Source organism: Brugia malayi (assembly GCF_000002995.4).
Source record: "Brugia malayi strain FR3 genome assembly, contig: Bm_v4_ChrX_scaffold_001, whole genome shotgun sequence".
Lineage (NCBI taxonomy): Eukaryota > Metazoa > Nematoda > Chromadorea > Rhabditida > Onchocercidae > Brugia > Brugia malayi.
Window position 1 is genome coordinate 18657664 of NW_025062479.1, and position 227560 is coordinate 18885223.

General features: G+C 32.4%; 38 protein-coding genes across 52 annotated transcripts, besides 2 other annotated features; 21 read left to right on the top strand and 17 right to left on the bottom strand.

Moving 5' to 3' along the window:
• Positions 1–8676: 8676 nt before the first annotated feature.
• On the top strand, positions 8677–12883 carry Bm9921 (Uncharacterized protein; the record flags this gene model as incomplete). Its single annotated transcript, XM_043075324.1, has 7 exons — positions 8677–8880; positions 9487–9603; positions 9793–9933; positions 10815–10958; positions 11251–11503; positions 11670–11837; positions 12726–12883. 7 exons carry the CDS (start codon positions 8677–8679, stop codon positions 12881–12883), a joined length of 1185 nt encoding a protein of 394 aa, XP_042931258.1.
• A 1347-nt stretch (positions 12884–14230) lies between these two features.
• Positions 14231–14568, top strand: Bma-gpc-1 (Uncharacterized protein; the record flags this gene model as incomplete). Its single annotated transcript, XM_001898149.1, has 2 exons — positions 14231–14313; positions 14463–14568. The coding sequence occupies 2 exons, from the start codon at positions 14231–14233 to the stop codon at positions 14566–14568; spliced, it is 189 nt and encodes a 62-aa protein (XP_001898184.1).
• Positions 14569–16404: 1836 nt separating this feature from the next.
• Bm14201 (Uncharacterized protein) lies at positions 16405–16533 on the bottom strand (the record flags this gene model as incomplete). Its single annotated transcript, XM_043075325.1, has 1 exon — positions 16405–16533. A coding segment is annotated over one exon (129 nt), but the record flags the coding sequence as incomplete, so codon positions are not given.
• Positions 16534–28483: 11950 nt separating this feature from the next.
• Positions 28484–29560, bottom strand: Bm18037 (Uncharacterized protein; the record flags this gene model as incomplete). Its single annotated transcript, XM_043075326.1, has 3 exons — positions 28484–28759; positions 29067–29375; positions 29507–29560. The coding sequence occupies 3 exons, from the start codon at positions 29558–29560 to the stop codon at positions 28484–28486; spliced, it is 639 nt and encodes a 212-aa protein (XP_042931260.1).
• Positions 29561–32513: 2953 nt separating this feature from the next.
• On the top strand, positions 32514–37908 carry Bm5441 (Uncharacterized protein; the record flags this gene model as incomplete). Its single annotated transcript, XM_043075327.1, has 7 exons — positions 32514–32591; positions 35133–35257; positions 35396–35506; positions 37029–37163; positions 37405–37472; positions 37565–37695; positions 37819–37908. 7 exons carry the CDS (start codon positions 32514–32516, stop codon positions 37906–37908), a joined length of 738 nt encoding a protein of 245 aa, XP_042931261.1.
• Positions 37909–41059: 3151 nt separating this feature from the next.
• Bm5262 (Uncharacterized protein) lies at positions 41060–44437 on the top strand (the record flags this gene model as incomplete). Its single annotated transcript, XM_001898152.1, has 9 exons — positions 41060–41119; positions 41265–41380; positions 41499–41698; positions 41908–42032; positions 42258–42322; positions 42423–42554; positions 42947–43164; positions 43817–43950; positions 44357–44437. 9 exons carry the CDS (start codon positions 41060–41062, stop codon positions 44435–44437), a joined length of 1131 nt encoding a protein of 376 aa, XP_001898187.1.
• Positions 44438–44936: 499 nt separating this feature from the next.
• On the bottom strand, positions 44937–50021 carry Bm3818 (Uncharacterized protein; the record flags this gene model as incomplete). 4 transcript variants are annotated; one of them, XM_043075328.1, is made up of 10 exons in its annotated part: positions 44937–44949; positions 46783–46883; positions 47054–47143; positions 47704–47730; positions 48009–48101; positions 48269–48402; positions 48892–49020; positions 49191–49332; positions 49674–49755; positions 49978–50021. In XM_043075328.1, the coding sequence occupies 10 exons, from the start codon at positions 50019–50021 to the stop codon at positions 44937–44939; spliced, it is 855 nt and encodes a 284-aa protein (XP_042931262.1). The 4 variants fall into 4 exon arrangements, with proteins under 4 accessions (XP_042931262.1, XP_001898188.2, XP_042931264.1 ...); XM_043075330.1 differs by lacking the exon at positions 44937–44949 and adding an exon at positions 46520–46526; XM_001898153.2 differs by lacking the exon at positions 47704–47730.
• A 2573-nt stretch (positions 50022–52594) lies between these two features.
• Positions 52595–58154, top strand: Bma-che-2 (Uncharacterized protein; the record flags this gene model as incomplete). 3 transcript variants are annotated; one of them, XM_043075332.1, is made up of 17 exons in its annotated part: positions 52595–52758; positions 52896–52984; positions 53137–53247; positions 53466–53629; positions 54011–54115; positions 54275–54412; positions 54568–54692; positions 54968–55129; positions 55255–55329; positions 55511–55742; positions 55929–56064; positions 56325–56502; positions 56704–56845; positions 56996–57085; positions 57512–57684; positions 57814–57937; positions 58092–58154. In XM_043075332.1, 17 exons carry the CDS (start codon positions 52595–52597, stop codon positions 58152–58154), a joined length of 2271 nt encoding a protein of 756 aa, XP_042931266.1. The 3 variants fall into 3 exon arrangements, with proteins under 3 accessions (XP_042931266.1, XP_042931265.1, XP_042931267.1); XM_043075331.1 differs by having other exon boundaries at positions 56415–56502; XM_043075333.1 differs by lacking the exon at positions 54011–54115.
• Positions 58155–68372: 10218 nt separating this feature from the next.
• Positions 68373–72588, top strand: Bm3423 (Uncharacterized protein; the record flags this gene model as incomplete). Its single annotated transcript, XM_001898156.2, has 9 exons — positions 68373–68490; positions 68835–68972; positions 69215–69398; positions 69730–69825; positions 69943–70025; positions 70108–70283; positions 70479–70685; positions 71201–71413; positions 72460–72588. The coding sequence occupies 9 exons, from the start codon at positions 68373–68375 to the stop codon at positions 72586–72588; spliced, it is 1344 nt and encodes a 447-aa protein (XP_001898191.2).
• Positions 72589–75532: 2944 nt separating this feature from the next.
• On the top strand, positions 75533–81890 carry Bma-lin-2 (abnormal cell lineage protein 2, putative; the record flags this gene model as incomplete). 4 transcript variants are annotated; one of them, XM_043075334.1, is made up of 13 exons in its annotated part: positions 75533–75595; positions 77889–77963; positions 78093–78176; positions 78391–78534; positions 78772–79002; positions 79127–79190; positions 79564–79817; positions 79979–80162; positions 80438–80541; positions 80670–80796; positions 81116–81318; positions 81394–81474; positions 81711–81890. In XM_043075334.1, the coding sequence occupies 13 exons, from the start codon at positions 75533–75535 to the stop codon at positions 81888–81890; spliced, it is 1794 nt and encodes a 597-aa protein (XP_042931268.1). The 4 variants fall into 4 exon arrangements, with proteins under 4 accessions (XP_042931268.1, XP_001898192.1, XP_042931269.1 ...); XM_001898157.1 differs by lacking the exon at positions 75533–75595 and adding an exon at positions 77675–77740; XM_043075335.1 differs by lacking the exons at positions 75533–75595; positions 77889–77963; positions 78093–78176 and having other exon boundaries at positions 78523–78534.
• A 2080-nt stretch (positions 81891–83970) lies between these two features.
• Positions 83971–85434, bottom strand: Bm9920 (Uncharacterized protein; the record flags this gene model as incomplete). Its single annotated transcript, XM_043075337.1, has 5 exons — positions 83971–84066; positions 84303–84410; positions 84589–84677; positions 84891–85029; positions 85417–85434. The coding sequence occupies 5 exons, from the start codon at positions 85432–85434 to the stop codon at positions 83971–83973; spliced, it is 450 nt and encodes a 149-aa protein (XP_042931271.1).
• Positions 85435–88192: 2758 nt separating this feature from the next.
• Bma-cpr-6 (Uncharacterized protein) lies at positions 88193–91194 on the top strand (the record flags this gene model as incomplete). The annotated part of the gene is made up of 8 exons (XM_001898159.1): positions 88193–88320; positions 88493–88598; positions 88698–88902; positions 89025–89151; positions 89403–89638; positions 90034–90161; positions 90807–90924; positions 91088–91194. The coding sequence occupies 8 exons, from the start codon at positions 88193–88195 to the stop codon at positions 91192–91194; spliced, it is 1155 nt and encodes a 384-aa protein (XP_001898194.1).
• A 1656-nt stretch (positions 91195–92850) lies between these two features.
• Bm9919 (Uncharacterized protein) lies at positions 92851–95939 on the top strand (the record flags this gene model as incomplete). The annotated part of the gene is made up of 6 exons (XM_043075338.1): positions 92851–92950; positions 93265–93377; positions 93548–93683; positions 93910–94044; positions 95414–95488; positions 95839–95939. The coding sequence occupies 6 exons, from the start codon at positions 92851–92853 to the stop codon at positions 95937–95939; spliced, it is 660 nt and encodes a 219-aa protein (XP_042931272.1).
• Positions 95940–98916: 2977 nt separating this feature from the next.
• Bm6828 (Uncharacterized protein) lies at positions 98917–100648 on the top strand (the record flags this gene model as incomplete). The annotated part of the gene is made up of 5 exons (XM_001898161.1): positions 98917–99005; positions 99271–99421; positions 99606–99719; positions 99998–100117; positions 100496–100648. 5 exons carry the CDS (start codon positions 98917–98919, stop codon positions 100646–100648), a joined length of 627 nt encoding a protein of 208 aa, XP_001898196.1.
• Positions 100649–100958: 310 nt separating this feature from the next.
• On the bottom strand, positions 100959–108092 carry Bm6151 (Uncharacterized protein; the record flags this gene model as incomplete). 2 transcript variants are annotated; one of them, XM_043075340.1, is made up of 21 exons in its annotated part: positions 100959–101167; positions 101374–101525; positions 101613–101699; positions 101836–101993; positions 102102–102218; positions 102505–102537; positions 102784–102864; positions 102985–103065; positions 103214–103246; positions 103332–103511; positions 103653–103763; positions 104069–104209; positions 104420–104524; positions 105026–105121; positions 105894–105988; positions 106173–106310; positions 106474–106575; positions 106671–106825; positions 107036–107136; positions 107472–107613; positions 107887–108092. In XM_043075340.1, the coding sequence occupies 21 exons, from the start codon at positions 108090–108092 to the stop codon at positions 100959–100961; spliced, it is 2523 nt and encodes an 840-aa protein (XP_042931274.1). The 2 variants fall into 2 exon arrangements, with proteins under 2 accessions (XP_042931274.1, XP_042931273.1); XM_043075339.1 differs by lacking the exon at positions 106173–106310.
• Positions 108093–111581: 3489 nt separating this feature from the next.
• Positions 111582–118639, bottom strand: Bma-rgl-1 (Uncharacterized protein; the record flags this gene model as incomplete). Its single annotated transcript, XM_001898163.1, has 17 exons — positions 111582–111781; positions 112118–112226; positions 112408–112542; positions 112922–113043; positions 113229–113455; positions 114435–114518; positions 115158–115311; positions 115399–115567; positions 115701–115791; positions 115873–115976; positions 116102–116203; positions 116545–116652; positions 116818–116963; positions 117272–117462; positions 117752–117927; positions 118263–118382; positions 118535–118639. 17 exons carry the CDS (start codon positions 118637–118639, stop codon positions 111582–111584), a joined length of 2343 nt encoding a protein of 780 aa, XP_001898198.1.
• A 3355-nt stretch (positions 118640–121994) lies between these two features.
• Bma-rps-11 (Uncharacterized protein) lies at positions 121995–123072 on the bottom strand (the record flags this gene model as incomplete). The annotated part of the gene is made up of 3 exons (XM_001898164.2): positions 121995–122118; positions 122436–122641; positions 122926–123072. 3 exons carry the CDS (start codon positions 123070–123072, stop codon positions 121995–121997), a joined length of 477 nt encoding a protein of 158 aa, XP_001898199.1.
• Positions 123073–123979: 907 nt separating this feature from the next.
• Positions 123980–124062: a sequence feature (Short protein (BM_BM14823, VIO89063.1) was converted to a misc_feature.).
• A 113-nt stretch (positions 124063–124175) lies between these two features.
• Positions 124176–124179: a sequence feature (Short protein (BM_BM14823, VIO89063.1) was converted to a misc_feature.).
• Positions 124180–125280: 1101 nt separating this feature from the next.
• Positions 125281–128600, bottom strand: Bma-rpap-2 (Uncharacterized protein; the record flags this gene model as incomplete). The annotated part of the gene is made up of 9 exons (XM_001898165.2): positions 125281–125428; positions 125684–125827; positions 126126–126356; positions 126485–126657; positions 126777–126989; positions 127379–127497; positions 127798–127915; positions 128249–128389; positions 128487–128600. 9 exons carry the CDS (start codon positions 128598–128600, stop codon positions 125281–125283), a joined length of 1401 nt encoding a protein of 466 aa, XP_001898200.2.
• A 287-nt stretch (positions 128601–128887) lies between these two features.
• On the top strand, positions 128888–130356 carry Bma-nol-16 (Uncharacterized protein; the record flags this gene model as incomplete). 2 transcript variants are annotated; one of them, XM_001898166.2, is made up of 5 exons in its annotated part: positions 128888–129006; positions 129280–129388; positions 129526–129600; positions 129869–130033; positions 130231–130356. In XM_001898166.2, the coding sequence occupies 5 exons, from the start codon at positions 128888–128890 to the stop codon at positions 130354–130356; spliced, it is 594 nt and encodes a 197-aa protein (XP_001898201.2). The 2 variants fall into 2 exon arrangements, with proteins under 2 accessions (XP_001898201.2, XP_042931275.1); XM_043075341.1 differs by lacking the exon at positions 128888–129006 and having other exon boundaries at positions 129287–129388.
• Positions 130357–131517: 1161 nt separating this feature from the next.
• Bm1326 (Uncharacterized protein) lies at positions 131518–132904 on the bottom strand (the record flags this gene model as incomplete). Its single annotated transcript, XM_043075342.1, has 2 exons — positions 131518–131729; positions 132736–132904. 2 exons carry the CDS (start codon positions 132902–132904, stop codon positions 131518–131520), a joined length of 381 nt encoding a protein of 126 aa, XP_042931276.1.
• Positions 132905–134625: 1721 nt separating this feature from the next.
• Bm1325 (Uncharacterized protein) lies at positions 134626–135935 on the top strand (the record flags this gene model as incomplete). The annotated part of the gene is made up of 3 exons (XM_043075343.1): positions 134626–134680; positions 135109–135176; positions 135897–135935. 3 exons carry the CDS (start codon positions 134626–134628, stop codon positions 135933–135935), a joined length of 162 nt encoding a protein of 53 aa, XP_042931277.1.
• Positions 135936–136971: 1036 nt separating this feature from the next.
• Positions 136972–139624, bottom strand: Bm2260 (Uncharacterized protein; the record flags this gene model as incomplete). Of its 2 annotated transcripts, XM_043075344.1 has the most annotated exons (10): positions 136972–137120; positions 137236–137422; positions 137610–137774; positions 137895–137966; positions 138093–138262; positions 138417–138486; positions 138771–138952; positions 139027–139096; positions 139303–139400; positions 139549–139624. In XM_043075344.1, 10 exons carry the CDS (start codon positions 139622–139624, stop codon positions 136972–136974), a joined length of 1239 nt encoding a protein of 412 aa, XP_042931278.1. The 2 variants fall into 2 exon arrangements, with proteins under 2 accessions (XP_042931278.1, XP_001898202.2); XM_001898167.2 differs by lacking the exon at positions 139549–139624 and having other exon boundaries at positions 139303–139362.
• Positions 139625–140300: 676 nt separating this feature from the next.
• Positions 140301–143279, bottom strand: Bma-acdh-7 (Uncharacterized protein; the record flags this gene model as incomplete). Its single annotated transcript, XM_043075345.1, has 8 exons — positions 140301–140455; positions 140589–140790; positions 141005–141113; positions 141206–141339; positions 141515–141754; positions 142086–142267; positions 142915–143082; positions 143195–143279. 8 exons carry the CDS (start codon positions 143277–143279, stop codon positions 140301–140303), a joined length of 1275 nt encoding a protein of 424 aa, XP_042931279.1.
• A 1311-nt stretch (positions 143280–144590) lies between these two features.
• Bma-sec-12 (Uncharacterized protein) lies at positions 144591–147943 on the top strand (the record flags this gene model as incomplete). Of its 2 annotated transcripts, XM_001898168.2 has the most annotated exons (8): positions 144591–144737; positions 145359–145556; positions 145883–146014; positions 146140–146244; positions 146374–146568; positions 146784–146951; positions 147217–147355; positions 147672–147943. In XM_001898168.2, 8 exons carry the CDS (start codon positions 144591–144593, stop codon positions 147941–147943), a joined length of 1356 nt encoding a protein of 451 aa, XP_001898203.2. The 2 variants fall into 2 exon arrangements, with proteins under 2 accessions (XP_001898203.2, XP_042931280.1); XM_043075346.1 differs by lacking the exon at positions 144591–144737 and having other exon boundaries at positions 145485–145556.
• A 761-nt stretch (positions 147944–148704) lies between these two features.
• Bm14682 (Uncharacterized protein) lies at positions 148705–150349 on the top strand (the record flags this gene model as incomplete). Its single annotated transcript, XM_043075347.1, has 5 exons — positions 148705–148762; positions 149313–149473; positions 149792–149888; positions 150056–150199; positions 150276–150349. The coding sequence occupies 5 exons, from the start codon at positions 148705–148707 to the stop codon at positions 150347–150349; spliced, it is 534 nt and encodes a 177-aa protein (XP_042931281.1).
• Positions 150350–158332: 7983 nt separating this feature from the next.
• Bma-ncs-1 (Uncharacterized protein) lies at positions 158333–160790 on the top strand (the record flags this gene model as incomplete). The annotated part of the gene is made up of 7 exons (XM_001898169.1): positions 158333–158396; positions 158610–158634; positions 158896–158944; positions 159275–159364; positions 159919–159997; positions 160243–160409; positions 160689–160790. The coding sequence occupies 7 exons, from the start codon at positions 158333–158335 to the stop codon at positions 160788–160790; spliced, it is 576 nt and encodes a 191-aa protein (XP_001898204.1).
• A 2752-nt stretch (positions 160791–163542) lies between these two features.
• Positions 163543–165942, top strand: Bm9918 (Uncharacterized protein; the record flags this gene model as incomplete). The annotated part of the gene is made up of 7 exons (XM_001898170.2): positions 163543–163593; positions 164101–164202; positions 164450–164743; positions 164854–165089; positions 165244–165370; positions 165536–165640; positions 165826–165942. 7 exons carry the CDS (start codon positions 163543–163545, stop codon positions 165940–165942), a joined length of 1032 nt encoding a protein of 343 aa, XP_001898205.2.
• A 1223-nt stretch (positions 165943–167165) lies between these two features.
• On the bottom strand, positions 167166–170714 carry Bm9917 (Uncharacterized protein; the record flags this gene model as incomplete). The annotated part of the gene is made up of 9 exons (XM_043075348.1): positions 167166–167348; positions 167576–167678; positions 168074–168142; positions 168285–168349; positions 168626–168811; positions 169327–169400; positions 169599–169849; positions 170282–170481; positions 170649–170714. The coding sequence occupies 9 exons, from the start codon at positions 170712–170714 to the stop codon at positions 167166–167168; spliced, it is 1197 nt and encodes a 398-aa protein (XP_042931282.1).
• A 786-nt stretch (positions 170715–171500) lies between these two features.
• Positions 171501–174949, top strand: Bma-erv-46 (Uncharacterized protein; the record flags this gene model as incomplete). Its single annotated transcript, XM_043075349.1, has 9 exons — positions 171501–171588; positions 171878–172039; positions 172187–172258; positions 172814–172895; positions 173150–173315; positions 173503–173560; positions 173881–174015; positions 174112–174307; positions 174814–174949. 9 exons carry the CDS (start codon positions 171501–171503, stop codon positions 174947–174949), a joined length of 1095 nt encoding a protein of 364 aa, XP_042931283.1.
• A 1230-nt stretch (positions 174950–176179) lies between these two features.
• Bm1324 (Uncharacterized protein) lies at positions 176180–177205 on the bottom strand (the record flags this gene model as incomplete). Its single annotated transcript, XM_043075350.1, has 3 exons — positions 176180–176338; positions 176746–176802; positions 177047–177205. 3 exons carry the CDS (start codon positions 177203–177205, stop codon positions 176180–176182), a joined length of 375 nt encoding a protein of 124 aa, XP_042931284.1.
• Positions 177206–178606: 1401 nt separating this feature from the next.
• On the top strand, positions 178607–179825 carry Bm3848 (Uncharacterized protein; the record flags this gene model as incomplete). Its single annotated transcript, XM_001898173.2, has 4 exons — positions 178607–178758; positions 178983–179042; positions 179297–179435; positions 179769–179825. 4 exons carry the CDS (start codon positions 178607–178609, stop codon positions 179823–179825), a joined length of 408 nt encoding a protein of 135 aa, XP_001898208.1.
• A 555-nt stretch (positions 179826–180380) lies between these two features.
• On the bottom strand, positions 180381–184070 carry Bma-stam-1 (Uncharacterized protein; the record flags this gene model as incomplete). Its single annotated transcript, XM_043075351.1, has 8 exons — positions 180381–180506; positions 180698–180823; positions 180950–181078; positions 181309–181534; positions 181861–182021; positions 183232–183390; positions 183571–183743; positions 183938–184070. The coding sequence occupies 8 exons, from the start codon at positions 184068–184070 to the stop codon at positions 180381–180383; spliced, it is 1233 nt and encodes a 410-aa protein (XP_042931285.1).
• A 5274-nt stretch (positions 184071–189344) lies between these two features.
• Positions 189345–193654, bottom strand: Bma-nlf-1 (Uncharacterized protein; the record flags this gene model as incomplete). The annotated part of the gene is made up of 5 exons (XM_001898175.2): positions 189345–189881; positions 190216–190439; positions 190591–190744; positions 191931–192071; positions 192488–193654. 5 exons carry the CDS (start codon positions 193652–193654, stop codon positions 189345–189347), a joined length of 2223 nt encoding a protein of 740 aa, XP_001898210.2.
• A 6658-nt stretch (positions 193655–200312) lies between these two features.
• Bm9916 (Uncharacterized protein) lies at positions 200313–204019 on the bottom strand (the record flags this gene model as incomplete). 2 transcript variants are annotated; one of them, XM_043075352.1, is made up of 7 exons in its annotated part: positions 200313–200315; positions 202080–202179; positions 202255–202484; positions 202695–202853; positions 203150–203284; positions 203429–203483; positions 203841–204019. In XM_043075352.1, 7 exons carry the CDS (start codon positions 204017–204019, stop codon positions 200313–200315), a joined length of 861 nt encoding a protein of 286 aa, XP_042931286.1. The 2 variants fall into 2 exon arrangements, with proteins under 2 accessions (XP_042931286.1, XP_042931287.1); XM_043075353.1 differs by lacking the exon at positions 200313–200315 and adding an exon at positions 201937–201966.
• An 847-nt stretch (positions 204020–204866) lies between these two features.
• Bma-gad-1 (Uncharacterized protein) lies at positions 204867–209553 on the top strand (the record flags this gene model as incomplete). Its single annotated transcript, XM_043075354.1, has 16 exons — positions 204867–204891; positions 205037–205266; positions 205884–205941; positions 206065–206204; positions 206375–206437; positions 206516–206649; positions 206782–206900; positions 207002–207113; positions 207641–207839; positions 207949–208042; positions 208118–208202; positions 208391–208532; positions 208639–208819; positions 208906–209055; positions 209202–209335; positions 209410–209553. The coding sequence occupies 16 exons, from the start codon at positions 204867–204869 to the stop codon at positions 209551–209553; spliced, it is 2010 nt and encodes a 669-aa protein (XP_042931288.1).
• Positions 209554–210253: 700 nt separating this feature from the next.
• Bma-cdk-8 (Uncharacterized protein) lies at positions 210254–214854 on the top strand (the record flags this gene model as incomplete). Of its 2 annotated transcripts, XM_043075355.1 has the most annotated exons (13): positions 210254–210334; positions 210537–210694; positions 210765–210915; positions 211026–211159; positions 211267–211402; positions 211539–211759; positions 211854–212001; positions 212607–212753; positions 213173–213265; positions 213346–213579; positions 213975–214104; positions 214328–214528; positions 214757–214854. In XM_043075355.1, 13 exons carry the CDS (start codon positions 210254–210256, stop codon positions 214852–214854), a joined length of 1932 nt encoding a protein of 643 aa, XP_042931289.1. The 2 variants fall into 2 exon arrangements, with proteins under 2 accessions (XP_042931289.1, XP_042931290.1); XM_043075356.1 differs by lacking the exons at positions 210254–210334; positions 210537–210694; positions 210765–210915; ... (3 more) ...; positions 211854–212001; positions 212607–212753 and having other exon boundaries at positions 213182–213265.
• Positions 214855–217807: 2953 nt separating this feature from the next.
• Positions 217808–219562, top strand: Bm9914 (Uncharacterized protein; the record flags this gene model as incomplete). Its single annotated transcript, XM_043075357.1, has 5 exons — positions 217808–217885; positions 218071–218262; positions 218589–218691; positions 218968–219176; positions 219461–219562. 5 exons carry the CDS (start codon positions 217808–217810, stop codon positions 219560–219562), a joined length of 684 nt encoding a protein of 227 aa, XP_042931291.1.
• Positions 219563–220196: 634 nt separating this feature from the next.
• On the bottom strand, positions 220197–220834 carry Bm9915 (Uncharacterized protein; the record flags this gene model as incomplete). Its single annotated transcript, XM_001898178.2, has 2 exons — positions 220197–220461; positions 220734–220834. 2 exons carry the CDS (start codon positions 220832–220834, stop codon positions 220197–220199), a joined length of 366 nt encoding a protein of 121 aa, XP_001898213.1.
• Between the last annotated feature and the right edge of the window lie 6726 nt (positions 220835–227560).

Here is a 227560-nt window from a genome sequence, read left to right on the forward strand (position 1 = left end):
CGAACAGTTAAGTGTTATTAATGTAAGCTATGATGATTTGCAAGTGGGTGGAGTTAAGCAATTTTAAGAGAAGATAGTTTGTACTTTATCCATAATTCAAAATGAGTTTTGCTCGATTTTAATTCATTTTGAAGACCAGTTTCGCTCTTATTTCCAGATACCGGTATATTTCGGTCATTTTTCAAGTCTTTTATATGAGTATTGTGTAAAATTGTATGAATATTAATTACTTTATCCCCACTTCATAATTATTTATTTATCTTTTCCGGTCCAGGTTTTTTTTTTTTTTTTTTTTTTTTTTTTTTTTTTTTTTTTTTTTTTGAGCGATATCCCGATGCATACTGCTTTCTTTCCATTCAGTTGATATCCAAATTGAAAGATCAGAAGAGAAATAACGTTTCCATCAGTTCTCTTTCTGTACAATGACAATATTTCTATGTGCTATGGGAAGTCTTTTCTTAATGGGGAAACAGTTAAATCGAAACTTTTCCTAAAACTATTCCGAATTCAAATTTCACAGTTAAGAATGCGGAAAAGCTATAACTCAAATTTTTTTATACTATATGATCATTAACTTTGATAAGCCACTCATGCTATTTCATTTTTCCGAATCATTCAGCACAAACAGTTTATGAGCAAATATTTCGAGTTTTAGAATCGTTCCCAGAAGCTCATCTTTTCACCATTTTCCTTCATTTGATGAAGTACATATCTAACCTAACTTACCAACACTAGTGGGGATTTTTTTTTTCATTTTTTATAATTAAAGTTTTCTTATAATTGAAACTAGATGTAATTAAATACATGAATTCTTTATAAGCTTTGATATTCGTTATTGGCTTGATGACAGTATATCTGTCATTCCTTTTAATTCTTAGTATTAATAGCTCGTTGTTTAAAGCAGTGACTTCTCATGACATTTCAATCTTTATAACTTTCTTTCCTTCAGTTTTCTCCCACTAATTCACCAAAGATGTTAACTTTTATGAGTCGATGTTTTCTTTGTGTAATTGTTAAAATAAAAATAGTGCAGTGGAATAAGCATAATTTGCATCAATGTGAATAAATATAATCCAGTTTTTTAACAGTATCCTTTTTATTATTTACTTGTTAGTCCTCATTTAACTTGTTTTTTGACATGCATTTTAATTCTGCAAGATGCAAATCAAAGACGGCGGAAGTTAGACATTAGAAGTAGTACGACTTTGTTTACTAATTTGGTCTGCTGTCGTCCATTTGGTGCTATTATGCTCATCGTGTTTCTGCTTCCCTTTTGAAATAGGATGTTACCAGCTTAAGAGTTTCTTCCGCCAACATCTGCGAACTTTCCAGTTTATATTTCTTCCGCTGCCTTGTCTAAGTTCTATTTTAAAACCTTGCATAAAGAAAGTGTTGAATGATCTGTCTTTGCTTTCAAATTGGTCATAGAAACAGAAATCCAAATCGAATCATTACTAGCCTGATATATGCTTCATTTTGTTGGAAAATTTCAATTGCAGCAATACGAATGGCGACGAATAAATTGGGAGAACCATCTTTCATTGATGATAGATAATCTTTCCTTTCGTAGGCACTCCTTTTCATCTCCGATCACTTTGTTGATCACTTTATGCGGCATCGCACTTATCTCCAATAGTAAAAGTTCATGTCTCATTAAGGAAGGGTTCATAGGCTGACAGATTTCGAGATTGCCACTCGAACAAATACTTCACGCTTTTATCAGCTATCGTAGTACTTCGCACTTAGTGTCAGCAAAAGCGAGTTAATATTTTTCGAAAAATTCGCAACCATCTTTGAAATATGCATTGTTCTTATATTTTAAAGAAAAAATCACCTAAAAATAAGCAGCTTTGTTTGAAATCGATGCAATTGGACTCATCTTGAAGAGATTTTCATTGCGACTTCATATGCTGAACTCTGATCGATGCAATAAGTTGCGAGATCAAATGTCAGTGAGGTATCTGCCAACGACTTATTGAAGACTATTATTGTTAATTCATTTTTGATTAAAAGAATTGAAGAACTGATTTGTTGTAATGAAAAGGAAAAGTTTCTTGTAAATTTTGATTTCTCTCGTTTAAATATCAAGTCAGTAAGAAAAAGAAATGCGAGGAACGTGTCCCTCAAAATTTTGCTTTTGGAGGCGTTCTTGATATTACCTGCTGTGCTTTCATGTTAGAAAAGAGACGAATGGCGCAATATGCTTTCACCCTATCTGCTCTGTTACCACAATTCCCTTGCGGTTGCTTTTCAACACAGTGGCTCTTCATTATACATTTGATAAATAGGCCTTAGGAAAGAAGGCCTCCAGTAAAGGCAAACATATAATTCTCGAAGGCAGAATATGATACAAAGTTGGAAGCTATCCCTTCTCTGAAGTGGAGGAACTCTTGAAGAACCTTAATGAATCCTCCATCAGTGCCAGTTGTGCACTTTTCAACAAATATTTCCAGTAACATATCGAAGAAATCCTTCTATGGTAGAAATGTTTAATAGAGAAAAAGAGAATGAAAGCTCTATTCTATCACGATACCATCAACTCAACTTTTACAAATATCAATATTACTACTGCAATGATCTCCAACACATATATGCCCATTTTGCGATTGTCAATCGTTCATCGAAATTTTGTATTTGTTCTTCTTGAAATGAAGCAACAAAATTTTAAGATGTCTTTTCGATTTGGTTGAAGTCTGAAAAGTTTTCCACATATTTCAGCATTGCTGAGTTTATGCTGTACCAACGATTAATGATTAAATTAGCAGAAACGTATTGATTGTTCCGAAGAAGGTCTTCCCTGAAAATTTTTCCACCCAATAATTGGTATGCAAGGAAAGCGTATCAGTAATAATTATTTATAAATACTGAATTCCCCATTAGCGTAACTGAAATTGTTGCATAAAAGCATCCCTTTATATTTATTCTCTCTCATTTCCCTTTTCCCATTTTCATTTCTCTCAGCAGAAATATCTTTTATTTCATCATCAATACAATGTTGGCAACAAAAAAAAAGGACGGCGCAGTTTTCCTTCCGGCATTTTGCAGATTAAATATTCATACCCATTTTCAATAACGAAAATATTTTATTGCTGAAATGTATTATCACTTATATCATTCCATAACAGTAGTTTCAGACTTTTCTTTGCTGTTATTCATATATTGAAAGATGATAACTCTGTTATGTGATGAATTTTTTAAATTCAAACCTAACGTCTCGTTATATTAGAGAATAGCTTGAAATTTTTATCCTGGAAGCTTTAAATAAGTTTGCAGGTTGTCTTTGCTAGGTTACTTAGCTAGAACCCAAAGCACTATTGTGCCTAACTTTAATTGGAAGTAATGGAGTAAATAAATTTGCTATCATTTTCTCCTATACCATCAACTGGTACTATTAAATAAATTGACAACTTCGTTTATCCGCATCAAATTTATTATGAAATGAAATTTCACAGTTAAATAGACGTGGAAATCAAATGCTGTTTCTATACCGATTTATTTTTTTTCTACCTATGAATATAAGCAAAAATGAAAACTGTTTTACTCAACATAAATCCTTCTGTCCCTCTTTCCTTCCTCTCTCTCTGTGACTAATACGTCTTGCGACAATGAAATCAAACCATTTTGATAACTATTAATAATTTTGAACTCAATAGCCTATTATTTTTTTATCGTTTATGTAATCACCAAACGTATGATATTTAGTAATGCCAACAGAAGTCGCTTTCAGCTGCTGCAAAATTTGCGACACTCACAAAAAGCCAAAAGCTCTGTTACTTTATTCTTCGACTTCCTTCTTGAATTCTCCTTTGAAGCTTTTTTAGCTCTATTAAACATATAATGCCTAAAAAGAAATAAAAATTAAAATTCATTTTTTTTTTTTTATGCCCAGTATTTATAGATACTGATGTAGAAATACCGCGATCTCTCGTACTACAAAGTATCGGATATAGCTTCTTCTTTTCTTTGCATGTAAAAAAAACCTTTTATGCTTGGATTCGCTCAATCTTTTGCTCTTTTCCGTTACTTACTGATTATTAATCTGCAAAAACTGTCACTCTTTTACATAAACCACTGAAAATATAACGTACTATAAATTCATATTTTCAGAAGGAAATTAAATGCCCACTGGAGCCAAATAGTGATGCATTGGATTGGCGGATTGGCCGGTTGTTTCCCATTGCAATAAATACATTCCAACTATAAAGATGCATTTTGCTGCCTAAATTTGTAATTGGAAATATTAACAGAGCGCTTATTTTCTTTTTCTCATCTCACTTCGTTATTTACCTTTTATTACGTCTACTTCAAATCGCGTCATATTGCTTAGATGGAATTCGAGATTGTCATGCTGGATTAATCTTTGGTTTACAAAAAAATTAGTAACTTGAAATCAGTGGCTTTTATAGTTAGAGTATACTTGATAAGATGGCAAAGAGATTTTTTGGATAATAGCTGTTACAGTTCTCTTTTTAAAATAATTTTCATTTATCTTCTTTCGTTGACACTGAATATTCCAATTTTCAATTAACCAAATTTATTCTTCAGTTAATTTTTAGCAGCGATTATCTCAGTTATTTCAAGTTTTCTTTTAAATGAATCACTTTGTTTGAGTATGCACTAGTTTTGAAACCTGATAGATGATTAATTAATAGACCCGAGCTTTCCTTTCTCACGATGATACCTCGAAGGACAATAAAAACGTTTGTCTTAATCGATCAATAAGTATTTTGGAAAAAAAAGGCGAAATGGTTTTCTGTGCTGAAAATAATTTTTGATTGGACGACATATCGCTAAAAATAGTTCCAATTATGTCGTCTTAGATAACTCGCAAGAATCCCTCTTAATGAAAGCTATTTGATATCTTATAGGTTTAACTACCGTTATGAATATGAGACTGGAGAGATCAGCCAATCCTAATCATATGAAAGAATTATAAGACTAGGAAATTTTACATCCTACAGAATACATGTGCTTCTCAGTTTGTAAATTTTACATCTGAATCTTCCCATTAATTAGTAATTTTAACGCTATTTTTGCTAGTATTTTACATTTGAGATGCACTGTTTTTTCTTTTGCGTTTTTTATAAGAGAAATGACTGTCGTAAAATAAAATTTGTCTTTAAGTTTTATAAAGAAATTTTTAGAGATTTAGTAGCGATTGCGCTTTAACCGAAGTATCGTTATACAGGAAAACTCCGATAGCTTAAAGTGTTGTGAATATAATTTAATTAATGCCGATACAGGAAAGAAGGTAAGTTTATCGTTTCTATGCATCTCTAGTGAAATTGCCATGCAATGATGATCTTTAACAATTTGAATTTTATGTTGTTTTGCTATTTTCCTTTCTGAAGAGTTTAATTTTGGAATCTGTAAGTTTCAAACTAACAATTTTTCTCCTCAAAATCTGAGCCTGGTTTGCAGCTTTAAATTTTGAAAAAAGTAATTCAATAAAAGTAATACTAACTATTATACTAGAAGTCTGCCTAAATGTTTGTGCTAAGAACACCGTTAATGAATCAAGAGACTTGCAGAGTTTGTTCGCAAAGTCATTTTGGACTCAACTTTTGTATATTACTTATTAATGAGTTATAACGAAGCTACCCGAAGGATGTATCAGCATTACCCACAAGATATGATACACACCTTTGACACTGAGCATCTGTGTCAAGCACAATGTCATGTACCTTGTTCTATGAAGCATATTAGTGATCTGATGATGCAGCGATGGCTCTGCCCTGTCAAGGTATCATTCATTTTTGAAAATGTTTAATTGCAGTATAGCTCCACGTCAAAAACTTTGAATCTTAGATATTAAGACAACAGGAAGTTTAGTTACAAAGTATCTGGTGAGACTTGTGCGTTCCTGAACACTGTGTCTATTTCAAATCAAAAAATATCCTCTTCATGTCAGTGGTTCTTGGATCTTATAGGGTAGATGTTAGCTTGCAGTTTAAAAACCATAATGGATACGCCACGCCGAAGTCAGTAAACAAGCATTCACCAGCTACCGTGTCCATGACATTTGCAGAATATTTAGAAATAAATAATGGGTAGTAAAGCTCAGAAAATTCCTCATTATTTTTGATGAATTAGAACATAATTTTAAGGCTGTAAGTACCTAGTAATTTTGTCATTCATGCTACTGTCAACACTAGAAGGATAATGAAAAGGAAGTAACTTTACTTGTTTATTACTGCAGTAATAGTTTGTGTAGCACAGAAAATTTCTTGCTAATTTTAAAAGGCGCATTAAGTGCTGCTAAATATTTAAATTAATTGATACTTTAATTGGTTCATTATTGAAATAATAACTGCTTTTTGTTTCAAAACATCCAGAAACATTATTCGACAAGATTCTGGTAGGAAAAAAGATGCATATTCGTGATCTTTTTTCCCAAATTTAAATTCTTGACACATGAAATTAGAGCATTTTTGTTATCTGATTTGATGTGTGCTATAGTGCTGAAATGAAGAGTATTCCCAGTAATTAATTCATCAGAATAATAAGAGTATGAGGCGGATCATTTTCAACAATAAGCTATTAAAAAGGAGTGTAGAAGTATAATTTCGTTGGAAAATTTCGTCATATGAGAGAAGTCCTACATTTGCACATCTCATCTTGCCTCGAGGAATGATGATGGAATCTACAGTGCTCAATTAAACCTCAGATTTTCTTCAACTATCTTATTTTACATTAACAAAATCTCTTTAACATTTTCAGGAAAAGAATGAATGGAGTAATGTGCCATCTGAAGATCGTTTTTTGACGGGTTTCACCACAATCATGGCCACAGTCATTTGCCTTGCTGTTTTCGGTGTCTTTTTATTAGTTTGCATAACATGCCTCATCCGAATACATTGCTGTAGATGTCGCAGGAGTAATAATACATAAAGCTAATAGTTTTCTGCCTTCGTACATCATTCAAAGAAAAGCCAAAGATCGCAATCCAAACAGAGATTCAAGCTAACATTGACAAATTTCTAGATAAATAATAAGCGACAGAAAATAAGTGAAATGAAATCTTCTGGCACTAAAAGATGTAATTTCTATTAATCCATATGTTATATTCATGATAAATGACTTTATCATCACTCTCATTCACTGCATTTGTGACATGAAATATATTCTTCCATTTAGTGAAATGTATTCCGGAGATATATTCTGCATGGGGACGTTTTATTCGGTCCAAGTTGTCATCTCTATTCCACCGCACTTTATATTGTACACCGCAGAACATGAGCAGACATGGAAATATTAAGTGTTATTGAAGTCTAAAATCAATAATTTTAAATAACTTTTACAAATACAGGCAAAAATTCGAAATTCCTCCTCACTTCATCACTGTTGCAGAAAGCCTTTTGTGAATGTTATATTGTACAAGTACTAAATTTACTCCATTTTTGTAACACGCACGTCACTCATTAAGAATAGCAATGGTGGTTTGAAAAACATTTAACCAAAACTCAATTCCAGAGCTATCAATGGAGAATTCTCATTTAATTCAAAAACAAATTAGATACAGGTAATTCAAGATGCGACCGATTATTAGCTTCAGTAAAACATGAATCAACACTAAATAAACAAATTAGTCGAAACAATGAAACGGTATTGTTTGACATTGAAGGAATCACTTTAATTAGTACTGAAATGAGTGTGAAACAAAACAAAGAAAGCAATTGGAGCAATTCATGCAACCTTATAAAATTCTTTTTCTCGCAGATTGCTCCTTCTAATAGTGTCACACAGGGAAAATGATGCGTTATGAGAAAATCGAAATGCTTCTTTATCATTACTTTTGAAGAGCTAAGAAAGCAGCACCATGAAAATGTAAATACGATTGGGAAATGCAAGAAGGAATTGGTTGTGTTTCTACCATTAGATAAGCTATAGAGAGCATACCATTAATTTTAGAAACTTAGATGATATTCAGTAGCAAATTCGTGAGGATGTCAAGATTACTTCCTCCTAAGGTCCAGAAGATCCACAAAAAAAAAAAAAAAAAAAAAAAAAAAAACATTCTTTCACCAATGACTGTTACTGTGAAACATAAAGATACCAGGCTTCCTCATTCCACTGACTAGTAAGCAATCATAAAACGGTTAACTATGCTGTCCTCACTCATTTATTAAAAATAGATATTAAAATTCACTTACTCTTCAATGTTACCAGTATAACAGCTGCTTTTTACTTCACATATTGATTCTAACAAGTATTGGAAAACTTATTTCGAAGCAACGAACATCTGCGCTTCGGAATAACAAGTGACCGCTTACCAGTTCGCATTAGAGTGGAACATTCTTCGCAGTGGACCTACCTAAAGTGACTTGCGCTGGCACATCTGCCTGACATTCTACAGAGTTCTCTTAGTGCCTTCGGCAGTCACTCACTCCCCACTCTTTACTGCAATGACGCCACTTTTATCATCGAAGCAACAAGCACGTCCCTCTCACTGCCATTACTATGTGAATCTTCGAAGCCATACTTGATAGAGAGCTGCGATAGTAGTGTCTTTCCTGAAACGAACGGGACGGGACAAGTGAAGGCGCGGTCCAGGTTTCACGTACTTCTGGGGTGCACGTGCTTCTTGTACCTTCTTCAACTATATGTACTTGTAGAGTCCTTTGTTCAGTCATTTAAGGGTCATCATCACTTGTTTTTCATTTTCCAGGTAGTAATATGACCGTGCTACTCATCCTGATTTATTTGGATCTGCTTTTTGGTTCAACTGGTGAAAATATGGATTTAGATTTACACGTTGATCGAGAAAATTGGCTTGATCCGAATGATCCTTTTTCACCATCTTCATTCTGCACCAAAAACACTCTTGATCAGTTGGCCGTCTGTCAAGCGAATTTGAAGGGATGTGTGAAAGGTAGCAAAGTATGTCAGATTTAACATTACCTGGTTATCAGTAAGCATAAATGATCAAAAAACACTACTTCCGGTTATTTTACTTTCCAGAAAGCAGAGACAGTTAAACTCATCCGATTGTTTTAGAAACACTGGAAACAGGCATAGCTAATATTTTTTTATTTTCTTTCTTCTCAGCCTTAGACTGTTCTCATCCGCACCGATATTGAAACATAAAGCGCTAAGGAAAATTGAGTGGATACCAGAACATCTATGCTCGAAAGTAACGTAACTGTATGAGAGTGATTTACTTAGGTACTGGGTATTTGCTTAACCTTCTTCATTTTAAGGATATTTGTTTCTCCTTTTAATGACAAAACGTTCCTTTTGATCAAGTTTGGATCTTAAACTTTGTATTATAAATAGAAGTGTTGGAACTTGATTTAACAGTTTTATTACTCTGAATTGTCACCTCACCCTTGCTAAGCATATTACGAAATCGACTCAGAAATTCAACTGTTTTTTCTGTCTAGTTAGAAAAATTAGTCCTTGACGACTAACGAAGTTTCGGGATATTTTTGATACTTGGGATATTTTTGTTTTCGCTTCTTTATTTTGATTTTGGTAATCTTTTAGAAGACTGTTCAAGAAATTTCAGTTGAAAGTCATGTTGAAGGTCATTATATTCAGGATTCGACGCTGAAACATATTGTACGGAATTTCTTACATCGTATGGATGTTGACATTGATAAGGTAGAATGATTTTGACAAATCCTTCAAATCCTGGTTCTGCGTGGTCCACTTGTTTCAACAAATAGATTTTATTTTTTACTAGAGGATTTATTTCACATATACACTTTATTATTTAGGGTTGCTATGAAATAACGGATCTGATTAAAAAGATCAGTCGAGACCGTTTTAGTATGATTCCTGATTTTACAGACAAAGCGCGTTGATCGAATTGTAGAGGTATATTTAGATGGCGACAGTTTGGCTGTTTTGAAGAAGTATTTGAATTCAAAGGATGAAACAATCACCGTGCGCGAGCAAGTTCGTGAAGTTCTGGAAAGAATGATTGTTCTGGTAACTTTCTTAGCTCTTTTTGATTATGATCTTGTTCTTCGCAAGTTTTTATCACACTATTTTTTAGTTGCGTTTGTTTGGAATTATACATTTTTCAAACTGGACTGTTGCCAACGTTTTTTTTTTTTTTTTTTTTTTTTTGACGAAATTAAAGAAAATTGTATTTGCAAATAAAATCTGAAATACTGTTGATAAAATAGAAAAAAAAATGGTAATAAAGATTTGCATATATCTATTTTAACGAAACAAATATGCAAATAATAACCTACGTGTATTTTTAATGATAAAATGAAAAAGATTTTGTATCTCTTTGTAGCAGCACTACGAAGATATATCATCTGTCAAGCGCATCTTCGATATGGTTGTAACTTTTTTACCTTTGCTGAATGCTGTGCTGTTGATACCAGCTATAATGGTTCTATATCGTAGTCATTTTTCGATGCGTTCTTTTATGTGGCTTTTTTTCTTCATATCATTTATTATATCAATGTTTAACACTTTTCATAGGAAATATCAGGTGATAATATGATTTTATATGAGGATTACAAAAAGTTTTGTGATATGTCTCTTTCTAGAATTAATTCCTGCTTTTCTGAGAATGTTAGCGTGCTGTAGCTTCCAAAAAATAATCATTTCTGCTCTTCACTTCATAAGCTGAACTGTTTGTTTGAATTGGTGAGTAGTGAGATATTGTGTTTTCGATTATTGTAATTGATAAAAACAATCCAAGGAAGAATTTGTATTGGTAATCATATTAAACTGTGTAGAATAATTTTGTAGCAGGTACGAAATATTTAAAAGTGTTGGAATCTTTCTTTTAAAGTGTCTTATTCATGTATGGTGCTTTTTCTATTACTGACTAAATCTGAAACTTTTTGCAGGCGAATATTGCAGCTAGGATGTCACGTGCTGAAAAGTCAGTTGCTGAAAAATGTAAAGCAAATAATTTCTTCTCCACTGCTATCAATATGGTATCGGGATTATTTGTCTTCAAAGGAGAAGACGAATGTGAACAGCATTACAAGGTGTTGGTTTCTAAATTCCGTCATACATTGATGTGAAACGAAAAAGGTGATTAGGATGGTAGTGTAAATATTGAGCCCCGGTTCGCTTATATGACGTATGTTGGATAAAGAGTAGAGAAAGCAGACATTTTGGGAATGGAAATGCAAGAAAAAATGCAGAAAATTGATTATAAAAATGGTAAAAGTAGGGCGATTGTACTACAAATTCATCAGTTCCAAAGAGGAGAGAACTTAGTTAACTTATATTGCTTACTGTTTCTAGTTTACTTAGTCCAGGTATGCGGGTTTTCAGGATCTATATGTTAATCCTATATATGAAATTTCACTCTTGGATGTGATTTGCGAGGTCCTGTCAAATTTTATATTCACTTCTCTCGGTGTATTTGGACGTCATTTCAATATTTTTTTAAATGAATTTCTTCGTGATTCTCCGCTGCACTTTATTGTTGTGAAAACAATAACTTTGCTTTTCCTCATAGTTCTATTTCTTTTTTGGCTTGGAGGCTATCGATTACGTACTTTCATGGCTACGATTGAACCAACTGGTAATTGTATATATCATATTCATTTAAATATTTTGCTTAATAATTTAATGTGGTAGAGATTTAGATGTTGTCATTGATTTTATTTAGAAAATAAATTTTCAGTTTTATTCACTAAGCAACGTGGAAGTCATTAGTGAATTAAATAGCAATAAATTTGTGCTTGCAGATACCACTCATGCAATGTCACAAATACTGCAGACAGTCGATCATTGGTCTAACGAGGAAAGACCGAAAACAGACACTTCAAAATCGACAATTCTGCGAATTGGTCTAAAACCAGTTCGTAATACAGTTTCGAGTAACAGGCGCCGTTCACTGAGTACATCTCGTTTAAGTTTGTTTAAAGTCTCAGCATCAGATCATTGTTAAAGTAAACTTAGGGATATAATATTATATACATTTTAGTTCTATTTATTTAACGACTGCCTTGATATATACTTATATATACTTTCTACTCCAATTTGTATCTATGAATATTTTCATTCTTTGCTATTACGTTTTAATTAAGTTAATCACTTTATCTTGTTTTCACTGGTATTCACGTTTTGTTTCTATGCTCAATACATGTTCATGCTTAATTTTTGTAAAATTGGTTTTTTAAAATGTTTGTTGGAGACATAGTTTTTTGTTTGTAATTCTTTTCTATTTAAAATACTGAACAGTTGTAGAACAATGAAAAGATCCATATTCAGGTATTTAATTTTTTAGTAGATTGCGGGCTGTATAGCTCGTTGGCTTAAACAAAATGAAGTCGGTTTGCTATCTGATTGTCTTTCTGTAAATAAAAAACTGTTTGTGTTTATATTGCGTATTTTATGAATTTATCATATTTAATATTGGAATAAGATAATTCACATTTATAATACAGTTGTATTTATAATAAACCTGTTGCGTTGCCCCCAACATTTTTATCGTAAGTTCAAAATATATATATAATGGAAAAAAATAAAGAATGATGAAGAGTTTACTAATAATGATAAGTCGGTTCCGCAGCTTTTACCATTCAGAATTATTCATTACTCATGATATCGAGGATAGTTTTCTGGCGGTGATATTGTAGCATTCTCGTTTTGCAGAAAGCGGGGCTTTGGTCCGTCATTGTCGGAAAAATGTTAGTTTTTATATACGCCATAAGCGGTTCAGTTCCATCGCTAGGGTCAAATTTCTCCGTCGCTGAGGCGAAAAAACGGACCCTTTCAGTGAGGATAATCGCGGTGTTTAGGCCAGACGAATTTATATGAAACCTTAGATCGTTTGATGAGGGCGTCATCTTGTCTGTCCCATCGATATCCTTGGAGGGAATTGATTGGCTCTACTGCTGTTGCTGTTGCTAATTCGAGCCTTCATCATATTACTAACACTGCTCGTTCACAACTCTGAATTTCCTTCCCTGCTCAGTTCACTTCATCTGCCAACGCCATCAACGGCTCTGTTACTGTTGCAATTTTCAGCTTGTGTCTTCTACTTCAGTGCTTATATCACTTCACTTATTACCTAATCTCATTATAATTTTAATTGGTCAGAACATCCCACGCACACTCGATTATGTGTTAATGGATTTCAGAATTTCAACCATTCTTTGCCAAGAGCCTGAATGCCGTGAAGCAGTTGCTGCTTATAGGTAATCTCTCTAACTTTTTACTCCCTCATTCAGTAGAAGATAGATACTTAGCCAATTCTACGGAATCCTTCTCCTTTTCTTTCAAGAGTAAAGTTTAATATAAGTATGATTATTGATTCCCATCGTACTGTTCAACATAACGTGTTATTGCTTATTCAAGTTGAAAAAATGGAGGATTTGAATAATATTCTTTGTAATTACAATTACAGCACATTATCGATTATCATTTCCTACTTCATCGAATCATTATAATGATTTACTAGTCGAGTTATCGAGAGCACATGACCGTGCAACTGGAAATAGGTGACGCTGGACGGTTTCTCTTGGCTTCCTTGAAGTTTTTAGGACAGAACTCCATTCTCGTTCTACAATCTTCAACTATTGCTCTTTCAAAGCATGTCAACATGGATTTCTCCTAATAAATGCACCCAATTGAATCATTGTCATCAACCGCATGACATAATAATAACTCTGCGATATGCAGTGAACGATTTACAGAGCAGTTCTAGTCTGAATCTCTGTCTTTCAAATGATCGATTGTAAGGCAAATATATGCTTGACTAAAGGAATTATTAACAACTACTTCAAGAGCGAAAGTCTTTAATTTAATGAGCAGTGCTGGTGCTATTTTCGTGCAATTGTTTGCTATCTGCAATTGATATTTCACGTATGGATATGAAATGAACAAAATCTGCATATCAAAATTTGTAATTTGCAGAGTGGAAAAAGAATGCCTCCTGCATTAGTCAGCATTCCATTACTTAGTTGTCAAGGTAATAATGCGACGAGATTACCGCCTCTTTCATGAATTGATTCCTACACTTGCTATTATTCCAGAAAAACAGAATTCCAGAAAAAACTATTATTCTGCGTATCATTTTTTCCAATGTTTTTTTCATACTATTTGTTTATTAATTTTTTATAGTACGCTTCCGATTCTTACGTTTGTTTACGCAAAACGTTATATTTAGAAATTTGCATAACAGTTCTGTAGTTGTTTATAAACTATATTAGCAGATTGAAAGCTGAGATTTTCTGCATTTGATCCGAATTGAACCGGTTACACACTTTGCTGAAATTTTGTACATTCAAGTTTACCCGATTCAATGGATCAGGTTCGAGTACAGACCGAACAGCTTCGTATCGAAGCACAAGTTTCACGGAAGAAAGTGTCAGAGGTCTCAAAAGAGTGAGCCTTTGTTTAATTAATAAATTTCTCTTCATTCCAACTTAAATTTACCAAGTTAATGGTAACTTAAATGATATTGCGTTATGTTATTTGACGCTAATGAGACATTTTGGCATTGATTCCAAGTTTATATTTTTTATCTTTTACAGTTTAATAGAATATTGCGAACGGGAGAAGCAGCATGATATGCTCGTCAGTGGACCTATCGATAATCACAATCCATTTCAGGAAAAGAAATCTTGTGCTGTACTTTAGTTACGCTGCTTGTTGTTATTCCTGCATACACTTTTATTACATTTATGCAGTTATTTTGGAATTTCTCATTCTAAAAATTAAATTATTTAGATTCGGTTTTAATGATACTTTTGTTTGCTTTTTTAGGGATTGAAATTGTTGCTTAACATTTGTTTTCAGGGTTTTAAGCATTGTGATAATTTGTGGTGAACTGTAATAGTATTCCCTATAAGAGTATTAATTTCTAATTTATGTAAATTTAGTCAAGCTTTTATAACAAAGTAAAAATTTATGGATAGAGAGTGAGAAGGTTCTTGAGAGAGAACTCGGTCATTTTATTTTGGAAATTAATCTTTTCTCTAAGAACCCATTAACTCACATCACGTAATATAAAGTAACTATTATTTTCACACAGAAATATCTATGAAAAATTTATTTAGTCCACTTTAAATAAAGAAATTTTAAGAATCGACATTTGTCCCTACATTTGTAAGGATCAGTAGTGCTAACAGCAATATTTTACTGTCACAAAACTAAACCACAGAAAGAAGCTGTGACTGTCATTTGATAGTAGAGGATTTCCTGAAACGCCCTTGTTTCATATCAATAAAATTTGGCAGTTCTCTGGTTTTCTTCTTTGGGCAGAATTATCTTATCAAATTATAAAATGAAAATTAAACATAAGGTTCTTGAAATAAAGTTAACACAGACTCGTGCAATGAAATTTAAGCATCGGGGTCGTTAAATGAAATTGGATTGTTTTAGGGAAGAAGTCATTCATCACACTAAGACAATAGTGCGAAATTGGATTTAATAGAAAAGTAGGAATAGTCCAAATGAAGACATCCGCAAAAGGTCATTATTGGTTTAGTTCTCGAAGCATAGAAGTTTAGTATAAAAAAAAAGGAATTGATGGACATTTCTATCATCTTCCACAATGAAATGTAAATAATGTTGAACATCATTTCCAGTTTTATCTTTCACATATGAGTAGTAAAAAAAAGTGAAACGGACCAACTGATCTATTCAAAATTCAAAAATGGAGTCATCGTTAAAAGCAAAAATAATACGTAAAGTTTTTAAAGATATTATAAGAAGTTATTAGGAAGTGCTATCGTAGAAAAATAGCTAACAATAGATCTGTTGATAGTTAATGTAGGAAGCTTGTTCATAAATCAAAAAACCGAATTTCTGTTTGTTCAATCTTCTATCAAGAACAATTCTATCAACAATAGCAGGTATTCCACAGATATGATTCATTTTTGAGAGCTTTTAATTCACATTTCGAGTAACAGAACGAAAAAGGCAGCCGTAAAGTTGAGAGATTTAGCTTAGCAAAAGCACAAACATTCTGTGCAAATGGAACATGTGGAATTTCTAATCGATGTAGGTTTTTTTTTTCTCATCGAATGAAAGTTTTTGTTATTTTAATTTGATGCCAGATATAATGCGTCTGACAATTATAATGCTAAGATTCCAATTGTCAATCTCAAGCATCCGTAATTGTTCTTAGCTATGTTTTCTTCCTGAAAATTTTAAGGAAGCAAAGAATAAGAATATAAAGCACTTTTTAACTCTTGAAGATCAAGGCTCTATATGTAGCCAACATAATTATTTGATCATAACGATGACCGACTTGAACGTGGATAATTCAGTAAAAGTCATTTGGAAGAAATTTTTAAACATTTTTCGATTTTTTGAAGATAGCATGGTGCAAGAAGAGATAATAATTATTTAAAAATTCCATTTCCAATATTACTGAAATCTCATTTTGACTAGTCGTGACAATACATACTACTTGGCAAACTGTCATTTTAGAATACGGAAAATTTAATTTAGAATCTTATTTCTTTGATGTTAGACTACAAACTGCAACGGCATTTTGTGCACAAACATTACAGACGGTACGCCTGAGTGCATATGAGTCATTATATTCACCGCAGCATTCGACCGTACAATTTTCTCTTCTGTTTTGCTCCTAACACTAAAACGGTCTATATGATACGAATATTTTCCGCTACATAAAGTTGCTGTAAAAAATGACGCGATATTGATTTGCCAGTTTTTATTCGAATTGTTCAAAGAATGATGGTTGACACCATGCAAACCATAAAATAATGGTTAATCGGAAAAAAGTTATTTTAATATTCATATTAGATAGATGGATGTTAATTTTAACAGTGCTGAATCAAGCAGAGATTTTTCGATATCAGAAAAGGTTGTACTGCTTGAACTGATAATGTGATATTACTAAAATTATATATTGTGCATTACAAAAAATCACTTCTTGTAGAACACCTTGAAAATTGACGAAATGGCAAGCAACAAATTGTAAATTCAGTCCCGATTCTATCATTTCAGTTCTGATATACTGTTGTGTTGGTGATATCAAATTCTGGCTCTACCTGTTACTCTTACCTGATATACAAAAAATAATGAGAAAGAAATATTTCCCAGTAAACAATGTTTATTCTGCGATGGATATAACTGAGAAAAATAACCCGCTGAGAAATTTTCGGGTATCTCTCTGTCATTCAGATTTTCCAGTGATAGTGAATAAAATAATGAATCAACAGCATCTTTCTGATTAATAACATAGAGAACATGTGAAGCAATAATTCCATTTTGTCAGTATTCACTTACCTTTCACCATATATCGTTTACTTTTCCATATTCCATAATTTTCTTGCATTTTATGTGTGTGAATTTGTAATAAAAGTTATTCTATGCTAGTTATTTCCATTGTTTATCATTGATTAAATCAACTCTTTTTGATATAAAAAAAATATCATTTTCTTATTAAAAATACATGCAAAATGTTTCTCCTCTTTCAGAAAAAAAAAAAAATTTCTTTCCTATCACTTTCAGAAAATTAAAAATGCGATCAATATGACATTATGTTTTCATCCTATAGATTATATGTCTTTTGCAGTATTATTTAGTTGTACGGTTGATATTTCATATGATTTTTATAAACCATTTGAGTGAGAAGTAATTATACATTCTTTCAACATCTCTGATATTCTTTCAGCAATTATGCAATGAATAGCAATAACAATTTTCAACTGATTCGTTTTTCCTTCGTTATTTCTAAAAACCGTTTATTTGAAGAAGGTAAGGAGTAACTTTGTTAACTCAGTGAAAATTAATTAAATTTAAGTTTTTAAATCACCTTAATCATTTTCACATTCGTTCTTCTAATTTTTGTTTCCTATTGAAGCTAAACAAAGTAGAAACAGGAAATGAAATTCCATTTCAGCAAGTTCTTCAGGATTAGGAATATTTATTTAGCTCATTAAAAGAATGCAAAATTTTGTGAACATGAGTGGCTTTTTTGATTTTCAGGAACATTCATTGTACGGTCTTGATTTATTACGGTTGTTGAAGGAACTCATTCAAATGGTGGCCTTACCCAATTCTAATTGCCTTTTCCATCATATTTCAGATAGTTTCACAAATAATTTCAGAAATAGAGTTTTTTTTGAATTCTTGATGAATGATTTATAATAATGCTTTCCAGTACATATCTGAATTTGTAGCTCTTACTAATATGGAAGAAGACTTGGATCGACGGCTCAATCAGTTCATGCTTCTAAAAGAAAATTTTCACTTCGACAAGTGTTAGGTGATGTTTTAAATTTGAATATAATGATTCCTTTTAGATCATTTATTAATAAATGACAAGGTCAAGGTGCAATATTATGTCTATTTGCATTTGTGAGAATTGTTTCATTGGGGGAGACCTTCAAGAACTTTGGCCAACTTGGACTTGTCATTGGATGTGATTTCGAAACTTGCTTTTACTTTTATTGAATTTGAAATTGGAAATTTAACAGTTAAAGGTTCAAAATGCTTAAAGTCGTCATTATACATTTTTTCTTGAATCTTTAACTGAAGCTATCAAAATTTGGTACACTCAGAAGAAGAATAGTAAAATAGAGAGAAGTAACAGGGCGAATCATATTAACACATTTTAATATAAATAAGTACACCTGTGATAACATAAACTGCCATGCATTTCTCTGAATCGTCGATTGAAAATAATTCCCATTTTTCTTCAACAATTAAATCTTTTCAAAATAAATACATTTTAAGCTAAAGAGAGGAAAACTTTTCAGTATTCTCACATTGCTCTTTTACCCATTTTTCAACATTTCACAAAGAAAATAAACCATTCATTCTTAATACAAACGAAATATTTCTCCGATATTTGTATATTTCTTGTATGCTTCTGTACTGAATAAGATTTTCTGCAGTTACAGATATCTCTGTTTGCAAAGTAAGATACTTCATTTCAAGCTATGTTTGCAGTACAAAATATGATTTTTTAAAATATTGCTTTCTAAAAAAATTTTGCTCGGAAAAAGATTAGTAAAAAGTTCATTCAAGGCTATAATTTACAAAATAAGATACTTCATTTTAAGCTATAATTTAGAACGTAAAACTATAATTTAGAAAGTGACAAGCGCTTTTAAATTGTCTTTAACATATATCGCGATCATTAACAAGTCCTAATTATGCTATTTAAAGAATTAAAACTGATCAAGACAGAGATTTTCTTTAATTCTATATCAATATGTCACTTCAACCTGTTTGGATCAGTGATATAAAAAATTTCAGTTCTGTTTTCAATTTTGTCTACAAACTGATTTTTAAAATTCAAACGTATATGATGAAAAAAACCATGTCATAACAACGATTTCCAGAGTTATAGAGTGAATCAAAAAATAAAAAAAATAACATTTAACCATTTTCTTCCATCTGCTCGTCCCACTCCAATCCAATAACTTTTTAACGTGTGTTACATTGAATATCTAAGGAATGTGACCGTTTATTAATAATGACATTATCATTTAATAATAACTTTTTTATAAGTTATAAAGTGCAACGTACGTTGTATTAATACTGCAATATATTTTATCAGTTTACTCTCAAGAGGGAATATCATAGAAATTAAACAAGAAATTAATACTCTCGCTGAGTTGAGAGGTTTGAGGCACAGATGATATCTGATATCTGAGACGACATTATCTGACAATGTCCATTACAGTAGAAACACATTCCTTAGTTTAAACAAGTGATTTATATTAATTTTTAATGTGAAGACTAGCTTATCGTGCAGATTATCATTGTGTAATATATTTTTTTATCAGTGTTACAAACAGACATTGGCATTTCTTAATTTCCATTGAAGGATAGCTCTCAAAAAGAATGAGGAAGAAATAACCCGTTGAAATTCAAATAAGTGAAAAAAGAGTCCGAGCTCCATGATTCGTGTAATTAGCCTTATTCCTTCCTATCAGCAAAGGCTTTACAAAAGTGTTTGAACGAAAAAGGCAAGAATTTACAATATGCTTAACTGTAAATCCAAGAAGAAATTTTAACGTAATATTTAGTCATTAAAATTGCGTAAATGATGATATTTGTTAAAGATGAATCAAATTTCTTTGCTCAAAACTGGAGATCTAAAAAACACAAATCAAAACAAAAAATGTAGACAATTTGATATGCAATTATTTAGAAATGTGATAATAATAATTTTATGAGCACTTAATGATCGTTACAAAAGTTATAAACACACCGTAGCATTTGACAATATTATTTCGCTGATAGTATGAATTATTCGCAAGAAAATCTGCCATTGCTAGTGGCGTCCATAATTTGTCATTTCTGCACATTTTTGATAAATCACTTGCATGAACACTGCGTAAGACTAGAAGCAAAGGAAGGAAAATAATACTAATTGGGAAATTTTATTACCAGTTCGAAACGATTGCATTTTTATACTTTTTTGAAATTACGATTTAACACTTCCGACAAACAAGAATTTTTACAGATTTTTTTCAATTTCACGGATTAATCTTCGTAAGCGAACATTACATCTGTTTTTTTTAAAACTTCAACATTTTTTAAGTTAGATTTCAAGCTTTAATTTTCGACCTTTAATTTAAATGAAATATTTATTGATTGGATTTTACAATACAGAATGTTTTATCATATCAAAGATTGACGTAATTTTCAAGAGGTTGAAAATCGCTTTGAGGAGAATCCCTAAAACTGTTACGCAGAAACGAAAATATGTTAATGTTTTCATTCTGCTTAAATTTCGTTCTTTTTTATATTTTAAGATTGAATTTGGTATGGTTCATCAATCCTTTGCATTTTTGCTTAATTTTTTTTTTTTTTTTGTAATTTCACTGAATTTTCATTAGCAGTAAGAGTAGTTGTTAAATCTGAAATCATAATTTTCTTCTGATAATTTATTCATTTTTTCTACCGATTAGTTCGTTACAAGTCAAGTTTTATAGCTTACTTATTAAGAGGAAGAAAGTAGTAGGTTGAATAGAGAAAGTATCTGACTCATTTTACCGAATGAAACGGTGCTGTCAGAAGTAGATGGATGTAACACTTCGGTGTTATCATCCTGTTTTACTAAAGAACTTACAAACACGCTCCCACGTATCTTTATATTGTACTGTAGCAGGACAATGTGTTGACAGTATCTCTTTTTCGGTGATACTTTGATCTACTTCTATGATACTTAAATTATAATATCGAATACATGTTTTTATGCCGACCATTTTGTTTTTCAAATTCCGCCCACTGAGACCATTGATAATTGCTGATTAAATTAAAAATCGTGCTAAGAATTAACTATATGAAAATTGTATGAAAATCTTTTTTAAAGATTTTGTATCAAAAATCATCAGAAATCGATTCTTTATTTCAATTTCAGGTTGAGCTAGACTCTTCACTCATCACAGCTCAATGTATTTGTCAGGAAGTTTCGGATAAGTCACTCTTGCAGTTTGAGTAAGTTTCGATTTCTATCACTTCTGAATATGGTCCTTGAGCAATTTATTGATATTATTCGTTGCTGACATGCTACAAAAGTACTCTGAATGCAGAAAATCTCAAGATTAATCTAGAATGAACAACCGGAAAAAAGTCACTCTAGAATTAAACTTAACTTTTCAAGAAATAAAAAGGAGCAAACGTTTTTGGAATAAATTAGGATTATGTATTAGTATCTAGGCTCAAATTTAAGTCTACAAAGATTTTTTCTGAAGTACTATTACATTATAACTTGTAGCTTTCAGCTTGAAAAAACTAAAAGTTGGAGGAAATAGTCCAACAATGTTTAACAAATGAATGTGTTTAGTGCTATGCACAGTGATGCCATTGTTCCTTTTAAAATGATGAACCAGTAAGTAGGTTCTCGTAAAACATATATATGGTTTACGGAAGTGATGTATATCCACATTCAGTTTCTTATCTTCCGGTTCTGAAAATGGGCACGGATAACTCAATTTTGTCAAAGTATCTGGATGTTGAACTAAAGTTTAACTTTCCTAACACGCATCAATGTTAATGGAAAACAATCAAGTATATATTAGATGAATTAGATAGCACTGACGTTGAACTATTGGAAAGAGTAAGCCTAATGATGTTGAAGCTATTAAAGTCTCAGGAGTAACTGGCAAGCATTTCATCCATCAGATTTTAAAACTAACTTTTTGTTAGACTTCTGGATAATACTTGCGCTGTTGTTTCATTCTAAATACAAAACAGTACATTACAAGTAAAACTAAAAATATACTTGAAGTCTAGAATGAATCTGAAAAAGTGTTTGCTTCCCAGGCGTCTAATTAGATAAACCAAGAAGATGTTGCATTTGAGCAAATCTAATGCACCATATCTGATAGTTCACTGCAGTGGAATTTTATTCACTATTCAAATTTGAATTAAGTACATCCAAAACTTGAAACTGAATACTTGTTGTCACTGGTTCTTTTCCATATGGTTCAGTTTCTATTTACTTACTCTAGTACTTTTTAGAAATTAATTTACTATCCTTTTAGTTATTTAGTCCTCATACTCTTTCTTTCTGAAAACATTACATCTACTTAACGACTTCATAGTTAGCATTCCACGCAATTTCATAAAAAACGCATATTTATACATCGTTTATCTTTGTCATCAACTAAGCATATCTAGTGTCTAACGTTGTTCCAACTACACCCATCGTTACGTCTACGAAAGAAACATATTAGTTTCGAACTATTAATTACATTCCCAAACAGACATCAAAGTGATTATTACTCATGAATGAATACAGGTTTATTCATTATTAAATTTATTCCTGAGCAGTAATCATACTGATGTCCGTCTCAACTGGAATGCTTTTTTTCAGGAAAAACTATTTCCGGATAAATGTATGATATCCCAGACATCTGTGCTAATAGATCTTGCAATCGCTGCAGTTGAGTAGCTGATTAATTTAAACAAAAAAGGGATAAGTGAACGCATATGGTAGTTGTTCGACTGATATTATTTAAAATGATCCGAAATTTTTGCTTGAAAGCTTTGATAATATCAACTGATCAGTGAAAGAAGTTTTTTTCTAAATTTAATAATTAAAAAAATCATTAGAAACATAAACTTTCCGGGACTCTTCCACACGCGGTAGCAAGATTTTGCTCTTGACTTCGCGAATGCTCAGCAGTTGAAAATCGTTCTGAAATCTCATTTAAAGAAACAAACCATTCTCAATAATCGAGTGAAGGTCTTTCTACCCAGTTTAGATTTGTGAAATTTTTTAAAAATTTTGTAATGATTAGAGTTGATAGGAATATTTTTTCTAAGCAACCAAACTTTATTGAGGTTTACATTATGTCCTAAGATTTCTCATGCACCAAATCTTTTGGACTCTGTTATCAAAATTCCGAATTGTTTGAAATTCCGAATATGATATTTAAAAATAAACCATATAGCCTGAAAATTGTTTTATTCTTCTCCAGAAGATGCAGAAACAGCACATTTTCCTTTTGTATAGTGATTCTTCGAAATAGCCGTTTCATCGATTTTTGCTGCATTTTCCCATGGAAACAGAATTTGTTAAAAGAATCTCAAAGTTGTTTCAAAAAAGATAGGCGAGAGATAAAAGTATTAATATTTGTTGTTTGCACACATTTCCGAACTACTTGCATATTAGACATATCGTAGACAGTGCTAAATGTCCCATAAATCTTTTTAATTTTATTAATTATTATAAAAAAACTAATTTTTTAGCTTTATAAATATTGTAAAATAAATGCATCCATGTCTTGCATTTTGAAGAGAATAACAAGAATCATTCTCTTTTTCCCTATTCTCATTATAACAGACCCATCTACATTCATAGTAATTTTACTACCTGTACTCCATTTTCATATTCATCAATATTTTTTTTTATCATTGAATGATGATAACAGACAAAGTGTTGCTCATCCACAGTCTTCATTGATGCAACTGAAAAAATTCACCAATTTTCAAACGAAAAGATGTTTTGTTATCTTGCCTTTAATCGCAATTAAAATAAACTGAAACAATCTGTGTGAATATGCTTTATTTAACCTTATTTTAGTGAATTTATTTTTTTATTCTGTTCTAATGAACTTTATTCTGACGAACACATAATTTTTAGTAAATGATCTATCCATCATTCTGGCTGCAGTGATTTAAAACAGAGAAAACAAAAGCAGTAATTGCTGAGTCATTCTCAGTGCAATGAAAATATCTTCCAGAAATGTTTAGTCAAAACCTCATTCAAAAAAAAAAAAAAAAAACGAAAATTGCTTTTGTGTACTTCTACATAGCTTTTTTTTTTCAAATTCTCTACCTCGTTTTTTTCACGGATTTCTCCACCTTGCTTTATTTGGATTGTTTGCTAGCATCCTGAAATGTTATTAGCACAGAAAACTTTTTTTCTTAATACATGAAATAAAACACGTTTGCAAACGGTTCGTAATTTGTTTGCAATTGGTTTGTAATTAATTATAATTAATGCAATTAATTGGATTGCAACACATACGGACACCTTGCTCCTTCCACCGAGGAATGATTTCCTTACTGGGTAGAATTTGCGATAAAAATGAATTCAAATCCAAAAATGAATTGCAAATTTACTTAGCTGATAAAATTGTAAATCTACATATATAGGAGAACACAGTATAGGAAAAATTGTTATACATTGAAGTATGTTAAGGCGCTCTATCCCTTCCTTAGATCATTTGACGTGCCTTATTTTTGAAGTTGATTGTTAAATTAAGGAAAAATTGATTTCTAATTTAATGGTTTTTTAATTATCATATCATTACGATATCTGAAGTGCTTCGACAAAGCGACAAGAGTGTATAATGATACTAGTGTACTGGTTATCGTTCAATAAAGAATGAACAATTTAAAGAGTTAGTTCACTTTTAGTTTATAGGTTTCTCTTTAAAATACAGCAAAAGAAAAACTAACCATATTTTAAAAAAGAGAAAAAGAAGAAAAACTAAGCATATTTAAAATGCGAGAAAAAAAAAACATCAACCTATCGAAATCAACTGAAATTTGCTGAACTTTATTTAATTTTAATTCCAAATAACGTTAACTTATAATATGGCAAAATTTGCAATGTTAATCTGAAAATAACATTGACGTTGATTTCCCAGATTTTGCAGAAGAACAGGATTTCAAAATGAATTAAGCAATGCAAAATGAATTGGCTTTTTCGGGTCGGACAAAATTTTCGGAAGAAGCTAATTTAGTTATTTCCTCTTTTTTACAGCTGTCGTCTTATGAAATTAAATATGAGCAAAAGGATTTCAATGAGGCAAATTACTACCTATTCAGTAGTAGCGGCAATGAATAAATAATAATAAATCATTTCAAAAGGATTCCAACACTCCAATTATTGTTCAATTACTTTTGCTGTAACGAAACATTTGGCACTAAAAACCTTCTGTTATAGAGTTTGATTTGTTACTAAGCTTGAAGCATAAGCATAATAAAATGATAAACAATATTTGGACAAAGTGATCATACTTTGAATGCTTCCCCTCATTAAAAGTTCGAATTATGCTCTCACTGATTTACAAATTTGAGAGGAAAAGTTTGAGATCTAATTTTTTAATACATATCGCAACCGTTTATGAGAGGCAAGCAGTAAAATAAGTTCATGGACAATATATTGTGGTAGTGTCGGTAGTGCTGTCTACATCCTCTGATCAGATAACCAACAAACAAATATTTGTAGAATTCGTGTTATTAGAAATATACACTGAGCAGTTCTACTTCTGATAGCATTATTGGAAGTATTTCCCAATTTCAAAATGATGTAAGAGTAGTTTGAATAATAAAAACATTAGAATAAATTTTTTCAGTAATAGTCAGAAAAAAGATGAATTTCGCGAAAAAAATGTAATTAAATTTTAAAAGATGTCGAAAAATTCACTTGAATAAGTTTAATTTCATTAAACCTATTACTTTGATAATACTATAAACAAATAATTGGACATCGCGCAGTTGGATTCTTTAATGAAGCGAAATTTGAAATATTTGACAAATTCATTTTTATAATCTGTATAATTCAGAAGTACATTTTCTGAAGCTGACTTAAATGTACTAAATGTGATTAGAAGTGTTGTAATTCAAAAATGAATACTTTAGAAATTTCCGCAGGTGGTGTAGCATGAGAAGATCACGTGATTACTTTTTATAGTGCAAATGTCGAAATGATATTAATGATATTCTTGCGGTCCATGTTCCGGACATTTTTCTATGATTACTTTTTACAAGTGCCGTACAAAAATCAGTGAAAATGTAAGAATGAGTGCTGGGCGATGTCGAGCAGCTGCAAGGTCATCCTGTATTGGGACACTATCGTGAAAATAGTAGGTACACTGTGACCGTGATTCGAATAAATACTGACGAAATTGAATAAAGTCATTGCATCGAAGTATTCAAAAAAGCGTTATTTTCATGGTATGTATTTAATTGGAAGTTTGCTGAAAAATCTTCCCATGAAACTTGAAAAATTGATATATAACTAAAATTTGAAATCCTGAAGATTTCTGAATTAAGTTACGAAAGACGAACAAATGAATAGCATTAAAGATAGAACACAATAGCATTACCCAAGATTTTCAGATACAAAAAATCATGTTGGGTTATATTCTAGTTGATTATTATGAAGTTGCGGTTTCGGATTAGTTCAAAATTAATTGAATAATTACAGCATCAATATTTTTTTGATTTAATTCCTGAAGTTTTTAATTTTCTTTCTAAAAGCGTTCGAGGGACATTAAACTGCATTTTAATTGAGAGAAATAATTTCATGCTAGATTTGGAAAGCTATAAGTTTTGTGTTTGGAAAAATTAAGAAGAGAATGACGAAGTGACCAAAATTATCGTCTCATTGTTGCTACTTAAGAACTGAGATTTTTTTACCTATCCTTTAGGGCAACGACCAAAGAAAATTTTTGATAGTGTACAAGAAATGATTGTATTTCTTGCAAACGTTACAAAAGAATATGACTGCATGATCTTCACAAAATTTTAAGAACTGTAACAAAAAATATCTCTCCTTTTAATTTCTTGGTCGATTCATAATAATTAAATGATGATAGATTCTTTCAAAATATTATTTCATATCACATCGTCGCCAATTAATAGTAGATAAATATCATGAAAAAGTATTCTTCCATCGATTTTGTAATGTCACATATGTATTTTTGGATACGAAATGTTGATGTATTTCGTTATTTTGCAACTGATAGTATTTCATATTTTATTTTCCTCTCTATCTTTTATTTGCTTATTTCGGAAGACAGAAAATGAAAAGATGGATGAGATAGATGCAACAACTCTTTCACTTTCAAGTACAGATATCTTACTCGAAATTTGAAACAAATTATTATTTCATATTGATTAAACTACCATAATGAGTGGGAACGTTTGCACTGGCTTTCATTCGATAAACATTTGTATTCATTACCGATCAATGTCGCAGTGTAAAGCAGCCAGATGCATCTGTAAGTTTGTTTACATATTCAAAATAAAACTCTTATCGGAAATAGATAATTCCATAGTACTCCTTCATTAGTTCGATTTCAACAACGACTTGTTTCTACACACACTTGATCCTTCACTAATTCAAAAAACAACTTTTTAAGATTGCATAAGACCATCAACAATCAATAAATTTGATTTTGTATTCTATGAAAAAATTCATATATGTATGTTAGAGTTGGGTAGCGAAAATTTTCTGGTCTTATCCAGAAGAGCTAGAAGAATATCGGAAATATTGTTTAATAGATACTATTTAGAATTGCATTAGAATTGCATCTTCTATAAACGTTTTTATTTTGTCAATCTTCCACTCGCTGTAATCTTTTATCTTTTATTTCCAAGTTCTTCGCAGAATTTTGCCAAAATATATCTCTAATTAAATTTTCAGAGTTCAGGTTGTATGTTTGTTTGTTTAGGTGTGTATATATAATGTGTATGTATGCACCACATTTTCATCAATTCGCACATGTTTCATAGAAATAACATCGATGGGAAAGACTTGCAATCTGTCTCCTGCTTTTATGGTTCATTTGTTGACTAGTTGTGGAGTGTAAACTAGTGTCATATGTCGTTAATGATGTCATTAGTCTATTGAAATTTCAACTTTTGAATCTGAGTTTGAGTTTCTAAAAGTAGATAAGTTGGAATTTGTTCCTCAATGGAAGGAGTAGTATAATGGAATATTGCGTTACGTTGCTTATATCCTGTTCGTAATAACTGCAGAATTTTGTTATTCTCTTTTAAAAAACACAATCACAAGTTTTTGTCCCTTGTCATTCTTTTGCTACTGATGGGATAAAGAATGACTTGGAACAATTTATCCTTCCCTGATGTATATTTTTGAAGTGCACATATCCGAGTGATACCAAAAAAGAAATCGGATTAGAGCTCTCCGTCATGTAAACCCTGTGCTGAAAAGCTTAAAAGTGCATGTCCAAAACAGCTAAGGAACTGGGTTTCTGCTAATGCACAGCTCAAGGATATTACTACTTGCTATGACGAGCGCATGTGGATCATTTCCTGTTATTTGTTCAGCGCTCTTACTCCTTCGATTCCGATCCTACTCCTCTCTACTACTACTACTACTACTACTACTACTACTACTACTACTACTACTACTACTACTACTACTACTACTACTACTACTACTACTACTACTACTACTACTACTACTACTACTACTACTACTACTACTACTACTACTACTACTACTACTACTACTACTACTACTACTACTACTACTACTACTACTACTACTACTACTACTACTACTACTACTACTACTACTACTACTACTACTACTACTACTACTACTACTACTACTACTACTACTATACTACTACTACTACTACTACTACTACTACTACTACTACTACTACTACTACTACTACTACTACTACTACTACTACTACTACTACTACTACTACTACTACTACTACTTTATACTACTACTACTACTACTACTACTACTACTACTACTTTTTTTTTTTCTTTTACTACTACTACTACTACTACTACTACTACTACTACTACTACTACTACTACTACTACTACTACTACTACTACTACTACTACTACTACTACTACTACTATACTACTACTACTACTACTACTACTACTACTACTACTACTACTACTACTACTATACTACTACTACTACTACTACTACTACTACTACTACTACTACTACTACTACTACTACTACTACTACTACTACTACTACTACTACTACTACTACTACTACTACTACTACTACTACTACTACTACTACTACTACTACTACTACTACTACTACTACTACTACTACTACTACTACTACTACTACTACTACTACTACTACTACTACTACTACTACTACTACTACTACTACTACTACTACTACTACTACTACTACTACTACTACTACTACTACTACTACTACCACTGATGGTGGTGGTAAAACTTATATCATACTAGCATTACTAAACTGGGGTAGTGTCTGTTCACACTGAGCCTTAACGGAGTTCTTATTCTGTTTGAAGAATAATAAGCAATGTGTTGTTTACAACTGACTGTTTTTAGCGGTAGATATTAGAGCACAAACCTCCTTCTTCCCAAAATGAGGGAAGTATGGACCATCCGTAGCTCTATTGAACATTGTGAAACTCACCATCATCGATTTATATCATTTTCCATCCATTTTAGTATTATGCACAAATATCGCAGACTAATGTTTTCCCCTTTTCTATAGACTGTCCTGATTGTTGTCGAGAATTATTCTCTAGACGCACTTTACGCAATACATCTATCAACCGGGATGTTTCAAAAATAGATATTCAAAATTCATATTCAAAAATATTTGAAATTACTGCAGTATTGTGAATGAACGGATGGTGGAGAATTTCAGTTTCAGCTGCAATGTCATTTCAGTCTTCTCGGTTCGTCTGTTTCTGAGTTATACTGGAACTTACTTCTCGCCTCCAATTGAACTGTGTAATGAGTGATTCATTCGTGTTGACTGCTTGTTACTTGCCCTATAAATGAAATGAGTGATGGATGATGCATTCACGCTCTCTGCAATGATTGTTCAGTTCGGGGAATTGCTATGAGATAACCCATCCGTTAAGCGGAACTGTCCCTCAGCAAGTTCACATCATTCAGTTAGTTGCGCATTGAAACGGATGGATGGTCGATTCGGTTGCTCCCACTAACCCTCTCTCGAAGCTCATTCTTTTTCTCGCTAGCACTGATTTCGAATTGACACCAACTTTCCTCATATCATAACATCTATTTTATGGTATACGACAAAGGAACACTAGTAAATGATATTTCTAGATATCATGGTACTTCATCTGAAGAGCTAACTGCTGATGAGACGAGAGGAAGTACGTTGAGTGATATAAAGTGAGAACAGTGTTTTAGGGATATTGGCTAATTGTTCTTCACCAGTACTTTTATTGATTTCAAGCAAAAAAGCATGAAAAGGAACAGTGATGTTTATATTACTATTAGCTATTATATATTTTTTTTTACCTTTGATTCATTTTAGCATTGACTCAAATTTGCAGGCTCACATTTGTTGATGAATCAAGAAAGTGCAAATTAAATTGGTGAGATGTTCACAAAAAGAAAATCTGGTAAAGAGAAACTGTATTCATCATTATTAGGTGTTGATGAATGAATTGGATGACAGGGATACGTAACATATACATAGAGGACTCGTTACCGGCAACAGGTACCTCCTGAATATCCTGTCACCTCAATTTTTCTCATACAAGTATTCGGTCTGTATGTAGGACATAATTAGTTTCGTAATGATCCCTGCATCACTCTTTGACGGTTCGTTGAAGTGACTACTAAATTTGTGGATGCGATGTGATTAGCTTATGGGGTTGCAGCGTGTTCACTTTGGCGAGTCAAGCGTGATCACTACAGTTGTGCCCTACGTGGTCACGTTAAACTGTTTCTCGTAGCTAGCGTTTTTCCGATACTTTACACATTGTCGGAGTTACGTCTCTAAATGGAATAGAATATTTATCCATAAAGTAAACAGTAATTGTACGGTATGAGTTCCACTATTAAATAGATACTATGGAACAGAGTACAACTGCAGAGCTATATCTTCCAGTCTTACGAATCCTCTCCGCAAGATGGAGCTCTATGTATAATTTGTTAATGAGTACCAGACTTGGAAGGTTTGTGTATTCAACTTCTTCCTTATGGTAGTAATATAACCTGATTGGAAATAGAAACTGAAATGTTTTTCTTTGGAGGACTTCAGACACAGGTACATATATATGTATATTTAGTGGTTTTCGATAATGTTTCGAAAATCTTTTTTTTTTTGATTTTTAGGGTCAGCTACTTTCAGGAATGGGAAGAATCTACTTACATATTTAATGATTAGTAACTTGACAGCCTGAAATGGTTAATGCTTTACTTATTGTAGAAAATATTTTTTATATACAAACAATTAATATTGATTCATTCTGAATATTTGTGTTATCGACGAAGTTCTAAAAGAATACATATAATAAAGGAATAGTGATATTCATGTTCCACCTACCATCCATGGAGAGTGCGAACTGATTCGACGCAGCAGAGATAAGCAGTCTGTGCTAATATTTTTTAGAGTGTTTCTTCAATTTTTTTCTTTGAGTATCCAGATTCAAGTCTTTTATCGTATTTAGTGATAATTCCTACTCTCTTGTTTTGCAGCCCTCGCAAGAATACATTTCTCAATTGCAAGAAGACCAATTTATCCTTCCTTGTTTCTTACTTCAGTTCTGCCTCGATTATAATAAATGTCTATTAGTCCAGTGTTCTCAATATCAAATGTGAGATTGAAGTTTATGAAGTCTTGTATTTTTTGACATTATAGGCAGGCATTGCCCTTACTCTGCAAAAATCTTATTCTTTTCATGCATTTTGCTATTCTTTTCAGATTTCTCATAGATCTAAAAACTTGCCAACAAAATTTTCATAATTTTTTATTTTTCCTATTTTCATAAGACATTGTGGTCATAGACAGAGATCATTCGTTGAAGTTCAATTTCTGAGTTGAACAGGATGTTAAATCGATATGGATTCAGGAAGAGGGTTTTACACACTCCCAGATTCTATGCATATTTGTATTTCGAGTGTTTTTGTTAAAACTTTGACAGAAAAAAAAGAAAAAACCACAAAAACTTGTTTGGTCAAAAACCCTAGTTCTAGTGGCATTATTCGCTGTAAGAGAAGTGTGTTAGAGAGAAATATGAAATCAGGTAACATGCATATTCTATTTCTAAAAGTTCTGAAGATACCAGTTTCTAAAAACCCATGCGATTATATTCTTTTTCCTTTGATGTCTGCGTTGCATGTGTTCGTCCGGTCAGTGCATACAGTATAACTGCAGTGGTAAATGTTTTTCTTCAATTCAAGAAAGAAAATAACGAGCCAGAACGCGGATTACTGGAGTGCAGGCACGGTGGCGGGAAGTAAGGAGCACTTGGGTACCGTCAAAAAGGCGAGTTTATCAAGAAAACAGGGCTGCTGCAGTGATACGCAGTTAGCAGGAGCAGTTGCAGCCGTGATTTCGCCATTTTCATCGTCAGTCGTAACTGTAAGATATGTCATCGTTGAGCAGCGGCCACAGCAGTACATCAAGCATGAGCAGTACCAGTACCGACCTCAGTTCTTGCAACATTGTATGTTTTTTTATTTCTTTTCATTAAAGAAATGTTCTTTCTTTTATTTAAATATGACGCCTCTTGATGACGTTCTGCCAAGTCCCTAATAGTTGGTGAAATTGGTAAAGTGAAATTTAGACGCATTACGATAAAAATTGAACATATCTTGCTTCTACATTTTTCGTTCAAGCACGTGCAAACAGTTCTTATGAAATTATTCTATTTTAGTTTTCCTCATGTGCAGTTTATATGTGGTACTAAATGTTGTTTGCATGCATTTAAAGATTACCGTTTTTGCGTGTTATTAAAAGGAAAAGAAATTAATACAAAATACCACTACAAGGTATAAGGTGCATGTGAAAGTTGTTGGATTAGATCATAATTGGAAATATCCAAGCTATACATGTGCAAAGCATGTCCTATGATTTGATGGGATAAATTTTAGGTATTGTATTTAATCACGGCAGTTCCTTTTAGACCATATTTTACTTGCATTCATGATTAATACTTACTTAGTTTGTGAATTGCTATTTGTAACGCCCACAAAACTTTGATTTTTTTTTTCCCATTTTTAACTTTCTCTCCATAAATTGCTAGTTGCAGGAATGGTTGCACTGTTGACTGCTTGCCTTACCTTATAAAGTAAGACAGTGAACTGAAACAAAGACAGCAATTTTTTATGCTACAAATAGCAAAAACAAATATTTGTATAAAATCGGTTCACAAAATAAGTACTATAATAAGCATACATGCAAGTAAAATTACCTAAATGGTTTCTTTGTGAAATATTTATGCACTGTCATATTTGGTACAGTACTTCTTTTATCGCAGTGTGTTTGCGAATGATAATTATCGCGATGTTACGAACGAATGCATATATGTGAAATACGTTCGATATTATCTCAAGTGATCTCAAATGCATGTGACATGTTAAGCTTCTTCATTAGGTGCACAGGTTCATCTCTACCCATTACCTCATTATTCGGCTTTACGAGAATAGTTGTGGATGCTAGAAATTAAACGTTTGTATTCTGTTAAGAAATTGGTTATGATCTTGATCTGCATGATATTGCTAAATTATAAATCACTGTTCCTTCGTAATATCAATTTTGTTGCCTGTTAATCCTCAGTTGATAAATGTATAATTTTGGACTAACAATAGATATTTTCATCACTGAAGCTTCTTTTCTTTTACTTTTACACGCTTTTGAATTAAAATATGTTATCTGGCTACATTCAAGTTGTGCCATATTTTTTGCAGCATGTTTTTTTTTCTATTTGCACTGATCGGTTTTTCTTTTCTTACGTCAGATTCTTACAAGCACCTGTTCGAACAGACTTGCTGATATGGTAAATATATATGACCCATTTTGTTAGCGCGCGGAAATAAAAAAAAATATGACGCACTGCAAATCTGTACAATGAAATTACGTACATGTGAATTAATTGCATGATCCATTTAGTTCAGATTATGCCTATAGCATAGTGTTGGTGATGTTGTGGCTATTGCTGCTCTCTAACTCTGTCCACTGAAGAGATCTACGGTACCGCTTTAATGAAGTAAAAATAATTGCGCAGAAAATTTTCCCAAATTTAGGAAAATTTTTCTAGGGAAAAGTTGAAAAACTAAATCATATTAACCAGATCTTTTATGTTATTTGATATCATTTAATGTTTGTTTTTTCACCTTTTCCCGATAATTGAAATGCAATTTCAAAGAAGTGCAATGACTTGGAAAAAAAGAAATTCACCATCAGGAAACAAGTTTGATATTTTTGTATTTCTGGCCCTAACGCGTAACTCACAAAGGAGAGCAGCAAAAGCAAATTTGAAAAAGCGCCATCGAGAGCACTACCACATAACGCGCCGATTGCACCAGCATCCAGTGTTGCGCTCCACTGTTACTGTCACTACCACTACGTATCAGTTAGAAAAGAAGGTAAAGCATACCTTTTTTTATGCTGATAATGGCTCACTTTTGCTGTGTTTTGTCACATTATCGTTACTCTCCAAAAACAATACTTCAAAAATTAGAAGTTTATTCTCATTCTTCCTGTTTAATCAGTGTGGCTTTGAATGCCCAGATTTTTTCGAATTCTTACCATGATATTCGTTTTCAACTTAATAAGTGAAATGAGAACGTTAGAATGAAAAATCTTAAAATGTGGTTTAAAAAAAAAAAAAAAAAGTTGACCTGTTATCACTGATTGATATGCAGAAGTTTTACTTAAGCTATCATGTTTGCATATAGAAAACTGCAAGCACTATGTCAAGAAGTTTTGGAATTAGCTGCATCAGCTGTCTGTATTCCATTCATTTTTTTAGATCAGCTTTAAACTGTCACTAATTGCACATGATGGGAATGGTAAATATCTGTGAGAGCTAAAGGACGCATTTCCTTTAAAATGGAGTGCATTTAAATGTATAAATGTTTTTTCTTTTTTTAAGGCAACAGTTTGTGAGTACCCGAAATTTTTCAATTCAGATTGTTGTATAGTTGAGTTTTTCTTTTGATCGTTTATTCATTTATATTTATGAAATAATTATGAAATGATTTAGCCATGTCATATAAGCGGTCGTATTGCATCACTCCACATGACAGCATATTGTTTCGATGTACTCTATGCCGCCCTACGCAATCATCAAACTCCTAAAATACCTCCAACAATTCCAAACGATAAATAGTAAGTTTTCTTTGTTAGATTTTTAAGATGTAAGTTTTTATATAGTTTTTCTGCGGAATTGGAGAAATTTTTCGCTATTCATGAAAACACATATTTTAAAATAATTTTGTTTTTAGTTGCATTTAATTTGAATTCTAGCCCGCTGTTTGTAACCTGGAAGAAGGGATATGATCGGCGTTTACGTGGTTGCATTGGGACGTTTACTAATCTTGTGTTGCATAAAGGTCTACATGAATATGCTATTATAAGGTTTCATTTATTCTTTTATTCTCAGATTTTATTATGAGTTAATATGCTAAATAGTGTTAAGCTTTCTCTATTAAATACTCAATTATCAGAAGAATTGCTCTGAAAACAGTGTGAATTGTCGCTTGAAAACTCAGAACACATCTGTTTAAAATATCATATGCATAACATCTATTTAAACGTGTAGATTGCATAGATATAGTGTCATCTTTAAATTATCCTTTCGGTTCTTGATTTGATTTTTCACATCACGTCATCTGAGAGTTCTTATTTTGAAACAAATGGCATTGTATTATGTTATACCTTCAGTTTCTATCTCTTGGAAGAATCATTCTAGGTACTGCGTAATTTCGTGAATCACAGAATATTGATTATGTACTACTTGAATAAAGTAGCTATTGATACCATATTTAATGAGGTCTTTGAATTTGTGGTTGAAGTTTTTGATAGTTGTGCAGTAAATTACTTCCGCATGCCCAAAAGATCACATAAGCGGATTGAAGGATTGCACTTACCGCCCAAAATCATTTATTTCGTTATGGTTATATTTTTAAATTTCTGAACGCTGTGTGAAGAGAGAATGAAGGAAGAGGGTTGGGGAAGAAGTGCTGTTAGAACGTGCAAATCTCCAATGGATCGTTACGATTTAAGAGATAATTTCAACCTGTAGTACAGATTACTAAAAAATCAAATCTTTCAGTTCCATTGTCGGGCAAGTGCTTTGGTGCTACTTTGCTCTATCCGTCAGTATAGTTATGTCATTTGTAGTTCTTTATGGGCAGTAGTGCTAATTTAATGCTCTGTGCCTGAAAACTATTTTCTATACGAGCATTTTTTTATGCGACAATACTGTAAAATTTACTCTAGATGGCGCTTTTGGTAAGCAAAGAAACGTGCTCAGAATCTAGGTTCCACCAAGCTAAACCCATTTTTGCTTGGGACCTAGGTAAACGAATCACACTTGTTCGATTCCAAGTCAAAACATGCCGTTACTGTTCGTTACGCTGTTTCATTTACGTACTGTTTTCTCGTTTTTTTTTTTTTTTTTTTTTTTTTTTTTTTTTCCTGGTTGGAATGATGTTTTTAATTCATTCCTGTGTTTCGTCTTTGGAAAATATTTCTGCAATCGGTGAAGCAGAGGTTTTGATGGTACACAGTAGCGATTTGCCGCACTATCTTCGGTCTCTGCTTTTTGAGTTATAATATAGTTTTTAAAATTAAAAAGAACATTTTCACAGTGTTCTGATAGCTCTTGAGATGATGACAGATGAGTTTTGTTCTATTCATAATATTTAGGACTGCAGAGTTATTCTGAGGGAAAAATTAACTGTTTAAATAAACAAAAAATATCATAAAACTTACAAATCAAGAAAGTTTTTTCTACCAAAACTGAAACAGGAGCTAAAAGTGCATTAACCACTCCTATAATTCTTTTTATAATTCTTTCAGATTTTTTTTTCTAAGATGTTCTGCTCAAATTACATCCGGGTTTTTTGTTTTTCGTGATTGACTCTGCTTTTTTCAGTGCCTTCAAAGATTCACGTTTTGATCCTATCACTCTGCATGAAGTTGACCAGTTGCATTGTACTGTGAGCATCCTAATTAATTTTGAAAAAGCTCGAGATTATCGAGACTGGGTTGTTGGCATACATGGGATCAGGTTTGTAGCTTTTTGATTCGATACTGTTAGAAGTGTGATTAGATTATGGTGATGTAGAATGTTCTGTTTTGTTTTGATTTCCTTAACAAGAGAGTTGCATAAGGTTGCCAGGAATGTGTGAAAAAAATGTGATGTCATATTTATTTTCCCGTTTGCTTTAATTTGTTCTGATTTTTTAAGTTCATAGACTGGCTTGTTCATCTGTTTGTCTGAAAATCAATGCAGAAAAACTGATTTTCAGGATTGAGTTTCAAGACAATCATCATTATCGTGATGCTGTATATCTCCCAGAAGTTGCTAGTGAACAAGGTTCTTTGTTCTTCCTTGGTTCGAAAGTTTATTGAATTCGATATGTATTTCATTTATAATTTGCTTGAAAAAAAAAAATTAATATTTTTCAGGTTGGGATCACACGGAAACGATAGATAATTTGATGCGAAAAGGCGGTTATCGTGGGCACATTTCGGAGGAAACACGAATGAAAGTGAATGTTGTCAGATTTCAGTCTGACAAAGTTTTAATGAGTTACCAGGTACATTCAGCGCTTTTTCCATGAGACAGGCTTGAAGTGCACTTTATAAGATTGGACGTGATACTAGACATGCAAGCAGCAATAATTAACTGATTTTTCGCACCTTTTATGCAAATTTTACAGGAGTATGTAGACTATAAATCAAATTACGGTGAACCGTTGCTAACCGATCCTGGTGGACGACGAGGTCTTTTCCATTCTTGTAGGCCTTAATACAATTTCTCTATAATAATTCGGAATAAAGGCATTTGTAGCAAATAGCAGTTTTAGCCTGCATCTAAAAAGAACTGTTTTTTTTTTTTTTCAGCATATCAACTATCTTAAATTGACCTTTATTAGTGTTTCATGCACTCTTGGTCAACAATTGCTATTTGCAACTTTGCTTTGAGAATCTATGTAATTGATATCTGAGTTTAATGATAATGACGTGGAGTAATTTTTGGTATTTTCTATGTTTTTGAGATTATTCTAAGAAAAATTGTTTTATATCTGATAATTAGAAATAATTTACTGCAGGCTACTCTGTTATATTTTAATTCTTCCCTGTCTTTTATAAGCGGGTTAATTTGCTTAATCTGTCGTTCTTTCAGTTTTCAGTGAGCAAGCCTTCAAATTATACGATTAAGCGCATATGTTTTGCTTCTTTTTATTGCTGTTGATTTCCCCTTCAGTGTAGGGTTTAAAAATATTCATTTCCTTTTAAGCAAAATAACTTTCTTCTCATATAGATTTTAAAGGCGTACAGTAAGGAAAACAATTTATATGATTAAAAAAACTGTGGTTAAACTTATCTTTGAATAATCAAGTGATTTGTTACTGGAATTACTATAAAATCCAGAAATACCAGAAAACTAAAATTTTCTCACAGATTAATGAAAACATGTTTACTATTTACTACCATAACCAAGAAATATTACAATAGGGTTTGGCCTGAATTTCTAATATGTCTTATGTTTTAATCGCTAAGATTGTGGAAGAGGCTATAAGAAAGTATAAATAAAATATAACAAATTAGGAATGAAATTTATATAGTTCTTTTAGTTCTTTGTGAAATACAAATACAATTGATAAATACATAGAATAGGAAGTATTATCGTGTATTTAGGAGCACTTATCATTTTGATATCAGTTTACTACCTCATTTGGAATTAACTTCGTGTATATTTAGCTGTTTTGTAACTTTCGATTGTCTTTTTTGACTAGAATGCTGATTTGTAGCGATTTTTATCGTTTCGCTTACAAAAATGAAAAAAGAAAGAGAAAAGAAATTTTTTTCTGATATTAATCGTAATTTAGCGTTTGTTTTCCCATGTCATCTATTTGTAAGCTTTAAAGTAACTTTTTTTTAAAAAAAAAAAAAAAAAATTTCTTATCTTTCGAAATTTTGTTCCTTTCCCTGTTTCCTCGTAAACCTTTTGTTGAATGTTTCTGCTATTCTTTCTCAAAATGCTCCTTACATAGTAATTCACTTCATTATTCGCTTTTCTTCCTTTGATATTTCATTGTTGAGTTTACGGTGTAGAGTGCTGTGATAACATACAGTTAATTCATTCTCTGAACAAGCTTTTTTAAAGGAATTTCTTGGCTTCATGATTTTTTTGACTTTTGGAAGCGTAGAATCTAGCATATCACAGTTCTCTGTACTGCTTATTATTTCAGTAGTAAGTCTATCGATCAGTAGATAAAACTAGAGGAAATCTTTCATGTATGCCTTCAGCAGTCTTTCTAACATGACAAATAAACATGAGCTGAAATTAGGATTAAAATCGATATAGTATGTTTTGTATCAAGTGGGAACGGATGGGTAATGGCAATTTATCAATCACTTCCATTTCCTATCTTTGAAATGCTGTTTCTCACTGAGTGAATAGCTCTATGTTTTTAACTGCCATACTCAATTTAATTTTTGTGCTCGCACTATTGATAATTCCGAAATTTTTATGTCATTCTAGATGCCTGATTTTTTTTTTTTCGTATGTTATTGTCAAAGATAACTACTGTCAGAGTTGACCAATAGGAGGTTGGTATTACTTTTTATTGTCGGTTTCGGCCGACGTTTAGGTTTATCACTTTTATCCAATATTGGTCACTTTGTTGTGACGATTTTGATGTGTTTTCTTGAATTTGAAAGTTTGGGATTTTTTTCTTTTTTTTTTTTTTTTTTTGTGCTTTCAAACTATTAATTACTTTTGTATTTGGCAACATTTTTGATTTTTTGATATAGATATTGCATTAGTGACATTTTTTCTTGTTCAAACTTAACATGGCGGATTCAAATTCAGAACGCTGATTTAGAGACAAATTCAAATGTATTGTTACCAATTTTTTTTTTATCTGTCGATAGATTTATTTCTCTGTGGGCTCCAAATTATTACCATATTCTTAATATTCTTTCGCTATTTGGTATTACAGGTTTTCTTTAACCGGTTTGCTTCATAACTCATTTGACCATTATCAACAGTAAAATTTTAAATTTTTGGTATGTGTTGTAAGGCATCTAATGTTTTAAAAACCTGACATAAAAATTTCAGATTTTCAGGAAGAAAACCAGCTGGTTGTTTCTGGATTTTGAAACAAAAAAAAAAAAAAAAAACCAGTTTTTTGGATTTCCGTACACCTACGCAAAGACATAAGCGCTGTTCAGGAATGGCGTGTCATTTTTCCGTACCTGGGGCTGACCATTTTTTTTACAGTAATTTGCTTCCGAAATGACTGACTGACTAAATATCACATTCGATATTTTTAATGTCCGCTTTAATGCCTTATGGCTCAGTACTGGTCAATTTAAGGTCCGTCCCTCGTGTACCTTTCATCTCCATAATTGCTAAACAAACTCGTAAATGGTTCTCTCGCACGTAATGTAGAGTGGTCACTTGAACAGTTTCTCATTAATTGTACTTGATGGTGCTCTTCAATAACACAAACATGAATTGATGATATTTGTTATAAACACTCCATATCAAACACATTAAGATCCCTGGTTGCTTACTGGTTCGAATTTTTCACTTCCATAATTTATAAATATTTTAATGTAATCAATTCTTATTATAAAGCAATAATTTGCTCCTTTTTAATCTCGAAAACTAATTAGCAGGTGAAGATTAGGTGGAAATTAAAACCTTAAATTCTTGCAATGCAGATACTGAAAAAACGGATTCTTGGGTGAATAGAAACATAATCAATAGTAAAATTATCAGAAAAAAAAATCAGATTAGACACTCAAATCATTCTTTTTCTGTAGTAGAGTCCCCGTAAAATATATTTCTGAATTCATTTTTTTCCCCTAGCAAAAACAACTTGAAATAATTATTGAACGTTTTTGTAGGCATATTTTGCAATCGTAGAATCATAATTCTGAACTGATATGAAGGTTCAAGTGTTATTTCAAGCAGCTGCTGTGATCATACTTGTATTGAATGTTAAGGTATGTGATCCAGCAAGCTATCAAAGTGGCTGTTACGACGAAATTGCTCGTTTTAAAAATTAGTGAATCATTCAAGTATGATGTAGGGAACCAGTATTCTTGCAATAATCCTTGTGAATCGTATTGTTATAATTAACAAAATCAGGTCTCAGATGCTTGTGCGGAGCAATTGCAACGGTGTGCCATAATTACAGAAGAATATGAACGCCTCATACAAGAAAGCAAACGTTCTGCATTCCAAAATTGTTTCACTAAACAAATGTAGGCTTGAAAATTCCATTTTTTAAGGTCTAGAATCTGACTTTGAGTTATGTTTAGCATTATTTGAAAAGCTTACAGTTCATAACCTTTACCGCGGGTTTTTAATCATTAACTATAGATGCAGTTATGAGCTGGCATTGTTCGAAAATTGTTTTGAACGGTCGATACGTGCAGTCCGAGCTTCATTCAACAGAGAAATTCTGAGATCCGACAATTTTGTCGATTCTGCAGATCGATATTTATCTGCTTTGGAAAACTGCTTTGATATTACTCAAGAGTCAATACATTTTCCGGATTTCAAACCTACTTTAATTGACGGTAACACAGGATAATTTTTAAGGTTAAATGCCGATAAATTCACTTGAAACTAATACCTCTCTAGTCGAAAAATTATGACAATTTAATGGTGCTATGGAGAGGAAATGAATTGTTTGTTGCTTGTTATTGTTTATTGTTACAGAAATCACTTCTCTGTGAGGAATATTTCACTTTGCGCCTATTTTTGGGAAGGTATAATTCAATTACAGAAGATGCCATTTACGCTCGTACGATCTATAGCGTAGAATTTGCTGATTATCTTTGGGGATTACCTCAACTGGTTTCAACTTATCCATACCTCGAAAGCTCGGCTGCATTGGTTTGCTTAATCAGAGTTGGTTATTGAGATTTCAAATGTATATCATTAGAGAGAATACTTACGATAAGTTTACAAGATCGTAACGATATCAGGAGCCTAAGAAGCAATAAGAATATACTTTTAAAACAATAATGGATTTATTTTGCACTATAGGAATTTTTCAATTGTTCTATGCCAAGAAGGATTTGCTCTACATTCAACACAAATGTTCTTTCAAAATTAGGAGACTTGTAGTTGTAGGAGAAATCAGGACGAGTCTTTGGCAATGGTATTAATAGGTTTATCGATTCGGTGGATTTGAAACTGTATGTTATTTTTGAGAAATCACTTTCTTGCTGTTAATTTTTGAAAGTTTAGGACACTTCTGAAAAAAAAAAAAACCAAAACTTATTCTGTGAAATTTAGAAATAATGTAAATGACTCTTGTCTTCTGGAGGAAAATGAAATACAGTGTTATCGCCGACATCTTAGTAACGATAGATTTTATCAAGAGCTATTGATTGACAAAGATCGTGTTGTCAGATCATGCATTCGCAGGTGAAAAAATTTCATTCGCTAATTTGTTACATCCTAATATGAAAACGCGAGCATGACTTTCTTATGACCATTTCCATAGAACTGAAAGTTTTTGATTGGTATGTTAAACAAAAGAAGACAATTAAGATGGTATTATTAGCATATGGCTTAATAAACAAATTATTGATTCTAAGTCTACGCTAACTTCGAATCAACTCATTCCTTTGTATAAATCAGCAGTATTTTGTTTCGAAAATGATCAGCTTATCCTGTTCGTCCTTTGCATTTTCAATTTTAACTTTCAAAATATTGAAAGTTAATTGATGAAATTTATTATGCGATTTAAGAACCGGAAGTACTACAGAAATGAAAAAATTAATTAGATCTCAAGTCATAACAAACATTTTTCTTAGTGTTCGTTTGCAAACACAATGTCACTCAGCAGATGCTTCTCGGCTTCGGGCTTGCCTTTGTAGTGCTCGCGAGGAGTTTGAGAATCGTATCCAAGCTTCTATGTTACAATGTGTTCGACAAAGTCATGCGGATCATTTATATCGCGAACGTCAACAACCACAGCGGCAGTGGTATGAGCAACAAAATGAACACTTCAATAAGCCTATTCTAAGTACCGGTAAGAAAGATCATTAAATCATGCAGCATAATTTCTAACAAGTGTTCCTTGAAACTTTGCTCCATACTTGCTGAAAGACGATAAAATGAGAGTCTAAACTCATATAAACTAACACGTGTCCCACTATTTTGTTGTTCTTAATTCTAAAAGTTACTACTGTTTTACTATAATCTAAGAAACTCTAACTCCCAATTATTCTAGCACTATTTGTCACTATAATGTAGGCTGCATACTTTCTTAAAACAAGCAGATCCTCTCTCTAGAATTCCGGTGTCAAGAATTTCTGGCATCGTTTTGAACAAAAACAGTCTGTGACAACATTATCTTTGACATTTTTTTTTTTGCAGTACTACAAAATAAGGTGGTCAGTGGAACATTTGTTGAGATGTAATTGGTACCTTGAAATTACTATCATCATTGTTAGACATTAATTATACATTACTGGCTACATATGGACTGCTTACAACTTGAAGGCGGATTTATAAACAATGATTTACAACAGAAAAGTCAGGTGTACCCCCAGAAGATTGCATTAAAAGTGCTGAACAATTTTAACAGTCTTCTAAGAGGTATTAAAAATAGGTAATTCAGCACCTTCCCACCTTATATGAATTTTAAGATCTTATGTTTTCGAGTTTCCTATGATATTGAGGAACAATACGGAACGACCAATGTCTCTGCACTTGTCCATATAACTGTGTGAATTTTATGGATCAGGAAAAACTAAAGCGACAAATGCAAACAGATCCCATAAACGGTCTACAAACGGAAAGTCAGGAACAAATGGTATGCAAGGAAAGATTTTTTTTGAAAAGTAGTTCAGAGAGCAAACAACATTAGTACTAAAGTGAATAATGTGCCTCAACATACTTCAAATTTATATATAAACTTATACACGTGTAAATTATATAATAATTAGGACTTCAAAAAGCGGAGCGACGACAATGGTAACATCTTTTTGAATATGATATCAAAGATATGACTAAGTTTTTGGACAAATAATTGTCCATTTTAAACCTTTATGTTGATAACAACATTTTCCTATACTAAAAAAAGATAAGGAAAAATTTGCACGTGGGAAAAAAATTTTTATCATTCTTTTTACAGGGTTATTGTTGTAAGAATGGTAAAATCATATTAATTAAAAAAAACTACCTCATATTTCTTAATTCCATTTTCGGGTATTTTTTAGCGGATGCATTCACAACGCCGAGGCTATTGGAACTATTTTGACAACTATGTATTAAAGCTGAAGAAACGACGACGATGGTAGCTGATAAGGAAATGAATCCGATTTTAGACTTTCATATCAAAAATTCTTGAATTTTTAAATATTAGATATTTTTGTTTTTATACGAAAATTAGCTCAAGATGAGATAGAGGAACCTATGTTTTTCTCCTAGGAAGTTTATATAAATCACGCTCTAAAAAATAAGGTCTATCATTTGCATTTAAAGAATATGTTTTGTAAATGTAATGTTGGAACACAGAGAGATTATAATTCAGGTTGCTAAGTGCTTCTATTACATTTCATTAGAATTTGGAGGATCTAAAAACGCAGCTTTAAAATTTAGTCTAGAATAAAGGAATTTTGAAATGTTGCACGCGCTGACATTAAAAATGCAGAAGTGAAGACCTTATCTCATTTCGTTCTTGCTTCGAGACGGAATCGTATTCGGAAATTCCAAAAAGGGTGGGCCACTAAATAAACGGAATCCATGTACTGCCTTGCTGTTTTGGAAACGAACAACTGCTGTCAAGTAAAGTCAGACCTACACCGGGGCCCTAAAAATAAAAATCTCAAGCTTGGAAAATGGCATTGCAGGTTGATATATTTCAAATTAACTACAACCAAGCTACTGAAATGACTTTTAACTAAAATACTATCAAAAAAAGACATAGTCTTGGTTGAACAAAAATTAGTGGAATTTCACAACGAAATCCCAAATGCAAATTCTTGCATTATTTTATACTTTTCCTTATATTTTCGCTCTTCATTAATTAATATCATTAGCCAAAATAGAAAAATGTGAAAGTGGCATTGTAGGTTATTGACATATACGTAGTATACCAGTAAGCAAGAACAAAAGATGCGAGAATTTCGGAAAATAAAACTTGTCATCTCCAACTTCTATATGCTCTAATAATTGTTCTCTGTTAAAGCGTACTCGTTCTTATTGCTAAAAAACTATGCAAATTCTGTTTTCGCTTTCCTGATTCTGTGTTGAGGCAATTAAAAATAAAAATTAATGGTAAATTTATATGAAAATGAGCAATACAAAATGTAATCTTGTGCATAATACACCAAGCAAAAGCAGAAACCACGAAAAAAAACTAAACCAAAACATTATTAGATGAAGAAAAAGAAATAAAGAACCTCAGAGATATAATAGACGTCACATAGATTTTGCAATACAAAATAATTTTTTAGTCTCCTCTATACAACAGAGACATTCAGTTAAACTAATTTTAAGCCAATTTAGTTTGGGCAACAAAATCACCAAGCGATAAGGAGAAATGCATATAAATAACCACAAAAGCATAGTAATGAATATAATAAATATAATAATGAATATATTCAAATGATTCCGGAACCAACAGAATGATACATAACGTTTTAGTTAAATAAGATAAATAAAACAAATACAGAATTTTTTTTTGAAGCAATCAATCATAGAATATGAACAAGGCTGAACTGCTATACAAGCAATCAAATTTTCATTTAAGGAACACGACAGCAGAATTAGTTAGTTCCAAGGTAAAAAATGAAGATTCCCATCACAAAACTTTCTACCTGAATTTTTCGGATTTCGGGTTTTCTAGAACTTTTGATTGCTGCTATGAAAATTGAAAAATGGTTTTGACGTCTATAAGAATGGATAAAAAGAAGCCTGAAGAGAAAATGAAATCAATCTCAAACTCAAATATACGAAATCTAGGTGGACAGACAAAATTCTTCATTCTGCATCGCTACGGTTGATGATGTCTTTTGAAGCTTAAGTGGAACTAAGTTATAATACAGTTTGTTGTGCTGGTGGAGCTACTATTGTATTACTACCATACCTGTGTTGTTGCTGGTGGCGGTGCAACCATTAAACAGGCCTACAGTAATGTGTCTAATGCGCTACAATTAACCGAACACAAGTGCGATGTATACGATATTTAATTTGCTTACAGAAAAAGAACAATCTAAATTGTAATAGGAAAACAGCAACATGAGTCGTAGCTTTATCTTTTTTCGATTCCTTTGAACGCAAATTCCCACTTTTTATAAAAAAAAAGATGAAAATAACAGCAAATATTTTTAAATCCCCCTTTGAAACAATAGAACGTCAAAATATCACGCAGTAAGCCATTATGATCTGGAAAAGCTATGCATAAATCAGCTAAAATCATAATAATTTATAAAAAAGAGAATACTTGCATCGGTGCGTGCTCAGATTTGCAATACAACGATGCACTGAGTAAGTGAGCAAGCAGAAAAACAAACCATATATCAAAAATACTTAAAGTTGAAAATATTTTTTCATCGTTCTCACTTTTCCTCTCCATTTTCTTACGTAACAGCAGCTAGTAAGAATAACCAAAAAATAATAAATTTTCTGTTAAAAAAATCACCCAGAAAGTTCTCGTTGTAAATCAGCCATATGTTGGTGTGCAAGAGCATAAAATGACATCTGAGATTCGACGAAATCACGTAAACACTTCAAATGGTTGTTCTGAAAACCCCAAAGAGTATGAAAACAAATGAGTTTGTACCTGCACTTCCTAAAAAACCGAATTTGAATATTCCACAGTTGAAACATTTACTAAAATATTCAGTTTTCCGATAAAATCGTAAAAATTTGCTTAACAAAAATTCTAACGTGAAAAAAAAAAACATATTTACGTGAGCGGTTTGTATTCCTTCAAGGAGTAGTTTTGTAATTTCTGCCTGTTTATCGAATTCCGCTTGTACCACACGTAAATCAGCTTCTGCCTGTACATAATACAGATTATTATCTTGACAAAAATGATGCGTGCAATAGCAATGCAATTCAGCAACCAGAAAAACTGAACATAAATCACATATGTCTAACAGTCACAAAAAAACTATTATCTTAATAGATAGAATACATACATCATGTTCTCACCATATGCATGAGTAAGCTTATCTGATATATGCCAACCCAAGCAATCAAACTACTTCACAAAATTCAGCTACAAATAGTTTATAAAATATGTACTACCAAAACAAATTTCTTTCAAAGACTCTATCGATATGAAGTTATGCAGTGATATTATTCCTGCTAATCAGACCATTATGGCTTTATTTTATACTCCATCTTTTTATACATGAATTAAATGACATATTGGATCTTTTTTTCGTCATTTCAATTAAACGATATATTGGACATCCATTTTCTAACATAATTTTGCGTCATTATTTCATGAAATACTAACACAACAAAAATCTCCACCATAATTCCAAATACATTTAAAAACCATTGCATACAGTAAAAAAAAAAAAAACAGAAAGACCAGAAAAAAAAAAGAAACCTGTTCCGACGAGAAAGAACTTCCTAACTGTAAAAAAGTAAACATAAAATAACAATTATTAGGATACAATATTAGAAGGATAAGACCTGATTCAAATTCTTTCTGCTTCTAATTGTAAATTACCATCACAGAATTTAGATCAAAGACTACCAGTGTTTAATTTAAATATAAGCACGTTCACTACCAAAAATAATTTTCTTTTGAAATCACTACATAGTAAATTTTTTCTTAAAAATATATAACAGAAGCAATACAATCTGTAAAGTCTACAAAAAATGAGCACTAGTGAAGAGTGCAAAACTTACATTGCCCTGTGCTTCTACTGACTTCGCTTTCCTTAGTCGGCTTTTGGCCGCATCCAGATCCAAGCGCTTTGTATTTAGAACTTTTCGTTCACGCTGTAAAAATTAGGTTTGAAAGGTAAACAAAATACCATGAACTTTTTGAAAACATTAGTCAAAATAACTTACTTATGCAAACTTGATATGAAAAAATCTTAATAGTTTACGTTATATTACACAAAGTTTATCTAATGAGAACGTGAGCATGAGACTTTCAAAAGCACCTGAATAGTTTTCATGTCACCCTCCAGGAACCGTCGTACCGGCAAAAGCGTATTGGTTGCACAACTGTTGATAAAGTCCCTTTCTCCCGCACCCAGTTTGAATTCTGCTTGAGCTATCTTCAACAACGCACTTCCTAAAAAATTGTAGAATTATGAAATTAGTGTGCGCATCGCTAAAATCTGCATTGAATTCATCACGTATTTCAAAACGAGACAGTTGTGTGCAAAGAATAAGGTTAAGAAATATTACGAACCCAGAAATATAAAAATGATAAATTCCCACAAGCTCGTTCACATTTCTACTGTTTTGCAACGCTTTCAAATTTCTCCCACTACTAAGTGAATGTGCAGAACTCACTAACACAAAAAATAAATCTCAAATGATGCAATTCAGCGATCCAAGATTTTCAGTGACGACCAATATGAAAGAACATAAAAACATCAGCTTCGCAACTTAAATCATATGTGGCACGAATAATAAATGTATTCAAAGAAATTATACATCTGTTTATGAATTCAAGAAACAAAATGAATAAATTTAAACTTGATAACAAATCGATGTTGCTTTCTGAATGAGTTTACGGGTTGTTTGGTCATGAATTTTGAATTTAATAAAACTTTACCGTATGGAGTGCCTGCCCCGAACTCGTTACCAGCATCGTTCATTGCTTGTGCCAACTGCTCCAAATTATTTAGACGACTTTCTTTGCGCAGTTCCAGTTTCTCGTAAAACACTTCTTCCATCCGAACTGCTGGAATGCTGGTTAATATGAAAGTCTGCCACAACAAAGGAGTTTGCATATTCGTCGATAAAAAAGATTCTATATTAAAAGATTCGAAACCACCAACGCATAACTATAATATGTCGACCCCTAAGTAAGTAAAATACAAATTTCAGGCTAAGGAGATTCCAAAAGATTACTAGGGTTTGGCTGAAGATAACTTTCCATGGCAGAAAGTAATCGTTTCGTGTGCTCCTCTGTTTTATCTGCTCTTTGTAGCAAATTCTCGAAGTGTGCATCAAGCTCTGTCTTCTCAGCTTTCAGAAAAGTTTCTTCTGTCAACTACAATCAAAAAAGTCCATTGCAAACAGCATAAAAAACGATATAGTTAACTAAGAACAGAATAATACTTTGTGGTCCAGGATCACCCACTTCTCGTGCTTATTATGCTATACCCAGCCCAGCTTAGCCTTTATCCTGGAAATATTTTTAGAAAATATTAGCACATTAATCCAGGAAAATAAAAATTCTTCATATAACTATTGACTAAACTGTGGCTGCTGAATCCTAGTATGTTACAGAAACTTTAAATTTGTCAAGTTCTTTTAGGAATTAAATTTTAATGTGGAAAATACTTACTACCCCAAAGAATACATATTTTTTATGTCATATAAACTATCCACCTGTTTAGCGCGATTGAAGAAGCCGCTGGCATCACTTGCAATTTTCTTAAAGTTGAAATCCATCGAGTATGAGGCACTGAACCTTAAAAAAAAATTACAATTTTAATTGTGAATTATCTTTATGCATTACCAGTACAGTCACTTTCCCTTTCCTCTTGCATTTGGTTACAATTTTTAGTCTCATCAGTTCTGCAACTAATTCCCTCTCTCTCTCTCTCCTTTTCGATTCTTCTATCCAGGAACAAATTAACATTTTGTTTACATCCATAAATGCAATTCCCCTAACATCACCATTCCCATATACCTGGGTCTACGCCCAGTCCCCGTATAAAACAGTTCATCCTTCATTCCGAAACTCAAAAACCCACCCTACGTGCGAGACTGCCACCTGTGCAGCTCCTGCGCCCAAGAGGAACCAGCAACTCACCCCTCCACTCGGATATATGTGTGTTTCGGTCCTCAGACATAGCCGCTATGAAATAAGCTGGTCTCATGGAAAGAAACAAATCTATTGTGACTGCTAAAAGGATAAGATCCCTCGAAATTTAGCAAATCAAGTAGCATTTTATGCCTTTAACTATAGATTCCTTGTAAGATTTAAACTGAGACTTACTGCTAGGATATGAAGAATAAAAAGAGTTGCCAATGCTGTGTAACGAGGAAAGAATGAAGGAAATGATTACATAAATGATGAACTTATTGTTTTCTACCTATCCTTTTACTGAAATGACATCTGGTTGACAACCACTGGCAACCACTAGCATATGTCTTTTATCAAGAAGTTTATCAAGAAAATCAAATTATATGTCTTTCAAACCAATACGAAATTAGTCAGCGATTTTAAAAACGGATCCATAAATCAAAGTTCCTGGAATTTGCATATTTATTTTTCGCCCCATCTCGGCATAATATAGATACAATTCATGTCTTGAAGCCAAGATTCTTTTTTGATTTCTCTTTTGAATAGATAAATTGGCTTTTACCTGCAAGATTCATCAGACAATTTCAATGCAGTGACAGCAATGTCAGTGCTGAGGGAGATAACATATGACGAGTAGTGCTTGTTCTCGATGGTTTATTGATAGATTATAATGATAATTACCATTGGTGTAAGCATACCAAATGGCAGCTTTAATAATTCCATAAAGTATGTATCGATTTGAATTACAGTAGATAATAAGAAGAACGGAGGAACTGAATGACAAAAATGAGCAAGAAAAAGACGGATTTCCAACATTTCTGTTTCACAACCTTATCAACACTGCTTAAAAACCACAAACATAAATGTGCAACATAAATACTACGTAAACATAGATGATGAAGTGAATGTTTATCGATATGTCATACGGTGGTTTACATATGGATGAGACCAAAATAAGGAGGCAAGTGGTGAAGTAAGCGCTTTACTCATAGAAGTAAAGTAACAAGCCTAGATGGAGTAGACTGCCACGATAATTCAGAACAACAACGAGAATAATTAGGAGGATAACTACTTGCTCATTACTAAGACATGAAGAACACAGGTATGAAATACGTGCTTGAAATTTATAGTTATAATGAATGTCGCGTAGCACATAGAAAGAATGAAGAATTGAAGTTAAAATGATCAAAATGCTTGAAAGTAGGTTTTAGCCAGTTTTTTTTTTTTTTTGTTTATAACTTAAAAGACTATACATATGAAATGTAAGTTATATATAATTTGAAAAGCACTCTCGAAAAAATATTATTTTAAGTTGGAAATTATAAGAGGTCATCGGAAATAGTATGCTCATAATTGCAATTCAAAATGAATGAATTTCTTCCCTAAGAATTCGCTCTGATTATTGAGAAAAACAAATGTGATAAACTGTGTTAATAGTAATAGAAATGAATTGTTATAAGGAAAAAAAGAAACAAAAACTTACAGTGATCTTTGTTAAATATGTGTACAAACAAATCAGAAAGATAAGCTAAATCAAGCAGTGCAGAAATGTTACGAAGACCCTTCAACAACACCCAGCTGTGATGCACCTAACCTCCTGGTTCACCCTTAACAAACATCATCCCCTAAATTAATCCATACCACACCACACCAACATCAAATTTATCCACAATCACAAACAAAACTTGCCCTCCTTCCTGGGAAGGCAGCCAAAAATGTAATAAAAAAACACACACACTCAAAATGAAAGATAAGCAGAGCAATTTTCCTATTTCAATATGTTGTTGGTTTAGCTTTGCATGCTGTCATTTAAAATGTGTTCTTTTTGCCTGCAATTGACAGTTTCAGGCCTAATTCAAAAATAAGGCAGTGAGAAATCCTAATGAACTTTAAAAATAACAGTCTAAATGTTAGGTACTAACAATGATATATATATATATATATATATATAATGCATCTGATTGATATCATAGAAATCAATTTAGTGACAAATATTTATAACTTTAACAAATGAAAGTAGGTTTTAGCCTGTTTTTTTAAGCCTCAAAAGTTACCCTATTAATTTTGGCTGAAGAAATGTGTATGCAATTTATATAGTACTAAGAAGAGAAAGATTAAAAGAAGAATACATTAAGGAGGCTGTGTATTTAAATGTGAATTGTATTCTTATCTAAATAATGTTTTTGTCTCTCAATAATCCAATCATTTGTTATCTCAGATGATTTCAGTAATCCATTACTTCTTGCTTAAAGTGATTCCAAATAAGTCAGTTTTCAGCTAGAGGAAGTAATTGCGCTTATAAATGATGCTATGTATAATTTTCTTTATGGTTGCTATTAGCAACGAAATTTTGGCAAATGTTTGATTTCAGTTTATAGCGAATCAAAAGTGACAATGTAAGTTTGCTCGAATTTATTAAATTGGACTCTGTATGAACTTTAATCGATTCCTTTGTTTCATGAATTTTTCACTCAAAATAACTTTACAGAGAAACGTTAAAATGCGATTGAAGGTGACGATGGCGCGGGAGCCAAAACATTGTGATTCGGTGTTAGCAGTAGCGTGGGCGAGAAGTGACGAACTAGTCAGTGTTGGAGACGACCAGCAGGTGTTAAAATGGAACTTAGTGAATAGCGATGTTCAGGTGTTAATGCACTTACCCAGGTTTGAATGATATTATTTATCTAGCTAATTTCTATAGTACTAATGTTATTTTGACACTAACTGTGAAAAATAGCAAAATTTGAGTATGGAAATTTTTAAATTTTCTGATCAGGCTAGAAAATATTGAGAAATTTCAGTTCTTTGTATCCGACAGGTATGCAGTGGTTTCCACACGATGGCTTCAAACAACAATTGAACGATGTATTTGCTCTGACATCCACGGAAGGTTCCATGTATTTCCATAATGTATTTTTATTTTTGAAAGACTAGTTTTTTTTAGATAACAGCAGAACATCCAGAGAATGTTATAGAAATGTTTTTCGAGAGTAAGCCTAGTGATGCTCATTCGGTATCTTTGAAGTCGATTGCAAATTTTAGGCAAATTTTACATTTGCAATCGAAACGGACGCATTGAAAAAGCTGTAGAAGCTCACAAAGGAGCAGTTTTATCCGGTCGCTGGAGTCACGATGGTTCTACTTTTGCCACTTGTTGGTTCCTTCTAATAAACTTGTTAAAAAGTTGATTTTGGACAAAAGTGCTAATTCAATTCTTTAAAAAAATAGTTTTACCTTTTATTTATTTTGATATCAAATGTCAATTGCAGTATGAACAAGGAATTTCCTTCAAACTCCGATCTGTATTTTGATACTTAGTTCGGAATTGGGAGGGCCAATAACGATATAAATGCAAAGAATTTGATATTGAGGTGGAGAAGATGGTGCGGTGAAGATGTGGTCTCGAAATGGTATGCTCCGAAGTGTCTTGTTGGAGAATGGTTGTCCTGTGTACGGGATTTGCTGGAACAGCGATGATTCATGCATTGCTTTTTGTTGTGGTGAAAACTGTTCCACCAAAGTTCTCAAGTCGCAGGTGATCGTCGAATTTCAACATTTTGTTTTTTTATTCATCCACGAGTTTGCTTTAAACAAAGGTGTTGATTGTAAAGTATTCACTACAGTCATATTTGAAATCGAGCTGATTACAATTATTGCAATCAGGTAGGAGCGGAACAACAACCGAACTTTGAATTTTATTATTGGCTCTCGATAATTTCACTTCAGTTGTGATGAATTATTAAATTCAATTAAGCTTGCTGAATAGTTCTAGTCTAGCCAGAGGTTTTGCATGTATATGGGACGAATCTTTCTCTCAACTAATTCAATAATAAAACTTCTCTTCTTTTCATAGTGTACTGAGTTATGCTGGTTTTGAATAGTTCTACCAGTTCCTTCATTTCTGTGCAAGCTTCAGATATCGCTTATTAGATGGAAGGCTCATGATGGTATAGTACTATGCATTGACTGGAACGCCAGTACAAATCTTCTAGTGAGCGGTGGGGAAGACTGCAAATATAAGGTGGCCTTTTGTGTACTTCAACCACACAAAAATTATCTGCAAAAATAGATAGATTATCAATTTCTGCTCTTCTAACGACCAATTTTGTTTGTCCAACATATAGCCGAGTGGCACTCGCTAAATGTGGCTTTTTCATCCAAATAAATGATTGTAGTATAGGTATGGGACGAATATGGACGTCCAATATACTGTAGTAGTCCACAAGACTATCCAATCACATCAATCGCATGGAATGTTGATGGTGATCTGTTTGCTGTTGGATCTTTCAACCTTCTTAGATTATGCGATAAAGCTGGAGTAGGTTCTTTTGAACTGGAAAAACCAATAAACTTCTAGTTTACATCTTGCTGTTTTCCAGAAAGATTATCCTATTCAATGTCGTTCAGCTTTTTTCACTATGATGATATCAGAATTGATTTCTGATGTTTGTATTTAATTCTTAAATATTGCAGTGGTCTCATTCATTAGAGAAATTATCTACAGGAAGCATTTACAATATTAGCTGGTCACCAGATAGCACTCAACTAGCTGGTGCATGCTCCGATGGAAGCGTCTTGCATGCTTATTTAGTTGAGAAGTAATTATATTAAGATTTTTCTAAAATTTTTGCACAACATATCTTTTTTACATTTCTTCTAGATCATCTTTTGCTAGTTACTGATCAGATATAAGTTACTTAATAACTGCTAGTTAGTGATCAGAAATAAGCCTTAAATTTCTTGCAAACTCGTCATTCTAAGCAGTGGCTTTGGACACATGTAAACACTTAAATAATATTGTAAACTGTAGTGCAGTAATACAATTGCAAACTGTAATGAAAATAAATTTTTGATTAAATTTTATAATTTTAAGACGAATTACATGGCGAAATATTGAAGCGGTACAAACGAAACGTCAATTAATTGATATTCGTGATGTACTTTCTGATGTTGCTTGTGAAAAGTTGGAACTACGAGATCGAGTCACAAAATTTTCTCTTGGTTTCGAACAGCTTGTGGTAGCTACTACTAAGCAGTGCTACATTTTCAGGCTAGTTTTATTGAAAAACCATCGAGTGATCAACGATAGATTAGGAAGTGTAAGGTAGCTAATTTTCTGAATATCAATAATTACTATTCTTACTCTATGTGAAATTTCAGTGTAAAGAACTGGAATACACCGATTATAATGGATTTAAAGAATTGCAATGTTTCGTTGATTATGCTTTGTGAAAAGTATACGCTTTCTTTAAATCTCAGTTTTTCATTTCCAGTTGTTTTCATCTATAAACATATTGTAAGAGAAAATTGAAAAATATAGTAAGAAAAAATTGCAGTGGCAAGAGATAGAACTTTTGATCCTTTCAGAATCAATCACGTTTTTGTCTGTTTGGAACGCTGTGAAGTATTTTTGTAGGTATTTTCTGTTGATCGATGGCGGTCTAATGCAGGTGTACAATTATGAAGGTCGTATGCAATGCTTGCTGAAACTACCGGCTATGAATATATCCGGTGAAGCGGCAAATGAGAAGACGGCCGCTATTTCAAATGATACAATAGCTATTCGGGATCGAACGGATTTGAAGACTGTATACTTTTTTGAAACAGTCACTGGAAAGGGTGCTGGCAATGGAAAACTTGTACATACTGTAAGGATTTTGGATTTTCCATCAATGATTGTAAAATTAGACTGTTTCAGGTGGTCTTCTAGTAGTTGTAAGATAATCAAAAATTAGGTCAGTTTCTAGAAATTTAAATACTTAAAATTTTTGCTAGTAGCATGTATTTGTATTCTTAACTTTTTCAATCACTAATATGTCGGCTCGAAATTGCAGAATGATATAATCGAAATAGTGATGGATCAGTGTGGATCCGTGAATAATCGAAAATTAGCATTTATAGATAAATGCTTAGATTGTTTTCTAGCAGTTGTAAATACTTACGGCATTTTTCGAAAAATTGCCAAAATTGGTGAGTTGTGTAAAGTCAAGAGATAATATTGAAAACTGTGGAATAAGAACAATTAGAATGGTTATTTTTGTCTTGAGTCATGAATTGTAGTTTCGATACCAATTATTTTTAAAATCCTGTGAGCAGGAGATGATAGGTACATCTATGGGATTGTTACTGTCGGTCGTAGAACAACATTACAACTGCAACTTTTTCGAGAAATAAGTTTAGGTATTCTATTGTATCCCTAAATTTTACTTATATTCGAAGTAGTATTAAAGGTGCGATGGTGACAAATATTCTTTTTAACGATCAAACAAATATGCTTGCTGGTTTGCAAGACAATCGTCTTGTTGTATGGTTATTTCCAGCTACTGTCTTTATCGATCGTGATTTACTCCAAAAAACAATGTTTGAAGACGATGAGAACGATTTTGGGAAGTCTGCTTATTTATACAAGTCTGTTTATTATTCAATTTTTGGATGTAGAGAAACTTCGGGAGGAAAGCTTAGGATAAATCATTCTTACTTGCAATCCTGACTATTCGGTACAAGAACTAATTATTCTGTAAACCTAAAAAAAGCTCGCAAATAATGCTTTTAATCAGAACGTAGCGGATTAAAGCTATATCCACAGTGTGTTTATGTTTTTTGCTTTAGCTTTGTTGGCAGTCACATATCAATAAGACGTTCTGATGGCGCACTCATACCTTGCACTATAACGCCATTTGCATCTATTTTGAACGCATCTGTTAGTGCTAATAAATGGGATCAAGCAATTCGCCTATGTCGACACATGCGGGTAAGTTTGATTTTTGAATAAATATTGCAGATAGAAAGCAATTCTTGCTGAATGTTCGCATGCATTTGTGTGTTGGAAAGAGTGAAAAGATATTAGAGTTGTTGATCTCAAGCATGTCGATATTTGTCGTAAATATATCTCAAATTTCAGGAGAGCTATTTATGGGGAATGCTTGCGGTGATTGCTACCGATGCAAAAAATTTTTACGCGGCTGAAATTGCATATACCGCTCTTGACGAGGTAAAATTAATTTCAACAGAACAAATTGTAAATGATACTTTTTCAAGTTTTTTGTTTACTACTAAACTGATTTAAAACTGATAAGAGTTGTTTTTCATGCAGCTTTATTAAAATAAGTTGTGTATTTGTGAAAGGCTTTTCTACCTTGACTTAGTGACAGCTGTTAATTAAAATTAAGAGACAGTTAAAAAAGCTATGATAGATGAGTTAAAATCAAATAAGTTCAATGACAGCTGCTTAGTAATTTGTAAAAGATAACAAGCAATATCAAACAATGAAATTTGTTTGAAAGTTCAGTTCAGTTCACTTCACTTTCAAATTTTATAGCATGATATTTCAAATCATTAATAATTTTTTGTTCAATAGTAACAATTTTGTGCCATACACATGTTTTGAGCAAAGTGAGAAAAGTGAGTTTAATTTCAGATCGAAAAGGTGAAATTTTTATCACATTTGAGAGCAGAACAAAGTAATGAAGTTCGATTGGCAATGATGACTGCTTTTACAAAAAATTTTAAAGATGCAGATGCTATGCTTGTGCAAAACGGACATATCTTCCATGCTATAATGCTCAATATTTCTTTGTTTCGGTGGCAGCGGTTAGAATATCATTTGAAGAATTCCAGCGAATTGTTTTACTAATTTAACGTGACAACAGTGTTATTTAATAAAACCAAAGGAAAATTATTCTACTGTGAAATCATATGTAGCTTGCTTTCTTTTTGAAGAGCGCTTGAACTGGCGATAAAATACAAGGTACATTTGGAAACGGTGGTCGGTTATCGGCAAAAATATTTGCAAGAGATAGGGCGTAAAGAGATAGATCAGAGCTTCCTAAAATATCAGACCGAGGTAAATATCATGTTCAGAATTACTTTTTAGGATCGAAGATCCAATTCTGATTAAGGAACTTCTACCGGTTCATATTTTATAATTCTTTTGACTGCTCGATAATTACGAAAATATGTAAATTATAATAATGTGATATGACAAGCTAAATTTGTAGGTGGAAATCGACTGGAACCACATCCAACAAATCATACGTGAAGATGAAGCCCAGGATTTTTGAATTTTCTAAGAAAATTGTGAAATTTCTTTATGGCATTATTTTTGTCATATTACTTAGAAAACTTTCGCAGTGTTAAAAATAAAAATTAATAATTTGTACTACGCTTATTGTCGCTTTTACCAGCTTTGATAATTTAAAAAGAAAAAGATTTTTTCTGTGAATGAATCCGACAAAACAGTCATTGGAACTTCTAAGTAAAATATTTTTCCAGATATCATCTTGATTTTTGATTTTGAAAAAGGCCATTTGTCATCGTAAAATATATTTCATGAAGGAATTCGTCTGTTGATCTTTCAAAAATTAATTTTCAGCTTTTTTAAATGACTATTATGTTGTTAAAGTTCGAGACCGAGATTAGTTACTTGTTCTACTGGTCAAGTTTTTTTTTTCTTTTTTTTTTCTCAATTCTAAATTAATAAGCAGTAAGTCGTTATTAATACGCATCAGTATTATTCAGCGTTTTCATTTCTTCAAAGAAATCACATTAAAACAATTGGTGATATGCGATACCAATCGGAGGTCAGATTTTACGGAAGTAGGTGCACGGTACTCTCGTGCATCACGTCAATTATAGCTGTGCAGATTGTTGAAAGCATCTGCCATCGACTGCAACTGTGCAATGGACTTCTAAGATAGGTGCACCTGGAATTTAATGTGAGTTGGAAACTAAATAAAGCTGAACAAAATGTACTGCACCACAATTTACATCCTTTCCTTCCTTTATTATTTCAATCGAAATTATCGATTCTATTCAGCCACAAATGTTTGTGGACAGGATGTGAACGAGCTGCAGCTATAGTTGCCACTGCTATACTCTCTTTTTACTATGCTTTTATTTACTTTAACAACCACTTGCTCTATCCTTCTCTTTCGGTCCTGCTATGCATAGCTGTCCGGAACGATCACTTATTCATACCGTTCCAATTTTTTAATGAGTGGTTTTCATCTTTGTTGTCCATCGCATCATAATTGCTGTTATAGTAATAGTATAAGCGTAAAGCTTTTTATGATAAACTTTCTTTGAATTGTTGAAAGATAAGTCATCGCGATAGATAAAAATGAAATCTAATGATGAATTCATCGTAATTAATTGCATAATTAATCTTGTTAGCATCTCAGTATCTCTGTTTATCTCGATCATTTAACTATTATCAAAGAAGACAAAGCTCCTCAACCTAAAATGGGATAATTTAAGTATATGGAATCAGATCAACCACATTTGTCATTAGGAATGAATTTGCTAATCAACTGTCTCAGAAATGAGTAAACTCTGGGTGTAGTGCACCTTTATATTGCTTGTGCAATTACCTCACCCATTTTTTTTCTCAACCGCTGACCAAGGATTTCAGACAAAACAAAAAAGAAATGAAACGTTCGGAATACTTCACGTGCTGATAAGCATTGAATGCGTGAACGTACGCGGATGGCACTAATGCAGAACTTGAAAATCTTTCCTTAGCCTGTGAACAAGGGTAAGCATGATTCAGCCTATTTGATTCATATCCATTTCTCCTTTCACTGTATTTTTGTTTTAAAGTTTCATTTTAAACGAGTAATATTGATGACTTCACCTTTTAGTCTAGCTTACTTCACTGAAATCCACAGTATCCTTTCTAAACAAAGTGTCACTTTGCCAATAAGACGAAAACTGATAAGTTTTAAAGGAAAAAGAAATTTGCTGAAGATGAAATATTGGATTAATGTTCCGAAAATTTGACTTTTTCCCTTTCTATATATTGATATACAATAATCTATTTCGCATCGATGGATATTATTCCGTTGTTTTATTAACATACGAAGATTATCATGATTATGGACTTCCTTTTACATACTTTATTACCAATGTCCTTTTGCACATTCATGCATTCATTTTCATTAAAAATTCGGCCGTTAAAATTGGTATTTTGTATGAAACAATACCAATTTTTTGATTTTAGAAATATATGCTATTGTCAAATAGAATTAAAAAAATTACTGGTTGAAGTATTCCTATCTGAAAATAGTATCACAATTGAGAAAGAAAAAGAAAAATAGGCCTAGCAACTATAGGCGAAGCTATGGTCATAGCTAGTGAATTTGTGAAAGAGTAAGAAAAGGTGGAAGACATTGTTCATTTTTGCATACCGATCGATGTCGAATGCCGTCGATTCAAGCTTCTCCCCGGTATTCTTCCCTTTAAAACCCTTTTACTTTTATTATTGATATACAATATTGTTTGTCAAATGGCTACTTTTAGCAGCAACTCTAAGCTGGTCAAAGCTTCCTATAAGAAAAATCAGTATTTGCAGCTGAGAGCAGGGAAGTAGCGACAGGCAGTTTCATCTCCCACTTCTCATCTGCATTCGTTTACTTTTCCGGTTATTTAATCTGAAATATTTTCAACATTGGCTTTGAATTTGCAACGCTAACAAATAAATGCTTCCCTTTATTTTTGCCATGGGAATATATTTCTTCAATTTTCAAAATTTTTGGGAAAACATTTTGATTGCCTCTGTGAACACCGTCATTCATTTTTTTATCAAATCTGTTCAAAACAGTGCTATTCATTTACTTTTCACGAACCCAGTCTCATGAAGAATGTGGCGTATATGTAATAAATACAAAAAGTGGCGTATATGCAATCTGGGAGAAGCACAAAAAAACATACAATTCCGGAATGTTGTACAAGTGTAGTATTCTTAGTGCTAGTAACCGGAATATCTGCATAGGAATTTTTAGTTTCTTTCTTTGTGTTAGGTTGAGATATATGACGCGTATTGAAATGCAGCTGCACATGGAAGTGGGGAGAACGCTTTAAAATTTATAAGACGTGAAATTTCAAGTGGAAAAGTTTTCAAGGATGAGATTTTTCGTTCATGGGGAAGTGAATTAGCAAACAGTAGCATTAATGTACTGCATATAATGGGTTGCACAAGTGACAAGTGAACAATCGAATATTTGAAATTGACTGTAGAAAAATTAAAAAGCTGATAGGAAGAAAGACTGACTAAATGTTACGCTCAGCCACTGCTTTGAATTTGGTTAAACTACATTTGGAGCCAATTCAACTCAGTATACGGTCTATCTATATGCGATACGGTTGAGAAAATGTAAATTTGAAATACAGTTTGATTTGTGTTTAATTTAATAGTTATATTTCGCCTTTGCTCCAAGTTCAACCTTCCATATTGTCTGAGGAAGAAAAGAAAAAGGCAGGCTATGCAACTGCATGTTACATTAAGAAACCATAAGCTTGTACTTAGAGTCTGTCGCCATCTATTGAAATCACTACCGCCTACTTTCTCATAATATCCATTAATTATCTACTTTTTTGCTTATTTTGTATTTGCATAAGTCTTCAAATGCAATTATTAGTTTACTGTATCTACTAATTCATTTATTCTATCCATTTTGTCCGTAGCTTGCAGGCAATGCAATCAATTGTTTAGTCCGAGGTAATCACGAATGATTTGAAAGACACAAGTTCTGAATATTTCGGTATTTTTTGCTGAATGTTTTAAATGTTACGAAATATTACTTTTTTACATTAATTAATTGTGAACTATAATTGGAAGTTTAATTCGTCTTCAGTTTCCCACACAATATTTGAACGTTGAGTTTATGCATTCCCATCATTTCCTGCATTTTTTGTTTTTTTGTGAAAAATTTAATTAATCGATTTAGTGATAGCAATAATAAGGTATGCTCTTTCTCCTGTGTGAATTTGAAATAAAAATTCATGACATCTCCTAACTTCTGGAAAATTTTGTCTAAATAAAAGATTGACAATTAACAGCCATCAAGCACAATTATTAAGCTTAGTTCCATAAATATGAAGGAATGGTTATTAGGTCCAGCAAGTAGCACGAATGAAAGTAATGCAGTGCGCAAGATGATTCATTTTAAGAAATAATTCAACAAAACATAGCAGCGATAGGCTTTTACAAATTATTTTTTCTTTTACTCATTATTTTTGACTGCTTGTGAAAAAATTAATAAAGAAAAGATAAATCGCCTTATTTTCATCTGTTCAACATAATAATTATATTCTGGTCAAGAACAAATTTTTTGTTTCATAGTGGTTATAATCGAAAAGTGTCAGAGTCCGAGTGGAGACCACTTCTTAATGCAGACATGCTTTATCGCTATATAAACACAATTTCGTTGCGATGTAAATGACATTTAACTCCATCATCACCAGGCGGCGTTATTGTGATGCCTGTTTAAACACTACTCAACAAGGTACACAGAATTGTGTTGATACATCGACCTACGGATCAGTTGTCACATTTTCACCTTTCTTTGTTTCTTAGCTAACTTAGTAGAAATAGACTGATTCCCATTTAGAGAGTACAGATTCTTTGAATTTGGCATCCATCTTATTCGATTCTTGAGAAAAAGGATGCAATAGGATTATTGACTTAGAAAATAGAACTAATGTAATAAATGGGGATGGCTAGATAATACTTTCCACTTCCGCTGGTCATTTTTCATTTTCTTTTTTTTCTTTATTAAATTCTTACCAAAAATCTCAGTTTAAATTGTTTTCTGAAAGTTTATATAGCCTTCCAGTTTCTTTCAGTAATAGCATGCTTTGAAATGCTTCATAGTACTTGTGAATCTTCTTCATATGTATGTATGTTTATTAACGATTTCCAATTGTGATGCTAAAAATGTGCATGCGCTAATGGTTGTGGCCAAATGCCTCTTCCGCTTCCGATTATTTATGACGAATTATTGACAAACCAGTCAGTTATTGAACTAACATTTTTCAAACCAACTGAGGCCAACTTCTCCGTCTTAAAAACATTAGTCATTTGAAGTTTTTATGACAGTGTATCATATCATGCAGCATAGTCCAATAAGCGCCTCATTTTTCTTGTTATTCCTACCAACCTCTGTCCCATTTTTTTTCTAATTGTTGTTCTCAAGAGAAATAGTTTTTAAGTAAAGATAGAACGAAAGAAAGGAAGGGACAAAGGTCACATTCAAATGTGAGTGCTTTTTTGTAGAGACTTTTACTTGCCATTTTGTTCGTTTTCGATTTGTTGTGAGGAAAATGCGAAAATGTTCCATTATCTTTGGGAACTTTATGAAATTTTTTGGCATCTTGATGAAAGTGGTAAGCTAATTTTATTTAAGGGCAATATTTTTAACATGGGAATTGAAACATAAGAATTTTACATCTTTCCATTCAACAATGTAACGTAAAGTTCAGCAAGGTATTATTCTAATCGAAAGCCTGAAATGTTGCAATACAACTTTTCCATTATTTATTCCCTATTATCATTTGTGGGTAGCACTCGTAGGCTTAAGCCTAGTTGATTTGATTTCATTTCCTCCTAACAGACTTTCTTTTGCGAAGCTTTTAAGTTTGTTATTTCCTATTCTTACTATTGAAAAGTGCCAAATTCAACATTGAAACTATTTGCATTATCTTTCATTTATTTCTTTTAGTTTAAGGTATCCTACATTTATTGTTATCACCTTAATCTTTTTCATCTCTGTTCACTCATTCCATCGTTCTGATATTTCAAGGGTTAAGTGAAAATTTTCGTTATTTGAGTGCTTCTCTCATCGAATGATAAATACTTCTTAGTAAAGTTGTTACACATATCAAAGTACTTTCACTTTTTTTGTTACTTCTTATGATTTCAAGTTGATTTCAAATCTCTAATTGTAATTTAATGACGATACAGTGAATTACTTTTTTTTTTCGAAACAAAAAACTTGAAAAAACTAGCAACTATTTGAGTGAGATGAAACGAGAAAGTTTATTCCACTTCGTCTCGTATCACTCTTATCATCACTTCAGAACATTTCTCTATGTTCCTTTCATCGGTACAACATTCATTTTAGTTCGTTCTTCAGAAAAACTCTATGGGAAGCAACGAAATTTTTATTTTGTTTGGTATCTTTTGTTTCGTACACTTTTTTCAGATCATTCATCCATTGTTATGAATAAAATGAAAAACTACTTATTACCCCAAGATTTACATCTTAACGTAGTGAAATATGAAGTGGAGTGCATGAAGTTGCTAATTCCTTATAATTTAATTGTAGTTTATTCCACTTCATTAATTAGTAGTTGTAGCCATAGATGTAATTAAGTTCAGCATTTGGAAATAATTTGATTCCTTTAAACAAATGATTAACATCAAAAGGATCAAATGACACCATTGCATTAAATGAATGAAATTTAGAAAGATATGTCTCAAAAATAAAAGTAGCTGCATTTTTGCATGATTTGATGTTGATTTCTTTTTGTTTTAAATTCGCTTGCTTCCAATATTGCTATTCATTTCAAAATCTTGGTGTGATAACAGAACTTTATTTATCAAACATAGAACATATTTTTAAAAAAAATGGAATTTTATATCAGCAGTATTAGTATGAGAGGAGGGGAAGATGACGAAAAAGAAAGAGGGAAAATTTTTACATATTTTTTTGTAAAAATAACAACTGACGTTAAGACAGTTCAATGTGCAAACAAACAGCTCTGATCGCTGCTACGAAATTTGTGTCTTTTCTTGTCTACTAAAGATTCTCAACTTTATGAATATTGGATAATTTAGTTTATCTACACGCTGACACGGAAACTTTTCATATGTAATCAGTTCTTTTCTGAATCACTCTTTGCCAGGCCTTCTCTCATTTTCTTTCTATCAAGCAAGATTGTCTGTCTCATAGGAGGATGAAATGTCAACAATGACTGACTTATTTCTATCTACCTCAAATTAAGTCTTTGAGAGTACCTGATTTGTTTATCTGTAGATTTGTCCTTACCTTTATCTCTATTTGTTAAGTCATATACTACTTTAATGTCCTACAAAAACTGTTATTCGCTAGTGAAATCATACCTGCTGCTTTTGAAAATGATCGAAAATGTTGCAGTTTCTTGAAAATATTTAACTTTCTTTGCAATCTGAAAGTAAATATTACTTGAAGACTGTTCCGAGAGATCAGGACAGTTCTTTATTTCATAAATTCACTCATTGAATTCGAATTTATTTCTGTTTCAATATACTGAAAAGAACCAATTTAATCATACTTCAATGCATAATAACTGTTTCTCTCCTCTTCTTTTCCTTCTGCTAAATCCTTCAATTCAACACAAATTTAGTGATTCCAATACTTCAGTATTTTGTTGATTCTCTTTGTTTTGAGTATTTCAATTGCTTATTTATATTTTTTGGTTTCAGTTCACTAATTCGTTGTTACTGCTACATTAAGTAGTATTGTTGCTATCAGACAAATGACTGAGAAATTAAAGTATAAAAAGCGTTTATGGTTGTTGGATTAAAAAATGTGGAACGTGAAAGAAATGTGGACCTTGTAAATTTAGATTTAGCAAATTGAAATGCTTCGGTTGTTAGACTTCATTACTCATGAATATCATTTTCAGAACCAAGGAAAGGATTCAATTGGTAGGGAAAAAAGAGAGAGATAAGGAATTGAAAGGAAACATGATAGTATTTCCGAAATGACGGGTGCTGCTTATCTTATAGCTCTTCACTTTTCTAGCTTCGGCAAATGTTCTTGTGCCAATGAACAGAAATTATTCCTTCTCTTAAAATTCAATTAAAATGCGAAAATCCGAAAAAAAAAAAAAAAAAAAAAAAAAAAAAACCTAAAGAAAAGAACTTATGGAGGAAAGAATAAAAGAAAGGAGCAGTGTTTAGATGGTGAAGATGGAAATATTTAATTGTAATATCGAATTTTTCTTTTGATTAATTTTTGAAATTCTTGAGTAAAGCAAAAAGAATCTTTGTTTAGTTTGTTATCATTAAGTTATTCCAGCTCTTTCGTATATGGAAAAATTTTTGCTAATGAATTTTGAAAGGAAATTTTCAGTTCACACAGATCACCATTTTAAATTTAGCATTCGACAGCCTTTATTTCAGTCTTAATTATTCGTCGATTGTGAATCATTTCGATTGTTAGTTGATTTTTTTAGGAATACTATCTAATATATTCAATATTTTATCTTTTTTTTTTCTCTCTTTTTCCCTTATTTGTTTACTTCTTGAAATTGTTAGCGACGAATGCTCGAAGAAATCAAATATTTCCAAAGAAGCTATTTTACTATTAGTTCTTGTTTTTTAATTTACATAAAGCTATCCATATGTCGATTTTAGTGCACAGATTTGTTTGAAAGAATGATCAGAAAATAAGGATCTTTTTGCTTTGTAACTTCAGTTAATTAGTTTAAATTCTTAACTTGTGAAAATGCATTGTTCTAATTATTTCGATCAAACCGGATTTTAGAAAAGTTTCAATTTTCAGAGTCTTTGCTTTATTCCCCTCTCTCCCTCTACTCATTGCTGTGAACAATCTTTGATAGTTACCATCGAAAACATTCCTTCAACAAACGCTTTCTATATTTGTTAAAGTGTTAGACATGAAGTTTTTCGTAAAAAGTATTAAAAATTCGCAGATTATTTAATTTGTTTAAATTCTAACTTCTGAAAATACATTATTCTAATTATTTTTACCGAGGATTCATATGTTCCCTTCAAATAGCGATGAAAGAACAGTGCTGTATTACGATCTACCGTTGAAAAGGAAAAAGCTTTAACACTTCTTCTCTACACTCGGATTAATTAACACATATAAATAAGATGTTTAGTGTTATGAAACGTCTGGAAAAATCACTTTAAATACTCAAATTATTATTGAAAAATACAGTAAATATTTTTAAACCATCTTTGTAATGAAAATATGCCTCCAAACTAACAATTTTTTTTTTTATCTTCTGCATTATTTAGATTAGCAGTTTATTTAAAAGGCTTTTTCTGAATTTTCATCACTTCCTGTAGGAGAAAACGAAGTAACGATAGACTTGCATATTCATTGGCTTTGGATTTGATGAAATTGTTGAAGACATTCCAATTTCAGTCGTTTGAAAATACTTGCAGACGAAGTACATTATGAAGCTTCAATAAAGGACATTGAAGTTGATAAAATCGAAAAATTGACTGGATGTTATCTGGAAAACTTAAAGGGTTCAAATGTTTTGGAAAATTGGGGTCAGAGTAGGGAGCACTTACCACTGAATTATGATTAGTTAGTTACTAAATAATATTTAATTTCATTAGCAATAATTTAGGACTGTTGAGATATTTCTTGCTATTATGAGCTGCGTTGAATTAGAAAAGATCTATCATCAAATTTTCCTCATTAATAAAACAGAAGAAATAATCTTCTCAATAAATTTCTGTTGTGAAACTTTGAAGTTTTTCTACTCTAGTATTCAGATATCATTGAATAGAAATCTAATTTCATTTCATTGCGATAATTTGTTTATTGTAATGCGAAATTATGCAGCTTTTCTGACTTTCTATATATATATCTCACTGACTGCTGCAACTGTTATAACGCGATGAATTCTGAGAAGGAGGGGAAGATCAATCTATTTTTAAAAACACTGACAAATCTTACTGGCATTCGAGTAGCTTCTGAGATTGTAGCAAATTGAAAGGGAGGACTAATCAATAGCTGTTTTCATTTTTATAGAAATAAAGGTTTTGACGCACATTGTATATCTTCTATTTGAGACTAATCATTTAAAGCGATTGCATGAGAAGAATCAGATGTCAGTTATTCGCAACATTTGCGCTCTGATTACTGTTCAGTGACCAATTCGATTAATTGCTTTTGGAAAATAATTCATGAATGTACTGGCAGATGTTCTTGACCGGAAAAAGAAATCATCTTCTTAATGAGCTGCTGTATGATATTGGCAAAAAAAATGTTAATAAGTTGTTCACTTATGACAGATCAGAATATTTTGCTTTGTAGAAATATCATTCTTTTGTTTTGAGATTGCATAGTTAAAACTTTGGATTAAATAGAACTGAAGTTCCGGGTGAGTAAAATTTCTTTTGAAGATGGCATTAATAATTAAATATTGCTAACTCTTCAATGTAATTAGTTGTGGACTACTTGACTAGTAAACTGCATAATTAATTTGAAATGATATTTTGGCACTGTTATAAGGTCTTTATTTAATGGTCAAATCACTATATAACGTAAACTTATACATTGGCTATTTTATTTGTCTAATTTGCATTTATTTTTTAAGCAAATTTTCAGAAGTTCTTACTATCAAAATTGCTTTGGTATCAGAAGGAATTACCAAATTTGTGATTATTTGTATGAATAAGTCTTCACTCTTCACTGTTTACCTGTTGTTGACACATCCAAAGTTTAATTGTCCTCAGAGATAGGAACCGCTGGATGGCCGTTTTAAGTAATGTATGCGGGGCAACCATGGACTCTGAGCGAAGAAACAGTGCTGCTCAATCATCATTACCAACTTGGGGACGTCATCGAGCGGTAATTCAATTTTTTATATGTATTCAAAAAATTTTCAAAGCTTTCGTAAACAGCTACACTGAAAATTTCGAGCAAAGTCTGCAGCAATGAATGCTAATCATAACAGAAATCAATCAATATCGAATGAATAAATAATAAGGAGTTAGAGGAAATTAATTAATTCAAAACGAAGATAGTTTAAAATTCAAGAGATTAGAAATTGATCAGTTTAGCATTATTAGCAGCTAATAGTGATTAAATTGTATATTCTAGTCCAGGATATTTTGTCAAAGGCATCTGATATGATAATACTAATGTACTAATAACGTATATTGTGTTAATAATATAAAATGATTTCCGATTTGAGATAACGTCTTCGTGCAGTACTTTATCATTTTCTTGTCTTCAGTGGTCCGTTAAGCACAGTTTATCGTGCTGTACATCGTATAACTTCGAAACTTTATTCAGTAAAAAGCATCGACTTACAAAAATATTCTGCCACTTCAGGATTAACCCGAACAGGTTAGTCTTTTTACTGTTCGGCAAGAATTTTTCTAATAGCTGGTCTTTCACGTATTTTACTGATGTTAGTCTCCATCATTCTTCCATTTAATTATTTTAGTTATTACAGCTAGTTATTACTAGCTGGACTGTCAGTTATTATAATCAAATTGGATTAGCAGTCAAAATATATAACTATTTAACTGCCGATGATGTAGTAAGTAAGAATGTCAGATAAATATTAAATATTGGCGAATTTCCAGACGTGGATAATGAAATTGAGATTTGTGCTGTGTTGAAACATCCTTTCTTGTGTGAATTAAAAGATGTGATAGCTGGAGAAAAAGCTGTTCATATGGTTTTTGAATTTCTCGATGGTGATGACATATGCTTTGAAATTGTTAAGCGAGCCAGTGCTGGTTTTGTTTATAGTGAAGCTGTTGCCAGGTGAAGTATTTTGCAGAAAAAGGATGAATCGGGAATATTTTTATTGCCATAAATATTATTTGAAATGTTTAATTCGATCAAATTAAGATGAATAAAGTTTAAAGAATTGCTTTATCATATTAAACAATTAACTAAATTACAATTGAAGCAATTGAAAATGCCGGAAATTTCATAGGTACTTTCAGTGATATTAAGTCTTTACCAGTTCATGTGTTTCTCATAACAGTAGTAGATTTATCACTGCTAATATATTTTACACAGTATAAGAGGTTTATGTTTTGCGCATTTAATCTTTCATAAAAGAATAAATGATTATCCCAGAGATTTGCAGTCATTACATGAGACAATTAATGCAAGCGCTAGAATACATGCATGGCCAAGGGATTATCCATCGCGATATTCGACCGCACAATGTTGTTCTTGCAAGGCAAGGCAATATCTTTTAACTCTTATAAACATTCTTTATAATTAGCGCCTCTTTTATTATACGATCATTTCCGGAGTATATTTCAAGATTTTACAGATAATTAATGTTAATTTGCAGTAAAGATAATTCAGCACCTCTAAAACTGACTGGTTTTGGTGTTTCTTTGAAGTTGCCTGCCCCAGCTGCAACTGTTCGAGCTGGTAATTTTTTTTGCATTTTGTTCATGAAATACTTAAATTTTTATTGAATTTTGTGAGAACTGTTCTAATAATAGCATTTCAGGTCGTGTGGGAGTATCCTATTTTATGGCTCCCGAGGTCGTAAGTGATGTGGAATACGGCACAAAAGCGGATATGTGGAGCGCTGGTGTATTACTTTACATACTTCTTTGTGGACGTTTGCCATTTGTTGGCACTCGACAAGGAATATATGAAGGTATCAGCGAGGGGAGATATTCAGTATGTTTTGTTCAGGATATTAAGAGAAATGTTATTGTTATCCCTGCACTGATCCTTCTGTAACGTTTTACAGTTTTACAACGGGAAGATTTATTGTTGAGAATTTACGTAAATTTATTTTTTTTTTGAAAGATTTTTTGTAGTAAATCTATTTAAATTGAAAAATATCCTTTTCCTAATAATGTGTATTTTCAGCATCACGGGGGTACTTGGCAACAAATTAGCGATTCGGCGAAGGATTTGCTGATCAGATTGCTCACCGTAAATCCAAACAACAGGATATCTGCAGAAGGTGCCTTAAATCATGAATGGTTACGTGAACGTAGTCGTTTTGCTCCTCGTAAACATTTGCAAAGTACTGTAGAACAAATTCGAAGGTATAATGCACGTAGAAAATTGAAAGTAAGTTGCAATTTGTTTCTGAAAGAATTTAAAAAATTCATAGAGGATGCGTTAAAAATATCAAGTATGATTTTACTAGCAAAGTATTTACTTAATGGAAAACGTTTAAATTCGCTTGAGAGTACTATTGTGGCTACACATGATTGAATTATGTTTGTTGTAATTAACTGTTTGGTTATTAATTTTAGTTTATTTCATTACACCTAACCTTAAATGTCTCAACCATTGTTTTGCCAAAAGTTTACGGTGATAAACATAAAACTGCCTTTAAAGAATTACTCTCAATAGATCGAGAATTGCCAGTTTTGAACTTTGTCGATTTAAAGTTTGCAAGTCAGTTCGAGCTTGCTTTGTTAGTTATTGACTTTGTCTATTAATGAAATCGTGGTCTGCTTTTGTCGGGGAATTCCGAAAATTCCATAAGATGCGATTTAATTTGACTCAAACTTGTAAAGCAATAAATGTTGCGGAAAGGGAATAATTTGTGTATTGATAGCATGTACATCTCATTATAGAGCGATATATTATCGGCCGTAAACAACAAAAAGTGGGCAGAAGGGTGCGGTTGTTCGACTGATACAGACACAAGTGCTGTCGCAATTACAGCACATTCAGATTCTGTGGTCAGTGGTGATCTGTTACCAGGAGGTGACACATGTGACGCGGATGGTTGTACAAGACGTGGTCCGGAGCGAGTAATACCTAAGGATTTGTTCGGTGTCGAAAAGGTACACTATTCTATAGGCCGAGTATTTGAAAATGTAGTCATTTTGCGGTACGCAACGTATTTGCAAGCATAAGAGCTTAGAAAAAGTTCATTATTCATGAATATTTTATATAATTTCTGTTTTCTTTAGCTCCAAATAGGATATTTTGTGCAAAATATCCCTGATAATATGATTTTTAAATTTCCAACTTTGTTAGATCTTGGACTCCCACCAATACTAACTTTTCAGGGATTTTATTCCAAAAATGCCATGTTTATGTTGCATTATTTTTGTATTCTTCTTTCTTCGATATATCAGATATAGTAAACATGTCGTCAAATGATTTTTCATGTTCGAATTTAAAGTTGGATTTGCTCCCGGATTTAATAGCATTAAAGAAAAACAAGTCATTAAAGAAAAAACAAGTTATGATGAAACGAACTATGTATTCAGCTAATGAATGTATTTTAACTATTCTGAAATCTGCTAGTAACAATTCCTAATAGAATCTACTAGTAATAGTTCTCTATTAAGAATTTTAAATTTGAGATTTGAAATTACCATGGTGAGATGCTGAAAATAAATACAGATTGTACACTATCGCATAAGAGTAAAGGAACGGAGCTGATATCAGACTCCCAAGAGGAAAATTATATCGAAGGTTTCTGAGTAAGACATTTTTGTTTTGGCAAGAACTAGTCTATCTTAACAAGTGAAATAATTCTATTTTGTGACTTGCTTCTTTTATCTTTCTCACTCTTCAGTTTTTTTTTATTCTCTTCCTATTTCTACTTGTATTTCGAATGTACCATTTATAAGACTTTTCAAAAGCACAAAAGAAGTGCTTCTCTTTCCAGATAAATCTATTCTTTTTCAATTCGTTTCTTCATTTTCGAGTAATTGTCCTAGTTGTCTTAATCTCTGTACTGTAGGCTTTTCATTTTCTGACGAACAAATCTGAGGAAATAGAGCTGTCCTTCAAGTTTTAAATGAGGCTTTTTGAGAACTGATGAGGCGAATTAGTGAGAGAATTACTAATTCGAATTACTGATGATAATAATTTACAGATTTTGTTATCACTGGATCAGATAGCTGCGCTTGTAGATGCACCATTCACTTCCGAAACTATGGATCCATTTCTGATAAATTTATCGCTGGAAAATACCGATCTAAAAACATTACTGATGGTAAGTTAAATGCCACATATTATGCAAGCAAGGTATTTTTTCCTCCTAATGAACCCGTCACAATAGACTTATTAATTATTCAAAATAGAAGTAGAACTTTTTGATTAACTAAACATAATTTTTTGAAGATGAAATGTTTGTGTATAAACCCTTCGAAAGCTGTTTTTCTTTGAATTCTACGTTTCAAATGATAATAATATACGTTTCGGTGTTTCCTTTTGAAATCCACTACAATTATCCCAATTGCGATATAATTTTGGAGCTTTTAAGTAGTTTTAAAATTTAAATAAATGGAAATGAGATCCGTCATGCCTAGTCATTTAAATAATTAAAGTAAATAGACTGTAAAGATTGTAGAAAAATATCTTCAAAATCTGAAGAGTATATCCATCGCCACATTGTAATGCTTAATTAGCAGTTCAGTAGATCATTTATTAAGAACTATTTATGTGAAATGCTTGTACGTTGAATTCTCAATTATTTTAATGATTGTCCATAACTGTAGATTTTTTTCAGAAAGCAGATTTTTTTTGAAACGAAAAATATTTATAGAATTTGTTGGGAGGAAAAAAAGTGAAAAAGTGAAGTTTGTAAGAAAAGAGTTTTGTTCTGTTGAAATTATAAACTACATTAACTGCTCAAATCTAATAATAACTGATGTGTCTTGTCACTCGTTCATTTTACTGTTTGTTTGTCCGACTGTTAATCTGCCCATAATCCGATGTAGAAATGATACTGCTTAAGCTTAGCTAGTTAGACTTTGACATTCAATGTTGGTTCTATTCGCTAATACAACTTCAGCGGAGCTAAATGATCGAGAGGGCGCATGTCTAAACAATAATCGTAATGACGTAAGGATGACAACAAAAGATGAATCTAGTGATGACCATATCCTCCCAAAAATGCCTTATCCAGTTTACGAATCCCCCTTTGTTCTTTAACTTTCAAGCTTCTCTTCATTCTTTATTTGGTTTCAGCCAAAGCAGTAAGCCTGTAAAAGTAATCAGTTGTTTAATTCAACCAAAACTTTGAATTTTGCCATCCTGTAGATTTTTTAATTGAAAAGCTGATGCATACATCCTTCTCTTTGACATCCTTCAACTTCTGGTAAACTATGTGTTTAAACAGTAATCTTTTCTTTTTACAACGATGAGAAAGTCTTTCTGTGATTTCTACTAGCTGATCCAATTAGTTAAGGGATTCAAGAAGTGACAGTGATGTGTTGAATGGGAATGTCACCACTGCTAGCTTAGAAGTCACTCATTAAGTTTAGTGTAGCATTCGGAGAAGAAATCAATTCATGTTTGCCTTTTTGCAAGCAGTGAAATGAACATCTCGACAATCTTTCCACATCTTATTTTCTCTTCCCTCCTATTTTTTCTTTCCTCAGCTTTCAAGTTTTAATTGTACTTGAGGGCCTTACTTATTTCATCTAAACTTGTTCTTCAAAAATTTTAATCCAAAATTTCAAGAGCCATGTTGAATACATTTTCCTTAGAGTTTTTCTCATTGCGATACAACTTATCCCTATATACTGCTACATTATTTTATTCTTATTGAAACATGACAATAGAGAGTAACTAGGAGAAAGATGGAATGAAACTGACTTTAACATTTTAAATTATTTGTATCGATTTAACAATGGTTGATTTCATCTATGAGTTTCAATTCCGCCCGGTGTTGTGCATCAGTTGATTTGTTCATCTTTCTGTTAAACAACTTGTCAAACAAACATCCACCCACTATTCAATTCAACTAACTTCCCATCACTTCTTTGCCCTTCAAGCGAAGAAGTTTCACAACGTTACAGCGATCTGTCATTTCTCTCTATCGATATGTGTGTGTATGTATGTATGTATATGTGTATGTGTTTAAAGACTGAAGCTAATGCTACTTGCAGCAGTTAAGTGCTAATTCCATCTTCGGATTTCCTTTTGCTTTTTGAATTTCCCCGTTTTCATAAAAGGTTAAAATTCCCAACCTCAAAATTGTTTGTTACTCAATGTAAAGTGAAGTTTCCTCGATTCTTTTCTATCCTCTTTTTTGTTTGAATTTTTTTTTTGTTTAAATTGAAAAATTTTCATGAATTGATCGAAATTGCTGAAAATAAATTCGTAATTCCACTTTTTGGTTCCTTTTGGCAAGGCTTGAATTTTTTCATCAACGAAAACAAGTTGGCTAATTCCCTGCTTGTCATTTTCCTAGGATCCTTTTTATGCTGTTTTTTTCTTTTTTTTTTTTTTTTTTTGTGCATTTTGAGCGAAATGATATCTAAATAAATAAGAATTCTCCTCTCTAATTTCTTCCACATCTGTAAGCTGTTGCTCAATCTGTCAACTACAGGATTCTTCGACAGCGCAGATAAATTTAGAATTATCTGATTGATTGCTGGTAAACTAAAGACTTTAAATGTTTGAGAGATATTAGGCAGTTTTATGGGATGAATTAATAAATTTACATTATTTCATAAAGAGATGAATGCTTAAAGAGACTGCTAGATTATTTTACCACGGAGAACTTCAGAATCTAAAGTTTATTGTTATTCGGTATAGTATTGTAAGTTGAGTGCTATCCCTACTGAGTCGGAATAAAATCCATCAGTGATAGTATTAAAGGTCAACAGGATATCAAAATCAACGAATTTCTCTCTTCAGCACTTCCAATAGGTTGTTTCATTGGGAATGCAACCATACTGTCTATTTTCTCTTTTCATTCCTGTCACTAATAAAGTTCGCTTTGCTATCCCGTGAATATCATCGGCTACCTATGATTTCTGGTTCTTTGAAAATTGCATAGAAATTTGTGATTATTACATATTTACAACTTTTCATTCGTTTCACTTGTCGTGTGTGAATCGCTGTGGAGCTAAATCATTTTCGAAAAGCGTTAAAAATTGAATGGATTTTTTATTTAAAAATATTTTCCGAACATTCCAGATGAATGATGATAAGAAATGAAGGGGATTGATAACAGTTGTTCCTTGGAAGAGTTCACTACTATTACCCTTAATCAAAAGGTAAAGATTTTTTCTTTACTGAAGCTGACCGTCCAGTTACATGAACTTAAAAGAACTCCATGAAAATATGCTTATTCGTTTTAATCAATTTTTTTTTCATATTAGTTTTCAAATTTCTGGTTGTTTTTTCCTGTGGGATAGAAAACAATGCGAATGTATGCGATGGAGTTTTTTTATTGGGCGGGGAAGCGGAAAAGACAATGAAAACGCTTGCAAACAAAACGACTAATTACAACCGATATATTTCCATATAAAAAGGCGAAATTCTCTCTCATTAAGGAAAAGTCCAAATTTTCTTAGAAATTTTTCTCTTCATTGAAGTTTACGTACTGAAGTGTACAGATAAATTCTTATGTTTTTTGAGATTGTTTTTTCAGCATTGAGAAAATTTTAATGCATGTTACCAGTTCATGTTTTTTGAGCTTTTGGATTTTTTCGATAGGGAGACAACTTCAAAACCGATGAAAAGGTGCTTCGGAAAGTCTATGCTTCATCTTGAAATGTCTCTTAGCTCAGAGACAAAAGTTTGAAGATTGTAAGAAAAAGATTAAAATTACAAGATTCCTTAGCCGTGGAAAAAAATAGCCTTTTCTAGTAGGTCAAGTGCATAGCTTCTTTTCTTGCAGAGTTTCTGAATAGAAGTTGCTAAAAAGAAAAAATGCTAGTAAAATTACTTTTTTACAAAAACTACCGAGCCTATTTGTTGTTTTTTTCTTCGTAGTTTAGACTTTTTGGGGTCGGTTGTTATTTAATGAAAAACTAATTTTGAGCTTCATAAAGAAGCATTTTAATATCAACAAACTTAGCATTTTTGTAGACTACGGCCCTGAGTTGAGCAATCCTGTTTATTATCTCATTTTTGAAAATGAGCTGAGATTTTCTTAATCCTCAACATTTCTCCATATCAGTTTCCGCAGTGTTCAATTTTATTGACATTTCTGTATCGCTTTTTCTGTGATTGTTGTTTAGGTAAGTTAATGTGAAATGAACTTCAGTCCGCCAAATAATTCAAAGTCATCACAACCAGTCAGAGTAATCCGAAGATTTTCCTCATATTAGGATAGTGATATATTCTTGTCTGAATAAATAATGTATTTGAACAATAATGCATCTCCATATTCTTTATATGCTTATCTTCCTGATTCTATAAATAATTTCATGCTATCCACAGCAATGCTTGATATCTCTCTTTATCACTCCCTTCTACTTTATTTATTGGTAATTGCTCTATCAAAATGAATAATACATTTCTTTTGCAATATTCCCCTTTTTTCTAAAAACTAATTATTTCGCAGAATTCTTTTTCCTATTTTTTCCACCAAACCTATTAACTATCATCTATTTGTTTTGAAACACACTTCTAAAAGCTATTATTTTATTGTCAGTATTTTTTTATAAGGTTTATTAGAAGGAAGAAAATTTCTGTTAAATATTAGTCCATCGATCCATTTCATTTGCTCCTTCCTCAATATATTGTTGCTGCCACTGAAAAGATGTGATCCACTAAATTTGGGAGTGGGAAGTTTTGTTTAAACGAATGTTCCGTTCCTTTTTCTTATTCCAGAATGTGTTTTTACTCTATCAAAGATAGATTTGTGTCAAAGATACAAATCGAAATGGATATATTCAGGTTCTGAATTACTAATTCAGTCTGACCACAACTGTTTGTCCTTCTCAAATAAAATAGCTAAAGGATTAAGAGCAGGAAAGGAAGGAAATCGAAATATAGAAGGAATTAATATATCCAAAAGGGAATGAGGTGCACCTTCCTTCGATTGTACATGGATTTAGTGCTGAAAATTAAGATCTCGAAAATTTTCTGCGTCAGATTTTCTATCACCGTTTCTTTACATCTTTTCCTTTCCTTCTTTCTGAATATATAGACGTCTGATTGAGTTGTTTTGTCGTATGTTTGAATATTTGTTATTGTTAATCAGTAATCTGGCGTTATAGTTGACCAACTGATGTTTGGATGCTGCTTACGATTTGAGAAATATTTAATGAAATTATAAGTTTCTAGATTTTAAAGGACTAATGAAGTTTATTTCACTTCATTCATATTTTAAACTTCATTCCATCATGGTTAATTTTCAAAGATCCATCAAACTGGTAACTGATATGCGTAAAGAACATGAAGTAGAGTTGGTGAATCTCTTGTTCTCTTTTTATTTTCCAATAATTATTCAAACGAAGTTTTAATTCATTGTAAACATTGCTTGACCTCAACTGTTGAAGTTTAATTTTTATTTAAATCCACTATTGAATAAAAATTACATGAATTAAAAATTTTCAGCTATATGATCGGATATCGAATCTATCGATTCAACCATTAGTACTGGAGCATGATTCTGCTAGTTATGCTAGAGAGGTTTGATAGTTAAGGAATTGTTTTTAATACTTAATTGTTATGCTCATTCCTTCTCGAATTGCCTTTCTGTTTACTCACACATCTTTTTTTGAATCCTTTTTTATAAAACTTATCTTTAAATATTTCTAGTTATGCGTACAAATTGGTGGGTTCTTGCAACCTTCAGCTGAAGCAGTAGAATTACGACAGTTACTTGAATCACAAGAAATTGAGGTTTAAAATCTGTCTACTCCTTCTTAATTTAATAAACTTTATAATGTTCACTATTAATTATTTGTTTGAAATTCGGTAACGAATCGTTAAAACTTCAAACTTTTTCATTTACTGAAGGATGAAAGAAAAACTTTAATTCCTCGACTTTCAGGCAGTTTATTGGCATACTGTAGGAGGTTGATGAAGAATTTTATTGAAATTGAACCACTTTTAGGCAGTGTTACAAGCATACGATGTAATAATCCATGAAATTTATGAGGGTAATGCTCGTGTCAATTGCGCCGCAGTGGAAATAAGTGGCAATAATGAAAAAATTGTCCATCAACAGCAAAGTGCGCTTCCACAAATGTCTGTTCAGGTTGGTTCTTCATGCCTTTTTCTGCAAAGCATATAAAATTAAAAATCAGATTTTCTTCCCTTTTGTCAGCAACTTATTAGATTTCACTTTGATTCACTACCAATGATACACATTGAACTGGATCAACTAGGATATTAGGATTTGTTTCTGCGACCGCTTTGCTCTAAATAAAAATTTGCTTCCTTCCTCTTTGTGGTTATGAATTTCAGATATATTTATTTTATATCGATTTTACAGGCGTCCACATCATCGCAGTTACCATTTTCATACCTTAACGGTGGTGTACTTCGAACGCAGACATCTCACGCAGTTACATCTTCCTTTGGTACTGCGGCGAACGAGCTACAGCAGCCGTTCGGGCTATCGCCGCTTCATGATGATGATGATCTGATGATGGATTCCGTCAGTCGAGTACGCTTAGTGCAATTTCAGAAAGATACCGAAGAACCGATGGGAATTACTTTGAAGGTAGATTTTTCTTCATCTGGCGTCTCATGATTTCATACTGCATCTTGAGATCATTTTTTAGTGAATTTTTTTTTTTGCATTTTTTAACTTGTAATTAGGAACATTTTCGAAAATTAGTATTCAGGTGACGGAAGATGGTCGATGCCAAGTGGCTAGAATCATGCATGGTGGATTGATACATAGGCAGGGTACGTGAACCTTATTATTACTCATTTAACTTTATCAACAGAAACTGTACGATCTTTCGGGTGTGCTTAAAAAGAAATTGTCCTTTCTTGAATATGCTAAACTCGTTAAGACTTTTTGGTCTCCGTAGCATTCGTCTGGAGCAGCATTTCATTATATCATTCTTTTAAGATATAGAACGGTAGTTTTCATACCTTTTTAAAGTCGCTAAGTTTAAGAACATATTTTTTTAAAGCATCGAACCCAGAAATGCTGCGTAGTTTTTTGGTTATTTTAGTTTGAAATTCTAATTTTCCTAATAGTTACACGAGTTTTCCTAAATGACCTTTGATTTTTTTGTCCCTAGTATTTAGAGGATTCATTGATAAATTGTAGCAACTCTTCATGTTGGTGATGAAATTCGTGAAATCAATGGTGTCAATGTGCTGAACCAAAGCGTTGAAATGCTACAGCGGTTGTTGCGCGATGCACGTGGTGCCGTGACATTCAAGATAGTCCCATCCTACCGCAGTGCTCCACCAGCATGCGAAATATTTGTCCGAGCTCAATTTGACTATGATCCGGGACAAGATGACTTGATTCCATGTCCACAGGCCGGCGTTCCATTTAAAACCGGCGATATTCTCCAGGTATGGGTATTACTGGATTTCGTGAATTATTATTGAGCACGTTCATTTTTCAAGTTTTATGGGTTGTAAATGCACTACTGATTGGTTTTGCTTTGTCCATTCTAGGAAAAAATATAGTAATCTGTTTATGAACAGTTCCAGATGATAATGGACTGTTTCAGGTGATATCAAAAGATGATCATATTTGGTGGCAAGCGCGATATATCTCTCAGTTTCCAGCTCTTGGAAATGGTGGTCCCAGTGGTACACATACTCCGGGTGCCTCGGTTGCTGGTTTAATACCATCACTGGAGTTGCAGGAATGGAGAACTGCTTGCTTGGCTATGGAACAAGCTAAAGACAATAGTTAGTTTATTGAATTCGCCATAATTGTTAAGAAGTAATATATTATACTACTGGGAAGCGTTAGTTATCTTCAGATACCTATCAAGAATGTCTAAATGTAAAATGATTCCTTTAGCAACTTTATGATTTCAGATCTTCCAAATGCCATCGTGAGTGTAACTTTGAGAGTTCCAATCAGATCATTTCCTAGTAGGGATTTTGTGGAATTCTTCTTAATGCCATTTATAAATTTTCAGCTTGATAATTTTGAATGTGAATGACGAATTCTTATTTAGCTCATTGTATGTGGCTCAACAAGAAAAAAAAATATTATACAACCAAGTATCTTCAGAAACATTCCGCTTTATTCGATCAGCTTGATCTCGTCACTTATGAAGAGGTTCAAACTGTCTCGTCCATTCTTCATTTAGTTTTACCATTCTAATTTTATTTTATTGATATCTATCAAGTTTGAAGATACCTGATAAGGATTATTTGATTAACTTTCGAAAGAGTGTTTTTTTTTAGGTAGTACGTTTGGCAACATACAGACGTAAAACGTTAGTATTGCTGGGCGCTCATGGTGTTGGCCGAAGGCACATCAAAAATACACTTATTCATAGGCATCCACAAAGGTTTGCCTATCCTATACCGCGTAAGTACTTTAGTCTTTCTATAACTTTGAGCAAAAGGCTTTAAATAGATTAACTGATGAATAATGGTAGTTCAAATGGAATTTTCTCTTTGTACCAGAAAAAGGGACATTTCATAACTTTGGTCTATGCGGACTGTATTTTTATGACTCACTGACTTTACGGAGGAAGTATTTTTGTGACTTATCATTTCGAAGGAATTTTTTCTCTATCAATAACTTTACGGAAAGACTGTTTTTGTGACTCAATAATTTTACAGAGGAGGTACTTTTGCGACTCACGACTTTATAGTGCTTTGAATTTATATTGTTTTTATTATAGATACAACAAGACAGCCAAGAAAAGACGAAATTGATGGGAAACATTACTATTTTGTATCTAATGATTGTATGCTTACCGATATTCAAGCAAATGAATACTTGGAGTATGGGACCAACGAGGAGTGCATGTATGGTACCAAGCTGGAAACAATTCGCAATATTCACAGGACAGGAAAAATAGCTATCTTGGATGTCGAACCTCAAGTAATTTCAAATTTCCTATCACTTTATTATTGTTGCCAGTATATATTTTTTCTCACTGATTGCAACAAATTTCAGGCGCTGAAAGTTCTCAGGACAGCTGAGTACGCTCCATTTGTTGTTTTTATTGCTGCACCAAATCTGCACGGTTTACAAGATGTAAGTTTTTTAAGAAATTGTAAATTTCTTAAAACTTCAAAAGAACTTTGCAACGATAATAATGCTTTTATTCCTAAAATTTTCCAACATAGATTTAACACTGGCTTTTTGTTTATGCTTTTTCAAACGCATTATTTTTCAAAAAATCAAAGGTAATTATGTCATTTATTTTAAGATTCCAAAATTTTGAATTTTATAAAATCTCATTTGCAGCTATCAATAATAAAATATTACAGCCAGATGGTAGCTTGGAACGTTTGCTGCGAGAAAGTGAAATTCTTCGGCAGGCATTTGGACACCTTTTTGATTACGTGATACTGAATAACGATATTGATGAGACAATTCGACAACTGGAGCTTGTAGTGGAGAAACTTAACGCCTGTCCACAGTGGGTGCCAGTTTCCTGGATCTATTAATTCCTTGTTATAATTTTTACTGATCGTTGGTAATGTTCCTTCATTTTTATAGAAAGTAGTCCTGAAGACTAGTGCAAGAGACGCTAAAAGTCATTAGATCTATTAATATTACGTAGGAAAGGATTTGCTGTTTCTTCAGGATTGACTGTCCAAGATAGGTGACTGATCTTATGCAATAGTCTTACATGTTAATTCGATCTTCTGCTGTACTACAGTGATTTTAAACAAAGGATTAATAAATAGATTACTACTCTTATTCTTAAAAAGTATATTAAAAATGAAATTTACGTCAACTAGGTTTAGGGAAAGGGTGACCATAGGTGAGGAGAGAAGGGGATTTTCTATTCTTCTATTTGGTGTCCATAAGTGAATACTTATCAGTTTTGTTGCGTGCACTGATATGCTATGATTAATTGTCTTCATTGTGGTGTATTATGTTTTGTTTGTATTTAATTTGTTTTCCTTCTTTCTCAGTGATTTCATGAGTTTCTTCAAATATATCAGTTTGCGTCGGCTGACAAATTGATAATTCACTCGAAACTTGACCAGCCTGTCTGCTATCCTTTTTTAATTTTAGCTAGACTTCTTTAGACAGTGCATAGAATGGAATCCCTATGTTTTGATCCAAAATTTTCCTTCTAACGAAGTGACCTTATTGCGTTATGTAAGCATACACACACACAGAATTTGATCTGTCATGAATATGTAGAAATCTAGCGTTTTTTTTCAGAAAATTATATAGTATATACTTTTATTTTCGCAGTAATCTTTAGGTATTTTTAAGATTATTGCTAATGTGCCTCAAGTTTTGACTCTACTAAACCTCGTGTTTGAAGTTCAAAGCTTGTTATGAATTTTATTACTGCTCTATCTTGACGCCGTATGCTTACATACTTATCACTGATTATTGTAGAAGATGAATTGAATTTCTGCAGCTTGCAAATCTTTATTTCTTTTATTGTTGATTTTAATGTTTTGAAAGTGATAAAAGCGAAGTTTAAAATGTTTCTTAACATTAGGAAGTGCAGTGCAGAAGAGTTGCTTAGTTTTCTTAATGAGTGCTCATTTTTTGTTAATAATTTAGGACGATAGATCATTAAGAAAATAAAAGACTTAGTCTTTAGTTTATATATCCTGTTTAATTTCAGGAACATTTGACGTATTACTTTGACGAAGTGACTGTTTCATTCCGTTACCTTACACAGTATGAACATATAATTTGTAATCGTATAAGGAAACATGCAATAAAATCAGACTGGATCAGTTGATATTGTCTTACACTTTCCATCTTTCCGCCAAATAGGTGGGCTTTAGAAATATACAAGGGAATGCGAATCCAATAAACAGAGGGACATCATCATTTCTCCTGAAAATGTTAATGATATAGGCCTGCTAATTGTCAATACCAATTAGATAATTAATTAAGTAAAACGAAGTAATCTACAATTAATAAACTGGAGAATTTTGTGAAGTGTGTAGGAGAGTTGAAAATATCATTTCAAAAATGAATTTCTTTACCTGACTACCAGCTGTTTTATCCACCTTTTTAATGCTATCAGATGGTCGTTTGGCGTTTTTTGTACTGCCTTTTGTAACATATTTTGCTGTACCTCCACCACTGCTTTTCCCTCTGCTATCAGTTTCTTTCTTCTCACCTCAAGTAATTAGTTAATGAAACAGTGTTTAGTAAAAATTAACTAAAATTCTTCAACCAAATAATATTTTATCTTCAATCAGGCGACCTCTCAAAGTATTCATTTTCAATCGTTAGGAAATAATTAAGAGCATATTATTGACAATAAGACTTTTTTTGTAATGGTCTGTGTAGAATCAACAAACTTCACCACCTTTATCCTCTTTTTTTTCTTCTTCCCCATCACCATTCCCTGCCGGTTTTTTTTTTTTTTATTCTCAAATCATTTCTTATATCGCTGTGATACAAACTATAGATTCAATGAAGAAGTCATCATTTTGGCACAAAAATAAACATGAAAAATTTTTTTATCAGTTCTGCTTATCAAGTTTCATCTGTTATCTTTTAACATTAGTTTTTGAAGTGCTGATTAAACTTTCATTAGATTTACTTAGTTAATGCAAAAAAAGCTAGTAATGGAATCTTTTTGATGTCATCAACATCTTCGAGATTTGTATTGGCTCTTGATTTCTGACCATCATCCTATAATCATATTTAAGTCTTTTGTCTAATTAATTCCATGCAAACTACTTAAAGTTAGCCTTTCTGATCCTATTAACCGTCGAATTATTTTTCTCGGTTTTTTTGTTTCAGTGTACGACAATTTCCAAGGCTAACTGTCCCTTAAGTTGCTACCAACATATTTTCATTGGTAATAAAACTTAGTGGACGAATGCCAGTGTAACTAATTTAGCGTACAGCATATCACTCGAATTCACCTCATTTTTCTTTTTACCATCTCTTTCAGAATCCCAATCACTCAGTACATCGTCCATAGTCGAATAATCACCTTTGCCACGTGTCACTTTACCTTTCGCTATTCGTTCCTGCAACACTGAATGATAAACATTCGGATATCAGATATCCACAACTTCTGAAATACTTAAATACCTGTAAAATCAGCCGTTCTTTGCATCGTTCAGTGATTTTCTTGAAATATTGACTGTTAAAAAACTGCGAATGTTAAAAATATTTTTTCTTCAAAAAAGGCATTGAATTTCACACCTCTTTAGCACTTCGTTTCATAATTTTGGGTTTTCTTTCTTCAATACGCTTTTCCTCCATCTTCTTTAAGCGCTCTTTTTCTTTGTCGGCTAAATTTTTTTTCTTTTTTTAGGATTTTTTCTAAAATTAATGTCAACATTGAGTGTACTCAGTGCATTTTTGATTTCATTTTGAACCATTTGGCTTTTCTTCCAGGAAAATAATGATTTCTTAAATAATGCTCAACTCAAGATCAGTAAATGACAAAATTGAGATTTCTCAAAGATCTTCAAATGGACTTTAGTAATCTAAAGTCTATGTACCATTTTCAGCAGCTGAAACGTGTTGTTCTTCTGGCGCTGCCCTTTTTTTTTTTCCATCTGGACTGTTACTTTTATCTTGTTTATCCCTTATTTTCTCCTCTGGTGCTGGAGTATGCGCACTTTTCACTTTTTTCTTTACCTAAAAGCAGAGATCATGCGATTACTCATAGCGCTTCTTGTTTAAATTTCAATGAAATCAACAAGCGTCGTTCGAAAATGCTGAAATCAACGTGGTAAATATTACTTTCATTTTTTCCTTTTCCAATTTTTTTTAGTAAAGTATATCTGAATGTAAAATCTAATAGACAAAAGAATCCTTTCAGAACTGTGATTAAACTTAATTGGTAGTCTATTATTTCAGCTTTGTACATTTCATATATAAATTAAAATCATTGGTAAAAAATTCTTTTAAAAAAAAATTTTTTTGTTATGAAATGTTTAATTAATTATACTTCTGTAGTTTCATCTGTATCTAAAAGGTACACCTCTTAAAACGAATATCTTACATAAAAAGGTATAGACTAACCTTTTTATGTAAAAGCATTTTAACGATAACAATATTTCCATTTTTTTGATGGATTTCATGAGCAACAAAAAGCTGAAACCTTGAAGTAAATGCCTTTTACTTGATTACTTGTTAAATTTCAATTATTACAAATTATAGTGAATTCCCAAACATTTTGATAGTTGAAAGGAATGCAAGCATCAGTGTTCAGTTTTGTCCTTTCGATCTTGAATTCGAGGCTTTTTGTGTGAGCTTTTTGTGTGCTAATGAAATGACAATTAGAACGCTTGACTGAAATGAAAAAATTTTATTATTATATATTTTCATTAATTTTTTTCTGATTACTGAACTTTTTGTTGTGGACAGTTTTTTGATTTTCTCTAGATCCATTTCATTCTAACAGTAGGCACTTCCATCCAGATTGTTCGTTTGAATCAGACAATTGAAAGTGTTACCACATTTTATTAAGGAATGTCAGGAATCTCAGGAATTTCTTACTAATATTTGGTACATAATTGTAAGAAAAAAGACGAAGACTGCTTGACTGATCCGTAATAGCAATGTCGTCATTTTCTATCTGAAATATAATTGTTTGGCCTTTTATGTACTCCTAAAATTTATAAAACACCAATAAAATTAAGGATATGGGATATTTACAACTTCTAGTCATCTTATATGATTCACACAATCAGTGATCAACATTTATATATTACAGTATACCAGAATACAAAAATTGTGGTCTTATTGATCTTGCTGGTGACTGTCAATAGCAGTTAGTTTTTGAATTCTATTTTTCTCAATGTTTTCTTGCTGCTTAAATATAGTTTACCACTGAGCATTCCTTTCCAATACAGAAACTATCCTACTCCTTTGATGAAAGTAGTGTTCTTCCTTAACTGCGAAAAAAACAACGACAGCTGGAAAGCTGCACCTATTGAACAATTCATCGAGCAACCAGCCGTTCGTCGCGAAGAAGTTTTTATACAATAGGAAAGAATTAGCAGTGACTACAGTATATAAAACTAATAAATATCCGGTTAAAAATAATTAATTACTCGTTTTAAGTAAGCTTCATTTAATGGTTCTATTATCCAGTTTCAAATCAATTCTAATCATATTTGTCAATAAATAGGAGCATTTTATAAAATTTGTTGTATTAATTCATCTTATTTTTTATACCGTGACAACTAATAAGTAAGAAGTTTTTCATTTCGTAAAAACTTTCTGTATCTAATTGTTCTTCCTCCTTTTTGAAGATTCTTAATTTTTTTTTTTTTTTTTTGGGAAAAAACTAAAATATAAAAAAAAAAAAAAAAAACTATAAACTACATAAAAAAAAATATAATCTTGATATTATTATGATTCTTTTGAATAATAACAAAATTTACTCATTAGCTTTTCTACTTAAAAACTTTTCAGAATCAGCTCGTTGCTTAATTTTTCTTTTTGAAAAACTACTTTTCCATTCGTTGGCTTTCACTTTCGAATGCTCACGTCGCTGCCAAATAAATTTTCGTTTCTTATTTCTGATTGTGGTTTAATATTTGTGTTGTATGATCTTGAAACTTAGCGCTGTAAAATACCTACCACTGTCAGTAATACTTGCAGTTGTTCTAATAAAGATAATATGACATTTAAGAATCTTAATTCGGGATTTATTTAGATGAGAGACCATGGTAATTGGATCTACTGTAAAAATTTCTGTGATGTGAATTGTTTCAGGATGAAAAGAATCATTTCGTCCATAATGTCTTTCTGTCAATATACTACGCAAACTGGAATATAGTTTTCCGGGAAAGGACGATAATCGTTGTCCAAGATGCTGTTGCCCGACCAAATCAGAAAACGACGTTGAGATCATAATTGCCAGCATTAGAGGTCACGATTCTCTCTCTCACTCCTTCATAAAACTATCAATCGATTTCTACAGGTCTCTATCAACGGTTTTAAATATGCTCGTGTTATTCAACTTCATTTTGCCACACTCTTTCGCTTCTTTCTTCTTTCACTTTGCCGAAGGTTGAAGCAGCTCATAAATGCATTTCCAGTGCCGATTTCAACCGATTTCTAAGTCCGAAGCGCTGCAAGTTGATCTCATATTTACACTAAGATTCATACTCACGCCCATTTATATTCTTTTCTCATCAGACTCTTCTGTTTATTATAGGGATAGAAACTTAGTCATTATAGTTTGAATTTATTTATTGCTACTTTTACAAATTGTTGGGTATGTACTGCATTACATTTTTTTGTATGTACTGCATTACAGCAGCCTTTATATAAAGTGAAAAATAATTAAATTTGGATGTAAACTGTTCAGTCTGGTTCATTCGTCTTGTCTAGGAAAATCGGAATTCTTTATCGGCAAGCATTCTTAAGAGAATGCGGATTGAAAAAATCCTCTTCATTTGTGTCATTAATCTTGAATTAAAAATTTATAGGTTAGAAGAATTTTCAGATTACTGCAATGAATTATAAATCGCAATGACTTATTTGCATCGATAAATTTTTGTAAATAGAATTTCTGTAATATATTTCTATTTTTTCCTTCTTTTTTGTTGATAACAATGTTTAATAAAGCTAACATAACGGCATATCGGAATTTGTAATAATGATCGGCAACAAAGATAATAAAATTTGCTATACTGATTTTATCATATCAGAGCAATCAACCGTCTCGTGGGAAGGGTTGGTTATTTTATTGAGGAAACTTTTCATTTTATCATTTTTCCGCATCAAATTACTACAGCATGCTGTTAAAATCTCAAAGAAAAAATTCCCATTTAATTTCAAGAAAATGTACCTTCTACCGTTGCTGTGGTTTTTTCTGCTTCCACTGTACTATTTGACAGCTGTAGTAGCATTGGTCACTGATCCAGAAAGTTCGACGAAGTCCCTTTGGCAATCTTCAAAGGAAAAGAAGAGGTAAGCACATTGTGATTTAAGCAAATCTTGACCACAATTAGAAACCCAGTTGCAGAAACATGGGAACTAGAATACTTGAAATGGAACTAGAAATTATGGTCCTTTTTACTATTTAATTAAACACTGCATTTAGATTTTAAATTGCAAGAATATATACTGAATATTTTTGCAGATTTGTTATTGATAAATACAGGAACACTAAAATAGCTCCGGAAGCAGAAAATTTATCCGGTCAGGAACTTATCGATTACGTCAACTCACACCAAACACTATGGAAAGTAAGTCATTAATGAAGATCAGTGATACATAAAATGTGAAGAAAGCAGTTAGATTTGTTTGCGAGTTTGCACCAAGTTCAGTAGCTCTTGTATTTTCAGGCAGGAATGAATAAATTTAATTTATATAGCGATACTGTGAAATATGGTTTGCTTGGTGTAAATAATAGAAAAAAATCCGTAGAGCATAAGAAGAACCTGTCACCAATACGACATTCTAATATATTTATTCCGGAATCATTTGATGCTCGTAAAAATTGGCCAGAATGTGCATCGCTTAGGAATATCCGAGATCAGTCTTCTTGCGGTAAGACTTTTGGCTCTCATTCTGACAAAATGTATATTCAAATGTGAAAGTATAAGTCTTTTGATTATGTGCAGATTATAATGCTCTAAGTATTTGATACATGAATGAGTAACTTGTTTCAGGTTCCTGTTGGGCTGTTGCTGCTGTGGAAGCTATGTCAGACCGAATTTGCATTACGTCGAAGGGTAAGAAACAAGTAATACTTTCAGCGGATGATCTTCTTAGCTGCTGCAAAACTTGTGGTTTCGGGTAAATTGTTGCATTTTATCTGGTTTTTTATATCCATTCATCTTTTTTTCATTTGTTTGCCTCAAGTTATTGGATGTCATAGATCACTGCAACAAGATTCATTGATGCGTCACTTCCTTTTATACTTGACTAGTAATTCTTTTTCAATTTCCTAACTGTTTGTAGCGATTATAAAGACCAGAATTTATTATCAAATTTATGCAATAATTTAAGAAGAGGACAAGTAGCCTATTGATACGTATACCTTGCAGCTGTTTTGGTGGTGAACCGATGGCAGCATGGAAGTATTGGGTTTTAAGTGGTATCGTTACGGGAAGTGATTATACGAATCACAGCGGCTGCCGACCTTACCCATTCCCCCCGTGCGAACATCACAGCAATAAGACGCACTATGAGCCATGTAAACATGACCTTTACCCAACGCCGAAATGCTACAAGCAGTGTGATAAAAATTATACAAAGTCGTACAAGGCTGACAAATATTACGGTTAGTTCTCTTCGATTAATCTTGAATCTGAATATCGTTGAGGAGCAATAGACTGGTACTTTCTAATATCTCTCTGGAGCTTAAATAATGAATTTACTGATTGATTAGCTACTGTTGGGCACTGAAATTTAATAATAATTAATAATAATGATAATTTAAAAAAAATAATATTAATTAATTATAATAATTAATAATACTGAATAAATAAATGAATGGTTCAGGATCAATCAAAGTTTGATTTTGCTCTTCTCATTCAGCTCTTCTCTTTTCCAGTTAACAATTCGTTGTGTATCTTAGAAAACCGTCAGATATTAACAACCATAGATAAAATGATTTGAGTGTTCAGATATAGCTTGATTATAATATTTAAATAATCTGATTGTTAAAATTTGCAGGGGAACAGGCTTACAATGTTGAAAACGATGTAGAATCGATCCAGAAAGAAATCATGACGTTGGGTCCGGTTGAAGCTTCTTTTGAAGTATACACTGATTTCCTGCACTATACCAGCGGAATTTACAAGGTCTTTATGAAGTTGCGAAATTTCATGAAATGAATTGATAAGGGACCTAAAAATTATTGGTGTTTCCGTCTGATAGTCAAGTCTTTTGAGCCGACTTTGGCTCAGTTGTCCTTTATATTTGTTTTTAAACAGATAAGTTAGATAATAGAAATGAATTCATTATTAAAATAATGTTTCCTTTGTTTTGTGCTTTTTGTGTTCATTGTGGGATTCGAAGGAATGGTCTAAAAGATTTAAAAACTTAAAAATATTGAATTTAGAAAGAACTAAAGTTTTTAAATGTCTTATTTTTATAAATGAAACATCAACAGTAGTAGTAATCCGAACGTGTGCCTTAAACAAAGGGATTAGAGTGTGCAGAAATTTTTTTGAGAATTAGTATTCAGCATCCCACTTGAACTGGAACGAAAGAGAAATCATGTTGTGTTTCTTATTCAGCTCATTGATCGATGTAAAACTCTTGAAACTATCATTTCTGTTTTCTGTTATTTAACTTCGTATATTTCATATAGAAACACAACACTTTCTTGTTCATTTTGAAGAAGCGTTCATGTCTCGTAATTTGTAGCGAACTGATATGCCATAGTCAATAGTTACTTTCAAGAAATTTCACTGGATTAAGAAGAATCAATGTATAATATTCAGCATGTAGCGGGGTCTGTGGGTGGTGGACATGCCGTGAAAATACTTGGTTGGGGTATCGATCAAGGTGTATCGTACTGGTTGGCAGCTAATTCGTGGAATAATGATTGGGGAGAAGATGGTAAGTCAGTTTCAGTTTCATTCTTTTTTGCAGAAAAAGAGATCCACTATATATTTTCTTATTCATTGTTAATCTGATTTAAAATTTACTAACACTCCGATAAGTGTAAAAGGTACTCAGTAGATATAACTTTCCATACGGTTAACTGTGCCATTTATGAAAGTATTTTCCGGTTACTTCCGTATTCTCCGTGGTGCTGATGAATGCGGGATTGAATCAGGTATCGTTGCTGGAATTCCTAGAAAGGATGCCAGATCGAAAGCCCGCTGAATCAAAGAATTTCTGGCTGAATGATAATGTTTGCAAATTTGAGACGAGAGTGAAGACATGATCGCATCACTTGGAGATATTATTCTCCATTCTGATCATTGTTTTTTAGCAGGCAATTCATGAAGATTTATCCTCCTTACATTGATTCCACTTCATTTATTATATTATCGTACATCAGTATTTTGGAAGTAAATTTTGCACTTCCTAATCATACCAGTGTCTTCTTTCTTTAATCAGGAAAAGTAACTATATCCCATATCAGGAGTTTACTCTGATCAAGTTCACCGATTTTTCAATGATACTTTCACCTTATGATGAATTTTATATCTTTGTTTGGTAGGTGAAATTTACTAATCCTGAAAAGTTTGATTATAAACTAGTTATATTCTTTTGCTTTTATAATAATTCGTTGCATATGCATAATGACCATTTCCTCTCACTTTTTACTGCTAGCTTGACAAATGAAACAGAATGGGAATCAGTATGTTTCGCTACAGAAAAATGCGTTCACAAGGTATGTCTGATATTTTTCGTTGACTGTAATTGTTGAGAAATCTCCTAAAAAATGCTTATAATGCTAAACGTTTGGTTGGTTTGATTGTCTGGATAATGACAGCTTTGTAATGCAGAAGTTTAAAACACCACAATTTTAGGGAAGATTGCCAAAAAGTTTAGGTAAAAGAGTGACAGCCATTGACAGTTAAAACTGAGACATCTGTTGCAGTTTTAACTATTGAAAAAAAAAAACTGATGACTTTTACATCGAAGTTTAACAACACCGGATGTTATATAATTAGAGTAAATATTTAAATTTGACCAACAAAGTATTTAAATTTTCGTGAAAATGTGCAATTATATTTTCTTCAATTAACAACTGGTTTGTATTTGTTAATTCTAGACTTTTATAAAGCAGCTGCTCTCAAAACCATTCTCAGTAACTACTTATTTAGCTGTGATCAGCAAGTTCAAGAAAGCTGGAAAGCTGTTAAAGGTTACCGTTGGTATGTTTGATCAAAAGATTTTAGAGTGGTATTTCTATTTGTATATAGAAATGTGTAGGTAGTAATTGTAAGCCTGATTTAACAACAATAAAGTTATTAATAGATTAGGCCTGGATTCGACATTAGACTTTTGAAAATAAATCAAGCTTAAGATATGAAAACTTCAGTTTGAAAGAATTCAGGCAAAGACTGTTATTCAGGAAAAAGAAGATAGTAATGGATGAATTCAGTTTTTCATTTCTATGGACAGTGATGCTGATGATCGTGATGTTTGTCAATCTTAATTCTGTATCTGGTTGCTCCTCTAAAAAAGTCCGAAAGTTTTTGATTTTTTCCCTTGTTCTCCAAAAGTCAATACGGAGTTTCAAAATTTTAGGCGAGTTCAATTCAAACAACTCAAATATCTGCGTCATTCAGATGGATCATAAAACTTTTTGAAAAAATGAGATCAGCTCATTTATATCATTGGTTTTCCGTTGTTGAGAACTTTTGAATATCAAAATTTGGTACCAAAATTGTAAACAGAAAATATTTTAGAAAAAAAAAGAAGATAAAAAAAGCAAAAGTAAAGACAAAAAGGGTAAGTTACCTATTTAGCTTTTGCTAATACTGATTTGCTCTTCTAATACTTTTGGCTTTCTAAAAAATCGGAGACATGGGATTATTTGGACCAGGACAGGAAAACACAAACTGTAAAACTATGTCAAACCATCTTTGCGATTTCGTAACTTCTGTGAGTTTAAAGATGCTACAAAGTAGGTGCGGAGTTAAATCCTGATCTTTTCTCAGTTTTGGTTAGATCAAGTTATTAAGAAAATAACAAAACTTCCAAATCCTATAGTGCATTAATCCAATTCATCCAGTTTATATCCCAAAGCCGTAAAAACATTAAGAAATTGATTGATTGTTGTTACGAGTTATGATTAAAAAATTGACCAGTTAAACCATGTATAATACATGATCATGTTAGCTTACTTTTTTTGGTAGAATAATGTTATTACTTTTGTTTGATAAATTTAGTGATAATTCGATCACATTCTTGATTAATTAGTGAAAAACTGATGTTTAGGTGCTCGAGCAAAGGACAATAGAGAAGGAAATGCAGCTGTAGTTCCTGATGGTGGCGCTATTAAGGCACCAGCTCAAGGCGCAATAGCTGGAACTTTTGATCCAAACTATCAGGTATTGTAGTTGTCCTGGGTAACTTTTTTCTAGGTGTCCTTTGTAGCTGCAGTAATCGGCTTATTGATAGTAATAACTTTAAACATGTTCTGGAACATTTTTAGATATGGTAGAATATTCAGGAGAATTACAGTGGAAGATAAGTGAAGTTAAACTAAAAAATACTGTAGACTATGGCTGGATTAGGAAATGATGTTTTTGGTGCTGACAAAGGTGGCGCAGGTGCAGGTGGTGTTGGTGGTGGAGCTTCTCCTGTTGCACCACGTGTTAGCGGACCAATAGTTCCAGTTCAAGGTGGCACTGCCGGTAAGATGGGCTGTTTTTTAAAGCGCTTACAGTGCCTACAATTAAGTAAATGGATTACTGAAAACCGAAGCCTTGACTTGAAAATCTTAATACTCGCGCGTGTCTGGGACCTCTTTTAATTAAAATATTTCTGAAACCTCAGAAGTTATTCTCAAGCATTATGAAGCATTTTTATAAAAGTGTCGTCATAATCTTAGGCACTTGATTAAAATCCTAATTATTCAAGGAACCTACGATCCAAATTATCAAACAATGGCTGGTCTAGGCAATGACGTCTTTGGAAATAAAGGTGGTGGTGGTGTTCTTCCAGGTGGTGCAGGAGGTGCAGTACCTAAAGTTCCAGAGCAAGGCGGTATAGCTGGTAAGCTTTTATAAGCATATTTTCAGTGTGGTCACAAATATGTGTTCATCTGTCCTACATCTCTGAAGACTTCAACTTCCACCGGTATTTTCATATTAAAAAGTCTCAATTATTTTCTTATTTGTCTTTTTACATTCGTTATTGGAAAAATCTTTCCTAGTCCTACTTTCCGATGCTTCTTGCTAACGATCAATGAATAGGTAAATTTAATTCATGTATTCTCATCATAGGAACATTTGATCCCAATTACCAAACGCTTGCCGGAGTCGGTAACGATGTTTTCGATAGGAAATAATATATTTGGAAAATATTAAAGTGTATTTTGGATCGGACCAATCACAAAAACAGCCTTAGCTTATTAAAGGCGCTCTTCAAAATTCCACTCGTTGAAATCAAAAGAAAAACGAATCATCTCATACACTGGTGCAAAAAGAATTGTCCACGATGTGGAAATAAATATTTCTATTATATTTTAAAATAAAACAGTTTATATAGGCAATTATGAGGTCACGTACGTCAAAAGATTTTCCTTCTCCGTCAACTGTGGTCACTTGCTATCACCTTTTGTTCATGATTTACTCTTTGATGATTTTCTACTTTATGACATATTTGTGCACGAAAATTGACTGACTAAACTCAATGGGCCGAAGTAAGCGCTAATCTTATCATTTCCTCTTCCAATAAACGGTGACTCAGTGATGGACGGTGATTCATTGATGAAGAACGGCAAAGATTTGTAAGGCCGTATGAGAAAGCGAAGAGTGAAGAGAGTAGGAGAGTAAGGAAATAGAAGGCATTGATATGACAGAGATAAAGAAAAAGGTTCACGACTGGGAAATGGTAAGGTTGTTGTTTGGCAGTAGGGAAGGGCGAGAGGGGTTTTCGGGATAGTCCTGAGGAGAGTGGAGAGAGAGAGAAAGAGATGGTGCTCTAGATATAATTGGAAGTCGCGGGGGAAATCGTTGGGATATCGCGGCACTCGTAGTGTGATTATTGCTCTGTGTAGGGCGTGATGAAAATGTTTCTCACTGGAAAATGTGATGAGAATTGAGTTTGATAGAAACCACAAGGTAAGTGACATCTGTCGCCATCTATCACCTTGAAAGCACGCATCCTTTACCGATCATACCTTCTCTCAATATAAGTTATTGGCGTGAAACTTTTTTCTTGATATTTTTATGGTGTCGTTTTACTATTACATGTCGGAGGAGTAGGCATTGTTTTTTTTTATAGGCACAGTTGACAGAATCCGCTGCTGAAATATTTGAAATACATTGAATAATTTTTCTAGCAATTCTGCTGTGATGAGGATCATAAGAAAATGGAAAATATTGTCATTAGCTACTTTATCAGAAGAACTATGATACAGTGACATTCAGCATATTGAACGTTCGACGTGGAGATATTGCTAGTCAAATCACTCTTCAGAGTAATCACTTCGCAGGTAAGAAAATTATTTTGTTTTTCCTTCACTCTGCGCTCTTCAGATAATTTGACATGAGTTGGGTAAATTCGCAGAGAATGATGACTTGTTTAAGTAAGCTTTAGATTTTTATATTGTATTCAACTATTGTGAGGTTGGGTTTTCATTATTAATTTATGCTCAGTTTGGCATCTTTTTTTTTTTTGGTTGTCCTTAAACTCATTGTATTTTCTGTGTCATTCCACTCCTACACATATACTGCAATACAACTTCAAACCTTGTATGAGATATATATTTATTATTTTTTACCACAGTTACTACATTCTGTAAAAATGGATAAATTTTTGCCAAGCTGTGATTATTTTTTTCAGCTGTAATTGATGTGAAAGTGATACGCACCATATTGCATCGTCGTTTCCAGCAGCTGGTTCCCTACACCATACATCACAATGCGAACACTGCAATCAATTGATTTTGTTCAAGTTTGTCACCTTTTGGAAAAGTTAATCACTGACATCAAAAAGACATACTAGCCATAATGTCTGACCACCCAAGAACTCTCAGCCCAGCTTTGAACTAAATATTGATAATTTTTTTTCTTAGTTTTTCTCTCGGATTGGTTTGACAAATTGGAACGTTCTGTAGACAATTTTCATGCATTTATGTCATTGGGGATGAAAGTCTTTAAGTAATAAAAATGAGGAACAAATTTTATAGACTGAGAGTATACAATATCGTCGATTTCTATATTATAGGAAATAACACTATTTCTATATATTCAGCACTCATATTAATCCACTGTCATCATTTATTTCTCTGAAAACATCAACGCCTTTCCGATTTTCACTAAAGGTTCAGATTATGTTTATAAAAGTATGGCGTTTTATAAAAAAAAGTTTTATTAAAAGTAATCGATCTGTATTATTATTATTTTGCATTCCAACAAACAGACCTTTCATTCTTTTGCCGTTCAGTTTCATGACCATTTGGTTTTCTAGTTCATTTGGTAAAAAATAATACAGATTGATTGTATCTTCAAGCAAAATAATCGAACTGGACGCAAAGAGTGGTGTGTTACACGTTACTTTAATTTGATGGAGTCGTTACATTAATTCGATTTCGAGACTCATCACCCCCCACGTAGTGAGTTTCCTGAATTTCGGAATGATTTCTGTGAAAAGATCTGTACTTTTTGCCTTTCTTTTTTATTAAATCGTCATTATCGACTTTTAGATCGGATATACATTGTATCTGCAAGTGAAAAATAGATGCTGCAAAGTGGTATAACATATTGGAGTAGCGATTCAAAATGCATTACTTAGAGCTCAACTAACCTCATAATTTTCGATTGAATTCATGAAGATGCTTTCTAAATTTCTACTAATTCATTTTCACTTGAAAGAGTTATAAGCTGTTTACACTCTGTAAAAAAGCATTCTCATAGGTTTAAGTCATAGAAAATACTTGTGCATTTTCCAATTGCCCAAGCTTAGAAGACGCTATCTGAATATTATTGTATTTTTTGAGGTTGTAGCTTTTTGAATCTTTTCAGTTTTATATTGAGGGTGCGTTTAGAAAATTTATGATGATGACCTACTTCAGTTTTTTTAAATTTCTAGATTTTTTTAGACTTTTCCTAATTCATTTTTGAGCAACTGACATTATAGAATACGAGAATCGCATGAAATTTTCTGTACAAAAAGGTCATTTTTCGAAATCTTTGTTGATACTAAGGTTGCTTCAGTTCTGGTTAATCTGCATGTTAAGAGACCAACTGTAAGCACTAAATGATTTGGCTTTAATCGATTCATAATTTAGTCTTTTTTTATTAGTTGACTGCTGATTGCAAGCATGAGCATTACCACTTCATTAGAAAAGTGTTACCTTAAGACTGATAGCTTTTAGATATAGGTCTTGTCTCTATGTGTTTTTGTTGCTTGTTATTAAAAGTGATGCTGTTTTCTATTTTGGTCATTAAATATGAGATGAATTAATTTTTTTGTCTGTGTTTTCTCGACTGCTGTATTTGTGTGCTTTCTTAATCCGGTTCCTTTTCGTTTTCATGTTTTCTTCTCGTCAGTTTAAACTATCTTTTCAAATACTGTCGGTTGTTCTCTTTCCATTAAGTGGTTTAACTTTAAAAAAAAAGAAAAAGAGAAATCAAGAGATCAAATAGTAAATTCTTTGTATCAAATTTTTTGCCAAAAGCAACACTTAACTGTTTTTCGAAATAAGCAATATGACTTTTATCTTATTCTTTGCTTCAGTTTCCCTTCGATCCCACATCGTTTCTCTTTCATTGTTGATTAATGTTCAATTTTGTTCACGAAAAGTAGGAAATACGGTATCTTTACAAAGTTTTGAAAATATCGTATGATATCATATTTTCCCTACAATAACTGGTGAGACTGAAAACCTAGTTTATTTTGGTATCATAAAACTACATTCTTTTTATTGTTTTATACGCAGGTTTTGTTTCTTAATATTCGAATTTTGTGATATTTCTTTGATATGTGAACGACATACAGCATAATCAGTGTGGAAAAATTGAATGCATCTTATGTTTATTTAATTTAAATTTTTAGCTCTTTACTTTTTTCATAAACAAATAAATCCGTTTTTATTGTTTGATGAAAAAGATCCTATTGAAGGCTATTTTTAGTCTCCTTTTCAGGATATTTGTCACTGATCATATGCGCTACGAATTAGGAAAACTGGATTATATATTATAAAGCTTTGAAAGCATTGAGGTAAGTAATCACAATACGTGTTTTCTTGCTGAGAATACAACAAGCAGTTAGCGTTGTTGTGAAGCGAAGTTTTGCTTCTGATACTGATATATTTGTATACATTAATTGCTGTTGCTTATTAGCATTTTTCTACTATCAACCACTTTTTATGAGGCCGGGTAGTTTTTATTAGAATGAGGAAGTTACTATTAGAGGATTAAATTAATTTGCACCGGCGAATTTCTGCCGTGTTTTTAAATAAGTAGGTCATATAATCACAGGAGATAGTGGACTTTGAATACTGGATTATCAGGAACTGAAAATATGGCGTAAAAATTAAAGCGTAAACAAAGGCCATCAGAATGTTCTAGACAACTCTTCACTCTATTTACTAACAACTTATTCTACCGTAAGTTAACAAACTTGCCAAACCGTTAGTATTCCCATTAACGTACGTATGTACACTTTTTTCTTAGATTATTTTATATGAAGTACTTTATATTTTTGCGCGAAGACTTTATAATCACCATTATATACTAATTTACAGGCTATTTGTTTACACTTATTTATATTTATGTGGATTACTTCATATAAAGTAATTTCAACAGTTCAATCCAGTCAGAAATAAATTGTGACCAATGTGCAGTGATGGGAATATTACGGTCAATTGTAATTGGGTTTTGCTTGATCGGAAAGAAAAATTGTATATATTTGCAGGTTATGGTAATAAGATTCACATCAAATGTTACCGATCCACCAGTGATGCTATATATGGGCGTTGACAAATTTGAAAATGAAAATTTGATAAGGTGAAGATTTGTTGAAGTAATATTTGGATACGCTGTGCAAATTACTTTTTTTATTTGTGATGGTGTATGCAGATGTTGGGAGGGCGGAATAACAGGAGTGACTTTCCTATGCTTGGCTTATATAAAATTAGATAATAAATTTAGAATTTGTGCTATTGCTGGGAAAAAGAAACTGGAAAATGATCAGTAAAAATTAAGAATTTATATATATATATATATATGTAGAAAAGGAAAGAATTACAGAAATTTACGCTATCACTTTTAGATGGGGTTGGCCGGAGGATGTTTGGTTTCATGTTGACAAAGTATCATCCGCACATGTATATGCGCGTCTACCTTCGGGACAGACAATCGATGATATGCCAGAAGCTTTGGTTGAAGATTGCGCTCAATTGGTGAAAGCTAATAGCATCCAGGTCTTCACTAATTAAAAAAACCTTTTTTTTTAATTTTTACTAATTTAAAATTAAATGCCGGAGATGCCAACCCACTTCGTCTCTGTTTTTTGAATAAAAGAATCATGTTTTAAAAAATGTTTTGAATTCTTATTTAGCATTTACGAAAAGTTGTAAATGTTATGAGAGCTTCATTTTTTGTCAGGGCAACAAAATGAATAATATCGATATAGTTTATACTCCATGGGATAATTTGAAGAAAACAGGCAATATGGATGTTGGACAAATTGGCTTCAAGGATGAAAAAAAAGTGAAAAAGGTGATTTATTCTATAGTAAATGAAATATTAATTCTCTTACACTATATGCATTTCTCTTGTGCTGATGTGATAAAGGCCTAGCTAAATATTTTCCAAAAAAATTTACGATATCTGGTTCTAAATCACCTGATTTTTCAGCTTGTTTGTTGATAAATTACCAATGAAATTTAATAAATGAAATCTGGGCTTCTAGATCTGATGATTATTTGTCTTTTCTATTTTTCCAAACATTTATTCTTCAGCTGAATATTCCCTTTTTATGCCATTCATATTTTCAGATACGTATTGCGAAGCGGATGAATGATATAGTTAACAGGTTAAACAAAACTGAAGTACGAGTAGATATTGATTATCGTGTTGAAAAGGAAGAGAGAGATGCAAAGGAGCGCCAGGTTAAGGTGATGTGCTTTATTTGCATTATAAGTGCGAGCGTTTAAAAGACTTTCTAAAAGTTATTGAAAGGTAATCGAAATTTAATTTAACTGTTTGCTAATTTCCTTCCGTTACTTCTAGTTGTTTAGAAATCACAATCATGTTTTACAGAAATATTTTAATTCATTTGCTAGTGTTTACATCTTTTGACTAATTTCCATATGGTATGTCCTAAAATGACCATAATCTTAAGTGAAATTCTTGGGTGTAGAATGAACTTTGTTAGAAGGATCATTGCTTTTGCGATGCGTATCTTAAAATTGGATCTGTTGCTTTATAATTTTGATTAGTGTATCGACTAATTATATTTCTTTTCTGGTCAAAATTTCCTGAACTCTTTTTAGAAACAAAAGCAACGCGAACTCAAAGAAGCTGAAAAAGCAGAAATGGAACGAAGGGAAAAAGAGCGCCAAATGCGTTCTTATGATAATGTGTTCAACGAAAAAAAGATGCATTCGAATCATGATGGTGGTAACGATTCCGATGATTTTATGTGAACAGTTAATGATTTGTTTTCTGTCTTTCATGACGGACTGATTCTGGATAACTCATTCTGATTCTTCACTAATTTGAAGTATATCTACTCTTCTATTAGTTGATAACTATGGAAATGGTTGTTTATCTGATTTTAATATGTTTATAAGTAGAGAAAGTCCCACTGATATTTTTTTGTCTGGGATTTCTTGCGCATCTACTTGGTGGTTTACAGAATTTACTAAATTTTAAAAGTCTTCTTCTTGCTTTGTACATGCCATTAACAACAGATACATCTCTATGGAATAAAAACATAACGAAACATCCTGTTTCTTAACCTTTTTTATTCATTATGGACTCGGCGATTATCCTGGATGTTAACATGATGATGTGACTACTTTCATATTCGATGTAATACGGCATTAAATCACGAACAATTTCATTAAAGGTTGGTCTATCTACAGGCTGTTTTCGCCAGCATTGTAATATAATATTGTAGATGTAATAAGGCATCGTCGATGGTTTCTCCATCCGATGACCATCTAGAATTTTTTAATGATAAATCAAATCCTGCTTAATAAAGAAAAAAGGAAGGTAAATGGAATTCAATGAATAATAACAAATCCAAAGTAAAAGTTATGCAATCATTGAGGTTGAGGATTTCGTTCGATTTCGTTCCATTCCGTATTTCAGTGGAATATATTGCAGAGTCGTACAATTATCGATGTACTAATCTCGAAATAAGTACCTTTTAGGAAGGGCAATACTTTTTCATTCGGCAGCATTCCATATGGGTCAATAACACCATAAATTTCGGTAGCGAGTATTGCATATGCCCAAATATCTGATTTGGTGCTTAGCTCTCGACGATGTAACACTTCTGGTGGCAACCATTTGAAACTGAAATGACATGCAGTTCAGATGTGGTCATAAATTCGTTGGTAAATGCACGGAATTATATATTCCATAGATTGCTACACAACTTACGGTATTTTATGCGGATCGTCGGGGAAGAAGTGTGCTTCGTGACGAGTCGTTTTTGATAAACCAAAGTCACTTATTTTCAATATGTATCTGTAAAGTCTAGAATTTTCATATCAGTAAAATCTATGAGTGTCGGTAGTCTCTTAGGATCTTTTATTAGAATTAACCTCCCCAGCGAAAAAGTGTAACTAGAGTTGTACGGTAAAAATAAAAACCTCTGAGACACCTTGTTTCGTCTTTTGGATGATGATGAATTAGAACATTGCGTGCAGCGAGGTCACCGTGTACAATTGGTGGATCGAGTGAGTGAAGATGTGCCATGCCGCGCGCTATTTGTGTAAGGAAATCAACATGCTCATTTGCCGATATATTGTATTCATGTTCCTAGCATATATTCTCATTAATTCTCCGAAATCAACTGGCCAGTTAGAAAATTTATCAGATGATTAAGCACATGTAACTAATATCGATTCAGAACTACTGAATTAGAACCTTCATAAAGTCAGCCAGCGATCCGATGTCCACAAGTTCGAATGTAAGCATTGCATACTCTTTCGTTTCATTGTAACAAAAGCCGTAGAATTTTGTTACATTTGGATGGCTTATTACCTGAAATTCCTTACCTGATAGGTTTAGTAGTCTATGGCAAACCTCTTTTTGTTTCGTTTTTTTATCAATATCTTTCAGAATCTTTTGTCCCTTCAATATTTTCTCTCCACTAATTATTAAATTAAAAACTTTGTTCCATGCATAGTTATCAATCTAAATGTGTTCATATGGCTTTAATAAGTCATTGGATTCAAGTATGGTTTTCCTTAATTCCAAATTTCTAATAATTTGCCTGCAAAATTTCCATTTCAGAAATCCATGGCTGTCGATGATCTGCTTCCGGTACAACCATTTTCAATTTTTTAATAGCGACATTTACCTAAGAGTATTTTATTTTCCTTGTCAATGAAAACGCGTTGATTGATAAAAAACATAATAAAAGTGTTAAAATTTTTGTTGAGCTAAGAACTCATATCTCCATTAGAATTTAATTTAAATTGCTATTTAACCTTATTCGTTTACCTTATTAGCAAAAAGGATTTTTATTATTGTATCATAATGTTTTTATCAAATATATCTGTTGAACGTTTATAAGTTTAATGGTAGCTTTGGAAATACTTATTACTTCTCCTTCGACTGTTTCTAGTTTTCCACGATACACTGCACCGAATGCTCCAGATCCCAGCATGTCTTCCGGAGAATATTTCTGTAATTCAGAAGTTGGAAATCTTTTGGAATTATGCCAGAAAGTCTTCAATTAAAGCTGTAAGAGTCGCTGGGCAAATATTTCTAAGAGCTTAGTAGCATGACGTCAAAAGTTGTGAACTAAATTTGAAATGTCGATTTCTATGGCAATGTCCGTCTTCAATATTGAGTCATCGTTTGGAGCAGGATCGGCAGTCGTGTCCTAAATGTTTTTTCTTTTTTTTCTTTTAAACAAACAATATTTGAGAATGTGTTCAGATAAAAGATTTTCCAATGCTTTTCATGTTTTCATGGTTGTACAATTGAACATTTAAAGCATGAAAAAAGAATAACTCATTATTATAATATACCTTTCTATTTCCGAATATTCGGGCATTATCATCCTGAAAATTATTTCCAGAAAGAAAATACCAACAGTTAAAGAAATTAGTCTGGAAAGTTAGATTACTGGAGAGAAAATTAGGAGACCTTTAGGGATTCTATATTTTCCTTTGACATAGAACGCTTCATGTAATTTTGAGCTCCTTCGATAGCATCACTAGTAAGTTGTATAGAATGCGCAAATTCCATGTGTGAGTTTTTGGAAGGATCGAAAACAGAACGGGAAATAAACGAAAACGTTTGCGACAGAAGTGTCGGTTCTGTTATCTGAAATGAAATACGTAAAGTAGCGTATATGTTACTGCTTATATTATATATCACTATTTTTTTAATGATTGAAGGAGAAAATTGAAGGTTTAGAAATTTTTCATTTAAAGAAATAAGGTGTTTTTATTAAATCCTGTATACCTGATCAAAGTGTCGTGCTGCCCATTGCTCACTTTTCATCGTCATTGCATAAATGTCGCGAGTTGGTGAAGTAAATGGTGCTGGGACATTGTGGAAATAAATAACTTGCTGCTGAATCAAAATGATATTTTGGGAGCTTTAGAAAATAAACTTTTGTTTATGCTAAGTATAGTACAGCTAAGCCAAGCATAATCCCAATCCTGTGCTGAAGTTCCATAGACTTGCAATCTAGCTTTCAATCGTTTAATTTTTTATAACATGAAATTCGATATTCAAATAACTAGATCTCTCATTCAGTAATTGCTCCTTTTCACAGACATGTTTTTGAGATAAATTTAGATATCCTCTGCTCCTATGAGATAATGTTTTAGATACAGGTAAAATTCACCAATTATTAGTAAACTTCCTTATTTAACCTTCTTTGTAGGTCCATAGTTGAGTTTGTGTGGAATTGGTGATTGGTAGTTTGTGTAGTAGTAGACTAAGTCATAGAGTGTTGAAAATTGTCGATTAAACAACAAGTAGCGCCCAATTCGACTACGACGGATTGTGTAGGTCTAAATAATATCAATTTAATTGAACTCTTATGTGATTTTTTTATCTTTCATTTTTTCCAATCCATTCGACGAAATCAGTTAAATATTTGCATCAATTTTAATTGTCCTCACACAAGTACATATACTTGCTGAGATATTGAGATAACAATCACTAAAATTTTTCGGAAAGAAAATTTCTTAAAATTTTTAAATTAGATAAAAATTCGATACCTTGATGTAGAATGGTAGTGATGCATGTTGAATATGTTCTGAATTGATTTCCTCCTTTTCGGAGTTAAGCTTATTCCTATCTTTATGTTCTTGCTTAATTGGTTTCTGTAAGTTCATTTTATTAAATAAAAAGAATTAGTTAGGAGTAAAATGTAGAAAATGTATGTTACTTAATGTTTTTGATATATTTATGGCATAATTTTTGGCTCTTATTAAGTAATAATATATATTACAATAATTAATAATTAATGATAATAATAATAATAATAATAATAAACAATTAATAATAATGGTTAATGGTGGTAATAATAATAATAAATAATAACAATTAATAATGATAATAATAAAGAAATAAGTGAATAAACAAATGGATGATATATTATAATAATTAATAATTAATGATAGTAATAATAATAATAGTTAATGGTGATAATAATAATAATAAATAATAATATTTAATAACGATAATAATAAACAAATAAACGAATGAATAATAATTTTGCTTAAAAAATTTCAAAATAAACTGGAAGTAGATGTTTTAATACGATCCACCTCCGAAGAGTTGTTTAAGTTAAATGAATCAGTAACAGGTTAGGAGACAAATACCTTATACAACACCTTGGACACTTCCTGATAACCAGATAGTGCTGATACGTCTGCAGATAAATTTTCTGCTGATGCATCATTCCTCGAATTATCTTTCTGAAAATTGATAAACACTGCGTTCTGAAAAATAACACATTCACTCCCTCTTGAGATGAATGATAATGAATAAAAATTTCCGGGCTATTGCAGCTTCTGTCTATTTACAATAATTAAGTGAAAATAGATCAGCTAAATTGATTATTTTATGTATGCTAAGCTATTCATATATTCCAAGTCACTTCACGCCAGATTAGACTTTTGCGCGAAATAAATTAAAAGTGATAAGTAGGTTTTACTTTGTAGAACTCAATAAGCCATGTTTTCCGGGAATCCTAACGAAACATTTTTTGGTAGCTCTTTCAATCAGTCACAAATTTTATTTAAAATTAACTGAATTAGATCTAAATTGCAACAGTTACAAATAATTTATTCCATCATCTGTAGATTATAAATGATGTTTATAAAAAATAAACTCCTAACGCAGCTGTTTGGTGTTGAGAAATCTGGAACTGAATTCAGAATAAAATCCGGGAAGAGGGGAAATGTCTAGCAGATTAGGCTTCCACGATTTCAAATTCAACAATTTCCACCACTGATTGATCCGTTAGATTACACTCCTTCCCCTCCTTACTTTATGCACTTAGTATCATTTGATATAGGAAATAATTTAATTCAATGAAATGTAAAATTATGAGAACTGCTGTTATTCGGAAGTAAAAAGTGGAAATACCTACAGTATTCCTCTCTCGTCACTGGATGAGTAGGATACGATGAGGATGTTGGCAGTTAGTACACTTTTCTTGTCTTCAATGTAAGTTAATAAATTAACCTTTTGTAAATCGGTTTGTGCTTGATCTTCGATAACGGGCGAATGTAGGACAGAGGTCAACCGCATACTCAAGTCATTCAGAGCTCCTTTTGCTGCTACAATATTTTTATTTTTAGGTTAAAATCCAACCAAATAACTGCTATTAATTTTCATTTTGCAAACAATCATTAGATGTAACTCTCTCCAGAGAATAGTTCAGACCTTCCAATCACAACAGCTACTTTACTACTTCAGTTTTTCTTCTTAAAATCAATTATGGATGTTGATAAAATTTTTAACTTATAATTTGGTTCGTATAAGCTTTTATCATTTCATTCAGGATATTCTTGCTTTTGCAACACATAACAAGAATGATATAAGGTCGGTGATCACGAGCATCGATATTGAGCCAAATTGGTGAAAAGATGACAAATAATCCTTGAAAAAATTTTCTCAATAATTGTACATAGACGTGTTTTATTTCTATCCAATTCTTCATAAGATTTCAAAAACATTCCCTTCCACGAACTAAATTCTTCGTCTCTTACACATATTTTTAAAAATTTAGAGTTCACGATAACCATCAGAAAAACTTTTTTACCTGGTCTGTAAGAGCTACGGTCTTCTAGAAGATAATCATAAGCAGTGTTAAGATCAGAGATTCCCAAAAACCATGTTGGATGAGAAAATAATCTTTTATTTGCTGAAATAAATTGAAAACTCATTCAAATAAAGAACAGTCTACAAGTAATTCAGCTTCAGTAAATAGCAACGGTAATTATGAGATATGAATTTCACCATTATAGAAACTTTTACTGATAAGCCAACAGGATGGTATCAATCCAATGTTTGACTGAAACGATCTGTTTCTAATCCACCGACCCAATGACCATTGCATTGGGAGTCGTAAAAATGTTCGACCGTCTGTTGTTACGCTATCAATTTCGCGAACTCTGAACACTTTTATTTTGCTTTTTTAAGCGCCAGTCATTTAGCGCAAATCTTTTAGTAAAATATTACTCTATAAATTAAAGGATTCCTTGACCTCTGAAAATCAAATCGATTTGGATAATATATTCTTAAAAGTTAAGCTTGTGAAAATGTAACGTTTTTCAATGTTGTACTGTGTAATATAAAAGAGAGAAAAGGTATTGGAAAATCACTGAAATTCTTCGCAGAGCACGTCGATTTGATCTCCCGCTGTACAATTGATATCCAGACATGATGTACCACCGAAATAATCCCAAAGTGCGACGTGTGGTACCTAAGATACTCAATAATCTGTAACGAAAAGGAGAGCAGTCGTTTGGTGCATTTTCATCGCTGCAGTGATCTAATATATATATATAATATTTTGAGGGTTTCAGATCGCAAACAACAGAAATTTATATAATCTGGATTAGATTTTCTCAATTCCTATTTTAGTTAGATTCGCAAAGTATGAATTTTTAGAAATTTATATGACTCATACATTTCGAAAAGCTAAATTCTTAAAATGTTTTTTTTGAAAATTCGCAATGTTGTAATAAGTTTTCATTACATTTATAGCACTGGATAAAAAAAGTAGTAGCACACTGGAAAAAATATGAAAAACCTTACTTGAACTGGTTTTGCTTTAATTCCCTTGAATTTTTTCCACCATGAAAGTTCTTCCATCTTTAGAGTAAAATTCGCAGCTTTGTCGAATGTTTTGAAGAGTAGATCATCTCGTAACGGAAGACCACTGGTGTCTAAACCAAACCTATAATTGGTAGTGCTGTATTAAATAAATTAATGAATTTCAACCATTGTTCGGATCTTCTTTGTAACGCAAAATATTCTTTAACTGAAATTAAGATAGATCCTAAATTCCTTCAAACAACAAGTTGAAAAGCAAATGAAATCATAGCCTCGTGACGTCTCTTCATTGAACAGATTTATCTTTTTTGTAAAAATAAATTTTTCTATTTATTTATTCACTCGAAAACCATAATATTATTTTATACAGGGATCAACTAATTAAATTTTAGCGAACTTATAAAGTCTTCGAGCGAATTCAGCATCATCCATAAATAATTCATCTGCATCATGTCCATCACCAACTGCTAATTCGGGCTCATTAGAGTATATTGATGAAAGGTCGGATGCATCGTCTAACTTATCATTAATACGATAAATGGCACTCGATGGAAGCAGGAAAGGTTCATCTAGAGCCAAAAAGTATTCTTCTGCATTGCACATCATACTTAATAACAAAAAGTTATGAAATTAAATGAGCTATTGATGTTTTATTTTCATTTTTTACATAATAGCGCTTAAATTCGATTTGTTACGGCAGTACTATATTAAAATATATTTCTTTATATGTAGTATAAACTAACTTGAATTTGACTGTGAACTACAAAAAACTGCTTTGCGCTTAACCTTAGATAAAAATAAAAACAACTAAATGCTTTTTCCAAAGGAATAGTTTAAGAAAGTTCTCGATATCACAGCCCCAAAATTCATTACAATAAAACTCTTTAGAATTCAATATGAATCAAACAACACCAGCGGATTGACTTTACAACCAACACGCTGACAAATATTTTCAGTTAAATTTGACAAATATCAAAAAAACAAAACATTTTATGCACTTCAATACTCTGCAAACACAGAAATTTGCATCTTTATGGTATACTCCAAATAACTTTGCATAATTTATTTAGTGAAGCATTTAGTATTTTAGTAATGTTAAGACACTGTATCTTTTGTTCAGGAAAACTTAAACTATTTGTCAGCTCAAATAATATTAGAGCCATGAAATTAAGCTGCCCCACTTTAACTTGATACAGTTATTTACCATGTTACAGAAGGTTCATCAATTATGGCAGAACCTTGAGTTTTCATCTATCTCGAAGCGTTATATTTTTTTCTGGTAGTGAATGGATGATCAATACCTGTTTTAACCTAAATTGTTAATATTTCAGAATTTCACTCCTAACTAAATTATTACTACTGATTGCAGAACTGTAATTATTCACTTTAAAACCATTATAGAATTTACATAAAATGAGATAATAAGAAGTTATGAACTTCAAAAAAGTGCATTTAACTCTTGAAATTTTTCCCTATTACCACTGCAAATGTCCATATAAAAAGCATTTCCATCCTTCTCTAGCTGATTACAATATCATTCAGCAATTAACTGAGTTAATATATTACAGCGTTTCTTGCAAGAATGTTATGCGGTATCGTTAGCAAATTATGTAAGCATCACACCCGCTTCAAGCATCTCTTATCAATAATCCTGTAATATCAGTTCAAGAATTTACTTCCGTCATTTTCTAGTGTAGAAAATGGAACAAGTGCTTAACACATTCATTATATAAAAATCCCAGTACTAAATCATGAGAGCAAATAATAAACATCAATCGATCCTGATTTCTCTCCGAAAAATTAACAAGAAAAAACAAATCCTAGTTCTAGTCATAGGGAACCAATAATCGGCTCTTGTGACCTAACATGTACACTTCATGATCCTGAAGTCAGTGAATTGCATTTAAAGCATCATAACAGTGCTCGCTTCTACGAGTTTCTCACCATGTTCTTAAAGTTTCACTCATCACAAATTCCTGATGAGCTTCAATTTGTAATTTATTAGAAATTTGAATCGAAAAATGTAAATCAAAAATATTATGTCACACGACAAGTAAAAATGTGAGTCAAATAAAGCAGGAAACAATTCTAAAATTGATTTTGATGGGCTTTTAAATAAATTTGCTTATTCAAGATGGAGTGACATAACGAGCTGATGTGTGTAGAAGTGGAATGATTATGAAAATAATCTCTGAGAAATCTACAGGTTTCACACTCGTTACCGTTATATCAGCAACCCCACCTCGAAAATGATAAATGGCAACCCCTAAATGGCAACGAGAAAAGAAGTGCTAAATTCAAAGAGTAAAAAAACGCCAATAAAAAACACAATGTCTGATGTCATTGATGCATTTTCAACAATTTGTCCTTTCCCATGATCAACATAGCCAGAAAATACCTACAAATTAATAAATTTGAACAGTTATTTTGTACACAATTTGAAATAAAGTAAAATAACACAAAGAAATACCTCAAAGCACAGTTGTCGTCATCATGTGCAATGTTTTGGAGAAGACATTTCCCGCATAATAATATTTATGAAAATCGAAATCTCTTGAGATTAAGAAATTTATTTCATTACGGCCCAAAGAGGTTACATACAGAAAAATGAAGTAAGGTCGCAACTTAACATGAACAAAGTTAAAGGAGGGAAATTTCTTCAGGAAAGCTTATGACAGGGAATTATTTTAAAGAATTCAGGACTTTATCCTAAATAAAATCTCCATATGGTCACTAATTTGATTTAAAATGATAATTTAGCATTTTATTAACAATATTTAAGTAGTAAATATAGCATCAGTTGAAATCTTCGCATCCAATATGTTTCGATGTTTTATAATTTCTGTAAAATATATGAAAATTAAGCATGAGCGAACCTATCGGTTACTAACAAGTATGTATATTAGATGACTATATCATAGTCCATTGTGAAAAGAAGCTTAAAATAATAATAACGAAACTCACGCTGCTGTTCACTGTTTTTCAACAATAGGGTTTTCATATCTTAAACATATTCGCCTTAAAAGAACAATAAACTCTTCTGTCAAATGTACCTGAATGTGAAAAGAAATTCAATGTTTGAAAAATACATTACAATGTAACGGAATATAAATTTAAATTAATTAGCACCTGAAATTAGATCGTTTTTCAGCAGACATCGTTGATGCGCTGATGTGCAACAAATCACTACACAGGACACAAAAATAACATAAAAACAATGCTATAAGTTTGCTATCAATATAGATAAATGCATTTCAGCTGTTTATCGTGAAATTTCATTATAAATTTTTAATAATATTTTCACACACAGTAACACAGTTGATAACATGTATTTGACTCAAAGATCAGTAGTCTCAATTTCTCAAAATCTGAGGTTGGGAATGGGAAAAGAATGATAAAGCTGACGCATATTAACATGAGGGATAAGTTATTAGTTATTTTACAAAAAGGGTTAAGTCTAAAATCTAAAAAAAGCATCTAAAAAATTTAGAAAAAATCTAAATTTTTTTAGATGCTTCTTACATCTGTATAAAAATGCTTCATACACGAGCAATAACTTTTACGTGAAAAAGCACCAAAACCTTTTTGCGAGTTATTATTTAGCTCCCTAATTCTAATATTCCTCTTAATTCATGATCTATAGCAATTTAAATCAGCTGCAGTGAAATTTGTTTGATTGAAAGATCATAATGAAAAAACCAGTAATGATAACCAAAGGTATGCTGTAGAAAATAATATGCTAAACCAGTTGAAATCACCTAATTATCAAAAATTTCAATATAAATCCAGAACTGAAACGTCACATCTTCAGATTCCATAAATATTAAGAAAATATACCGTAGCTTTGATTCTCGTAATCCGATCGATATATTAAAAAACGTTACTAGCAAGAAAAATAAGATGACAGTAGGATGCGCCTTCTTAATAATCTAATATTCTTAAGTAATTGAACAATAGTTCCCTTTAAGAAATTTACAAGTTCATAAATAATTGCTACCGCTTGTTAGTAACGCAAAAAAAAGCAAGATGATAGTAGGTTGTACCTTCCTAATAATCTAATATTATTAAGTAACTGAACAATAAGCTACAAGTTTATAAATAACCACTACTCCATCGCAGTAAATTACACCGTTTCATCTTATTTAATTTTTTAGTCGATGATGCAATACCGCCTGACACTGCCACTCGTTCCGTATCACTTTTTCGTCGCAGCACAAAGTTCAACATAGTTGAAGTGGGATCTGGTGCTACAGCGTAATATGGATTGCATTTCTCCGGTAAACAAAATTCACCTAAATAAGAAAAAACATTCCGCTCTCATTTCAAATCAAAAATCTGTAACCACATAGTTAGAAGAAATTTAAAGTTTAAAATAAAGAAATAAGCTATATATACTAAGTCTAGCCCACGTATACTATCAGTTCTTAGAAAAAGAAATGTCAGAACTTTTCTGTAATTGAAGCACAAATTGTTCATTTCTAAAGAAACATTAATATATGCTACAAAACTTACGACTCCAATAAGTCTCTGGATTAGCTAAACAGAAGCATAAAAGACGCCAGGTGTTCAAAAATATCTCCAATTATAAAATTTATATCAACAAAATTTATATGTCACTCAAGACCTACATCCATCAGGCAGAAGCTGCACAAGACAGTATTCTGAATGATCACCGCAAATAAGATGTTTTTCTAAAGTTCTTTCAATTAATTCTGCCATTCTATCACCATTTTCGATCTGAAAGAATGGTTTTACAGTTTGATTCCAAAGCAATGGGAAATAAATAATCTCTCAAATACTTTGCTTATCAGTTCATTAATTCAGATGGATTTATAATGATTCTATAAAACTTATTTGGCATATATAACTGATTCATTATTCACCTGCTTACAAAATAGTTAACTTTCTTAAATCAAACCTTAACACATTTATAATTAGCGGTGCCTGTATCATTCTTCATTGAATCATCTAAAGCGACTCGAGCAAGATGGAACGGTGTTGCCTGTTGCAGTGAACTGCCCGAAATGCATGAACCTGATGACGTTTCCGGCGTCTATAAATTACGAAACTTGTAAAATGTGACTAAATTTTGCAGTACCCTATATGCCAACATGATAAAAAAAAGATGTATTTTATGATACCACTGCACTTTTAGCCTGCGCGCTCTGAATAAGTGCATTATTAATACACATCAGTGTTTTGCTTGATGTAGTATAATGAAACGAGCCAAAAACGTAGGAATTGTGATAATGACGATGTAGAATAGCTTAGAATATCTTACATCTATTTCATATTGAACATGTTTGGCTTACAAATTCTACAGTCATTAAGGATTGAATATCAGTACAACAATTTGGTGATAATCAGATACATCGCTTGTGAAATTGATAAAAATGCACTATCTTCCCACAAGAATTCAATGAAGTACCAACATTCATCACTACATCATTTTTTGCATTCACATCCTTGACATCATTTGATTGATGCTTCTTGTCCCAACAACCACTTGTTGATCGTCGTTGTGAAAAAGCAGTACTGGGACTAAATTCGCTACCTAAAAATTATGAAGTTTGGTAAAATTCTTCCTACGTAAACATGACTTTTTTTAATACAGTTAGAAAATGTAATCTCTGTCTCACTAGTAATTTAATTAAAACTAGACAAATAACAAGAATATGATTCAAAAAAAAAAGAAAAAAAAAAAAGATTATTGGCATAACAAAACACAAAACTGATTACCTTTCCAGAAAACTGTGCTAGCTGGCGTTGGAGGAGCAGTAAACGATCGAGAAGAAACGATACCAAACAGATTACACGCAGCTCCTAATGTCTTCTCCGCAAAAGGTCTGGTTACACCATCGTACCATAAATCTTCAGTTACGATACCCGAATCATTAGATATTAGTCCGCTGTCGTTTGGATTCTCATCTGTACTCATACCAGATATTAACCGCGATAATGTATTCCTGTAACATGATTTGTGTAACTTTTTGTCTCATTATCAATGAAGCAATTTAAAGCGAAGAAGACAGCTGAGAAGAAAACAGATGAAATATTTCAGAAGTTGTAAAAGCCCTACAAATTGAGTAAGCAATCGAAAACAAGAAACTACAGAACTGCATTAATTGCAAAATCAGCTACCAAATCACAATTAGGGATTACTAGACTAAAAAAAAAGAAAAAAAATCAAGATCTAGGACCATGTTTTCTGTTCCAAAAAAGTAGTTAAGAAAGACTGTGAAATAGTTTCAGATTAAGGAATACGGTAAAGATCAATCAAAACTAATTTAAAGTAAAAAAAAGAACGCATTTGAACCACAAACATAAAGAAGAAATTGTCATGTGTTATGCATCATACAGAAGTATCATCTGGCTACTATTAGATGAATGGAGACGAACTACTGGAAGTTAAATATTAATGACAGTAAATGAATCCTAATAAATAACCGAAACTATTCTGTAACAAGAAATTAATGTTATCATGAATGCTTTCTTTGTTGTTCCTTCTTAAGAATTTCTTATCGTGTTTTTTATAAGTTATGACATTATTATAGTGAAAAAACTTATTTAATAACACAAAAAAATTTAGATAAAATGGATGAAGAATTGAGAGTAGAAGGAGAAGTGAGTGAGAATAAAAAGTAAAAGAATTGATTTTCATGCAAAAAATGTCAACGTTATTGACGATCTGTTGGAGTTCGAAATTAAAATTTATTGTATATTTCATGCAAAATTTTTTGCTGTTCACTTCGACAGTTGGTAAATCTTAAGTATTCAAAATCATTACTGCCACCATAACAGACCTTATTTCATAATTGTGAGTTCCCAGGACCACGATCATAATGTTTTTTCAATTACTACGTCTCTTGATGATGTTTCGCGATGACGGGCTTTCTTAAAGTTTACAGTGATCCAATTCCCTCCAGCGCTATTTAAAGAACTCACATTTTCGACATCTGTGACGGCCGAAGTGGTTTCGATGAATCCGTTTGATTAACTGGCAATTCCACTTCTAACGACCTTACGAAACTAGAAAAGATTTATTTTCAAATGACTAAGAGTTAATACAATCATAAACAAAACAACTTAACTAAAGAAATTTGTCAATTGAAAATAAGCAAAACTCAATGGTTTCTTTTTTTTAAAGATAAAATTGCTCAAAAGAACATTTCGACACAGAATACAGCAAATGGGTTTCGAAAGAAATATGTTGAAAACAATGGGAAATGCAGTAAATTCATAAAAGAGATGTTGAATGGAATTTTGATCATAAAAACCAAAGTCTTTGTGATATAGTATACAGTACACCTAAATTAGAAGTAACTAAAATTGAGGAAATACAAAAAACATCCAAAAAAAAGGAATACTGCTGCTGAATATTGACTCTTGAATATTTTTGACAATTATTTTATAATTACTAAAATCGTCTAACTAATTGCAATCAAGATGAGAAGAGAGATTTTTTACTGATTAAAAGTACATTGTTACAATAATTAATTACAAGCAGTCGTCTTCCTAATGAAATTCATGGTAAGGAAAACAGAAACTGATTTTTAAACATGAAAAACGTGCGAGAGACGACATACCAATCAAGGGAAATAAAACGTAGGATCTCAAGAATATTTTGCAGTCCAGAACTTGAAATGATATAACTGAAACAAAAATAACCATTGATTTTCATCCAGTGCCGGAAGAAAGCAGAACCATGAGCAAAATGCCATATCCATTGGGATCTTGTAGGCACGACACGCAGATTGAAAAAGACGAATTTTGGCAATTACTTCGAATTCTTTTCGTCGCTTTTCAAAATTTATCAGGCCTTCTAAGTAAAAAATAAGATTCCAAAAATATTACTCCATAAGGATCGATTCTTTAATCAAATCTTTATGGGTCTCAAAAATGAACTTACCCTCTGTGAAATCAGGATTAGCTTGGTCAATCATGGAGAGATCGGTGAGGAACGTACCCAGATAGGGTACTGTTCCTTGAGATTCAGCTAAATTAACATCGCTTTTTGTTCTACGACAATTCTGAATAAGTTGTGGTCGTCTTAACGGTGACTTCTTTGCCGTACCTTCCTAAAAATGGATTTAACTAAAACGTGCAAAAAAAAAAAAAAAAATTCCCATATTTTGGAAATTTAAGGTACATTCATATATTAATTTAAAGCTCAAACACTGAGCAGAAAACAAGCGAACACATGAATCACACTTCTTCAAGAATTTGTCTAGCTCGGCGTTCTTCACCATCATCATCTGCATCAAATATTGATGCTAATTCACGGAACTGAGCTATTGATACACTGAAAAACAGTGGCTTAATCCACTTCTTTTTAATGCAGAACAAATGCAAATTTTTGAATTAAGTATGAAAAGTTTAGTACTTCGGAACTTGTGTCCATGTAGATTTCAACCTGTGAACCGGTTCCGACTGAAGCGTTGATATGATTGCTTTTAATGATGAAAAATTCTTCAAAGCTCTCAGCTCCTGAAAAAAAATTTTGTTGTAAAACAAAACATGTGAAATACAGATCAGGACATTTGTTTTCTAGATTAAGCGATTTTATATTCAGTAAATTGAAGAATCAAACCAATATTAATTTGCAAATAAACCCTTGCAACGTCGATCCATTTCGCGATTATTTTTGCTCGAAAATCAGGTCGACAATCCGGAAGAACTATACTTGTCATCACTTTTTGAACGACTGCATTGAACTGAAAACAACTACTTGTTTTTGGCTTATAATATACTACATAAAAAAGTTGAATTATTAAGAATGGAATGGAGATGAAGTTTATGTGATAGTACGTGATACTTATGTGATGTTACCTCTGAATCAGTGAGAATATTCTGCGATAATCTAACATATGATTAAGTATAGTAAAGAAATAGTAACATTCAGAATTTTAAAAATCTTAGTGCTTCAAAAATATAAATAATCATGATTAACACGACTTATAGAAAATTTTGAATCACAAAAATGTTTACCAACTTCTCTAACAGTTAAACTTATTTAAAATCAAGAGTGGTACTTTTTTGCACGAACTAATGAAACCTGATCAATTGTTGCTTTCACAGTGTACACTGTTTCTGGCCCTTGCTTATTCCTTTTGTTCCATACGCAACCTTGGCACTGCTGTGGTAACAGTTCTTTGAACAATTCCTATAAAAAAAAAAAAAAAAAAGAAACGATTGAGTAAAGAAACCATTATTTAGATTTATGTAGTACAGAAATAGATAACCTTTTCCATGATCATTAAATAAGAGTAAAGAATATGACATAAAATCATATGTTATTTTGGATAAAGCGACAGCACAAAATCCTTACAGCATCCCAAAAAGTAAGTTGCTCTGCAATCTGCACGCAATTCTCTCTTCCAATGTCGAACATATTAGCCCTTTGCACACATGCATCGAAATCTGGCGCATCATAACCTGTGCTGAAGACATACTGTTCCATTGAAGGTATTTGAGCTATAAAGTGTTAATATCAAAAACTTATTGATACAAGGTTAAAAACTTCGGAAAAAAAAGTTGAGACATAAAGTTCGTCCCAAAATCGCAGTATGATTCTTTAGTACAGAAAAAAAAAAAATTCTAAATGAAAAGTAACTACAACCCAGACAGGCCCAGCATAAAAATGCACTTAGAAAATTACGACTTTATTTAATCAGCTTTGCTACATGACGGAGAAGTTAAACGAAATGCAAGAATTTTCTATTATTGCAAATGCAAAAGATAAACTTGATATTTGTGGTTCTAACCACCATGAGCATACATACCTAAACAACGTCCATCCATAACACGACGTTTATAGGTTTCTCGCAACTGCCGAGCTTTTGTCCTTACATCTGTGATTTTATGAATTCTACCAAACTCGATCAATCGCATCAAAGTAGCAAAGTCGGCATTTGGCTCATTGAAATCTTCAGGATACATTTCCAACCAGCACATTATTATTGAACGTAGAGAGCTAAAATTCTCTTTTCTCACTAAATATGTTTTAAGAATTAAAGCAGTCCTTGAATCCCAGATTTTGAAGCCTGACAAGCAATTATTGCATAACAAAATTATGGATGAAAGGCTATCATTAACTTGTAAGCTACAATGTTATCGATTTCTAGCTGCCAGAATAAAATAATAATAATGGATATGCTACTCTTAATTATTTAGAAATAGAAAAATATGCTTAACAAAGTGCTTATGACGCGTGTGAATAAGTTTAACCGATAACATCCGTTTCACAATCAAAAAAAAAAGACCATTGCAAAGTAACAGTTTTCGTTTTGCCAACTACGAGTGAATTCATCTCAAGCGACACATAACGTTGAAGTAAAAGTTCGAGTACATTTGAGCATGTTGAGAAAGAACGATAAGTAGCGAAGAAAACATTAAAATGTCTCGAGTCCATCAACATATCATCGCTTATAAGACACTCCTAAAATGACAAGCATTAAATGAATCAAAAAGGCATAAAAATGACTGATTCTGATTTACTGCTGTTAAAGCTAAAGAGATCTAATAAACTGTAAAACCTCTAAAATATCATCCATGAGATTTTTTCAACTCCATTTGTACAAATTAGGAGAAAGTAGACCTAAGATAGCTTTTCACTATATGAACGTATTAAGTGGAAGTGATCTTACAAGCTGATGATCTGAGACACAATAATTCAAATATGAATCAAACACAATGCTGTTTCTACCAATAAGACAGTTAATTTCAAAAATTGTCCCCTTCTCTACTACACGTAATAACAGCGTCAAAATTTACAACTAGTTTCTGTAATGTTCCAGCACGAATAATTCGTTCTCGAATGGTTTCCCAATGCAAGTGATCGGGTATGTTGCCCATAGAACATTCACATCTCTTTGCATCTGACGTGTGATCATCCTGTAAATAAATACCTACTACAACAGTGAAAAACATCCCTTGGGTGGCAATATTTTATTAAAGTTAATCTGAATTATTTCTATATTCATCATTCAGATTAGCTTTTATTGCTTGCGGTCTTAAATGGACCACTTAAAAAAGAAGACAAATACCGAAGATTCGATGTTCAGTGGTGATACATAGCGTACTTTACGTAGATATATCGCATAAGTCGCGTCCTCCAATTTCTCCTCTCCAAAATATTTCGCAGCTGCCATTTCATTCGTTCAGGTACCAATTACAGTGGTAATCGATAGCAGAACTTAAAGTAACTGTTATAAACCAATAATAAACAACACATGTTTGGAAGGCATTTAATAGAAACAAAGATATTTCGGAGTATGTTCTATACCTTGGCCAATGTCCCTCCGTATAATCAACCGATGCAGTGATTAGCCATCTGAAACTAAAACAATAAATGATAGAATTTGATCAGAAAAAAACCCTTGTAGGTGCTTATCCAAATATGCACGTTATTGATCTTTCTAATTTACCTATGTTCGAAGGAAGTTATATTTCCGTGATATCTTATAACTCAAAACTTGAAATTAATCAGGAAGAATCGTACTTACTTGTGATAAGCACTCTCCAATGCTGCTCAATTTAACTACCATTTTAACCAAATCAGAGTACAGATCTCTATAGATTCCCTTAGTCCCTCGCTTCATTTACTGCAACCTCTTTCCCCTCCTATTTCTCAACAATATTTCGGCTCTCCATACCATCACAATACTTGACTATTCTCTCGCGATCTCCCCATGTTTCAATGATACATTATTTCTTCTGTCTCTGTCACCTCTCCCATTACAACGCTACTTTTTGTTTGTCACATCTAATTGTCCGTCCTTATTCAAACTGGAATGGCTTCTAGGATAGGTGTAGTACCTCGCCTCCTCCTCTTATCAAGGTTCAGGAATCCAAGGGATTGGTGGGGCATCTCTAGCACCAATTTCTTTTAGTTAGTCTGAATCTACCTCTGCAGAGATTTAATGATTATCATAGTACTTACTGAGCCACTGGGTCGTTGTGACAAACAGACCTCGACTCGACAGTGTGAATACCGAAAGGTCAGTCCACTTTTCAGATCACGTCCTTTGTTAAGAGGTATTCTTCATATAACAATTTAACTAGACTAGATCAAGTTTCAGTCTTCAGAAAATAACCTGCAATGTCAACATTTTAATCCTCCTTAATCCATTTTGTGGTCAGACTCTGAGAGAAACTAAGCGAGTAACCTGACGGAAACATTTGCAAGTACCTATGTGTCAAAGCACATCAAAGATTAAATTTTAGTAACTGGAAGTGCTAAATAAGAAGATGCTTCACAACTAATGATAATAATGATGATGGTTATAATGAAGGTTTACTTTGTTCTACGAACAAAATTTAGAGAAGAAATCGAACTGACAGTGTGACAGTCGGTGTTACTTCTGATAATTTTATTCCCGCAAATGCATGGCATCTCACATCCACACATTAATAAAAGTTAAATTAAATTTTTGACACATGGCAGTATTTTCTGAACCATAATGGATCTCAAGATATGAGGTGTCGAAATATCTACAAATTCAACGGACTAAATGAAATTTCAGTTAATTCAAATATGAGTTGTGACCAAATTTAAAAAATGAAAAAGTAGAAATGTAGAACTTCAAATTTAATGAGCTAATGTGAATGAAATTTCTTGCCGTTTGCTCAATTAAACAGTACATATACTTATCATAGAAGAACGCAGGAAACCAAACACTCGAACTCAGCATGATTTCTGGTTAAAAAATCAAAAATTGTATATAAGACCTTTAGCTGAATTTGTGCGGCCATATGTTAAATCTAATCTGACGGTCTCTGATTTTAACTCATATTTCATTTTTCATCAATTTCAAAGACCATGTTTCCATATTTTAGAACTTTATATTTAGCTTTTTTCTTGAACGGAAAGAATTAAAAAACGAGTTTCAAAAGATCTTAATTTTCATAAATAAATAAACAAAAACAGAAAATAAAAGATTGATAAACTGAAAGTACCGACGTTAGCACTTCAAGCCTATCATTACATGATTTGTAGAATGTCACGGAAGTTAACAGCAGTAATTGCTTTCTAATCTAATCTCCTCTAGTTGTAATAGCATTGCCTATTTAATGGTACCTGAAATTAATATTACCACGAAGATACTGAAAATACATTGTGCTACCATACCAATGCTCAACGTTCTTCACAATTTGACGCGGACAAAGTACTATGTACATTTCTAGGTAACATCTGGTACAGAAAAAGTGTGTCCTTCCACAAACTTACAATCACTGGTAATTTGTTGTTCCCTCCTCCGATGACTATCAGCAGTGGCACCATTAATTTCAAAAATTTGAACCAAAGTATCAATTAAAAAAGCTTTGATTTTCCCCACATCATCCGAAAAGGAAGCAGCAGGAACTTAGCTCCTGAGTCAACTAAATGACCTAACGACTGGTATGGCAAGAATGCATGTGGTTTAAGAGTCACAAGTCATCCTGTTGGTAGAACTGTATTGACTCGCATCCCTGTCAGGAATCAGAAAGGTAAGCTGCACTGACTAACGCAAATAAATAAAACTCTAGACGGCCTCAATAACGTACTCTTCGGCGGAATTCATCGAATTAATCGTGGATCTTTTACCTCACCATATTGCAAAAGATAATTTCAACAGAAATTTGTGTGGTAAAACGATATAAAAATGCGATGAATATATGGATATTGAGAAATCACTACTTGAATCTCAGAGCTATTACGGACCATTGGTTTAAGATATGCTAAGTGCAATTACACTTCAGAAATAAAATCTCACAAAAATCTGTTCTTCGCCAATGACTTCCCATTCGCGGACACTTCCCCGACATACATATGAAACTGAGATACTGACAAATGACGCAACAACAGCAGCAATAGGGATAGTACAGTCCAAACATATATATAGTTCACGTGGTAATCTGAACCAGCTATAAACAAAACTACTCTAATGGTTTTGTTTGCTAATCTGATCCACACTTGTTACGTGGTAACTTCAGTAAGGGCAAGTCCAACATTAAGATATGGTATTGTTTTAAAATTTTTGGAAACCTTATCAAAGAAATGCATAGGAATTGACTCCGAATACTTCCCAAAATTTCCTTAGGAAGTGGATAAGAAGATGTAACTTAAAATCTCGCTCAAATTAATAAAACCGTTCTTTTTTTTAAAAAAAAAAGGCCTCAAAATTACTGAACAAATTTAGTTCTCGTAATATTGCGAAAAAAGACACGAGAAATGAAGTAAACAGCTCTATCCAAAGAACACTGCCAACTCAATTTTTATAAAACAGTATAGCTTCATTTTCATGAACAGTATAGCTTCACTTCCTAAAAGCATGACAAGTACCATTTTCGTATTTTCAATTTTAAACGCCCTGTTTCGTATTTAATATAATCTTCCATAGTTTTCCGAGAAGATGAATCTGTTCACTATTAAGTTCTGACCCACTTACTTACGTAGAACTCTAAAGCAACAATAACAATTTACTTTTTCTAAGTCAAATAACAATAAAAAATGAAAAATTTTTATCAGAACTTGTCGAAAGATTTCTTAGCTCCTGATGCTTTTAACACTTTCAACACATTGTACCGTACAGTCTTCGACAATGGACGACACTCACCAACCGTTACTATATCTCCCACTGCTATATCCCTGAAAAAACTGCTCATCACTATCACATTCCTTAAAGGATGATGTGCAAGTTTAGACGACGGACTTTAAGAAACACATTTCAGGCAGAAAAAGGACCCAAAAAGTCTTAAATGATATTGAAAAGATAATATTTACAGCACAGAATGAACAATCTGCTAACTGGACCGAAATAAACAAAGCTAACTGAATGGATAATGAACTTACTTATTTTGCAGCGAATTAATCAGAGAAAAGGGAAAAAATAAACTAAGCAAATGGATGCCTTATTGGTTTGACAAAATTTGTAAATGAAAAAAAAAAAATTATAATTCGTTAACCTGAAGGCCGGAGAACAATGAACAGACATATTACGATGACGTTTTTCATATCGACGATACTTTTTGATAAAATGCAAATAATCTCGTCGAATTACTATTGTCCGTTGCATTTTCATTTTTACAACAACACCAGTCAATATACGCCCACGAATCGAAACATTTCCAGTGAACGGACATTTTTTGTCAATATATGTCCCGGTTATAGCCTGTAATTGAAACCAAACTCAAAGAAATATTTCGAGACATATTAGTGAACAGTGCCGACCTTACCTACTATTCAAAGCCTCCAGCAAAATAAATACTGCTTCCAATCAAAATTTTCTTGAAGAGTTTCTTGATGCAATAAACTTTCATGAACTCTAGTCACAATTTTTCGATATGGAAGGTGCCCCTTCACGCTAATTGATATAAATAGCCACGCGTTTACGATCCAAAGTACCAATAAGTTAGAAGAGAGATAAACCAAATATATATCAGAAGCGAAACGTACCTCACGCGGTGTTTTGAACCCCAGTCCAACATTTCGAACATAACGTACATCTTTCTTCGCTTTCTTACCGATTCCCAAAGTTCGCAGTTTATTGTTCAAAAATACAGTGGGCTGTTTTTGAAAAGCTCTTTCTGTTTGTTCCGCCATCTTTTATGCAGTCTTCCAATTTATCCACAGAATCCAGGAACCCTGAAAATATCCCCACTATAATGGGAATCCTGCAGTTGAGGCTGCAGAAGAAAAAGTTCAGATACATCTGAACGGATATAATAGTATTATAGCGCGCTTTATAATAAATGTCTATATCTAAACGCAGAATATCAGAAAGATGAGTTGAAGGAATGTTGGCATTACTTAACCATAAAATAATGCTGAATGCTACCTATAAAGAAACATTCAAGGAGTTCTCGATGACGCATGCGGAATTTTATCAAATATGCATTTAAGATATTTTATCCTGAATTAAGTGAGATATTATAAACTAAAGACCATGCAATCTTCCCCATAAAATATCATCACTGCCTACTGTAAAATATTTTTCGAACATTAAGTTAAACTACTTGAAAACCTTGAGAAAATACTTGGTATGCGAATTTAAATCAACCACTGCAGGTCTCACATATATCAACTACGTTAAGCGATAAGTGGATTAACCTACAATGTAATCAACCCATAAAAGTCAACCACTCAATCGACCGACCGGTCGTACAACTTATTCAACAACCATACATTCTTCATGCCCCACAATCCCACCTTCAGAAAGAGCCATCTTCCTCCGAACAACCACCTCCACCTCCCCACCAGTACATAACCGTTTTGAACTATGAGAACCTAAAACGATACAACGGCCTTAACGATACCCGCGCGGCTCCGTTAAATCTCACATCCTCGCAATACAGTCTCCCGATCCGGTGGGACAAGGCCACAACTTTATGTAATAACTTCTGGTGTCTTGAACATTGAGTTGGACACATAGAACTGAGTAGCTATTTTGAAGTTTTTTAATTACATTAAAAGGAAACAAAAAAAGTCATAATGCATATGCATATGTATATCACCGTAAGAAAATTTGCCCTTCATTTGCCTTGAAAGACTGTTCTCGAATTTGACCCACAAATAGCACCAGAGACGAAATACCTGAAATGAACTTTAAGAAAACGAAATAGATTACGAAAATGTTCCTTAAAACTTTAAAACACAGTGGAGTAGACTGGTTGAGCAGAAAAAAGAGGAGCAGAGGATTAACTAACCCATACAACAAAGCAGTGAAATAAAGCAAGCGAGCGGAAAAAGAACAGCCAAAAACTGCGATGGAAATGCCACTCTGATAACGAAATCTTGGGGTATCAAAGGCTAAAAATGCGAATTGATGAACTCCAACACCACTTCTCCATAATATATAGATGATATCAATACGAAAAACTTCTGTCATACTCAACGCAAAACAAATTATTTAGAACAAATCCAGCTCTCCAGTGAAAGAATGATATCCATACCAAGCACAAATTAAAGGACCTCTTGGCTTAGTGAATAATTTAACCAATCACCTAGAAACACACGAGCAAATCACACTAACTACTGTCGCAGGTGAGCCTCATATTTGATATTATCATATGTTATTAACTTACCATAACGTAAATCCAAACAAGAAGATATGGAAAAATCACAGCGGAAAGCACTAACAAAAAATATCCTGCACAAAGGTCTGCAGAAACCATGGAGATCTAGTCATAAGGAGTGTTGGAAGTAATCTTGATCTTAATTAGAAACAGTTAACTACCGCTCCTGCAAAAGACGAAGTCTTCAGCCCACCTGAGCTGAGGCAAACACCGCGAATTATTTAGAAGCTAATTCGATTGCTTTTCCGAAACTTTTTGACAATCATAAGTTGGCAGCTTCTTCAAAGACAAACAACCATTTTTTTTTTTTTCATCTTTTTTATTCCATTTAAGAAATAAAAATGGAAAAGAAAGAAATGGAACTGCCAATCATAATGTGTGGTCGATGGATTAAAGCTAATTTTATTGAGATCACTTCGAGTAGCAGAAAGATGTTGCTTTTGTCTGGGAAATCAACAAAAAAGATTATTATTATACTGATTTTTATAGTAATCCAAAACTGTAATTAGCATTAATCACAAAATCTTTGCTTGGAAAATTGTTTAATTTGTTTGCAGCACTTTAAAATTAAATTTAAAGATGCTGAATGGTCATCTCTTATGTTTTCTTGTTGCTTCTACTATTTCGCTCTTTTTTGTATAATACAATCGTAGTCTGAGAGAATAGAATGGACCACAATATTTCAAAACTGCATATGACATGGTATAAGTATACTTATTATACATGAAGAATACACTCACTCCAATTTATTCATGACAGTAGAAAGGATTTCAAAATAGCACTTCACATCACAACCTGTTTGTTCAAAGTACTGCATAATTTTAGACGACACAGCGCTGCCAGATGGGTAGAAATCCATTAGAGATCTGTCATAGTAAGCAAGCCTAAATTTGCTTTTGCTTATTTGATTCGTTTGCAGTACTTCAAAAATTAAATTTATTTCCAAAAATGCCGGAATTGTTATGTTCTTACATTTTATTCTTGCTTTTGATTCACTCTTCTCTCACTTACAGTCAAAAAAGGAAAAATTCATAGAAATCACCCACAAAATCTTCAAAAACAGCGTTAGAGCCATTCTAATGAAATCGAAAAAGTTACTCATCTTAAAATCTATATCGTTTAAAAAGCACAGAACTTACAAACGGAAAATTACGGCAACAGCAAGGTCGCATGTCTTCCTTTCAAGAATAACATTTGCTGCTGACAAATGAAATGTGGAAACAATTTCTAGGGCTTGTTGTCCATATCCATTTATATTTAACTTTTCTTCCAAAAGTCGCCAGCTATGAATGAAATATGAAAGGTATAGCAAAACTAATAAGATTACACATGTCTTTCGCATCACCCATCTTCGATTTTTAGAGTAAATACTTCCTAATATTCAAACATATGACTATATATGTATATGTTAGCTTCTTTGAAATGATTCCTTTCATCGTTTCATCTGCCATAAAATATATGGTAGTATTCCCTGGGATTTTTGTGATTAATACTACCACTTCGCTCCTTTCTGTAGCAATTTGTAAATCAAAATACTTAAAAGTTTAAACAAAGAGAAAGGTGAGGTAGGTATGAGCTTACCTTGGCTTTAGTAAGTCAGCCAATATCCAAATTCGTTGTTTTGTTTGATCAAGATTGTCAATTGAGGGCAGAAACATATCTCTCTCAATCCTTTTATTAATAAAGTTATCACCTGCATACAACTGTGCAGTGATGGATCTTGCTTCTGTAACTACCTCATCTTCACCATCTGATAAATCCATCCTACGGCGATATTGCAAATAAGATATCGTTTCTGGACCACACCATTCTCTTGAAAAATTGAGCAAATGCGATCCAGCTACTTTTATCTCGAAACAGCAAAGCAAGAGAACAAAAAATCCAAATAAAATGAAAATTTGACTTATTTAAACAATAACGTTAGGGAAATAGTAACTTACGACAGCGTTTTCTTAAAACCTTCATAGAAGTTCTCTGGAACTTTATGACTAAGCTGTGAACTAAGCGATTTGGCTTTAATTATTTTTGGAGGTCGCCTGAGTTTATTTGGATGATACTTGTTTCGTATACAAGCCAATTTTTCATTTTGAGAAAGTTGCTTATGTTTCTTGTCCTGAAGTTCAAAGAGATACAATGATGCGCATAGCATGTAAACAATATAAATTAACAGAATTTGATCTTCCTCTCTACCTTTATATTACTATTATTCTAGCTCAAAGAAATTCAACGAACTGTTTCTATTTCCTTTTCCGTAACGGTCCCTTCTACAATTCCTTTAATTGTCGGCACAAATATAGTTTCTTCAGTGTTCGAAACTGCAGGCCTCATTGTAAGATAAGAGCAGCAAAGGTTATAAAACTCCTCATGAGCTTGATCCTTTTTTTCTTCATCCGTGCTGATTTTATCATCATTATCCTCATTATCAGATTCCGCACTGTCTCCAATCTGAACAAAATCAACCAAAGTAAAATCCTGCGACAAAAAGAATTTTAATTGACATATAAAAAAACAACACTTCTGGACTTTTAGCTAGCTGTGATCTTTGTGTTTCCTTCATAACCAGTCATTTTTTTTTTTTTTTTTTCATTTATAGTTGACGAAACCAACAGTAATAATAAAATAATAATGGCAATAAGCCAACTGTCTGTGAAGATTATAAAGTTTGAAGACATTTTCAAATCTATACTATGCATGCATGTAGCAGATGTACACTTCTGCATCTAAATGATGAAAAACATCTAATAAAGGAAGTATGGGAGAGACCAATAGTACTTACGGTTATGTTAATAAAAATTATTTTAAAAAAAAAAAAGAAGATAAGGCCAAACCCTTACTTTTAAATTTTCAAGTAATGTTACCAACTGTTCATCTTCTTTGAATTCAAAAGTGCTCCGTCCACAAGTGTCTTGCTGCTGTTGTCTGATATTTCCAGCATTCAAATCAAATACCTTTACTAACAGAAAAAGAAAAATTCTTATAAGCATAGCGTTATTTACTTAAAGTTATTTCTTTTATTAGCCAATTATATTTCCTACTCAAATCTCAAGTAAATATAACACTTACTGTGATTTATTTTAGATCAATTTAAGCAGATGTTTAAAAAGTGAGGAGTAAGATTTTCAGGATTTACCTGGTCATTCAAAAACAATAACGAAGTACTAATAAAAATAATCCATTCCAATTTAACACAGTTTGTTTTTTTTGTGGGACCAGAAAATAACCAAATAATGTTCAAACATACATATAAAGTTACCTTGTTCACCGCCTCTTATCCATAATGGCTCCGTATCTAACTGTGTCCTCACTGAAGCAGATCGAAAAAAACATTCTTGGCTACAAAATTTATCAATTTCAGCAGATCTCTCGAACACCTATAAGAAAATGTTGATGTTATACTTGAAATTTGAAAAATTTTAATTCTTCCAGTTATATTATAACTGATACATATTTCTCCTCTGCATCATTGTAACTGGCTTTCTTCCAGGTTTTAAAATTATAGACGGATTTTCTATTTACCAAGTCTTTCACCTACAATTACTTTTAATTTAAATGTTAAAATAAGCAATAATTTAAAACAGAATAAAAGGCTTAAAGGCAAATGTGTCGTGATGTAAGAAATTGACATCAAAAACATATGCTTAAAATTTAAACGGCATTTTCAGTAAACAAAGCATTTGTTGCCAGAGACAAAATTCACAACTTACCTTCTTATTTTTCAGGTCTATTCGATACTTCTGCGAATTCTTCACTTCTACGGAATTAGCACAGAGTGGAAAACCACACATCCGACCAAGGTAACGTTCCTCGATCACTTCCATCCAGCTGTTTTGATCCAGACTATTCAACTATAAATTAATGCCTTAACATTGAAACAAAATTTTTATATTTAAACTTTGTATAAAAATATCGAGAAGCAAAACTTAGCAACAAATATATAATTACCATTTTTTGCAATGTTGCTTCAACGACACATTCTGACAAAGTAACAATGGCATTATAAACAGCCTTACGTAAACGTTGCTCCTTGGCCAAACGATCCTCTTCCTCCTTGATCATTTCTCTTTTCACATATTTTTCTTCTAAACTGCAACACGCATTTTCATAATAAGTCACGTATATCACAACCAGTTTCAAACTTCTGCTGTAAGTGCTGCCGTGTCCCGTCGATCAGTTGTTGTGGGTAGTCGGGTGGGGGTCTTTTTGATGAAAGGGAGAGGATGGGAATGGTCAAATGCTTAGGTGATAAAGAGATAAAGGGAACTGGGATGGAAAATTGTTTAAGCATAGTTTTCTTATTCTTAATAAAATTAAGGTTATCTGTACTGATACTGAAAAGAGACAGGATGAGATCGGTGAAACATGGAAGAAGAAAATGTCGCCGACGAATTAATTACAGTAAAAATTCAGCTGCTGCAAAAAAGAAGGCAATGAAAAGACGAAAAGCTATGGATGGCATAACATGGTAATGCTATTAGAAATAATTTAATCTAGATTAGATAGTTCTACCCTGTTCCCTGTGTGCTGTAAAACTGTGAGGGTGGTTTTATAAAACAAGCAGTCATCTTTACCTTGAGGACGACTCTCATATTTTGCGGTGAATTCAGACCTAGCTTTGAACACAAAACTTTTCTCACTTCACATTGTAATACCGTCGAACTTTCCTGCTGCTTTGTGAGATTACTTATCTCCCCTTCATATGATCATTAAATCCTGATTTTTTTTTTGTGCATTACAGTAAACAGATGCGGATAGCTTGGGACAAGAATTCTACAATCAAGCAGAATATGAAAGCAATGGGACTTGCTTATGACTCAAATAAATTGTTTCCTTTGGAGCAAAGCATTGTAATTTTTATTTGTTCTTCTAATGGATTAATTTTGAGGTTTTAAGTTGTTTTTTCACTTCACATAGAACATTTGATATATCTTAATCTCTTCTCCCTTTTTAGTAATATGCGAGTTAATCTCGAAACTTTTTATAGAGCAAGCACTGTGAAGAAATGGAGATTGACGAACTAAAACCATACGGTTCGATTAAATCCCAGATGCTGAAGACCGTAAGTTTTGGGTCGAGTTTCATTATGTGTATTATTTCAGTCATTTTACTAGATGTTTGAAAGAATCTAAGCGTTGGAAAAAAAGGTTGATAGTATTTAGGTGGTGTGTCCAGTTTCCTGAGATATTTGTGGCGTATATATTAAGAGATCGTGGATGAAACTTAGATGGTTCATGTTGTCTTTGCGGTTGATTTTTAGATCCCTGAATTCTAAGCTCTTCGAGATCTATTTAAATTTTTTGAATAACTCAGCTTTCGGAAATTTATAGAAATCAACTGTCAATAAGTCGAAGATTGCGAAAGTGATTACTGCTTTGGAAAAAGAAGCTGAGGAAGAAAAAATAAAGCAAAAAAAAGGACGCAGCTATCGTTTGCTTGCTCGAGATATTGAATTTTGTATTTACATGATCGAGAAACATGGTGGTGATTATGAGGCAAGGACCTTTCATTTGAAGCCTTCGTTCTGTTAGATAAAAATGGTCCTTCCCATAACTTATAAAAAGTTAATCGTGGAGCTTTCCGCACCTTCGAAATTTTTTGTGCTAATATGCATTTGAATTTGTTACAACTTATTCAACCAGAATTTCATCGTTTTGACAATTTAAAAACCTTAAAGTTTGTATTAATTCAGAAAATGAGTCGTGATGCAAGGAATATTTATCAGGATACATCGAAACAAATAGAGCGAAAAATTCGTATCTTCACGCAAAGTCCAGAATATTCAAAGTATCTAAAAATCACATCACAGATGGCATAAATTATCGATTTGAGGTTTCTCTCGGCAAACTGTCAGATTAAATTTAACTTTCTAAAACATGCAAAAAGTGGAAGTTGCTAACATTTGGCCTAATTGTGGAAGTTGTAAAAATATTTGTGCTTGAATGAATTTTAATTTCATTGATGTGTTTTTTTTTTTTTTTTTTTTTTTTTTTTTAAGCTTTTATAGTTTCATGGTCAAGGCTCATTTTCTTTTTAGTGTTATTCTTGAAGAATTTTATGAGTTCAGAATGTTGATATAGACAGAATTTTTATGGTCGAATGTGGTACAAATTTTAGTGTCGTTACAACAAATATTTAGTTTAAAAAACAAAAGAAAGTGAAAATATTATTCGGTAAAAAGTGTTCTTTCCTGAAGGAAAACATAAAAGTAAACAGTTGATCGAAGTTTTTAGGTAAGCTTAACTTAAATGAGTAGATGTATTGATTTGATTTTTCTGTTTTGCTGAAATTTTAACTGAATTACTGACTTTGATTGGAATGATAAGCATTGAAATCAATTTCATTCGGAAGTTATAAAAATTGTGAAATTATACGGACAAATCTGTGACTAGTCACTCTATTGAGCTACACAGCTTTTCTACCGGATTTAGTGCTTATTGGCGACTAATTGAAGCACACATTATGGCAGTTGAAAGTAGTGGTGCTACTTTCGAAAATTTCTAGGTTGAAATGAAAGTTAAGCTATGCATATGTAGTCACCGTTGGTTCATTGTTTCGTAATGTGTCCATTTGCTTTAACAAGTGGTGGTTGCCTCCAGCGATGTAAATATTATGAAGTTGGCTGAGATTCAAATCCAGTGGATCCAAGTAATCACATTTAGATTCGTTTGATGGAGGGTCTCGATCCACAAAATAACCAATTCGTTGTTGTGAACCGAAAAATATATAGCATAGTATTATGTATATGTATGACGGTCTATGTTTGAGATGCCCAAGAAATCCCTTATTTCCGAAGTGGTCTAGTTTTCTAATTAAAGTTTTATTTTTTAGGCTGAACTATGAATCCAGCGGGTTAACATTAAAACCTTATACTCGAACTTCTTTTGCGGGTTCTGTTGCTATAAAACTTCGAAGTCCAATATAGTAACTGGTCTAGTTTAAACAACTTTAGATATCAGCTACTGTAAATACATTTCCTTCAATGATAAAGAAGTGTCATTGGAAGATCTGCAATTAAGATCAAAATATTCTTAAAGTAAAGCTCATCGGATATCCAATTAGGTTTCCTGCTTGATGCTCGACTTCGTTCTGATTCGACATCCTTGATATTAGCCTTATGATTATTCAGATATTCAAAAACGGTGATCACTGAGGGCTTCAAGATTTCGTCATACACTTCGATGCTTTCATCTGAAATTTTTCCTGGGAGGAATCACATTTTTTGATATCTTTCAAATTCATTGAGTTATTATTTCTTTTGCCTGTATAGTATTATACAAATGTTACGCCTCATGCAACCTTATATCTTCATCAAGAATTGTGTTATCGCTCAGAAAAATTAGGAATCCAAATTTGAAAGAACTGTTTTTTGGAATATAGAATTGTAGTCGGAGTAAATTGTAATGCCATAGTTTGCCTCAGAATGTGATTTCATAATTTCAAGAATTTCTTGTAACGATATTTGCATTATATAACTATTCATTTCATCATGAAAGAAGCTTATTGGTAAGTAAGTTATTGACAAGTGCACAGCATTGTTGCGAAAAGGCTTTCGCTTCCGTCAATTAATGATTGAATCCACAATTACAATGCATTACATGAAAGTTTTGAAGGACTCATTCCTGATAATTTCTTATTACAAAATTTGAAATATGCTAGTGTTTTGTGATGGAAGCCTTTTTATTAAAGGAAGTTAGAATTGTTTATTATTAGTTTCAAGGGGGGTTTGTGGTTTTAAAAATGAATAAAAGTGATGGGTTGCAGATCATTATGTCAAAGAACCTTAACAGAATTTTCTAATAGAAGGTCAAATACAAATCTTGAAAAGAAGCTTTAATTTCAGGATTAAGTAAACATGGAGGTTAGGTTATCTTACACATATTTTTATTATATTACATGAAATTGTATTTCCTTGCAAAACGATATTTTGATAAGCTTAGCTTAACTTAAATATTACTTTCGTGAGTTTCTCACCTTATTAATATGAGAATATTATGTTACAGTTCAAAACAATTGATTTAGTTAAAATTTGAATTTCAGCGTTCAAAGTCCGGTATTACTGTTTCAAAACATGCAAATTATTCAGTGTTTTGAAATGTAGAAGAACTGATACTGGAAATGGCACCAGGCAAAACTACTATCTCCAAACCCTCATCGTAACCTTGTGCAGAACTTTATTTTCAGAAAAATTACACACCAAATGCATTAATCGGTTTGGTGGTTTCCGGCCGAACGATAATGGGATGTCTAGAAGTATGCAATCGATTTTTCGTTAGCTTCAAAATTAGAATATAGCATAAGATCAAGACTGATAAAGTCAGAATTGTGGCAAGAAATGCAGCAATGATCCACAGATATATTTGCATTCAGTTGTGCTTGATGAAATGAGTAAATATAGTAAGTAAAGCAAAAATGAAGCAGTGGAATTCAAATTTTCATTATGAAATGCATAAACCACTCCTTCCCGCGATTAATATATCTTCGTTTGTTTCTGAAGTAATTGGATAAATTTCTGTAAAGCAAATTAAGAACGAAGTAAATATTACCATAAATATAAAGTAATCATTTCATATGAAAGGGAAACAACCGAAAGGTAAAGAATGCATTCATTGCTCTTATTGGTGAATCTATTTCAATTTCACTCAGAAACAAGGCTAAAGTTGAAGAAGCATATTGTATTTTTTAGTATCAGCGTCATTCCCAAGATTCTCTTTTAGTGGTTGCTTCAAGAAAATATCTCTAAAATACAGCACTAATTATAATATTCAGAAGAAGTATATATTTGTAAGCCCAAACTAAAAGCTTTGATAATCTGAACTGAACAGGTTTTATTTTTGAAAATTTGAGCACGCATCGCTCAACAAATGAAAAGAATTCAAATGACAACATTAAACGCTGTTAAAACTTCATAAAATACACTTAAATGTATTTTGAGAACAATGTACATCATATCATAAATAAGATAAAAAGCTATTTAAGATGATTTTTATAGGAAAACTATCCATAACATGCATGCACAATGCATGCATGCGTTTCTGTTATCAAATATGTGTTTTACATACATTCGAATTTGTAAACGTTGTTTCATACTGTTAGATCAAGTGCGACGTATAAACTGGAATGAAAGGACAGGTATCGCATGCATTTAAGGACTTGGAAAATTTTTAAATGTAACAGACGTTAAACACCCGTTTCCATTTTATTTTCAATTCCATTTTTTTGTAAAATCAAATTTTTTCTCAATAAAAAAATTGAGCATTTAAGTTAGGAAAATAAATGACAAAAAAGGAAATGCGATGAACCTGCTATTGCATATAATTTATTTATTCAAAAAATTTTCTCACTTTTCTGCCTGGTTCTACTCTCTTCACATCACTAAAAATTCCAATCTTCAATGAACTAATTGCAATATGAAATACTTGCAGAGACATCACGCACATATGCATGCTAATGCAGGAATGCTTGCAAAAAAAAAACATGCACTTACATACATGAGAGAGCATAAACATAAATTCATAGACAAATGACAGTGATAGCAATAACTGATAATTATGGAGCGGAATCGATGTGACAAAAAATCATTTTCTAGCAATATTTTGATGCTTAACGGAAAATGACATACTGTTGAGAACTGTTCCTGAGTCCTTGCAATTTAATAGCAGTAAGTCTTACAAGGATTCAAATTCATCAAAACTCGAACTGCACGACCAAATCTTAATTTTGAATTTAAACTAATGAATATTTCCACTAAATGGTCTACTAAATCGTTAGTAACACAATGGACCTCCATCCTTTCCTGTATTTCTCTTCCTCTCTCTCTCTCAATTCTCAGATACCACCTCATCAGGAAGGCAATCCCTTTTGTGCGAATCACAAAAAGAGTCATTCAGCACTAGGCCAGTAATGATGCAATTCCAGTCCTTTCTACTTATTTAACAAGTTGTATGATCCAACAGCCTTCTCTTCTTACCTGTCTCAACTTAATTTAGATAAATAAAAAAAGGGCGATGATTCATTGAAGGCTCTCTTCTGTCAGTAATTTAAACGAAGAACTTTGCATATCGTCAAAGATTCAAAAAAAAAAAAAATGGATTTGGCAGCTGATGAGAGAGTGGTGTACAGTAGTACAGTTGATAAGAGGAGTGAAGCAAAGATGCATTGAAAGGGATATTTGAAACTGAGAGAGGTGGAAAAGAAAATTGGAGAAAACGATGCCCAAAAATGCAAATTACCCAGACTGCATTTTCTCTTCTAGTGTATTTAGTGGTTGGGACAAAAATCACTGATTCATTTCCATTTTTTATTTAATTGTAAAATATGCATAAGCATTGTGAAAAAATGGTAAGGAAGGCTCTTCTTTAATTGCTTCATTCCATTATGTAGATAATTTAATTAACTAAAATATCAAATGTAATCACTCAAAAGAACAACATAGAAAGGTTCATTGACTTAAGTTAGTATTATCTGACTGACAGAACTAAATTCATTAGTTTGTTTCAGTGGCTTTTGTTTTGGATTCTTGCTTTTTCGTCTTAGATCTCCAGACAGTTAGAATGTCTCATATTCACAGGGTCAGAATATCTCAAAGTTGCGGGGAATGCAACGAGTAGACGAATAAGTAGACGAGATTCATTCTTGGTATGTCACAGTAACTTTGGAGTTTAATTTTAACTACATTTCTTATTTTTATAATGCATATTTGAGCTTTTTCAAAATTTGTGGTTTTTGTGAGTTTTGCTCATATTTTTTAAATTTTAAATAAGCAGAGCTTTCATGTAATGCATTTACAATCGGTGAACAAAAAATGTTTGATGACAAACTGTTTGAGATACTTCGTCATCATTTCTTTTTTAAAGGATATTGATGGCAAAATAGAACAGAAAATAAGAGAATCGCTTCCTTTCAATGTATCTTTGTATTCTTTAGATAGAGTATATTGTAAAAGATTTTGTGCACTAGTTCAACCGTTAGTGAGAACCAGTTGGCAGATTGGAAGCAGTTAGTAAAAGAGCTCAGTAGTAATTGTTGAAAATTGACTAATTTACTATCATGTAAATTAAGAGCAGAGAAAAGATCAGTCAAATTGAAACAGAATTGTCCCTCATATTTTGAATAGAATAGTTTTATATTTGTTCAAAAATCGCTTCACTGTTTTTTATTTCCCTTACAAAAATATGAAAAATCACTTTTAATTTGACAAATTATAGATGTAAGTTGCTGCACGTTGCGCTTGATTAAAGTAGGTTTAATATTTAAAATATGATGCTGTGAATTGAAGCCCAATAAAGGAAAGATCCGTAAATGGATATTTACTGAACTTAAAAATGAGAAAATAAAAAGTGTAGCTTTACGTTCCAGAAAATGGAAGAATCATCTACTGAACACAGCAACCAATAGACGACAAATATGTTTCTCTGCCCATTTGTTTACTTCATTGTCCCCTTCTCTATCTCTTCCTGCTATCTATTTGCATTTAAAACTGTCCACGCCATCTGCACTGTTTGCGGACATTCACAGTTTTTCATTTTGATAAGCAAATTTACCACTTTTTGCATCTTTCTTTTCATTTCTCAATGCAAGATGCAATTGTAACATCCTTCAGTGACAAGAATATGAAATGACACTTTTAATTCAATACATATGTTTTACGTCGGTACGTCCGAGTTATGCACGTTACGCTTGAAGAATCCAGCACGTATTGTACTTATTCGAATGATAGCATGCTTTAATTATATTTTCTTCTATATTATTATATAACTATAACGCATGAAATTAATTGTCATTGTCAACTTCTTTAACTTACAAAATGTTCCAAGAAGTGGAAGAAGTTCTAGCCAGACTTTGCTCATTCTTCTTTCCTCAAAGTACTTCACAGTATGAAGCGAATTGATAAGAAAAGCCAAAAAGCCTTTAAATTCTTTTTACACTTACTTTTCTCAATATCAATATTTAATTCCTACAAGAATCCATACCCTAAGTGTGTAAAGATGTGGGGATTCGAAAGAATGCTACGAAATAACTCTAGAAGAAAATTATACTAGTTTATTATTGCATCCCCTTAATTTATTGTTTCTATGTTTGGTAGGACAGAAATTGGAATTGAAATCTGATTACTTTTCCTTCTTAAGTTATAATAAATTCTTCGCCTTCCACATTTTTTCAAACTCTGTTATCTTTGATTCTTTCAAGTTTCTTCACTAAAACTTCGCTCTTAAATCCATGCACTGTGCAGCTTTAGTAAATCACTGTTTTATTATCAAAAAATCTAAGCATATTTATGTGAAGTATTTCTGCACTCCACAGAGCAGACACAATGCTTAAATAAGCAAAAACTAATGAACAGAAATAGCGTCGTTCACTTTTACGTGAAACAAAACATATCAATCAAATCTATCTTTGTTTTTTTTGATGCTTATACATACTATTGAGAATATCAAGAAGCGCTTCCTGTATTTGCAACTTTCTGTAGAATATAGCGCGAGATAACGATTCGTTGTATTTGACTTGTACCTTCGTAAATTTGGTATATTTTCGCATCGCGCATCAATTTTTCTACTGGATATTCCTTACTGAATCCATTACCTACAAAAAACATTTTTTGTGTCCCTGCAAACACCTTAATTTTTTTTTTAATTAAAAATAAACTTAATTTCTCGAAACAAACAGGGTAATTATAGGCCGATTTTATAAAAAAAACCTCCAAAAATCTGTACGGCATTGGTTGCAGCGATGTTAGCAGTATCAGCAGCGAAACATTTAGCTACCGAAGCGTAATAAGAAAAGCATGCTTTATTGCTGACAGCCATCGCGGCGCGATATGTAATTAGCCGAGCGAGTTCCAAATTTGCTGCCATGTCTGCCAAAATGAACGATATTCCTTGATTCTAAATAAGAGAGGAAAGTGAGATCTATAACAGCAAATATATAACATTATACAACTAGACTTCTGAGAGATTCTGCTCATCAACACTCTTCCTATGTTTGCAACACTAGTTTAATCCTTTGATTACAGCTATAACTGCACTACCACTAATGTTTAGAAACTTTTGAACAATGAGTCATGACGAATACCATAGCAATTGGCACTCCGAATGCTTTTCTTTCTAATGCATACTTGCATGCTTCATCGAGAGCACGCCAAGAAAGTCCAACTGCTGCAGCTGCAACAGCAGGACGGGTCATATCAAATGCCTCCATTGCTACTTTAAAACCTGCACCAGGTGTACCGAGAATATTCTGAAAAAAATCTTATGTAATCACCACAATCGTAGTCAAGTGAAAATCTTAGATTCTGGAGCACAAACAATCAGCAGCAATGTTTTTGGAAGCTACAGCTTTCATTTCATTTATTTTTACCTCCATCGGGACTACAACATCCTCGAATGTTATTGTTCGTGTATCCGAACATCGTTGCCCCATATTTTGCTCCTGGAATGGTTGACGCTTATTTTTTTGAGCAAATTGATTAAGTTACCACTATTCGCTTCTTCTGCAGATTGTGCTTTCACCTTTTTTCTTTTACCCCTTTTTTTTGTAATTTTACACTAATTTTACCTTTCTTCCCCTACTAATTCCTTCCGTATCTCCATCAACAATAAAGGCGGTGAATGCTTTTCCTGGTTGTACTTTTGGATTTGGATCCGTCCTTGCCAGTACGAAAAACCATTTAGCTGGTCCACCACCAGTTATCCAAGCTTTAGTACCATTCAATACATACGAGTCCCCTAAAAATTCGATCCATTGCTCTTTTCTGTGAATTTTCCGAGTAATTCAATGGTTTCTGAATTTAACATTTTAAATCAATTCATTTTGATTTCTTGTAAGTATTTGATTTTCCACATCAATCTAAACAACTGTTTTTTACAATTAACAGTGTACCTTTTTTTTCTGCCTTCATTTTAATACCTGAAACATCGGAGCCTGCTGTCGGTTCTGTCACACAGTAAGCCTAAAAAACTTGATGAACAAAGATGATAAAGCACGGAATGCTAATTTGCATTACTGCAATTTCACTAGCAATATAATTTTGCTTTTTCTTAAAAATCTCAATATTATTTGAGTAATCTAAGAAGTTTATAAATTTTGACTCTTACTAAGGGAATCAGCTATCGTTTTTTATGGCATGTTGTCAAAAAAGTATCTGAACTGAAATTTCCAAAAATTTAAATAATTATGTTGAGTAAATTGTTCTTTCTATTTTCTTATTGTCTTTCTCCTTCTTTGAAGACTTACTGCAATAATAGGTTCGGCAGCAAGCATTCCTAAATATTTTTTTTTTTGTTCTTCGTTTCCGGCTATGATAAAAGGAGCAACAGCTAACGATGGTCCCATGATACAAAGCTGAATAGCAGAACAACCGTAAGCCAATGCTTCAACTATTAGAGTGGTTTCCAAACATGTTAATTCTAGTCCACCTAAAAAATAAAATATTTTATTTTATTATTATATTTATTGTTTATATCAATGACAGAAACAATTATTTCCTTACCATACTTTTTAGGGATTTGTGGATTCATGAGACCTATTCGGTGTGCTTCCTTTACAATATCCCATGGAAACTAAAAGATGGACAAATGAATTTCATTCCAGTGAAAGTTTTAATATGTAAAAAAAAAATGAAATGTACCATCTGCTGCATTGAGCTATGGCAAAGACTATTGTATTTTTTTTTTTTTTTTTTTTTGAGATCACTGTTTAAAAGTGTTCCATTTCGATGTTTCTGTGAACAAATTTAGTGCTGAAATTTTTGAAATTAATTGTTTACTTCGCCAGTATTGTCGTAATGAGCTGCCACAGGCATGATTTTTTCCTTTGCAAATTTCATTGCAATATCGCGATATTTACGCTGTGTATCGGAGAGCCCTAAAAAAATAAACAATAGATAAGCCTATTGATTATCTGTTCGAAGTATTAGAAGTAACAAAGATATTAAGAGGTACATTGAAGGTTAACGGCGATTTTAAGATAATTAATCAATTAATTCATTGTAAATAAATCATGAAGATTAGACCAAATGAAACGAATCGATTTTGAAACTGAATACTGCAGCACTGTAGTTTTTGTAGCATATATCTCGAAAACATCATAAAGTCTCTAAAAACAAATGCTTTTCTTAAAAAGTCTCTGTGGGGAGAAAATTTAGTATGATATTTATTTTAATGAAACTAATTTGATTAGAATTCTGTTTCTTCATATGAAATTATGAAACCAAAACGGAAATTTCCCAAATCAAAATTCAAAGACTTTAGAAATAAGTTTAGAATATACTTTCGCGATATGACATGTTTGAAAATGACGAAAATGATACTGATAATGAAAGGTTAAAAAGTATTTAACAGCTTAAATCAATTATATGAATGAGAGGTTTGATCGTTAGAAATACTTTACCAAACATTTGATCATCACATTATTCAAATATTTTATAGCATTTACTTATTTTTTCATCATGAGTGAAAAGTTATATATAACACATTTAATAATATAAGCTACTGTTAGCATTTGTGGAATTGATGAAAAGAATTACAGAAAAGTGAACTTTTGAGCTCAAAGTGATAACTCTTCACAGGATTGATCATAAATGATAAACTTCTCAAAAATTAGTTTTAATTCAAGAATTTATTAATTTGCACAAATGCACAAATTTTCTCTCAATAAAGCTTTGTATGGCTGCACTTTAAGAATTATCGTACTTAAAGTCTTAGCTCCCAAATTATACTTATAATAAAAACTTTCACGTCAATCAAGCTCTATTTCTTTCCATCATTAAAGCATGCTTGTGATTCCGGTTTTTTGAATTTGCGCAGTTAACTTGCGGTCGATAATAATCCTTTGGATCTGGTTGGTGCCTTCATAAATTTGTAATATTTTTGCATCACGCATTAGCTTTTCCACCGGATATTCTATATTGAATCCATTCCCTACAATAATTAAATGATGTAAAGAACATTATGCTATAAATGTAGACTTGACAGAAGGGAAAGCTGCTAAGAATTTTGCATTTAAATTGGCAGTTATGACAACAATTTGTAAATATGCCATCAAGTTTAAAACAAAAATAATTCTTGCCGCCAAAGATCTGAACAGCGTTAGATGCAGCAATGTTGGCAGTATCTGCAGCGAAGCATTTAGCAATGGACGAATAATATGAGGCAGGTGAGCTTTGTGCTAGTGCCACTTCCCATGCACCTCGATAAGTTATCAGCCGTGAAAGTTCCACATTTATAGCCATATCAGCCAACATAAATGATATTCCCTAATATTACTGAACTTAATAAGTTACATGTAATAAATGATGTACATAGAAAGATGGCATTATTAATTGGCCTCAAGAGTAGTGCCGAAGTGATCATAGTAATGTAAAATTAAAAGAGGTTTATGATTTTCTAAGAAATTTGTCTATAGGAAAGTATTAATGAGACAAAAAAGAAGCAAGCTCTAAATCATTGTTTTCGTGTTAGTAACTTTACCTGGTTGTTAGCGATTTGAGTACCAAATGTTTTTCTTTCTAATGCATATTTGCAAGCTTCATCCAGGCAACGAGCCGCTAATCCCGTTGCTATCGCTGCCACCAGTGGTCTGAAGTACCCTTCTTTTTACTTTTCATTTAATTCTTCTAGATTTCGTAAAAATATTTTCAAAGCGAAGTTATTAATATAACAGTTGCCTACCTGGTAGTATCAAAAGTCTTCATAGCAATCTTGAAGCCCTCGCCAGGACCACCAATCATTTGTGATTTCGGTACTTGAACATCTTCAAATGTTATTGCTCGTGTATCTGACGCACGTTGACCCATATTTATTTCCTGGAATCAGGAAATAATCCTTTTCATTCTCACACAATTTCATTATTATCTCTTTAATTGCATCCATTAATGTGCTAAAATAGCTACAAAATTCATAACTCCAGTCCATCAAGATTTGTAAGTAAAGTCAGTTAAATTCAAGCTGTCAGACCAAGAAAGGCTTATCAAAACTAACTTTTTTTCCAATACTGATGCCCGGTGTATCAGCATCAACTACAAATGCCGTAAAGGCTTTGCTAACAGGTATTTTTGGATCATTATCGTTTCGTGTAAGTACGAAAAACCAGTTTGCAACACCACCATTGGTAATCCACATCTTGGACCCGTTAATGACGTATTTATCATCTTTCTTCTTACAACAAGTCTGTGTAGCCCCAACATCTGAACCAGCGCATGACTCTGTGACTGCATATGACTGTAATGTCCTATAGTTAAAAGTCCCAAATTAGAAAAAAAAAAAATGCTGGATAAGTTTGCATACACTTTAAGCAAAATAAATCAAAAATTAATGCGATGTGCAGACAGCAATAAATTATCAATCCATCTTTAATTTCGTGTTTTTGTCATCTTTTATGAATAAAGTTAATGGGACCAAAGTGAAATGAGGTCTGAAAATCAAACAGGAGGTCCTCTGATGAGACTACTAAAAGTGTATGCAAAACAAAGTGTTTGCATCAATCTGCAATAAAATCTGAACATTTAAATTTAAAAAAAAAAGGAAAAATCAGCACTAAAAAAATGCTTACAGCCATCAAAGGCTCTTCGACCATTCGCCCTAGATATTTTTTTTTAATTGCACTACTAGCAGCTAAAATCAGTGGTGTTTCAGCAAGGATATTCGCTAACATAGCTGTGGTTATTCCCGTACAACCATATCCAAATCTTTCATGAATTAGAACATTTGTGACCATATCCAATCCCAGGCCACCTGTAATGACTTTCGAAAATGAGCTCATATTTTAAAACTCAATGTTGTTGCAACTGCTGTCGTGAAACCTCAAACTTGGGTAATTAAACCTTTATTTAACATGAAGCAAATAATAGCGCTTTATACATATCGTACGGATGCTACATCGATTAACAAACGCGTAACGAAAGATATAATTATAAAACATTAAAATGATATCAAAACCACCCCAAAATGCAGAATGAATATGGAGGACGATGGTTTATATACAGAACTGAGCTGACCAGATATCCGGCAGAGGATATTTAACTGATGTGAAACAAAGACTGCTAATAAAGGGTTTTGCTAACAAAGGGTTTTTGTTGTGTGAGGAAAAGGAATCAGATAAGAGGAATTTGTTAGTTTTGGATATAATAATTTAAATATTTCGTCTTTCACGACAACTGCTAAAGGTAACATATTATCGTAAATTCGGTTAATTAAAACATCTAAAGGCACTTTCTTTGGCAACATTCTGAATCAGTTGAATAAATCAAACAACTTTACAACTAAAGTAGCTAAATAAGTAAGCAATATAATTATCGATTAGATTATTTATTAATAGAAAATAGAATAAAATACTATTAGATTAGTTAATAGAATAAAACGAATGAAAACTGAAAAAATACCGCAACTTCTAGGAATTGTTGTGTTCATGAACCCATTAGCATGAGCTTTTTTAAGCACATCCCATGGAAATTCACCGTTTTTATCGTATTTAGCTGCTACTGGCATCACTTCATCAGCTACAAATTTACGTGCAGCTTTAGTTAGTTGCTGCTGGCTATCCGTAAAGTCTGGAAAATTGAAACTTATTAAGTAAACCGTAAGTATTCTTCAAATCATTCATAATTATTGATCAGTTCTTTTAAAAAAGAAAAACGAGCTCCTCTTTAAATTATTACTAACCAAAACCGAAATTAACGGAAGTAGAGTACTGGAGGCGAAACAATTTTAATAGAAAACTACAGGTTGAAGTACTGCTTGCAATCATTTTTTAAATCTGAAAAAAAAAAGTTGCTGATAAACCAGTCAACATCTTCACAAAATTTAAGGTCCAGTTTTTCACTTTAGATTTTGCTACTAATATACCTTTATCCTTTACTACACGAAAGTTACTAAATCCAAACATTTGATTAAGCACCATTAGTTTTTATTAGTTTATCAGTTTTCAGGTAAGTTTTTGTACTTCAAAAAAAACAAACTATAGAATTGTTTGTATTCAATACTTTATAAGACTGTTTTACTAAACTATATTTTCTATACATAACATCAGGCGCTAATTCGTATTTTTAATAAGAGGATTAAATCAAACATAAAGACGTTGTTAAAGAACAATAATGCATGGCGTCTGTTCAGAACCGGATCAATTGTATCACAAATAATCATAGCCGACGATATAATATGAAACATTTGTAACAGAAAGTCAGTAAATTTTATTGAATTATTAGTTTCCTTATTAATACAAATCTTAAATATCACTGGAGACAAAAATTTGAGCAATTTCAGCTAAAAAACTGGGAAAAGAAAACAAATAAGGAAAGATTTTCAAAACATGGCAAATTTAAGAGATGTTGTTTTTCGAAAAAAACCTTCACCAAACATTAAACTGAATATGGCGTCGACATTAAAAAAGGCAAAATGATAAACTGTGGACTTTAGACTTTATCATTGTGTTTGCTGTGAACTATGTTATGGTAGTGATGTTCTAATTTCTTAAATTGAAGTAATTTTTTTTTGGAAACAAGAACTTTTATGTTGCATCGTATACTGTTTAAGACCGAAAGAAGAACTAATCAAAAAATGAGAAAAAAATCAAAAAGATGGAACGGATTCACAATTTTTAAAAATTAAAACACAAACTAAAGATTGAATTTAAGCCAAGAGTGAATATGTTGATCCAAATGTAGATTTCTTCAGCTCACTGAACACTTTTTATTGAGATTTCTTGTTAAATATGCTACGATCCGTAATATAATCACAAATTTCCAAGTGTCTAAAATATGGTATTAAAACACGGCACTTCACTGAAATAACCTAAATGAGGACATGATAACCAATAGATATAACCTGAAACGAGGACAGTGGTAATTGATAGACATGAAATGAGGACATGATGACTGACAGACATAACCTGAAATGAGGACATGATAATCGATAAGTATAACATTATGCGGTAGTACTGTCGGGACAAATTCAAAATAAAACGTCAGTAAAGGTCCTAAGAAGAAAGCATGACTTCTATATACATCAAAGAGGCTTGTCACAAAGCCTTTTTCAATTGATACTTGTGAGGGTTAGTTCAATGGGAAACTCGACGTCGAGAAGTGGCGCTCCTGTCATCGCCCGTTGCTCCTCGCCAACTTATTGTGTCCAGGTTGTTGGTAGCAGACATATTCTCCTTGGTGGCGGAGGAGGAGCGTCCAAAACTGGAGTACCCAACAACATCCAGGTTTGTTCCTTTCTTCATCCTTTAACTCATCTGCGTACTTATTCATACCTCTGTCAAGTATTTCCGTGAAATGCATCAGATCTGTTTCACAGGTACAACAACTGATGACATCGTGAAACGAGAAAGATTGATGCACTTCTGTAATAGCTTTTGGCTGTCATCAGTATCATCTATTATTAATTATTGTTATCACTCATAATACTGCTATCATACAGCTTTTAAATTACCCCTACGCTTATAGCTTTTCTTTTGTCCTCCTTCTTCTGCATTTTATGAGGATGACTGGATATACAGTGGAGAGAAGAGTCCTCAGAAAAATCCAGAATTTATGTCCTGAAGTTGTACTAATTATAGGTTTAGGTTACGTACAGGTATGTTTCAGTTTGGACAAGGTTAACAAAAAAGGTTTAAAATGAATGATGTCGTAACTGATGTTCAACTTCGTCAAGACTTATTTGTTAACAATGGATTTGCGTAAGATTATATTTGGTGGTTTCACACAGCTAAGGATTTTAATTCTGTAGCATGAATTGTGTTTTTAAAGTCAGAACTGATTATCCGTGAAGTGGGTGACTGTTAAGAAATTAAAGGAATGATGTGGAAGAGCAATGCTTCTTGCAGACCTTGCTGCTTTCGTTCGATTCAAAGTTATTGGCAGTTGCAGCAGGGAATTCATCACAGACAAATGAACAGTTATCGTTAGTAACGGAGGTTACCAACTCATTGGAAACCGATCCTTTTGCAACAATGAATATGGACTGTGTATTATTGGGACCTTCAGAACTGGGTAAATATCTTTTGGCTGCTGGACATGATCAGGTCAGTACTTTATTCACCATTCGCCACTCCTATATTTTTTTTTAGTAAATTTGCTTTATGAAGAAACAATTACAGAAATATCTGTTACCTCTGTAAAGAACAGTGGTAGAAATAGCATCGAATCACTACAGATCGTTAGTATGCACAAAGTTTTTTTTTTTGCTTGTTGCATGCCATCAGTGGTTTGTTATCCATTTTTGGCTTCCTCTTTATTATCGAGTGCTCTCAATGGCACAGTTATTATCATTTTGTAATTTGAAGGAATTCCCCTCCCTCAAATAATGTGTCTTTTTAATAAGTATGTCTAAAATTTTGTCTGACTTCAGTACTGCGATTTGTACGAATCGAAAGGATTTTCTTTATTAAAAGCGAAGGAAAACGAGCAACCGCAACTAGCGTTAAGTTTTGAGAAAATATCTCGAATTACTTCAGATGAAAAGTCGAATAACGGTTACCAGGTGAAATTTTTCAGTCAGAGAGAACAATAATAAAAATATTTTTCATCTCATGGGAGAGAACCAATCAAATACATTGCGAAATAAATATATTGACAAGTAAGGATTAAAGGAAAGATTTTTTGCAGAAAACTGTTCGGTTTGATCGAAGTGTTGAAGGCCAACCTCAGAGGTTGTATACAGGTGGTGCAGATGGATGTATACGTATCTGGGATGTAGAAACGTTAAGACAAGTAAGTGTTTTCGTTACTTAAGGCCTTTTTCGTAGGATATTTCAAGTTCTCACTTGTATCTATTAAAATTGTGGATGAGTTGTTTATTTATCTAAGAACATTATACATGGTGGTTCTTTTGTGTTATAGGGTTGTGCGTTGAAACATACTCCATTGATAAAAATTGAAGCTCATCAAGGGGATGTGGATGATTTGGATATTTCGCCGAGTGGAAAATTGTGCATCAGTGTGGGGCATGATACATCTGTATATGTTTGGAATGCAGTAAATGGAAGAAAAATTTGTAGCTTACCAATGCCAAATGAAATTGGGGCTGATTTTAGGGTAAGTGATTGTGGATTCTAGTTGAAATGCTGGTCAGTGACATAAGCTCTGTATATGTATATTATGGAAATTTTGAAAAATATATCCTACCAGGCAAATTTTTATATACGACTTCTAAAAATATGAACATCAGATTAAATTGGCGAGCTTTGAAAATATCCGCTACAATCCAAACTGTTTTTAAATTTTTGAAATGAGTGAACTTTGCCATGCAGGTTCGGTCAGTGCGCTTTACGATTCTTGGCTCTAAGAACACAATATTTTTGGTAACTTACAATCAAATCCGACTTGCAAAAAAAGCTGTGTCATATGTTGCGCTATGGGCGTTCAATAATGAGCGAGATGTATGCCGGCCAATACTTGTTCGAGAAGCATGTAAAGAGGTTATTCAATCTTTTATTTGCCTTTGTTTATTATCTAACTTTCATTTTGTTATCAATTCTCTCTTCATCTCGGCATATTTATTTCCCTGTGAAAATAATTGAATTCCAAAGTTGAATTTTCTTGGAATTCCATTCCCTCATGTACTGCCACCAACTGTTGAAATTCCGAAGTAATGGTGTTTAAACTAAATTGCTGTCGATTTGAACGATTAGTGATCATTTGAGAAAATTGGTGTACAAATAATTTGCAATAAAATTGTTATAGACAATATCAGCTCTAGCTGTTAGCGGCTGTGGTAACTTCTTTGCCGTTGGAACAATGGATGGAAGCGTGGGTATATATGATACACATGAATTGAAACTGCTATATTTTGCCCAGAAAACACACACCATCTTCGTTACAGGTAAAATCATAATTTCGGTTTTTTTTTATTTCAGTAAATTGCTAAAAGTGATTCTTATGCTCTCGCTTTCACTTTTAGCTACATAAAAATTTTATGTGCTAGTAAGTCTTTAAAACTTGTAAAATGTATAATGAAGCAAATTTTTACAAATTCACAATAAGTGAGAAGTTGGTAAGAACTACCTTATTTTAATTACGGTAGAACATTATATTTGCTTAATTGTTTTGTAGTGTTTTTGTAGACGTGAACATCTTCCTGAATGATCAGATTCCTTTTTTCCTGCTCTGAACATTTTCAATAATTTTTTTTTTTTCAGCTGTTGAATTCCTTCCTCAAAAGACTTACGATTTTGGTCCGCTCAGTGACGAAAATACACGGCAATGTTCTCATTATCCAGGATTGGCATCCGAATATCGAACAGCTGTAATTTCGCTAAGTGCAGATCAAACAGTTCAGTTTCATGCTGTTCCTTTCTTGAAACAAACTTCATTTACCTCCTTTCTATGTAAACTATCCTTTTTAGCTTTCTTTTTGTATTATATTGTTTGGTATCTGTGTGACCGGCCGAAAAAGTTGAATTTAAGATAATAAAGATTTATTGGAAAGAAAGTGTTGAGTGGTAAGTGAAATAGGATCAGATAAAGTAGAAGAAAGAGATAACTTTTAATTTATTATTTGACTGTGTATTGTATCAGCGAAGGTGTGCATGAATAGCTTATTTTTTTGAAATTGCCACAAATATACCACTAGAAGTGATGCTTATACATCCCTATTCTGTCTTCAGAGTTGCGGATAATTGTCATGTTTCTATTTATTCAAAGATTATATTTTCCAGTATTAATTTTTGTCAGACTTTTTCGTTGTCCTGATATTAAAAATAAAGAGTTGCATAGACTTCTCTGTGTTATTCTGAAATGTCATCTTCATTTGAAGAGTGCGGATATTTTGCGGTCAACATAGTCAGAATTTTGAATTTAATGTTGGTTTTCGTTACTAACTGTGAATTTAATGTGTGAGTAACAACGAACTAGGGTTAAATTGAACATGGAATGAGTCTGAGTTTTCAAATAAGTTTAGGGCGCAAATTTCACTGAAGGTATTTCATTTTGCTTGTCTAGACTGATTATGCAAATGGATCTTTTTCACTAATCTTTCTTTTTTCGTTGGTTTCTGCGCTGCGGAAGTGGTGTGCAGTCAGAGTATCCAGTATACAAAAGTGACTCGCTTTTTTTTTTTTTTTTTTGAAGTTCCTTATAGTACGCTGCAAATAGTATCTCATGCTTCTTGCAGCAAATATATTTTTCTTTAATTTTATATTTATTTGCTGCCAGTTAAAAAAACGTCCATAAATGTCTGAAGCGATCTCTCGTGGAAGTGGTAATGGAAATGACTCTAGTTTTATCAAAGGTCAATTTTAATTCTTTGAACTAATGGAGTTTTTTTCGGGGGTTATTTTGAGTAGTTATGGAAACAGCTTTTTTGTCGTAATACTGATTATTAAAACTGAAATTTAAAAAAAAAGAAATAGAGTGTTGTACTACTGTCTCATCCTGCTAGCAGTACAGAAGTTTTTCTGTATTCAGAAGACTAAAAGTTCACCTACGGTGTTTGAGGCAGATTTATTTGCGCATATAAAACCCTAATTATAACGATTTGTTGGGAAATGAGATAGCATTTGACGTAAATCGGAATATCGGATGGTATGTAAGTCATTAAGAAACTAACATTGTGCATAATTGGCCGCAAAAATCGGTTGGCTGTAAGTATTGGAAACCTTGTTAACATTAATGAGTATGCTATACAAAAGATGGTCGGCATTACAAGCTTTTATCGTTGAGGGTTGTAGTTTTATGATTCCATCTTTGCTCTCTACAGCTCGGTGAAGTATTCTTAACATTATTATTTGATCACTGATTGTTTATTATCATTTGTTTGTTTGCAAAAAACATATATGCAGGGAAGGTGATAGATGTGATAGGGCACGGAACACCGCGGCGTGCTTTGGGTGATTTGAAAAATGTATTTGCGACACCGGTTAGTGTTGCTATCAAACGAAGAATTCCAGAAAAATCTCAATCGTCATTTGATGTATTACATGATAAAAAAACTAATAAACACGTAAGTTTGAAAATTTGTTTTACACTTTTATTATAGTTCTTCAGATTATTAAAACTGAATCTATTGTGTGACATGGAAGAGAAGCATTCGAATATGTAGTAAGAAATAAGTTCAGCATCATTTGGTGATCGTAGCTTCACATGCGTATTTAGAACTCACCGATATTGATGCAAAGCAAAAAAACACTGATTTAATAAAATAGAAATTTGAAATGTTTTAAATTTTTTATTAGTACATCACACTTAAAAATAGTTTCAAATTGATATACTGTTGCAAAGAAAACATCGATTTGTTCATGCGGAGTTCATGTGATTTAAGGAGAGGAATGTAGTTTTTGCACCGGAAACTGGAGATTTCGATCCAGTGCAAGAAACTGACGATACTATCGAAAAGTTTAACTTCGAAGAACATATAGGTAAATGCTTAAAAGAAATTTCTGTTCTCTCCTTAAAATTAAAAACTAATAAAGATCTGAAGTAGAAAAAGGCACGGTTTAAATGAAATAAATATTTTCTATTTTTAGAATTAGTCCTCTCCGTTATTAATTATAATGTTATATTTTTCGAAAAATGCTTCTTCCAGAGACATATGAAGAGATATTTCCTAAACCCGAACAAAGGATTGATGTGGCTGATTTACTGCGCAACGTGCAAACCGATGATCGCTTCCTGCGAAGTCTTTTCAGTGAATTGTTGGATGAGAACAGTCTCAAACTGTTAAATGAAAGTAAATTACACTGTTTACTACTTACTTGTTGTTTGAGTTTGCAAATAATTATGTTCGAAAGTACATTAAATTTTAGAAAACCCAATGACAAACGGAGACTGTGACAAAACGCTTACTGAAATTCTTGGTGGTGAAGTAACCGAGCAATAATTCGATTATTATATTGCGATTGAAGTGATCTCACTGTCTTGAGACTTGTATTGGTTATCGATTTTTGAATTGTCTTTTTTAAATCCAATCAAGTTTTTGTTCCAGCTCCTTGTATTTTTTTAAAACAGTACTGATTTTCATATTCGCAGGTTTTGTTTGCAGAGTTTAGCTTGGAAGGATTAGAAGTCAATAGCTGCTTATGTTGATATTTTGGAAGAGTACTCCACGTATTTATTGGGAAAATATTAAAGCCTTAGTATCTAAAAGGATTTGCCGTGCATTTTAAACAAACCTTTTGACTTATTGTCATTTTCTCGCAACAGCTTCCTTTTTATTAAGATCATTTCCTTTTCACGCTTTGCAAGTTTTGCATATGTTATTTTACTCCCTTTGCTACCTGTTGTACAAACATTGCGAATTTTTTACAGAAATAAGCTTTTTATATAAAGTTTCTTTTGAAAAGCTGCAGCGGAAATGCTGAATTGGAGAAACATTCCTAGAAAGTAAATTTTAAATGGATTCTGCCTTGTCTCAACTCTTTATAATATTTGGAAATATATTTTTCTGCTTCTCAGTATATTTTGTGCGCTTATTATAAACACTTCTAAATTTCGCCAGCATTGATGTTGCATTGTGTTAATTGATGTTAGGAACGTATTGTTTTCATGGATAAAGAGAGACTTTAAAATTAAATACCTTTGTTCGATTTAGCAAAGCACCAATGTTGCATTGAGTTTGTAGATCTTCTGGAGCAGCTTCAAGAATTGCTTAGAGATATGTAGGAATACAATTACCTGGAGGGTGCATTAGGAGGTGAATACATCGATTTTCGTTTAGCAGATCAGTTTCAGGGAGCCAGTAAAAAAATCTGGGTTGTGAATCGAGTAGACAATGCTATTTCTATTATTCCCCATTACATTAATGGTTGCGTTAAACTTTTAACTTTGATGTTGTATCTACAAACTGCATGCAATAAAATTAGCTCGATGGATTAGTCACAACTGTCTTTTTCGTCTTTTTTTTTCTTTTTTTTTTTCGATTCTCAAATTGCGGACAAAAACTCTTGCTACAATTAATAATGGTTCCATTAGTTTAAATGCTGTTTTCTTGTTTTTCAGTTCAAGAACCACAGCTCAAATTTTGAATTAGAATAGTTTATTTTACTGAAAGCGCATCTGCTCAATGATTCCTTTATTGTTGACTTGAGCTTTCTATTCATTAATTTTTTTTATACCATTTTAAATGCTGAAATAATTTCTCACTAAATTCCATCAATTTTATGAGCAAATAAAATGATATCATAAGCTATGGAATGAATAAATTTTTACAAATCATTGTAAAGTTATAATACTCTACTTATTTCTGGCTGAATTGTATTTAACAACATTAATTTTGATCTATATTGATGCATTATATTTTGAACGTTTGTTTAATAAAAATTTTTACGCTTTTGCAAATTAATGAATTCTGCTTTATTGTCTGTTCGAAAGTTCGAGAAGTTTTTAACTAATCGCTAATTTTTTAATGCATTTTCCATGATATTAAAATAGCATACTGCAGTAAAATCCTACAAACTCTCCATACCAGCCTTTTAATATGAACTATTATAATCATTTCCTATCAAGAAAAATTAGCGCTAAGCAGGTGTTTCCATGAAACGAGTAGTGCTGTTAAATTTCATTGTTTACATTGATAGTAAAGTCCTTCTACATAATTATACAAAATTGTTTAAGTTGTGGCAGTCTTTACTGCACAAAATTTAAAGACAAATTATTTCAAAGAAACGCTTTTTTTTGTAAATGCGAAAAAGTATGAAATAGCTTCTATGGTTTCTTTCCTCATGGGAGTGAATTTCTATGAAATTGTGCTTCATTTTAAAAAAAAAAAACCAATTGCGGCAAAAGAACAGATAATTCCTTAGTTAGGACTGACTATCTTCATTCACAGTTATTAAATGAAGTGACAAAGAAAGGAATGAAAAAATCGATCGTTTGCAATCGGAATAATATTTTTTGTGAGAAATTTTTTCTGATTAAAAATTTTCTGACGAAATATTTCTCTTTTAAGTTAAAGTAATGGAAGTTAACTACTGTTCCGTTTGCTTTCCTATTAGACTCTCATGGAGATTACAAAACCGAAGTGAAAGTAATGTTATCTATCTTTTGTATTTCTACTGTTCACAATTTTTTTTTATTTTCGTAAAATGTCTTTTTTCCTCCTTGTGATTTATCGAGTTTAGAACTAACGGTTTAACTTGGTACAAGCTAAAGGAAGAACTGAGTGCATTAGAAGCAGCTGTCTTATGTCTAGGTTATAACAAGAAGCGACTACAATATTTTTGACAACCATTTTTCTAAGTACAACAAAAAGAGAAGGAAAAGAAAGATGGATAGAAATTCGACCTGATTTCATGACATTACTTTTCTATTCCTCATAGCATTTCTGATTTCCGATTATGCGAGCGTAGAGTGACAGTTTCTTATTCACTCAACAAGTGTCCTCAGATCGATTTTAAAGAAACATAGAAATCATTGTAAATTCGATAAATAGCAAGAAGTAATTTCTATGAAGCAGACATTTCTACATTTTTAAACAGATATTGAGTACAGTATCAACGGTGAGTCGATGAAAACACTCATTGGAAAGATTGATGAAGATTCCTGTGTTCATTGGATATTAGTCCTACTGATGATGATATCTTAAGGAGAGCAAGTATCTTAGAAAGTATGAGAGAGAAATTACTCCGCTTCTAAATGGAATTGAAATTTCGAAACATAATTGATTAGGAGTAAATTGAAAAAAAGAAAATACTTTGCTCCAATTTGTTATCATTTCTCTTATAATAAATATTCTTATTCCACTTTGCATACAAAACTAGCAAGCATTAGTAGAAAATTAATTGCTGCTTGAGATGGATTGCTTCTTATTTCTCATTTGTTTCCCAGGCAACGAGAAATGTTTCAAACTTCATCTCCCATCCTTTATCCATTACTCGCTAAATAGCACCTACCTCCACGGTCCTCTCTTACCTTCCCAAAATTTCATTTCAATATCACTTCACTTCTTCAAACAGTTGAAAATTCTTACTGATATTTAATCTCGTCTAGTATTTTCCCTTTACTATCAACTTAGTTGCGATTTTACTTCGTACCTCATTCTTTACCCTTTTTAGTTAAAATCTCTGAAACACTACATTTTTGTAATAATGCTTTAATTCATTTATGAGGTTTGTTACTTCTTATTTTCAATTTTTGAGGAATTAGCGATTGTCTATTTGAGATAAATATCTTTTCACAAATGGGTTTACAAATGCAGAAATATTTAAAATTTTATTGAGCACTTTGTAGGTGATGAAAAAAATAATGCAGCATAGTTCTCAGCTTTATGGCTTTCAACGGAGAGCTTTAAGGCTTCAAAGTTTGTTTTATGAATATACAATGACCATTTTCATTTCCCTTTGTTATCATTTCCTATTCACAATCGCCTTCATGTAATTTCTATTCTTCTTACTGCTCTTTCTTTCTCTAACTCTTTTTCAAAAAAGAATTTATGGAAATTTTTGTTTTTCTCCTTGAAATGATGAGATTCAACTTATTAATCCTTTCTTCAATATCTCTCTCTTTGCTATAATTGAAGCCAAATTTTTTCTCTAATATTTTTTCGAAAGTTTCTTAAATTTAATGCCTGAAAGGCATTTGTCCATTCGAAGTAAAGAAGACAATATGTGTATTACTAATCAGCTTGTTTCGTCTACTGACATAATGGCATACTTTTATCAGAAAGTATTCTGAAACAAAATGAAAAATCATTTGTTCGCCAATTAGTATTAACTTTCGTCTACTGTCCATTGTCATCTCTGATTCATTGTTTTAGTATATTCATTTACAGTTATGTAATTCTATTTTAATGATTATTATGGCTGTGTGTTATGAAAATTTAATGAATTTGTCATGTTTTTTGAGTAATTCCATAATAGTAATGATTGATAATAATAAAATAAAATAACTCCATTATAGACATTGTAGTAGCTAATAATAATATTGTTACAGAAAGAAATTTGTAAAGCTTATCAAATACTTCTTTTGAAATTTAACAATATTACCACTTTAATTCGGAACCAAATTTTCTATTGAATTGAAGAGCAAACATCAAACTGAATGAAGAAAGAAATAGAAGAAACAAGAATGAAAAAAAAGATAATAGGTAGAAATTGTTGTGATCATAGATGATCAGTTGGGTAATCACAAACCGATTTCGACCCACTGAGGACTCGGCTGTAATGTATAGAACAATCAGATCATCCTAACAGTGAAACTAATAGTTAATAGTAATTTATTGGGTATTTGCCATTTTATGACGAAAGAAGAAAGTGTGATCTGATAATCTGCGCAAAATGATTGAAACTCTAAATTCCTTTATGATGCAGTTCAGTTCATACAAATAATTTCAAATCTAGGAACAAAAGCGTTTCATAACTTGCAAATATGCCATTTCTCTTCACTGTCATTTATGTCATTTGCATTGATCAATTTTGAGAACGCTTTCATGGTTCATTTCAACTTTAGTAACATTAAAAATTTTTTCTTCAAATTCAATCTGCATCCCTGAGACTGGCACTATGCCATGACATACGACGAATCCAGACTTTTTCGAATTGTAAAAAAAAAAAAAGTAAGGATTAAACCTCAGAAGTTTTTCGAATCGAACCGAGGTGCTGTAATTTAAAAATCTTTATCATTAGAAAAGTTAATCTATAACTGGAAAAGCAAAATATTGTCGCATGGCTAAGACTCTTCTATGCAGTGATCAGATGTAATCGTCACTATCTAGATGAGATAAATTGGAAGTACTCCACTAGGCTTTGTTAGTTTGGGTCTAGTCTCCATGCTCTATTGGCTCAAAAGTACAGCAGTATGGAGCACGGAATATTCTCACGGGAATGTATTATGCACATTTCATCTATTATGCACATTCTGAATTCTCCCTCCGCTTTTTTTGTCAGCAATGTACTCGACAGATATGTGTGCTAATACTTCTTCCTTAGCCTCTAGTCTCTGATTACTATAATATCTGCTATCAGTTTTTCAAATCAATAAGACTAAAGATTTTGCATTTACATTTCGATAGCTGTTACTGCCTTCTTCTAACAAATTTAATCACTTACTAGCACAGAACACTTTATTCAGTCTTGGATTGATACTCTCCACCCATCAGCAGAAATTGGTGAAAACTTGGAAATTGCTTCGTTGACTTCCTTATGTATTTTGATATAAAGGAAGTAAGAGTCTGGTCAAGAGGAGTTATTGAATTCCAACACAAAAATCTTTACTTCTTCATGTTTCTACGCCAATAAACTTTTATGCAAAGTTTTCAATCTGAAATATATTTCAGCCGACATAGGTATACAATGCGACAATTTATTATCACTTCAACATTCTCTACTGCATATCCTGCGCATCTATATATTTTTATATCTATGTCAGTGCGAAAAACTTGCAGTAGAGAATATTGCAGTGGTAATAAATTGTAGTATCCTCACTTTATGACTTGTTTAAAATTATCAGTGGAATATCTCTAGATTTATATTTGCACTTAACCTTTGCACCAATTTCTGTTCTTATATAAACTATGTAGTTCCTCGAAATCGAAATTTAAATCCTAGATTATCCATTATTACTTGTTAATACGAAACGTTTCATTTGAGACATCGCCACGGGACAGCACTATTAAGCAATTAAATGGAAGCATAGAATGTTTGAACACAAGTCCATTAGTAATACTTATTTTGTATCTATTCTTTATTAAAACTTCAGTGGAACTTTTTCAATGCTCCTGACGAGTACGTTAAGTATGACAGTAATTTTCCGTTTAATTTTCCGTTTACAACGGACCTTTAATACAAAAGTCACAGTGCATATCCAGTTCTTGGTAAGCTTTAACCTTAATGTAGTGTCAGAATAAAGATAATAATCTGTTTGAACTTGTGGCAAACCAATCGAATCATATTATTTAATATTTTAATTTATCTGAAATGTGTTTAAATTGCTTAAATTCAATGTTTGATGCCTAACTTGCACTGCCAGTTTTTAATATCTGTTATTTGTGAAAGAACAAAAGCGAGGTTATTTCTATTATATTTTGCCATTAACAAAATACTTTGAGTTTGTTATTTGAATTAGTTTAAATTATGTCCATCGAAATGTTTCAAATGTTTCTTTCCTTAACTTTACATTCAACTTCGGAAAAACTTCAGAATTTGGTCTTTGGTATCTCCTGTAATACCCTTATCAATAATTTCATTACTTGATATTAGTGATAACATAGATAAGGACAAATCATTTATGTGTATTATCTTCAAGTGAATACATGTGAGATTGAAATGATGTAAGAAAAAGACTGAGAATAACTTTGAAATAGTCAATGCTAACTTCAGATAAATCTAGACTTCTTTGCACGCAAACATATATATCAAAAGCTTCTTGCTGCTCTAACTTTCAAATGGCTTTAATTATTAAGCGAGCAATTTAAGAAATTCGTTCGATATGACACTAAGTCCGTCTTTTTTCTTTTATGTAGCCTTTGTGCAAGTATTTAATTTCTGAGTAGATGCTGCAAATTTTTCTTTGTTTTATGATATCTGATTTTGACTTGAGTTCCTCAAAATTTAGTTTTTTTTTTTGCGTTCTATTTTCCTGAAATTAAATAATTGGGATACTTGTTATCACTCTAAAAATTCTCATTAATGATAAGTGTTATGATCCATGTTTCCTGAAAAACGTCCAATTGTCTTAAACAGGAAGAAACAAAGTGTTTTTATGCATCAGTACATATTGAAGAGATTCATTTAGTTCAGTCGTCATTATGCAACAAATTCATTTGCGAACAATTTCGTGACTGGTTTTGTGAGAAGAAGGCAAAAAGTAAACACTTCTTAATTTTGTCTTTTCAATAAATTTTCTCATGTTGAATTTGGATAAAGACAATTTTGTGAATAAAAGCAGGCATATTGAACACTTCTGAAATAAATCTAATGCCAAGCTAAGCCGAAACTCAATCAAAATGATCGATATTCAAGGACAAATAATGAATAGTAAAATGGATCTTAACAAATTTAAGTTCAAAAATTAATTTCAATTCATTCTAGCATGTTAGGCTAAATTGAAGCAGATACTGTACTTTTGAGTGAATGACTATTTTTTATAACTAATTTTCTTGTTTACGTGCCTTGTTCATTTGTGTATCTGAAATGATTGTAGCTCTGTCTAATTTCTGATTTATTTCCTTATTTGTTCTTACCTTTTAAGTCAGTGAATATAAACTTTTTATATTTATTGAAGTATTTTATCGATCTTCCATTTCTTTCTCTTCAAGTATATTTTGTACAGATTGTGCATTCACTCTATTCTACTGACAGGATCGCAACTTTGAAATGACTGATAAATGTCAGAACTAGATTTCTGGCTCGTCGAATTTAATTTCATGAACGTCATTACAGCATCACAAAAAGTAAATGTCTTACAGATACATCCAGTTCCAGTGATTTTGAAGGTAGAAACACATAATGCCACAGAAGTCAATCAAGAATCTATTTACAAGTATTATGTTAACAATGGTCAATTATTGTTGAAAATTTCCGAAATTCTTCTGGATATCTGCTTGTGATTAGGTTATCTGCTGACGCTATTGATTACCCAAGACGATTGCAGTAAATTACTAGTAGACAACCTGGAAAACAATCGTTCCAATTCTTCCTTCAATTCTATAGAGATCACTTTTCTACTATAGCTTTGATCCAATAAGTCATTTCACGTATACAATCTATTCATAACTTGTGGAACAGAACATTTTTCAACTTACATTTTAATTCAAGAAGTCTTCGTTGAATTTCAACACTAAGGGATTTAGCACGGAGTACAGTAAACTTGCAATTTGATTACTTTTATTAAAGTGTAATGCTGAAGTTGCATAAAATGCTTGTCAACAATGGGCAAACCAAATAGTAAACTCAAAAGAGATCAAGTGAAAACGCTTGCTAAACAAACTTATTGTTAGTTTATTCTTTTCTTGTTACTTGGCATCACTTTGACAGTTCATGCTACGCTCTCGTTTTAGACATATTTATGCATTTATTTATTTATTTTTTTAAATTATATAGCTTATTTTGAATTAAAGATCTCTTGTCAATCATTTTCTATTGAAAAGGATAATCCAAACCAAAGAAATGAAAATTTTTTACCAAAAGTATTTCTTGCTTTTTCAGTTACCGAGAAGGAAATCAAGCAATGGTAAGTCTATGCTTTTAACTATTGTGCTATTTCTTTCCAGCTGTGATGTAAAAGTCAAAAATAAGTGTCCGAATTGTCATCACCAAATGAATGACTGTGGCAAACAACTAAGAAAAAAAAGTTTTTAGTGTGAACTTTCAAAAGTAACATGGCATTTAAAATACTTGTTTCTGACTTTCTTGTCCTACACAAATTGCAAAATAATAAAATTCAAATTACGCAACGTCGTTTGCTGCTCACTCAAAAAATAATATTTTCCAGGCACAAAGGATTTGTCCGTGATTGTCCCAATGGAATGCTCACTGAAGCTGTAAGTCTTTCAAATAAAAAGAAATTTGCTGAGGCAAGCTTATTGAATCAATTTAGCAAAGATATATTCCTGGAAGGAAAATTTTTTAATTTTATTTAATCAGTAGCAGTGCAAATAGGTTTTATTTCAGAATAACCATCGAGTCCCATTGAGGTGACGAAAATGGGAATATTTTAAACTTAAAGCATCAACATCATACTCATTTGTGAAAGTATTAAATTAATTGACTGATGGGGAAGTTTTTAAAAACTTGCTTGTGCATTTTAATAACAAATTTAGCAAAACTAAACGCCATTCTTGAAAGTTTTATAAATTGTTCTTAAATTATAGGGTTTCCAAAAAATATACAAACAATTTTTTCCACAAGGTGATCCGTCAGACTTTGCATCATTCGTTTTCAAAGTTTTTGATGAAAACAAGGTAACCAATGCTTTTTAATATAATAAACAACTTATACAAGAAATCATTACATTAGATGAAAATTAGGTAGAATATTAAATATTTAAAGCTAATAACAACTTTGCTATGACGTAGACAGCTCTAGTGAATGAACAAATTTTATGAGTTCTTGCTTTCACTCCCTTATTTGTCTCGAATTCATTAGCAGTGCTTATCAGAGCAATCCTCCCAATAGACTTTAACATTGCTTGTGCTGTTTCATTCTTAAGAACAATATGTTATTTTTTTCGAATATACTATACATCATTTCAATTTGTAAGTTTTAATTTACGTGAAGTGATAGTGTTCTAGTCGATATCGTTTATGCATATCCAACATTATTTTATAGATTTTAAATTATTTTAGTTCGAAGTTGAAAATGAAAGTGAACTTACATGTAAATAAACATAACACAACATTCTGTGTATTAATAACTATAAACTGAATCTTTTCAAATATATTTTGTATACAAAAATTTTTACGCTAACTATTATCACTGATAAAATTTGGAAGAGAATGAAATATAAATTTTGCAGGATGGAGCGATCGAATTTCACGAATTTATCAGAGCCTTGTCAATTACATCTAGGGGTAATCTGGACGAAAAATTACACTGTAAGCAATAGTTATAAATTTTTAATTTAAGCTGACCTTTCTGCCAGTAAAACTAAATTTTGATGGTTATGAAAGAATTCTGTGATAATGAACCATTTCCAAATAGCATTTCTTGGTGCTTTAGCTTAAGACTTGATAAAAGGTGATTGAAACCAGAAATTACAATTAGAAGATATTTGAATAAACTACTGGAAAAATATAAATTTCAGATGTTTAGTCCAACAACCTAAGTTGTCTGTTTACAGGGGCTTTCAGATTATACGATTTGGACAACGATGGCTTTATAACACGAGATGAAATGTTATCAATTGTTGGAAGTATTTATAAAATGGTAGGTTCAACGGTGAAATTGCCGAAAGAAGAGAACACGCCAGAAAAAAGAGTGGATCGAATTTTTAAAATGATGGACAAAGTAAATTAAACTTCATTGAGTTTTTTTTTTGTAATCGAATTTATCGATTTTATTAAACATTAATAAGTAATCTTTTTATTCAACAATTTCCTGAGGTTGATAGCCATTATAAAAAATTCTTTTTAAAGCCTTGTCACTGCAGAATCTTTTGTTACGATTTGTACAGTGAGCTAAGACAAGCACATTTCATTGTCCAAGGTGACCTTTGTTGAATTCTTGTAGAATTAGAACTACCTGAATACCAGAGTTACTTTGCTCAAAACGAATAAATTATTGCAGAATAACGATGCTCAGTTAACACTGGAAGAATTTAAAGAGGGCGCAAAAGCAGATCCATCTATTGTTCATGCCTTGTCGCTTTATGAAGGAATATCCAATTGATATTAAATTTTCGGAATGTTTTTTTCGTCTTTGCCGACACAACTGAGCAGTTTGGTTGATTTTATTCTTTTCGAAGTTGATGTTTCTTTATCTTTGCAACACTTACATCAATTAAAAATGGAGTAAAAAACAGAATCTAGCTGGCAAACATCTCTTAATTAAAGTATTTTTTTTTCAGTTGGTCAGATGTGGAAAAATACTTCGGACTAATTTTCTCAATTTATTTCTTTCAAAAACTCTTATGCTTCTAAAAACACTTGCGGATGCAAGTGACATTTCACATTTTCTAAGGTCGGATAGCCTTGTATGAACGATTATTATGGTCTTGTTTTGGTCTTCTGATTAGTTGCATGTCATTGTCGGATTCCAAAACAAAGCCCGAAAGAAAACCCAAAATCAAATTTTGGTCAGTGTAGGAGGAAAAAGTCCTTTTGCTGACAAAGACAGAATGATGCTAATTGTTTTTTTTTTTTTTTATTTACAAACTTTTGTTAATGTAGTTCAGTGCTAAATATAAATGATAAACACATTTATACCATCTTTACGCATTAAATCATATTTCTTTCGACAAAATTTAAAAAAATTTTTTCGTATTATGAAAAAAGCAAATTTTCGACAGCAATAATACATATTTGCACATTCATGCCGATTAATGGATAACTATGTAAAAAATGATAATGGAAAGAGTTAACTCGAGACAAGTGCGGGATATGTTAATTCTGAAATACATTAACATAAATTAGTTTATGCCATTTTCCTTCATTGAAAACAAGTTTCAACACATTCATACCATCTTTACAAGAGTATAATCCCTGTAATTCACAAATTGTTTGTGATGGTTAGAAATGAAAAATCTTCGTTACAAGTCATTTAACTAATCACAAATTATTAATCCTTTGGAAAAGATCGGCCTAGAATTTAATCTGTTTTGCTAAAAACATTCTTAAACACATATCAGCTTAACATTGACATTGGTTACTTTCCCTTTTCACCTATGTTTCCCTCCTTTAAAATATACTTAAAAACTTTAAATCAAGATATTGCTCAAGCACCAATCTCCCAGTATTCAAATAAATATTTCTTGAGCTCTTTTCTTTCCAACTGACAATTTTACCCCAAAATAAGATTCTCGTATCTCTAGTTTTGACCTCTCAATTTAATTGATATGTAATTCTTTTTTCCTTGCGGTGTACTTTTCATTTCAGTGAAAAGATTACTTCGCATGATAACAGCAGAGTTTCTAACTTAAAAATCTGGGTAAATGAGTTTAAATGAAAATCAATTATTAAAAATAAACAAAGTTTAAAGAAGCATAAGAACTTCATTATTAATATATAAGCCTTGTTGTATCGACAAACAAAATATTCTCCTTAGAAAGAATAAACAAAATATTTTTTGACTGAAATCAAAATTCGCGACAAACAAGAAAAACTTTGAGTGGGAAAATACTTCGCTGTTAGAAATTCATTTGTGTTATTTGCAACCAACTGGATTACACTCATTCAAAAAAATTTATCCTTTCTGTATTAATAATGAAAGTCAAGAAATAAATAAAATAAATAAATGAAAGTCAAGAAAAATTTTAGCTGTTTGGAAAATAAATGCAGACAAAAACAATATTGACTTCATAAATTTCGTGTCTTTTAAATGTGCTATTTTTTAAAAATTTATTTAGAAAAAAATCATTGGATAAAAGAAAAAAGATTGAAGCATCTAATTAATTTCCAACCTTTATTATCTTTTTCTCCAATTAATCCTGGAACTAGTAACTCAATCAAATCCAGGTGAGTGTCCCGAAGTTGTCAAAATTAAAATTTTATCAAGTCAAGAAAAACTTATCAACTCAGCCAAATAATATAAGTTTCTTAATATTGTCTAATTTCGAATTATCCGATGTTAAAAAGGAATAACCATTAATATTTTTCTTTATTAATTTGAAATTATTTGTAAGAGCTTCATTTTCACTGTTCTTATTAATATTAAGACTGTATTGTTATTTCATTATTTGTAATTAATATTAAGTTCATATTCTTATTTCATTACCTTGCACACTTTTCCTGGATGACTCCATGACTTTTGCATTGGTTCAGAAAAAAGAAATGTTTTCTGGCATTCAGATGTCAATGGACAATTCACATTCATTCTTTCCCTAATTTTATTCCTCTGTTTCAAAAGTTTCTAACCTTAAAATATTTACAAAGTACTTATTAACTCATTGACTCAATTTGTTCAATGAGTTTTGTTACAAAGAGAAATATAAATATGTATGTAGCTAGTTCAAAATCTTACTTCACTCTTGTTTTGTTCACTATCAAATTTGAGACAGAAAATAACTTGGAGAATGTATAAAACACAAAGAAATTTGATTTAGTGTATTTGCACTTTTCCGCCAAAATATTGCATTAATGTTTAAATGAAAAAATCATGACAAATTTATTTCAGATTGTTCAAGTAAGATGATATCATGCGACATAATCATTTGCATTTCACGAAGAGTAATACAATTTTACCGATGAAATTTCAGTTTAACCTTATAATGTTGTTAATAGTGATTTTACCCTTCACTTTTATCAATATGACTTTATCCCTTTTACCCTTTATTTCAATTATGAATATGCAAATCTTGATTTCTTGAAATTTTGCTACAGAATTATTCATCACTTATAAAAGGCTAGTGTATTTAAGATACTTCATTCGATATTTTGGTTGTTTTTACGCACTCCAACTGATCAAACATCACAAAGAAAGAGGAATGGATGAAGGAGACGATAGATTAAAATCGCGTTCTCGAAAGCGCAGGGGGGTATGTTTGGTCGTATTTTATGACATCTAATGCGATTCAACAGTGTCCTAGTGTCACTCTTTTCAGTCATTCGAAGATATAAAGCTTAAAGTAAGAACGGCGTTAATTGGGAATTAGGAAAAAATGGAGCATAAATTGCAAAAAATTAAATTATCTTGAAATATTAAAAAGTCCAACAGATAAATAAGGATTCCATGAAATTTAAATTTAAAATTTCGAATTAACAAACAGACTTAATTTAAATGAATATCAATCCTTAGAAAAAGCTTGTGCAATTATGCAATTCTATCGATTTATCAATTGTATTGTTTCTTAAAAAACTAACTGATAATCAAAAATTGATCAGAATCCGATAAGAGAGATTAATGAATATGCGAAAGCGCCATTGAGACCAAAAACACTATATTAAGCAATATTCTTGTTGAAGTAATAGAATATAGAAATTCAGGTACTTTGGGTACTTCAAATAAATACAGAGATTATTTCGTTTTCTTGTTTCTCTTATAGAATGGTAAAGATAAGCGCAATATGCGAAAGCGCCATAGAGATCAAAAACTCGAGGATTCGGAGGGTAAAGATGATGTTTCCTGTTGTGGTCGTCCCAGACTAGTGAGAATGTTATTTGAAAATTGTTTTTTTTCAATAGAAGCAATTAATTCTGCAAGTGCTTAGAGAAATACTTAATTTTTTTTAAAGTTAAAATAAATTCCTGGCTTCTACTTATTGTTCAAAAACCTGATGGAATTTTCATTGTATTAACTATCTTTGTAGAGGATTAGGTTAACTTTAGAGATTACTTTTGCCTTAAGAGATGTTAGTCTGTACAAGTAAACTTCATGCAAGCTTAGTTCTTCAGAAAAATGAGTCTTATCGAAGAAAACACCACCGTCGTCACAGAAGGCATAAATCAAAACGCCTGCACAAAAGCAAAAAGGATGTAATTGGAACGAAAGAAGATATTCCGTCACCTTTACGCCCACCAACACTGCCACTACCACAGTCATCAACCTTAGCTGCAGCGATGAAGGAGAAACAAAAAGAAGATAAGGAATCTGGAGAAATGACAAGTGCAAATCAAGGCAAAATGTCCACATCAGGAGAAGTTACCGGGCAAGGAAAGGCCAGCGCTTTTCCAAAATTTCCGAATTTGGTTTTAGTTATTCCATTTCTTATTCATAATTAAAACAACTCTTATTCTTCTTAACACATAATTTCCCTTTTCTCCTAAGCTGTTCTTTTCTACTGCGAGAGTGTTTGCAGCCAAGCAGTCAATTAGGGACGTCAAGTTCGCCTCCAGCATTACCACCACGTGATAGCCAAAAAGTTGAAGGACGTGAAAACCCATATCAACTGGCAATTATGAACAAAACCGAATTATTGCAAGAACTATGCATCACTCAGTGTACTCGTGATGGATACGAGATAAGTAGACTGGCATATACGACATGTTTTCCGCTTTGCAAAAAACCCAATTTTATTTACTTGCCCAAGCTGAGGTATCATCTGTTTATATCACAACTGTTCAACGAGTTGACGGGCGAACAATATTCTACGAATCTTGAAAATCTTGATTCAAATAAAGTTTGAGATCACATCTTTCTACAACAGAATTTTGAACGGCTTTTGAAAGTTAGTTAAAATTTATGACAGATTTACGGCAAATAACAGTGAAGAATCTGCACAAAAGAAGTCGGCCAAACAAAGTGGGATTGATTTACCGCAAGAAAGAGTGCCACCAGTTAAAATTTCTCAAAATCATACACCTGATTTGCTAAAGGTTCCTTTTCTTTGAATTCAACAGCTAGGAAGTTTTGTTACCAATGAGCCGAATGAAAAAATGGAATCTTAATTTTTTTTTTCCTCTAAAAGTTTTTTTTTTCAAATTAGTTTATAATATATGCTAATATCAGTTTTAAAATATTACTGATAATTCGTTTTAAAGGGAAAAAATTTTACAACAGAGACCAAGATAAGCGATTTTGTGCAAAACATAAATGAATGTTGCTTGGCTCTTCGAAAAGCTCTGAGAAATATTTCTAATCTTAAGGTTTGTACTATTTATATATCGTTTCATTTATATGCTAACTTAATTACTTCTAAGCTAACTTAATGTGAATTTTAGTATTACTTATTCTCTGTCTTTTTTTCTACATTTCCCGTCCAGCAGATTTGAAGTTTACTGAAACATTATAAAAATGATATGTTAATATATCAACTTTTGACGTACTACAGCTATTGGCTACTGGAGAGACACTGAGAGAAGTACATAAGTACGATGCAGATACAAAGGCAATCGTAAATGATTTGACATATCTTCGACAACTCATCGACAGAAAGTTTACAACATAAGTACGATGTTTTAAACTAATAAAGAAGTTGAAACATTCGGCGATCGATCATCTCACTTAATCGAAAAAATTTTCAATTTCGTTCAACTTAGCACTCCTCGATGGTAAAATGAGATTTAAATTTTATATTCAATTTCATTATTCAGATTTTATCAAAAACGAAATCCTTTACCGAACAGCAAATTTTTTAAATTTTGACAATAAATACTGATCGATATTCACTTGCTTTTTTTTTATCTACATCCACTCTTTATGACAAAATGAATAAATAACATAGGAACAGTGAACTTCGGAAAATTCTACTATAAACATTAGATCTAATAACTGAAAGAGAAATTTTCTGGATGGGTAAAAGGAAAAAGAGTAAGTGATAAAAATTAGCAAAAAAGTAGTACGTTTGTCATAACAACAAATGACATTGTTTGTTCTAATTTTCAGAAATATTTAATTTTCCACTAACAATTGAAATAAGTCACATTGACAATGAAGTGATAAAGGTTAACAAAGGTTAGATATCAAAAAAAAAAAAAAAAAAAAAAAAAATCGTAGAAAAAAGATTACCAATTAATTGGACATCCAACTACAACTAAATAACGAGCTCAGCCATTGATAAATTTTAGTCTCACATAAAGAAAATTGTATTTTATATATTACACATTGGTTCTGGATTTCTAGTTTTCTGGATAGGCCATTTATGTGTTTATGAGTTTCTCTGGCTTTAGCACTTATTGATTTACTGACACTTACTGATTAAAAAAAAAAGTTAAGACTAAAAACATAATTCTGATATTAAACAAAACATTTAAAAACATGTGCTGGGACAGTACTAGTGATATTACAATCAGTATCAGTCTTAACTTATCGTTTCCACACAATGAAACGTCATAGCATTCATATATGAGCACTTAATTTAAAGTGACAATGAAATTAGTATACAGTGGAAGAAAGAAGTTTATTTGCCGTTTATTGGCAAAACATTTATTTGTCACAAATTCTTTTTCTATGTGGGATTTATCATTTGTTTTAAATCGTAACATTATACATTAAGAGGAAAAAAGAAATCGATTCATTTAATAGACTACACGTGTGACTTCACTTAACCCGCGATACATCTGAAAAAGAAGTTATAACAGTAATAATATAAATGCGATAGATCCAGGAATAACAAAATGCCTTTCAAGTTCAATTGATTTGTGCGGAAAATTGAAATCACTTTAATTTGGATCAAATCTCCAATCTCTTTAATCTATTGTTCTCTTCTGCTGAGTATTGATTCAAAATAAAATGGTTTTTACCTCCTATATTACTGGGAGAACCTATTGTAGTATCACCCATTTGTGATACCCCCGTCATTTGAGATATGCCACCAGCTATAGTTGCTTGTGAAACACCTCCCATTGTTGTCACCTATAACGAATTGCATATAATAAAACATTGGAATGAGGATTGAAAAAACCGTTCAATGTTGACTTTTTAAAAAGAACCGTGGATCACTCTATAGATCATTTTCTTTTCTTTTCTTTTCTTTTTTTTTCCTTTCCAGTTCCTTAAAAATCCTTAATCCTAAGTGTCGTGGGAAAAGGTTTCTCTCTAAAAGTAGCACTATTATTTGGAGGAAAGAAATGTAAAGAGACGTCGGCATTTGCGAATTTCCCATATGTTTTCTTCATTTGCGCATTCCACCGTTTATAAAAACTTTTGGAGTTTCGGCACAGCAAAAAACCAGCTCCAAAAACTCTGCAAATAAAGTGTGTGTGCATAATACCTTGAAATCTTTGGGATAATCAATCAATAGCATTATTTTTGACTCTGCTAGCTTCTACAAAATTTAGTCAAGAATTTTGTTTGTCGGAAAATAATGTTATGAATGACATTATTAAAGTAGTCAATTTTTTGCATTCTGATCAATTCAAACGTTTTTAAAAAGCCAAGTAATTTAGTAGGGAAGTTCTTTAAAGATGTTATAATTGCTGAATGAAAAGTGTATAGGTTGCCTTTTGTACTTGTAACTTAAGCTGGGCCACTTTTTTAACAGGTAAATTTTAACATTTTAAAGGGAACTCGAAACCTGAAAGAAAAAAATGAAACCAATGTAAGTTTTGCAGCATATTTTCAAGAAAATAAATACATACCCAACACAGGTACCAACAATGAAACCAAGAGGTATGGACCAGATATTTACACCTTTTCTGACGCGGTATCTGGAAAATATTGCGCTTATGTGAAAATTATTTTCAATACTTCATTTGTTCAAATTGAATAGGTGTCTATTATTTTAAACTTGAAATAGGTATTAAAGTTAAGCCAAACAGAACTTGAAACCGAGATTTGGGGAATGCTTACACTATTCCAGGACGGAAATTGAAAATAACGTCACGTTTCATGAATGTGTGAGTAGTCAACGGTGCCTGAAATCGAATGAATATATCGGAATGCATTTATAATTTTTACATCTGCTAAATCACATGGACATTAGTTTGCATGCATGGTCAAAGATGACATTGGGACAAGTTGCTTCATTTTGAAAAATGGTATTTCTGAGCTGAATTTTTGCAAATTGTCACTAAGTAGATCTTTTTCTTTGAAGTGTACTTGCAAAGCTTAGAGAAGAATTTCTCATATTCATGTTTTACTTAAATAAGCAGATGGTTCACTTTCAAAACTACAAATCCAGTTTTACTTACTGAAAAACGCGCCCCGCATTTATTGGCATCCTGAGCTAAAACAAAATATAATGCTTTCGATTTGGACCACAGATCGAATGTTTCATAAAATGTAGTGTAGGCAGGTGTTGTTTCATCTATAGGCTTGTTGAAAAGTGTTGGCCCATGTCGTACTTCCAAACCAAGTTTCTGCGGTTTTGAATCAAGCTGTAATAACAGCAACAAAAATAACGGAACAACTAACTACAATAAATGAAGGCCAATCCGAAGAAAGATAATAGAATAATTTTCCCAAAATCAGAAAGCCAAAAAGGACTGCGTATGTTTGTTTTTTTTCTCAACTTTACACTGTTAAACATTCTAACAGCCATATTTTTAGAGATGATCTGATCAATAAATAGTCATTATCTTATCTGGACAAGTCTTTCCTTATATCACTAAGCCATCTACAGACCTGTAGCATTGTTCTATTTCGTATTAAACGAATTTTTTGGTAATCTTATTCCAAAGTATTATTCATGATGTCTGTGCATAATCGTAAGCTATCGAGTGCATTAAAATATTTTAAAAATTTCTTGTTTCAAAAGATAAATGATTTTTCAAAACCAAACAACAATCCGATCAATTCTTTGTAAGCAACTTTAAAAAAGTTATAAAATGCTGCTCCTTGTGCAAAAATAAAATAGGAAAAGTTTTTCTGTGAAAATTTTTGGAAAAAATACATCATTATGTATGATAATTGTTTCGACATTTGACATACCACTCATTTTACTGCGATAGCTGTCTGGTATTCCACCTGTAATTTGTAATTAACTTATTAATAGTATAATTATCTAAAATTGTTTTGAAAACATCACAGTTTTGGAAAACTCTTTTTTGTGTTTCTGTCTTAATTAGAATCGACATAAGTAACAGGGAAATAGGCAGCGGTAATGTATTAGATCTAAAAGTGTGGATGATATGGAAGATTACAGCATATGCCTAATAAATATACCTTTGTATAAAGCTGAGTAATACATATATCCTTTTTTCTGACTCGTATTGCTCCATGTCCACACTCCCGGGAATTCCCATTCGATTGCCGTCATTCCCGAGCACGCATCTACTTCATATGCCGAACGTTCCACCAGTGCAAAAACTCCCTGGCTTAACTTCCTGTTGTAACTTTTCTCACCAAATTTTACCTTTGAGAGTAATTCCAAATGACGAAATAAATTGGTCTCATTCCCGAAACATAGTTTTATCCTGAAACTCCTATTTTTTCCGACAAATTGTTGGCCACAAAGAAAAAATGAAAACGAAGGAAATAACACAGTAAAAAAAATGTTTAGAAGGTGACAAAATTATACAAATCCAAAAAAAAGAAAAAAAAATCAAAAAAAAAAAAAAAAAATTAGTGAAAGGAACTAATAGAAATTATGACAACAATATAACGATACAAAAACTGATTATGCCCGAGTTTTTAAGATTCAAGCCCTTATTCCAGTTCGAGTCGTCTTTCTGGAAAATTCAGACCCTTTAATGAGCATAGTGCATGCATGCGTATCTAAACTGAAATTTCTGGTAAAAGACAGAAAAGATAGCCAAAATCCGTACAAACTGGTAGCTGTCTGAAATTACATTCAACTAGACAAGGCTGTTGTTTAAGATCCAGCTTTATTGTATTCAAAGACGTACGCCTTACATGATTTCCGAGTGATTTGAATAGCAAAAGTAACATTTGGATGCTTAGCGCGTCCTTTCGTGGATTCTTTTGAAATGACAAATTGCAGCTGTTCGATGTTCGATGCATGACTTTCATATGTAAGATTACCTTTTGCTGTTATCACTGGAGTCATGTATTTGGTTACCATGGTAGATACTCTTGCTCCAGGCACCTTAAAAATAAGTACTAACGATATACGGAGTTTACTCAGCAAAAATTTCACTCACATTTGGCAGGAAGTAAAGAAAATAACATTGTGAAATTATAGTTTAATTCACTAATCAATTCATTCCAAAAAAAAGGACCAGAATATGCCATGCGAAGCAATAACAACAATACCTGACCATCGAGGATATTCAGGATCACTAGTAGCAAAAACGCCAACAGCAACTTTCCAAGCAACATTACAATCAATGCACCGAATTGGAATGATATCTACGCAAGACAATAAACTATTTTGCACCGACATCTAGTTAAATTTATTTCAGTATATTTTTAACTGACGTATGCAAATTTCAACAGACTGAATCGAACTTTAGTTATCCGAACAGATAACAACAAATTTATACAAATTATCACTTTTTTATGAGGAGAATGGACGCCTCACTTTCCGTAACTCAGCCTCTTGAAAAAGACTTAGGTGCAAGAAATTAACTATTCTGTTTCAGTGACAAACTGGTATTTAAATATCGATGAATGAAATACTTAACATCGGGTTGAGGTTCAATTGATTAATTGTAAATAACTTCTGGAATAAAGTAAAAAATAATGATGAATTTTATAAATTAAAAGTTCTGTTTCAGTTTCAATCTGATTAACCCAAACAACCCCTCATCGTTCTTCCGACTATACTTATTATTCGGTTTACTCAGGTTTAACGTGAGATGAAACGCACTATTGCGTGACGCTCCAACTCTAACGGAACACGCTCGTGTAGTGTGAGTCTTTGTTCTGGCTGACGGAAAAGTGGAAAGGAAGATAGGAGATGATGTCACGAGGCGAGGTTCGGTCTAGGAGTATGACACAGTAAGCTTTTTGAGAATGGGAGTCCTTTCTTACAAGTGGGAGCGTTACTCGTGTTGAGTACAGCGACGTATGAGTGTTCATTTAATTTTTTTTGTATTTACCCAGTTGATTCTTTCACTAGTAGCTAATACATTTTTTCCGGAACCAGTTATTCTGTTCAAACATATGTCGTTACTGGAACGCCTCAAAGATTTCGATGCATACACGAAACCGTTGGATGATTTCCGTGTCCGGACCTTTGCTGGTGGAGCTGGTTAGTAGTATGGATAGTATAGGATTATATACAAAAAATTCTACTTGAACTGGTTATAGAACGTATTACATAGCAAATGTCAACACTTTAATTTTACATTTAAGAATTGTTCAAAATCATCAATGTTCCAAAACAGAAGAGAACTGTCTTTCATCAGGTGTTAAGCGGAAATTTGTTAGAAGCATTTGCCATTTTTGATGAGCAAATTTGGATTTTGTCATATTTTTTGTCAAATATTTTAAGTTTTTAGACTTTCCTCGACTGAATTTATAATTTTTTCTTTTTGTAGTTACTCTAGTAAGCAGCGCTGTGATTATATTCATGTTTGTATCAGAAACGCTGTCGTTTCTATCAGTGGATATAGTTGAACAGCTTTATGTAGATTCGACACCTGCCGAACAACGAGTCGATGTTAATTTTGACATCACATTTCCCCGTTTACCTTGTTCTGGTTCGAATTGTTCTCGTTTTAATATTTTCAACCAGTTTTTGGTGTAAATAGTAAAATGAACTCTATAAAATTCTTTAACTCATCTAATACTCTCCTTTCTTTGTTCATAATATATGTATTGCGATATTTTTTCCATATATTTTTTAGTGATAACAATTGATGTAATGGATTTAAGTGGTGATAATCAGGATGATATCAAGGATGATGTATACAAAATAAGTTTGTTGAATGGAAAAGAAGGAAATGGAATCAGACAAGGCTAGTATTTTTCTCATTTTTCATGATAGGATTGTTCGTTTACATTTTGAAACTGTCCTTGACAAAATGAAAGCTGATTAAAATTTTATTCGCGTTTTATGATGCAGATTCTTGAGTTTTTCAATATAACTGAATTTATTAGTTGTCAAGGGATTAGACTTTTTATCTATCTTGAATTTTATCTTGAAACTTTCTTGGAATTATATCTTGAATAACTTGAATTTTATCTATCTGTTCTACATGGCTTGACATAAACACTATTTTGACATTTGTCTTCCATCACTTTTCTATCATTCATGTTGTATTATTGATGTAGTAGTCAATTTTTTTAAGTTTGTAAAACTTCTTTGTTATTGAAACGTAAGCAGCTAAAAGCTAGAACTCAAATTATGCAATTCTGATTTATTTACAGTTGCGGTTCATCATGCGAAGCGCACTGGAATACACTGAATTAATGTATTTTTTATAATACTTAACATTCGGTCGATTAAATATAACGCGTGATAAACTTTTCAGGAGTGAATATTAATACGACCACGGTATCGTCAGTTCCTGCTTCTCAAATTCTGTGTGGTAGTTGTTATGGGGCAAAAGACGGGTATTCCTGTTGTATATTCTTTTTAAGTCTGAGTTAATTAAATTCTTGTTCTGCTGAAGAATAGAAATGTGCACAAGTTAAAAATACTGGAGAAATTAGTCAGTATTATCTCCAGTAGCATCAATATATTTGGTGTTTGTATATCCAATATTAAAATTTTTGTGCACTGGTCATGTTCTAACAGAAAGCGAAACTTTGTATAATTATTTTATGTTCAATTTAATTGCAGTACCTTAGTAATGTTACCTTCGTAGGTGTTGTAATACATGTGAAGAGGTGAAAGAAGCGTATATAAAAAAAGGATGGGAATTAGTCAATATAGAAACTGTTGAGCAATGTAAAAGCGATTTGTGGGTTAAAAAAATGAACGAACATAAAAATGAAGGTTGTCGAGTTTATGGCAAGGTCCAAGTCGCCAAGGTTTGTAATTCCTGTTGGCTGTACTGAAATTTCTTTGAAATAAATGACCTTTTAAATGATCAAATTTAAAAAAAAAAAAAAGATATTGGCGGAGGAAAGCACGAGTAATTACAATTAGACTTAATTCTGAGTAATTGAATTTTAAATTTTTCGGTTTACATAGCTGTTTATCTGCAGTTAGTTCCAGGTTGCTGGTAATTTCCATATTGCACCCGGTGATCCACTCAAAGCCCATCGATCGCATTGTAAAATCATTAAAATTTTGTCTTTCGTTCTCTTAATGATAATGTTTGCTTATTTCTAATGCTTTAAGTGATGGCAAGTAGGGTAAGAATAGCAATAAATTTCCGAAAAGTTTCCGGAAAGTATGGCTACTGGAGAATTGGTTTGACACTTTTGCAATATTTTTGTAATTTTTTGAGAACAGAACTGCTGAGCTTTCTGCTAAGTACATATTGGTATTGCGTGTTTTACTTCTTACAAGAAATATTTACACGTTGAACATTTTGGTGAAGTTACTTTATCATTTTGAGAACATATTTTCTTCATCTTTTTTTTTTTTCAGTTCATGATTTACATTCTCTTTCACCTTCGAAATTCGACACGAGTCATACAGTCAATCATTTATCTTTTGGAAATTCATTTCCAGGCAAGGTTTATCCATTAGACGGAAAATTTTTTGGATCTGCAAAGGACTCAGGTAACTCTGAAATCAGCTTTAAGTTTTGATAACCTTTATCTTTAGTAAGGTATACTCTCGTTAAAGTGGAATAATTCTAGAAATTTGATTCTTTAGGTATAATGTATCAGTATCATCTAAAATTGGTACCAACTTCATATGTTTTTTTGGATTCTACTCGGAATATCTTCAGTCACCTTTTCTCAGTCACTACTTATCAAAAAGATATATCTCAGGGAGCGTCCGGTTTACCTGGTTTTTTCATACAGTATGAATTTTCACCGTTGATGGTCAAATATGAGGAAAGGCGACAGTATGTTGTAACAATTATTTTGAATTAAGATCTGCTTGAAATATTTATGATTTGAGTGCCATTAGTATAAAATTACTGTTGCAATTTCCCAGATTCAAAGGCGGAGAGAATTTAATTGATATTATAATTCTTCGGTAAGATGGATTTTTCTATTGTTACATCCTTATCCGTGATTTGAAGTTGAAGTCAACAACTTAAAATAAGCGATTTCTTTGTATCATCGCCAAGCACAGTGGACACCGTAACATCAAAAACTTTATAGGGAAGTTTGAGTAATTACGGCGATCATGTTCATAGAAATTTAGTTATTTATGAATTCTGTTAGTTCATTTTCTTTCAGATATATTTTGTGCTTACATATTTTTTCTCAAGGTTTATATGTTAGAATTCGTATTAATTCCGAATAGTTGGATACATATATATGTATAAATATATAAAGTTGATCATTCAATTTTAGATACGAAGGAAATCTAAGTTCTTAGTTAGTGAAGGGATTTTTTTTCCAGGAGTCTATCTACATTTCTCGTTTCAATATGTGCTATTATTGGTGGTATCTTCACGGTTGCAAGCTTGATCGATGCATTCATATATCGTTCGGGAAGGATTATTAGCCAAAAAATTATGCTTAATAAATATATATAAGTTTCCTTTGTCTAACAAACAATATTTTGGAAATTTCTGAGATATACTATAGTGAGTATTACAATATCTTTCTTTCTTGAAGAGTGATGCATTTACTGTTTTGAATCTAATTGTTTAACTTCAACCTTTCAGACCATCTGGACTGATACCACAACGGTTTAGAGAAGGAAATGGACTTTCCACTATGTCCTTTCTTCATTATGACTCAAATTATGGAAACAGAAGTATTCAAATTCAATTTTTTTTTTGTCCAAGTGCCTTTAATTTTAATCTTTTTTAAAAATAGTTTGTAATTTTCAAATGAAAACAATAGTATATCTGTGCCTTAACAAAAAAAAAAAAAATGATATCACTATTTATATTTCTTCGAGCTTTGGTTATGTACGTTGATTTTTGCATGCGTTATGTACGGGCAAATGTATGACGCAAATTTAGTCTAACAAACAAATACCACTGTTAACATTTGGTAGTGTTTCACCTCTTTTGCTACATTAGTAAGATGTCTTTGAAACGTTTTTGACTTTTTTCTAGTTATTGATTCTTCCTCAAAATGTTACACTTTTTCCCATTGTATTGTATCATTTATTTCTCCCCGTAACAAATTGCTAGTTGTTGTTTTGCGGGTATCCAGGTATTTAATTCCTGGTTAATTATTTGTTGTCTTTAAGGTGAGATCTATAATATGTCTATTATTATTATTAAAATAAGATATTATATGTTTTGTCTCGCAGGTTGTGCTGTAACATTTGTTTTCTGAAGGGTGCAGAAATTCGAGATGTTCAGAAAATTTTGATGTTTTGCATGCGTTTACTTGTTATGCATATTGATTATATACGCTGTTTACTGAATGGCATGTCTGGCGTGAAAATTTTTTTGGTTAGCAGTCACTTGTCGTATGACCTATAAAAGGTTATGAAAGCGTTCTTTTATGGGGCGTGAGATTCTTCCTCCGCTGTTTTAAATTTTTGATCTATTCCAGTATTCTAGATTTCTTATAAGTCTTGAAGTCATACGTGCAGATAAGGTTTTTTTCGACATTACTGCTCTAACTAAATTTTTTCTAGTTCGCTTGTAGTTCACTTGTACTTGAACTGTACCACTGTTTTTGTTTAGCTTATTAAATCTGCATCTTGTAGTAAGGACCGTACTACCGCTTAATTGGCTGACTGAATGATGAAAATGAGTTAAAGATGCATTTATTGAACAAATTTCTGAAATGAATTTTAGGTTTCATAATTTATCAGTGAACAGTAAATATTCTTCTTCATAACCATTCTGCAGAAATTTCGGGCAAGTGTCAATAAACTGTTTTGTGACATAGTCTTGTCCAATAACTGTATAAATAATTGCTCGGCGTTCCATCGAGTCTTTATCATATTCGCCGACAACCTTTTTTTTCGATGGAAAGTTATTTTCATTTATATTATGTGATATACGAATATCTATCAAGATGAGATTTCGTATACTAATATCTTGAACTATTTCAAGTTTATGCTATTGAATTAAGTTTCCTTACAATTAGTCAACAGCTTTAAAGTATTATCGGCAGTTGTAGGGCATCAAGTTGAATGGTCGGAAAAATTGTTCATATCTCGGCATATGATTTTGAAGGCAACTAATTCCTTATTTATATAGTCCAAATGTTAAATTTCGTGAGAATTCTGAGTTATTACCATTTCTCATGTGTTTATAAATTACAACATTGTAGAGGACACTATTTGAGCTTGAAAAAGTTAAAATAGTCGCAAATAAGGAAAAGCATGTTTTCTTCAAGTTAACTAGCTGAAATATAGTACCTGTTCTATAGAAAGATCACATATTTGTGATAGTGCTACGACACCCACCATCGGAAGCTATAAGCGTATTTGTTATTAAGTTGTGTTTTCATTTTGAATTGGTTTTATCATAAAATAAATCCCTTTATTTTCTTAGTTACTTTAAATTTTAAACTGCTTTCTTGTAACCATATCGCTAAGGTAATCAGCCTAAAAGAGGCATTTGTGGTTGATTGGAAATCTTTACATACTTTTTGTTATTGTATTTTTCCTTCAGTTCTTAAAAGAAGGAAAAAAAACTTGCAGCAGCAAATTTGGCAACTCTCAAAGAAGCTATGAATTTTTCTTCACACAGTGCAATCTCCGCTGTGGCATGTCCGTGTTCTAATAAACAGAGTAGGATGCCGTTGAACACGATAACGAGCGTTAAGCTACCACAGCTGGACATTATCGCACACCAGGTCAGTGTTTCCATATCCATCCTTTTTTGAATTTCCTGTGAAGTCATCAAAGTCCAGAAATCATCTGGACGCAAACTGTCAGTTATGTACAGGAGGGGCCCGATGAAAATATAGGTTTTCTTTGAAAGGACATTTGGACGGTTTCTGATCGTTTGACCTTAGTTTGTTACTCTTCAAATGTCTTCAGTCGGGAAAATTTTCTCAAAGTTTCGGATTTGGTTCTTCGTTTTTTCGTAAATTTAATTCTTGCTAATTCAAAACTTTCTAAATAGAGAACTAGAAGACTAGTCCTTAATTTTTATTTGGTATTTCTTTAAAACTAAACCACAAACTTCTTCCTGTTACGAGAATTTTCAGGACTACAGAAGCCACCACGTCCTTTCAGGTTGAACAAACACGTCACTGAACTGTTGATGTTGCCATATCTCAAACTTATGTTTTACGACGTTTAATTTTATGCAGATTTTGCATATCTTCTTGTGTTGTAATGATGAAGCATTTTTGCCTTGCATCGTTTTTCTCTGGAATATTTGGCTAGAAATTTTCCTACGAATGTCCCTTTGTTTTGCCTCCATATAGCATCGCAGTGTCGAATACATGACTCACCTGTTAAATAAATTGCCTTTATCACTATATTTCGTGTTTTCTGTTTCTGTAAGAATATTCATCGTACACTATCTCTAATTGTTATGAAGCCCATAATCATCGAACGGGTGATTCTAGTTGTTATAAGTTAATAATTAGATTTATTTGTGTAAAATATATTGGCATACGTACATTAAAAGTATATAGGTATTCTGGCTATTGTTAACTGTGTAAAAGGAATGGGAAGGTAATATTTAATATTTATTTTTTAATATTATATTTAATTTGACATAGTTTATGGACACTGTTTAAAGACACTGATTGATCAAAACACACGACTTTAATTTTTTTAGAAGTGTTCTTATTTTCGTTTTTAAATTAGGATGTTTGAAAGAAAAAGTAGAGAAACATTGTGGTACTCCATATATCAGTTGTCAGAATTTAGTCAATAAGGCTTGCATCGTAATCGTTTACGTTTTTTATTATCATCGCTGATTTTTGATGTTATAACCAAATTTGTAGATATCGGTCGTTGATTTCAAGTTGGGATAATTCTAAAATCTTGTAAGTTGTTACGATTCGCTGAATTATTATCGCTGAAGAGGGTAAGTTTAGAAAAGCAAGTTCATTTCACAGTTTATGCTGCTTCCTTTTCTTTTTACACTTTAATATTTGTATGTGTTTTATTACTGCGTCAAAAGCTGATATACATAATTTTTTTGAATTTTGAGGATTCAAACCTCAGTCTTGTGCACAGGTTGTAGGAATAGTAAAGAAGGCCATCACCACTAATCATTGTCGGTTATTGTAGAGCTTATTTTTTAATATGAATAACAATGTCTCGCATGGTGATTGCAATTTTCCTGTTTTTCATGGCGTATCAGCTCTTCACGCAACTGATGGCTACTACTCGATCAATAGGTCAAGCTTTATACTCCGTTGTTTATGTTACTGTTCCAAATTCAACCGTTGCACAACAAATTGCTAGGTACCTTTTTTTTTTTTTTGCTTTTTTAAAGGTTAAGTTCTTGTTTCTACAGAAATAAGAGAAATAATTTCGTCAGTTCAGAGACTGAATAAAATTAATGAAAAACATCCCTACCGTAGGGCATTCAAAAGCGTTCCTCATTGTATGCATTGTTTAATAGCTTATAAATTACATTTCCCATTAGTTCATTTAGCAGTGTCTTTTAATTCGCCATAACGTTTCAGAGAAGTTGTGAAGAGTAAATATGCCGCTTGTGTTAATATCGTGCCAACCATCACTTCAATGTAAGTTCTCATCCTATGGGTACTTGGAGGATTCATTTTGTGCAGAAGAGTCCATATATTTAAAAATCGTTTATGCCCATCTATATCATGTTTATAGCAGCTTTTGACTGATTAATAAATAGACTTACTTTTCACTCGTCGTAAGTCCTGCACTTTATTTTTTTTTCTTCTATTACTTTCTTATTCATTTATTGGAACTTTGAAAATCTGTATTCTTTCCCAACTTGTCAGTCACTCTATTTCTGGAGTTCTAGATATGAATGGGAGGGCACGGTAGAAGAAGATAAAGAATCATTACTTGTCATGAAAACAAAATCAACAGCGCTGGATGCCTTAAAAACGAAAGTACTCAGCATGCACCCGTACAAAGTACCTGAATTTATTGCTTTACCGGTGAGCCTGAATACACTACGTTCCCATTTCATCAGTATATTAAAAATGATCTAAAGCGTTATATCAATCACTGTGAAAGTTTTGCCTTTGAATACGGTCTTGTTCCGTCCATTTTTGCAGTGTCACTTCCCCGAAGAACTCTCTCAAGTTAAGTCTTTTTACTACAAATCTTATGAAAGATAAATCAGAAAGTTCTATTTCGCTCCTTTTTTCCCGAAGTAAGGAAAATCAAATTAATAATGCTGTGGCAATAGATATTGTCTAATCCCAGGTGATCCAGATCAAGTGATCTCTATATTTGGAATCAAATCTGATATGCCATTATATTTTTAGATAGAAAGCGGCAGCGAAAATTATTTGAAGTGGATCGATAAGCAAGTCATTTCATGACCATCAATCAGTGTTGCGGAACACAAAAGAATTCAAGCACTGAAGATACTCAGTGGAAATTTATTCAAATTTAAATACTGTATGTGAAACAAATTGTGCATTAAACTAAATATGAATTTTTTTCCGTAAAGTGAAATCTAATTACTCAGGTGTTTTGCGGAATAATCATAAAGCTTCAAATTCGCCTAGTAGCATATCCAGATCATCACAAATTTCACCACAAAATTTTTTTGATACACCGTACTGCATACTGACATAGAATATATTGCTCTTTGCTCAACATGATACGTGGATTCACAACTACTACTCGTAAAGTAAACATAACCATCACTCAATTAAAGGAAAGTATCAAAGTACTCCGATACAGTGAGACATAATGGCGCAAAGAATTTTAATTTCTTGTCCTTTTTAATGACTGTTTCTTAATTTATCAATGAATTGCTGCGTTCAAAAGTTGCTAGGTTTTCTATTATGTATATAAAAATCTACCTCACCTGTTTCTCTACAAAAATTAGTTAAATATTTGTTTACATGATTTATACATATTTCTTGCATCTACATAGGCATATTTTCCGCTGAAGCAGTGCCCCATTCTGCACTTGGTGGTATTGTCGGTAACAGTGTTATTTCCGGTACCTGATATCTAAATATTGGTTGTGCTGATGGCTGCTGTATCGATACCTGCAACAATCACAGCCTATTTGAAGTAATTTTCAAAACGAAAATGTGCAGGAAAGCACAATATTTGTCAGTTATAAAGTTCATAGGATATATCCTAAATTTCAGTATGAAGTTTAATCCAAATAGGAACTCAAATATCACATCTCACCAAATATCCGTATATGATCTAAATTTAATTATTATACTAAAACCTGGTATTGAGCTTGCTCCACAGCTTGATCATACATTGATAACACATCTCTTATTGCAATGTCCACTTGTGCCAAAGCATTATGTTGCCTGTCAATTTCCGCTAATCGTGCATCAATTAATGAAGCCTGAAATATTCATCAGTAAACTGGATTAAACAGTAAACAAAGCTCACATATGAATGCCAAAATTCAAACAATAAAGTTTAAAATCTAGAACGGAAACAATGCTTGTATGTGCAAACTGAGAAGTACTTGAGCTAAACTTCGCTGTTCCAGATCAGCAAGTTCAGGAGGATCTGGTCTTTCTCCTGTTGGATCGCAGTCTTCGAGTATACGGAGACATTCTTCCAACACCGTTTTGTCAATTCTGGCTACAGAAACCTAAATAAGCCGGAAAACTCGTAATCAAGGCATATTTATATTTCTATGTCCCTTCTGTAGCAATTTATTCAAAAGTCATAAGAGAGATAGGAAATTCTTCATTTCAAAGGCATTTCACTTAATGTCAATAACAGACAGACCACAATTACTTAAATAAAAATTAAAATAGCGATATATAAATGCAACATTGCCACAGCTAAGACTACCTAGCTATGATATAAAAAACTCACAGCTAGAGAAACTGCCTTTTCTTTAGCCAATGGTTCACTTTCTTCAGACAATAAGTCGGATGTCACAAAGCTTGCTGGAAACAGACCTTCTCCACGATGCGACCTACCTCTCCACCAATTCAAATCACTGTCGTCTATAACAGTAATAATATCGCCCGTTGAAAATGTAAGTTCGTTATCTTCAACAGCTTCAAAATCGTACAGTGCTCGTACATCGCGTTCTAATCTGAAATTCATGAAAAAAGTTAGATATTCATAACTGTTATGAAAGCTTGTAATCACTCAGTAAAATAAACCTAGAATGCTAAGAAATGCTACTAGCTCGATTTGATATCAAAAACTACAAATGCATCATTACTGATCCAAATACTCATGTGAGTTATATTCATAGAATAAACCTAGAATGCTAAGAAATGCTACTAGCTCGATCTGATATCAAAAACTACAAATGCATCATTACTGATCCAAATACTCATGTGAGTTATATTCATAGAACAGTAACCATCATCTATTCAGGCATTTTCAAACAGAAACAATAAGCAAGAAATTTACTTTGATGTAGACGAATGTGCAGCTGCGCCTGCTACTGGTGAATAAACAGAGGATACACGATCATTTCGTATCGATGTCTCTTGCAATGATTTTGCTATAGCTAGAACTAACGCTTCTTCTTCCTCTGCGCTTCGCACAGCATTCGAATCAGTGTTTACGGACTGCAAAGGAAGCCTGAATTTTAGTTGGGCGTTACACTGAAGACAAAAATATATAAGTTCATAAAGTAAACAGCATTTTATTTTACATAAAAAATATAGTGTTTAGAATAATTAAAAAAGGAATGACTAGGGAAGTGAATACTTTTAAAGATTTCGTGTTTTAAGAATGCTCGAAAGTTTTTTTTAAAAAAAAAATCAAAGGAATAGCTATTTTAGCTTTGAAAAGTTCTCATCGCTGTGATAGGTAGTTTCAAAGAGTTTTTTTCTGAGCTGAATTATGCCATTATTTGGTCGTAACTGGACCATTACAGCCAAATAATGCAAACGTATAGGAAACTTAAAAAAACATTTTTTTTTTTTTCATATTTGCTCAGTTTTTTCTCGGCGTAAACAGCAAAAACAGTGGCTATAAGAGAGAAAAGATCTTAAAACACTACAAAATAAAACTACTGTTGCAACCATTAGTTCTAAGTGAGGTCAACCCCAACTTTTGGAATTTTAAAACTGGAATATTTTTTCCATACCTTCTTTTTGAACACTAATTATACTATGAATATTAATTGGAATTTTTGTTATTAAAAGAGTTCGAGACTAAAATCCCCTGCTAATTTAAGTAAAAATCTAAAACATTCTTCAAAAGATTTTATTCTTTTCGAGACTGAAATTTTATGAATTTATGGCAACTGAAAATCAAAAAGCTCACCCTGGCTACAGCAAGTTGGTAATCATTTCACTTTTTTCAACTTTTTTTAAACAAAAACCGTATTACCTTTTTAATCCAAGCTAAAGAATGCCCAACAAATAATTTATATAACAAATTTTATTCGCAATAAACTAAAAAGAGTCAGCTAAACGCAAGGTAAACTGAATTCAAAGTATATATGATTGGCTTTTCGCTGATTACGTGCCCAAAAACACGAAATCCCGCCTAAATCATTCTCTCAAACGAAAATGATATCTCCAATAGGTTTTTAATGATATATGGAGTTAATACAGGCAAGACAAACACTTCTTTTTTATGGAGATTTTTGAAAGCTCACCACTTGAAATAATTCCAACACGGTATCTCAGTTTAGAAAAGAACATTTATTATTAACAACGTCACTACGGCTATTTACTTTGATTCGTAAGTAAAAAAAAACTTTTTGATGATCCGAATCACTCATACAGTAATAACCAGCAGCTAAAAATCAATAATTAAATAACATACACAGGATTTGGATGAAGTGTCCGTTTCGAATGAATATCCTTCTGCGAGAAGATTTTTGTAAAGAGTTTTAATCAAACCTAATGACGCATCTTGTTTACATTCATTTTCTGACCATTTCTTTATGATCGAACGTGTTTTTTCACTAATTGAACGATTACTCTGCAAGCATTAAAAACCTGTACAATGATGTAAGGTTTGTCTCCATATTATTCACGAATATTGACACTTCTTAAGAAACGTTTTTTACAAGCAGAAATGAAACAATCTGCAGCGAACTCGATGACATGGTAGTGATACATATCAACTTTATCTCATGTCTATGAAATGTTTCCAACTAACATGTGTAGCTTTGAAATTTAATTCTTGCGAGAATTCGCGCGACGAAACTTCACGCCTGAATGCGACTCCACAGTTACTCCACAAAGAATCCAACAAAGACAACGCTAGCAAAACAACATGTGGATCACGATGATTTAATCTTTTCTTCACGGACAGTAAACACAATTTGGCTCCTAAAACCATCTGTTGTTTACTTGCAGTCCACAAATTTGGATAAGCTATAATACGCTATAAGATGCAGAGATATCCTACGGGAAAGTCTGGTACAAAAGGATTACGTATCTGCCAATTTTTAAAAAGCTTATCATAACTAGCCTAATAACTGTGGCATAATTGGGAACTTCAAGTAACGAATGTGAATGAACACCTTTATTTTGATCAGCAATAACTCGATCACATATGTCAAGAATCAATGTCCAATTCTCGGTGGTGCAAGTTTCAGCAGTGACCTTCTCAACGGTCTCATCGTAAGGTGATGGTGCTTCGCCAAAAATTGGCATTGCAAGGCCTAAAAATAAGTGACATCAAGTTTTCGGCTAAATTGATACAACTGTTGTCGGAAAATGGTGGGAAAAAGTCAACTGTCGAAAAAACTAAAATAAATGTTCAAACTAGGAAAGCAAAATAGTCAGCATCGTTTCTGTTGCATAAGCATCGTATAATTTGAATAGGCAGTTAATGGATAACTTCAGCTGGCATTACTGCTATCATAACAAATTCTTTAATGAAAATAATTAGCTTTAAGCTGCTGGAAAATCCTCGCAAAAAGCTGCTTACTAGTGAGAGAGTACTGACTATGCAGATTATACGAGTCACAAATGGTCATTTTCAATGATTCAGTTTGGATGCTTTGATATGTGCAGAGATTCTGCTCAATGAGTTCCCGAGATTCGAGCAGAACAAAACTTAATATATATTAGACAACTAGCATACATAATAATAAATTACTTTTGCATGGTGCAATAATTTGAAAAAACTGTTATTGATCTTAGACCTGAAATTGTATCACGCGATGCTCGGACAAGTCTCTGGGCTCTTGCGGCCACGAGTTGCGATTTCATGGTTTATTAAAGTAGGTAGACCCTTCCTACCACGGTTAGTTATACGGAAATGAAGCCAGTCCCAGACAACAACGCCTATTTACACAAGGAAAAACATTATCATGGCGCGTAAAGTTCGGACAATCATTGCGTGCAAAAATCGGACATCTAGATGAAACTATGAAAGTGGCAGAGGGTTCGAATTCAGGGAGAGGAATGGAGTTTTAAAGTGTCGTTAACTCTTGATTCTTAAGACATTGAAGTAATTGTCTTTCCTTAAAAGATTACAAAGAAGGGCGGTTAAATTTGACCGTTAAGTATTTGCTTTGCAAATTCAACTTTTGATCATATACTACTTCTCATGAAAATAAATAACAAGCATTTCTGATAATTCTGCTTTCATTTCAAATTTTTGGTAACAATTTAAAAATCAAAAAAAAAAAAAATGAAAAAAAATGAAAAAATTAAAGCAAATTCTTTGCAACGTTGAATTGGATGCAGTTAAATAACAAGCACATTTTAAAACGAACAGTATTCCTTCCTTAGTAATAATTCGCTTGCGAACTGATTGCTGTCTACACATAAATAATTTTTTACGTAATAACAGATCGAAATTTGTAATATTGAAATTTAACAACTTCAGACTGTCAACGAAAAACAAATGTTAGCGGTTTGGGTAGATAACATCAATAATGAATCAAAGCTTTCTCTTTCTTTTTTCCCCTCTGATACTCTTTTTCAAATTCAAAATTTTTTAAAATTTGAGATTGTAAAACCACCACAACGAATGGGGTGTAAATAGGAAATTATTATAACTGTATAAATAATAATTAATTATATAAATAATCATTAACAATCATTACTAAATTTTAAATTAGAGGGTGTTATCTTAAGATGAGGAGATTGATCTTAGATCAAGATAATTTAACACTGTAGGATTATCGGTAATAAAGTCTGTAGTATCATGAAATTTTAGTATCGCGAAACCTAAAAGATTACAAATAAAAACATAAATGAAAGTAAAAAATATTAGGGTAAGAAATATGATCGATGAACCCACACAAATGATCTCTTCGGTTTGTAATCTTCTCGATTTGTACTTCAATCTTTATAAATTTTGTTGTACTGTTGCTTCTGTTAATAAAGGAAATATTATATTCCTGTGTTGCTCTCCATATATATTAAACAATCTCCCCGAAATCAGAAACCTTTTTCAAATAGTACTTTTTTTCCACTATACGCAGTGTTAAAAATTTCGTGATATAAGACCTGCTAGACAGGGTCTATTTTTCTAGATCTACTTTTTTTCTAGTTTAGCAGGGTCTATTTTTTTTTTTTTTTTCTAGTCTTTTTTGCTTTTTAAGTACATTTATCATTTATACATTTTGAATATTATGTGACAAAAGCAATAATAGTAACCTTTAAAGAGAGATTGTGACTTCAATTTTTGAGATATACATAGATTAATAAATATAATTGTCGTCCCTGTAGCACTTCTTCCTATACCTAGCATTTACATAAGTTGGATATTGTCAGCAAAACCGAAATTTGACAAATTATCGGAACAAAACTGTATTAAATCCAAAGGGCTAAAGATTGTTTTCACTGAATTTGTTTTCACTGAAGATTCTTTAGACAAATATAAAACTGCTTCAAAATTGCACATTGTGTAAGCAATCATTTATTTACCGCTAATCCTCTAGCTGAGCTCACCTTTGTCTGGAATATTATAATTAAAACAGAGAATATTTGTACTATTTAATGTTGAAAATGTTATTATTTCAGACTAAATCTATATGCAATTTGGAAGTGTTGTAGAGGTTTTCTAATTTTCTATGAATAACTGACATAATGTTAAACTTAACTTTCACTAATTATGCGCTTATTGCAAGCCAACCCTCACTTTGTAAGGACTTAAACTCTTTGTCAATTTTTGTAATTCAACTCGTCTCCCGCTACACCGAAATAATCTTTGACCCACAGCCAATCCCAACTAAAATTTTCTATTACAAATTGTTTGTAATATAATTTGATAGTAAACAATTATTCTTATAATGTCGAGCAACAAAGTTCTCTTTTCGACTATTCGAACCTCAAGACTAACCAAATATTTCAATTCTTTGATATAGCTGCACCACGGAAGGACAAGCAGTAAAATTAATAAAATTAAAAGAAATAAAACAAAAAAATTATTACTGAATTCTGCTGAAGCTTTTAGGCTGACGACATACTCAATAATACAAAATAAATCAGTATGCATCCTATGTGTGGAACATTTTTTGAAAATACAGAAAAGTTATTTTTTTATGTATAGTAATCAAAAAACAGAACAGTAGGATGACAAGATCCATCTAGAAAGATCTCTTCACCATTGTTTTACTTTCCTCTACCCATAAATATCCTTAATTGACATTTTGCTACATTTTAAATATCACTGAATCATATCCAGTTAGATAAATTCTGTATCTGTATATATTTGTGTCATCATGCCAAAGACAAACCTCTTACATTAATAGACCAGTCCATTGGTTCCATTCAAATTTTATCTCTTACTACTTTTTTTTTATGAAGCTTTCTTCTTTTGTTATTTTCACATTCTTACCAAATTCTTCACTCCATTTATTTATTTCTAATCAGTTGAATTCACATACCTCCACTGTTGTTATAACATTGCTTTGATTAAAAATTTAATGAATACATTACTTAAATAGAACAATAAAAACTTAATCATGCTAATTTGAAAATATTTTCTTTCAAATCCATGGATCTACCAAGCGATTCTAATTCTAATTGATTTTAAAAATTTACTGCAACTCATCTGATAAATATGAATTGCATTAGTAGCTTTTTATGGCACAACTGAAATAATTTTATAATGGTGTCATAACGAAATCTGGTTAAAGCAATAAAAAAAGTAATAATAAGTCGTTCTCATTTTACAATGATGACACTAATTTGCATTATTTGGAATTTGTAAAGACTTCCCATAGAAACAAAATCCGCCTTTATTTATTCTTCTGTTTTCAAACCACACAAAAAAGACTTCATAAAGTTATTCGAAACAAAAAACTTTTATTATCGATGTTTACACTTATCTAGGTTCTTTCCTTCACTAAAAATATTATAAAATGACCCATTCATGAAAACATACAGTCAAATGAATTTAAACACACTGAATGATTATGAGGAAAATTGTGCTGATATCGCCATTTTTGCTTTTGATTTTTTTTTTCTTTCATTTATAGCTCCAAAGAAAATAGCCAAATGATTAAACGATAAAGAAAATGATATTTAATACGTTTATTAAAATCATCAATTGTTACTGAATCAATGAAATGGAAAAAACAAGAAGCTAGAAGCATTCATCAAATATGCAGGAACAAAACAGCAATAAGTGACTAAACCATTATTTTTTTTTTCGAATTTCGAAAAGATAAATTTGCATTTTGTACAGGTAACATATTCAGTGCTGCATAATTACTGATGAGCTTTGAACAACTCATAACAAAAATTTTCTGAAATTAAAATATGATGCCCTTCATAGATTCTGGTGGCAAATGTGTTCGTTTTCATTGAATGTTATATTAATATTGAAGATTATATAATATATTCATACGTGGTTGGATACTGAAATTAAAACTGTATTGCAACAAATCTGCAAAAGGTTTTCTTACGGATAATTTTTCGATGAGTTTTGCATGTTATTACTACCATTCGTCGATTTCCTCAAAATACAATCAAAATGTCCCAGAATGTTTCCTTCACTTGAAAATCTAATTTCAGTATCCAGCTAAGGAATAAGTAAAGATTTTGAACCATTTTTTTTCACACAGTTTGCGCCTCCTGCATCTAATGCTTTGTACAACTTGTTTGTATCGCAGTATAATGCCCAACTGACTAAATTTTATTATAATAGACCGCTCTTAGCAGCAGCTACAAGAAAAATCTTTAAAAGCTGTAAAAAATTGCTTCGCTCCTACAATCAGTGCTGCAAATTCTTGTAGTAACAACAACTAAGAAAGATTGTATGTTCTCTCTTAAACTAAATCTTCAATTATATGAACATCGATGGAGTGTAAGTTAATAACGGAAAGGTGGAAAATTAGTGCTTGAAGGTATAATAAAGGCACCTTTTAAAAATCATTATTTGGCTGATAGCGAATAGAATAAGACTTGAGCTTGAAGCTTCCAAATTTAATTAGACTCTGGTAATTTGATTATCATTTTGTGGACTTGGAACAATTTATTAGATGCTAATGACCCAAAAAAAAAGAAAATTAATTTTGCAAAAAAGTTCAGGAACAAATTCCAAGGCAGTTTATTAAAGGAAGAGAAGAAAAACCAAGTTTTCATAACTGGTATTACTAATTCGATTTTCGCAAGTTCAAAATGTTTCTTGTCCAAAAAATTTGTTAACATATTAAGTAAAAGCTATCTTTACTGCATGATCAAAAAGGCAACAAAATAAGTCTTTTTTTCTTTTTTTTTTTTTTTTTTTTTTTTTTTGAATAGAGACTTCTGCGGTAGAATAATGTGTTGAAATACCTCTTTTACAGTAAAAATTCAGTCTCTATCCATTACTGAGTCAACTGAATGTTAAATTATCATTTTGCTCACATAACGGTGACATGAATAACACTTTAAAGTAAGAAAAAAATTGCTGGTTTGTTTCCTACTTTAAAATAATTGAAAATCCATGATGTTTAAAAAAAAAAAAAAAAACATTTAAAAAACCTATAGTAATGGCGGCCTTCTGAGCAATAACAAAGAAGAAAACAAGGTATGCAAGGTATAAATGAAAATTCCTGAACAAATGCTCCACTTCGTCCCTCTCCAGTCGACACCAGAACTAATAATGGTAGTAGGTGTGCTGGAACCGATAGTAACAGGAGCAGTAGTAGGAGTAAAATTATTAGTAGCAACAGTAGCTACAGTTTTTGCATTAAACTGTGAACGTCGTGCTCGATGTTTCGTCCACCACTCGGAAACATATCCAACAGGATCAGTGAAGGTTTCCTGAATGGCACTATCTTGTCGGTGAGGTACAGCTCCAGTTGAATCTGGCGATCGCATAAAATTAGCAATACCAATTACGTAACTTGACAAGGAAACATCATCCAACTTGAAATTAGGCAAATTTTCTCCTACCGCTGAAGCACTGGTAGTTGAACTTCGACGCGTTACACGGTGTCCTTCTATTTCGTCCTTCAAACTGCCACAGAAATAATGCCTGACCATACAATGCTGATGAGATGGGAAAAAATCCTCTTCCTGCAAAATGAAAAATTCTGTAATGCATAAAAGTATTTCCATACAAATGTGCAGTATTAATAACAGTATAGTAAGTTTCAGCAAAATTTCACAACTTTCGAGTAATTCCATTAAAGACTAATAATTTTTTGACAAAGCTTACTATAAATGCTATAAACTTGCATTTTTTTTAACTCAAAAATAATGCTATCACTGCATTGGTCGTGCAAACGAAATATCGACCTTACAATTGATTTTCAATCCGCAGAGATTCTAACTTCTAATAACTAGAGATTTTTATAATTGACAGTCTAGGGATTGATTGAAAACAAATTGAATCTACAGGATGGTTAACCTCATCACTGGTCATAAGGATAGTGTTCGAATAGCTATTAGGCCGATTTTGCTGAGCAGTTCGAGTGACATCGACTAGATTGTAAAATTCTTCTAGATCACAGGGATGAAGACATGCGCACTTGGATGCTACCACTGATTTCTTCTTTGAAAATGAACTTGTAAGAGTTGTCGACTTCACTAGATCAGGATCTCGAGGAACACCAACTGATGGTATGTGTAGATCTGTGAACGTCATTCTTGTTATACTATACCTATTGTACTATTTAAAGTAGAGGAAAAAAAAAAACATATTTCCATTTATTGCTTAGGAATTCAGAAGGAATGTAATATACTGAGAGTTTAGCACTAATAAATTTGATTGTTAAAGTACAACCTCTACACTGGAAACTTGGATGACCCGCGTAATCAACCACTTTACTGGTAGCAAGATGAGGACAAGCTAATTGAACATAGTAGCACCAATTTATACATGGCGGAACGGACCACAAATTCAATAAATTTACCACTAACCATTTCCTGTACCAAATCTGAAACAAAAATGAAATATGAAAGTAACAGATGAATCTTTTTCTCAAACTTTTAATAATTAAGCTTGATTAGTAGTTACTCTTATTTTTTGAACACAAGTAATGCAACTAAAGTTCGGAGAAATTCATGACAACTGCTGTGTTTTGAAGTCGAACAAGTAAGATACCAAAGGAAATACATGGCGAAAATGTGGACTGATAATTTCAAGGCTTATTATGATTTTTTCTTAACATGAACACCAAAGCTGCTCATTAATTAGTAATAATTTTCTAGAATTATTGTAATGTTTCAGTTTGTTTATGCTGTTCAGTAGATCGTAAGCTGCCATTCTCCTGATTTCACCCTCATTATACTGAAGTCAATAAATTTGATGGAACAGCACTGTTCTCTTCCCCAGTGTTCCCAGTCCTCTCTTGAATTCAGTGTTTAGAAAAAAGTTAAAACTTAGGGCTTGAATTCATATAGCAACAGAACAGAACGAGAAGATGAATGAAAGAAAATTTCGAAAACTTTTTTAGCAACTTAGCATAAATAGAAAACAAAATATGGGAAATACAAAAAATAAAATTAAGGGTGAAAAAAGTGAAACACACACTGTTATTCCTTTTATAAGTACGCGTATTAAATTCCAAGGAATAACAAATGAATTCGTATCATTAGAAAGAATTTTGTGGGTAAAAAAGGATATGGGAAATTCCCACCAAACCCAGCATCTTTGCTCAAACGTGTAAGATTGCAGAAATGTTTTTGGATTGCACAAGAATGTGGTTTCTCACATTCGGAGGGACTAGAGGTGACAACGCATCTCTTTGTCCCTTCCTCGAGAATTCTGAATGCGCAATGAAATTATAATATAGATATATGTATTCAGATTAAGTGGACAACTTGATATAAAAGTTTTGAAGGAAATGCAGATTTTGTGAGAATTACTACGACTAGTTACCGATCAATTTTCATTTTTGTTTACAGCTTTTTTCATGGAGTATACGATGAGCACAGAGGTCTTTGAATTTAGCAAGATACAGTGTTCGCAAAATGTTTGTCAAATAGTGAATTATGGTTCCACCGCTCTTTATTTAAACCGGCAAATCATTATTTATATGAGAATTCTCTCTCGTATGATTTAGTGGAATGAAAAAATCATTAAATGGCAGTTTATTCTCAAAAAAATGATAAAACATTAACCTTGCAATCAGTACAGGAGCCATTGGGTGAAAAAGGCCTTGTTGCGCTAGCAGTATCTACAGCCAACATACAATCAAATCGGTGTAACGTAAGGTTAAAGTTTTCGTACGCTTTATCCACTTTCTTTAAACCTCGATCAATCTGAAGAAAAAACGAAATGGACAAAGGCATAATGTATCAACTTCTCCCTTTCTTTTCTTCTTTGTTTTTCCAAAACTTTCCAAGTAATTTTTGATGATTAAAACGAAAAACGATGCAAAACCCTCACTTCCCTACAAAACGGGAAAGAAAGGACCAAAAGTATATGACTTTTCGGAGTGAATATTGATTAGCAGAAGTTATTTCTACACTGAAAACACTAGTTGATCAATTTGACTGAATTCCGAATTTTAGTCATCAGAACAAAAACACGGTAGAAATTTATTTTTTGTAAAAATTTTAGGACATTTGCATCAAACATTAATTAAAATAATGCAAATAAAATAATTTCGGACAAGTTTCTATAAATTTCCAAAACTTCCATACGAAGTTTTAGAGCACGAAAAAAATTACTAAACCTTTTGAAAGCAAGAAAGGCACTGTTGGGCACCTGCTGGAGCTAAAATACAATCCTGTCCTTCTACATTTGCACGAAGAAATTTTGCTCGCATTCGTAGATCCGCTTCATCATTGACATATCCCGGCGTAAGCCGGAATAACTGCGCCGCTTTGATGTTATTTTCCTCTAAACAATCGCGATTGAAGATGGAAATTTTACGAAGAAACTGATACCGTGCCCATGGTGCTAGCTTGCACAAATCAAGAGGTGCCATTGAAGACCAAATGTAACAAACAGAATCTAGTGACAATCCTAGTCGTACAGAAGTGGAGCGAGAATGCCTCAGGAATGGATTCAGGCGGGTAGATATTAAATTATCAGTAGTGGTGGCACTGGTGCTTATGGATGCTGTATACTTCAATGATTGCTGCAGGAGATCTGGAATATCATTTTCTGTATGCTTCATGTCATTTAGAAATGATTCACTGATGGCTGCACGCACACACAATCCCGTTGCTGCAAAACAAGCTAACAACGAAAATGCATGCCAATAAATAAACAGTTTTAAATTTGCATATAAAATGCAGCGGCTTCGTTGCTGATAACGATAATGATGAATGGTGGGATTTTGGGAGCGAATGGATGATGATAATGAAGATGAGGCAGTGTTGTATTGTTGCGTGGAAGTACACCTGAGGTCACGATATGACTGGTAAACGATTCTCTCTCTGCTGAAACAACAACTTTCCTCTTCTTCTCTTGCTGATGAGTTATTCCCATGAGATCTCGAGGTCAATAATAACCTTTCATTGCTTAAAAGTAAATATTTACCCGATTGTGAATAATTATCAAACTCTACTATAGCACTGCTTATTTGTGAATCACTTCCACTGTGCAGCTTTTTGATGGTTTGTTGTTGTTCGTGGTACCAATGATACCTTTTGCTCCAATTTACTCGTCTTTGTTCGTTTGAGCAGAAGCGGGTGCTGTCAGCAGGAGAATCGCTTAGCAATTTCGTCCAGCAGATGCAGGTGTCCTTGTCTGTATTGCATGATGGTACTGCACAAGCAGCACTTGTGACACTTTTTACATCAGTTGTTACAATACTCTCAGCATCAACATTAGCAGAAGTTGAAGTAACTTCGATTGCAGTACCTCGTCGCCTCTTTTCTTTGCTGGCATGCATTGTCGTGGCGCGCTTGCGCGCGCCTATACATATTATCGCATTTAAACAATTAGTGACGTAGCCGCTAAATTTGCGAACGTTGATGCAGCTAAGCTGGCTGATGTGGATTGTTGAATAAAGACAAGCAACTCCGACAATTGGTTTCGAACGGTTTTAGCAATCGTTATCAGGATATTCCCTTTGCGAAGATTTTCTATTGGGATGGTCGGCGTGCAGCGTAGTGCTATGAATTCAATAATTTTGATGCAAATTTGTAAAACTTAAAGTATAAAAATCTAAAACAGTAGTGTTTTGTGAATAAGTTTTGTAAGTAGGATATTAGAGCGAAGTATTAAGGAATTTATATGAATCAAATAAGAAAATGAAGTGGAAATCCAATAATCAGTTATGTACTGTTGTAAGGAACTCTGTACGGTCAATCAGCTAGTACATGTGAGTAATAATGTTTCCATCAAAACGATCTATTGTTTATTATCACCTGGAAATAAAGAAACATTAAAATTTTCGTAATAAAATCGAATATGTACTCGCAATGTATGCGATCCTACTGGTAAGGTAATCATCTATTATGGTAAGAAATACTATAAGATTATTATTAACAATAAATATAAAAAAAAAAAAAATAAAGTAATTGTTATAGGTGAATATTTCAAACTGATCACTCCATATTGCAATGAAAAAAAAAAAAAAAAAAAAAAACAGTACGGAACTCATATATTTATTTCAAAAAAATTTGTTGTGAGGACCGCTCACATCATCCTCCTCGACTTCATTCTTCTATAATATCTGTTCCGAAATAATATCTGAATTTAACAGATTTCAATCATGATGAACAAGACCTTCAAAAATCTCTTACACATTTAAACTAGGATGAATTTAGTTTTGAGTAGAAGTAGAAGAAATATGGTAACCCCTGTAAACACTACATTTTCCATTTTTTAATAAATCTGAGTTGAAAAAAGACAGTTCAGCTCTACCGATCGCAAACAACAGAATGTTCAACTATCTGTGCTATATGAACTTACATTGAATTCAGGGATTGTTGTCATTAGTTGCAGAGTTTGACGAACTGTAAGTGCAAGGATTATACGAACTTTTTTATGTTGTAGCGTAGAAAGTCAATCAATGTCTGATATGTTTTGTGCCGTGGGAAATTTTGAAAAAGTTTTTTAACATTTTTAAGCAATCAAATAATCGATGAATGTGAAAACAAAAGCATGGAGCCTAAGCAGATGCAACCAACAACATAGCTATGAAGAAAGTCCATGTAGATACATAGTTTATCCCATTTCTCATCCCAATTCTCGCATGAAAACAGTTACATACTGGGAGTAGTACGGATAAATAAGTTAATGACTTACTAACTGCTCCCCCAATCGAATTTACTTCTCAAAAGTAGACAGTTCGGGAATGACTCCTACAACATGAATGAGTGTAAATCTCATTGAAGAATTTCATAGATAACCTTCCTCCTAGCTTCTTCATGCATAATATGCAAGTCGCATGCATACAGATGTATAAGGTTTACTGTACTTCCTACTCAAAAAGATTCGTTTTTTTTTGTGTTTTAAAAAAAGTTGAAAAGATAAAACGGGTCCAAAAAAATCAATGAGTAATCGAAAGGAGGACAGCAACTGGATGCCACTCAGCTCTGATGCATAAGCAGAAGGCTGAGGTAGATTCGGGAGGAAGGGAAGAGGGGAAGAGTTCACTCCAGGATGATGAATGGCCTAGCGGAGAAATGGTTATTTTCAGTGTAATGCATGCCCAGGACCCATTTCAGCAGCTTTCGAAATGTCACTAAATGTGCGGCTGAGCAACTCAAAAAAATACTTTCACTTAATAAAATAAGCAAACTTTTGCATTGGCTTTATACATATAGGCGAATGAGCTTACTTATGAGGTGCCTATCCTATGCCTTATTTATTTATCACAGCACATTCAACATTCTAATCAATATTCCACATTTCCAACATTAAAAGGATTCAGTGTAGTCAATCAATATGAACAAGATAAGGATGGGATTCGATATTGCTTTAAGTCATACTTTATATCAGAAGATTACATTATACGAATAAAAACAGCGTCTACAACACTGTCATCATATCACACGTCACGTAATAGCAATTCCCAACCATTCCTCACATTTTGCATATTCTGGTGGATTCTAAGTGGTGACTAAATATTCATTCGTCCAAACACTTAAATTCTTTATATCAAACAGCTCTCTGAATGACAACTTTGAATGCTGAAATGAAACAAAATCCCCACTGTCGTCCAAAATGCCTCTCTGTATGTATGTGTATGTGTGTGCAAGCACATTCTGTTCCTGAACTGGAACAGAGGGCAGATTATTCTTTCTTGCATGGCTGTCAGTAGCACTTCAGGCAAACTAGCAGTTCAATTCATTTTATTCCTCAGACTTATTCATCCTCTCTAATTTTTTGCAGTAGTGTGATGGGTCGTCACACAGTGCAACGTTCTCCTTTCACTTTTTCATCACGCAAAACGTACTTTTCTCTTTCTAGTTTCCGGAATTTCTAATTTTCGAGCCAACGATAAAGCGAACAATTTGATAACACTCTCTCTTTTCTCTCTCTCTCTCTTTTTTCCAAAGGACTTAATGTTGTGATAATACGCAGTGCAATGTATTTAAAAGGAATAATATAACAATGCAATCTTCAGTAAAGTTTAAGAAAATCTGAAGATCTATTCGTGTTCGACAAATCTCAAGAATAAAAATATTCAGAAAAATTAAACTTGCTGTCAAGTCTTCAGATATCTCTACCCGTGCAGATGTCTATATATTTTTTAATAAGAATAGTTCTATCTACGATCAATATGCGCAACGAATAGATTAAAGCTAATTTCCGATATATGAAATAACAGGTGTTAACTGAATATTCAAAACAGATAAATATCATAAAATAATGGCATTCAGGAAATTTGGTCTACAGATTCACTATTCCTCCCTTGCTTTAGTTTATTTTTCCAAACTAATTTGCTTTACTAAAATTAGGAAGCTGTCAAATAGCTCCAACATTTTGCCAAAAATGTCTTAAATTACAGCTCGACTTTATAAAAGCATTAATATTCGTCTTCACTTTCTTCTTATCACATCCATATCTAAGTTTAATCAGTCTTACATGTATCATATCTTCAGTAGTGAGTTAACGCAAGAAAAATAAGTATCCAATACTTTTATGTGATCAGTGCTCTTTATAATTTCGCAAGAATTTTCGAAACCAACTTCTTTACTAAGTTGAATTAAGAATACTTAATGAGCAGTGGTGAAAAGTAAAAAAGAAAAAGGAATATAGGACAGTTAAAATTATAGGGAAAGAATTTGGTCTCAAATACCTAAACAAATGGCTTTAAAAAGACATTAACGTCTTTGTTCATGGAAACAAAATTTTTGAGACTATTTTCAGACTAACTTTACTCATCTTAGATTCAGCTTGTCAAGTTTAGTTTGAAAAGACTCTTGAAGTCCTAAAATTTTCTTCCATAGCCAGACTATTGGCATAGCCTTAGGAGCCTTCAATATTGGAACTGTGTAAGCAAAAGAAGCAATTTGCGTTGGTAAAGTGGATGAGCGAAAAAGGGGATAAACGGGATGCATTTTGTGGACAAAGGATCCCTAGGGTATTCACAAACTTTTATCCAGCCAAATAAATCATAGGTTTGCTGTCCTACACTGAACTGGCCTAACCTGATACAATCTGTCTATTCTGGTTCAAGCAACCCTGGGTTTTACTCCATGCATCCTACTTTGTTTTGCATAACAAAAAAATATGAAATGATTCCATTTATTATGCACTAAGAAAAAATCTCCGTTCAAATTTCTCTGATATAACGAGTTTTCCTATTCGATGATCCAAATGGCCAAGAAATTATAACTTGAATGAAATCATTCATCCTAAAGGGCATTACCAGCAGTTGTTAAAATCGAATTTGAAGAATCTTGAAGGTTCCGCTTAAGAACGACAGACTAATGTCAACCTAACCATTAAGTCGCCATTATAAAATGGCGCTACGGGCACCAATTGAGGTCATGTTAAAATTTAGCTTACCATGTTAAGACATTTGGACATAGAACCAATAGTCAAAGAAATATAAACTATACTAGACATAATTTTAGAATTATATTGACTAGACAAATAAAAATATCTGAACAGAGCGCAGAAGAAGGTAACAGTTGGGGTGTAGTCAACTGGTTAACATCGCACTTGCATCATTATTAAATTACCGCTTTCCCATCTAATGCTGATTTTCTTGTCACAAAAAGATCTTACAAAGCTAACATAATGTCGAAAAATGTAAACTGCCATATTTGACTAATTGTTCGGTTCATTCAATGTGGCCAATTCATACTGCTAAAAAATAATATGAAGGATATAACGAAGCTTTGGAGGGAAGCTCAACAGAACAAGCGCTAATCCTTCCTTGTTCTTTCATTTCATTAGATTGTTGAACTATAGGTGGTCTTAATAGGCCAATAACTCTCAGTGACATTCCTAATTTATTGAGATTCTAGGTCTAGTTGATTTCAGGGAAGAACAAGTGAGAGAAAATAAAATTAAAGATGTCTCAGCTTATTATTTAATATCATTATTCCGCTTAATTAATGAATAATAGGGCCAAAAAAAAGCCTGAGAATGGATTTGCTGATTGAATGCCATTTATTTGATAAATCACGAATTATTTAATTTTAAATGATTATGAATGGCACTTACTTACCAAATGATACTGTAAAACAGTATGTTTTCTGTTAACTGCAAGAGTTTTCCGACCAAATTGCATCAATAATGATTAAATGAATCCTGGTCTCTTCATACAGAATAAATTTTAGAGCGTTGGAAAATTTAATGGGTAGCTTTTTTTGCTGCGATTTGCAAATTAACAAGTGCTGTCAATGATTTAAAATGCATTCCTTTGTTCAGTAATGAATGAACAAAGCAGTTAAAACCTTTTGTGGATAATTATGAACTGCCTAACAGCGAAATGCACAAATTGAATCTCCTTTTCGATTAACAGCACACTTCATTGATAAAAAATGAGACTGACTCACTTTAGAAAGGAATAATATCTTCATCTAGAAATTGCGATCACTATTTCCTTTTAACTAATTAAAACTTCGGTCAGTGCCTTCAGTTAGTTTAATTTTTTGCATTCTCAAAATTCAGTGAAATCATTTCCTTATAGCAATGAAATATGGAGGAATGGATTGCGCATATGATATGTGAAGAAGACGGGTAGTTAGTGAATTGAGAATACTTGGAGGATAATTGCGAGAGAAGCATTCATTAACGGAGAGAAGTGATTCATCATGTACAACAGATTGACTAAAGGCCAATGATGGTCGATGAGAAAGAATTGCTTGTTGTCATCTTTAAGATAAGCTTCGAGTTGTGTCTTCTCTCTTTGTCTTTTTCTCCCATTCAAAAACGGAAAATAAGTGGATGCAATAACAGCAGCAGCACGCCTGACACCAATAGTTTGAAACGGACGATGTTTTGAGTAGAAACACATTGACATATGGATGTGTTTAGAAAAAAGGCGAAGACAACAGTATGAAACGGACACTTGCAAAGTTCTCTTTTTTAAACCTACACATGCACTGATCCTCAGAGTTGAGACATTTCGTGTACAGTATTACCCTTCTTATGAACACTGTATATCGTTTCATGCTTATAAGAATAGCACAAAGTACTGTATTAGCATTATTTAAATCGAATCCTACGAATTCCTTCGTTAACAGTATATGGTAAATAAGAAGCGATTTGAAAGGGATGTTCATTTCATAACTGCCATTCTACTCCTTGAAGGAAAATAACTGTGATATAAATGAAAAAGTGCAAAGTCCTGTGAATGTAACAGAAAAGTGAGGAATGATAGGAAGTGATGAGCCATCAGAAAAAAACACAAAACATTCATTTAAAAAAATATAAAGTTTTCATATTATTAGTATGCTCAATACTTTTTCGCATTGCTCTCATAAAAATATCAATTGCAATTAATGTTCTCGTAACGATGATAATCATATGATTTTAGCTGGTTGATTCCTCATCAAATTTCTTATACTCTCAATTAAAGTGAACAAATAAAAATATGACATGGCGTTATATAAGTCACTTTCCTAATGAGTTTATATGAAGGCAGGGAAATTTTGAAGGTAAAATAGTACTGATTGCACGGTTAAGGAGAGGAGAAAGTGGTCAAAGGCTTCTAGAAAGGAAAAGAATATATTCGGAGATGTAGTTCAGGCCAGGAAGCGTCGAAATGTTTGAAAGTGTATATCTATATGTGTGTGTGTGTGTGTATGTATGTGTATGTGTATGTATGTATGTAAAGTTTGTAGTGGAAGGCAGATGAGCCGAGAAATGTAGGGTTGGACTGGGCTAGCACTGGTATTAAAAGAGGCCAAAAGATGGAAGAGTTAGACCTAGTTAGTAGTCATCTGTTGATGCCTCTGTCCCATCCATCTAGTAGCTTCTTCATCACTCGCTGTCCCCTGTTGCGGTTGGTCTCTTTTTCTCGAGGCCTAAGTGAAGCATCCTCTGACAGACTATTATCCTCAATTCACTCGACATATTAGTCCTGCTGCTACTGGATTGAAGCAACGAGGCTCGATTTCTATTCGCTCTCCTCCACAGATTCACTGCAAAAATCGACATCAGAAAAGACATCAGACAGCAGCATTTTAAAGAAATGCAAAATTTGCTTAGTATTTTTTGGGAGCGTAAGTTGTTCTGTGTCACATTCACAACTTCAGAATGTTTAATGAGAGTTCTGAGGATGTCGCCGAAATGGTCATCCTCTTTCCTATTTCCCATGTTTAATACAATTTAGTCATTTTCATTTCAGACTGATGCGTACATTCACATATATGTAATGCATAGAAATAGTATATATATATATATATACGAGAAAAAATGGTCCTGATGAAAAGGCTAAGTAATGTTTAATCCCAAATGAAACTACCCAATGTTGTCATTAACCGAAAAATCCATCTCTAGACCGGAAAAGCTGTCATTACTACCATCACAGTGACGGTAACAGGAAAGGTATTGTTCTGACTGATTTTCGCGTTTTATGCTTGGAAAATTAGATTTTGACATAATAACATATGTATATACAGAACAAGATAGATGAGATAGATCAGAGCAAGCATAAATAACCATTAATGACCACGGATTGAATCTTTCATAGTTCCTGTACACTGTCCATCAGATATAAAACGGAAAAGTGGAGCGATCTCCTCTATACTTGAAATAGATAAAACGAAGCTATTTCTATAGTTTTGGTAAAAGATAATAAATAATCCTATAAGAATTGGTTGAAGGAAGAGATAAGATAGTGATAGTGAAGCTGGATTCGTGTGGGTATGTGAGACACACAGGGAGTCCATATAATAATCTTGAGTTAAAATTGGACAAATGCTTGGTTATGTTTTTGAATCATACTACAGTAATGATATGAGGGATTAAAGACACCATCTGAACAGCAGCATTACTGCTGCATGCTGCAACTGCAGACATATGGTAGCAAAATTTAGAAAATACCAACAGGAAGCTTTGTAAAGAAGTTGAACTGATGATGGTAACGAATGACCAAAATGGATTAGTGAAGTAAGTATGTAGGCTTTCAATTGTTTCAAACACCTACTAAAGATTGAACTTTTTCTAAATTATTTTTCCGTAACAGCAGTGAAACACTCAGTGTTTAAGCAGTTGTCAATGAAAAGCACAGTAATGATGCAAACAATTTCAAAGTAAGGTTTCTCTCTGTACTGCATCAGATATAATGTAGTTCATTATTCATCTCATCCTACTGTGATTAGTCATTCCCATTTGTAAACAATATATTCTGCAAGGTTAATTTTGCTCAGAAACCCAACTCATGCAATGTAATATGCTTATTTTTTATTCATCACAATAACGTTCAAAATTAATTAAATCAGAACACATAAAATCAATGTGATCAAGTGTAGAAATTATAAAAATTTCGGGATACGATCATTATTGATAACTAGTTCAATATTAATATGCTAAAGTCTCCAACAACATAAAAGTTATAAAGTATTTTTGGGCTCCATTTAATGATATATACAAATTAGGGAAATCCGGAACACTATCCTCTCGGTATAAAACAATGATATGAAGCTACGTAAAAATATTCTTTTTAAAAGAAAAAATTATTGAAAGAAAAGTTGGAAGCTGAAGAGAAGCCGCCATACAAGGACTACTTTAATTCATATTTGGCTCGATGAATTTTAAATATTAGTACTTTCGGTGAAACCTATAAGGCACCTGAAAACAATTATTGTATTGATGAGAAAGAGCAATATTTTTTAATTGCAAAAAACAACGAATAATTCCAGTCTAGAAGAAATTACTGAAAAAAAAATAAATACTAAGATTACCTGACTATAGCAATAAGCTAGAAGACGATTGATATGCGCATCATACTCTTCGCGGCGTCGCTTTTTTTTCTCTTGAAATTCTCTCGTTTTAGAAATGCGTCTATAAGATATTTTAAGCAGTTACTATATAATAGCAGATTATACATTTTGCTTTAAAAAATGACATTATCTTCACCTGATCGTTTCGTGCTCCATCGCCTGAGGCGGGAATGCGCAAATTTCTCGATCCATTAAACTAAGCACCTGAACAGCATTTTGATTTACTGTATGTCCAGCAAGTAACTGTTTTGCAACTTTACGTTTTGCAGCTGCAAGTTCTTTACGGCACATTGACGCTTCTTGGATAAGAATTTGACGTTCGGTACTTCGTCTTATGAATGCTTCCTTTCGCTTTTGCTGTATTTGCTAAAAATGAAGAGAATTTTCATTTAAAACTGCAGAACGATATGTAATAATATTAGTAAATTCGTTTCAATCCATAAATGATTTGCTGAAATCTATCAAGATCTCGACCTCATGATGTATAGAAAGGATAGCTTTCTCGATAAAAGCCAACATTTGGGAAGAGTGAAATGAGTTGTCCTGATTCTGAATGTTCCTTTTAAAACAACCTACATTAAGTGGTGGAGGTACCGATGATTTCGTCTCTCCATTTCTGTCAATAAATAACCAAAATCTACTGAGTCTCATCGATCCTGACTTCTCGGAATGTTGTGATTTTGTAGTAAAAGATAATTGTGAGGTGTTTGCTTTACTGTTCAGTGGATCAGCACACTGCAAGAAAACAACACGGACTGCAAGAAAATTAAGAAGTTTCGCCTAAAAAACAGTTTGAATGACTGGGATTGTTGCATTCAGCATTCAGATTTGAGCTTCTGTGCTTGTCTTGCCCAGATAAAATTGACATATAATGTTTTGAAATTAAACACCATCAACAGAAATAAAAATCCGAACTAGAAATGTGAAAAAATTGAACCAATCACAGGAAAACTCTGAAAAGGCAGAAAACTTTCTAAAGTTGACATGTAAAAGCTTGGAAGCTTAAAACAAAAGAGTCGTGAAGAACTAACATGTGACAAATTGATTTTATCATCACTTGCAGCAATGTCTGCATCTTGCACATTACGAACTGAATTGACCGCATAATCGATGACTTGATGAGAAGAATCAGTAGAATTAGGATTCCTACCGTTTTCCAGTAAACTCTGAAAAATAACTGCTGAAGCATTTTAGAAATTAATAAAGCCGAACTTCAATCATCTGGCTTAAAGTAATGAAACAGAAGTAGTTGGATGTCCACAGAAACAGAACACTATTCCATTTTTTTTTTGAATATTCAGGAGACATACTCTGTGTGTTTTGTCGGCAATAGATAAATCACGGTCCAGACGTGAGCAGTGTGATCTAAATGAGACAGTAATCACGTATCTGATATTAATAGACTCAACAATCAGCAGAGCAATTTAGATAACAAGAATTACGGCTTTAGAAAGCAAACTGAAATAGAGCAAAATATTAATACAAATATATTTGGACATGTCTACATTGAGTTGAAACCCAAGACTACCGAAGAACTGCTGAGGGACACCATTTACGTAATTTTACTTGGTTTTGGATTCTTCAGTGAATTTCTCCAATTCATCTGAGCAGTGAATATTAAAAACCCACCAAGAATCAAAATTAGCTGCACTCATATATGAATGTTCTTAATGATGGATAGTTACTTATATATCCTTAATGTAAAATGAATATATTACATACAAATTTTGTTCCTTCTTTTCCATAACTTCTTTGGTAAGAAGGGCAGCAAGTCTTGCTTCAGCTGTAATCCGTCGTTTCCGTTCTGACAGTGCTTTTCGTTGTTCAACTAGATAAAGCTGTCGAAGTTTACGATTATCTGCCAGCAAATGCGTAACCAAATCAGTTTCCTCAGCAAGCATTGCTGAAATTAGAAATCTGAATTTCCTGAAAGCAACTGATAATTGTTTGCTTGATGGACTGGTTACATATGGTTATTTACACCATACATTTTACGTGTACGACTGCGTGAGAAAGCACATGACTGTAACGAGTAGGGAAGCAGGGAATCATAGAAGAGACAGATTAATGCGTTCAATGCAGCAATCTCGAGCATTAATGAAAAGCTGTCCTTTATTGGAAAGGATACTACTCCAGTGATAGAGAGTGAAAAAAATGAGGAGAGGTATGGTCCTGTTCATCCTTAGAGCAAAGTTAGGTTCATACTCAGGTTGCGAGAGAACGATACTATTTACCACTGCTTTTGAAGTTTGGTGGCTGTGAGAGGGCTTATTTTTGTTAATTACTTTGTCTTTTTTGTCTAGATATTAACTCCTAATTAAAAATGTTAGTTGTGGAGTGATAGGAAGTTGTTTATTTACACATATTGTCCGCACAACTTCTGAGTTTTAACATTTGTTTTCAGTACCGAAGTTATTGTCACAATTAAAATAAACAAACACCACTTCAACTACAATTAGGTACTTACTGTTATAAGAAAAATAAAGGTTTCGTTAAGTTATTCCGCATAGTTTCTTCCACTAACACTTTCTTTATCTTTACCTTTCGTTAGTGTGTTCCTCCAACTTCTCGGTCTGAATTCTGAGTGTTCCCGATCCCTTGTTAACTTAAGTATATGCAAAGTTGTCACTTGATATGAACTTTGGAAAAAAGTGCTCATCCTTTGACTGAATCTCGAATTCAAAATCCTGATTACACTTAGTATTTTACAGACTTATCGCTTGCATATTCATAAGTGACATCACGAAAATGTATGAACAAAACGAAGAAAAAGGTAATTTCGCCATCTTTTTACATATCCACTTAGTTCTTGATTTTTTGAGGAAATGGGCTACTATCTTATTAAAATTATTTGCTGTTTGTTTAATATTTTTTTACTGGTTCTACGAAGATTAAATAACCAAGTAGTATTTTTTTAGAGGACGATAGCAAAACTACGGAAAGCAACGAGGAAACTAAAACTCGACAACAAAAAAATGCTGCAAAGAAAGCTCGACAGTTCAGTTTCGAGACGATGTTCACGGAAGTCATGCAAAGCGCTCTCACGCGAACAACTGAAACCTTCGGTAAAGAAGGCGTCGAAAAAACAGCCGACGATAACAAACGTTTTCATCGAGAGCAGTCCAAGTCTATCAGAGAACATCACTATGTTTGTTTCTTTGTTTGTTTGCTTTTTTTTTTTTTCACCTATTCATTTATTTTGTACGCCTGCCATACCATGGGACAGTGAAAGGCAGTATGTAATTTATAGGAGTGATCGTTCTGTTCTCAATGAAATGTACAAACATTTTGAGATATTCTAGTCTTGGAAGTATTTTTGAGTAGAATTATAAATAATTTTGGGTAGAATTATAAAATCTTCGTTAAATATTTCTTCCATTTCATTTCTGTTTGGCTGTTATGATTTGCTGAAAGTCTTCAATTTAACATATGTCGTTAGTAACACTGGCAAAATTGCGTTAGCGATTATGTGATGATAATGATAAGCATATGGTAGATGTGTAGATCTTGTGCCTGCGGTCGACAAGCATTTTGTTAGTGTTAAAATTTCTTTCCTTAACAATGGTTTTTGAACAGTTAGACCTCATGTTTCATTTGTTTGCTCTGGCTTCATTTCATTATTAAACATTATCTTTATTTAATCATAATCGTACTTTTGTGATAAAGTTTGTGTCAGATTTATCCAATAACATTCATCTGTAGTCGATCCTTCTACCGTTCGCATCCATTAATAGTACTTTTGAACTTCTAGTAAAATTGTTTCAGGCTTTTGATGAATTTGTAAGCTCTTCGTTGTCAAAACCAGCTGGAACATCAGTTGAAGGTATTTTCCACTTTAAATTGAAGAAAAATTTCGTAAAAATAGGTATGTTTTTAATTTGCATAACATAATGAAGTTTAGATCAAATTAAATGTTTATGCAATTTCCACTTACTGCTTGTTTCAGATTTAGAAAGTGACGATGATTTTGGAGAATTTTTTGTCCCATTACCTGAAGGCTTTGTGCCAGATAAAAAAATATTCGAGACAAAAAAAACCACGGACTGCGATGGTGATGATGATGAATTCGATGATTTGGATGATGGAGTAAGTGCGCAGGTCTCAAAGTGATTTTGTGTTTAACAATTCAGGAAATAGCCTGGTTTTTATAATAATTTAATTACACTAATTGTTTACTGTAAATTTTCGATTTTCGATTTGCGTATCATATTAAATACATTAATTGTTTAAAAAATCCTTTAACTTTGTCATTTTAGGTTCCTGTTGTTGACTTAATACCTGCTGCTTCAGAAGCACAGTTGCGTCATGGGAAGAAACCGGTTAGATTCATTTTGTATTCTGATTGTCTATACTAATTCTGTATGGACGTGATTATTTAATTTAGGAAAAAATTTCAGGTGTCGGCACTGGCGTTTGATCATCAAGGTACGAAATTTGCTAGTGGTGGATATGATTACACTGTGAATTTATTTGAATTTCAGAAGATGGATTTAAGTTTACGATCTTCACGTGAGCTTATGCCTTGTGAAAGGTGGATTCTTTTTGGATTTTTATTTGTTGTTATGCGTTTAATTTGCTCTTAATTTTTTTTAGTGCAAGCTTTTTGATCCGGTTTATATTTAATTGTATGCATTTTTCTTTTTCCAGTTTTGTCTTGTTTCAGTCATATCATCAATGGATTAGCGTTTAGTTCGAACGGTGAAAAGTTGCTAGTTGCTAGTGGTCATGCACAAATTCGTATCCTAGATCGACAGGGTAAACAATGGGCTGAAACTGTTCGTGGTAGGTTGAATACCTAGTCACAAAGTACTTCCAAATATGTAAAATTATTTTCGTTTGAAAACAGCATATTTCTTTCGTCATCATATTGATATGTTCTGTAGGTGATCAATATTTGGTTGATTTGTCTAATACCAAAGGACACTCAGGATCTGTCAATTCTTGCTGTTGGCATCCAGTTGTGAAAACAGAATTCTTGTCTTGCGCTAATGATGGGTAAATTTTTCCCTCAAAAAGCGAACAACTTTGAACATTTCAGTCTTCATGTTTCTAATGATTCAAAATTTAGATTAGTATTTCTCCGGACTGCTTCCTAGATCGTTATATTTCTTGCGGTCGAATTAGACTGCTGGAAAAAAGATTTAAATACTCAAAACTTGTTCTCTGTTGCATAAAAAATAATTGTGTGGATCTATGGCAGCTTTTTTCTAGAACAAATTCCTGGACCAAAAAAATCAAATCAAGTTAATTAACTAATGTCCAAAAAAGCTGGACTAAATATCATTATTATCTTTAATTGAGCAGCATAGGTGTACAAAGTAAATGTTTCTCTGATATTTTGTGTAATATTAGTTATGAAATAGCTGTTATTAGTCTTAAACAAACGAGATTTAGTTAAGCACTTGTTTCATTTATTTGTGTCTTCAATGGTTCCAGTTGTTTTAGTCAGATTCGAAATAGTTTAAAGTCATGTGCATGAGTTTGTAAGTTGGATTGTGGGATTTTGAAATTGGAAATTTCAGAACTTTGAGAATTTGGTCTACAGATGATTACAAAGAAATCACACATTGTATCAATAAGCAGCGTAAAGTAATCAAAACAAAAAGTGCTAGTGGCAAAAGAACTATACCGACGACATGTTGTTATTCTCGAGATGGGAAATATATTGCGGCTGGATGTGATGATGGATCTATACAAATATGGAAGCATGGAAATCTTTATGTCAGCGTTAAAAGTTAAATGAAGTTATATACTTTTAACGCATAATACTTGACTCAGAAAACTAATTGTACAAATTTTTCATTGTCGTAAAATTATTTTATTATTGCAGGTTAATACCGCGTATTTGAATAGAACAGCTCATACCGCATCGGTTACTTCATTGCAATTTTCACCAAACAGTAAACAAATTCTCTCAAGATCACGTAAAATATTCCTGATTTTCTTGGCGACACTTTTTAAATGTTTACGATTCTATAGATACAAGAAACATTTTGCAGTTGATGGCACGTTAAAGTTATGGCAACTTGAAGCATTTAATAAACCATGCCATATTGTGGAGGATTTGAAAAATGAATTTATAAGGTAATCTTGAAGGAATTCTTCCAATATTTCAGTAGATTATCGCTACGTGTGGGTATTCGCACGTGCAGTGATTTATTTTATGTAATGTTTTTTGCAATACAGTAGATCATGTAATAAATTATTTTGGTCTAGATTTTGTGAAGATGCTAATAATGAAACTTCAATTTTTTTTTTTTTTTTTTTTACAGCACAGACTGCGGTTTTGCGCCTCATGGTGAAATGGTCTATACTGGTACTTCTTTTGATGATAAGAATGGATCTGATGGAGTGCTCGCTTTTTTTGATTCGAAATCCTTCGATCTTATTTATCGAATCACGTACCCAAATTTAGTTGGTTCTTCATTAATTATATTTAGATTACGTAGTCTAAGAAAAATAACTTACTATATTCTATATTATATAAATCATTATTGCAACATCTGTAGATTTTTTTCAGAGTTGTATTAGGATCTCTTGGCAGCCAAAAATTAATCAAATACTTGTTGGTTTGAGTGATGGTTCACTCCGATTGTATTATGATCCTGTAAGCAGTTTAAGAGGTGCTTTACTTTGTGTTTCACGGCCACTGAGAAGGGCTCGTCAACAGGAAGTAATTCGTGAAGAATTAGTGCTATCACGTAAGTTTCTTCATTTTCGTGAATGCATTATATTTCAGAATGAATGATCCATGTACATCAGTGGAATAATTCATGGCAGTTTTCAGCACTGACCTTAGAAATGTTCCAACCAAGAGGTGAGGAAGGTGAGGAAAAGGAAGTTACAACTTGGCGACTGAAGAAATATTTGCGTATGATGGACAACAGATTGCGTCCTGACTTCCGAAAGCCTGCTGATATGCCGATGAGTGGACCAAGTTAGTAGAATTATTGTTTAAGTTGATGGAGCTTCATCATTACACATTTGGCTTTCCCAGCTTGGCTTTACATTAAACTAATCTGTTTTTGTTCACAAGTAATATTAATTTGAAACAATTTCATTTTAACTAGGTTTTATTTTTAGGTTCGGGTGGTCGAGTAGCTGCTTCAGGTGGAACATTGCATTCGTATATCGCTAAACAAGTAGGTACAAAAAGGAATCGTGATTTCCTTGCGGATACTGATGTCCGTGCTTCTATTTTACGTCATGCTGAAGAGGTTCGCTGTTTCATATATGTCCCGTTGTAATCTCCTCTCCTGTCGGTGTCATTAATGGTATGTTTTATTTACAGGCGGAGAAAAACCCATACTATGTCACGAAGGCATATCTGAAAAATCAACCAGTTACAATTTTTCAAGAAAAGACAACCGCCCCAGAAGAGGAAGAAGAAATTGATAAAGAACTAGAACCACTGTATAAGATTTCAAAAAAGTAACTCGAAACTGCTTGCTTTGTATTTTTATTAGATTTAATAAAAGGATACTCTTGAGTATTGTCTTTTTGCTTTCAAAGAATAAGAATGAAATTTCATATTTCTACTTTTTTCAAATTTCTTTTTTAAAGATTGTTTTCTTTCAGTTTTTAAGTGTTCGTTTTGTCTGACAAAATTGTCTTTTCTTTCTGTGTGTTGTCGGAGAATTAGAATAATGGGAATTTTGAAATCAATGAGAGTTATATACAAAGTTATGATTAAATTGGTTCCTTTTTGATTTTTTTTTCTTGATAATCGGAATTTTAAAGGAATAATTTTCAAAAGAACATTTAGCAAAACTTCATTACGGAATGTCCTGTACTTATCGCTGCAGTTTAATAAACTTTGTGTAGTTAGATATGTTTTGTTTAACGGAGTATATAAAAAAGTATACACATGAAGCAAGAAAGTAAGCGAATTTTATTGAATTAATGTAGTTGTGTAAAATTAGAGCTGAAGAAATGACATCAGAGAGTGGTTACTTATCAGAGATTACCATATAATTAATGTTGAACAAAATCAGACTTAGCTGGTAACGGTGTAAAAATCGAGTTAACTGTTCTAGAGAGCGGGAATTTTATTTCCAGGCAGTTTCTGGTTCATAATAGAATTTTTATCAAAGAAATGCTATGGCTTTGTGGAATATAAATATGTGGGTAATGTCATGATCGATTATCAGTTCAAGGAAGAGCTTATAAAAACACGGGAACGTGTCGAAGATCTTTATTCTTTTGAAGGTTTTAAGGTAGTTTTACTATTTAGTACATTTAATTAATGGATAAGTAGATTGCCGATTGTAAACTGGTAGACTCAATTCTAACTGTTCCTCATTAAGCCAACTTATTTCTTGATCTAATATATTTATGATAAATATGTCAGGAATTTTTTTATTAGTTTTTTTGGACTTTGGTGTTCTATCAGATCAATTTATTGGAGTCTTCTCACAGGTCGGAAGAGGGACTTACGGGCATGTCTACAAAGCTCAACCGCGACATCCGGAGCAAATCCCGGGAAACGGAGCTAAAGAGTTCGCTTTAAAGCTAATTGAAGGCCAAGGTTTTTCGATGTCGGCTTGTCGAGAAATAGCTTTATTGAGGGAGTTAAAGTTCGTTTCCAGTGTTACTGTTTTTGGCTTTGATATTGACTTTGTGTTTTGCATTATGACCATTATTCAGGCATCCAAATTTGATCAAATTACAACGAGTATTTCTAACGACGGACCGGAAGGTATGGTTACTGTTTGATTATGCAGAACACGACTTATGGCATATCATCAAATTCCATCGAGCTGCAAAACAGAAGAAGCAGCCAGTGCTTGTTCCTAAAGTAATCTAATATACTTGATAGACTAACATGTTCCTTTCCAAGTTTACATGAACTTCGAAAACTTAATATCTTCATCAAATTCTTTTTGTTAAAAATTTTCATCTTTTTAGGGAATGGTAAAAAGTCTCCTGTATCAAATATTGGATGGAATTCATTACTTACATTCAAACTGGATTTTACACAGGGATCTTAAACCTGCAAATATTCTAGTAATGGGCGAAGGTCCTGGTGTAGAACGTGGGAGGTATGTTTTCTCAGTACATGTGCAAGATTGATTAGGCATTTCAAAACTTTTTATAAATTTAAAAAAAAAATTTTTTTTTTTTAATTTAAGGTTAGAGTAACTTTCAGAGTGAAAATTGGTGATATGGGTTTTGCAAGAATATTTCATAATCCGTTGAAACCATTAGCCGAGCTTGATCCAGTGGTGGTGACATTCTGGTATAGAGCGCCGGAACTGCTGCTGGGTGCTAAACATTACACAAAAGTATATTATTTTTGGTTTTTATTTAGACAAAACTTTTTCGTCTTTCCTGATATCCTTTCGTCCTTTTAAAGTTTTTTACCAAGTATTAAAGCAGACGTTTTTTATATGAAAATGGCACCAATCAGATTATTTATAGGCCATCGACATTTGGGCTATTGGTTGTATCTTTGCGGAACTTCTCACCTCAGAACCCGTATTTTTTTGCCGGGAAGAAGATATCAAAGCCTCCAGTCCTTATCATCAAGACCAGCTGAATCGAATATTTACCGTTATGGGTTATCCATCTGAATCCGACTGGCAAGATTTGAAAAAGATGCCAGAATATCAAAAATTAACACAGGATTTCAAAAGAGCAAAGTAAGAGAATATTTAGGATCTTTTTGGGACACATTTTTCAATACATTTTAATAAGCTAATTTCACTTTTACAATTTAAATTTTGTGAATTCTAGCTACGCCAATTGCACCTTGCAAAGATATATGGATAAACATAAAATTAAAGCTGATACTCGGTCATTTTCGTTATTGCAACGCCTTCTTACAATGGATCCAATCAAACGAGTTACTGCGCAAGATGCTATGGACGACGCCTATTTCAAAGTAGCTGTTATTGGATTTTGCTCCCCTTGTAATTTCAGTTCAGTTGCAACTGCATCACATATTTCATTTTTAATTGTGTTGTTCGTTGTTTTACTATCATTCCAGTGTCCCGTTTTGTCATTCCAGCGTGTGACATTAATAAACTCTGAGCATATTTCTTATAATTTATTTCAATCGATATTTGGATAGCTAAGTAGACCTAATGTTGTTTTTCTTATTCCATCATAAGATATTTTAATACCATAAAACCTAACTACTCAGGAATAATTTTCTAACTTCTCTTTAAGCTGATTAATGGATTTAAATTTATTTTGCAAAACAGAATATCTTTCATGTGATACAAGAGAGATATTATAATCTTTTTGCTATTTGTATTATCTGATCTAATTAGCCTATATTCTGCACGCGGGGTAAATACCTATAAGGTTCGCTTACTGCTTTAGTCACCATATCATTTATTATTACGCCGATATATGTGGTTATTAGAAGTTGGGACTCGAACAGATTAAAGCTTAAATAGAATTATTGTAATTTTGTTTTATAACTGCATTTCCCTTTAAATTGTTTTGAATGTGTGGTAGTAAAAGATCCGTGTGGCTTTTCAGGAAGATCCTCGTCCAACTGCAGATGTTTTCAGCGGATGTGATATCCCATATCCAAAGCGAGAGTTCCTTTCTGATGAAAACGATGATAAGAGTGCTTCAGCATCGAAACCACAGCAAGTTCAACCTCCCCAGCAAAGTCAGCAGCAGGTCGGTTGCATGTATTCTGTTCTTTGATTTATTTAAAAAAAATTTTTAAAAATTGAAAAGTATCTTAAAAGGAAGAGATTTGGTTTCTTTTACATCGGTTAATAACATCACCTGCTAGCACTTTTCTCTTTTTTTTTTTAGTAATTTGAAATACTAAATCTCATTTTCTATTTTAGTATATTTATTTATTTGCATAAACTAAATTGTTTAAATTTTGATGGGAAGGTCCCAAGTAAAAATGGTATCTGCGTAAATATACCATCGTCCATCAATGGTGTCTATGTAAATATACCATCTTCTGTCGCGGGAAGTTTTTTGAAGTTTTTTAAAATTTTGAAGCTAAAGTAAAGGAGAAGACTTTTTAAAGGTTCCCTTTATGATGGCTAACAAATGTTTAGATATTTGATGTCATTTTGCAGCCCATTGGCATGCATCCTCAACAGTCGGTGATGGAACCCGCAGCGAAGAAAATGCGCATGCAACAAGGACCTCAGATATCAACTACACAGCAGGTTTTTACCATCACTTTTTAAAAATAAGTCTAGCTTGAGATGGAAGGTAAACATGGATTTTAAAAAGAAAGCATTTCCAGATGGAGTCGATGATAAATGCCCCTACAAGTGGAATGTTTGTTACAAGTGGTGCGCAAGATTACCCACCAGTTGGTTCAGGACCAGCAATTAGCAGTAAAGGAGGAATACCCTTTGAGCAACACAGTCAACAACAAATAATGCAATCACAGCACATAAACAGTGGTATGCAGCAGATGTCTTACGGACATCAGCAGCAGCACCAAGTTATAAACCAGGGTCCGAACATATACCAAGTAAATTCTTGCTTTTGATTTTTCTGTTTTTTCAAATCTAAAAAGGAAGTGTTGGAATCAGATATAAAATGCATCTACTGTGCAGATAGCTTTTTTAAATGCAATTTCCATATTTCAAGTTTTTTATTTTGAAGTAAATCAAGGCAACATTAGTTTGCGTAATAAATTATGATCGGTGGTTGAAATTTTGCACTTTTGAACTTTTTTATGGGTATGGGTATTATGGTATTAAGACTTTATTTTATGAAATTTGAAAATTTTGTCTATTTAGCTATGCCAGATTCTACTTATTTCATTATTTGATTCTTTTGTTGTTTCGTTTTCTTTATGATGATCTGATTTATTTTCATACATCTAGGAGTCTTTGAAGTGCACTCTTTCAAATGCTTTTACAGCAACAGCAGATAGGTATGAACCAACAAATAGGTGGTCCACCGCAAGGGCAAATGACACAGCGATCAGTGCAAATGTCTGCACAGTCATCAGTTTTGCAGTCTTCTTATCAACAACAGATGGTGCAACCAGGTTTGAATGTTAAATTTGAAACTTATTTCTGGAAAGACTGAAGTTTTGTTATAACTCTGAAATCATTATGTTCCTAATTCGTGCTTTGTTGAATATATACTTTTAACTGTACTAACACTTGATTGCCTTTTCATGTTATATGAATCGAAAAATGATTTTAAGAACAATGAGAAAATGTTTTGGATATCAAAACTGATATATTTGCTAATCCTTGTCATTGAAGGTATGATAAGTAGTCAGCAAATGATGGGCAGTGGAAATGGTATGCTGGGACAGCAGGGCAGTATGACAGGACCTATGGGTGGTCCTCAAACTCAAATGGGTCCACCTCAGGGACAAATGGGACCTCAAGGGCCCACGATCATGCAACAGATGCGTCCACAAATGTCATATGTGGATCAGAACGGGCGAGTAATACAAAGCGGTCAGTGAACTTCGTTTTTTTTTGGCATAACCCTTAATTAACTGTTTTAAAAAAATCGTTAGGGCCAGTCGATCATAGGGAATTTTACTATTTTGCTGATGATCTGGTTAAGTGCTAATATATAAATTACAGTTAACTATATTCAAAATGACTTTTCAAGGTGATAATCTGTGTATGTCCTAATTTCTTGGGGAAAATTTACTACAATGTTTGTAATGCGCGTTTCAGGGGGAATAATAATCCAGCCAGGTCAAGAAATGATGCCGCAGCAAGGTCATTATATGATACAGCAACAGCAATGGCCTCAAATGCAACCCCGTTTTTAACGCCACAACGATATAGTTGATTCAAGGTATTATCACTGCTTTGTGTGATGCAGTTAATTAGTTTAAAATATGAATCTGATATTGAACACTGTTTCTTAAATTCCCATTATGTTCTAAGGGTAGAGAATGTGAATGAAATCACAATTCAAAAGCACTCTCAACTAGTGTTTATGTTCAAAGCGATATGGCTGTTTAGCAAAGCGAATTAATAGTATGCTGTATTGCTTTCTCTGCCATGTATGTGAATTGATTGGGATATGAATGATTCTGGTACTTTCGCTCTTTTGTTTCTCTGTGTATTTGTAGCTGACTCAAAAGAGTTTTTCTTCCTTTTATAGCACTTCTTTTGTACAATTCAAAACAAAATTATGATCATCAAAGCTTATGCAGTATTGCTTTTTTTTGGCTACCTCGATAAATTTTTCATATTGATTTCTACAAGACCAAGTGGAACTTGACAAGGTGCGAAGCAACTCATGTTGAACTGTTTTTATTTATTAGTCGACATGAGTTGTTTATATAACTAGACTATGTTATCATGTCATGTTACATATATAATTTACCTTAAATATTATCTGAAAAGATTATGTTAGAATGATCAGTGCTGAACTAGAAAAAAACTCGTGATAATATGGAATCCTTATGCAGGAACTCTTGATACTGCGAGTAAAATACTTTATGAAATATTGAGGTCACTTGGAAGTAGTGAATTAGGTTATTAAACATATTACACATTCGTTAAAGCCAAAGATATGAAATGAAATATGTGGAACTAAGGCAATCAGAAAAGAGAAACCAAGAACTTAAATGTTAAACAACTCAATATGTCCCTTCAAAGCAGTGATAATTTTTCACTAGTAAATGCTGCAAACCACATATCTGACATATTGTTAGGTCAGTGTTCAAAGGTTCAATTTCTTGCATACTGTGAAATCGTTCACGAGTAAATCGCTACATTACTTGAAGTAAATGGGTATAAATATATTTTAAAATTTAAATAAGTGGAGAAAGCCTAGTGTGCTGTACTGTGCTCCCTCCTGAACTGAAATCCTTTTTTGGAAACCTTATTATAATTTTGATTCGATTGTGGGCAACACATTTATTTACGTTTCTGATACTCTCTAATTCAGGGAAGCAGCATTTTCAAATAATATTTGGAACGAGTATGCTGTTCTTATCAAATTGCTACTGATTTGATTTTGTGAACGATAAGTGAGGAATGCTAAAAGTGGTGTCTACTGTAATTACAAACAGGATTTAAAGAAATCGTTCTAAAGTTAAAGTCGCGTGTAACGGTGATGCAGTTTTACCTAGTGGCATAGCTGTTGCTTTTCAAACCGTATAAGCAGATATTTTTAAATGTAGGAAGGGTGGAATTTTATTCATTTCTGGTCACTTCATGTTACATATGTAGCTTTTAATAACCATATAATATTTTTATCTGTACATTTCATAATTTACTCGAAGAGCTTGTTGTAGTTTATACTGCTCATTTGCATTCATTTCTTTTTTTTATTTCTTTGTTAAGAAGCAGTGTTAATAGTCCTTTGAATTGAGTTTCTTTGAGTTTAAATAGTGATATTATGTACTACTTTTTAACCCTCCTAATTTTTCTTATGTTTTGTTTTTTTCTTTTTTTTTGTAAGCTATGCTAAAATCCTATATTTGGTTAATATCGATATATAGTTTTTGGTTAATATGGATATATGATTTGATCAATATGGAAAGGGTTTTCTTATGAAAATGGAGAAAATTGAAAACTTGTACTCTTATTAAGCCGAAATTTTAACTACCCGTAGATTGTAATAGCTATCTCTTTTTTCACTTCTTCCTTGGCTGTCTATTTTGTCTCTCTTGTCTTTATTTCTTATACTCTTTATTGTTTGCATCGAGAAATTATTTTTATTTAAGTTATCCTATACTCTTTTTGCCTTATACTTCCTTTTACATTTCTCTCATTCTTACATTTGAATGATCACATATTTTTTATATATGTTATGCAGAAGACACTGCAACTTGTTTAATACTTGCTGATCCCACCGAGACTTTCATATGAGAAATGGAAAAGCAAACGGAAAAGGGAGAAATGGAAAAAGGGAGTGTGATATTTGTATCGAAATCTGGAATTAATCGTTTTCATCTTCAAAGTGCAAGAATGTATTCTGCTCCTCGTTCTCTTTTCTTTGTTGTCTACTGTGATCATGATTCGTTCTACTTTTTGGTCATACTTTTCCAATAAGTCCAATAAATCCTTGGGACAACGACTAATAGAAATTTCTGAATGCAATGTCCATCGTTTTTAAAAAAGAAAATCAGTACGGTATTATTAGCATCACACTGAGGGCAAATTTTTGATAAAATTAATTGTTGAATTTAACCCCTGACAGATGAAATCTCACTTTTCATTAAATTTGAAAATTTAATAAAGGTAGAGGGATGTTTGTGGAAAATCAAAATCGATTGAAGGAAAAGTATTATGCGAAATTTCATGATGCACTATCAGGCAGCTGTACTAGCAAAAAAATGGAATATAAAGATGTCCAGTTGAAAATGCATTTAATACGTCTCATAGATTTGCATCTATCGTTTCCTTCTCAATTTTGTATTCGAGCAGTTTGCGTTCTTTACTGTCTTAATTTGTAAGACATATCAACAAAATTGTCACCGATAAGGGTACTTTCTAAAACTGTCATTTTAGACTCTTTTGTTCCAAATGAATTAAAAAACTTTCATTTGTTACTTTCATGAAACGTTAATGAGATCACAGAAATCTTTGTTTGAAGCTGTTTTGAAGATTCGTCAAAACAAATATAGTGCATAATGTTTAGTTTTAACAGAAAAAATTTTTTAAAAGTGAAGCTAATATGATGAGCAGTGTGTTCCTTATAACAACGATTCATGAGTTATGTTTAAATTAGAAGTTTGAGTGGAGGATCAAAGCGTTAAGAGAAAAATGGTTGCGCCACTATCAAAACAGAATGAAGCAATTGAATTTACAACAATATCAGCAAATTCAATTAGAAATCTCAAGGTTAGTATTTCCCTTAATCTTGAATACAATAATAAGTAATGTGCGAGAACAGGAAAAAAAAAAAAACAAAGCGCAAAAAAGGAGAAGCTACCCGGAACAATTTAGAACTTCCTGATTGCACACCATATTGACCTGATAATAGAAACATTATTCCCATCGATCACTTTCACTGGATTTTGTTGCAGTTAGTTGGGTGGTTGCTAGTGATTAGTAGCCTGATTACTTTACTGGTATTCCTAATCCTGGAATCACGGTTCGCCGATGCTGCTGTGAAATATTCCTTCTTCACCTTTATGTATGTCACATCACTTATTTGTGCCATATTTGCACTCAAAGACTGCAGTAATATCATGTTGTATCCGATTCTTGTCACAGTGGTTCGTGTTTTTTGAGAGTTAAAAATTTATATTTAGATAGCACTAGTCGGACGATAAAATAAAAGCGAGGTAATATGCCACCAAATTCTTCTTATATATTGAAAGTTGAAAGACCATTTTTGCTATTGTCTAAATAGGCAGTCTGTTATTGTTTGTTTTAAATTCCTAGCAATTAGCTCATATATCGTTTTCTGATTCTTAAAGATTAATTTTTTTTTTCTTCCAAAGAGATCATCAATGTGTAGGGAGTTATCTACTGCTTTAAACAAAAGTTTAATACATTCATATTAATTTTAAATGATAATAGTATACTTTTGGCCTTTCAGCTGGTAATTGTCATAATTTCACTGTCGGCATGGATTTTTGTATTATTCAGTAAATTTTACTGCTCTCATTTCAATGACTTCTATCTTTTGTTTACCTACCACGGTTCGTTCCTATAAGAAATAGCAAAATTTTGATGGAAGGTCTAGATAATTGCTACTTGATATCCTCTTGCATTTTCCGAATGCTTGTTCTTTTTGACATCTTTCATCTCTGAATGGTCAACATTTAATTTTTATTGACTAAAGTATAAAATATTACTCAATCCCACCAGTGGCTAAATAGTTTTTATCGAACTTCTTTTCCTTACTTTCGAGAAAATCTTTCAATTCTTGTTGATTTTATTACTGAATATGAACTGATAAGAGAATCTTTCTAAAGGAACCATTTTTTCACAATGTGAAATGTACTGGGATATTTCGCCATTACGGTCTGTCCTACTATTACTGGTAGCGTTCGAAAAGTTGTTCGAATTTCTCGTTTTTCGCCGTTTGATGAAAATTTTTGAGCTGCAACGATGTAATAACATACACTTTTGTGTCACTGAAATCAACAAAGTTTTCAGCACACGTAATGACACCGATGATGAGGTAAGTTTATCACTGGTTCGTCAACAATTTTCATTTTCTAATCTATTCAGAATCAATGATTGTGGTCTTTGACCTTAATGTAAGTCATAAGGAATTAACAAAGGTCTTAGTTTTTAAGCTTCATTTTTATTTGAAAGCAATTGAAGATCGGATTGTTTTTAGAACACCACTTTTTACTCTGAGTTTTTTACTCATTTCCTTAAGATAGCTTCTTCATCTTCATTACTTTCTTTACGCATTTGTCATGTCTTTTACGTTGATTAAAAATGATCTTCGAATTTCAGATCATAGTGTACGAAAGGATGACAAAAGAACGTCAGAACAGTCACACTGATTATGGTATCAAGCCAACCCCAAATTCGGTCCGTTCAATTCAAATTCAATAATTATTAGTCTTACTATATTACACAGCTTTTCAGAAAGGCTTTAGAAGTGTGATAGTTTAGCCGAATTTCATTTGCTATACTTTTTGTATATATATTTACATTTTGACTAAAATGTTTGGATTTCATTCCATACTGTTCATGAATCACTTGGTACTTTTTCTTATTGGGAATATTTACAATACGTTAACTTCTTAAATTAGTTCGTTTAGCTTTTGAGTTTTCGGATTTAAAGTCCAAATGTTTTCTTATTTTTTTTTATATGTTTTTTTTTTTTTTTTCATAGTTTACTCATGTATAAACATTCCCAAGTTCTTGCATTTGTCCATTCCACATCGACAACATCCAGCATGTAATACAAATTCAAAAATTGCTTGGATCGATAATCGAAATACTGCATTAAAATCTGGAAAAGATGATCTGCGACTCTTCTACTTTTCTCTTACTTATTCATTTAAATTTTGTTGGCCACACTAATCTTAATCTTGGGCTGCTTCCTTTTTTATCAATCATTCGTTTACGTATCTGATTACAATGTAGTAGCAAAAATACTGGGCACAAGTCAGAAAAGTGAAGTCAACAATTAAGCATAACAGATCATATGCAGGTATCGTTTCGAAAAAAATAGCAAAATCATCTATCCGTACCATCCATATCCATAGGGATTGTAGTGATATCCATAAGGTAAGTTAAGTGGCGGATGGAAAGCATTGCTACCATATGAAGGATGAAAACCGCCAGTGCCGCCGAACCCGTATGGTTGATGACCGAGGAAATCGTTTTGGTAGCCTCCACTTTTAATTTTTACCTTGAAAAATGGAGTTTTGAATTTGTATGTGTAGGGCGAATTATTTAGATAGGAGTTGTAACCACCAAGAAAACCATAGCGTTTCACTCGAATGCTGAAAATTCAGGAAAATTTACAAATAACTTCCAATTTAACTAGAAACGAAAATGAGAAGCATTGATGAACGAGTAATTTTACTTAGCACTTTGTAATAATGAATTATTATTGATTAGTCGATTGTTAGATTGCTAAACTTATCAATTTCCCCAAGCATGCAGGCAATATTACGTATTTTTCAAATTAAACTGTGAAAAGTTTTGGGTCCAAAAGTGATCAAAGAACTGAAAAAGAACATCAGTAAAAGATAAAGAATTGGAAAAGAGCTACTTCCGCAATTCGTTGTTATCTTTCATTGAAAGTGAATCAAACATAGGCATAGCCAAGCAAATTGCTCCAAAAATGACTGTTAAATACAGCTCCCTGAACATTATCTGAAAATAGATCGGTTTTTGTTTTTCTTATTTCAACGATTTCGTCATAGTGTATCGGTATCTTTCATCTCATATGATATCACAAAGTGCATAATATTCTAGAATATGTCTAATGAGGTGCAGATTTAATCTGCAAATGTGGTACTTTTGAATTAATAATCTTATATAAAGTAGATGAAAACTTTTGTGAATGATTGAAGTGTAGAATGACTACTTTAAAACTTATTCTTTGATAACTAAATTCAGAATAACAACAACAATCAGTATACTACCCCATAGATTATTTCTATGGTGCATTCGGTAACAAAGAATGAATTCTAGGAATCAGTTACCATATATTAGTATAAAATTTATAGTTGTAATATTCCAATGGGTTTATTATTTTAATTTAAAGCTCAAATTCAGCAATAAAGCAAACAACAATTGATATCATAACAGACAATTGAGAAAAAGGCATGCAAATACGCTGTGAAAGCAAAACAACAAATGCTTGGTGATTTCAAATTGACCAATTTGTTATTTTAAAAACTTTTCCATGATTTCTGTGATTATGAATATTTTTGTTTAATAATGTTCAAATAAAACGAAGAATATGGCAGCTGATGAAATTCATCATGGATGGTTGAGTCAACATTGCAAAATAAGCACTCCTATCCTAATTGATTAATGACTTCTAACTTGTCAATCATTTTTCCAATTCAGCAATTTCATTTATGACTGCAAAAGTAAGCCCATAATTTCTTGTTTCTAACGTCTTTTCATTCTGATCCACATTTTCAGTCTGGTCTTCGGTCTCTTTTAACATGTTACTGTCAGTGGCGTAACATATTTCAACATTTTTGAAGCGAAGAATCATTGGATTCAAAATATTGTGGAAGTGGTGGGAAAGAGTATGTCACGTGGTCCTCCAATGGGAAAAGAAAAGCAAAGTGGTAGTAGGGAATGCTAAAAAAGTTGAACATACTTAAATAAAATGATGTTTACAGCCAATTAAAAATGAAATCATTGAGGTTACAAATTTTTCCTTGAAAAGTCTTTTTACTACTAACGGCTATTCAGAACTATGGAATTTCAAGTAAGATTATAAATTACTAATGAAAGAAATCAGAGGAGTGGAAATTGGAGATGCCGACTTATGATAAAACAATCAAATAACACCTGATTTGAATCGAGTACTAATGCGTCGTAGATAGATTGTTCTTAGACTATACCAATGGTCGGAAGTTAATGTATTTTAAAGGTTTATATTTTTAACATCCTTTACTTATAATTTTTGGAATTATTACATTACTTAAATTAGTTACATCTGGACTTAAACCCAGTAGTGATATCCTCCGAATAAGGAGGTGCATGAAGAGGAGGATATCCGAAGTATCCGGGATGTCCGAATTCATCATTAAATGGATACATACCAGCACCGTATGAAAACGGAATTTTGATTTTCATTTTATAAAAAGATGTTTTGAACTTGTAAGAGTACACATTCCAGTTATCCCATTACCTTTTCACTCTTATTCTGAAATATGTATACTGTCAAATATGCATTAAAATGACGACAAATCGTAGTTTGAATTATAATCCAGACCAAAAAGGACTTAAAATGTGAAAAATACTAATGCTTATTATTAAAATTTTGATTTCAAAATAAAAAGTAAATTATCCAGGAGAAATTAGCTGTGCAACAGTATTGAAACATAAAGAAAAATTTATAAGACTGAGTTATAACCGCTGTAAATTGGTGTTTTGAATAATCCAATGATTCTAATTTTTTTGTACAAAAAAAAAAAAAAAAAAGAAATATCAGTTTAGAAATCAAGTAGATTAGTTATCTGCGTGAAAGGCGTATTTCTGTTTGGAAATTTCTATACAAAGGAAGATGACTTACACGTTGTCCGCTATTTCGCGATCGTTAAGGAATGGTAGGGAGGATATTGCAGTGGCCATGATGACGACGATGAATGCAGGTAATAATAGTATGCGCATCATTTCAACTATAACATATGCGCCTGCTTACTTAACCAGGCGCGTTTCCGCCGCTCATTCTTAAATGGCAGTTATAGTTACGCAATGTTACGAATGTAACCGTTACCAAGAAATTCGCTTTATACTCCCTTGGATTTCTCTTTCTTCTTATTACAGGAGGAGAGGAGTGCTTATTTAACTTGAGAAGAGATGAAATTAAGTTTCAAAGGATTGAACTTCTACCACTGTATCACAAGACCAAAAGTTTTTGAATTCCAGCTAGAAAATCTCTTTTTCTCCACTTAAATTTATATTTTTTTTTCCGAAATGATAGTGTAACATGTTTCTTTAACTCCATTATTTGTTTATTTTGAAGTCGAAATTAATTTATTTATTGCTGACGACAATAAAGAAGAAAAAATTGTTTTCAAGATTCCAATCGCAAAAAACATTTTCTTTATTGTAAAATAAAAAATTTTTTTAGGAAAATAGACAATGAAATTTCGAAGTATTGAACTGATAATTTTTTGAAAATGTTAAAAAAATTTCATGATGATATCGCAAATTTTTGTGTTTTATAGTCTCATCCAACAATGGCCAAAGCACTCCACCCATTTTACTGAACAAAGATCAAATCGTTTACTTGGTATGATAGTGATATATCAATGAGTAGAAAAAAATGAATTGATTGGTGAATTGGTTAACTATGCCTTTTCCGATATTTTCTACCGCTGCCCCACCTTTCTTTACTATACATTTTCAAATTCTTTGCGGTAATAATTCATTTCGCAAGAAAAAAACCTGAAATTTTTAAGATTTAATGAGAATGCCTTCGCATAGAAGTATGTGGTTGATCCTTTCGAGAACCGTAATAATTGTTTATCTCCTTACCAAGCACATATACAATATTCGTTACTGAGTTCTTACAAGAGATACTGGTAGTGTCCGGGATGCCATTTTGGAATTTTTTATATCTCTTCAGAACTTTTATGCATTCAAAGTTACTTCCCTGCTAGAAAGTGCTATTTCGTGGAAATACAGTGATTATAATTTGTTATTATATATTCAACAAAGAAAGTCTCTTATCTCTATAAGCATTTCAAAGTAGGGATAAGTAAAAAAGTTTATAAAGCTGATTGAATTAAACTTAACAAAAATAATTAAAGTTACTCTTGAGTGAAACAGTTAATGCAGTTTGAGAGTAAATGATAAGACAAGGAAATTTGCTTTCTCATCATCTAAAAAATACGATTTTCAAAGTTTTTTTTTTTTCTTTCATCAGATTTGCTAAATAAGGCAAATTTTGCTCATCCATTTCATTTTCTTTTTTCTGATGATGTGCCATGTTTATTCTTACTCTGTCCTGTGCGAATTTTAACAGTTAATATATGGAATTGATGAGCAGAAACTTACCGTCGTCCGCTTCATCTGTTTCTCTGTTTCAGGTTTTTCATCCTTTTTCTTTTCAAGGTCAATTAACATTAGAGACAAGACAATCATACATAATGAGTGGTTCAGAGATTGCACTCTGAACTGCAAAATTACCATACTAGAAGCATTACTTAGATCGTTGATTTTGAGATTTAAAAGTATGTATATTTTAAGGAAAGCCTATTATTATTTTGATATCAAGTTCCAAAATACGATGCACCGATTTAAATTTTCCGATGCTGAAAATTGCATGAGAAAGATATGGATATAGAAGATTGATGATCTAGGCATGCAGAATCAGAGAAGAAATAAGTCTCTGTAAGATTCACAAGTTCGAATTGATTGTGCAGACTTTCATTTCCATTTTAAATTTAGCTGGCTCAATTTGACAGTACTGTGGAAGGTCTATTTTGATTTTCAACTTAGTTCGTTTAAGTAGTTCTCGACAATCAGTTATCCGACAGAAACGAATGATTTAGACCAAGTTTTATTGAGGATACAATATCTTTCGAAATGCATTTGCACGTTATTTTTAATGCTGATAATTAATAACTAGTTTTGGTGTCACTGGAACATCAAGTCGATAAAGTTATGGAAATAGATTTATCACGCTAACAGAACAGTGATAACGATTTAATAGGTAATAACTATGTATGTTTATTAATATGTCGTAACTGATGCTTTTCATATAATTGACACGTTCTTTCGGCAACTTATGATGTGCTTTTGAATTGTGTCCCGCGTTTGTTGAAGAATTAAAAAACGCAATTTCTTCATGAACATTACTTTTCGAATCTTGCTTGCTAAAATATAGTAAAAGAAGATTGGATATAAAAATTAAAATTTTAAAATCGAACTTGGTGAACATCATTATTATGACTGCAATCTAAAAGAAATAATTAAGCTTAAGCACAAAGTAGAGATATTCACTTTAGTTATAAAGAAATAGGGATACCGACAATCTTCTGATTGCTTGAAAATTAATTAGATAAAAGCAGAAAAAGTATTTGCAAATTTCTGGAGGCATTATTTTTTGCCACTATTCGATAACACTAATATCAATCATATACCAAAAGACAAAATTTATTATCCCAACAATGGATCACATTGTTGGTCACACTGAAAAAAATTGAAGAAGTGAATAATAAAAGAAAAGTAATATCCGTCGGGAGCTTGTTTCATCCACCGCTAAGGTTTCTCCCATTCCCTAAAGGTCCTGCAATTCCTTCTTGTAATTCATGACGTAAACTGTATCTTATATCTTATAAGTTAATAATTGACCACAAATTTTCATTGTAGCAGTTGCCAAACCGTAAGAAAACTTAAAAACCGTTGAGAATAGCGCACTGCTATTTTTTGAATGGCAGGAAAAAGAATTTGGGCCTCAAAGTGTTCTTGGCTCAGATTGATAGTTGTATCGAGTAGAGGATTTCTGGAACAGCTTATTCCATGATGTTAGTGCTTAAAACTAGATCTGTTTGTCTTTCTATTGCTGTTCTTGAAGTTTCAATCTCTTCGAGAGATCTCGGGAATTGACTTCTATAATCAGCACACAGTATTTTGCTTAGATATTTATATTATTCGAGACCTTACTCACTAAAAGAATAGTTTTGATTAATCCAGTCTGCTTTCAGCCCATTTGGCAAACTGATCTTGTGAATCAATTATCAGCATCCTGCGAAAAGCAAATTTTGACCGGAAGATACTCTGATTTATCTGAACCAAAATATCTTGTTGGGTATCTGCTAGAAGAATTTGTGACACTTAATCAGTCTGTTGTTTTTAACAACTGTCTAATAAAGTTTCATTGATCCGTAATGGAGCACTTCCCTGAATTTGCAGTTATAAATATCTAGTGGTGTAAAAATGAGAAATATTCATTTCGTTAATTATTATTTACCTAATATTTCGACAACTACAAATTGCCCATAATCGATACTTAATAGTTCATCAAAAGAATAAAGCTAATAATTCTCTTTTAGTTTCTTAGACTTATTTTCCCTTTTCTTTTTTATTTATTTCATCCTTCCTATAAAATGATTCCAATCCGGCAGAACTTGCTTTCATTAACAGGAACTACTTGATACAATAATGAATTACATTTTCTCATATAATGTGCAGTATATCTCATATAATGTGCTTCATTCTCATATTCACTTTCTTTTGCATTCACCATGAATTTTTTTAATCATCGGAACGTTCTTCAGCTATACATGGAAATTTAGCTTGAACCGCATTATTTCTTTCGTATTATGAACAATGACTACAATTAAAGCTTGCCTTCCATTAAAGTTCAACAATATCCATTCAAATATCTTATACAATTAAAATTGCTGTCATCGATAATATTAATCCGGCAGAACTATGCTGCACTTAATCCTTCGACGGAAGAAATCCCTGGTAAACTTTTTGTCCATGATCAACTTTTGAAGATAGAACCACTGTGGTTCTTAATACAGTATACATAACTATGTCAGCCATGCTTCCAAGAACATTTGGGCCCTGTTTACGTAGGCCAAAATCTCCCTCTCTCACTCAGTTGTCATGATTTTTGCATTATAGTTTTTCTTTGTTATTCCAGCCTTAAAATTTTTTGTGCGTAGTCAGTAAATAAATGATCGATTGCATAACATCTATAACATGCTTTCTCCGCTCCTAGCGATGTTCTACACTTGGCTGCTGTGTGATTCTCATAGTGACCACATTTAAAATATCTTACAGCATGTGATTTATTCTTTCCAAGAGAACTAATAGAACTTCGCTTAGTTTTCCAGTAGATTCTGCTCTTATAACAGCCGTTACTGCGTTATCATCCGGCCGTTTTCGAATTACAAAACGAACATGTTCACCGGCATCCAGACTTCGAAAATTAACCATATTTAATTTAAACTGATGGACAAATACATCAACACTACCTTTATCAATTAAACCATTTATACATTTCAACTTATGCCGCTTCTCTTCCTTCACCCATTGATGCTAAATACTTGGGCAATTATATTTCCTCACTTGATCATAAATATTTTTATATTATTCTCAACAGCGAACTAAGGGTGAACTAAGCATTGTTGCTATATTCCTGTAAATCAAAAATTTTTTTAATGACTTTACGAAAACTAAAGATCTCAATTTCGCTATCAATATTAGAATTTTCACATGCTTGTCGCCATTTTCGTTAATTATCAGAAGCGGTTCACTATCTTTATGATCGTGACTTCGTGCATTATGACATTAAAGCTACATACAAAATGTATTTCTGGGTTCAAATGGTGATTTAAAATTTGCTGACTTCGGCTCTGCTCGTTATATCAATCAGAAAGAAAGATCGAA